This window comes from Trachurus trachurus, assembly GCF_905171665.1.
Source record: "Trachurus trachurus genome assembly, chromosome: 22".
NCBI classification, from domain to species: domain Eukaryota; kingdom Metazoa; phylum Chordata; class Actinopteri; order Carangiformes; family Carangidae; genus Trachurus; species Trachurus trachurus.
This window is the reverse complement of record NC_139907.1, coordinates 18781663-19070020: the sequence shown is the minus strand read 5'-3', so window position 1 is coordinate 19070020 and position 288358 is coordinate 18781663. Positions and strand designations below refer to the sequence as shown.

The 288358-nt window shown below is 41.0% G+C and overlaps 6 protein-coding genes across 10 annotated transcripts; 4 read left to right on the top strand and 2 right to left on the bottom strand.

The window, feature by feature from the left end:
- The first annotated feature begins 160329 nt into the window (after positions 1–160329).
- On the top strand, positions 160330–175939 carry fbxo33 (F-box protein 33). Its single transcript, XM_083998631.1, has 6 exons — positions 160330–160872; positions 163287–163397; positions 164118–164278; positions 164403–164611; positions 164695–164992; positions 166603–175939. The coding sequence occupies exons 1-6, from the start codon at positions 160418–160420 to the stop codon at positions 166866–166868; spliced, it is 1500 nt and encodes a 499-aa protein (XP_083854757.1). The 5' UTR covers positions 160330–160417; the 3' UTR covers positions 166869–175939.
- Positions 175940–180274: 4335 nt separating this feature from the next.
- On the top strand, positions 180275–185611 carry pnn (pinin, desmosome associated protein). Its single transcript, XM_083998147.1, has 9 exons — positions 180275–180427; positions 180892–181005; positions 181911–181982; positions 182321–182396; positions 182505–182599; positions 182728–182803; positions 182935–183090; positions 183393–183531; positions 183682–185611. Exons 1-9 carry the CDS (start codon positions 180315–180317, stop codon positions 184938–184940), a joined length of 2100 nt encoding a protein of 699 aa, XP_083854273.1. The 5' UTR covers positions 180275–180314; the 3' UTR covers positions 184941–185611.
- Positions 185612–186291: 680 nt separating this feature from the next.
- gemin2 (gem (nuclear organelle) associated protein 2) lies at positions 186292–190270 on the bottom strand. Its single transcript, XM_083998445.1, has 10 exons — positions 189982–190270; positions 189091–189175; positions 188713–188802; positions 188321–188380; positions 188127–188243; positions 187879–187923; positions 187720–187788; positions 187489–187599; positions 187282–187340; positions 186292–186696 (listed from the first exon to the last, which is right to left on the bottom strand). Exons 1-10 carry the CDS (start codon positions 190101–190103, stop codon positions 186657–186659), a joined length of 798 nt encoding a protein of 265 aa, XP_083854571.1. The 5' UTR covers positions 190104–190270; the 3' UTR covers positions 186292–186656.
- Positions 190271–190403: 133 nt separating this feature from the next.
- On the top strand, positions 190404–208021 carry mia2 (MIA SH3 domain ER export factor 2). 2 transcript variants are annotated; one of them, XM_083998444.1, is made up of 29 exons: positions 190404–190857; positions 191052–191185; positions 191548–191634; positions 191840–193196; positions 193287–196811; positions 196948–197124; positions 197382–197479; positions 199737–199868; positions 200051–200072; positions 200210–200298; positions 200478–200549; positions 201165–201275; positions 201389–201460; positions 201589–201693; positions 201809–201931; positions 202223–202399; positions 202505–202595; positions 202688–202755; positions 202854–202924; positions 203015–203116; positions 203234–203330; positions 203535–203602; positions 203762–203847; positions 203930–204043; positions 204676–204834; positions 205910–206071; positions 206154–206206; positions 206505–206697; positions 206787–208021. In XM_083998444.1, the coding sequence occupies exons 1-29, from the start codon at positions 190737–190739 to the stop codon at positions 207011–207013; spliced, it is 7893 nt and encodes a 2630-aa protein (XP_083854570.1). In that variant the 5' UTR covers positions 190404–190736; the 3' UTR covers positions 207014–208021. The 2 variants fall into 2 exon arrangements, with proteins under 2 accessions (XP_083854570.1, XP_083854569.1); XM_083998443.1 differs by having other exon boundaries at positions 191840–196811.
- Positions 208022–208984: 963 nt separating this feature from the next.
- On the bottom strand, positions 208985–214987 carry brms1la (BRMS1 like transcriptional repressor a). The gene is made up of 9 exons (XM_083998065.1): positions 214848–214987; positions 213993–214148; positions 213423–213513; positions 213176–213303; positions 212997–213076; positions 212647–212743; positions 212395–212484; positions 212162–212226; positions 208985–211412 (listed from the first exon to the last, which is right to left on the bottom strand). The coding sequence occupies exons 2-9, from the start codon at positions 214129–214131 to the stop codon at positions 211314–211316; spliced, it is 789 nt and encodes a 262-aa protein (XP_083854191.1). The 5' UTR covers positions 214132–214148; positions 214848–214987; the 3' UTR covers positions 208985–211313.
- Positions 214988–215367: 380 nt separating this feature from the next.
- ralgapa1 (Ral GTPase activating protein catalytic subunit alpha 1) lies at positions 215368–287901 on the top strand. 4 transcript variants are annotated; one of them, XM_083998430.1, is made up of 46 exons: positions 215368–215763; positions 218702–218812; positions 218922–218971; positions 220484–220541; positions 220878–220921; positions 221101–221278; positions 221517–221623; positions 221999–222137; positions 222262–222470; positions 223402–223725; positions 223989–224168; positions 224608–224679; positions 225565–225713; positions 225866–225989; positions 226391–226537; positions 226755–226845; positions 226993–227157; positions 230984–232876; positions 236124–236248; positions 236346–236580; positions 237199–237384; positions 237831–238001; positions 238099–238292; positions 238384–238482; positions 238581–238736; positions 238921–239049; positions 239167–239292; positions 240288–240346; positions 240628–240736; positions 242315–242425; positions 242641–242709; positions 242805–242942; positions 243112–243295; positions 244638–244756; positions 244861–244980; positions 246162–246813; positions 247934–248049; positions 248792–248916; positions 252196–252267; positions 252627–252750; positions 253034–253189; positions 256853–257011; positions 259286–259413; positions 279467–279591; positions 281133–281164; positions 284247–284402. In XM_083998430.1, exons 1-45 carry the CDS (start codon positions 215658–215660, stop codon positions 281159–281161), a joined length of 8163 nt encoding a protein of 2720 aa, XP_083854556.1. In that variant the 5' UTR covers positions 215368–215657; the 3' UTR covers positions 281162–281164; positions 284247–284402. The 4 variants fall into 4 exon arrangements, with proteins under 4 accessions (XP_083854556.1, XP_083854557.1, XP_083854555.1 ...); XM_083998431.1 differs by lacking the exon at positions 281133–281164 and having other exon boundaries at positions 230984–231187; positions 284247–287901; XM_083998429.1 differs by lacking the exon at positions 281133–281164 and having other exon boundaries at positions 237217–237384; positions 284247–287901.
- Positions 287902–288358: the final 457 nt, after the last annotated feature.

The following is a 288358-nucleotide window of genomic DNA, read 5'->3' as shown; positions in this document are numbered from 1 at the left end:
CTTGTCGCATTGAACCATGTTAAATTAGATACAACACAACTACAATTAAGGAAACTGTTGGGTTCACAGATTCTTTAATAGGCCTGGTTGTGCAGTTAGCCTTAACAGGAAACCACAACTGTAATCATGATCATGTAACCATGATCACAAAAACTCACTTTTGCTGCATTGAGGTTGGACTTAGGGGCCCAGTTTTTCCTTCTAACCATTTCCACTTCAAATTGGTCCAATTATTGTATAATGGTTGAAATTTCAATGATATTGCACAAGGGTGTGTATAGTTTTGTGGTCTACTCTCAAGTCATGAACGTTTTGAGGGTATTATATCAAAGAAGAGCTTCCTGTTTGGAAATACAATTGTAGATCTCAGTATCAACATCCTTGCAGGAGTCCATAAGCCATAAACCAACATCAGCTCTCACAGTAATCAGATGTTATACCACTGCTGACACCTCTATCTTTCTGCAAATCCCCCATCTAACATACAGTGCATGCTGTGGAAAATGCATGCTCTATGTGGAATTGATGAAGGGAAAGTGTGAGGGAAAAAAAGGACGTGAAAGTAAAACAAGCAGATGACACACAAACATGCAAACACTGAAGTGATGCTGTGATATCAAGCTATTAAGAGTCGCATGTGTGCCAACATCATGGTATGTGCATATGGAGTTGAACCTTTTAGACTGAAACATACATGCTGTCTGACACACACATGCTGCACATACACACACTTCATGCTACACTACACAGAGTTCCAGTGACACAAAGGGACATTTGAGAAGCGACTGGAAGCCATGTTGTCATCACTGATAAATCACTTGAAGCGTAGCTCGTATTTACTCTGTGTGTGTCTTGGATGAGCTGGCACATTAAGACATACACAAGACATAATGTCAACATAAGAGAAATGTATATTCAAGGCCAAAGTGTGGTCAGCTGTGAGGAAATCAAGCTCGGGCAGACTTGAATAACTGAAAATAGTGCACAGTTATTGACATACTCCAACACTGATTAAACACACACATCTTAATTAAAGATCAGATAATGATGTGTTTGCGTGTCTCCTGCTCTCCTGACTAGAGTCGATCAATAATAAACCAACCAGACGCTGATGCACTCACAACCATCAGGCTTTTTCACCTTACAAAACAGGTTCATGCTACATTAGGCTAATGTTCCCCCTCATCCTCTCTGACTCATTTTAATTTTGCCTGTTTTTCCTTGTGTTCCCACATTTATATTACATTGAATGAGCAGGAATTAAATGGCACTAATGGCTGAGTATTTTGACTTAACAACTGGATTTTCCTTTAAACTATAATTCTGACTGCTTAATGAAAAATCAATGCCAACATTAAGCTTTTCCCACACTCTGTGATCCTTCCATTCCTTCTTTCCCATCTTCTGTTGTTAGATTTGGACACAGTTTCGCTGATGGATTAGACACTGTACTATTTATTTTTTTTTCCAAAATCGATGGCAAGGGTAGAGGTCTGTTTCCACCAGAAAGCAGCAAAGTTCAAATCATCCTTCACATCCTTGGAGATTTAGTGATGTCCCATCACATTCAGTTGATATTGTTTAAACTGTAATTTTAAGCAGCCAAGTGTGGGAAAACATAATGTCAGCCTCTCATTTTGAATACTGAGTCAGATACCAGGAGTTTCTGACATTTCATACACATCCAGCTTGTAAGGAGATGTGTGTCATTTGTTTTCCTCCTTATTGAGTCATAGTTGCTCTCTGCATCATGCCCAGATTTTGAAAAGTAATTTGTGCTTTTCAAAGTAAGAGCATGTGTGTGTAATAATTCAGACCAGCTGTTTATTGGTATATTCTAGATGTGTAACCTGTTGACAGCTATTATCATTAGCCAGTCAACGCATTTTGTTCTTCAGTTACAAATGCCTTTTTAATTTAACTAAAATCATTAATCTACACTTGGAGGCGCAGAGAAAGCAGAGTGCTACATGTGTGCAGCATCTGTGCATTTCCATATTCTTCTCTATTTGCATGACAGTATACACACTTGCTTGCTTTTTCTCATGAATTGTAATGTTTTGTTTAAAATGTTGCTTATATAATAACAGAGTTCAGCCAGGTTTAGCAGAGCTGAATAACCAACTGTATGTATTTCATTATCAAAATGCATATAAATATGAATGTGACACAGAGTATTTTATAATTGTAATGCATTAATTACAATATGATTATTTTTTTGTCGTAATTCCTAATTCAGAATACAGTGATGAATGTGGCAGTGTTTGTGTGAAATTGTGCATGATTTCACAGTCACACAAGAATAATGATAGACTCTCTCACAAACACACGCACACACTCCCTTTCTGAACACAACCATTTGTCCTTATAATGACTTTGATGGTCAGAGGGTTTATCTCTCTGCTGCTGTGTTAACATGACTACGTAAACAGACAAACTCGGCACACACCACCACTCTCATATACATTTGTCTCCTAAAGTGCGGCTTGTCTAACATTTACAGATGATGTTGTTACAGCCAGGGAGAGATGGAGGAGGAAAATGTGAGAGAGAAAGAAAAGAGTAACAGGAGTAGATGTAGGAATCACACATGCTCACAATGCATGTGCATGTTGCTGCTCCTGTTTCCATACTGTTTAATTTGTACATAAGTCATTTTAAGTCTTTGAATGTGTCATTCTGGTTGTCAATTGACAATGTGCTTTCGCTAAAGTTTAAAGCTTAGTTTTATATGTGAAATGAATGAGATGTATACAACATCAAGTTGTTTTCTGACATGTGCATCATTCTGAATTTCCTCAAGTTTCAAGTCTAAATATCAGGCCACATTGAATGGTTTAAGATGAGCTTTTGCAGAGTAGGAAAGGATGAACTGTTTTCTGGACAAAGCACGAGTCAGCGATATGCTAAATAGTCTGAATGAGTTATACAACTGCATCCATACACAGTAATTTTCCTCTGCTAGACCTAACTGAACTATATTCTCCTTTGTTCTAATTGGTTTCAAAAAAAGTTTTCAGCTTTGTTGACTTGATTTATGATCAACGAAAACATCACAATCACACTCATTCACTGCCATGCAATTAGAGAGAGAAGAATATGGAAATGCACGTGCATAGATTAGATTAGGCATTATTAATGATTTTGTTAAATGTTTTTTTTTTATATAACTGACAAATGAAAATAATTGCCAAGTGGTTATACATATAGATAATACCAATTATGCCGTAAACAGCTGGACAAAATAAACTCACACACGCTCTTACTTTGAAAAGCATAAATTGCACCATCAAAATCTGGGTTGTTTGAAAAAAAACAGTAGGCCTAACTGAATGCAAATTTATAGGGTATAGCCTAGTAGCCTACTTTGTGGTCAGTTGAGACACATAACATAAGAGATGTAAATAATTGAATTGAAAAATACAAACAAGATATCTGTATATCCTATTTTACACAGGACATTTTCATGTATTTGACAAGGTTAAGGTTCATAAGAAATAAAAAAAATAAAAAAGTCATCAAACCCTATTTTGACTAACTGAAATTCATATTTCAGCTCTAATGAAAGAAAAGTGGTGCAGGGCAAGAACATAGTGGTAAGAGAGCAGCAGGTGGAGAATGAGCAGGGGTAGATGACAAGAAGAATGGTAATCAAAGACATAAATAAGGATGAGAGGGACAAATTGAAGAACCTAAGATTGAATCTGTCAGTCAATCCTTGGTGCCTCTACTGTGGGGAGAACAGTACGACTGAAACCACTTAACCTACTCATGTCACAGAATTGATACTTTGCATAATCATCAGAAGTGGAGGCACAGGCAATGGAGGAAATCTTCCTCATTACTCAGATGTCCTCAGGGTGTTTCCCCCTTTTGTTGAGACGGCTCCACTCAGGTAAATACTCAGGAGGAGCATCAGCAGCTAGACACTCACTGCTCAAAGTCCTGCCAGATGGTTCTCTCGACAAGACCCAAGTCATTTGCAGTCATTGTTGATGGCATTGTTTAGGTCACCCCAGTTGAACTTTGGGCCTGAGTGAGGGGCGTTTGGGTCAGTGTTAACCTAACAGTCACTCTCAGGTGCAACTGCAGTCGCAGCCGGACCTCGATCCACTCCAACTGCCTGGATCTGCCTTTTAAACATGATGTACCACTTGTCTTTTTCCAATCAGTCATCATGGAAAGCATGTGAAGGCGAACTGTACAAGCTGAAAAATGAATTTGGTCTGGTTGTACCCTTGGTCCACACCAGTATGTGTGAAAACACTCAGTTACAACGAGTATGGCAAGTCTCAAATACCACATGCTGCATTGTGTGTTGCTCATCAGGATTACCCCCCCCCCCCCCAAAAAAAAAAAAAAAAGTAGTGAACTAAATGCACCAAACTTGGCATCTGGCACTGTGGCATAGGCCAGGGATGAATCGATACAATTTTCATTTAACTAACGCTGCAAGATAGTAATAATAACAATAATGGCTTGGATGTATATACAGTAGCGCTTTTCATGTCACCCAAAGCATTTTACAGAAACCATTAGATAGAGTACTTTTCTACATTCACTACCCTGGAGTGAAATAAATCGAAATTCTCAAAATTAAAACCAAGCTCCACAATAATAAAAGTAACAAACTTTTTTATGTAGGCATTTTACTGTATTCTTAATGTGCTGAAATACAAAAACATCCCGACACCAAGTTGTGTTGTAATTTTGAAAGCTGGCCTTCATAGTGGGCCTAATAGGGTAAGAACTTTTAAGTCTACAGGTTCATTGTCAGTAACAGTAAAACCAAATAAAACGTGATACCATCTAAATTCAGCGATACAGAGGTGACACTTATCTCACTTAATATAACATAGTTTCCACCATGAGATCACAACATTTATCACATGTTCTCAAAGTGAGATCTCAGCCTCAAGTTGCTGACAGTAAAAGAGGAGAGATATAAATATGGATTTGTTTACTGAACGACCTGCTCAGAGCCAAGGAGTATTAAAGTGAAGATATTATTTTGGGACACAGAGGAAGACATTTTTGACCAAGGTCTTCAGATATTTACACTGGCCCAATAAACCACTGAAATGAAGGTGTTGGAGCAGGAAGTACGTCGTCAAGAGGCTGTTTCATATTTGAGATACCACTGTATTATCTTCACATCTATTCAGTAGAGAAAGCTTTTTAATTACAGACATCAACACCTTTCAATAACATGTGAAGCACTTACTGGTGTATAACCTAAATTATATGACTGGTGACTGGTTAGAAAGTAGCTGAAGACACATTAAATGGTTCAAAATATGCTTTGCTGTTTCCAATTACACACAGCCATGTACAATAATGCAGTGCAATTGTGTCTCACACTTAGAGCACACATTTTACTACACAGATAAACGCTGAGAGCATTCAACCATGAGACAACAGCTCCAGCAGTATTTTGGAGCCAGAAGCTACTTTAAATACTGAGGTTGAACAAATCATTGGAAACCTGCAGCCATGCTTCAAGCATATGTTTATCTTGTGTGGTTAAAAAAAAAGTTATGGATAAAGACAAACCATTTAAGTGTTGATCTCCCTAGCTCACAATAAGCAAGAGGAAAACACAGTTTGAATGCTCTTATTGCATTTAATTATGGAGAGTCCTGAGAGGAAAATGCTTACAAAGCTTTTATCACTAACTAGCCTGTTTGCTGACATTTTCATCAGCCATGGTAGTTTAACAACCAGCCCTACTAACAGTACTCATGTCACGGTCTGTGGGCATGTACTATTCTTGCTAGTTTGAGCCTGTTATCAATGTGATTTATTCATGAGGTTTGGTGACATCAGGTCATAACGGCACCTCATTTTAACCTGACTAGACATCTAATGAGCTACGACTGTGCAGTGCCTTTCATTTTCAGTTGTTGTAGTCTTCACTTCTTCCACTGAATAATATGCAATACACTGAGCAAACACATTATTAGGAATAACATACAAATGTCATTGGTTCAACGTGATGTTGGAGGGTTTCCTTTCCCATGTGAACCCATTTTCCACATGTGGTAACATGTTTTACACATGTTCTCTACATGGTGTGATCAAACATTTTACCATATGTGATCACATGTGTTACCATGTAGAGCACATGTGTAAAACATGTTAGGCTACCACATGTGGAAAATGGGTTCACATGGGAATTTGCATGTGATTCACATAAAATTGGGCCAAAACCACATGATTCCCATGTGCAAAATCTTTCACATGTGAATCACATGTGAAGTTCATGTGGTTTTTCTGTAAGGTGACAAGTGTTAACTTGTTAACATGTTGTATTTTTCCCTAAACTTAGATTAGAAAAAAAAAACTTCACATCAAACCTAAGAGAAAAACATCTATCATCATAGCAATTTAGGCTGTGAGGCTACTGGACCAATGAAAATATTTAAGCGGTTTTCATCTGCAGGATTTTCTCTGGAAAATACTGCTGAACAGGAAATTGCTGCTCTCAGTCGTCATTTGGCCAATTGTGGTCAATTAATTCTCATTTGACAAATTCATTATTATAGCCCCAGTATGAAACTTATTTGGCTTTTTATTAGCAAATTCAAATATTGCTTTCATAAATGCGTATTTCACTGAAGTTGAATCACACCCGCATACAAATGAAAGCAAAGTCATTACAAATACATAAGTGGGTGATGCAATAAACCGAGGCTGCCATGTTGCATTTTTTACGTTCAGTGGTAGCGTGACCGTAGGTAACCACAGAAACTCACCGGAGCTGTCGGCTCGGGGAGAAAGTTTTCCAGGTAGCGCCTGTTAAAACTGTCACCACTGTGTAGTGTGAGGAAGGACGGAGGCTCTGATGTTTTCTACATATTATACCTTTAAGCAAATTTACAAGTGTTTACACAGAGACTTCAGGTGTACATTACATACAAATTAAAAAAGATTATTTGAGGACTACGTAAAAGACGGAATAGAGTGACATTATCAGTCGTAGATAGGGATGGATGGGTAGAGGCTATATAGTAACAGTAAAGAATATTTGAAGAACATTGAGGAACTTCCAGCTTCATAGATTATTTTGTCCTCCCTATTGGCTCTGGTGAGTGCACCATGTGATTTACTATACAGTAGCTGAAACCTTATATTGGCCACAACAGACCCACAGTATTTAGCATCAGAGTGTGCACCACCTCTCCCTCAGATCAAAGTCATCTGATCGCCCAGCTCCATCACTCCCTGCTAGATTCATCTTTCATCACTAAAACCAATGCTTGACAAGGGCCAATGAGAGGGGTAGGAGTACAGGCAGTGATGAGTTCAGCGGTGATAGACCTCCTTCACACCGCACATTAACCTGCCTCATGGACGATCAGGTTCTAATTGGTCAGAGTGAAAAGCCGCACAGTTACAGAACATGGAAACATGCTGGATGTACCTGTATGTTTCAATCAGTTTCAGGATTAAAATGTGTTACTTTCTGTGGATTATCAAGATCCTTACCATCACACACACCTACCTTTAAAATGGTGGGACTATAATTCTTTTGAATAAGAATATGTCTCAGTTAAGGCAAATGGGATGTGATTTCCTCTGACAGGTCTACTGAGCGATTAAGGCTGATAAGACAGCTCTGTTTTAACATTGTAGCTTAGTGTGGCCTGAACATCAAGTGCAAATGAGATCCAACTCACTTATACCCTATAAGAGATGCATGTTAGCAGCAATTGGAGAGGGGACTGAAGAGCAGAGAAAAATACAATAAACTGAAGGACAAGATATAGAGAAATGGAATAAAGGAAAATGCGAAAGAAAAAAGAAAAACAAAAGAAGAACAAAGATAAGAAGTAAGGGAAGGGAGAATATATGAAGAGAAGGGTTGATGGAGATGCTGCAGTTTATTACCTTGTGAAAAGATGAAGGAGGAAGAAAGGACAGAAAGAGAAGAAAAGTGAAATGGAGAAGATGAGGACAAAGATGAGGGTCAGGCAGGGAAGAGAAAACGGGATTATCGAGCAGTGACAAAGAAATGGATGGATGGAGTATAAATTTGAAGGGGAGAGAGGATGACAAGATGATGGAGGAGGAAGGTGAATGTAATGAAAGAAAACAGAATGGGGAAATAAGAGAGAAGATGTGGTGGATTAGACAGAACAAAAAAAGGAGAGGAGAAGGACTGAGCTTCCAGCTGATGGATCTCATCCAGAGCTCCAACACCTACACATATGCACACACACACGCACACACTCTCTCTCACACACACACGCACACACACGCTTGTTCTCACATCACACAGGGTGACAGAGAGAAATTAAGTGGAGCTGTTTCTACCCGGAGGAGCCCATTTTATCTTCTACGGAACATCAATTCACACACAACAGGCCACAGGGAAGAAATGTCGGTAAAGGAGTGTGTGTGTGTGTGTGTGTGTGTGTGTGTGTGTGTGTGTGTGTGTGTGTGTGTGTGTGTGTGTGTGTGTGTGTGTGTGTGTGTGTGTGTGTGTGTGTGTGTGTGTGTGTGTGTGTGTGTGTGTGTGTGTGTGTGCGTGTGTGTGCGTGTGTGTGTGTGTGTCTGTTGTAATCTGTCCCCAGAGTGAAAGATTATCCTCCCACTGTCCTACTAGTGACACCTGCAGAACGTGATAAGTGTTTTTAAATTGGCCCATAACTTAGTAATGGAGTTAATTAATATTTTAGTCAGTAAAATGGCATATGATATATTATTACGTGTATATATACGTATTTTAGTTTAGTGATATTACATAATGACATTGCTTCAGTAAATGTTGCTTCAGTAATGAAAACAGAGATCTCAGCTGTTAACTACAAAGTATCAGTGTAAAGCTGTGGAGGTATCATTTTACAATTTCACATGTGGAAAATAATTGTGAAAGTAATTCTGTCAACTGTGTGAAGGTGGTAAATCTTTATAAAGACCTGTGATCACCAGCTACATGACTGATGACTCCATATGTGCTGAGAGCCACAGATCAGTGTGTGGGTTTGTGAAAGTCCAATTCATGGCCGGAGGGAGCAACAGACGCGCTAAATGCTCTGTCTTCATTGTGTCAGAGTGACGCCAAAGGGCCAAAGCCAATCACCTACATACTATCTGGAGACACACACACTCACACAATGAAAGCATCTCACCAGTCATGGCTTACCATTTATTTCAATTACAGGTCCAGATTTTCAACCCCCCTCCCACCCTCTTCTCTCTCTACCTCTCTCTGTTGCACACACACTCTCTGAGCTGATATATGGCTGTCTTCCCTGTTTGGCTGTTTTAAAATCATGGTTCAGTAGTGCTTGTGGGCCACATGAATGACACATAATTAATGACAAACCTTTCAAAAGTAGAACAAAAAGTGAAATAAAAAGATATTTCTAAAAAATGTTTCCTTCTGGAATTAAAAAGTTTGTGTGAAAATGTATTTTAAGATCTCCCCCTCCCCAGACATGTTTAAGAGACATTACTCTAATATCACGTAAAATCCAAAATCTTTTATTATTATTTTATTATGAAAAATGTCACCCCTTAAGTCATCAATAAAAAACTTAATAAAGTTTTTTTTTTGTTTTTTTTCTTTAGTGCTTTCAAAAGGTGCTTGAAATTTTTTTCACATCATAGCTGTACTGTAAACTTGGAATAATGAAATAAAAACCTAATAAACAAGTCTTTTTAAGTTGTGTTTTTGGCCATTTGCCTCCATTATGATATGAACAAAGAGAGACACAGAAGTCAGGTTACTTGTGGCAAATGACTGAGCCTGAATGGTATTTATCTATACTAATAACTAATGGTCTGAGTCAGTTGGTATATTGTACAAAGAGGCAACCACTTAAAACCAGACTGAAAATAAAAGTGTCACACAGCACTTCTGACAGCAGTGACAAAGCTCTCACCAGAGCAAAGCACCTCTGACAGTTTGAGGTGGTTTTAATCTAAACAGGCAGGTGGCCATATCAAAATGCTGAAGCCTGTGACTGAGTGGCAGCCACAGGTAACTAAAGGTAAATATGAGTCTTGTGTGGGTTAAGCATCTCTTTTAGGGTCAATACACAAAGTCACTGGTCCATTGGTTAATAAAGACATATAGACGTTTTGTACAGAAGGCAAAAAAAAAAACGTTGGTTACTGGAATGGGGATTGGGGGATACAGAGTGAGAGTTGCAGAGGGGCTCACTGTAGCACTGATCTCTATCCCCTCGGGGATGGTGGCTGTGTTTTCTGTGCACTTGATTCACAAAGACACAAGTACAGATAATTTTGCTGACAGGATAGTGGGAGTGCAACATTGTAAAACCACCAGTAACCGTTTTAAATATATTGCATCACAGCAGTAAAGTGCACAAATTTTACACAAAGCACGAAATGAACAGAGAGAAGCCTCTAACAACATTAGCACTCACCTTTATACGGCATGTCTTCAAGAAAACCTTCCTCTTTTCATGCTTTATGAAAATACATGCTGGTGCAAATTCTTCAACATGCTGAGATCAGAGGATTTATTAACACACAAGCGTATGGTGATTAAAATGAACCTTCTCATTATATCAGGGTCAAAACCTCATTTTCTTCACTTCTGGCATGCAATAAATTCTTAATTATTTCATATACACAGTGAGAGCACAAAGCTACAGGACATCCTTGACTTAGGATTTCATAAAACATAAAAGGCGCTGGTTTATAATATTATCTGCTGTGCTGTCAGCATTCTAATTAAACCAGGTCAGTAATAACCTGTACAATCATCTTTTTGATGTTGCAACCAATGGCAAATAAACAGCATAGAAAGCAATACCGTCTAGACAGCTAGTTCAGCAACAGATGGCACATGATACATTTTGTGTTACAGAAAAACTCATTATTGTGCTTCTGTTGGTGAAAGTGTTAGGAGGTTTTTCGGTCTATTGAATTTTATTATAGACACTTATGGATCAAAATAGTTTCACAAACATAAAAAAAATTTGATACCAAACTCAATCAGTCACACAGTGGATTGACAGATTAGATATAAAGATTTATTTTACAGACTCCAAGTCCAATGATAATGAAAAAAGAAACAGGCAGACAGACAGATAAACAGAGAAACATAAACAAACAATATAGACAGCACACTGTCTGTCCACACACAAGCTAAAAATGGTGCAGTTGTTCAAACCAGTATTTCCAAAACATGGAAGTGTATTTTCATTGATTGGTGAAGTGTCAGATTGGTAAAGAGGTTGGTGCATGCTGCCTTTTCATGTTGGAAGGAGCCAGCTGTGGTGGTTTGGGCATCTGGTTAGGCTTCCTGGACATCTTCCACTAGAGGTCCTCCAGACACGTCCAACTGGTAGGAGGCCTCGGGGTAGACCCAGAACATGCAGGGAAGATTATTTATCTTATCTGGCCTGAGAATGCCTCTGGATCCCCCAAGAGGAGCTGGAAAATGTTGCTGGGGAGATGGATGTTTGGACTACTTTGCTCGGCCTGCTGCCGTTGTGCCCTAGGCTTGGGTAAATAGCAGAAAATGGATGAATGAGTATGCCAAAAATAAAGGAATAATAAATAAAGTGTCTAAAAAGGTTATATTTCTATATCATATTTCTGTGTTTCAGTCTTTATTTTTGGTGATTTTTGTTTCTATTAGTGAAGAAAATTGGTACAGTAGATGTGGACTTTCTCATTGTCATAAAAACTGATTTGAACAAAGCAGGTAGTGTGATGTAGAATCAGATCGAATCAAAGAAGAAGTGCAGGAGTAAGGTGTAATGTCTTGTAAAACCCTATGGGGGGTCATCCCTATGTTCCCCAGGTCCTATGTTCCCCGGGTCCTACAGTATATTCCTCACTTTGTATGGGACCGGGGAACATAGAACCCTTTTTCCAAATAAGGGTCCTATGTTCCCCGCTTTTCCCCAAAAGGGTCCTATGTTCCCCTCTGTGTCCAGACCGGGGAACATAGAACCTTATTTTAGAAAAAGGGTCCTATGTTCCCCGCTTTTCCCCAATACCTGGAAGTGGAGTTGTGACTTTGAGTGAGAAGTGGAATTTAGGCAATGAAGAAAGGAGTTGGTTAAGTTTAGTAAAAACCAGGTAGAGGCTAGACAGGCCAGATAGATAGAGTCCGGATATGTAGAGAGTCCATCGACCGGCAACAGCGGGTAACATAGGACTCTTTTTTTGAAAATAGGTCCTATGTTCCCCACTGTTACCGGGGAACATAGGACCCTTTTGGGGAAAAACGAGGAACATAGGACCCTTTTTCAAAAAGAGGGTTCTATGTTCCTGGGGAACATAGGTACGCTCCCACCCTATGGCAGTTCCTCAAGACTGCAACTGAAGCACCACAACATCTCACTGTTTTTAATAGCTTTAGTCTCAAATGTCAATGTGTGCAATCAAAGTCCAAGAGGCCTGAAAGTGATGAAACCAGTATTATTCTTGTTCAACAATGCTGCATTGAATAGACATTGCTATGCAATTTGTGACAGTATAATAGTTGGTTGTCCAAAACAAAATATCATATTAATGTACTCTGTTGGTGTAGCTGAGGCCCAGCGACGGCTATTTATGCAACATTCTATATTAGTCATAATGTGATGTTAAGTCAGTGACCCCCTAACCCTCTTAATGTAGCTAGAGAATGGAGTACACTAAGGGTGCACTCACACTCGGGCCAGTCATTCATACCGAGCTGAAGGCCGCACTGGCCACTGGCCCGCACTCACATTACCCCGTGTTCAACTGTACTTGAGCACAGATGCCTCCGACACATATGTCATCACGTTGATCACATACGCATGATGCGACAAAATTGTTAAGTGACTGTTGTTTATATGCGGTTGCAGAAGCACAACGGAGAACGAACCCGAAAACAATGTTTTTGCATGTTGCGTACGTAACCGTGCTTGTGAGCATGCATGAGCAAGCTCACACACACCTCTGCCAGGGAAGTGCATTTTCATTGGCATGGTTGGGGTCCACTTGTTTCTATTGGCAAATGTTTCACATTTCACTCTTCCAGGATGACAATGACCCATAAGCCCCCACATGCCTGTGACCTTTGTTACCAGATCATGACCCTGGTGGCACATTTTGGCCCAGCACCGCATTAAGCAACTTGTATTTCCAGTTCTTTATAAACCATTTCAAATAAACCAAATACAATTGGTGACCATTCGTGACCTGCACCAAAGGCACCCACATCTGGTATCTGACAAAAAAAAGTGTATATATTTAAATGCACTGAACATCTTTTACTCTTGTTTTAGTAAAAGAGGAGGTCACAGCAGCATCTTGATTATACAATATTCTATTCAAGTCATTCTCATGCATCACATATGGTTATTATTGAAAGGATATAATTTAAGCTAACAAATGAGGGGGAGCTTTATTGTGAAAAATTGTGTCATTATCAGCTTGAAACTGGAAACAACCAGTGGTCTTAATTGTTAAAGTCAAATTACCTATCCATCCATCCTGTCCTCCTCTCCACATGGACTTTGTTATCACATAACAACATCGCCTGACTTTCTCCTTTGCTGTTTGTGTCTTGAACATAAACATGTTGCTTTGGGGCCGAACAGACTGATAGCAGCTCACACAATCACTAAGTGATGCTTGCAATGAAATGCAATACAAATGCCCTATAGGGGTTGGTTTGTGTGTTTGTTTTTTTCGATGGATGAACAGTCTCTGTCAAAGTACTGTATCAAAAAATGCACTCAGGGTAAAACAGCATATTTAGATAGCAAATACTTTATTTTGTTTCTCTCGTCTTACTAAGAGACATGTGTCATATACAGAGAAATTATATCAGAAGTAATGCAAGCAGATAATTGGACCAAAGGAGGTAGTATAAAAAGAAAAGATTATGATGAAGATAATTATTCTGTGGGTAATGGGGGCGGGACTAGATAAGCGTTTGCTTCTCCCACTTTCCCTTTCGGCCATGTGTATTGTATTATATGAACTAAGATGAAGTGTGATTATGATGATTTAATTGACATGCCCGAAATAAACAAATAAATAAATGAGTATTGGAAAGTGAAGCGGCCTGTGTACCAATCTTTTAGGCTTGGATAAGAATATTTGTCCTTGCCATAAAATATTGATGGAGACTACGAATTGCAGGATTTGTTGGTTTACTGTATAAAAAGCTGTTGATAGGTTCATGAGGAATTCTGAAAAACACATGTAAGTAAATAAAACAACTGATTGTTCTCAACCTAGTTGAGATGGTGGGAGATGTGGCTTGGAAGTAGTCGGCTGGAATTGGGTCCAGACACGTAAGATCACTGTGGGATGTGGAAGGACTACTACACTTTGGACTTGCATTTTGGTAGAGAGTAGGTGAGGTAACAAGAAATTAATTGGAGGTTGCAGAGAGGGGATGAGTGCTGAAAGGGATTGCTAAATGTTTGACCTGCAACTGTGAGAATGCTGGGTGATGTGTTCCTAACCGGATGAGACACAGGTTCAAAGAACTGACAACTGATGACCATCAGCTTTTGAGAAAGAAGAACACGACTATTGTGGAGGACTGAATGTTTTAGAAAATTGTTTCAAAATGTCTGTGGTACTGCTGATCTAATCGTTGTCAAAAGCTGTTTTGACAGCACATGCTGGGTCTGAAGTAAGACAGAAGTGACTAGTAGTCCTTGGGGCTATCAGGGTCACTGATTTTACACCATTGTTGCTCAGCTTTCTGATGGTGCCAGTCATGGTTGAAGCAGGTTAGGCTGGGCAGGTGGATAGAGAACACAGGCAATCCGCACGTTGAGTCAGATTAGAACAGAGAGAGACTCTGGCATCATTGACCTCTATAAGGAGAATCTGCTAAGAGGAGGTAAAGTGGAGGTGACCACAGAGGAAAAGTGGTTGACAAGTGGTGGTAGACCAAAACTACAGGTGGTTGAAGAGAAAGCAGCACTGGGAGGCATACAGGAGAACAATTTAAAAAGTGATTACAGAATTGTTCAATAGTGTAACATGGGTGACATGTCCACTTTTTACATCCTGTCCAGGACGTCCGTTTTTCTTTTTATAAATTTATGAAAATGTCCAGTTTTAATTGTTTTTCATGGGACCATTAAGCATGTGCTCTGCATGTGCGGCTCTGCGACACGCACATACAGAGCAGACATCGGAGCAGCATTGCTTCTGCTCATAAAATGCTGAAGCGCAAGTGTAGCTTGGCCATCTGTGTGTTCTGGAGAATCACGTCGGCCAGCAGCCACCACGTAGTCACCATGCTTTTTGTTTGTTTGTTTTTTTTAATTAGGCCTACCTGACAGCCATGTTTAAAGGACAATTCCGGGCAAATTCAACTTGGGGCTTTTATTTTATTTTCCTACATTTTAGGTCTAAAAGAAGGAATCTGAAGATTTTCAGTTTAATTGCTCCTGTTTTGCGGTAGTTGTGTCTGTCCCCGCATCGCCACGGCAGCGATGAATGGAGCACCCCCCAAAGCCGCAGACAGCGTCAGATGGCTACTCAAACATGCACTGAGAAGTTTGTTTACTTCAAGCAAGCCGACATGTTTGTAAAACTAGATCTAATTCAGAGTCTCGCGAGACCCAAGTTGACGCACTCGGCGTGTTTACGTGCAGTCGGAGGCTCCTGTTTGTATTATAAACACAGGAATATCAACTCTTGACTTGCTTGAAGTAAACAAACTTCTCGTTTGAGTAGCCATCTGACGCTTTCGGGACTGTTGTAACACTTTTTGCATTTTCCTCAACAAATAAGAAACCCTTTACACTAGAATATCCAATTTAATATAAAAACCTTTATTGACTGATTGATTGATATTGAATACTATGTTAAAGTGGTGATGGAGAGATTTCTATTGCTGTGACAAAGAGAGTAGCTCCACACTTTCACTCCATGATAAAGTCTTTTCTCCTCTGTCCACATTGTTTAGCAGTGAACTCTCCTGAGCTGCTCCTTTTCTTCACCAAAATGTCACTTTGGGTTCCCTGGCAGTCCAGGTGAAAACCTAATTCTGCCCTCACCGCCACAGGGGAGCATAGTACTAACCAAACTGCCATGGCATATAGTGTGCTGCAGTGCGATCCACCAAAAAAAATGTCACAATTTGCCTTGTTAGCTTTATAACTGTCATAGTCTAACTTCAGATTTTTAGGAACCTAGTAGTTTAATGGGACAAGTGGACCATATTTTTTGATCAATCATTCATTATCCAGGTCTTTCTAGCAAAAGTGAGTAATCTCAGTGGGACTGGATAAATTGAGGTTATAGAAATTAAACCAATATCAGCTCAATTCTGCTTTGGGATGGATTTTTCTTAGCCTCACGGGTCCCAAGGGCTCATCTGGAAACCCAGTTTCAGTCCTCCAGCTGCCACAGAGGTGCAACTGGCTCCCCTGAGTCCCAACATGGAGTCAACACACCATTTCCATGGAGACACAATTTAATGGCTCAGAGGCTTCTCTTCTTTTAACCTCAAAGTGACTGTGTCTTTAAGGGCAATTCCTGTGGACCATTTCCTACACAGTATTAGGAGTTATCAATGGCACATTACTATGCAGGATTAAAGCTTTGCACCAGTCATTTAAATGTCTTTTACAATAAAACTGTAGAAATCCTAGTTTTAAAATGTCCCTCAGTCCACAGTCTTGCACGTGTACCCTACTGGGCATGGATAGGTTGAATACCTGAGTTTAGATTTACAACGGTTAACCTGAGGAAAGAAGCTGAAGTAAAAGGTTTATAATGGACAGGGACAATTTGTACTCTCTACTGTAGTGGCATGAAAGCTTTTATAAGGGTTGGAAAGATCAGGCTTTTCACACTGTAATTATATGTATGGGATGTATACACACGGGTTCAATAACATGATCAGGGACCAGCGTGCAAGTGCCTGTCAGGTAGGAGAAATTAATAGCAGCATCTGGAAAGTTTCACAAAGCATAAAGGAAAGGAAGGCAGTCTGTACCATAAGAGAGAGTATTTAACTATATTATAAGATACTTTACTATTGAATCCCTATGTCTTTTGATGACAATACATGATAAATCTATGTTTGCACACATGTAAATACGATTTATGATAATCATTTTCTTTTTCTCAGTATAGGTGCACACAAATCTCCTTTGTGCCTTTGTGTCTGTTCCATTCAGACCGGCTGTTTAGATTATGACTGCTAATTAACTGCAACAATCAATACTGACATAACAACCTCGTAGTCACAAATACACACACACACTGAATGTACTATGTTATTTGGGTTAATGACAAACTTTCACATCAGTTCAATAGCGTCACACATTGCTCCATTAGCTCATCCAGCTGGCACAAAGAAATAATCACCTGTCTCCTTAGTTCACCATGGATGTTTTTGTGCGTACTGTGTAATTATGCTCTTGTCATTAGTTCAGTGATTATCATCATCAGTATTATTCTTGATGATATCTGCTGCTTTGATCGTAGTGTTCAGTGTTCTACTGCAGTTGAGTACAAGCACTGTGTTTAAGTGCATTTGGGGGATTTTTGCTTGGATTTCTCCATTTTGTGATACCTGATATCTCCAATATATTGCATTTCTGAGAGAAATATTGTACTCATAACCATGCACATGTACAGATAGAGCTCAGCCTCTTTAGCCTATGCTTGGATAAGTGCTCTTTTGTAAGACATTTGTTCTATTTCTGGTTTCTACTTTTATCTTAATAGTTCTTATACTTGGCCCATGACAGTTTTCACCAAAGGCTTGTTGAAATGACCAACAACTGCCCAGTGCACAGTGCACACTCTGACCTGCCACCATTAGTGACAACTAGCCCTGAATTCATTGGTAACTGTTGTGAAATTAAACTACAATTACTGTAAAACTCTCTAACTCAATAGAGACAGCCTAACTTAGACCACATAACAATAAAACTAATGAATTAACCTGTGGTCAAATCTTGATTAAACAACTGCAACATAATCTGACAAAACCCCTAAATACATTGAAGACTCGACTTAACCATAAGTCACCTCTATTCACTTCACGAAACAATCATTCAGAGATAAAGTTAGAAGAGACAGACTATCTTTTTTATTATGTCTCTCACATAGCCCAGCCGTCTTTTGGGACCCACAATAATCCAGCATTTTATTTACCTCAGCTCCAGAACGTAACTGACTTTATTAGAGGCAGGTATTTCCCTCTAATTCCCTCTGTTTGTTGCATAGAATTGGTCAGAGCTGTATATTTGCTGTGGTAAAGTTTCTGCACAACGTAAAAGTAGTTTGTTTATCATAACAAAGACTAGGCACAAAGCTGAACTGGAAGAGCCACCATTTACCTATTAAGACACTGCCACATGACAAATACCACTTTGAAATGTAGCTCTATTTTGCTGCTTCTGTATTGTCAGGCACTTGAAATTGGGCCGTTTAGTCAGTTACAGTCTGCTACGGCAACAATTGTACTGCATTTTATAGAAATAGGCCTACATTGTAGTTTGGAGGGTAGATTAGTTAGTTATTTATCTAGACCACAGCCTTGTTTCAGTTGACTTCGAATTATTATTTTATAGACCAGGAGCAAACAAACTCTACACAGTTGTTTTCTTTGTTATTGCCTGTTCTTGTGATAAATGCAGAAATAGTCGAGCAGAACACTGTCTCTCTGCTGATAGTTTTGTTGAATTTTGTTCATTATTAACCAACTGCAAGTACACAGATGAAAACTAGTCTTTTGGCTAAATCCGACATAATTACAGAAATGTCCATATGCTTTGTCCTTGTAAATAAAGAATAAATAAATGAATATAGAATTGAAACAATCTTTTACTTTATCTAATATAAAATTATTTAATTTTGTTATTTATTAATTAATTTAATTTAATTATGAAAGGAATGCCCCTTGAGCACCCTGTTCATTCATGCTACTTTCTCACAACAGTTATATTCCTGAAGGGTTGAACTAAAGTTTGCAGCACCAAGTAGCAAACCATAAAACCCTTACCAACTAATAATCAATACTGCTGCCAAAACACAGTTGATCCTTCTGTGTTTTTCTGATAGACGCACCTAATTATTCAACCTTGACTTCCAAGTCCATTTCAGAGCTTTGTAAAAGAAAAATGAATAGGACTTCTGAGAACGCACCTCTGGTCCTCTGTATATCCCCTTCTGGTTTGCTAATGCATTGACAGGGAACAGACAACCTAATTGGATGTTAGCTTTCCAAATACTACACTTTCTCTGCTTCTCTTCCCTTCTTCCTCAGTGTAGCTACTGTATTCCCTTTGGCCCAGCCTCTAATGACCAACACTGAATAGTCAAGATAGATGGTGTCTGTCACTGTTGGTAGTCTGCTCCATTCCTGATTTTTCTACCCTCAAACCCTCTCCCTCTTACACATGCAAACTCTCTCTCTTTCTTGATGATGAGTGATGGAGTAGACCAGTGCTGGTGCTACTCTCCTGCTCTGTCACTCATTAGTATCCCCTCACTACTTTGTGTCTCGATTTCTTTCACGTTATGATAGATGGGTCAGGGCGGAGCAGCTGCTTGCTAATCAATCTGCCTGTCCATAAGATGTGGAATTGCTCTCAGCTGTGAGGCACACACACCTCTGCTTGTGTGTGTGACAGCGTGTGATGTGTATGGGGATAAAAATTAGTAAAATCTTATGAGGCGCATTGCTACATTTACTAAATTATTAAACAGGCCATTCCCTCAGACCTTAGTTACTGTTGTTGTTCTACAATCCTTTTGTTTCCAGATAGCTAAGTTAATGTGCATTAATTTGACTTATCATGGGTTGGTTGTGATAGTGTAGTAGGCTAATGTTTGGGTAGTTAGTAAAGAAAAGGCCATATTCCAATACACACACATACAGTAATCAGCACCTTTTTTTTCTATACTGATTATTACGTAATATTTGAGTGAAAACTTAAAAAAAGTTCTACTATGTGTAAACTTTACATTTGTAACTTTTGCTATTGCTACATAGCTAATGATGACATGAACAGCTGTTTACCTACTCCAGTCTAGCAGAAAGTTTTGGCTCTTTTCCACTACACTTTCACAGCACGGCACGGCACGGCACTACAGCTGAGTTCTCTAGTACCTCCTCAGCGGGGGCGGGGTCGGCACGGGGGTGATCGCGGGGCCGCATTGTCTTTCTCTCTTTTTTCGGTCCGCTCGTCAGCTCCACACTCACTCGTCTGCACCTCAATTACGGACCACAGTGTGGTTTTACACACAGCATCATTTGACTCGGGTGAAGGAATAACAACAGTCTCGATACAGATCAGCGGCCGCTGTTGCCACTGTGTTTTTGAAATTTCCGGGTTTGATTCTCATGTCGGACGTAGCGCTCGCACTCTTCCACGCTCTGTCCAATCAGTGGAAGGCAGTCGGCTGACGTCATGTTTTAGTATCGCTTCGGCTCGCTTGAAACCAGGGCCGAGGAGGTACTAAAAATGGTACCTGGTACCAGGTACTAGGGCTAGTGGAAAAGCAAAAAAAGCGGGCCGTGCCGCACCGTGCCCTGCCGTGCCGCGCCAGTGGAAAAGTGCCAAAATGGCATTAAGTTGTGGAAAATGGAAATGTAACTACCATAACGTTTTATCCTGAAATAAGCCTGCTAACCTGACAGTGTTTTTGTAAACCATCCATGTTGCCTCATCAAAACTGGCCTTGTTTGGTAGAGGAGGATCTTTGTGTTTATACCACTCTATTTGTCTGACACCTGAGGTTGCTTTATGGAACAATGTTTTGCATGCAGAGTGATGAATGCAGCCTCTTGTTAAGGCTGAATGTTTTATGTAATAATATTCTGATTTTGTATTGCAAACCTGTGTACCTTAATCCAAGGTAAGAAATCATGCAGACATCTTTCGATGGCAGAAGATTGATGATCTTACCCATAATTTGTGACTACACAGTACACAACACTACGCTGGCATAAATCTGCAGAACCTTCAAAAAGGCAGCATCATTCCCCACTAGGGGTGTAACGGTATATGTATTCGTCCCGTGCCGTCACGGTACGGGGGTCACGGTTCGGTGCACACAGTCACACGACGAATACGTCTGAATGAATATTAAAAAAAATAAAAAATAAAAAGTCGAGTCCTCACTCGAATCCAGGTGGCGGTAATGAGCCTCGAAGCTGCCTGCAGCCGTCATAGCAGACGAAGAAGAGAAGTGATGAGAGAGTGAAGTTAGAGGAGGAGAGCTGTCTGCTTCAATCATGTCACTGTGGCTTCTCAATGAAACAAACGGCGGCGGCGGCGGCGGCTCGCGACCATAATACATCCATGCTCGCGACTAGTCCACCGGACAAAGTCCGTCGGCGATGTTTCACGGATGCGCGGTGCGTCGCTAGAAACGCATCAAACACGTAGCGCATGTTCAACCCGATATGTCAATCACTGGTGCAAGTAAAAAGACTAGTTGTGTGCAACAACCGTTAATATAATACATCCATGGCAACAACTTATCCCGCAGCTTTTAAGCCTCTTGACATGAACACAGACAGGTGAGGAGAAAAGGAGACCGCACACTATATATAATCAGACACATTTTGTCTGATGAAGGGCTGACGCCCGAAACGTGTGAGTGACATTAAACTGTCCCGGGAGCTTTTAACTAGTGTGCGGTCTCCTTTTTTCCTTACCTGTGTCTTTCTTGGTGGTCCAGCACCTAGTCTTCAGTTTTTTGGGGGATGTGCGTGTAGCTGCCTAATATGTTTTATGAACACAGGCAGGACCAGAAACATCACCAAAGTAACTGCTAGTCTAATTTAACTGTGTAAACCAACATTGATGTCAGTTTATTGTTTTGTTTTTTTAATAATATTTTTTTAATAATAATAATTTAATAATTCGAATAATAGTTGCCAGTTGTCAAGTGCACGTTTTTTTTCCTCTAGAATTAATGAATGGCATTATAACACTCCTAATGCACTTGTTTTATTTTGTATTCTTTTTTCTTTTAACTTTTATAACACAAGACAGATTTTAGTTTTACATTCAATTAGTGTCTGTTGTACCGAAACCGTACCGAACCGTGACCCCTGAACCGAGGTACGTACCGAACCGTGACTTTTGTGTACCGTTACACCCCTATTCCCCACCACATGACTGTTACAGGAATATGTGAAAAACTGGGGTTGTCAAGTGTGGACCTCCCATCACTGAGGTTTTGATGAATTAGGCCCACACCACCACCACATATCCAAAAGTAATTCTTAGGCTTAACCCCAGTGTCAGCAATGCTTTCTGTTTTCTACAATCCCCACTGATTTCAACAGTAGCACAGCTATGAGAAGCCTGACAGTTACTGGTGGCTTCAAACATCTTTAGGATCCTGTATCAACACTTTCAAGCACCAAAGGTCAGAAACTAAACTGTACTGTATTAACTGGTGTATTACCTCCAATATCCTGCTGACAAACACCACGAGCAATAATGTCACTGATGCTGTGGAAAAATCCAGGTGGTTTAGGAGCCCGGTCATACTGGTCAGGTCCTATACGAAAACTTCAGTTGCTCAGTAAATTCATGACTTCAATGTGTGCATAAATCAAAAACCGCAATGTTCCCATACAGTATATGGTTTGGAGTGAAATGTACTACAATACAATTGCTGCTAAACTAGCAGTAGGCCTACTATATGTAGGTTACGTGGAAAGACATAAAAATCTACATGTCTCTCCTCGTGTCTCTCTGTGGCCGAGAAGCAATTTCATTGAATCACAATTTATCCCCAGCTCTGCCCATGTCATTGTATGTCTATATATAGTAATACCTAAATCATAGCAGTGTTGTGTCAGGAAACAGGTGTGGAGTTAGAAGGTAGTAAAAGACAATGGGTCGTTCCTAAAATATTTTTTCTTTTGATTTAGATGTGACTCCTGTGTTAAGAGTACTTACTGGACTGGATTTTCCTACAATAGCTCATCACATCATGTGATTTTTTACCCCACTTTTTGTCAGTAATGCACAAAAGGCCTGGGGTCCGTTTAGCAGGTTTAGTGAAAACTCTGAGTCTGTTAACCCTGAAATGAGGCAAACTCTGGGTTTTCCGTTTCAGAAAGGGAGGTAACTCAAACCAGGTAAAGAGGAGTAACTTCAGCCCGTTTCACAAAGAGAGGTAACTGAAGCTCAGAGTCAGTTACTATGGCAACACACTCCGTGAACCTAACCTGGTCGGGAGCAGGTTTTCTCCAACTAACCCTGAGTTTCTCCTTTTTATCTGAAGCTGCAGACTGAAAGCAGCGGCTGACAGGACGTGTAAACTCCCTCAACTGGATGTTTTATTCTCCATGAGGATTTGTTTGATCGTTCCCGTTGTTCTGCACCGTCAGCTTATCTGAACAAGCCTCACATGCTATGCTCACATGACACGACACAGACACGCGTGCAGTTCAGAGTAAATTGCACTTCTCTCTCTCTCTCTTATTTTTTCGTAGTAGGTCGATCCACTTCTGGATTATTTCCAGGTGTGATTGATGACTACATGCACATCCCGTCACGTCATGTTATAATGGAGACAAACTTGAACATATCAAACACATATTAGGAGTTGCACTTGCTCAAACACACAATGTTGAATAACTCCAGAGATTCATTTTTTTAGATCAATGCTCACGTATTGTCACGCGGTAAAAAAAAAAAAAAAAAAATCCGAGCTCACGTCCATTTGCCGCTGTGGCGCTGCTGCAGAATCTCTTTTTTTTTGGGGGGGGGGGGGGGGGGGGGTACGTGATTCTGCGTCAGCATTCATATGTCACTCCACCGTGAGAAGTGGGAGGGGCGAGGTTTTTTTTGCTGGTTGCCATGGTGAATCATGTTATCTTTGTTCCATTGATGAGGGCTTTTCATCTCCCCGTAACTCAGGGTCAAGTGACTCAGAGTTGATTGAACTAACTGTTATCACCTGTTCTGAAACTCAAAACTCTGAGTTTCCTATCTGAGAGTAGATCAACTCAGAGTTCAGGATTAGACTCAGAGTTTGTGAAACGGACCCCTGGTCGTTTACTTCTCTCAACTTCAAGTTTGTGTTAATGTAAACACATTGACATTAAGGATAAAATGAAATAAATCCTTTAGTGAAAAATTAAAGAAATGTTAATTTTATTTTAAGTTGAAATGGTGCTAAAACACCAAAGGTGCACATGACTCAGTGCCACTAAAAAAAGAGGCTTATTAGAGTCTCAGTCTGATGACATTACCTAATGAGACATATTCTGACATGTTCCTGTAATGAGTTGTTATTCTGTTGCTTGTTTACACTTGTAGAAACACATGGATCCACTACTTATCCTGCTGTCATCTATTTAAACACATGACAGCAATTAGCAAACAGATTAGATGCTTATGGAGTAATGACGGGAGAGCTGCATAGTGATTAACAATAGGAGGAATGTAGGTTGGCTGAAAGGCTGTAGAGGAATAATAGAGGAGCGCCTGGGTGTGGTGTCCTTGCTGGATGAACTCTCTATAGCTACATGACCTCCTTTCCTGTAGATTTATAAAGGAGCTGTCCTATTCTCTTTCAATGTCAGCTTCAATGCACTGTGATTTATTGTTATGAATAAATCTGGCTGGCTATATGCATGTACATGAAGTGTGAGGAATTAATTTAGCAGGAATCGGCAAGAGTAGGCAGTAGAAACAAATAATTCATATTTCACTCCTTCGCACAATGATTCCAGTTGTGTCTTTTTTAGGAACATACTGTATAAGTAAGTTCCTGTTGAAAGAGGGGTTCAAGGCTCTCTGATCGCCAACTTGGAATCAGTGGTGAGTTGAAGGAATGGTCACAGTCAAACATGTGAATGTTTAAATTGTCCATGCCTCGGGTATGTGGACTACAAAAAGATATGTTTTGTCGACTGCTATCAGGATTTTTATTTACAATGTGAGTTCTTATTAACAATAGATGAGGATGATTGTAGTTAGTAAGGATTTAACATAATCTTCCTAGGATGTCATTTTTCACAAAGCTAGTGTCACTCTCACATTATCGGGTTTTGTGTTGTATTACGGGTGTTGTGACTATAAAATATGAAGAGAAGAGAAAACCAGCACCCTCCAATCAGCTCCTTTTAACTTTTTATTGTGGGACAGGCAGGCAGGACTATAAAATATAACACAATGCAAGTTCAACACAACCTAATCTCCCATATAATTAAAACTAATAATTTTAGGATTATTTTAGCAATTACTAATACCATTTCAATTTAGGTTGAACTACATAAACATGATTGGACCAGAAGATCCAAAAAATATCCTGAGGAGGTTCATGCCCCTACAGGCCATAATGGCATTAATTAAGGACCTGCAAAATGTTTTGGAGAAATACTGAGGCCACTGTTAATTAAAAAAGAAAGACAAAACACAGGAAGCAGCATTTTTTAGACGTGTGTAGACGAAGGTATAAAAGGTTAGGCTCTGGCACTGTGTGGTTAAATTGGGGATAATGTAACAGTAGAGAAAAGGAACATTTTTCCACAGGAATAAAATACTATGCAAAGTGTTAGAGGCAGATGAATGTGTATGTTCTGTGAATGTGTTATGCACTTATGAATGCTGAATACCTAAAGGGATTTGTGTGTGTGTGTGTGTGTGTGTGTGTGTGTGTGTGTGTGTGTGTGTGTGTGTGTGTGTGTGTGTGTGTGTGTGTGTGTGTGTGTGTGTGTGTGTGTGTGTGTGTGTGTGTGTGTGTGTGTGTGTGTGTGTGTGTTAGGGTGCTAGCATGTGCACTAATTAATGCATTTTATGTCTAAAACTCTCAGTCCAGCTGTTCCTCCGGGTAGCTGTGTGTTTGTGCAATTAACCTCTGGCACTGCTGTGCTTCCGTGTCCCCTCTTTCGTACTGTTGATGTTGAACTCGCACACAAATAAATTCAAGAGTGGGAAAATAATGGAAATTCAGAATACATGAATCAACTTAAAATGTCAGATACCTTTAATTATGCCCTCGTTGACTAAAATTATAGTATAGTAGTAAAAATCAAATCAATAATATAAAGATTGCTGACCATAATGTCTTTCTCCTCTCAATCAGTCACATTTGTCATAATCCAGAATTTGTGGAGTCGTACAACAACTCCTTGTTTAGATTTTAATATACTGTTATACAAAATTTCACTGTATTGAAACCATCCAGCCCTACTATGTGAATTATGTTAGAGATTTAGTATAAATACACATGAGACTGTTAAAAGGGTTCAGCATCATCCACACTCCTGACATAAACTTCCGTCCTTAGAACTAGACCAGAGAATACCAAAAACACTTTGCTCTTCTGTCATTAAAGGTTTTCTAAAATTCCCATTTATTTGATCATTTACAAATGAACAAGAACCAATTGCAATAGCTTGTAAATGCAGCTCTGTGATTATAAGTAGAACAGAAACATTGTACAGGTTGCAAGACCTCAAAAAGTCATGAGGAATAACCATGACCACACACGCCAGTTAATGTCATTAGCAATGTCTTCTAGACTTTCTCTATGTAGAACAAATGGAAGAAAGTCTATGAACATTATACCAGAACAGGTCAGTTAAGCCTCTGTAACGACTCATAGATGTCATTTTGCTTCCCAACTGGCCTTTTGATGGGATGAGCAACCTGATCGTCATGCATTAAACATGGACAAGTATCTTTTGGAAAGACTATTTTTGAGTTTTCTCTAGCACTGTATGATGTATGATTGTCACTTCACAAAAGCTTCAGTCATTGTTGTGTTTGTTTAAGAGGTTATAACATGCTCTATGCTGTGCTACATCTTGACGGCAGATTGCAGGCTTAAGTTGGTTCTCACAAGCATGGTTAGCAATGACAGGTTCTCATGCTAATGTTATAAGGAAAAGACATATTGGCTTTGTTTTCCAACTCCAGAGACAGCTATTGGTGACTAAAGGAGTCATAATTGATAGCGCTGTTTCAGCTGGTTCGCCAGTGCTAACACTAGCAAAATAGTGTTAGTGTTTACCACCTTCACTCCTGAGCTTCTATTTGACACATCATATTTTAGTAGTCTTTTTACTTTGTTGAAAGTAAAAGTTTTGTTTGGTGTTTACTTACTTTGTCCATCCCCTTAAAGGTCAAGCATGCAAAGGGAGAGCAGCAGACAATGAAAGAGAGGAAGAATGAGAAAAGATAATGAGAAAATAGCTAAACCAAGCACGGCAGGGGAGGGAAAATGAGGAAAGTGAGTGAAAGAGAGAGAAAGCAGGAGAGAGGCATAGAGAGTCAAATTAAAGGGATTAGACAGCTCATTCCCCCTTAATTCCCTTATCACCTCCTCCCACAGTGGATTGGTTTGCTACGGCAATGTTTACATGACCCCATATCCTGCTGGAGCCAAAACAGGCATGGCCCACATTATGCTAAATCCCCCATTTACCTGGCATAATCCCTCCCAGACAAACACTCCACAGCCTGTTACTTGAAAGTCTCAGTCCGCAACCTGACAGGGTTTGTAGACCATTTAATGATGAAGAGGAGGATGCCATCTCTTTTTTTGGATGAAAGCTGGGAAATCGTGAGTTTGTTTCTGTTTTGAGTGGGTCTAGACATCTTACTTGGCTGACTTTTCCTTGCTACCAAACAGGGCTTTACATGACTGATATTGCTTTGCTTAGATGTAAATGGGTGAACATGGGGCTATTTAATAACTAAATGTTACCAGGGCTACAAATAGGTTACAATACCAAACCTCTCAGCAGCTGAATGATACTGTTGTTGACTTTCTAACCTTCTGAGACACAGTTTCTGTTCTCAATTGCAAAAGCCTCTGAACAATGTAGCTACATTACGGAAGAATAAAGAAACTGTCAATCATCTGGGTGATCAAAATAATTGATCAATGAATTGTTTTGATAGATTACAAGTGTCTCGGTTATGTCACAGTCAGAGAAATGAACATGTAATCTGTATTGAGAGCAGTGTACTGTACATACTTTTTCTCCCATGGTTACCATAATAACAGCTATGGCTTGGTTTCTTGGTGAGGCTTAATAGAGGATTGTGATTTGGGTTAAAAAAAAAAGGAGCCTACCTCTTCAACTTTAGATGAGTTCAGTTGCTATGGTTACAATGATAACAACATGTTTAATTTGTCAAATGGCCCTGAGTAACCAAAACAACAGAAACGGCTTGTTAACACTGACTTTGTTGCACTCTTTACTATGTCACTGTAGCCTACAACTTCCTTTTATGCCAGTCATAATTAGTAGATGTCAAACTGCATATGAGCTCATTCTGTACAACAGGACAATATCATTTTCTGCCATGTTGTGTGCATCATTCTTTGTTTTTTTACTACTACTTCCACTGTCTTTGTCTACCATTCCCTCTCTTGTGATTATTTGTCTGGCCTCGATGTGATTCACCTGTTCCCAATTACCCATGCCTCTTTTGCGTATTTAGGTCTCTGTCTTTGTCTGTTCAGTCTTCCATGGTTTCTCCTTGACATTTTCTTGTTTTTCTGCCTTTGTCTATTGATCTTGGATTCCTTGTACCCCCTGGCTTTTGTTTCATCTTCAGTTAAATCTTTTGTATTATTCTTGATGAGTAAATCCCTAAAACAAACCGTGACCAACTTCATCTCTGACAGGCAGTTGCTTAAAACTTTGACTAAATGGAACTTTAATCCTGCACTAAAAGGCTTTTTTTTTAGCATTTTAGCTCTTTGAAAATAACCACAGAGGCCAGGGTTGTGTACAGAAACATAGCTGCAAATGTTGGGGTAACAGGGTCCCTTAAGTGCTAAATCAGTTTAAAATGTATTATTTGTGCTTCTGTTTGACTTGAGTTCTGCAAAAACATTTCATAAACAAATAAAGAATCACAGTAAATCTTTAAAGAGGCTGAGCACCAGGCAGGAATGTTTCCAGTTCTGGTCCCCATGTGCTGAAACTTTGTTGTTAAAGCCCTAGAATGCCGTTTCTGTAGTAGTGTGAGACCTAAGCTACAGGTGAATGTAACAAGTTCAACACCATAAATGCCAAGAGTTGTACAAGGTAAAGCACCAGGATGAGAATGGAAAGTCTTTTCACAGGAGACATACAATGCTAGGAGACGTTCGAAACTCTGAGTTTGAAAGAACTGATAGATTGGTATGAATGAATAGTTAGTTCTCTCACCTCTTCATGCCTCTTAAGGCAAACATATAATCACAGCATATATTTTGTTTGATCCCCTAAATCTTCTGGGGAAAAAAACTGAAAGAAACCTGGATTAGTGATTAAGCAAAGAGGTTAGTGTGATTCTGCACATACAAAATCATCTGTTTCCACTTATTTGGTACAACGACACCCTCTGTAAAATTTAATTCGACAGTTGAATTAACTGCTATCCAAACTAACCTTGCATTTTACCATCCTTGAGAAACAGCAGGTGATCGCTGCTTGAAATTCTTGTCTCTGAAGTTCCAAATTACTCAGAAATTATGCAACACCCAGGATATAAAATTTCACACTCAGTGGAGACTAAATAATTTAGAGTGTAACCAGTGTGCAGGCGATGGCTGTGATGCACAACAACACTTTAGTTTTTCATATACTTAAATAGTGCTGGCCAGACATGACACAAATTAAACTTTTTCTGCTGATACTTTAGACTCCGATGCAGACAGGCTATCTGAGTCAAAAGAGATGATTGAATACGGCAACATGCTAAGTAATGATGCTTCAAAGCTTCCATTGTTATTTCTGTTTAGCATAAGATACTGTTCTGCTTTGATGTAATTTCTGTTTGACCCCAGAGCAGATTCACACACTGGAAGAGCAAGTTAGTGGAAGTTACAAAAAAAAAGTTTATTGGCCAAACCACAACTGATTAAAAGAGAGATGATTCAAGAAAGTCCAGTGGAGCAGGAAAATTCCGCAGGCGAATGGAGATGGATTTGACATGGCATACAGCACTGGAGTCAACAGTCTGTGATAGAAAGAAAAACACCATTATAGCTATACTGTACCATGGCAGACTCAATGAACAGTAGGAGCAACGGAACATCTACATTGTACTTATTAGCATCAGGTGACACAACCAAAAATGATTTTGATTGATTAATGATTAATTTTTAATTAAATCATTCCAACACTTTCTTTCTATAACAATATTTGTATTGTATTGCATTTCTAATTGATGGTTAAATGTTATATGTATAAACTGACCTTTTAGTTTAGCATGCACTGCATACAGAGTTGGGAGGAAGTACAGAAGACATCTACTGCATTGGAGCCTCAAGGTGTTTCTCACAATTCAATCAGTGAAGACATGATTCTGTGCAAAACGTGATGGTTATTAAAATACACAAAACATAAATTTTGACACCGACCCCTGTTGTGGCATTCATTTGAAAGAACAATCCCTACAAAATGAGATGGTCAGGATTCCCTTTGGGCATTTGTTTGTGAGGCTTTGCTAGATGGGAGGTGTAAACACACACAGACTAAAACAACAGCAAGGAGACAACAGAGGGTGAAATCATGGACAGTAACAAGTTTTACAACGTGACAGGGAACTTGAACTTGTGCAGACGAGAAGAGGAGAAGAAAATGGGAAGAAAGGTGCAAAGAGAGAGAAGAGGCAATAATCAGTTGCACCTTATTCAAGGGAAAATAAGAAGCAGTTGGATGAAGAAAAAAAAAATAGAACATTTTGAAAATCTAGTCAGTTCATTGATGCAGAACCAGTGTTGGAAACTACATAACCCACTCCCACTTATAGATAACACTATTTCTGGTGATCCTTCATGTGAACACACTAATAAGCCACATACCATGTCTAAAATAACTCACTCTGTGTGTTGAGAATTACTGTACCATTTATAATGGATTCCCACGATGCATTGCAAAAAAGTAATATGCAACAAATGGTTACTAATGAACCATGTGCTGAAAGACAGAAAAATAATGCAGAGAAAATTATCTGAGTTGTAGCTAAAAGTGTTTGTTTGTTTTTTCAGTTTCAGTTTCCTGATTTTACTGGACACTCGTAGAAGTGAGTGGTTTTGTACACGACCACAGTTGTGACCCGATATGAAATTGGCCACTGTCCTGATCTGGTCCCCTCAAACTTTCTTCCCAGATTTTTAGTGTTTCCTGTTTTATTTTTGAAATTGCATTCCGTATGTGGTTTTACTTCCTGCCTTTGTGATTTTTACGCTATTTTTCAGTCCCAACTGTCTCTTGTCAGCTAATTAGTTCCCAACATATTTAAAGTCTTGCGTTTCCTGTTGCGTACTAAATCCTTGTGTTTTGTCTTTTATATCTGAGTTTCGATCTAGTCTGTTTAATGGTTTTAGGATTTACACTGTTGCTTTTTGGGCCGCTTCTCCTAAGCCTTTTGTTTTTCTTTTCATTTTAAATGAATCACTGAACTGCTGCAGCTCTGCCTCACCCTTCATCTGTATTTCTGGGACTCTACATGCAACAGTTCTGACAGACACACAATAACCAGAGACTTGAAACAGATAAAATGAGATAGCCTACAAAACACTACAGAGACACAAACACCCACAAAAAGTGCAAACTAATACAAAGGGGCCTCAAAAGCAAAGTGACTGACCACAAAGAGATGCAAAACTTGGAAATAGTGTCTTGCTGAAGAGGAGGATGTGTCCAGTTGATTGTTGATGGCTATTTAAAGTTACAAACAGCAGCTATTTAATGATATTGTTTCACATTGGAGTATTTATACAGTAGTTAGCATACATTTATTGCACTGAATAAATATTGTCACTAATAACAAAACACAGTTTATTATTACCAACAGCCAATAACCATTTCATAAATATCCTTTGAATCAGCACGTGTCTAGCCCACCAATTTAAAAGGCCCAACCTGACCCTTACGTAACTCTTTTGTACACAAGGATCGGATTCTGCAGCCACATGACAGAAATAAGATTTCACTCCTATACACTTACTGTAGCTCCGCACCATAAACAATTCATTGAACATGTTATTAGAGAATCAGATAGAACTCAACGTCTGGTCACGACCACGTTGCACAAAACAGAACTGGTTGACCATTGGTTCATTAAAGGTTACCCAGTCTGCCCTGGCAATCTTTTATCACAATCACAATATGATAAGCTATCGAGAAGGTGGGAAGATACTATAATTCAAACCTTGAAGAGCAAATTCAGAGTTTAGCATAAGACAAGATAAGATATTAACAGGTGACATGGAGGGCAGTAAAAAAAAACACTTCAGGCTGATGTAACTATATGTATATGCAATAATCCATAAAAATGTATGGAGGCAAAACAGATTATTATTTGTAGCAGTGTTTCAGATGAGATTTCTCGGCTCATCTTGGGAAAAAACTGAAATTAGAAGCAACTCCCTCAAGGTGCTACATTAATATTGTGTTCTCAACACTAAAACTCTATTTTATGAGGTAACCTTGACCTTTGGCCACCACAATCTAATTAGTTCATTCTTGAGTCCATGTAAGCATTGGGAGTTCTGTCAAGGTATTACTGACATAGTTTGCCCATGAAAATGGATGGGTGGACGGAAGAGTTAACACTGAAAGGCTCTTAAGAAAGACATCAAGAGTTACAGCACTGATGGTATATTGTAGTGCTGTTACCACAGGGTCAAGGAGACTGTGAACTTTGAAAGAAGCACCATTGCAATAAACATGGAAATCAGTTTCACGGTCATACAGATAATGGAGCTCAGTGGGAGGAGGGTGGAGCATAGATATTTCACCAAACAACCTCCACCAGGTGATCATTAGCCATTATATTCATCTCATGGCAACATGATCATGTATGAGAGATGTATTACTGAACAAAAGAGACAAGGATGAGTCAGACCGAAAGGATAAGTTCACATTCTTAGTATTCAAAGCTCATAAGTTTGCTGACAGCGTACACTTGTAGATTTAAAAAAGTGCATTTTGCCTATACATTGATTTACATTGAAATAAGGGATATAATATTAGGGATATAATATTACTATGTATAGTATCCTCTCAATATTAAGATAAGTCTATAACATGAATACCCATAATAAACTTTGTAGTCACGATTCTGGTTAATATTAATATCCATCATTGAAGAGTGGCCCTGTCTTAATTAGATACAGTGCGTTAATATGCACATCTATGTCGAACTTTGCTCATAGCTCGAGTTGGGCGTCTTGTCTGAGTTCTGTCCTTGTCCCAATTTACATGCCACATGGAAAATTCAATAATTGACGGTGTCCACATCCTCAAAATATGTGGCGATATGCATCGTTTCAGCAGGTTAATACGGAGCCCTTTCGGTTTACTTTTGTCACTTATTAAATAACTGGATATAAAAAACTAAGAGTTCTCAACTACAGTTCCTGATCGAACTTTCAGGCTGAAAATATATACAAATGACTTTGGGTCGGGTCTGGCCTCAGACTTCCATTTTTATTTTTATCTTTTTAATAAAACACAACTTCTCCCTGATTGCACTGTGTGAAATGCACTGATCCAACACTTTGGATCAGTGCCCTTTCTATTGTTGTGAAGCATGTACACATGCATTGTCCAATTTCATTCAGATTAAGGCTTATACATACAGGATAAAACTGGTTTCCAATCACATTGTTTGGGTGTTTTAGGAGAAGTCCAGTATTAGTTGGACTAATGTGTTTACATGCACTTGTTGTCAGTCAGATTAATGCCATAAATTGTTGTCATACATGCTTATAATTTTATGGTAGAATAGTATTACCAAGGAAGTCAGTGTAAATGCCTTAATAGGTATGCATTTCTCAAAGTAATTCTCATAGCACTCTTAGTGAAGAGTGATTGTGTCATGAATGCATCTTCAAATGTACATGCACGTCTTTTGCCTGACTACATCCTCAAAACTAAGATATTTCACATGGTGAAGAACAAGACTGTGATCAGAACCGTTATGTGATTATAGTCAGACAGACAGAGAGAGAGTGGCAAAGTGAAAGAGGCGAATGGTGTGATCAGAATATTAACTGCACAACACTGTGGGTACCGTAAAGTCCATTAGTGCTAGAGAGCTGTCATAACATTATTAATGAGGGCATGATGGAGAGGCTGAGAAAAAGAGAATAACTGCACAGGTTGAGAGAGAGAATAGAGGAAAGACGGGGTCGTGTTCCTGATTTGCTGCGCTGATGAGATCTCGAGACGGGTATCGAGAAAGGAATTAAACAGCAATTACAACCAGATTAACAAAGAATCAGACTACAATACAAAGAGAGGGAGGAGGGATAAGAGCAGGTGAGAACTTAAAAAGGAGGAATGTCAATTGAGAGACTGTAAGAAGACACTGCTGAATGAGCAGAAAGAGTTGGATGGTGAAAGCACCAGAAACACTAAAATAGAGGAGGGTAATGAATGGCACCTTAATGCTAATTGGAGTGAATGTGCCTGCTGTTTCATGCTAATGTTTGTGGTGGGAGCTAATGTTTGCTAATTGCAAGGTGGTGTGGAAATGTTTGTTCCAAAGACAGATAATGTGGCTGCAGAATACAAGCTGGTTGAATAATATAGTAATATTGTATATCATAAAAGGATAAAGAGAAGTTGAGGAGATCTCTGCATGTCAGACTCACATCACAACAGATTGGTGGCATTTAATGGTCGCAAAATACATGTTGGAATGGGAACAGAGATCTGTGGAGGTAGGCAGGAATCAGTGATAAAATACTCACAAGAAATGTGGAAGTCTGAAGATGTATTTTTAAGTCTAAAACTTCATTTTGACGATTCTATTCCAAAATAAAAGAAACTGTTTGAAACTTGCAGCGGAACAGCAGAAACAAGCTGAAATCGTATTGATGTTGCCACTTGCAATTTCATATCACAGAAATTCACATGGTGGTGCCTTTCAACTCTTTTCACTTTGCTTTGAACAGATCTCACCTCTCACCCTGAGAATCAGTCTAATAAAACATACTTTCTCTTGTCTCAGATTCGTGTCACATGGGAGCACCTCTGAGCTTGTTAGGATCCCAGTTGGAGGCCCATTAGTTTGGTAAATAAACCTCCACAAGCTTCCTCTCAACACCTCCGCTCCTCCTCGACCTTACATTTCTCTATCTTCCTGTCTTTCCTTTCTTGTCTTACTCATAACAGAGCTAATGTGCAGGGTGGGGGCTTTTGACCTGAGGACAGTTTCTTGTTCATCTCTTTTCTATATCTGTGCTTATGTTTTTATCTGTACCTGAGCTCTAAGTGCTGTGTCCTGGATAACTGAATGGCTCTGCAGCATTTTGTCCTGTTATTTTTGAAGGTGTTGTAGAAAATTGTCTATTGCTTGTTCGTCAAATCTCTTCAAGATTTCTTCAAAAATAATCACATTTTGCATTTCAATTTTTACCATTAGCAGTTTGAATTTGCTGTAATTGTAAACATTTATTATAACATGATGCCCAAAAGTCATATCAAATATTCCAGTCTATACATTACTATACACTTTCATAATGATTTTCCTCGGATTATGTCCTACATATGACTACTATAGTACAAAGACTCCTTTATGTCTTCACAGGGTGCCACCCCCCATCTCCACCTTCTACCCCTCCTTTTGATCAGATTTAGTCACACTGATGCACACAGGACTGTTTTGTTCATGATTTAGCTTTTAGTCATGTAATTGCATCCTTTTCAAGAACAGCGCTGAGATTGAAACCTTTGATTTAGAGCAGCCACTCTCATGCATTCTTTACATGGGATGATTTAATTTCATTATACTGTAGCTAAATTAAGCCGTTATTCACCTCGCTGTGAAAAACACCTGCAGGTGCATGACTGGCTAAACCAATGGGACATTACTTATATTAATGTAACCCCCTGCTGTTTGCTGAAATCTTCCGTTCAAAGTGTAATCATGCCAGAAAGTAGAAAACATGATAAAACTGTTTTTCTCTGACTGGAATGCAGTGCTGTGCTGAGTATTGCAACTGCTGGATGATAAACACTGAAAAAGTGGTTAATTACTGTGTACAATGACCAAAACACTATTCTGTGAACTCACACTCTTTCTATTAAATGTGGATATCTGAATATTTCTCTTGTCTCTCTCATTACAATTGGCTAATTCGGGATAATGTGTAACCAGATGTTTATTGTCAGACACTCACAGATGTTGTAATTCTTCAACACAGCATTTTACACAACACTTCTACGGAGCTGATCGTCTGCCAGCTGAATTTTAGGAGGTCAAACTGTTAGCATGGCAACACATTGATTGAATTCATTTTCAGTTCTTCCTATTTATCACTTGTGCTTGTTTTGCTTTTTGTAGATCCACGTGTTACTGTGTTATGTCATACAGTACAGATGGCTAAAAGCCTTGAATTAAAAAAGACAGAAAGTGAGACAGACAGACAGTGATTACACTGTCAGGGTTAACTAGAGTAGCAGCAGTTTATAGTATGGAAACAAACTGACGGACATACAGTTGTGTGTGTGTGTGGGTGTGTGTGTGCATGTGCACGTTGAGTGCACCTGTATTAACTCAGTGTAAATGCCAGCAGCATCAGTCAAACAGAAGGTCAGACTCTCACACTGACCTTTCCACCCTCATCAACCTCTGTGTCTGTCTCCATATTTATCTTCCTCCTTGTTTCCCTCCCTCATCTTGTTTATATCTCACTACTCCATCTTAATTTAATTCTAATTCATACTCACCTCTTTTTCTTTCATCAGTGAGCAGTAAAATTATATTTGTTTCAAGTTAAGCTCATGCCATAGACTGTAAAAAGAATGGACGTAGCACCCGTGACGTCACCCATTGGTTTGGGGGAGTCTGTTTTGTGCCGCTACTACGGGGGTTTGAACCGCGCCATGTTGGATTCTACTTGCCATATTTGGAGAGGTGCGGCCGTTGGCCGGCCGAGGGCCCGCCCACTGGCCTCGAAGCAGTGGTCTCCGGACCTGTCACTCAACGGTTCTGCGCCCTAATTGGCCAGAACTTTACACCTAATAATAGTAAAACGGTAGAGTTTAAAAAAAATTCACCCCCCTCAGAGTGTGTGCGGGGGTAGAAACTATCGGTTGAGACCAAAAAATTAAAATGTACCAGGCTGTAAATGTGTTTTTTTAAGCTGTAAAATCGGCTATTTTAACATGGGGCTCGATTGGAGTTGCTCCCTTCTGGAGCCAGCCCCCAGCGACAGCCGAGGGGATTGCAGCTTTTTGAACGCGGAAGTGAGCTTCACTTCTCAGACCGACAACTGCCCCCTTGGCTCATGCGTAGTGCTTGACTTCTTTGTAATTGACAACAATATCCTGTTGTGCTTTATTAGTTTTCAAATTATTTATAACTGTCTAAAGATGCTAGCCCATTAGCAGTTTCTTTTTAATCCAAGTTGAAAAAGATCAACATTTCTGGAAACACACTTTAATTGCATTCTGCCCTGAATTAGAGAGGAAGATATCAATCCAGTGGTAAACATGTTATAAAATTTAAAGGTAGCCTACAGACTACTGAGAGTTGATTATCTTAGTCTAATTTACTGTAGCATATCTCTGTTTTGCTTAGTTTAGTAGCTTAGATTAGAGCGTCCACAGAACCAAAGTCTGCTATTGTTCCCTGGAAATATTACATGACAACATAATAACAGTAACTTTTTAGTCAGGTTTACAGTTGACTTATTTCCTGTCTTCATGCTACGCTAAGCTACATATTTAGTCTATGGATATTAAAGTTATTGTCCATTCCTTTAACATAAATTCCACACATCACATATCGCCATCCAGCCTTGTAAAGTTAGTCAATATCTCCCTAGGGACTGTTGTCTCTCTCTCTGACTGATTGAATTGTGTTTTGTCTGATGGCTCCACAAAGACGATGATGTGGATGAGAAGACAGACAGTCCATCTCTCCCTCTGCTCTTTATCACACTCTCTATTAAAGCAGAAGTGAGTGATCCGGTCGTTTTCGCTAATGCTGCGTTCCAGGCAGGCTTTTGAAATCATAAATTACAGCTTCAAGTCACAACTTACGACTTTGTAGCGTTCCAGGCAACCCACTCGTGTTTTTCCGACCTGTTTTACCGGTGAAAGTCACTATAACGGCCACTCGTAACTTCCGACCCGTGAAATCGTACCAGTACGTCTTTTTGTACAGTCTATGTACCAGATCGAACTGGTACGACGTCACAGGTCGGAAAAAAACGAGTTTCCTTGAACGCACCATAACAGTCCTCGTCCCTACGTCGCCACATTCACGGCGTTCCTTGGCTGCACACACAGCCCTGCATGCCGTTCTCTCTCCTCATTGGATAAAAACTGTAGGATACGATAAATGTTTTCTCCTCGACTCAGAGCAGAGCAGAGTGACTGACAGACCCGTGATTCAGACCAAACACTCTATGTAAGTGATTGCTGTCGGAAGATATAACTATTTAAGACTTATATTAACACAAATATATCACTCACTTCTGCTTTAACTCTTCCTTCTTCAGTTTCAGTTCTGTCTTGGCTGCTGGCAGCTCCAAAGTTGTTTCAATTTTTATGTAACTAAATTTGAATATTGACACATTTTAGTAAAGAATGTAGCATGTGTGTAATGTGACAACGGTTCCACCGGTTGTCATATCACCTCTCTCTGTTTCTCTAATAGAACTTAAAATATCATCTTGTGATGCTAAAATATTCTGGAAGGCAAAAACACCTCATTGAAAGTCAAGTTTTTGCACTTGCTGCCTATTAATTAAGCTTTTCATTATACAAATGTCCCATCTGTCTCCTCTAACAAGCTGCTCTGGTTTTGAAGTGAAGCAAAAGCACCAAGACAAGAGGACCAAAAAATTCAAAAGCCAGGAAAACATAATTTTATGTTTTATATACAAGTTTAAGGAATAATAGGCTACCTACATTTTATCTTTCTAAAGTTTCATAATATCAAATGCCATTTTTAACACTATCATGGTCAACATTTATAGCATGTATAGTTGCCAAGAGGAGGAGACACTGACAAAAATTGTGTCAAAAAGAACTATTTTGGATACACGCATTAGAGTCTCTGCATCCAAAGGGCTTGAATGTTGATTTTGATATGAGTCCTGTATGTTATAAAAACTGTCTTTCAGTTTGTTTTGACCTGTTGTTACTGGAGCTCCAGAGAAAAGCATAAAACTACACTGCGATGGATTTGGATCTAAAACCAATAGATGGATAGATACTTCAAATGAAACACAGCATAAAATGGGATCTTTATTGAAATTAAAGGTTTCCTGCTAGATCATCATCAATGACATTTTAGTATTTCAAAAGCTAAGACACACTAACATCTGGCTTTTGGTGGCAATGGAAAGGGGTACAATCAGCAACTACACTTGGGTCAAATTATTCTGCAGTCATACCAATTATTTAATTACAATATCCAGGTGAGCCTTCAAATTTGTATCCCTTTCCAGTCACATGTTCAACACCCTGTTGTTAAACCAGTAATACCACAGCTACACTGTACATGAAGCTGAAAGAGTGCGTCCCTGAAATATATTTTAAAACATGCAATCATCAATAGAAACCTGCCTATACTCATACTACTGTGACACTGTTGGTCCCTCACCTGTCTGCAAGAGGTAAAGATGATGAAAGGGAAGACAGAAGATCTGAAAAACATATTTATCCCTCTGTGCTTGTACACACTCTTCCCTAAAGAACTGCTGCATCAAAATGAAGAAACGCTCCTGCAGTTAGAAAAGAGAGGAGTCACATCCAGGCCCAGGGAACACAGGCTGACGACAACAAAGCCAGATAACACAGACAAAAGAATGAAATAATTATGTAAGAAACAGAAAGTCAAATCCACAATCCCACATAAACAAGCAGATGCAAAAATAAAAACAGACCTGCTGCAGCTTGGCTGAGTTTTGTTTATCATTAGTGGTGAGTGGAGTATGTTGGACCCATCGGGGGCAAATCCATATTTCCACCCCTCTTGGGAATACATTTAAAATCATGTAAACATCAAACAAATTGGTCACACGCCATTGTTCTCACACTGCTGATGCCACTAGATGAAATGTTGAGTTCAATAGTTAATGAATTCCCAAGACTCATGTCATTAGTTATTTTTCAATGTCAGTGGTGTCTCTATGACCCAGGGGCCCTGTTGTTGTTAGTTCACCCTTAGTTAGTTCACCCAGCGCCATCATCTGCGCCATCATCTGTAAAAATAGCATAGCCTATACATTAAAGGATCTACTTTACATAGTGTCAAAATTGTTAGCTACGAAGCTTCCAACTGAGACAATCAGCGAGGAGACAGGGAGCCTCTGTGCTCCATTTCAGAGAAAGCTACATAGTGTGTCTTTCTAACACATCAGCTAATCAAACAACTTGGTTCACAGTCAGAGCGGACACACCAGACCCTGTTATCAAGTCTGAGCTGTTTGTTCAGGCAAAGTAAATTTCCGTCAGGTGAGCCGAGAATATCCTTTCATTCGTTTCTGCTTTTTAGTAGTTTGTGGCTCAAAGGAAAGACTAATTGGGTGGTGACGCACGGCAGCGCCTCACTCACAACAGTGTTGCTGAGGATTTGTTCTTGTATCATGCAATGAAAACAGCCTGATGTTGGTACAGTATAAGTTCCTGAAGTTGAATGATTATCTTATTTAATTAGTTTTATTTTTAAGAAAGAAACTTGAGACAAAAAGGTACTAAATGAAACTGAAATTAGTGGTTGTAACTCAGGAGATAGAGTGGCTTGTCCAATAATTAACAGATTATTTTTCCCACTAAAATTAGCGGGTCGACGCGGGTTTTTTAAACACGGGTCGACCCGCTAACAATCGGCATTTGGCCCCTTTCCCATTGATCAAAATGAGCCGAGTCTGACCCCCTGCTGGGAGATCAGACAGAGCATGAACCAGTCGCCCCGCTCTCATCCACGGTGCAAGAAACTCTGTTGTCATACCACAGCCGCCCGCTGCGGGGTGTGTGAGGTCCGTCCGCCGAGGCAGACGAGGCACAACACGTCAGTTAGACTGTCGCTCCTTTTGTTTTTTAATCGTTTTTGGTCAGTGTTCTTTGCTCTTTTGATCTCAGTCTCGAATGAGAGCAGAGCTTTGTTTTGGTACATGATATGAGACGCGACCGGCGCGATAACGTGGCGGCACGTAATGCTCACGTCATCACGTAAATTAGCAGGTTGACGCGGGTCTGGACATAGATATATACAAGTGTATATATCTATGCGGGTCTGGCGTTCCCACCGCAAGCCGATTGGAGCCGAGCCGGTTGAAGCCGATTTTAATCCGCGGGTCGACACGGGTCGGTGCGCCTTTCCCACTGCCACCAAAAGCCATTTGTTAGCTGGTTTAAATGGGTTTTTTGATGAAATGTATGTATGAAATATCTGAACAACTATTAGATGAACTGAAATTAATATAGCTGATTTTTATTCTACATCTACAGCGTGAACCTCATGGTTAGAACCATGACTGCAACAAATTTCTGCCAATTCATCAAATAGACACTTAGATAGCAGTCTGAACAATGCAATCCTTAAATCATTTATCGCCACTTACTGCAAAACTTGGTAAATCACCTCACTATCCAGGTGAGTGGTTTATAATGTTACAGTGAGCGGGCTGCATCTACTCAGATGTCATTTGTGATGGAAGCAGTTGTTGATATAAAAACCACACAGAGTTAATGTGCTGTAGCTTCACTGGGTTGAATAGTCTTGTCCTGCCATCTGTGAAACTTATAATGTACTTTCTTTTGACAGCTAAATGTGTCACTTAGAGGTCTGTTGATTCTGTGAGCGATGGATACACTGTCTCACACGGAATGAAAATCAAGAGGAGTGGGACAGTTACTATTGATTTTGGAGAGAAACGTGCAGAATTTTAATCATAATTCACAGACTTATCCTGGTGGCATTTGAGTTGGATGCTGATTGGCCCAAGTAGTGAACCGCACTAATCAGGGGATGTAACATACAACAATATTGTTGCCAACACTGGTTCCAAGTCACAAATCACATTTATTATTCAACAGTTTCAGACAGTCACTCATCATCCACTATATTTAACATTGTTTATAAGAGAAAACTTTTCTACTCTCAGGTAGTCTCTCTAACTACAAGGTTGCAAATTGTATGCTGACACAGATCAAGTACAGTGTCATTGTGCTGCTGATGTGGCAATTTCAAGCAGATTCTCTGCTGTTTGCACTCGTTAAGTAATTTGTGTCTTGCTATGACATTTATAAAAATCTTACTGAGTCGTTAACTCGACTGTCTGATGTGGTGAAGGGCTCACACATAATAAAGGACACACAGAAATGTTCTGCTCCGGAGGTTCGATGTGTGTTTAAAGCCTTGTAAAACACGTCTGCTTGTGTAAGCTGTTCACAGCTCCACCTCTGCAACGTGATTCCCCAAAAGCGGTTTTTAAACGTTTTCACTCTTTGAGCTGAGCTAGGCTGACCATGTCCCGACACCACCTTCAAACTCCTGTGAGAGGGAAAAAAGTAAAAAAAATAAATAATAATAATTACAAATACGTTTTAAGTGGTACCTAACTAATTTACCTGCATTTTCCATATTACTTATGTGGATTTGATGGGGGGAAAAATTCAGTGTGTGGAATATTTGCTTTTATACTGAAGTCAAGAAAGAGCAGATGACCTGTAAGATTTTTTTTTAACACAACCTCAGCATATTGTTTACAGATACTGCTTGAGGTTGCACTTTGTTTATCTTGCCAGACTTTTACACAGCCTCCACCACAGGATCAGCAAGATGAAAGAAATTAAGTGCCCCTTGTGTCTTTTCAAGCATTCAGGATGACTTAGTCACCACATTTGTGCGTGTGTGTGTGTGCATGTCTGTCTGTGTCTGTGTAAGGTATTGTAATTCTGTCCTTTCTTTCCCATCTCATCTCATGAATACACAGCTGGCATAGAAGGGAGGAAACACTGATAATACCCTCCATACATTATGCATGTGTTTCTGAGTCTGCATCCACAACACTGTGATTTTACGTGTGTGTGTGTTTAGTATACATATTTAAACACATACAGATCAGTGGTGTTTTTTCACAGTAATGGCTCTATTCCCTGCCTGTCAGACGTTTAATGTCTTAACAGACCGATTTCCTATGAGAAATAAGTTACTTTAATAGTGCTTTTTTGTTTGTTTGCATAGCTGGCAGCAGGTTCCACAGATCAGCTATGGGAAGAGAAGGGCCATTGTGCGTGTAGACATGAAAACATTTAAGACATGGATACTGTAAGTAAGTTGAGGACAAAGAAGAATCCAGGAAAAGGAAAATTAGGGACCCAGGGGATGGAGAAACATCAGTGGGAAGACATCTGAAAGTATTTAAAGTATTTCTTTATTTATGTCACGCATCACTTACAAATCCCTGTCGACTCGATTCATTTATTTTATGTAAAACAAACAAAACCTAAATAAAAGGGTTTGTGTGATTTTTAGAAAGGAATCTAAAGTGTATGACTTCACCAGAAAAGAAAACAAACTATTATGACACACAAAAGTGTGCTGAGATTCTTACCACTGAAAGTTTCAGAAGCACAACATCAACCATACCTCTTGTCACACTGGAGCTCACAGTGAGTCACCAAAAAATGGAAAACACAGTGTTCAGGGCATGTAGCTTTGACTCATCAGTTTCACCAAAGCAGATGGACAGGACAGACAAAGGAAGCCATTGCCAGAACCAGACAGCAGGGGACCTCATATCCAAAAAAAACCTCCAGATGAAGATAATTAACATACATCCATGACCACAAAAAGTAACAATACCATCTTAGCACAAGAAGTCCTTAGGTTAAAGACAGTCTGACCCCAAACCTAAAACATTGTCTCTGAAACAATGTAAGTCTTTCCCCAGATTGGATGTAACCACTTTGTGTATTATACCCTTTGATTATTAGCAATTGAATCAGTCATCTATGTTAGAGTTTCACCATTTGGTGTTTTAAATAGTTAAGAATCTGTTATTGGATATTTATTTGGTCTTTAGTTATATGGTAAGTTTCATTTGGTAACATTCATACCCTTGACCTCTGCGTTGAATAGAAAAGATTGAGTATCATGTCCTTTAATTATTGAGTTATATTGTATGTCCTCTGAATATCTCACCCTAGGTGTCAGGGCTGTTCTTCTATGTTAAGAAGGTCACTGGATAGTTTAAGTCTATATCTACCATCCCTTAACTAAGTTAGTCTAAATATCTCAAGACTGCACTTATAAAATTCACTTGGTCTAAATAATTAATGGGTATTACTTGGTGGCCAAAAGTTTAAGGTTAAGGTCGCTGTGACCTCACGGAACACAATTTTGCTATTACTCAAGAAATATTATAATGATGACATATTTGAGCTAAAATGTCAAGTATGATAAAATGAAGTGATGATATTTTACATCCAAATGGTCAAATTAAGGAGGAGACCTTGTGAACACACTTACTGTAATTACAACTCTAGACAACGCCAATTATAGTTGTGGCTCAGTCTGTAAACGATACCAACTCAATACATTTAGACAACTTTAATGAACTGTTGGCATCTAGAAACTGACACTTGACACAAAGAAAAGTGTATGTTCGATAAGCTTGACCTTTCTTTGCCTGTACCATTAACTGTAGTTGCAGAGGCATAAAGATTTTAAAGTGGAAATTTCATTGTCTGTGGAGCTTTCTGCAGAGAAAACCACAATCAGATCATCTCACAAAAAATATTTTTGGCATGAGCTCATAGCTGCATTCATTTGCTGTACCGAGAGAACAGAATGTGTCTTGCAAAACATCTGTGTTACATATTTATGAGAAAATATCACAGAAGAAGACACATGTTAAAATTATTTTGTAATACATTTCTTTATAGGGTCCCGGTTAAAATTAAATTCATTCAGTATATTTCACTGTGACACACACACATTGACATTTTCACAATTTTACTTTCCTTCCTGTCCTTGGCCTTTTCCTCTCCCCTTTCTCTCTCTCTCTCGTTTCATATTCCTAGCCTTTCTTGTTCTCCCTATTTCATTTTATTTTGGTTTGTTTTCCTCTTGATTTATGTCCACTAGTCATGCTCATATGCTCTTGTAGTCTCGAGGCAGTATAGTATTTCATCTGACGGACTGGACGTTACACACACACACACACACACACACACACACACACACACACACACACACACACACACACACACACACACACACACACACACACACACACTTACAAATAAAAGAAGCACATCCTGAAATAGAATTGGAAAAAAAATGAAGATCATGCTGCCATATAAATTACTGTGCTTCTACAATTTACAGTTATATAGCAATTAGATTCTACTTCTACCTCACTGATACCCACTGACTTTCACACTCTCAAATATGTTATTATGTTACAGTAATATTGTTTTCATACAAACACATAATAACATAAATTCATGAATGCTCTCAAGAGAACACACACAGGCTTTGTCTTGATACTGTATATGACTTGATGAATTTGGTATCACTGCACGAAGTAACCAATCAGATTCCAGAGCAAACAAAAGCTTTTAAGGGCTGACAGTAAATAAATATCACATACGGTTCAATTCATGTTCTCTATATTGTACATCCACACATTTTCCAGCTCCTTCTTGCCTGAATGCCCAAATACATCTACTTGGCCCTCAGATGATCAGGTAGCTGGCAATTGTCCACGTAGTGCAAAAAAAAAAGGTGGAGAAGCAGCATTTAGTTACTGTGCAATATAAATTGTTTTAAACCCAGGTTACATTTTGCACTGTGCTTGACTAAACACTTCTCATTTTGAAATATCTTCCCCTTCTAAGTTTTATTGCAATGTTTCATGCTGTTTTTCTATTTTGTTTTTTAAGTATTATGTACAGCATTTTGAATTATGAATTGGTTAGTGGGAGTGTAGCCTACTATACAAGTAAACCCATAACCACATTTGCATGTCGCTATCCTCGTTTTCTTTTGAGCACATACTGTTCTTACCAACTGTTAAATCGAGTCAGTTTTACTTATCTGCTCCCCTGTTGATTGTGATTTGTATTCTACCATACCTGACATTTTTACAACACAATATGCTGTGTTGATATGAATAAACAGCAGGTACTTCCTTATTGCTCTTCCATGCATTATCTACTGTAGTTTCTCGTATTTATTTTCACATTTCTTTGAGTATTGCCTGTATCTTTATGCGAAAAATGAAATGTAAATATTGGGAATATCCAGTGTAGAGAAGTTTTAAACTTCTTATGCTAAAGGAGTCCGACTGATTGAGTGATGTTTGAATGGCAGATGAATACAGTTTTAACAACTTATCTGAAAACAGGGTGACTGTTGATTATTCATGATCCTTTAGCATTATCTGTTGACCAAATCTCAAATCCTCTGTGTGGGTGAAGTTCATCATACAGTTTAACATTGCAACACATATGAAGCTCATTTTCAGTTCCTGTTGCAATGCACATGCTGTGTGTGTTGTGCCGCAAACTGTCAACAACATTTGAGGCAGGATGACGAGCTCTACCTTTGCATCATCTCTATTACATGCCTGCCGTTTCATGTGACAGAATGCCACACCTCCCACAGTGACTTGCCTCTGCAACCTGTCTGTGTGCAGGTGACACAACAGTTTTTAGACACGATAATCAATTCAAAGGCATGATTTAGAAATTCAAAAGACCTCGAAATGTCAAAAGAAGAAGAAAAAGCAACCGTGATTAACCTGCACATTAAACTGCAACGAGATCTAATCTTAAAATGAAAAATGACACATTCACTGCAGCCTTGAAAAACGGAATTTAGGGGAAAAGAGAATCTCACAAATAGTGAAGTGACCTACAGTAATGCTTTCTATAAAAGTGTTAGTCTGCCCAAAACATCACCTATAACCTAAAATTCATTGCAGATCTTACACTTAAAAAAAACTAATCATATGAAAACATGTTTGCCAATTATATCAGCAGAAACCCAAAGCATGTTGTCTTTTATTTGTGTTTCTACTTCAAACATCAGTGCCTGTAACTGCAGGACTACTTGATGAACAGCTACAGTGTCTTTTAAAAAGAATTACATTGTAAATAATAAAAAATAAAATAATAATTAAAAAAACCCTTATTAATACAGACAGGATAAAAGAAAACCTTTGTCAACCTTGCGATGGTTGGGCAGGGTGGTGGGTGGGTGGCTTGTTGTGGGGAGCTTCTTTTTGTGTCTCTATGGTTTTAACTGTGTTGTGTTGTCCTGTGTTGTATTCACTGTCAATCTGTGATAGGGATCCCCACAAAAACAAGTTAGTGCAACTCAAGGGGCTTATCCTTCACTAATAAGGGTATATCAGTGAGAAAGACAATGGCAATCAGATTTCTGACCGTGAGTCAAACAGGATTTTATTTAAATCCACTCAACTTCATCACAATCAAAGATAATTGAATGCTGATGGTGAATTTATGGAGTTAAACAAGAAGACTGGACTGATTTATTAACGAAGTGATGTTAATTGCGTGGTGGACTTGTTAAACACGGGGCACCGCTGACAGCTCTCAGCTCAGAGTGGAGTCGTGTCACACGGGAGCAACTGTCAGAGCAACTTGACAGTTCAAAGCAATAACAAAATCAAAATGTTCAGTAGGAAACTGTCACAATGCCTTCTGGTGACAATTTTAGCTTGTTCCCACACATGCATTGTGGTAAGTGCAGGTTTTGACAAAATTGTGTACTGAAGCAGGTTTTAGGAGCAACAACACTCTTTCAGGAAATACCAAGAAAAACTGCCTCACGTCAACAAATAAATGTCCCAATACCTGCAAGTTAAAGGTTGTAACTAGAGCCATACTTAAAATAATACAAGGTGCAATAAGTGTCATGTCTGCAACATTTTATTGAAACACAGCAATGCAATGCAAACAGGCTGCTATCTGTTTCTATGGTGAAAGCTTATTCCAGTAGACTGGACTTGTCTATCCATGTATACCTTCCCCCTGCACTGCAAATGGAATTTGACTTGCAACACTTGGTGGTGAGGTGGTAGTGTGTTGAGACTGGTTTACCCTGCAAATCACAACGGAAAATCAGAAAACACAACTTTGATTTGTTGTTTAGTGATTTGTTGTTGTGTGCAAAACACATATTCACATGCAGACAAATACAGTGTAAGGAGGCTAAGTATGCAACCATAGATCAATTTGTGTTCTGAGATCAATGAGCAGTTAATAAAGCAAGGAGAGGCTGTGGAAAGAAAATCTGTGTGTCTTTGCATCAATATGTTACACATGAGCAGTTTACAACAGACCTACATGAAAGGGAACCTCAAAGAAGCAAAAAGTGCTTATAGATAGGGGACTCAAGTTTCCCCTGTGAGAAAGAGAAAGGAATTAGAAAAAGGCTAATTGTGTGTCACATCAATTATCAAACGTTCCAGTAAATATAAAGCATATTGAACTACCCTTGTGTCTGGCACCCAGTCACTTCTTCAAATCCACCGTCAAATCACTCAGCGGATGTGCTAATATGATTCTCAGTATGTCTGCTACATGCACATACTCTTGGCCTGATTTTCAGATAACAGCACCTCATTATATCTCCATGTTCACTGCTGCTGAGAAGCCAATTATAGAGCTAAATGAGAGGGAAATGAATGTTTTTTAAATAGCTAACCACCAACCGAAGACAGAGTACTTGGGTGTGTGTGTGTGTGTGTGTGTGTGTGTGTGTGTGTGTGTGTGTGTGTGTGTGTGTGTGTGTGTGTGTGTGTGTGTGTGTGTGTGTGTGTGTGTGTGTGTGTGTGTGTGTGTGTGTGTGTGTGTGTGTGTGTGTGTGTGTGTGTGTGCGAACAGAATGTGGTTAGCAAAAGAAAAAAGAAAGCTATACATTGTTCAATATTTATTCATAGTCATTCAGTGTTGGGTCATAGCAGCAGTCACTCTGACACCACTGACAGCAGAAATTGAAAATATTTACAAATCACCATAATTTATCCAAATAAAAGCACAAACAACCATTATACCCACTGTTTTAGTATTTATAGGGAAAGCAGAAATTAGTTTTATCTCTAAGGTCCACATCCAAAACACAGAGCGATGTAATGGCATGATGTCTTACTCAAGAACCCTCTCAGGCAGGGGATGCGATTAAAAGTTTCTTTAATCACTGGACAGACCTCATGCCCCGAGGTTGTGCTCAGCCCATAACATATTAGATGTCACATTTATAGGAATTTCTGTGACTAAGTTGGAGCGCTTTCATGACCTAAAAATGTCAACTCATCCTGCTTAAGTAGTGCTTTTTGAGAACAAGCCGGTGTCTGCCACAGCCGAGCAGGAAATCACTATGCAGTATGTGTAGTGTACTGTATGTTAAACACTGGGTCCAGGCTGTGCAGCACATGTAACTTTACTAATTACCTGTACTATATTTTTTTTCCTATTGCTAACACACTAAAATGACATGCATAGCACAAATACTTACTGTAAATTGAAACACAGAGAGCAAAACCTCTTTTCGAGTCTCCAAAACTTTACACACATTTTCTGCTTCACATTTTGCAATTCAAAATGGCACTTTTTAAATGCACTGTTACAACTTCAATCAGGAAGTAAGCAGTAGGGGAGAGTGGGGTAAGATGAGCCAGTGGGTAAGTTGACCCACCCCTTGTTTCTAGGAAACTATAGGAAAAAGTTAGCATGTGACCAAATATTTGGGAGGCAGGCATCATTTCATGGAGTCTGTGAAGATTAGAACCACGTGAGTAAAGTGGTTTAACATTTATGATCAAAAGATAATTTTTCACTCTCGAGAGTGAATTTTGTCGATCATAAGTTTCATGAGAATTGTGTTTAGACCAAAAGAGATGATTGCAAATTTGTTTTATACATGGGTTGTGGTATCTATGAGCTACAACATGAGGTAGTAAACCTAGCATGAAACTGCACCATTTTAGCTGTGAGAGCAATAAACCCAAGCCAAGGTAGCTGTGGGGTAAGTTGATCCATTTGGCCAGGGGTAAGTTGAGCCACCTATCCTATACACTTAATGAATGTATTTTGGCTGTATATGTCCAAATGATTAAATCAAGATTCTGTATGTTTGTGATTACAGTGAGTATGTTCCTATGAACAGGAAAGGTTGTTTATAGTGTGCCAAACTTTACTTTCAAAGAAAAATATCTTGGATTCTTCCCAAGATGCCACGTAATTGCAAAACTCCCCAAATCTCAGTGGGTTGGTGGCTCAGCAGGAAGTCCCTGCAGTTTGTCTTCACCTGTAACCTGGACAGATGAAATATTAAGTAAAGGGGGAGGTAGGAGATGGATGGAAGGAAAGAAGGGGGGGTTGATCAATTTACCCCACTCCTATGGTCAACTTACCACAAGACCACTTTTTTTGAACATGCTATATTTTAAAAACAGTTATTTACACTCATTCTGTTAATTTGTAGGGATGCAAAACATCCTGAAATATATGCAGATGTGTTAGTTAGGAACAAAACTATAATTGTCTTGATGTAGTGATCCTGAATACAAAAAGTGGCTCAACTTACCCCACTCTCCCCTACAATTTACTCTACTGTGGGGGAAATATCTGTATAAAAATCGATCTGCTGTGCATGTTGCACTTACTTGTTTGGTCAAATAAATGTTTCAACAGCATGTGTGTGTACTGTATCTGCAAGTATTTCTATGTATGTGAACAAACTGAAAGATTCTCTACAATCTGAACAATTTTCGTACTGTATTATGGCAAAGCATACTAAAGATGAGAGTGCTTTTCATTATGCCCAACAGTGTGTAGTTGTTTAGACAAAACTCTGTTAATATAAAAGAAGTGTGTGCCATTTGGTGCTAAAGTTTGATTTTGATAATGCTATATAGTTTTGGTTGCAGTGATTCATTTTGTAGGATATATGAGGTATTTTGCAGTTTGGGTGTGTGGTTTTGTGAATTGTGTTAAAGCAGATATCAGCTTCACGGCCGTTTCGGCTAATGCTGCGTTCAAGGCAGGCTTTTGAAACCGTAAGTTACAGCTTCAAGTCACAACTACGACTTGGTAGCGTTCCAGGTAACCCGTAGCTCGTGTTTTTACCATCCTGTTGTCTGTGAAAGTTCCCTATAACGGCCACTCGTAACTTCCGAGTTTCTTTGAACGCACCATGAGTTAGCAGCCCCCGCCCTTGTCAGGCATCAATTGGTCCTCGTGCTACGTCACCACATTCACGCGCATCCCTTGGCTGCACACACAGCCCTTCATGCCGTTCTCTCTCCTCATTGGATAACACTTGTATCCCACAAGGAAAATTTTCTCCTCGGGTTACAGCAGAGCAGAGTGACGGAGAGACTCGTGTTTAGGCTGAAATACTTCATGTAAGTGATTGCTGACGGAAAATAGGACTATTTAGGACTTATATTAACAAAAACATTCCACTGATATCTGCTTTAAGGATCTTGATAAAACCAGCCTAGTTTGCAAAATTGTGTTTTAGCAATTTTGGGGAAAAGAAACTGTAAACACATTCATAACAACAGTCAACAACACTGTTTGGTGTTAGCCCAATGTGCATCAGTTCTGCTGTGGTCTGTGAACACATCTCGAACATCAATTCTGCTTTGCATAACATAATATGTCTTTATTGGTACTGTAGCTCTTGTAAACACTAGAGTAGCTACTCCTGGTCAGTGCCTGTTTTTCTCTCCACAATACAAAGTGTTATTCTGAGATATGCAGTTAAGTGACCGACATAAACATACAATGATTTGTGCTACACACTGTTGATCTACACTCTGCTACATTTGTGCAAATAGACTCCTCTTTTAAATCTCACTCACAGTGCTTTCAGGGAAGTACATGCTTTTCTCTGCATTTAATCCAGTTTTCATATTGATGTGTATTCACCTTGTTGAATAAGAACAAACAGTAAAAGCATCCGTCAGTCTCAGGAGAATAAGGAGGTGCGATCTGGGTGGTGATTGTGGTGCAGCATTGGGTGTGGCTGAGAAACCCAATGTGGTTGTATTCCCTCCCACACTGACAGGTGTTTGGCAGTTGTGAATATTAAACTTGCCCACTAGGGGTGTAACGGTATATGTATTCGTCCCGTGCCGTCACGGTACGGGGGTCACGGTTCGGTGCACACAGTCACACGACGAATACGTCTGAATGAATATTAAAAAAAATAAAAAATAAAAAGTCGAGTCCTCACTCGAATCCAGGTGGCGGTAATGAGCCTCGAAGCTGCCTGCAGCCGTCATAGCAGACGAAGAAGAGAAGTGATGAGAGAGTGAAGTTAGAGGAGGAGAGCTGTCTGCTTCAATCATGTCACTGTGGCTTCTCAATGAAACAAACGGCGGCGGCGGCGGCGGCTCGCGACCATAATACATCCATGCTCGCGACTAGTCCACCGGACAAAGTCCGTCGGCGATGTTTCACGGATGCGCGGTGCGTCGCTAGAAACGCATCAAACACGTAGCGCATGTTCAACCCGATATGTCAATCACTGGTGCAAGTAAAAAGACTAGTTGTGTGCAACAACCGTTAATATAATACATCCATGGCAACAACTTATCCCGCAGCTTTTAAGCCTCTTGACATGAACACAGACAGGTGAGGAGAAAAGGAGACCGCACACTATATATAATCAGACACATTTTGTCTGATGAAGGGCTGACGCCCGAAACGTGTGAGTGACATTAAACTGTCCCGGGAGCTTTTAACTAGTGTGCGGTCTCCTTTTTTCCTTACCTGTGTCTTTCTTGGTGGTCCAGCACCTAGTCTTCAGTTTTTTGGGGGATGTGCGTGTAGCTGCCTAATATGTTTTATGAACACAGGCAGGACCAGAAACATCACCAAAGTAACTGCTAGTCTAATTTAACTGTGTAAACCAACATTGATGTCAGTTTATTGTTTTGTTTTTTTAATAATATTTTTTTAATAATAATAATTTAATAATTCGAATAATAGTTGCCAGTTGTCAAGTGCACGTTTTTTTTCCTCTAGAATTAATGAATGGCATTATAACACTCCTAATGCACTTGTTTTATTTTGTATTCTTTTTTCTTTTAACTTTTATAACACAAGACAGATTTTAGTTTTACATTCAATTAGTGTCTGTTGTACCGAAACCGTACCGAACCGTGACCCCTGAACCGAGGTACGTACCGAACCGTGACTTTTGTGTACCGTTACACCCCTATTGCCCACATAAAAAAAAAAACACACACTTGAACACCTGTATGAAATGTTCATCTTAGGGATTGACAATAATTTTCAAAGGCACCTTTCATTCCTATCTCTCAGGCAGTCAGATACCTATATTATGTCAGAGACACACACACACACGCACTCATCTCAAACTCCCAGAATCACCAGGTACATTCCCATGTTCATGGTCCAGTAGTGTGCAACATTTGACACCTCTTTTGATTAAAGGAGCCTTCCTGCAGAGCACATACTGCAGGTGCTCGCTTCCCTGTCATGTCAAACACTGCGTGGGCTCTGTGTGTATCTTTGTGTGCTTATGTATGTGTTTGTGTATGAAAAGGATGAAATACTTTTTTTTATTTTTATATTTTTTCTAATCTATTTATTTTTCCGAGCTGAACGCTTCAATCAATTCAGCTTCAACTGGGAAGTGCTGCTGCTATGACTTTCTGATGGAAGCAAAACAGCTGGATCCACCTGCAGTGCAGACAGCGTGCTAATGCATGTCGATCCGTAGGAAGTCCCACCTGTGTGTGTGTCTATGTGTGTGTCTGTAACAGTAAATGAAGATGAACATTGCGTATCATATGCTATTGTGACTGAGCCACCTACTGGACGAGTGAATGCCACATTGATTTGTAACTTTCTGGCTGCTTGAAGCATTTAACTCTAGTTAGATGAGGACACGATTCCCTGCTGTTTCACTGAATTCAAAGAAAGCACAAGGGACCCATGGCCCTCAATTGGAATACATCAGAGATGAGATAAAAAATAAAAATAAAAGTTGTATGTTCATGCACCATCTGAGAACTTTGAATACTCAATCAGTTACAGACAAAGTAGCCTACGTAACCTCTGCCGCAAGGGGGCTCCCAATTCAAATAAGTAAGTTAAGCACAGGATAATAGGAGTTCATGCCATTGCTTTATGCTTCCCCTTATTTGGATTCCCTTAGTGTCAGTTCTTCAAAGTGTTTTTGTCCTCTGTAAAACAAACAGAATTTAGTAAAAGCACTGAATAAGGCAATTTTCAGTAAAGCCGAACAGTACACTAGCCCTTTTTGGCAGCGTTTGGAGCTGGGATGTCTGACCTTTGTTTGGCTTTGTTCTCTGCTAACTTAAGACCCAGATATCAGATATTCATTCTATCTGAACAGATAAAAAATGTGTGATTAACTTGTGATTAATCACGAGTTAACTCCGGACAAATATGCAATTAATTGCCATTAAAACTTGAAATAGATTGACAGCCCTCTTATGTGGTGCAGTTTATGGAGTCCTCCAGCTCTCTCTGACTTTGAGAGGGTCTCTCAGCAGAGAGTCTCTTTATTTGGCATAACAATAGTCATGGGTCAGATAAGACCAACCTGCAGCACTCAATTCACATGCAAATGCACACACACGGAGATGGCTGTTTCATATATTTCAAACCTCAACTAGAAGCAAGGAGTTACTGTTACAGTAAGCATCGGCTCTATTTAGTTGAATACAATCCCCACTGCATCCCCACTGAGCTGCTTTATGCTCTATCCAAAGTATTTCAATGAAGTGTATAGACACTCCTGTAGGAAGCACCTCATACAGGACCCCTGCGGCTGCCAGAGAATAACATTTTTAATCAGCCGTAACAACAGCGTCATGGGGTGCAGCAGATGGAAACCATCTATTCATGTCCTGTTAAACTGCTCAGATACAACAATCAAACATCACCATCATCTTCAACACATCAGGAGCATATTCTTTGTCGTATCAGTGTAGCAGCAGACTACCCCTGATAGTTTGTTAGTTTGGTTTATTATCCTCTCAGACGTTCTCTTTGTGTCTGTGTCACCTGTCAGATAAATACGCCCACAACAGAATACACCTGATAGTTTTCGGATTAAAGGAGACGCGGCTACGATGGAAACCGGGGCCAGTTTCATTATCTCTCTATTATCTAGTCATTGTGTGTTTGTCTGTAAACCTGTATCTGTCTCTCCCAGGGTGATGCCCACACAGAGAAGAATGTGAACTGAAGATAATTACTATTTCTGCTCAAACAAGTAGGCTTCATGTTTATATTGCAGACTATGGCACCTGTGACGAGTCTCCATGTGAGCGTTTTTGTTGGGAAATCTGCATTCTTATGGTGAATTCGATGTTGTATGCACGCAAGGCGGCTAGGGGCGCGGACTTTTTGGTGTGTTGTGTGTTGTGTGGCAGTGGAACACACAACACCACAAAGTCTTCCTTCTACTTGTACTACCTGTTCAGCAATATTGTTTGTAAAGACTCGGTACAACTGCTGAAACGACTCTTGCATATTTATTTGTTTGTTGTTATTGTCCTGTACTGGCACATGCCTATAACGTAACCGCGTATGACAGGGGCGGAGTGGGGCACCAAAATCTACCGGGAAAATTCTGACCGCACCGGCCCACCATCGGCCCAACCCCCCCGCCTCCCCCACACACACACACTACACCATTTACATATTTCTGTACCGCTCACCACTCAAACAGAGCTATGTGTCATTCCATATGGCAAAATAGCCTATATGAGTGCCAGAAGCAAAAAAAAAAAAATGTGGGTGAAACAACTTAATTGGGGGTCTGGGGGTCCTCCCCCGGAAATTTTTTTGTAAAGGCTACACCATTTCCCATATTCTGGTGCATTTTAACCAATACATCCATGATTTTAACACATTGTTACTTTTATCTAGCTAAAAAAAAAAAGAAGAAAGAAATTACAGAAATACAGAATGTGAAAGAGCTGCAATTAGTGCCTCCCAAGCAGATTTAGCCTACTTAACACTGCTGACCATAACATTACATCCAGTCATGTTTACTCCTTTATTTCCCCTTGTCAACTAGTCTGCAAATTGATTTTACTGACAGCGCGCTGCAAACGCCACGGTTTCGTTTCGGGTCTTGTCCTACTCACCAACATGCTTCGGTGCCCATGGAGAAGACAGAGCAGCTGCTGCTGTGATGTGAGAGGTTCCGGCTCGTAGGTACCGCGGTCCGCGTACCGCCGCCCCCTGGCCCACTTACAGTAAAGCACAGACTTTGTTGTCTTGTTAAATTAATATAACTTATAGATAACGTAACACACGGGCAGGACTGATCAGGTTTGCTGGTTGGCTTCCGTGAGTCGATCTGTTTTTAGCCGCAGCCGCTAGTTTAATGATAACTTTCACAGTGACAGGCTGACGCATTTCCCATGAGGCTTTGCACCATTCTACATTACTTTAAGAACAAACAAACTAATTAAATTGCTGGTTATTTTATATTTTGTGGTCATGGAGGTTTTGTAACATTGAAGTAAAATAATTATATAAAGATAGGAGGCTAAACAAAAATCATTTAGTAGGCTGGATTGATGAGAGTCTGATTCACTATCGCAACCATGAGTGAGAGGTAGAGAGACATGAAGGGGTACAAATAATGGGTGGACTTTTACTGTGGTATAGAGGAAGAGCTTGGAGATTATCGTGGAGACTTCTGAAAATAGTTACTTTTAACTCATGATCACCACACGGCCACGCAGAGCAGCTTGCGGGCCGGCTCACTTGGGTTTATTGGCCGCCGGCCGACCGGGAAATCTCCCGGTCCTCCCGATGGCCACCCCGCCCCTGGCGTATGAGACGTGAGCAGATCGGAGCAGACTTTCGCGTTTTTACCGTTTAGACGAGAACGCGGCGGTGGAGCGTTTTTAAGATTTCCACTCTGAGGGTGGTTTCCCCTTTTTTTCATTTTTAACCCCTAAAATGCCGCTGCCGTCTAAACGAAAGGCACATCCGATAAAATATCATTGTTGTGTAAACAGGGCGTGAGTGCAGACTCACAATCCATCACGTTTTGTAGTGCTCAAAACTTTCTACACTGCTTCACTGGGGTGACTGGATGATTGTCAAAAATGGCAGGAAATGACTCTCTGCAGGACAGCTGATTGGCCCCCTGCTGCACTGGGCTCTTAAGTTCCACCATCAAATCACATAAATGCTCTGACATTACGATCAATCAACCAGCTGCAACACCGAGACAGGAAACAAAAAGAGCTTTGAAGGTGAAGGCAGACACGTCTCATCATAATCTATTCCACTACAATGGCATGTTAAATTAAATATGAATGAAGACTTGAAGTGGAACCCAACCATCCAAACCACATGTATTATAAAATCACTGCGTGTATTGATAAGTTAAAGTTAAATGTAAGCACACATACATTTTATGTTCCCATCGTTTAAATACGTACAGTATGTCTTTAATGACATCTTGTTCAACCTTTTTCCGCTATGGTTCACTGGCAACCGACTGCAGAATTAGCTCCACCAGGTGTTAATCTCAATGAACCAACTTCCTAATATTTGCATAATTGCATAATGGCATTATTTATCTTATGCCTAGTTTATCTTTTGGTCTAACATCAGGATTTTTTTCACAGCAGCCGTTTTAACAGCAGGAAAAGATCTGACTTAAAACGACTGCCTCCCTCTAATGTAGGTGAGTTACTTCCATGCTGATTTACTAGAGTGTTTTACTGGGTCACTCGATTGTAATTTTAGTCATTTTCTGTCTCTTCATTTTTTTCAGTTGCTCCATGTTTGTTTTTTTTAGGGCCTTTTTTATCCCTTTGATATTTAATGTCTCTTTGAGCACAAGTTGCAGCAGGTTTTTGTAGATGTTTTACATCACTTTGTGACAATTTTGCACCTCTCTTTGGCCATTTTATGTCTCCTTGTGCTCATTTTTAGTCATTTTATGTTCATGTATTTTGGTCATCTGTGTCTTTTTCTCTGACATTTGCAAGACCATTGACTCCTGTTGAGGCCACTGGGCCTGGGCCTGTGAATATGAATAATCCATCTGTTCCACACAAACAACATGCCCACCCCTTGTAGAGTGCTACAGGAAGGAGTCCTATACCCTGAATTTTTGGCACTTCTCTCATCCCGAACTTAAAGGATTTCAGATTTGGTTTAATGATTCCAATTACACCTGATGGCAAACTCAAGACTTTTTACTTGTTGTTCTACAACATTATCTTATCATATCTTATCATAAGTGACATTAAATTAATGTCTTTTAAAAAGGGCCAGTTGCCAGCCGGTGGCTAGATGAGACTACCCAATCTATTCAACAGTCAAACTTTACAGCCTCGTTGTGTAAACTGCAAGAGGAAAGATCTGTCGAATTGTAAAAATCCTGTTTGTTTTGTGCTAATGTTGAGCAGAGTAATGCTAACTTCATTCCTGTCCATTCAAAACTTGTGTCACACTTCTCTCTTTTGTCCTGTCATAATTACAAGGCAACTAAATAACGCCAAAACATAAGTATGGGTCATAATAACTTGTTACCTGCTACAAACAACTTGTTGGCTCTTTTTTTTCTTTTTCTTTAACAAGAAATTGTCTGCAAGTGGAACAAAGCAGGAGAGTCAGAGAGATATCAATCATGGCTGGTCTTCAGCCCAAAGATGCAGATTAAAAACTCCTGTGTGGATGGATTTTTAAAGCCAAGCATAATTCAAAACTAGCAGAGGGCAGGATGTGCTCCTCATATCTCTTTCATGTTATACAGTATGTAACACAATATATAGGTTCACACTTCACAAACAATATGATTCCACCATTTTTATTGCTCAGCTGGGTTAGATTCGGTGTAGCAGCAGCCAGAGCTTCCCTCACCAATGAACCCTTCCTGAGGTTTCCTAAGGTATTCATTGATGTATAGTCCCTGTAGCGGGGTCTGGTCTGCCCTTGTATGTTCTCCCAGATGGATGTTCCCATAGTGTCTTTATGGGTTACCATCCACCACCTTAACTGGATCATTTACCCAAAGGAGTGGTTTTGCTGCAGGTTTGTTTAAGATTACTCAGCAGTAGCTACCATCTTTGTTAGAGTTTCACTATTTGGTGACTGTCTCTAATCACTCTGAAGTGTTTCCTAAACACCTCATGTCCCCCTGACTTCCCCCTGAAATGTTGCATGATGGTCTCAGTGCGAGAAGTACAAAGGTGTAAGTGATTCATTGTCATATGAAAAGACCCCCTGATGAACAAAGGTCTCCAAATGTGAATGATGTCTCCATGCAAAGTCCTGATTGTTACATATATATGTGAATTATAAGTGTCTTTGTTCTGGTTGGATGTTTAAGGGAAAGAGCAAGGACCTCCCCTTTGAGTTGATCTGCTTACCAGAGCTCCCACTCATCGAGTGTGTTGCATTATCGGTTAAGTATTGTTACTATTGACTATAGTTTGTTCATTTTGTGCATCACAATAAACTGGAATGTTAACCCTTCATTTCTAATATTGCCTTGTTGAGACTTTTGTTCTTAATAGTTAAGAATCTGTTATTGGATATTTATTTGGTCTTTAGTTATGGTAAGTTTCATTCGGTAACATTCATACCCTTAACCTCTGAGTTGAATAGAAAAGATTGAGTATCATCTCCTTTAATTATTGAGTTATATTTTATGACCTCTAAATATCTCACCCTAGGTGTCAGGGCTGTTCTTCTATGTTAAGAAGGTCACTGGATAGTTTAAGTCTTTATCTGCCATCCGTGAACTAAGTTAGTCTAAAAGATCTTAGTTATATGGTAAGTCGCTATTCACACCCTTAACCTCTGAGTTGAGTTGGACAGACAAGATTGAATATCATGTTCGTATACCTCTGAATACTTCAACCCAGGCATCAGTTAGTCTAATCTATTCTTTTGATGTATGTTAAGAAGGTCACTGAGTGGTTTTAATAATCTGTACCATCCCTGAACTAAGACTGAGTCCAGATTTCTTAACAATAGTATTAATTCTTAAAGGGTTTACATTTGAAATGATTGATTAACTTTTAATTCCATCAATATTTAAGAGTAAAGCTATTTTTAAATGAGTATTTACTTTACTTTATTATGAAAAACCTCATCTTAATACCAGAAAGACAAGATACGTATTGCTGAGATATTGTTATATGTCTCTAGATATTTCCTCCCCTACACCTCAATATATCTCCTTATTGCTGATTTGACCCAAGAGTAGCTGGGTGTTCAGTGGTAGGCTCCCTCTTCAACAGACACATTTCTGGCTTTGTATTTAAATCACTTTGTGATGTGAAGGATAAATGTTGCTGTTTATCCTTTTGAGACAAGTTGGTGATGATGAACAACAATAAATACAACTCGACATGTCAGTCCCAGCCGGCTGCAGAATACACAAAAGAAGTTCACAGTCGGGAGGAAGGAAATATACGTTTGGTGCTGTTTTAACACAACTCTTCTGCTTGGTGTCAGCTTAGACTTTTTTTTTTTTTTTTAGTGCAGATTGTTGTGACACCATCTTTGGTGAGAAGATGAGCAGACTGGTACATCTGCCACTGGGGGTGTGATAGAGAATGAAAAAGAAAGATGAAAAAAGAAAGTTGTCAAAAGAAAACAGAACTCCGGTATTACAAAGGTGGTGATAGGAAGATGGCATGTTGTGACACAAAGACATTTTACTGTCTGTGTTAACTGTCTTCACTCCCTGCATTTACTTTATCTAACACTACAGAATTTACATCACATTGCATTATCTACTGGTCACATGCAACCCCAATTAATTTACCGAATCATCTGTGCTTTGCATCTATTGGCACTACAATATTCTGCTGATACACAAAAGTAAAATATTGGTCATTCTTTCCTTTCATCTCTCACAGGTTTTGACAGCTGCCACTAATGCTATTGTATATTACGCTTCGTTGTAGCATTCAGAGAGAGAGAGAGAATGGGAGCGCTCTGCAAATAAGGTTGAGAGTGTTGTCAGTGCAAGACGCGCGTTTGGTGGACACAGCCCCTAAACAACACCATGACTTTGCTCTTCAGTGAACCAATGACAGTCTCGCAAAAACAGAATCAGACAGCCAGGGATTCGTATGTCACAAACCTCAGTAACTAATGCTGTCAATTTGCTGGAACAAGGGGCGGGGCTAAATAGACCTTCTAGTTTGGGTTTGATTTACAATGCACGTGTAGTTTGGTCTATATGTCTTGGATGTACTGTAAAGCAGTGCTCACAAGTAACGCTCTCAGTCTGATTATTGCTGTGTTTTTGTGCAAGGCAGTTGGAGTCTGTAGTCAAGTTTGATCTGAGGGTATGACATTTCTGAAATTACTTGATAATTGTTATGAATATTGAATAGATGGTCAGTATTTTCGGTTGTATTACGAGTTAAGGTTTGTAATTCAGTTTTGATAGTGTAGAGGTGGGAGTCTGAAATTCTTCTTATGAAGATAAATTAGCTCCAGCTGAGCAGAAGCAGCAGCTAAAGAGTAGTTTGGGAGCGCCAACTGGCACAGAGACTCATCGACGATTAAGCCCACACAATTACAGTATGAAATTCAAATTTTACTTCTCACCTGGAGCACCTTTATGTGGCTTATGAGCTTGTGATTCATCATTTTAGTTCATTTGTTGGTATTCCACACTTTATTTCAGGCACATTAGCGCTCAAAGAGAAGATCTGAGACTATTAATTTAAATGTATTGTAAATGACTGCATACTGCAGATGGGCGTATAATGTTAGAGCTCCTGATTCTGACTGTCACAACCTCTGTTTGTTGTGTTTCTTATATCTCTACCTTTGCTAATCAAGATGTTTGTGCAGCTCAGATGTGTTTTTGCAGGTGTTAGAGTTACACACTCAGGCCCAGGGCTCTCATAAATCAAACATGCAGCTTTGCTGCTTATCAGAAATTTAACTTTGACATGGGCTCATTCATCACTCATTTGAAGAAAAAAAAAGTGAGGCACTAAAAAGGTTTTATATAAACACAGTATTCATCCAAAGGAGTGTTTACAGTGCAGAAATATAATGTGACCTTAAAGGTTTAGATTCATGAAATTTGATTGCAAAAACATTGATAAAGTGGAATTCAATCCATAATTGCACAATTTGTTCCCTTTGGACAAAAGCATCAGGAAAATGAATGTGTTGTAATGCAAATGATCAACAGCCATCAATGGACTGATGAGCAGATTCTCTTCAATCTAGTTCTTTTGTGACCTCCGAGTCTGGAGCTTGTCACTAACAAAACACAACAGCAGCAGATGTCACTGATTAGTTTCTCTTCTCAGAAGTTGTGCTAATCAAGGAAATCTGTTCCTGTGATAACGCTACCTGACAGGACTCTGTGAAATACCTCAGAAATCTAATTTGCAGGATGTGTACACACAAATAAGAACCTGATTTTGTGATAAAGGCTTACACACATCACTGATTGAAGAAGACAAAGACTTTGACAAAAAAAAGTCAGAAACTAGACAGATTAACTGAGCAGAAACTTTTAACATGGCCAATTAATAGTGTAACTGATTAATAAAGACAAAGGTATTGTATTGCAAGGTTTATCCTTCTGTAAATAGCATAGGATGTAGGATACACTTTTCTATTACATAAATAATTCAGTCTGCTTCATTGGGCTTAAAACTTTGCAGGCTCTTGGATCACACTGACACATGATTGAAAACTATATGCCCTCAGATATTGAATTTGCCCTTTCCAGACATGTGCTTGATGAACAGGTCTGATTTCCTATGGGCATTGACTCAGTGCATCCTCCCAGAACACCCCACACTGAGATCAATGAATCACACATCTTCCTCACCCTCAGGCTGCTGCTGGTGTCAAGATGCAGAATGTCTTTCCTGAGGGCTTGGGGTTGGGGGTCCGGGCCCAATTCAGATCAAGTCGGGTCAGGTTAGGTTGGTGGGAATTGAAACTTTGTTGTGATTGGCCAGTGAGCCCAGTACCAGGGCACTGACTCAACAGGCTCTCATATACACCCTGAATGACAGGCACAGGGCTACTCCAGAGGCTCACACAACAGGGCCAATCCTGTTCATATCATCATTACATATGTGTGTTTGTCAGATCTAATCGTAGCAGTGATGGCTTTCTGATCCCTCCATTTTCTCCTGTCGCACACACCAAACACACACACACACACACACACTACATAGGATCTATTGACCATCACAATGCAAGACTGAATCTTTCCCTTGTGATGATAACAAATTCATTCACCACGGATATCAGGATTACAGAGAGAAAGAGTGGAGGAGTAGAAAGAATGAGAGGATAAGAAAAGAAGCACCACGGTATGTACCAAGGATAAGCTCCATCTGCTTGGAATGAAATGCAAAATATCACAAATAGTCCACCATGTAATCCCTTCTTAAACCTTTTGTATGTAAGCTTTCATTGCACTGTGCTAATTAGTTGTTAATTAAGATTGTAGCATTTATCTCTCCCATGTTACAGTTAAAGTTCCCATTAGCATGACCCTGTGCCCTGTGCCTTTGTCTGGTGGAGCTGTGTGAGTGTGGCGTAGTCATGACCAGACAGCTACCCCTTTGCTTTGATTTGCGCGCTAGCTCCATATACATCACCAAGCATCTTCCTGGTGCTGCCATCGTTATTACTAGAGTTCACCAGGAAATAAAACATAGTGAAGTTCTTACTGCTTATCCTGAGGGGGACATGAATGTCTGTACTAAATTCCATGGCAATCAATAGTTGCCAACACAACCTACTAAAAACCTGCAAATGTCAATGTGCTGGAGACCATCAAAGTCTGGACCGACACCGTCATGAAAGCCAAAGAATATTACCATTAAAGCTTTTATATTAGCGGACATTGTTGAGCAACATGGTTTACAGTGTTACGCAGTGCATTTTACCATTTTTGCAGCATGACAGAGGTCTGTGTTGACCTAATAGCAAGGCAGTGAGCTGATTTGTGTGATTTAAGTTGTCTACATCAGGAGGATGATAAAACTTGACAGTTTTCAACGATGGTGTGACAGTTCATGGCCACCCTGCTTTCATATCCCAGGGAAATAACGGTCTTATGGTGTTAGTTATGTTAATTCAGTTCCACTTGTCACAGCGGAGATGTGCTCCTCTCTGTTTTGGTATTACTGGAATCAGATTCGAATAAAAATCAAAGAGGTGTTATTGCCCGCAGAAAAAAATGTGTGTGTGTGTGTGTATGTGTCTGGTGTGTGTGTGTGTGTGTGTGTGTGTGTGTGTGTGTGTGTGTGTGTGTGTGTGTGTGTGTGTGTGTGTGTGTGTGTGTGTGTGTGTGTGTGTGTGTGTGTGTGTGTGTGTGTGTGTGTGTGTGTGTGTGTGTGTGTGTGTGTTGCCTTGGTAACAAGACAAGTCTGGGTTGTGAGATGAGATGACCTAAGTCTGTAGTGCACGCACACACTACTTGTTTTACTTAGAGAGAACGACCAAAGACTCTGCATAATTAATAAGGTAAACAACAACCACCAATCACCTCTAATAACAGACTATTACAAAGACACTGATATGGAGTGAGGGAGCCAATACCTGAAAAGAGTTCTTAATCTTGTAAAACGAAGATGAATTTGAGTACAAGGCAGGTTCAAAACCCCAAAACATCCATAGAGGCCATTTATATCATCATCACATACATCAATACATACGTGTTTAATGTTTATTAAATTGCATTGCTGCAACTGACACATAATCGGACACTTGACCTTTCTGAATAGGTGTGTTTTAGAACATATCCACACTCCCAAAGAGTATAACTGTAACACTTATGCAGTTGAAAAAGTTTATGGAGCTGAATTATGTGTTTCTCTTTTAGGGAGAATGGCTGAAATCTAGGTTCTGTGAAAGCACATGGTCTCTGAGAGTCAATTTATTTTGTTTATGCATTACTGTGTAAATGTAAAAATAAGTAGGATTGTTTTTCCCCATTTTTCATAATTCTAAGTAGCACCAGCATAATCGATATCATTTAGCAAATAACTGACAGAAAAACATCATTGTTCTGCTGGTTTCCAACGCAAATATTGCATAAAATGGTAAAGGTTAGTTGCTGTGACCCTGAGCAGGCTGAGCAGTTTAGAAAATGGGCGGATGCTAAAGGTTACTAAGCGCTGGGGAAATTAGTTTATTAATGTCAAAGACACACAGAGAGGGGGTAGAAGTCATTAAGGAAAGCGAGAGTGGCATTTTCAGCTTTGTGTGTCTGTGTGGGTAATATTGACTGACGACACATTGATTTACTTAAGTGCAACACGTCATGCGGCTAAAATCAATCATTGACACGATGGGTGATCACATACACGCCATATTGAATATCATACACATGTTGACTCAGTGTGCGGTGCTGATTCTGGCAGGGTCCTGTGGAGTTAAGTGGTGTTGACAAAGTGTTTACTTGTTGACACAGCAGGGTGAGTTCAACTTTGTGAGGATGGCATTCACAACAGTTTCATTGCTAAATGGGGGGCGGTTACAGGAAGCAGTGAGCTGCTTTATGTTATGTCTAATTTTTTTTTTTTTTTATGTCTCATACACACACAGATGTATTAATTCTCCGCTAACTGTGTTCTATCCTATGCTGATGACACTCGGTTTACCCCCTGAGGAATTTATCAAGAATCCTGTATTGTGTTGCGATATCATTGTATCACATCGCATCACATGGCATCGTATCACATTCCATCGTATCATATCACATCGTCCTATTACATCGTATTGTGTTGTGTCATATTGTATTTTATTATTGTATCGTATTCGTATCATATTGAATCGTTCACACACATGCGCACACACCTCTCTCACAAATGTAGATCCATGGACATACTACTGGATCATACCTCCCTGAGACCAGATGTGTGAAATCCTTTCTGCCCCTCAAGACACTCAGACTGTTGTTTTCTCTCTTCTTGGTCATTTCTGTTTGTTTGTAATTGTTTTGTCTCTCTTTGTGGTTATTTTGTCCTCCTGTGGGCATATTTGTCTCTCTTTGAGATGTGAATTACTTTTTGGGGCATTTTGTGTCTCTTTGTGGTCACTGATTTGTTGTTGTTCTACATCTTGTTTGGTTATCAGATTAATTTTCCACCAAGAAATGTTCAGATATTCAGATGTTCAGATGTCCTCTCCCCCCTGAGCTGGTGTCCATTACATAATCCTATCATGCACAAATATTTACTGCAGCATCATAAAATATTGTATACGAAGTCAAAAAGTTAGGCTCATTTGTTCACTGCACTCACTGTGCAGGCAGATTTGCTGTGACTTATGGTAACTTAACTGCTCAATTACCAATGCAGGACACACAAAGGTGAATGATTGGTAAGAAAGAAAGTGCTACCTGAAAAATTGTAAAGACAGAGATCTATCTGAGTCAGAGTGGAGTGAGAGACGGGCAGTGATTCAGCTAAGTGAGGTTAGCTGATGATAGCAGTGAACCTCTTGGGTGAATTAGTGGATGTTTGGACAGACTAACATGGAATTACAAACAATTTCTTTGAAAGGTGACTTTTAGAGCTCAGCCAATCATACAATGGTTTCTATTTCCCCTGAACTGTAATTTCACAGGCATAAGCATGTTTGTTGTTATTGTTGTTGTTTTGTAGATCTACATTTAGCCTCTGTAAATCTGCAAGTGCCATGTTTTCTTATTTCTCTTTTGTTTTTGTAAAGGAAGGTCTGATGTTTCCTATGCTAAAAGAGATGAAATAGGAAGCACTGAAGCTCCTTTTCTTATCATTTCTTATCATTTAGAGAGTTTTCCTGGCTCTCACCAATGCCTCTGGGTCATTTTACTCACACCCAAGACACAAGCATACAGTATGAGGTCTGATCACTAGTACCATATTTAGAGGTGGTCTGGACCACGTGTGGCCAAATTCTTCTGGCAGTGTGAACACAACTGTGTCCTGGGCCACATCGATGTCCTCTACTGACCGCCTCTACTGGAGTCTGTTCAGTCCAAACACAGTCACAAGCACATTACCAACAGACCAGACTGTCAGATTGGCAGTGAACAGATGTACTCAGATTACTGAAGATGAATGTTCGTGAGAGGTGTGATTATGAGGTTAAAAATACACAGAATGAGACATCATTCACAGCTCTATCACCCTCACAGTGCAGCTTTAAGTCCAGCTACAGTATCAGCAGTTGGTAGGTGCAAGGATAACAAATTTAAGTGTTAGTTGTTGTACTTTGGGGACATGAAAAAATATTGAACCATCCAACAGACATCACGTTGCTCTCTCTCAACTGTACTGTATATATCTGCTGTCTGTATATAGCTTTTTACAGATGATAGGGAAGATAAGTAAATTACTTTTTTCTTATGTCTGCACTTTTATCACAAAATACAGAACTGCTGCCTGTGTTGTATTGGTGTCATAAAGTTGTCTAGCTTGTAACCCTATTAGACCTTACATGGAAAGTGAATTGTAGAAACAATAAGTCCAGCCCACAGCACAGTGGTACAAAGTCTTGTTTAAAACTCTCACACTCTCTCAACTAAATCTCTTCACCACTGGATATTGCCCTGGTACAGTACAACTCTACATCAGCAACAGTTTTTAGTTTCTTTAGTTTTGAGTTTTACTTTGCATGAGCACCACTATAAACAAGTAAAGGAATAAACTATCTTTCCAAATGATCACAAGTCTTTTGGGGCCCAAACCCCCAAAAAATGCCAGGGCCACTCCAATCAGCAGTCAACAGCATAATGAAATAAACAAAAAACACCACCTGTGTGGTGTTGGCAACTTGGCAATTCTCTCACAGATCTCAACTTTTAAAACCCTTTTGACCACTTTCTTTTATAAAAGCAGTTAGTAATATATAGTGACTAACAGACTTTACATCCTCTCCATCTCAGTGAAGAAGCTCTTGTGAGATTGGCCATTTATTCATTCTAAATGAGTCAACTTTACTATCCAAGATTTTGGTTTGTCAAAATAGATAAATATAACACAAGTCATCCCAGTACTGTAGTCTTTACCCACACCATTCTGAATAGAACGTTTTTTTTTTCACTATTAAAAATGTTAAGATGTACATTCTTCTGTCTGCTTGACAAAAAGCAAACTACAGTGAAATCGAGCCTATTTTTTAGGCCTTTTCTCGAAAATTGCATATCCATAATAAAATGAGTAGGCCTATAGCCTATATCTGCAACCACAAGGTCTATTTGAATACTTTTGGTGTCATAGTAAAGGGAAAAAATGAGGAATTGCTGAGATGTGTAAATTTCAGTATATCTGTTACTGGTGAAGAGTAAATGAAGATGACACACAGAAAAAAAATTAATAAAATTAATATTCGCCTAAAAAAAATCATATTTTTGATGTGTGCCCTTTAGAATAATGCTGATGAAGCTCAAACTCTCTATAAAATCATTGTACAACATGTGAACATTGTCTCTGCAGTGGTTGATTCTGATTAATTGAAGCAGGACAAAATTATTGAGATTTTACTACAAAATATCCAGGCGAACTTTCCAAAATGTCCATTTTTGGCACAGCTTGGAACCACCTGCTACTATAAACTATTGTTTAATCTTTATTTTCACACAATTTGGATAAACTAACTGAAAATAAATCTACTGGAACCGATTGTAAATAAGTAACATAGTGGATTCTGTCTCTCTGCGTCCTGCTGCTCAGAGCAGCTTGTTTGGGTGGGGTTGGGCTTTCAGCCTCTATCTCTGCAGCGCATTGGTCGATTCGAGTGATTGGCGGCTCATTGTAACCAGTAGAGAGAGAGGAATGACGCTAGACCCAGGTCGATGTGATTGGCCGCACTGGCCATGTGACAGCCATGAACCAATCAGATCAGCAGATCCACGTGCAGGCCAACGTGGGGTTGTGTGTGCGCGCACCAGCCTTCACCAGCCGTCTGATTGCGGTCCGGCTGATTCAGATGTAAACACTAGGCAGGGTTCAACTGGAAATATTGTGGATTTACCCATAACACAACCTTTTCACGGCAAAACAGCAAAGGTAAGAGCAAATGTACGACCATGTTTTGGCCACGCAGCGTCTGTTTTTGCTCGACTTTGCTCGTTGTTGGCTTCTCCCTCTGCCGTGCTGCTGCTAGCAGCTGTGTTAGCCGCGGTTGTTGGGGAACGCCCCAATGTTTACGTTCAGATGAGCGGTCGCTGATGTGTTTTGCATAATTGTGACAGTGGTGGTCCTGTCACTATGCCTCCAATTGATGATGTGCCCTGGCTGCTTGGCCAAGGGGATGTCCCTTTGGGTGACTGGCAAGCGCGCATGACTCTTTGTGGGTTCAATCCCCGCCCGGGCCCTCTTCACCTTGCCACATTCTGGCGTTGTTGGCAGGATCCATGTAGCACTAGGGGTGGGTCCATGGATTCCTAATGTGTGGCAGCCTGCGCGGAAGCACGAGGACGTGCTTGTGAAAAGAGGGGGAGAGATGTGACAGTGGTGGTCCTGTCACTATGCCTCCAATTGATCATGTGCCCTGGCTGCTTGGCCAAGGGGATGTCCCTTTGGGTGACTGGCAAGCGCGCATGACTCTTACCCGGGAGTTGTGGGTTCAATCCCCGCCCGGGCCCTCTTCACCTTGCCACATAATGTACAGTTGTATACGAGCCAGAAATGTGGCGACTGGGTCCACACAGAGGTGCTTTATGAAGTTTGATGTCTAGTTGTTTGTTTGAGTAGTGTTTGGGCTGTGTTTGGGTCATATAAACATGGTTTTTACACGTTGTAGCCCAGCTTCTGCTGTTTAATTTGACATATAATATGACCATATTCTTTCATAATCAGTGCACTGGGGGCTCTGTTATTGTTATGCATGTCTTCAAGTCCCCCAAATGGGGGACTCCGGATTTTAAATTAATCTAATTATTTTAAGATAATAAAAAAACAGGCTTTACTGAAAATAGTTTACAACACTGCTTCTGAGATGTGCACGTGAACGCACGCGCGCCCCCCACACCTCCTAACACACCTCCTAACGCGCGCGCCCGGGGGGGGCAACCCCTCCCTCCTCCTCACTTGCCGATGCCGCAAATTGAGCCAGCCCCTGCTGGAGATGGCCCCGGCGGATGTGTGTGTGGGAGCGGATGGAGGCGAACAGAAATGTAACTTAAAGCAGAAGTGAGTGATATATTTGTGTTAATATAAGTCTTAAATAGTTATATCTTCCGACAGCAATCACTTACATAGAGTGTTTGGACTGAAACACGGGTCTGTCAGTCCCTCTGCTCTGCTCTGAGCCGAAGAGAAAACATTTATCGTATCCTACAGTTTTTATCCAATGAGGAGAGAGAACGGCATGCAGGGCTGTGTGTGCAGCCAAGGAACGCCGTGAATGTGGTGACGAGGACTGTTATGGTGCGTTCAAGGAAACTCGTATTTTTCCGACCGTGAAGTGGTACCAGTTCGATCTGGTACGAGTTCACCGGTCGGAAATTACGAGTGGCCGTTATAGTGACTTTCACCGGTAAAACAGGTCGGAAAAACACGAGTGGGTTGCCTGGAACGCTACAAAGTCGTAAGTTGTGACTTGAAGCTGTAATTTACGATTTCAAAAGCCTGCCTGGAACGCAGCATTAGCGAAAACGACCGGATCACTCACTTCTGCTTTAAAAGAGCGATGGGTAATTAACGCTGTTTAGCTATTGTCACATATGTTTGCCCCCCTATGTCCTGTTTGTGGGAACGCATGTTTTAGCTCCATTGAAGGCTAATGTTGATTCTAGTCTCGCTCCACAGAAGAAGGTACTGTATGTTGATTCGGAGCTGACGCTTCAGGCCATAACAGCTCCGCTCCTTTCAGGTGGATAATCTCAATTCCGGGTGGGTGTGTGGGGGCGCGTGCGTCCGTTCACGTGCATGCGCAAAGGTGCATAATGTTCACAACTATCCACACTGGTGTGGAGAACTGTTGGTCAGGCCTTATCAGCCTACATTGAACTATTTAGGTTTTTAACTCAGTTTTAAAATGTTGTATTTGTGGGAAAGATTTTTTAAAAAAACTAACAATTATCTCCTTTGACATACACTATTATTTTGTCCAATCCAATTATAGCAATAAAAGTCGGTTAAATAAGCTTCTCAAAGGAGGGATTTACTGCGGGACTGTTGTATTAGGTTGCATTAGCTACTGTTTGTGAAGATACTGAGTCAGCCACAGCATCAGCCACCCCACTTTAGGACAAAAAAAGGTCCATTTGGTGCAAAGGGTGGATTACTTTTCATTGTGCTATATGATGCACAGACACTGAGTCAGCTAAAACACCAGGGGACGCCAGTAGAAAGTTTCATTACCTCCTGTCACTTTTAAATTAATAGTTTGTTATGATGTATTTCTCTTGTTATTAGGTGATTTCCACTGGTATTGTTTTGACTTGTGGTTATCAGACACGGAGTCAGCTAAAACACAGGCAATGCCAAAGGGGCATTCAAAGGAAGTATTTACAAAAAGAGGAGTAGCCAGTGTGATTGTGTATTATTTTGCTGATATAGTGTGTACTGTATATCATTAGAGTATCTGTTTAAGTCTTTAGTGAGAATGGTGTGTGAGGCACTGAGTCAGCGAGAGCTTCAGTGACATCTGGGGAAGCATTGTAGAAAAAAAGTGGTCTGTTTAAATGATTAGAAAAATAATGAAGCTGGGGACCATCGCACCACCTGCTATGTTAAAAAGTTGAGTGTCAGCCCTAATGCAGACTGAGCTACAGTAATCCTCAGAATAATTATTCATGTTTTGAACTTTACACAACTACAGCTGGCCAGAGTTGGCCAAGTTTTTGGACCTTTTTTTTTTTTCCAAAAGCCTGCATAACAATGATAATGTGCAGGGTGATCTTTCCCATCATAGACAAACCAGGGGTAGGGTTAGGGTTCATACTTGACTCTCTTGTAGGAGTGGCATGATTCTGAATCTGATTGTTGCAGAATTGATACGCATTTGACTCACATTCCCTAAGTGCTTCATGTTCTTTGTTCAGGGCAGCAACAAAAGGCACATGTCGTCTCTCTAAACACTTGCATGGATAACTTGTATAACTACTACAGTAATTTTGTTACGTTAGGTGGCAAAGGTGATAAAAGTGACACTTTTAAGTTTGCTTTGACAGAAAAAATGAACAGTGTGTTATAAAGCAGCTGGAGATTTCTGGAAATGAAACTGAAGAAATTGCTGTAAAAGCAGGCAAATTACAAGCTGTTTTAGCAATTATGGATCTATGGACCACCACTATGAATACCTGCTGCCACCAGAGCTGGTGCAGTCACTTGTTCAGTTGTTTTGCATTTGCCTGTGTCACTACACTGTTAGGTTAGGCTAAATTTGGTCAGTATATGTCTGGTTACGGTTTAGCCAAAACCATTTACTTTTTTAGTATGAAGTTGTTTAGTTTGTTTTTTTTAGGCGGTGTTTGCTTTTCTAACTTTTATCTAAGTGCTGTTTGTCTCATTTATTGAGAAACTGATATATTTATTCCCCTTGTGTATGCTGACTGTGTGGGAGTGTCGTGAATTGTTGTGTCCTACCTAAGCGTATCTCTATCTCTGCTCTGAACTTATCTTTTTCAGTCCTCTGCCTATCCTCTTCATGCTCCGTCTGCTGGTCTCTTCGCTGGTGCACCATCTGCAGCTGCTTCCTTGTTTCCATCTCTGTCTTCTGAACAGTGTTGCCTGATATAAAATTATCTGTTATATACAGTATATAAAGAAAATATCTGGTTCCATCTATTGTTGGTTAATGACAATTAAATAAAAATAGCTCAAAAGTAGTTTTTACCAAAAAGTTTACCTTGATGAATAAAGTTCACACAGGAAATTAAAAACAATGCTGTGTCTTTTTGGTCTCGACCTCTATATTTGATTTTTTTTTATGTTGTAAGTTTAAAAAAAAGCTGCAGAAAGAAACAGATGGATTTCAGACCTTTCTTCTATTGCCATACTGTTCACACATGCAACTGAAAGAACAACTACTCATATTGTTAAAGAGAAAAAGTGGTTGTACATTCCCTGATTACACATACGTAGTAATGCATGTTTTAATTTGGTACTTATTACATTGTAACAGAGAATAAGAACATTTCTTCTGGAACAGCACAACACAGTTTTACCAAAAAGGAACAGGAGAGTGAAGCAGCAGCTGTAGGGAGGTCTTACCTGTCCACAGGACCAGCTAATGGCTGTGGGACTGTGTCCTGCTGCTGCACAATATGTAGGACAAGTTATAATATCACTGACAAAACATTCTATTCTATCTCGCAGTTCTATGTTCATTGAATTCCATTATTTATCATAAAATCAATGTGCTGCACATTTCAAAACAAAGTTAGCGGTCAAATAATAAACAGCTAGAGGTTTTAAGTAAGCCGGATGCTTTATTCGGAAAAGGATGGTAATATTATGAGAAATTCAAATAGGGTTTGTCTAAGTAGCACATTCTGGTAGACTACTTTACCCCGTTGCACTTACTGTATAAAGTAGATTTAGTTTGCAAAATGCTTCCAAATGTGGCAAGGTGAAGAGGGCCCGGGCGGGGATTGAACCCACACCTCCCGGGTAAGAGTCATGCGCGCTTGCCAGTCACCCAAAGGGACATCCCCTTGGCCAAGTAGCCAGGGCACATGATCAATTGGAGGCATAGTGACAGGACCACCACTGTCACACAAAGTTTCCTATTGCCTGAAGCTCACTGATGTTCTATACTTGTAAATTAGGCTACAGTATGACCAGTCAGATTAAATGTCTGATTACAGTATGTAATTCCTGGTACTCTTAAGTGAAAAGTGAATGGAGGAACATGAGAAAGATGTCATATCCAACCTAGTGAATAACTGTGGATAAATACTCCGGGGATTGGTTCAGACATTGGAGACATTAATTTCACTGACCTCTGTGACTTTCCTTCTATAGAAATAAGTCAGATATTAGATCCATCCTCAGGAGATAACAGTCTAATTGAAAACCAGATGGATCTTTTGACCTTTCTAGTTAATTATACGCTGTAGATTATTCTCTCACAGTCTAGGGCAGGACCTAACGTTGGGTGGTGAGAAAATTAAATTAGGGTACAGAATTATTCTGAGGAAGGTTTTAAAAGTGACAGTGAAAGTTTCCTTTTGTGTGAAAGAGTTGAATTTCTTAAGCTTCTGAACCCTCCTGGAGTCCCTGCAGAGTTACGATACTATAGAGGCCTGTAGTGTGTGATCACAGCCCAAAAACCAGGCTCACACTCTTTACAGAACACATTTAATTGAGAACAGCCAGATGATTCCTTGCAAAGACGTGAAAAAAGTTTCACTTAACTGTTAAGTGAATGTTAAGACAACTGAACAATACCTTTTTGTTAATGGTTTCAAGCCCCAGACAAAGTGCAGCGCCATTAACTAAAGTATGAATATTACATTTATAACAATCACTATGGACAATAGGGGCATGATGCTATATTTAAAGATTTACCCTTTACGTGAAAAATCTGCTTACATTAGATATGCCAGCATGTGACTACAACCCCCCAAACACTAATGGAAATCGGGCATGTAATTAATGGTTGTCATATAGGAAATTATAGACATTAAAGGCCCTCTCATATATTCACATAATTATGTAAATGTGACAGCAATTTTACATGGCAGTCACATCCCTGGATATGAATGAATATGTGCCAGTCGCTTTTGTGTAAAAGTCAAAAAGTAATAGGCCTCCACTTCACCAACCAAGGTTAAAAAAGTATACTCTGGACTGTCTATGTTGTTTATAACAGATATTAAACATGTAAATGTTCCCTTTCTTAGCAGCACTGTCATAAAGTAATCACTCAAGTATCCACCCTCATGCAAACATAGTGAAAAGGGTAATTTTGAGGCGAGTAGTTTTTGGGACAGATGTACAAAAAATATTTTTTTCTCCATGCCATACCCAGCAAAAGAAAGCTTTCAGTTGTCAGTTCCAGTTTTCATCCAACTACAGAAAAAGAGAAGTGGGACTCTCATTTATTTTCTGATTGCTTGCATAGAGTATGGTGTATTATAATTCCATCTGACAGTGTCAATGATTTTTTTTTTTTTTTTTAAGTGTAGAAGGCCTCTAGCAAAATAGGCATGAATTAAATGTCCTATATTTTATTTATTTTTATTTGATGTTTTGGTTTACAAGAAGATATATTGTATTTTTGAGCAACAAAAATGATGTCAATGTAGTTCAACATCTCTCTCTCGAGTCTGAGCAACAGTAGGTTGGTCAGCCAATCAGAGGCACGGCCCGGCCACAGACAGGTCACTGATTGTAGCTAACTGCTATAACACCCATTGGCATGGTCACGTGGTTAATTTCCAGTCAGAAGATGTCATCCCTCATCTTTAAATAGACACACACACACAATAATTGCTAGCTAGCTAATAGGCTCTTCCTTCTAGCACCAGTATTACCGAAAATACATCAGACACACTGTACAGAAGAGGATTAGGGTCGCTGTGGGGGTGAAAAAAAAGAGTTCTAACTTTTTTGTTTGTTTGTTTGTTTTTTGTTTTTTAAAAAATCTTCTAGAGAGTCAGAACTCACTATTTTTTCTACAGCAGCCCTAATACTCTTCTGTAATTGTGGGACATTTAAACCTTCAGTTGTAAGAAAAGTCTGAAATGCTGTGCAAAAAAATAAGTCACATCTGTTTTTCAGAAGTGTCTCTCTGCTCAATTTTTCACACCCAGTGCCAATTATTGAGCACTGGGGCTTTTCCTGCCATATCTAAATTAAGTTATGATGAGCATTAACACAAGAAGCACCTATGTCTGAATGACAAAAAGCTATTAACAGATAGATGGAGCCTACAATTACATATTCCAAATGGTTTTGAAAAAAACAACACATAACAGTCCTTATTGACCTCTACAACTAAAAACATGCTGAATGTCATTATTACATTAATAGGCTGAAATTGAAAATTAAAGCACATTTTCATGTCCACTGCATCATGTTTTACCACTTCACCAACTCTGGGCAATGAGGCCCGCAGGCAGTGATCGCATGGCGAGGGGAAGGTTAAATACATTCACATCTTGTACCGGAACAACTCCCATGGGAAGTCAGAGGTTAATTTCCTGGCCAGAGACCTCCATAAAGGCAGCTGCTTAAAGGGGGGAGAGCATTACTCATTTTCCCCCTGAACAGAGCTTCCCTCCAGGGAATTCAACTTCATTACTAACTTTCACTAGTCCACTGTTATTCCATGAGCTGAGGGCATAAAATATAGACTGCTTATAGGTTCATTTCCATAGGTTCCTCCGAATTGATTACTTTTCTTATTGACCTCTGCAATGTAATTGTACACACCAATGACTTACTGTGTACTTCACTGACAGCAATGGGTTGAATATTAATGTGAAATGGGAGGCTTTACAGTATAAAATCCCATAACTCATTGCATTTGTGTATAATCTCCATACTGTAGTGGGGTATTGGCTTTGAAAATTAATTTCATCCCAGCCTGTGAAAATTTAAAGAGCACTGGACCATTAATTGTATGGATACACCATTTGGTTGGAAAAATGTTCCCTAAGTGCCTCAAGTACTTCACAAGGACAAAGATATATCATTCAGTTCAGATTAAAGCAAAACACCATCTTGTGTACAGGTGTGGAGGAGGGAGTCTGCGGCACTAGCATGAATGATCATTAGCATGAGCCGAGTGTTAGCTGTCAGGGTGCTACATTGAGTTGCTTGAGTATGATTGATGATCTGCTGTAAAACTGCATCTGATTGATCAACTCTTGAGCTGTCAGCATAAGACCTCAGCATCCTACCTCATCTGACTGGAGGGTGTCCCTGTTTTCATTGTAGAGTATTTAGATCACCATTAAACCGTCACACGCAAAGTCATTTGAGTGCTGAAGAAGACGGCATGTTAGGAAACAATGCTATACCCAGCAAATGAAGAATGCACTTACCTTACAGCACAAATAAGCAACTAGATGAATAAGACTATCAACTTTCTTGTCGTACCACTTCCTCATATTGACCTGGGCCCGTATTTGCCCGATGCACCCACCCCTTGCACTGTTAAACAAAATCGGCACCAGTCATTTTTGGGGACGCGTCAGCCAGCAGCCACTCTTTCAGTACCTTCAGCAGGCCGCGCACATTTTGCCCAAAACAAGTTCCGCAGGACTGGAACCAAGCGACTCCTGCTTGGCCTCACGGAGAGCAAAAATAACAAATGGCAGTCCCTCATCCCAGCCTTTCCCTGTTTCATAGCAGTGCTTTTTCAGCAGAGACTTTAAGGTCTGACGCCAGCGTTCTCAAAGTTACTACCTTCTAGGCGAACCAACATAACATGGATGTGGTTGTGGTTGTGGTATTATACTGTCAATATATATTATTTTTAATTCTCACACAAACACCTCTGAAATCACACCACATAAGTAGGATATAGCCTCTCAGAGCATCAAGCACGAGTATTGATCTTTTTCTGGTTATTTTCTTCTCTACTAAAAAAGCACATCTTTTTTTCAAGTAATTATAAGCCGTATAGCTGTCATTGCAGCTCTGGGAGTTTCCCCAGTGGAAATTACCCTGCTCAGACAAAGCTCATCACATCTGGAGTACAATTTATCCGAGTACTGGAGAAGATACTTAAACATCATTCACAATTTCTTATTTCAAGGAAAGTGTCTGTGTTTACTGTTTACAAAATGGGTCACACATAATGTTTTTATTCCATTACTCAACTGAATTCTCCGATCTGCCTCTGAGCAGATCTAAACTATAGGAGGAAATTAATTAAACATAACGTATAAAGATGTACAGACGCAATTTTAAACTGAAGTGTGTGTGTGGGGGGGGTGTGTACTTTTCCACATTCATCCATCATGTTTCCAATCCAACAAGGTAATATTGCCTTGAGGTTCTCTAGTGGCTGCAAATCCCATTTTCCCTCTAATGCTGCCATTTTTCTCCTCATCCTTACCCCTTTCCTCCTCCTCTTCCAAACACTTAAACAGCAGGAAGGCATTCATCTAGCACACTTTAAAATGGCGGCCGGAGAATGTTAAACACATCTTCCTGCTCTTGTCTTCCTCCACTTTTCCCTTTTTCATCTTGTGGTGATTGACACTCTCTCTTGTGGCCCCGTCATGTTTGTCCTTTCTCTTTCCCCTCCTCTTCTCGTTCTCCTTCATCTCTGCTGATTTACATAGGTAGATTTCTTATGTCCTCACTGTGTTCTTTACATCCCTCCTCCTGCTCCTTATTTCTGGTGATTGACACTTGAAAAGCCACAGCTGTTTAAAGAGGTTTTTTCTCTCCCTACACACTGAAGGACTCTCTAAGTAATGATAATGAATGTAATGCACTTCTATGAGTGTGTGTGTGTGAGACAGAGACATCCACGACTGTAAGAAGAATTGAGGAGAAAAAGATGTAAATTATTCAGGAGTGTGAATCACTGTGAATGACTCCTACTGGAGTCTGCTGGAGTGGCTTTGTTCTCCTAATAAGGACGTCATTATGAATCACAGGTACATGAGATTTTTGATATGTGAATTAAAGAAATACTCGGAATGGAAAATGTAAATTTAAGAAGGCAAAACAAGCTGAAGCTTCAGCCCACACCTTTTCGGTCAAGGTACATTTGTTTTATTTTGTTTTGTTTTATTTTGTATTTTTACTTTAAGGGGAAAAAAAAGAAATGGATTATTGTTTGTTGTTAATTTCTGTTTAAAACATATGCGTATATAATGTTCTTTATTGATGTGTACTTGACTCTACAAGATCGAAATAAACCCACTAAACTAAACTAAACTCGCACCAAATGATTTCATTTGAACCTCAGTGGGGAGCAGAGAAAGAATGCATGTCTTCTTTTTCTCAAAAACAATGAGATAAGAAAGTGTGTCTTCATTTTCCAACAGCCATGTAACACGTCCTTCAAATAGGGGCAAACTGCTTTAATTCGCTACCTGTCTTTCCTGCTGGGTTTCCATCACAGTCTCATCTCCATCCACCCCTGCCTCTGTCAGTGTCTATTTTTACTCAGACAAAAGAACAGACAAAGATGACAGAAGTGCCTTCATTAAAAGGAAAAGAAATCTACAAATTTCAGGGCAGCAACCTGAAAATCCCAATTACAAGTTTTGCAGCTTGTTGGATTTGGTGAAGAGAAAACGGTGATGAAAGGTGAAGTGGTGCTTTTTCATCAGGCTGGTGTGAAATCACTGTCACACCAGTCTTCAGTGCTCACTATACCGCCCTAGACTGACATGTCTGCTGCTGGTTTTACAATCTGACATGTCAGACAGTTCCTGAAACACTTCTGTCCAGTTTCTGCAGGTTACAATGAGTGCAACAAACTTAAATACACACTGTATATTGTAGACAGATTTTCAGTTAGCATTAGGAGAGGGAAAGAGGTGCGTCAAAATTGCTTAGCAAGTGCTAGTTGGGCGTTAGGGTGTGAGAGGCATTCGGAGAGCAGGCACTCTTGGTCTTGAAGAGATGGACGCCCCTGCTCTGATGGTATTTGGTGGCTGGGTCCATCCTCAGAGGACTGCTGTGTGTGCTTGGATCATTAGATCACAAACTATCACTGTAATGCATCACACATCTATATTTCCGTTTTCTCTTTCTCTACGTGTGACCCACAAGAAACAGGCCAATCAGGAACAGTTTCACCATCATGGAGGCCACCACACAGTCAGCGAACCATTCAACTGTAGATTACACAGGCTCTTAATCCATTATATTAGTTCCTTCTCCTACAGATTAATAGATTATGTGCTTTAATTGTATGCTGTTAAATTAACTAATCATATTCATTATTATTCATACTTAAGATTGGATTCACTGATCCAGGTTTATTGGAACAGGATGTAGCTCTAAACCTTATCTGAGGTGCTCTGACTTTCTTGATTTACTGTGGTTATGTAGAGAAGAAACTGCAGGGAAATAAACTCAAAAATGTCTATAACGTTTATCTAGGCTCACTGTTCCCTCTAAGGTGTTTTACTGTGCAATTGCACACTGCTCCCCACCTCTTTGCCCAGAAGACAAAAGAAGTTGCACACTCAAATATCCCCGACTAGTTTACTGTTTATTTCTCCCTAATGTGGCTTCGAATTGTGAAATGTCTGACCTTAACCGTGGTCTGTAGTGCAACTACGATTTAAGTTTTTGCTTGAGAATTATTATTACTGTTAATATCAAGAATGCTTCTGTGCCAAGAGTTGATGACACCAACATGATGTTAGTTATTTTTTTCATATTGTTCATATGGCAATAAATGCAAAATATGTTTTGCCAAAACAATATAGTATTTTGTTATCATTAACTGTAACTGACCTAGATATGGAGCAGCCTGGATAATGTTGTCAAAATAATCTGTTATTAATCATTATAGTAATAGCCAATTGTATTGATATTTGGAGTTGGAGAGGAGAGGCCATAGCACCAGCATGTGGAAGCTTAAGCTGTCGCTCACAGTCGCTCAAGCAGGTCATCAGGGGGGTTGAATTTCTGCTCAGGAGTTTTGAAAATTAGAGGGAACATTGGCTATAAGGTATAGTAAAAAAAAAAAACATAATTTTCTACTGCATATATTTTTTCGTATTCAGCAAAGAGCCACAACATACCAAACTTCCTTCGAGTATGTTTTTTCTCTTCCGAGTTCCTTCAGCGTGAATGCAATGGTGTTGGAAGTCGGAAATCTCCGAGTTGGGAATTCTGACTTGAGATGTTTTGAACGCACTATTAATCTTTTCTTTTTTGTTTTTGATTCCTTTTCAGCAAGCTATAGAGAAAACTAAGCACCACTAACATAGTGTTTTGTGTGGGATGTGGTGTTGTGATTACAGACAAAACAATGGATGCCACAGTGTTTGGCTCTATTTCCTTCTCCCATTATCATCACCCCTGTTTCTACTCTGCATGATCATTGTGGCGGATGTCCTCAAACCTGGAAATCATGCAGATTAGAAAGATACAAACAACTAGTTATGTGTCAACTGGTATTAAATACTGTGATAAGGTTAGATCAGTGGTGTGCAGTACATTCAAAATCATTTCAAGTAATAGGAAGCAGAGGGAACATGACAGATACAGAGGTTGTGCTGTCAATTTTAGACGCCTGTGGATCAGCTGGAAGAGGAAAGCCCACAGCCTGACTGTCAATTCTGGATGACAGATAATGTTAATAATAATGTTTCAATTTAACTCAGAACAGCCTCTCATTCAAATTAGATTAAAATGACATTGTTGACATGCTGGTGTCTACTATCACAGCACAACCTACAAATTGAGTTTACACATAATTAAGTCAAGTCAATTTTATTGATATAGCACAAAATCACAAATCAAACATATGCCTCAAATGGAAGTGCAATCCCCTCCTCTGTCTTTAGACCCTTGATTCAGATTAGAAAAAAGAAGCACCCCTCAGAAAAAACAACACAGGAGGGATCATTCCTCCAAAGCAGAGACACGCAGTTACACTATAGAGAAAAGACCGGAAAGAAAAGATTATCCACCACAGAGAAATGTCAGTACTTGAAGGGAGGTTAAAGGAGGAGAAAACTTGTGTTTCAAAGTTTTCAAAATTGTTGCTGGCTCAACATATATGAGCTTTAATAATGTAGATTTATAAATGTAATTTTAGATAAACAATAATCTTGCCAAATTGGATTTTCTAATCAACAAACAAAAATGTGGCATCATTTATAGCCCCTGACAGACAAATTGAAAAAAAAACCCTACCATTTATATTTCCATTACATACGAGGACAACAGTTTCACACAATACAATAATCACAACTTATTTCATATACTGCAATAATACACAAAAAAGTATGCATTAAAACCTCAACAAATAACTTAAAATTTTTAAATTATGGGGTGTCACGTGGCGTAGTGGTTAGAGCGGGAGTCCCATGTATAGAGGCACAGTCCTCGCTGCAGTCGGCCCTGGTTCGAGTCCCGTGTCTGGCGCCATTTACTGCATGTCATTCCCCCTCTCTCTGCCTCCTCATTTCCTGTCTGTCTCAACTGTACTATCCATAAAGGAATAAATGCCCAAAAAAATATACTTTAACATTTTTTTTTAATTCTTACTGTTTAAGACAAAGGCCGCCATGTTTTGATGTTGTCGTGACGTCAAGTCGGAAAATCGGAGCTCTGAAATGATACCCGAGTTTCCGACCTGTAATTTCTGAGTTTGATAGCGTTCAATTCATTTTTGACAACTCGTTTTTTTTTTCCAACTTCCGAGTTGTTTTGAACACAGCATAATCCCCTGGTGATGTACTCCATCTGTGGGCCAAATAATAAACAAAAGCTAGAATGTGAATTGACTACCGTGACAAAATGTCAGTGAACCATCACATCAGTGGCCTCCAAGAATAAATAAATAAACGAAAGAATAAATGAGGATTGATCAATAGTTTCTCATCCCACTACTTTGGGACGACTATGGATTTATCCAGTCTGGATACTTTTCATTACAACAGTATCTCATGGTGTTGAGTTTAGTGCTTCTGAAGGAAATAAAATGACTGAGGTCAGGCCCTAGTGTGCCTGCAAAAGAATGACTGCTTATCCAACCATGTTTACTCCTATGCCGAGGGCAAATTAATGCCACTACTGTGTCTGAGCTGTAAAATGACTTTGCAATTTCACCAAGACTTGCAGTGTGCCTTATCAAAACAAACACAAAACCCCAAAACATCTACAATGTGTAATGGAGGGACAATCTGCTTTAAAAAAAAATCTTATATAATCTCTAATATTGGCAATTGTTCAAACATTTAACAGACACTATGAACATCACTGGTAATCCATTTACATCACAGTTATATTTGATTCCTGTTTGCAGGGGAGCCATGGAAGCAAGTAATTCCCACTGTAGATTTTCTGAACCTGAATTTGACCTAATCAGTCAACCTAATGTTGAGTTTCCATTAAAATGACGGCATCATTTAGGCTCATTTATGAGATCAAATTCACTGTAATCACATCTCACCCTCTGTGGCTGCAGGCAAAAAAGCAACAGAGCAGAAACTAAATCAAGGTCACAAGAAAATACAGTGTTAAATTAAGGTCAGAGAGGTCATTTTAATACTGAATCTACTCTCTGATTTACACAGTTAGGGAATGCTTTGCTCATTTCCATATAGTAAAACTGCTTGTGTAGTGTTCTTAGGTGCTCTGGTAATAATAAGGGTAATTTTTCATTTGCATACTGCCTCGGTATGATTATCATAACCCCCATCTACAAAGTCATAGAGAGGGAAGGCTATAAAAAACAAACCTGGGTGTGTGCAGCAGTAATTCTAAAGCAGAAGCTCCCAACCAGGCACTATTCAAAGATAGGTTAGGCACAATGACAGACATTGGGCCTCATTCTTGAAATGTTCATAAATTGTTCATGGCAATAAAATGCAAAGGGTTCAAGCGTGCAGATAACCTTTAAAATGAAAGGTTTATTCCCAGGACTGCATTTACTTTGAATTAACATGATGGTGATGCCAGAAATGTCGCGTTACGCAACAGAGATCACCACTCACCAACATCACCCTCTGCACCAAAGTGGCTCTGAAGCAAGTGGAGATGTTCAGTGGTGCAGAAAGTGCTCTATGATAAAGACTATACGGTCAAAGGGGATCCGCCTAAGTGCAAAGTATCGGGTGAAAAGCAATGTTGCTAAAATTCAGCTGTCAGGATCACACAGGAAGTCACACTTCAAATTACTTGTTTTCTTTTTTTTAATTTCATTATATCACTAGCGGGCTGTTTAGCTATTCGGCTGCATCACATAAATGAGAGCAGCATTACAAGCATCAATGTGACAAAGGCAGATTACACACTTGCGGGCAGAAAGTCATTCTTCCTCCAGCCCTGCCCACTGTTACTCATCTTAAAAGAACACACACAAAAAAAACAAAGACATATTTTTACCATCCAGTCCAAAACAGAGCCGAAGGACAGGGCTGATGATGTGATATTTATTGTGATCAGTTGTTCTGAGATGGCTCTGAGTAAATAAATACTGCAGGTCAACACACCGCTGGTGTAAGAACCACAATTTCTCTACTAATGAATCACTGACTCAAGGTCAGTTTTGAGTCCTATCTGTGTATATTTTTAATCTATAACCTACTACACTGTGCTATGAAGCCTGATTTATCTCTGCTTCCACCAACAACACCAGATTTCATATCAGCTCCATAAAACACATACAGTATGAACACCTCTACTGCTAATGGGCATTATATCAGAGCTCCATTTCCTCTGCCCACCAGCAATATGATCCCAACTGTTGCTTTGCCTGTGCTAATAGAGTTTTCCATCAGGGTCTGACAGATGGCGTAGAGGCTTGGAGGTGACTTGGTGTGGCATGTTTTTTCGGGTTTTTCTGAGACGGAGCATGAGAAACCAGAGGCTTTACGTCTGTTTGTGTTGTAGAGAAACTATTCAACTATTCTACTCAATGGTATCTGCCCTCACCATCAGACTGTCCAGCTGAATACCAACAAGGAAGTGCCAGTCCGACTGCCTCATGGAATAGATTGCTGGGCTAATTTTTGTGCTGTTGGTGTGGTACCCTGTCATAGATACAAAAACATTTGTCATGTTTTTTCTAAGTGTCATCATATTTTCTGGTTCTCAGTTTTCTAACTTTATACAGATTTTGTTACAGCTTGGAAATAGATTTTTCTGAAAGCAGCCTTCTGACTCAACAGTATTTTATCCTGAAATAGTTGAACTTCTTTGCCCCAGGCAAAGTAGTTTGAGCACTTTGGGATCTGGTACGATGGTGTATGAAATGGACAGGTGGGCTGCTGTGACGTCGTCAGCACTGAGGAACTGAGCCAGAAGGCAAAGCTCTCAATTTCAAGGGCGCAGATAGAGGGTGGGACAGGTGGGACTCGACACCCCCAGATTCTGATTCACTTGGATCCGTCCCCCTCACTTTTATGGAGAGAAAAATCTCGAAATGCAAAAAAATGCCAAAAAAATGCGAAATAGCGCCTCTCTGGACGCGTATGGGCTATGTGGCGAGAAACGGTATTACACTCCTGTATTCGGTTGTTGAGCTGGGTAGGCTGCGTCGTCTCAAGCCTGGTTACCATAGTTACCCAGAACGCATATGACAGGCATCAGTGGGACAGCTCCTAGTTTAGGACCCCATAACCTAGAACTACCAACAACAAAACGGCATGCAAGATGAGGCCAGCCAAACCCAAAAAGCAGAAAACGATTGCATCGTTTTTTCAAAAAGCATCAACTGTAAGTAAACTGTGTGTTATCATAAACGTTATCATATCACCTTGCAATTTTTGTTGGTAGTCTGTCTGTTCAAAGAAATCTCGCCGTGGAAGTAAAATCGTAGTAGAGACACAGAGTGAGAATAGAGGAAGAGAGACCAATTTCACAAGGGGGAGGGGAGGGGAAAACCTTTATGCATTTATTTATTATCAATTAAATCGTCCATTGCAGCTTTCTGGGGTCTTCTGGAAATGTGTAGGCCTGCTTGAATCCGTGATATTGCCAAGCCTAATGGTCTAGACTCTAAGTTGTTAGGTTACAGTTTCAACAGCGATTGCTAACGTCATCATTTTAAACCGTGAACTGTTATTTTAGTTACTAACACTCGGCGCAATGTGTTCCATTTAAGGTGAATCAGTATTTAACACAATTATTGTGTTGTTGTCATACATCACCTCCATTGAATTTGAATGACTGAGCCTGTTAGCTTGTTATTATCTCGCCTTACAGACACAGTTAATTATTTTTTAGAGTCCAGAATTGAACTTTGTAGGCATTACTAACCATTATAGACAAAAATGCACTACACAAAATAACATATATTTTATTATTTTAAGCTTATTAAAATAAAATGCTTGTACTGTGATGTTGGTTGACAGGCTCATTTATGCAGACAGGAAGTTTGGCCACCATAGCAACACATTATATTGGCATATCCATATGGAATCTTCTAATCTCTAGTAGAGATATGGCTCCTGGGACTGGTAGCCTCTGTGGTAGCCTGTAGGTATGCCCATGTTAAATTACTGCCAATGGCGCTAATGCCTTAAAGCAGTTATAATGTTTGTTTATGCTATGTTAAAATGTTGTCATGGTCCTGGCCTGCAGGTAGTTCCTGAAGATGGCAGTGAGGGAGGTGAAACTGAAAGCGATCCACTGGAGGGTAGCAGCAGTTGTGCATTAGATCTACAGCTTGAAGAGGCAGAAGGGAGAGAGGGAGAAGAGGGAGGGACAGAAGAAAGAGAGAGAGAAGGAGGGTCAGAAGAAGGATGGACAGGAGACGGGACGGCAAGGCCAGAGGCAGATGGGGGGGGTGTTGCTGACAGCTTTGTCCCCCCCAGTTTCAAAAACCTATCTGCGCCCCTGCTCAATTTATCAGTCGTTCACCTTCAGATCATCACCTGTGCTCATGAAATGAGGGTGAAGGAAAAAACTAGATCATGGATAGAAGTTTATGAAATGACTTTCCTCTTTAGGGCGTAGGTTGGAGTTGCTGCTGCTTGGAGATGGATGGATGGATGGATGGATGGATGGATGGATGGATGGATGGATGGATGGATGGATGGATGGATTGACCTTACTGAACATAACATCTACTCAATGTCTAAGTCTGTTTCTAGTGAAAGTTGAAGGCTCATATTGAAAAAAAATATATCAGAATCACAATATTAGGCTACTTGAATTTGATATCACACTTTTCCGATATATTGAAATGCTTTTAATACACCTGACACTGTCAGAGGCCACTGTACTTTCTAAAACTTGCAAATGTCACTTTGACTGAAGTCTGATAGGGTTCTGCTGCTGCGAGAAGGTGTAAATACCACCTGGATTATAATAAATAGCAGAGTAACAAGAGGCAGTTGTATTTGCTTAGCAGCCATCTCTTCACCTCCCTCTCCTCTCCGCTTTCCTGCTGTGCCTACAGGTTTTCTTTAGCCTTCAAGCTCCATTCCCTCTGAATCCATTTCAACATCATTTCCCCTCGCCACCGTATCAAAGCCAACAATGGCAGTTAATTTGTCTGGGTGCTAGAATAGCTTGCGATCACCATTGGTCTCACTGCAGCCGCTCTCTCCCTCTGAGAAGATATGTGGCAGCAGAATGAGAGACTACCTGATGAAATCAGCATAAAAGTGGATGTGACTGCCAGGTTCACAGGCTCATTGTACTGTATCAAGATAGATGAGACAAACAAAGATATGGGAAGAAAGCGACAGAGACACAGGGACTGAGAGAGATGGAGAGTGAGGAGGCTTCAGAGTGATGGTGATAGGGCGAGTTGGCCAGCTCTGGGACTAATTAAACTGCCATTGTTGGCTTTAATACAGAGGGAAGATGAATGATATTGAAAATGATTCAGGGGGAATGGAGTTTGCAACTGAAGAAACACTGCAGGGATAGTTCAGTCACCGTAAGAAGTCCTCCACCTTCGGTCTATCCTGCTTTATTAGTACCATGGTAGCCATTACATATTATTACCTTTCCTTTTATTTAAAAGAAGCTCCAGGCAGGACGGTCCCCATCTCATTCGTTTGTGTCCTTATTTGGGCTGGGTTGATTTTACCCAGGGAGATGGGGTATTTGTGTTTTACTTTGTGATTAAAGGACTTTCACATTTAAATGAACTTTGCATTCAAGGCTAGGGACACATCTCTGTATTCTGCAGTGGATTTTAAATTAAGGCCCAGGCTGAATTCGAATTTGGGCTGGATGTGCTCTACCAGGTGAGCCCCAAGAGCGCCCCGATGTCCTGATGATTTTTGTGTTTTATTGGTTTATCATGCTGAAGGTCCTTATACCCACCACAAACATCTGAACATCACACTGTGTCACCTGGGAGACACATTGAAAGTCTGAGAAACATGATGCAGCTGTGTGTCTGTTTGCAATGTACATAATTATGTACAGAAAATTCAAAAGAAAAGAGAAAAAGAGAGGCGCTCGCCGACATGGGCCAGACAGCAGAGCTTGGCGATGCGTTCTTTACGCACAGCTGCTTCTGATTCCATCCCAGTTAGCATGGTACCATATATTACCAGTTACCATAATATTCGCCCACTTTGAGCTTGGACCTCCAGGACCAAAATATAAGTTTCCTCCTGTAAAATGTTTGGCCGTCTGGCCTCGCTGTCTCCTTCGTCCACGTCGAAATATAAAATGAGAAAATGCAGTGCGCCTCATTTAAAGGTGAGAATAGGAGCTCATTTGATTGGCTGTGTTAAACCCACTCCCCCCTGCCTCATTCCCACTTGCCGGTAGGAGGGACTGGAGGAGTACCTGCGCCGAGGTGCGCCATGTTGCAAATTGCGCCTGGACACACCCCGTTGGCCCGCCTAGAATGCGCCTGGTCTACGAAACTAGAGCCCATTGTAGTTGGTAAGATACTCCCACAATGAGTAAACTAACCTGCTGGAGTTCCCCCTCATGGTCACTAACAATTTCTGTACTGCTTTAGCATGTAACTTAAGTACCATTTACTTTTCTGCATTATTCCTGTTGTAACAGTTTTAGTCAGTAGAATTGTAGTGTCTCTTGATTAAACACAGATACTGTATCAAAACATGTTACGGTACAAAGGAAATTTGTGTATCAGAGAGACAGAGGGGACTGATCACAGGTGGGTTGAACAAAGTTTGTAAATCCCATAATTACTGTAAACACTAATCCAAGCATGTTATTCAAACACAGCACACCAGGAGGGCACGCAGCCCACCATGTAGTGATGTTTAATTACCTTTAAAGTGGGAATAGGAAAGGTATTGAGAAGTCTTCAGAGTTCCCTTATATTACCTCTAAATCCCAAATTAGCTCTTATATCTTCTTATTGCACTTTATTGTACGGTATGATTTCCTCTAAGGCAAACAGTTGCCATATATTCCTAATACTCACTGAGCTTTTAGACTCATAAGCTGTCAATAAGACCCCAGTTAAAGAACTGTTGCTGTGGAAAATCATGGCAACATAGCAACACGTTAACACAGCCCAAGATAGATTGCAGTGGATGAGACTAATTCCTTTAGAGACTAGACTAATTAAGACATTTTGGTGCTTGTGGCTATGGATTCTTTTATCTAATTAAACGCACAAACAGCCATTGTGTATTTTATCATTGCCTCAGACTGTTAACCCAAATGAGATTTAAATAATAAAGATATAATGGCTTATACTATATCTCATTACTCCACACAATCTCCCAATTAGAAAGCCAAGATTGGAAAGCCAGGCTAAATTAAAACCAGTAATCCCAGTGGAATGCTGGGATTAAACCAGAGAGCAATTATTATTTCTATTAACAAGCCTGTAACAGGGTCACTGACTGGATAACCACTCGTGGAAAGCGTGTGTGTGTGTTTGTGTGTGTGAGAGAGAGAGAGGAAGTAGCAAACAGTTGGTGTTGTACAGGTTTTGCACTGCAGGCTTCAGCATTAACACATTATTTAATCTTCTCACTAACTGATTACTCTACATGAATCCAGCCAGTCTCAGAGCAGATCATTTGGTGCTATTGTCAGTCGGTTATTAGAAATCTTAAAACCACTGTACACCAGACTCCCACAGTTGGTAATATCTCTATCAATTATTAATTTCATTAAATTTTTGACTAAGGATTACTGTTTTGGCATTTATATTATACATATATACATTTATATAGCCTTTATATTGAACAACAGCCCAGTCATTATAATTCACGGCAAAAGCATCTTTTTTTTTCTTTCTTTCTTTTTTTTGCCCTGCTTGATTGCAACAGCATCTTAGCAGTGCTCTGTCTGAGTTAAAGAGCAGATCTGTTGACTAACACAGTCCACTGCTGTTGCTTGTGTGTAAGAATAAGACGTAGTGCGGGCTGTTTGCTAGAGTGGTGAAAATTTAGATAATTTTCAGCTTTTATTTACACTGTCAAAAGAAGTGATCATCATAATATGTATTATTAATTTGTTATATTGTCAGTATGTGCTTTATTTCTGTTTTGAATTAGCATTTTATTACAAATGTAATTCAGTGAATGTTGTTCAGTGAAACAATGCCACTAATTGTAACCTCAACAAGAAATAAATAGTTCAGTTGCGTAAGTGCTGTAATAGCTAATTTTGTTAGCTAAGGTATTAGAAATGTAAGCTATCTAATCCAGTCCATAAAGCATAATTAAACATATATAAAATATATGGTCTATTATAAGTACTGTAGTATCCTTTTTCCATGTCGCAAGGCAACACAGTGCAGCTGCAGGTTGACCTCCATGTGATTACTCTCGTGTGCGAGATCTTGCTGAGCAACTCAAGTTTGCCATATCCTTACTGTGCAACTCACACACTTCAGAAACACACACACATTCATAATGAGGCTAGTGGGGTGGGAGCACTAATGACTTGTTACAGTGATGATTTTTCATTATCCTCTCAGTGGTGTAAAGTGACCTGCTGACCTATAAGCTGAAAGGCGCAGCGTGTGTGTGTGTGAGTGGATAATATTCATCTGTTTAATTGCATGAGCAGTGCAGACATTATTGAGGTGTTTCACTGCTGGGTGATGAGCGTTGCATAACATAAGATAGAACATAAAAACATATGGGCATTTTCACACCTGAAAGTCTGAACTGAGGTTTGTGTTTTCAGCTGTGATTGTTTACATTTTATGAAATATCATCCTGTCCTCATTACCTACGTATGCTGCATCTCCCAACGCTTGACATTGATTGGTTTGTAAACAGGCCTAGTTCTCCTCAAGGTCTCCCCAATTTGCTCAAATCTCCTGGCAGTACAGCAGCTGTATCCTGTCAGTACTGTACCACCCTCATTCACATGTCCCTCTGTATGAATAAACAATAATATGTAGTTTGGTCTGGACCGAGACCCCCTTTTTTGGCCAGACCAATTTTCGAGTCTTTCACACCTGTAAAATTGGGTTGGGATCAAGCTGAAAAGTCCAAAAGTCCGGAACAAACGAGGTAGGTGTGAAATTCATTTGTGAAAATTAGTTGTCACAACTGAAAGCAAAGTCTTAAGTCAAAACAACTCTTCATCTGTCAACAGAATGTCTTTGTGTTTTATATTGTTTTAACTAGTTGTGAATGTCTCACTGTGGACTGAAGAACTCAAGATCAGAACCTCACACTACTTACACCCAAAAGCTCTGTAGAAAAAAGATATTAAAGAGGAACTATGCAAGTATGCAAGACTTTTACCTTAACTAAGCTACATTTTTACCTTAATGAAACAGCTTGGGAGTAATCATGATGGTTAAATAAATGGCTTTTAACTTGTTACGAGGAAGAATGGAGGCTCTCTGCCTATAGCGTCTCTTGGCCGAAAACCAACCTTGCAAGATCAGAGCCTCATTCACTTGGACTCAGAGAAGAATTGGTTTGAATTTGGTGGTCAAATGTCACTGCATTCACAAATATTGATTAATGCAGTAACGATGATGAAGTGATGGCTGTTTATATCTAAAGGGTCAAATGTCAGGTTATCCCCATGGCCTGTACTCAGGATGATCGTGGATACAGTTCCTGCAACTTTGTCTTGTTGAAGAAGACATACAACTGAGAGGCAGTGATTCTAGTTTCACTTTATCCTCCATTCGTCTCCTTTACTTTGTAGTTTCTCCTCAGACTGTGACTCACACCTGAAAATCTTCACTTGACTCATTTCCTCTCTTTCTTGTGAGATTTAAAGTCGGCAGACTGTCAGACCTCCCTGAGGCAACATCCATCCTCTGCTGAAAGTCTTTCTCACCATTCTCACCATTACATGCTCGTGTCCAAATCTGTGTGTTGACGCATGTTATTTTACTAAGTGCTCAATTAAATAAATAAGATATAAAATCAGCTCGTTTCAAAGAGGGAAAAACAGACCAAACAATTTCAGCAATTGTGTGTGTAAAAATCAATATGGAGTAAGTAAAGTGATAAAAGTACATGTTAAGGAGGAGGTCACAGATCGTTCCTTGAGGTCCTGACTGCAAATACTCTGTCCCCATTAGTTTTCAGCTGGGACCCTAAAATAGACCTTTACCCAAGGATTTCAAGGTGCTTACGAGTGTGTACGTAGTGAAGGGTCAGAGACTCAGCAGGGAGAAAGACGATAGAGAACTCAAATCAATAAAATCTATTCTGAAACATACAGAGCGCCAGTGTAAATAGGCTACAAGAGAAGTCATGAGATCATCTTTTAAAAACCTGCCAGCTCAGTTCTGAATTGTCTGGAGATTGTCTGGAGACGATTGGTTGAGATAAATAAAAAGACCAAAAGTAGTCCAGATTGCAACACTACATTGTTAAATACAATGCAGGCAGCTGTATTTTGTTCTTTATGGATACAAAGCAATGTGTTTTGACTGTTTTTACCATCCATAGCGATACTGTTATTGTTCCCACTTACAAACGAAATGTGTCTGGTTAAGTTGATAATATTGCATGATGTGACATTATATAGAAAAATAATAGGTAAGGGAGATGTTTATCTTTTATTCTGAAATTACATTTGAATGGGACATGGAAGAAAATGTTTTTCATCCTTCAACATTTCCTGAAAATAGAAACATTTTTTTTTTGTACATGCAAATTTGTGTCAGGAAATAAGAAAAGCTTCTAAAAGGCGTCAAATAGGAGATTAGACTGTCAACAGTCATTTGTCCTGAAAAACAGATACAGTAACACACACAGGCACCGAGAACACACACACTGCCAGTGTGCATAAATAACATGCACATACACAAACACGGGGAGATGCAATAACACATGCAGACAAATACAGAATCACCCTTTGTGCTGATGAATATAAAATGACATTTCAATTTACCTTTTTGGCCCTTTTTTGCATTCTGATTAACTCCGGCTTGCAGGGTAGAAATGCAAAGATGGAGGGAGAGAAGAGGAGGAAGAGAAGAGAAATAACTCATCTTCCTGGTGGTGAAAAAGGAACCAGCGCCTTTCAAACAAGTGACAGATATAAAAATGAAAATCATTGTAATGGTATGAAAAAAAATGATGTTAAGTTTATAAAAATGTCAAAACAAATGGATTTGCTTTGGAAAGAAATTAGATTTTTCCACAACACTGGCACATTTTTTCATTTGTTTCAAACAGAATAAGGTTTTACATCTCAGCTCTTGATTAATGGCCAGCACGTGTATACTGTAGGTTTCACTGTGTCTATGGCTGAGTGGCGCTACACATATAGAGATTTTGGAAAGTGTTTGACTGAGTGTGAAAATAGAAAGTATCATAAAGTTAGTGTAGTGTTGCAGCAGATGGGGTCCATGAAGTGTGGTGACAAGAGCTACTTGCTATTTCTCTCTGTCAGCCGCCGTCCCTCACCCTGAATGCAGACTTCTTTCCATTTCCTCCCTTCCTTCCTTCTTCCTCCTTTTTCTTTCAACCGCTGTCACTTTTATAACAATGCTCCAGACAGTTGCTTTGGAGATGTGTGAGTGTGTTCCCATATTTTGTTTAACCACATGTGACCTCTGTCAACGTCCCACTGCAAATGGCTTTGTGTAATGACACACAAGAGTCAGACGTAATGGAACTCAATTTAATAAAAACAACAAGGCACTTATCTTCAGGCTTCAAATTAATGCGCTCCCACAGATGTTGCCAGAAGCTGTATATGGTTAATTTTGTTATGATGATGCTCCTTAATGATCAAAAAAGAGTGACAGTGCAATAGTGTAGATTTTACAACCTAGAATGCAGTTAGTCTTTTTTTCACTCACTTGTCTGTCAATTACAACAAAATAATATGTAAATCAATAATATGTAGATCAACTAAATTGTGAATTCAGTTGGGACCCACTGTCAGAACAAACATAACGAATCAGCATCTGCTATAGCACTTCCTGTTTGCAATGTACCCATGGATCTACAGATATTTTTTATAAATATAAATATAATTTTCTACAAGGTGATTATTATATCCTTAACATGTGAAAGTCTATTGTTTTTTCTGTGTTCAGTTTTGACTGAGTTATGACCTTGAGAAGAAATATGGTTTTTAATGCAAATTGAGGCAGTCAGGCATTGAGGGTTTCATTCAACCATCCAGGCATCCTCCACCCCAGCAGTATTTTCCTGGGCGTTCCCTGGCCAGATGAGATATATAATCTCTCCTGTGAGTTCTGGGTCAACGCCGGGCTCTCCTGCTAGTCGGAAACCTCCAATGAAAGGCTCCCAGGAGGTCTCATAACCAGATGCCTGAATCACCTCAACTGACTGTTGATGATACGAAGGAGCAACCCTCCGCTTACATATTTTAGCGAGAGCTTTCAAAATGTAGCCGCAGGATGTTTTATGAATGACTGGGATGTGTGTTGGTCATGGTCTGTGCTTGGCATTCACTGAAAGACTGAGCAAGGGTAGTGAAAATTAAATTGTGTTTTGAGATGTTGTGTGGCCATCTGTACAGTCTCCCTAGGCATCTGATGGAGTATCAGCACGGATGGAGGAAGAATTATTGATTAATGGATTCAGTCATTAGACTTTGAATCTTTCAACCGGTCAAGTATTAAAGTAGAAAATCATGTATTACTTATAATATCAGTCAGTTTGTTTGTGTGTGTGTGTGTGTGTGTGTGTGTGTTTGTGTGTGTACAGTGTGCCCACATCTTAAAATGTCAGTTTGTGGGAAGGTAACAGATGGTCTCTAAATACCTTATGACTCTGTGTGTGTGTGTGTGTGTGTGTGTGTGTGTGTGTGTGTGTGTGTGTGTGTGTGTGTGTGTGTGTGTGTGTGTGTGTGTGTGTGTGTGTGTGTGTGTGTGTGTGTGTGTGTGTGTGTGTGTGTGTGTGTGTGTGTGTGGCCGTAGGTTCAAACACTCTTCTCTTTCTCTTCTCTCTCTCTCACACACACTCTGTTTGGCAGCAGTAAATGAGCCGGTTAGTTAGTCAGTCATTGACCTACATTAATATGTCATAAGCCGTACTTTCATTGTGTGTGTATGTGTGTGTACCTGTGTCACCTCACACTGACAAGTCTGTCTGTGTGAGAACAAAACAGCTGGTCTCTTAACACAAGATGTGAGCGTTCAGTGATTGAGTGTTCTGTCTAATTTGATAAACTGGATCACCACAGAGCCCTGACACGTACACACACACATTCACACCCTGATGCTCACACACACACTCCACTGTCTAAAATCTCAAAGTGCTTTGTCACGATTCAGTTACATGAATCCATAATCGTTGCAGTCTGTGAATTATTTGAATTTCCTGAAAGAAATATGACAGTCACTGTGTTTCTGCAGCTAACTCAACAGTAAGCCTCTAAAAGAAAACAGAACGTGTTTGATCATTAGCGTTGAGTTGTGTCCTCATTGTGTTTCCAGCTTTGGCGTGAACACATCTGTCTGCTTTACTGTATATGCAATGCCAGTAGTGTCAGTGTCTGTGGTGTTTGGGATTCTTATGTGTCTAAAGACAACAGCTGTTGATTTCCTGTGGTCCATCAAGCATTTTTTGTCACTGGATATTTTGTCATGTCATGATGACCTGGCTGTAATTTTATGTGTTTCTACAATCTTTGCCTTTGGGAACTTTTAAAAGTTGTTGTTTTTGGAAAAACACGAGGCCTCCTGGTGAGACTAGGTATTCATGGTGCTAGGAAAACTATATAATGGCGCTCTCAGTTTGTGTGTCTTTATTAGCGGGAGGAAAGAAGTCCTGCGGCTAAAAAATGTCTGGAAAGTATATGAGTGACCCAAGGTCACACCACATGAAGCACTGGGAACTGAGCTAATGTTAACATTAATGCTTTTGGGTGTTTAAATTATTCATTAAGGTAAGCTAACTAAACTACAAAAGGAACAAATGTATCATTATGAAGTCTAGTACCAAAACAAACCATAGAGAGAGGGATAGTGATGTGACTGCCACTATGATTTACTTACAGTATCATGAAATGATGAAACTGAGAGTAGTGAACTTCACCTCCAAGTGTTTCATCCTTTCCCACGTGTTCCCTCTGTCTTTTCACCTCTGTCTTGCCTCCTGCCCTCAATGGATCCACAACTGCTCCTGACCCCCCCACCCTGTCTCCTTCGCTGTGCCTCAGTCACTCCCAGTGACCCCTCAGGGGACTCCTCCAGACACACATCTCTGTCAAACCAGGCCTGAGTCAGTGGTCTGAAATGGTCAGTGGCCAGAGGAACTTGGATGTGTGAGGTGTCAGTGTGTGTGTGTACGCGTGTGTGCGTTATAAACTGCCTGTCTCACTGAACTTAAATGTCAGTGTCACTTCAGAGTGTTCACTTGTCAGACAAAGGGAAAGCAACCAGGAAAGAAAGTTGGAAAGAGACAGAGGGGAAAGGAGGCATGAAAGGAATGATAAAAAGATAAAACAGATTTCTCTACCCAGAGAACAGCTGTAGGAAAAGTTAAACTTCTTTCAAATACGCTGACGAGACCCGTACAGACATGGAAAGACAGATTAGACAGACTTTTATATTTTGAGTCAGAGAAAGTCTACCGTCAGTTTGAAGGCAATAAAGACGCTATTATGGGAAAGTCAAGCTATTACTTCAGCCTACAGTAAATCAAAAAGTCCGCTGCAGCAGGTCATGGTAGATTCCGATGTCTTAAATCATTACTCTGCAGTTGAGGACATTCACTACAAGGGAATTAGGAAGTGATGAGATCTGTAATGACTGTGAAATACAAAGGTGTCTCCTAATCAGCATCAAATAAGCTGCTGAGAGAAAACAGAAGTCACATGGGATGCCGCTGCTCACATTTAGGCCACATAGTTCAGAATCACATACAGTATAATGCGTGTGTGTGTTTTTGCGCGCGTGTGTGTGGTAAAAGTCATTACATTTTTATAAAGCCACTGTTCTGTTAAGTTTTATGTGTGGTAATTTCATCTGGGACTGACTGGCTCACACCGTCGGTGCCAGGTGAATTTCAGTAACAGCTTGGGGGGGGGGGTCATGTAGCCTTCAGGTGACCATTGGTAAAATATGATCTTTCAGCCAGTCAGTTTGTTCTTGTTAAACGTAGCTCAGTGGGAAATTCATCCACAGCTGGATTTTTTTATTATCATTATTTACTGTTAAGAAAAAGGGAAGCTTTTATGTATAATCATCTTTCTACTTATGTATGCTAGAAAATAAGAGTCCTAACCACATTACTTCTCCAGCTTTGTCACTTGCACTGTCTTTGTGTACTATTACAGTTGAATGTCACCAGTAGATATCTGCGTAGTGGACTGTGTATCCGTACTGCTGTCATTATGCCTCATGCAATGTCTCATAATTTGTCAAGCAAGACTATTAAAAAGAGTTTAATAAGGTTGGTGTCCAGGAGCCAGCTGTGTCTCCATCTGGTTATGAAAAATGAAAAAAATCATGATGATCTGTGTGTTAGCGAGCAGTTACCACAGATTTGGAGGACGGGAAGATAAAGCGAAATCACAGCCAGTATCTATAAAGTTTAAGACATCAGAATTATATAAGACACAACAACGGTCTTGGTTTGTTTTTCACTGACACACACACAAACACACATAAACATGCTAAATGAATCAGATTTTTTCTACATGACCTTTTAAAACCCACATAGCACAGTGACTATCCTCTCACTCCTCAACCGATGAAACCGCAAAATTACACCACTGTTGTGTGACAATGTGCAATGGTGTTTGTACCGGGCTATGAGTCTGTGTGTGTGTTCTGACCTTTCTGCCTCAACCTGGCTCTGACTTGAAATGAAACCCGGGTGTTTTCTGAGCTGTCTGGCTACAAGCCTGGCTCACAGAATAACATGATATTTTTCTGTTTGACTTTGCCTCAGTGTGAAAGGTTAAGTGTTAATCAGGGTGTCATTTTGGCCACTAGACAAAGGCACGCATCCTGTAGTAACAATGCCCGTTTCCTCCCCTCCTTCTGTCTCTTCTGCTCTTTCTATTGCTTTCCTAGGAAAGCTGCATGAGACAACAAATGGTGTATAAACAAATAAAGGTCGATAGTTTTGTGCAGATTCTAGTAGTGAACTTTTCTTTGGTTCTTTGGATATGCTATCTTCCTTCATGCCAATCAAGCTCCTCAGACTGTCTTCATCTTAAACTGCGAAGCATGAAAGCCCCCCAGACTGACAGAACATGTCAGTTAGTTCACTTTCTTGCTGCTTCTCATGTTGGGAAACAGAACTTTTGATCAGTCAGACTGATCTACTGAAGCAACTCCAACGTGAGGAAATAAGATATCTACAGCTCATTTTATATACAAGCATTTCAAGGTCCGATCATCACTAAAGCATATGTCATGTAGAGGTCTATAAGGAATCAAATACTGTAAGGTGTATTGACCCAAATTTTAAACATAGACTTACTAACACGCAGTATAACATTCAAATTTTAAAAGTGCTTGGTGGCTGCTGATCTCAGCCTGTGGACTGCAGCGAATATAGTCGTTTGTGGCCACACATGTCATCTCGCTCTGAGTCTGAGGCCTCCAATCCGACCTAAAGGTATAGCTCTGCTCACAGGACATAGTATAACCTCTGGTCTGATGGCAAAACATGTAAGGGTGGATTCAGACATGTGGCTTGTTTCCTTTGTTCTGACTCAGGGGCTAAAACGATACAATTGCTGAATTTTTCTTTTGGGTCATTTGTGTTCACAAGAAAACAGTCCCAAGGCGTCCAAAGTTGTGGACAAATGGCCATGCACGAACCAGCTGTTCTCTCATTGGTCAGAAATTGGGGGAGGAGGAGTTCACCGGGGAAAAACAAAAATCAGCAGTGTGGTTGGCTAGTTTTGTTGTTTCATTTATTTTTGTTTTGTCAGATGTGTCAGTTGCTGAGTTGATTACTCACTTGTTTTATCCCACATCCGAGCGTGATTGCTGTGTTCACATACGCCCAAACAGACCGATCTTTGCGGTTAAACGCTCCCTGTTTTGGAGCAACTACTCCAAATAAGCCAGGTCACCCGAGGATGCAAAGTTAAATCAAAACTTACAAATGGCTGATATGAAGGTGCCCTGTGTAGCTGACATGTAAACTACCTGGAAGTAATTTGGCAAGGATATGCCCAACACCAGGCTTTTTTTTCTGAGCACCATTATTTGAACAGTTGGCTGCTTTAGTTTTAGCAATATGTACCTAATAAGCTGACACCTGAGTGTAGTGTTTGCTTTGTCTTTGTTTTAATCTTTTCTTTAATTTTTTATTTCTTGGAAACGCCACTGAAAATGAACCTGGACACTCGCATCATGTTGGTGTTGGCTGCCAGTAGATGAGGAGCTCCATGCTTGACTTTGGCTAGAGTTGTTAAGAAAGGAGCTGAGTCTCACAGCCGTTGCCCCAGTTATTCTGTGTTTTGGAGACACTGAGGTACAAAAGGGAACAGATTGGAGGTTTTTAACTGAGCATTTTTGTTTTTGTTTTTTTACTGTTTCAACTGTTTACCATTTGTCAGTACTCAACATGCCTCCTGATTTGCCATAGAAATCACACACGCAAACACAAGTTTAATGTGCACAGAGTACATAGGCTTCCTGTGATTATTTTGCCACCACATCATGCTGGTTTGCACAGTGGATCTAGGCTACTTTTTGTAATTGTGACTTCATAGTGTGCAACATCACTGTTAAAGAATACAGATGAAACAGATCTGCCTTTAGATGCTCACTAGAGCAAAAGAAATGCCCCCAGGATAGACAGCCTACTTACAATCATGGATCATAGAACTGCTATCTTAAATGTATTATATAACTATAATAAAGAGTAAAAAGGTGAGGAAAGCATGGTTAAATGGGGTATATGATTTCAGAGGTTTATATGGAGGTTATTGCCTAAATTACTGACCGGTTCTGAGTAGGTGGTCACACACCATGCAAAACACTGCTATTTCTATCTTTTATCATACTGAGATTGCAATGTGCCGCTGGATTAGCATTGCTACATTATCTTCTGACCATCTCCTCCCACTGAGTGCATGGGAAGTAACCAAACTGCCGTTGAGAAAATAGCCTCACAGCTGCAGGAAAATACCAGATCGCTATAGGACGCCACTGAGCTTCATGACATGAGTCAGCATGAGAATAGAGCCCTCACTGTTATTCACCAGAAATCATTTGGTGTCTCCTTCTGTTTCTGAATATCTTGGCACATCACTGTCACCTGGTGATCAGCGAAAGAGCAAGTGGATGGTTTTCTTCATGCAGGGAACAATAACTCTCACACTGCTGAGGTCCAAACAGGGTGTGAGGTGTGTCTGGAGAGCAGATGAATGAGTTAGGAGAGTACTTTTGATAGGGAGGATGTTAAAAAAAATAGTATTTTTTGCCATCTTGAGAAAAAGACAAGTGCCTAAGGAGCTGACCAGCAGAGCGGCTGCAGTGTGAGGGGTTTCTAGAGTAGAGTAGAGGATACTTTATTCATCCCTAGCAGGGAAATTCAAGTTAGTCCAGTAGCTCACACAACAATGACACAAAAAAGATGAACACAAAAAACATTTTAACAAGTGTTATATAAAACGATTGCAGCAGGAACAAATGATCTCTTAAATCTTGCTTATGCTTAGATACAGTTTTTGCCCATCACCACTGTTGTTCATGGTAACTACAGTATAGCCATACCCATGACGGAATAATCTCCAAGTAACAGCCTTACACCTACAGCAGCTGAATCATATCTGCCACTCAATGAGCAGTGAATCTGTGTAATTTTCCTCACATTTCTACAATTCTAAATTCCTCCAGCTTGAAAGTTGATGAAACTGATTTACTAAGATGTTGATTCGACTGTACAGGTGGCTGGCTCGTATTGTTGGAGGCTGTATTTTGTTGTGCTCTGTGTTGTACAGACACACTCTTCTGTTATTTAGCCTTCAATGTTTTGAATGGGGTTCAAGGGTTCAAAAAATAAAAGCCTGGTGCTAAGCACGTCTCTGCCAAAGTGCTGCCAGGTTCACAAGAATAGTGGAGCTTAAGTTTCCTTTACAAGAAAGCAACACAGGGCACCTTCTTATGAGCTGCTGAGCTGTTCATATGAGTTTGCTAATGCTACAAATCCAGCTTTGTGTTGATTGACAGCTGTCTACTTACATGTATTACAATAGATAGATAGACAGACAGACAGACCCGTACACACGTAAGAAAACAAGAGGGTTATAACAGATAAATGGGCTTGTTGGAAAGTGCAGACTGTCTTGTTTAAGGAGAAAACAACATGTCTCTTCCTCAGACGGTTGAGGAACAGTTATGCTCTAAAAGCCGCATGATATTTGGGGGTGTATGCATTGATGTGGGCTTCAGAGGAACTGGTTCTAAATTAATTCGGAACAGAAAAAGTCTCTTCATTGAGCAACAGCTTACAGGAGAAATCTTGGCACAGCCAACCTCAACACATGAGTAAGACTGGTTTTACCCTTTTAATTACAACAAATACTGTGACATCCCTGTACACACACAAATACATCATTTTGTGTGAGAAAAAGATTATTTTTTTAAGAAAGAGCTTGTGTTGTATTTGTGCATCTGGTTCTCTGCCACTTTGTAAAAGTTAACATCATGCAGCTCATTTTATAAAGTTGTTACTTTCAACAAATAAATCTATATTTATTGTGTTATGGGGTGAGAAAAGTTAATTTTGTGGAGCTTCATCAGAGGCAATGCCAGCTCCTTTGGCTGGAAAACGTCTTAATAGAAAATTCAGAGTTACTTCTTTAGTTGTTTGCTTTTGGGGGATAAAAATGCCCAATTTATTTGAACAGTTAGTCTGAATAAAATCCCTTGGTCGAATGATTATGAATGCACTATAGTCGGTGTCCAAAGTCCACATCTGATTAATTATTTCAATATAAGCATGTTTACTTGGCAATTCATTGTCCCAAATGAATAGAGTCTAAGCTGCGAGCATAAACGTGGTATTTAGGGGAAGGGAAATGGATTGGAGGCTAAATCAATGCCATGTGTTTGTCTGTTCCGCCGGCTGCTATAGTGTTTCATATTTAACTGTCAAACCATTGGGTAGCTGGATTGTTATATCGATTCTGATTGGCTTTTATCCCCATGGGTTTGCTCTAATGGCACTTTCAGAACGTCTCTCCCTTTTTGTCTTTGTTATCCAATTGGCCTGTCTCGCCTCAGCGCTGCAGGCTGATTGGTCATTTTGGCAGACAGCTGTCTTTGATGTTAAAAACGTTCTTTGTGACCACTGGGGACAGTGTGTGTGTGTGTGTGTGTGTGTGTGTGTGTGTGTGTGTGTGTGTGTGTGTGTGTGTGTGTGTGTGTGTGTGTGTGTGTGTGTGTGTGTGTGTGTGTGTGTGTGTAATATTACAATCCGAGACCCTGCCCAATAACAGTAATTTTGACAGACAGTGTGCCCCTTATTCCTCCTCTAGCTCTACGCTCACTCACACACACACACACTAACAAGTCATACATACACAAACGCATCATTCAGTTTAACTCCAGGCCAGTGACAGCAAACTACACACACACACACACACACACACACACACACAGCTGGAGACAAAAAGCTTTGTCCACTATCATTTCTGTTGAGATGCTCTAGTGCTCATTGCTCACACAAGATGACAAATGTGTATTGGTCAACCCCGGTCTCTAGATAACGCACACTCAGAGGCCCACTTCCATATCTCCATAACAGTGTGTGTGTCATCCCCAAACTGCCCAACATGGTGCAGTTAACCCCGGACACAGTTCACCTGCAGGACACACACAAAAACACAATTTAGCCTCTGAAGAGCCCCAGGCGATGGTGGTGGAGGAGGAGGACAGTCTGTCGGGTGCACCAAGACATTTCCCACTGACCGGACCTGAACAAGCAGGACTTAAGTGGCCAAGTCCTCACCGGTGTGTGACGCCCATGTCGCTAAACACGTGTGTCCACACTGATTTGATCAAGGTCATCAATAATAATATTCATTCATCCATGAGCAGTCAGAAAAGTGAGGAGTTGTGACAGCAGCAAGTTTTATATAACCTGGATCATTTTCCTCACAGACGAACATAGAGGCCAAACCATGGCTGCTCCCATACATGTTACAATAATAAATAGGGTCAGCCTACAAAATTATCAGCCTGGTAGTTTGCATGAGGGCCATTTTTGATTAATTATAGTTTTAGCCTGTAACAAAAAACATAGCTATGAGGAATGTGGATACAAACACACCCCCACTGATAGTTGTAGGTAATATTACTGTTATTTATCAAATTTTTGGCACCAGACACCAGATACACTCTAGACCATTGTTATGTCAATTCAAGGACGGGTAAAAATAGCATAGAATTGTATTGCTTGTGGCAGAAAGGAATTAATATTATTAACAATAACTATTTAATCTAATCATATTTTTAAAAATTGATACAATTTACAATACAACAAAAAATACCATGTTGATTTTAAAAGATCCTCTTATTGGACAGAATAATAGTTAATTGTGAGTAGTTGAAAATATTATAGAGCACAATAAAACAAGGAAAGAATAAAATTACCTTGAGTCTTTCATGTATGGGTTGTGGGAGTGCACCCTCATCTCTCCTGACTTTATCCATGGCTCCGGGGCAACAAACCCAGGAGCCTCCTCTATATCCTCTCTATAGTCCCATATTGAGCTACATGTAAATTCCTCTCGCATGGCTTCCACTACAGACTGGGAAAATTTCTGTAGCCTATGTGGTTGCACAGCATGACGTCCCCACTCCTTCTGCTGCTGTGAAAATGTATTATCCCGAAGATCCTCTGGTGTGGCAGCAGAAAACTTTATGAAGGCCCCACTTCCATACCATCAAGGCTTAATCAGAATGCACATTTCTCCTTTACGGTGGTGCTGGGAACAGATCCCCAGTCAGCCTCCCACTTCCATACCAGCCATGGATGTCTGCATCCTGCTCCATTTGACTTTGTTCACCACAATATCATATATGAATTATTAGTAAAATATGGAAACATTAATTGTAAAAATAATAATAATAATAATAATAATAATAATAATAATAATAATAATAATAATAATAATAATAATAATAATAATAATAATAATAATAAATAAATAAATAAATAAAAATACACACGCTATTAGATGGTTTAACAAAGTGATATTCCACAAACATGAAATGGAAACTTTTTTCCTGCATTTAAAGGGGAATTATGAAAGTCAGTCGCTTTTCCACTGTTTTGGTCACTTTTTTTCTCCACGGATCTCCACTTCCAGTTTCAGAGTGCATATTTTCCGACCCTAGGTGGAAGGCAGAGAGCCTCCATTCTCCCAATAACAGGTCATTTAACCAACACAATTACTCCAAAGCTGTTTAATTAAGTGGCAAATCTTGCCTAGTTCCTCTTTAAATCATGTGACATTGAGTAGTCACAAGGCTGTTATCATACACCGCCAAACTCTCACTGATATGTGACCACTGCACTGCCGCATAAGATGCTTTTGACATCTTTGACTTACTTTAAAATACTTACCATGGATGTAGTTGAAATCACCATCAGTCCCAACACTTAACAGATGCTGAAAATCAGTCACCATAACGTGATATCCCAAGGGACAAAAACCTTTATTAGCATAACATGACTATGGAAAGAGACCAAGAAGAGCAGAAGTGTGTAAGCTGTGTGTAATTTATTTACTGTAGTTAAGTAGGTAGGTACTGTAAATAGGTAGGTAGGTAGGTAGGTAGGTAGGTAGGTAGGTAGGTAGGTAGGTAGGTAGGTAGGTAGGTAGGTAGGTATAGGTAAGTGTTTTTTCTGCCCCCAATATAATAATTAACAATAATAGCTCAATATTCAAAGTCATTTTATGTTGCATGTCTTTCCATGGCAGTCATCAGCATGAGACAATGGTCAAAGGACCAGAGGAGAGAGAGTCAACTCTGCCCTTTCCAGTAGATGACTGTGTTCAGGGGCCAAGTGTCTTATTTTCTCTCGTGGCACCAACAACACACTGAGTGAAGCCAGTCAGGTGAGAGTGAAATGGTTAAAATCCTAATAATCCTAAAACAGGGTGCTGGTCTGAAATATTACAGGTTTGTTTGTCATGGACATTTTATACTTTATTTTGTTCTTCTTCTTTTTTAACTAAATCAGATATACTGAAAGTTACTTTTGTAAGATTGCATACGATTGACTAAGATTATGTTTATATTTTGTTGTGCTTTGTTAAAGTGAGTAGACAGTGTGCAAGATGCTTTCTTTTTTCTTTTCTTTTTTACAAGTGTTTCTGATCCTACACAGCTGTCACTCAGACTTTATGATGCTAAACAGTAGAAAGTTGATCCCACGCTAAAGTTGGCGCTTACGTGGGATCAAAGTTTGGCTGACTACAAAATATCAGGTTTATTGAACCAACACATTTCACTTTTACTACATAGCAGACAGCCACCTCTGATCTTCCAAGGTAGGTAGACACACAACGCAACAGTGGACTAGACCACAGTTACATTGAATAATAGTATGTTTCTTTCTTTTCTGAATGTGTTGTTATGACAGGGCTCAAATTAAGCTGTTCACTTACCTAGATCCACCTTTTGTCATTCAGCTACAAAAGGGCATGGTCCACTAATGGAGCTCAGGTCTGAACACATTGAGATGTTCTCCATCAGCACTCTCCTCTCAGCACAACGGTGACTCCTTTTACTCCGGCTCAGGTTCTGTCTGCTAGCTGCATGAATAATTTTGCTTATTAGTGTTTGCACCTTGAGAATTGTGTGTTAATTGAGTTCAGGTAGTGGTGCTGCGAGTTAATTACATTGAATGCCAGTGTTTTCTAAATGAGCACATGGTGCAACCTGAGTATTGCACAAAAGGTTCAACAAATCAGCAGCATGTACAAAAACATGATGCCTATTTAAAAGTATTCTAGCCTTGGGGAGCAAGTATTTCTTTATGAAGTTAATGTAATGGTTGCAGTTGTTTTGCCCGGAGATGGATGGATGGATGGATGGATGGATGGATGGATGGATATTGAAAGTCAGGTAGCGACTGTGGTGTTAAGAAAAAAGTAAAGGTGAAAATGCAGGATAGGAAAGAAAAGAAAAGCAGGGATGAATAGCAGCATGCCACATACTGCACAGCACTAACATAATCAGTATGTGGCATCGCTGGGTGTGCGTGAGTGTGTTTGTGTGTGTCTGTTCAGAGCTCAAAATGTCAACAGCATGGCATGAGGGCACAGACACTGAAAGCTGTTTCTCTAATGCAAGTGAGATGATGCCAAGCCACCGACTGAGCGCGTGTGCGTGCATGTGTGTGCGTGTGTGCATGGAAGAGGTAGAGCAGCTGTTTGAAAGGTCAGAACGTCCACAGAGATACCGGCTACAAAGCAGATGAATAGTTGATGGGAGGAAGGTGGGGGGAAGGAGTGGAGGAGCTATGGAGAGGGAGGGGACAGAGGGATCAGATCTTTCAGGGCATGAGAGAGGAGGATAAAAGAAAAATGTAAAGGAAATGATGAGTAAGCTTTTCTGTCCTCGGTGCTTCCTATAGATTTTAAGACTTTGATCAATAAAAGCAAGCTTCAAACATTTCCCCTTTTTTTGTAAAAAAAAAAAAAAAAAGAAAAGAAAAAATGAGCCATTGTTCCACTAATCTAGAGTGTATTGTGTGTGATGTGTGCTAGCTTTTTTGCTGATTACCAAGACAGGTTAAACTATAGACACATCCCTCTGACTTATATGTTGTGTCTGTGTGAATAAGATTTACACTTAACATCAGACTACAACCCTTTCTAAACTAAAGTGCAAACCCCGAACATGTTGCAAAATGTGTGTTGATTGAATCTGTTTTAATAGTAACAGCTGTCTTGTTAAGATCTGTAAAATCTAATTACCCACAATGTCTTAAAAAGGACAACAAATGCATTTGTTTTCTGGAGAAGTTTATTATCTTTCTCAAGCCTGACACAAACTATGACACCTACGAAGCTACATCTTTCAGCGGTTTAGCTTAGCATAAAGACTGTTGGAAACAACCTAAAACAATAGCTTACCTTCATCCAAATAGCTGAAGAGGTTTAACCTTTGGGCAAAGCTAGCCTATAGCTGCTTTCCCCTTGTTTGTGCTGTGCTAAGATAAGCTTATTGGCTTGCAATATTCTTGTTTGGCTTTCGGTAATACCTATACAAATTCCATAAAATAAGCTATTTCTTTCATCTTAACAGGTTGCCTTCATTGTTAAACACATTTCACACAGTTACACACACACAGTTTACTCTAATCCAGTTTTGGTCTCAAAATAAAATACCACTTTCACTTGGCTGTCTGTCCTGGACTCAACATGACTTGGAACTGTTCTGACACTTGGCATACATTTGATGACAGGGTTTGTAGACGGTGGAAAGTTTTTATTAAGCATAAAGATGAAAACCAGCCAAAAGCAACAACACCTAATATTTGGGCAATAGGAGAGAACTTCCTTCCAAGTGTTGAAAGTAGCTTTGTAACCCTGTGGGATTACTGCTAAACCACTCAAGTTTGCTCAGTCACACCTAATTCTCAGGCTGCCAACACTACCTCCCACCCCTGGTGTTGTCTGCCCTTTCTTAATCCTTTAGAGGGCAGATTGGCCCTTTGGACTAAGCTGTGCAACACACAGCCAAACACCAAATGAACATAAACATTTCTTTGAAACTTCCAGGAGCAAACATTTTTGCTAAATATACACAGGATATGGTGGTGGGTTAAGGACACATTTATATAATAGCCTACATATACTATTGATATTGGCTAATTTGCAAGAGAAAAGCAATATAGCCCATAGCAAAGTATATTCAGTATAACAGTAAAAGGTGGTTATATCTTGGAAGTGAAAGTGAGTGTAGTGGCTGATTATCCACTCTGGGAAGCAGAACTAGAATCTCTCTGTCTTGGACAAATTGGGGTATTTTCACGTTTGAATCTGTGTCAATGTGCTAAGCGGGTCGGGTTAGTCAGATACCAAGGCCAAACTGTAATTCCCTCGATCTGACCACCACAGCTGGGCCAAACTCCAGACAAAATGCCAATCCAGTGGAGCAATTTGTCTGTTTGCACACTTGCATATGCAGTTTGTGTATTTTCCTGCGTGTGCAGCTAAGTGCTAATCCCTAATGTCCTCTTGCGTGCTGCACATTAACAGCAGGTGCTCTTAATTATATTTTCCATGATTACGGCCCCATTTGTAAACCTCAGTCTTGCTCTAACGTATTAGTGGTATTATAATAAACAATTAATGAGAGTAATGAGATTACACAAGCAGCTCAGCTCTACTGTGGTCTCTATGCTGTAATAAATATGGTACAGTACAGATGAGTCCATATTTAGCAGCAGTCTGGAAAATATTCCAGCCAGTTCCACTATTTTTATATTCACTGATGATCATAGAGATTTAGTTGCAAATGTTTCCCACTATTTATATTATCAGAAAGTTTGTAACCACCTTCATTGTTCATTTACTTGACTTTTCACAGCAGACAATTTGACTTGATGTGTGAGAAGGGGCGGGCATAAGTTGTACCAATAACATTAGAAAAAGTGGATGCCAGTTAGCCCAGACAGTGGCATTCACAATAACAGGAACCTGAAAAGCTAAATGGAATCCATTATTATGTTATATTTGAACCTTTCACTTTCTTCCTGTGATGTGTCAAAATGTCTGATGAAAAGTGGATACCCTGTGTACAAACCCAAGGAAAAGGAGTTTGAACAAGATTAAAACTGCAGACAACTGTGTCTGGATCAATGTAGTGGGGTAATGGCATCCAAGGGAGAGAAAAAAGGCACATCCTCCCTGTAGGTGCTGTAATCTGACATTGTCTGTTCTTTATTGTGGTATCCAGTGAGTCCTTCACTAGTTAAAAAGGCCTCCATCAAAGAAAGAGATAAATCCAGGGTACAGTCTAACTGGAATTTGGGACTATTGACTCAAATTCTGGTCAGCTGTCAACCGTCAAAACATCCATACAGTTTTTGTGTGTGTGTGTGTGTGTGTGTGTGTGTGTGTGTGTGTGTGTGTGTGTGTGTGTGTGTGTGTGTGTGTGTGTGTGTGTGTGTGTGTGTGTGTGTGTGTGTGTGTGTGTGTGTGTGTGTGTGTGTGTGTGTGTGTGTGTGTGTTTAAAGACACAACGCTCTCTGTGCAAGATCGGTCTGTATAATGATTCTGCACGTCTGTTTCCACTAGGCATGATGACCTGAGCTAGCGTTCTGTTGTCGATTTTATGAATTTCTTTTGGCAAAAGTTGCTATTGTAAGTTGGCTTGATGCCAGCATTGCTGCTCTTAGCAAAGTAGTTGCCAAACTTGGCATCAGGGTAAAATCAATCTTCTTATCTTACTGACTAATTATGTATTTTCTTGAAGCATTAACAACAGTAATGGATGATGAAACAAAATACTGTGGTGAAAATAATAGAATGAATAATAGAATCATCTCAAAATGTCAAAATATACCTTTAGGAGAACATTATTTTCTCATTATTTGAACGGCTCATTAATTATATAGCATGTGGCTTTCACCACCAATCATTTTCACTGAGGAAAGCAAATCCCCAATGCCAATATAAACAGCCCAGTGTGGAAACTTTTCAGTCTCCAAACAACAAGACAAATGTCCAGTGGAGAAATCTGGCTCAGTATAAAATGTAAAATGTCAATTGTCCCTCTCAGGGAAAAAGCTGCTCTGGACTCACTTGATGAACCTATGACTCAAAACGTGGCATTCTGTGGAGGTGTACAGTCCCGTGTATATCCTTCTTGGCATTTACAGTCATACTGGTGACATTTAGACTTTTAATTTTTCAAAAACTCTCTGCAGGTGTGTGATGCTCCTTCTGCTGAATTTATTTGAGGTTAACTTCAGCACTTCACAGTCACACTGAAACGCCTCAGAAATAAATATTAGAAGTTAAGGTCATGGGAAAATTAAAAGTCCATACTTGTATTCCACATACAAACATAAATAAAGTGAGGACAGAACAGTTTTAGGCGGGTTCATTAAAGGTGTACAGAAATGGCCGTTTGTCCTGTTTGTCGCGCCGAGTTGTCACGAGCTGCAACACGAGTTTACCCGAGTGAGGAAAACGAATTTGATTGGTCGTTATCGAGCGGGCGGGACATTCAAAGCTTGGGGTGAGACCGAGCTCTGTGTGTGTGTGCGTGTCTCAGACGTTTGAATGACGGATGACGGATCCAATATCAGTGGCTGGTGAATCGTGTACAGGCTGACGTATAATCCGTGCGCCTGCATTATCCAATGCGAAAAAAAAATACACACTTTCATCCCGGATTTACTCAAAAATAGAATTTTGCACAAAGTTTGGCCTACAACGTCTGAAAGATGAGTTATCACATTAATTTTATGACCCAAAGTGGGCTCAAATTCAATTTTCTTTTCTGTACACCTTTAAAGGTCCTAAAATGTAGAAAGTGAGATTTCAATGTCTTTCTTTGATTGTAAAGTAGGTCTGGGTTCCATTATCAATAATTTGAGAGTATCAAGGCCTCAGTCAACAGAAGAATATGCATGGCCTGTGTTCAGATACTGAGCCTTAAAACGAGCCATTGGGGTTTCTGTAACTTTGTGATGTCACAACAAAACAGCCATGCCCCAACCCCCCACCCACCTCGACCTACCAACCAACCTTTTAAATACATGTCTTTAAACCTGCATTAAGTCACTTTGGACAGCAGCAATACTGACATTTCAGTGTCAATAGTTATACATCCATCAATAAAGGATGATGTTTTAATTATCTAAGCCATGTTTCGGACCAGCTGATAAATCTTAGCTCAGTTAAGTTCCATGAATGTGCAAAATGCAGCCAAACTAATGTTGAGAGCAAAGAGAATAGGCTTCCTGTATGTTTGTCATTTTGTGCAACGCCTTTTATACTAAGTGTCAACTGTTTATGTGTATTTTCAGCATATGAAAAGCCTGAGTGGAAGCACCAAATTAAAAAGGATAAAATATAAGAAGAAAAGTTTTCACAATTGGCTATTTTCGTATCAATGAAAAGATAATAGAAACAGACTTTGTGATGGAGTGTTTGATTTAACGGTCCACTGCAGCTTCTGCTCCACTAAGACAAAACACAGCTGCGGATGTGAACTTTATAAATCTGCAATTAGGTATATCTGCTTTAAAAATAAACTACGCCCTGGCTTTTGCTTGCACCACCCTCTTGTGGATGTAAGGCTCTTTGTCCACACTGCATTGCACTGTTACACGGTGCTACATCTCAGGTGGGTGTGATCTCACAAATACAACAGAGTTGAACTTTTCAACTGTCGTTCTTTGTCGCCTCCTCTCCCTCCTGCTGTCACTGCATTTCCTTGTTTACAGTGCTGAACAGCAGCAGCCTTCGCCTCCTCCCCACATCACCAGCCAAGCACCTCGGTGCCCGCCTCCTGCATGCTCTGAAATAATCCTGCTTTGTGCTGTGAAGAATTCATGCAGATATCCTACTGTCAGCAGTCTGGTGGAGAAACTTCAAATCAAACACTTATTACACCACAGTTCCATAATTCTGATGTAAACCTACACGTTGAACCCTTGAGTTGCCCGAAGTTGCTGCAGCTGAAACCACATCGCCTCTGATCCACGGATCATAGCAGGCGAGTGTGAATAAGCCTTTACACCAAGGACTGCTGGGCCCTGCAGTGTGCTTTCCCATCACATCAGAGGTCTGCGAATGCTTAGATGGCATCAGACTGACAAGTGTTACCAGGGCATTTGACATTTGACTCAATGTTTCATGTCAGATTTGAGACGCTGGTTCAAAGGTGTTGCATCAAAATGCAGTCGTCACCTCAGGTGGAAAACCTTTTGCCATTTACAGTGTCCGTAAATACCAGTGAAATGCCACCAAACACAGGATGTTAAACATGTTTATTTGTGTGTGCGTGTGAGTGCTTGTGTGTGCGTGTGCGTGTGTGTTGTGTAGGCTACTGTAGCCTACAAGTGAATGCTTGCTGTCTTATATTTGTGGATTGTCTGGTGCTAATCTCTTTGTGATGAATTTGTCTCTCAACCGATGCATCGATAAAGTCTCACTGATCACAATGCTAATCCACACACGCACACACACACACACACACACACACAGGTTCTCCAGATTGATCGTGCTCAAACACCTGATTAAACTCCTGCCACACACGCATCTGCATCACGGTGACACACGGAGACAATAGATGTCTCCTGGTTTCTATGGCAACAGGCAGGCAATAATTCATACATGAAGGTTATCATCTTTCCCATCCTCTCATTAATTTCTATTCCCTTTCACACTGCTCTTATCTTCTTTAATCTTCCCACTCCTCCTCTCCTTTTCTTTTTTATCATCTCATTTTTTCCTCTGGTCATCTGTTCTTTCCTTTCTTTTTCTCTTTCTTGTTTTCTTCCTCCTCACTTATCACACATCTGTCTCCTCTTCACCTTCTGTTATTTAGCTCCCCTTGTTATCTCCTTAACGCCTCACTTGCAGCCTTTGCCCACCTCCTCACCTTCTTCCTCTGTCTTCTTTTCTGCTTCCTTATTCTTTCTTCGCCTCCCATACCTCCTTCTTACTTCCTCATCCTTTATTCCCTCTTATCCTCTTTTGCCCTTTTATCCCCATCAACCTTTCTCCTCCACTCCTTTTGCTTCCCCTCTTTACCTAACTCATACTTCTTCACCTGTCCTCTTGTTTTCTCTCCTCTTCCTCCTATGATAGTCATCTTTCTCTCTTCACCCCTCCTCCTATTATTGCTCTTCTCTTTTCAGTATATCAGCGATAACCCAGTTTAGTTGTGTTTTCCCATTCCAAACACTGTCACCTTGCATTACCTCAGAGTTTCTATTGGGCGTCCCTGTGGGTTATTTATGTGCACTCGTCTCTATATATGTGTGTGTTCTTTCCTCCCGCCACGCCACCACTTGCTCAAATAGCAGTGAACGGTTCAGCCACTCATATTCAAGCCCTCCGGCATTTGGTGCTCGAGATATTAGGCAGAATATTGTTTTTTAAATTTATTTTCTATCTGTTTATTTATTCTTAAGGTGACGGGATTGAACAGAAATTCATTCAGCGGTAATATTTACGCCCCAAGGTGTTTTTAAAGAGTTGTTTTCAGATATTGGTTGGATATTGCAGTCTTTTTTCCTTGTTTGAGACAGTGCTCATCTGCCATCCTACCTTCTGGTCCTTGTAATGAAATTACAGCTGTTATAGTAAATATAGCCTGTCTTGTATGCAGCCGCTGCTGCTTCACATCCAAATAGCCTTTTTGAACTTGGGCTTATGTCCAGTTTATGTTATGTGCAGAGGATGTTTGTGTTGTTTACTCCACTGGCAGTTTTGTATGGCCCTGTGGGTTTGAGAGATTCACCATGCAGACTCAACGTTGATCAACCTTGAAATTAAAAAAGCTTCCTAATGTGGAGAGTACATGTGATCCAGTGAAGAGTGGGGGAGAATAAGAAAGTCTGGGAAAATTACTATGAACACTGACTCAGGTTGTGATCACACAGGAATTATTTTTGTGGTGTGACCTTTTCTAATTATTTTTCACTTTGTTTAAAAGGTGTCATGTGTTATTTTTGTCCTGCAGGTGCCACATGTGTCAGGTGTATAACTTAAGTCATCTCATCACAGTTTCACGGGCACTAATATTAAAGTAAACTGTTTCCTGACTAAGGAGGTGTCGAAACTTATAATGTGTCTGTGAGCCTAATGTGGTATCCATTTTGCCTTGCACTTACGTATTTAATTTTTGAGGGAGCTGGAGCGTGCAGGTTTATTTACATGGAGGTTCTGCTTCATTATTTGTGCCTGTAAGGAAAGTTTTACTCTATGAGTATATAATCTGTGCCAGATATCTTTTTATTTATCTGGTTATTTCTGTTGTTTTTCATTTAACATACTGGCACTTACAGTATACGCATCACTGGCTCAAAGTTAAACTGAGCTGGGGTGTGTCGTTTACACACATTTAGGTTCTGCTTTGTTATTGTTTCAGTTTGTTTTGTTACTGTAATTACGGTTTTGACTTAGCTTTGGGTAGTTTAATACAAACACTTAGGTGTCTTTAAAAAAAATGAATCCTGATTATCCTCACATGGATTTAAGTATAATGGTGTTTTGATTTCTTAAAGCAGAAGTAAGCGATCCGGTCATTTTGGCTAACTTCCTGTCAGCCGATGGAGTTAGCAGTCCCCGCCCTCGTCTCTACGTCACCACATTCACGTGCATCCCTTGGCTGCACACACAGAGAGGACCGCCCCTTTATGCCGTTCTCTCTCCTCATTGGATAAAGGTTGTAGGATACAAGGAAAGTTTTCTCCTCAGCTTACAGCAGAGCAGAGTGACTGACAGACCCGTGTTTCAGACCAAACACTCTATGTAAGTGATTGCTGTCGGAAGATAACTATTTAAGACTTATATTAACCGCTTACTTCTGCTTTAACACTTGTCAAAGTTATGGGAATATAAGCTAAGAACTGGAACATGCATTTTATTTTTGTGAAGCTTCTGCTTTATTATTATTTAGCATGTAAGATATATATTGTGCCTGTTAGTTTTATTCTGTGTCAGATATTTTATTCCCCTTTTTTTCCGGACTGCACTGCAGGTTACTGGCTTACTGGCTTGATGCAAACTCAGCTTTTGCATCAAGGCAAACAATAATGTGGTCATTCTTACAGTCAAAGAAAGGCTGCTATTGGTTAATGTCTTTGTTGATTTATCTTAAAGTCAGACCTCCGCACTGGTCAGTGAGACCAAATAAGTGCGGTTGGGTATTTCTGAATTAAAGCTGATGATTGAGTGTGAAAAGTAATGTCATTACTCAGGATCAACACTGCTTCAAATGATGTAAAAAGGCCTCAACCTTCATTAAGTCTTCACAAGATTGTTTCTGATAGAACCTTAAAATAGACTCCGCACTAGCTTCATCAGTTTTACCTTATGAAAAAAATAAAAAAATAAAGGTGTAACAGGAGGAAAAAAGGAGCCAGATATTTAAGGAAAAAAATATGAAATTTGTACACTAATACAATCAGTATGTGGCAACCCTGTGAGTTTGTGTGTGTGTGTGTGTGTGTGTATGAGTGTGTCTGTGTGTTTTTCACTCCTCAAAATTAAGGTGTTTTGCAAATGTGCGTTGGTATCTGTGAAGCTTTATTCTAATAATGAGCTTGGTGATTTCTCCCAGTGGATAAGTAATATTTCAAAAGTGATAACAGTCATTGAACATTTCTCATTTTATGTGTTAAATGTGTGTGTGTGCCTCTTAAATGAGGAAATTATGTGAGTTTAGTAGTATTAGTTATGAGCCAATTTTCTTCAGTGCCTGAGCCTCAAACATAGTTCCTGTCTCTGTTTTGTCATATTTGATCATGTGTAGTTTTTTATAGATAAGAATAGTGCTGCTCTGTATCATATTACACCAACAGAGTATAATAAAAAATAAAAACAAACCCAACCCATCCAAGTTCTCCCTTCTCAACAAATTTGATCAAAATCAATCATTTATACTGCCTCCACATTGCACAACAGCTACCGACCCAATCCCAATTCCCATTCTGGATTATTCATCTGCCTGAAGAAGTCAACTTGGTGGGATCCCATGATTGCCTCTCCAGTACTTAGCTCGCAGTCACGATGTCCCTGTAGTGGATGTGGCCCGGATGTTATCTCAGAAGCTGCTGAGAAAAGTCACCGAGGACAAACCAGACATTAAACTTTCAGCAGAGGAGAGAAAATACTTCAACAGTGATTCAATTTAATGTTCTGTTCAGTTTCTCCCCAAGTCACATTTCTGTTAAATCATTCCGTAATAATGTGACACACACACTCACGGACTGATTCATTGATTATATCATGTCTCCTGCAGTCATGTTTTAGTCAAATGTTCACTCTGTAATAGTGTAGCTGGCCTACTTATGGCCTGATTGAAACCTAATGAAATCTTTTAATGAGTAGTTTCTTTGTGACAGCCTCTGGAGGACGATGCTCAACCCTCCCATATTGTGTGTGTGTGCGTGTGTGTGTGAGTGTGTGTGTGTGTGTGTAAGCGTAAAGCTGCCAATGTGCTTGTTTTAGCATGATACAATAACTGATGATATTTGTGCAGCTGAGAGCATGATGCATGGATGTGCCAATGAGTGAGTGAGTGTGTGTGTGTGTGTGTGTGTGTGTGTGTGTGTGTGTGTGTGTGTGTGTGTGTGTGTGTGTGTGTGTGTGTGTGTGTGTGTGTAGGTGTGTGTGTGTGTGTGTGTGTGTGTGTGTGTGTGTGTGTGTGTGTGTGTGTGTGTGTGTGTGTGTGTGTGTGTGTGTGTGTGTGTGTGTGTGTGTGTGTGTGTGTGTGTGTGTGGTTATATGAGCATCCAGTGTCTTTAAAACAGCCTTTTTTGTCTGTCATCAAAGCCTGGAAGGGATTCTGGGTAATACCAGGAGAGCACAACACACCCAAGACAGGATCAGGATTAGCCCAAGTTCAAGTGAACAATATATATATACATCTGCTTCTCTTTATCAAGCCCCTTCTCTTCCTGCTCCTCTGCTTTGCATGCAACTCTTGTCTAAAATGCTCCCTCGCTCCCTCCTCTCCTCCCCCCGCCCTCCTCCACTCTTCTGTCCTGCTTCCCTGCATGTAATTTTAGTTTTTTAAAATGTTTTCTCTGTCTCCTCTTCCCTGTGGAGAGTGGGAACACATAAGTAAGGAAGCTCTTATCCTCCCGCCGACGAGGAGTAGATAAGAATAGGAATTACAGAGGCATTCACTGGAGAGGGGGAGATGGGAAGGGGGGGAGGTGGGGGGGAGTAGAAAGAGAGGGATTGAGTGATCCAGACAGAGAAGAGGAGGGAGGGTGAGGGAAGGTGAGATCGAGAGGGAGGGTGAGGGGGAGAGGGAAGAGTGACAGAGGAGAAAACAGAGCTGCACACAAAGAAAGGGACATGCAAGCTGTGCTGTGCTGCTAGGGGCTCACTTGTGAATTTACTGAATTTCTAGGGGGGTTTTTTGTTGTTTCTTTTTCTTTCTCACAGCGAGAAGTTTACAGAAGCGTGACTGATAACGGAGAACTTCTTAAACGGTTCAGCTGAGGACGGGGGCCAGTTCTTCCTCTCTCAAGGCCCATGTAAGCACAGTATATAGAGGATCTGCTGAAACTTGCCCCCCTGTGCAATAACAAGAACATGTCATATACAGAAAGGAAAACCAGGCCAATCATGTCTGAGGTCTCTGGAGCCTCTAGCAATATAACTGGGTAATGTAATAACTTCAACATCATAAAATGTTGCTGTGAATGGGTAGAAAATGTAAATTAACTCAATTCACTTCAATTGAATATATTAAGTGTCTGTGAAGGGAATTTTGCTGTTGGCTGAGAAGTGGTGATTCACATGCACTTGAGATTGCACATCTGATTGCAGATCACACACTCACACACACGCTCACACCCTGCAACATGTGATATTGTCAGTAAGCTTTAATGCAAAGACAGGCTCTGTGACTGCGTGCAGAGTGGCGCTGATAGTGATTCATGTATTTACCACAGAGAAACTCAAAAGAGCAAATGAGTCCTCTTTTGATTATGTAAGTTAAACTGTCAGATACTGGGCTGTTGTGATTTAAATTCTAATACAATTTTAAAAATGGCTGCGAGCACCGGTGCCAATGCTTCATCTATAGCTCCCTCAAATAAAACCTCTGCATTCATGTCACCTGTGGAATTTCATTAGTTACACTGATTTAACCAATTCAGAAACGATCTGCCAACAATGTGCACTTTCAAGTATTCACTTGGCCGACATGATGCATGATGCACCTCATGGAGGAGACTCACAAGAGGAAGCTCACCAAATACAAGCAGCTGCTGGGGCTCACGTTGCGTCCCAGCTAAAGAGAGCTGCCAAGGTTTTGCAGGGTGTTCACGCTGTAAAGCCCCGAGTGGGCTTGAGATCTGCGGATCAGCAAAGAGTACGGTTTAACACTGAAGCTGCAGAGAGAGACACCAGGTGGCTTTGGATGAAGTTGGCAAGTCTGTGGACTGTTGCCCCTGGGTCCTGGGTCCTGACCCTGTTGCCCCTAGGTCAAGACTGTTGCCCCTGGGTCAGGGTGACTTTGGTGAGGGAGTCTGATGTTGAAGGACCCAAAACATCTCAGTGAAACATGAATGGAGGAGCCATTGTTTGTAACCAACAACTTGATGTTTAAAGGACAATTTCGGGCAAATTCAACCCGGGGCTATAGTTTCCTAATATTTTAGGTCTAAAAGAAGGATTCTGATGATTTTCTTTTTAATTGCTCCTGTTTTGCACTAGTAGTGTCTGTCCCCGCATCATCACCACAGCAGCATACTGTATAATGAGAGCAGACCGATCTTATCTGTTTATTTCATCTGTCTCGCATGAGAGTCAAGTTGAAGCTATGTTTAAGGGCGCACTCACACTAGGGCCAGTTGATCCGTACCGTGCTGAAGCCCGAATGCCCCCCCTCCCCTGTCCCCCGCTGGCCCGCACTCACACTGCCTCGAACCCAAGCGTGCTCAAGCACGGTTTCCTCCGACACATACGTCATCACGTTCATATACCAACACGCTGGATGCGCTCTGACTGCAGAAAGAACGGCGGTTGTCATGGTTATCTTGAAGTTTAATCAAAGCGACGTTAACTAGCGATGTTTACGGCGCAACGTAATCGTTAAGTGACTGTTGTTTACACGCGGTTGCAGACACGTGGTGGAGAACGAGCCCGCAGCGCATTACGTGTGCGCATTCCTGGCCAAGCGTACCGTGCCCAAGCACACCTCTCCCAACCGTGCCGGGCCAGGGAAGTGTACCGTGCGCAATATTTTTTTTCGTAGGATGAGTCCGGGAAAGTCCCGCCTTTCCCGCCGTTCCTGCCTCTGATTGGCTAGATGGGCTCCATTTTCGACTCTGATTGGCTAGAAGGGCTCTCGCCTGATTGGTTGTTTGTTTTGGTTGTGAAACGGCTGTGAAACGGCTGTGAAACGCAGGCTGTCGGCAAAGCGTGATAAGTGCCTAGATTTGGACTCTCTCTACTTATCTGGCCTGTCTAGCCTCTACCTGGTCTTTTTACTAAACTTAACCAACTCCTTTCTTCATTGCCTAAACCTAACCAATGGCACAATTACACTTCTCTCAAACTCAAAATGTAAACTTGGAATATAAATTTAAAAACTAAATTTTTCGGAATGTGAAACCAGCGGGGATCGAACTCGGATTCACCACACCGCAGGCGAAAATGCAAACCGCCACGCCATGGCATCTGATTATATTTAAAACTTCAGTTGTGTGTATTTTACTTTACTACAGTACTGTTGTGAGATGACGTCAATCGGAGGAGAATTCATCCAGCCAATCAGAGGCGGGGAAGGCGGGACTTTCCCGGACTAATCCTATGAAAAAAAATATTGCGTACCGTGCTCAGGCACGGAACGCTTGCACTCACACCAGCAATAGAATCCGGACTTTAGGGGGCAAACGTGCTTGGGCACGGTACGATTGCCTAGTGTGAGTGCACCCTATGTTTACAGGTCGTCTGAAGCTCTCCTGTTTGTTTGATCAACAAAGGAATATCAACTCGAAGCCACAACATCTTCGTAGCAGTAAGAGTAGATCTGGATATTGTTATCCCACTGTACCTATAAACATACTGAGTGTGTCAACTTGACTCTCGCGCGAGAATTCCCCTCAAAATTGCGGTTTTCAGGGATGTAAACAGCCTAAACAGATAAGATTGGTCTGCTCCCATTAAAAGCTGCTGTGGCAATGCGGGGACAGACACAACTACTGCAAAATAGGAGAAATTAAAACAAAAATCTTCAGAATCCTTCTTTTAGACCTAAAATATTAGGAATCTACAGCCCCAGGTTGAATTTGGCCGGAATTGTCCTTTAAAGGATCATAGGGCAGGATTTGAGAGAAAATACTGGAAAATACCCATGCGTTTTACGTTTTTTAAATAATAATGGGTGAGGAAGCGTTCAAAACCAAAAAGAACGAGCCCATCCGCGTATCTCTCGATTGCCCTGAACGGGGTCTGTGCTGCAAAATGTGCTGCAATTCAGGGGGTGAATTTCGCGCGCTGGCCGGCGGACCTGACGTCAGCGCGTCCACGACTGCCTTCGAATGGATCAATGGAATGGTACATGAAGAGGGCAACCGCGGCAGAGCGACTGATATAGTAACAGAGTGGCGACACTCCCTGTTATATCAATCGCTCTGAACCACGGTGGATCCAAATTACTGTTACTACCAGCAAACGACCCAGCACAACTGAAAGCCCTGTTAACCCCCCCGCCGCCGCCGCCGCCGCCACTCTCTCTCCCCCTCCCTTCACACACGCACACAGCAGCAGGCAGGTCACTAACTTACACACCCTCTCCCTCATCACTAACTGTCTTATTATTAGCCGTTAGCCGCAGCTAGCGGCTAAAAGCCGACGTTATAACTTTAACAACGTTATCAGGCAGGTGGACAAACGTCCTCTTTTGCCCGAACACGTCCACTTTTCACGTCCTGGCCGGCGTGTCCGCGACGCGTCCGTTTTTTTTTTTTTTTAATGAAATCATATGTCCGGTGTTGATTTGGTTTGCATGGGATCGCGGACCCTGACGATGCGCTCCGACACCCGGAACCGGCGCGTTAATTCTCGGTACCGGCCTGTAGGCCTACATGTAGGAGCCCATACAGATCCATGCAGAGGAGCTCAGAGGAACAGACAAGCAGCCCCCTGCTGCAGCACAGTGAAGAGGCAGGTGTGTGTGTGTGTGTGTGTGTGTGTGTGTGTGTGTGTGTGTGTGTGTGTGTGTGTGTGTCTGTGTGTGTGTGTCTGTCTGTCTGTGAGAGAGAGAGAGAGAGAGAGAACCTACAGTAAAATACCCCCCCTCCCCAGATAGGAAAGACTGTAAAGAGTAAAGTAAACAGTGAAGAGTCTGTGCGCGCTCCCGTGCCGGTGGCTTCGCTGGTTGCTGTAGTTACGCGCAGCGGCCGTCGCGTCACTGGCCGTTCTCATTAATCCTGCCCTATGATCCTTTAAGGCTATTTTACAGAATGCCAATAGATCCATGAAGTTACTTTAATGAACTGTATATTATTTGTGTGTTTGGTGAAGTAGTAAACAACAGAGTGCATTAAATGTGTTGTATGTGTGACAGTGAAGATGAACACCATAAACTCTGATATTAACAATCTCCAGACGTTCAATGTTTTATCAACAGGCACCAAGCCAGATAACAGACAGAGGAATCCATGTTGTTCATGGTGGGCTCACTGCTCAGCAGATGTGAAGATTTAACTCATTTTATAATGCTCAGTTTCTCAGTGGCTCAGAGATCCTGTGTAGATTACCGACAGCGTAATTCCCAAGGCTTTCAGAGCCAATCTGCTGTTTCACCTCTGGTTAAGACAATCCCAGGTCACAGATGTATAGGACAGCCATGGTAACTGATGCTGCTGCTCAACAGATTAAATCTATCGTGACCCCCCGGGCAGAGCAGCATGCAAGATAAGGCTGTATGTCACTGTCTGTGGATAACGATGGTGTGAACAGAGCTGATCTAGTGTCTGCAGGTCCGGGAGGAGAGTTTTTAGAAGCTCTTATAGGTGTGATCGGCAGAAGGAAACAGAGGGAGGATGACACAGGAGACAAAGGAAATGCATGTTAGCGCCTGCTTATGTCCTTGCACTCCCGTCTAACACTATATAAACACCTATGGCTGAGCTCCTCTCACATATTATAGAGCTGTGAGCCCAGTTTCCACAGCACTGGTGTGTTTGTGTGTGTGTGTGTGAGTGCGGGTGCGACTTATGCTGGCTTTGGTGTTATTCTCCACAGCAATAAAAATAAAGTAGTGTCTTTGCCAAGTGGCTCAATATTGTATCAGGTGTATTATCATCTCTCTCCATTTCTATGTTTGTCTCTCGCGCTGTCCCACTGCTGATATTGATGTTGCTGATGCTGAGGACAATATTAGAGGCAATATCAACACTTCTCTAAAGAAGACAAATCTTCCAGCAGCCTCCACAATGAAATAGATTGTGCACATAAAAAATGTGTTCCCCCATATGTCGCGTTCATAAAGCACATCTGGTATGAGTTGTATTTTGCCCGTCAAGAGACCACACTAAATCAGCTAAGTGTCCCATACCCACCATCCTGCATTGTAAAACTTTGTGTTGATATGCTGCGTGCGTTGCAGTGTATGCAGTTCGGTACAAATGGCTCCATGCATCGGGAATCAAACCTGTGATCAGAATTTGTGTGTGTGTTCACACAGGTTTTGCATATGGTTTCCATGTGTTTCACACATTCTCTCATAGCACCTTCTACAATGAAGGTTTGTTGTGTTCCCTACCCTCCAGGTTCCTGTGTGAATAAATTAAAGGACCATAATGAAGTGATTTCATAGCCCTAGAAAAAGAGACATCCTGCACACACACACAGAGACACACACCATATACAACCGTGTATGTACCTGCATACATCAAGCCCAGTGCATACATCAGAGGTCGGTTAGTCTAATTATGTTTGTGTGTCTGCATGATAAATTACTGTGCTGTGAGCAGAGAGTGCTGCTTTCAGACCAGTCCTTCCTTTATAATCGCCAAGCGAGACTATGAAGCTTTTCAAAACTACAGTTTCACACACACAACACATACATAATGCAACACAAAAGACAAATCAGGGTGAATATTATTGGTAATGACATTCTTCTCCATTTTGATTCAAGGTTTAATAATGGTGTCCAAGACTTTTATTGGAACCAAATCTATTTGAGTCCCGAATTAAATCTTCTTGAGATGTGCTCTGTCATTCTTCAGCTCTGTCCTGACTCAGTGCTCCTCTCCTGGAGTGACACCTGCAGAAGCTGTAGATGCAGCAACAGAGTGGAAATATATGAATTTAACTTTATCGTTTAAACTACAGTATGTTGACTAAGTGAATGACTGATTGGACCATTTGTTGTTGCTCTGGTTTATGTCACAGAATTCACTGTATCAAGTGAGTTATCAAAACTGTCACATGTTCTTCATTTACTTAAACGTGATGAACTGCAGAAAAAGGGACCTGTCACTCCCCCCAATATTGCATTTGGCAGTTGTTTAAAGCGATGCTGGAACATTTATGGTGGTCAGCCATGTTCAGTTTGTCAGACATTTTGAATACATATCCCCAACTGTGCTACAACATTCATATTTATCCTAGTGTTAGTTCATTCATGTATTCATTCAGCCAATGATTTGCATTCACTATTATAGTGGTACAATAATGGTACTATTTACATAAAAGGCCCTAAAACCTTTTTTTTCCCCTGAATCAGCTTCTTGCTTTAAGTAATAGCCTTTTACTGCTGTTTGACATCATGAAAAACTGCATATTGCTTAGAGATGGGAGATCATGAATGTGGTTTCCATGCAGAACATATTATAGTGTTCTTAATGGGTCCATTAATGTCTGCTGTGTGGTGAGACGACATAGTTGTGCCCTCTGGTGTAATCAGTGTTGCGGCGAGTCATTACTGATGCTCAGATAATCACAATCAGTAAACCCACTGAAACCAAGAAGTGGTTACTGTAGGTGTTTGCGTGCAGTGAGAAAGGAGATTTATTGTCTGATTACATAATGAGTGACATATCACAGCCATATTTCTGCTACGTTACATGTCTCTTTGCTTATACTCCGATTTTTTTTTTTTTTTTACTCTGTCGAATACAGCGTGTGAGTGTGGCTTACTGTGAAACTGACCCAGAAATTGAACCTTCTGTAAAGTTCATGTACAAGAGTGGGTTAGAATCTATGTAAAGTCCCTGGAGATTTTAAATAAATTATCAATGATACAAATGGACAGAGAGGAAACATTTCCACACTCTGTGTTGTTACACCACAACTCAGCACAGATACTTTTCGTTTCCTCTTTAGATTGTATAGAAGTAAATTTGTAAATTTTATAAAGTACACTCGGGGAGGGGGGGGGCATGTGTATATATAACTATGTGTATACAGTTATTGGTCTATTGTTTTTTGTCTGTTTATATTTTGTGTTTTGCTCCTTTTAATCTTAGTTCTAATGCATTTCTCTTAAACAGTTAAACTGGCTCAGTATTGCAGAACAAAAACATTGGTCTCACTTAGACTTGCACAGATTTGGAGATATGATGGGAAATGAAGATCAAATAAAAGATGAAAAAATGTGTGTGGTTTCAACCCAACCACCTGACAACCTGACAAAATTTACACCACACATCAGCTGTCACGTTATCGGTGAAAATGAATAAGCCGTACTTGGTCAGTTGTTTAATGCGGCCACTTGGAAGATGAAGAAGCAGCAACGGGGTGGGGAGGTGGGGAGGGGCAGACACACAGATTGTAGAGAAGCCTGAGGCAAGGTTTGAGTTTGTGTCTCTTGAGTCTGGTTCCTGTCTCCCTGCTGCCCACTTCCTGTCTGTCCATCACGCTGGAGCTGGGATTGGTTATGACATATGGCCTCCGTGTAGACACCCAGGGTCACATTTATTGATACTTTTGCACTGTTTCAGACACATTCTGCGCCTGCAGGCATCCGTGTTATTTATCAAACAGGCGAGCCAGCCTGGTACACCACTTTGCTTGTCATCCATGTGTGTCTTGTGTATCATGAGTGAATTACACCTTCCTTTTTCTCTTTGTTTTGTTTTTTTGTTTTGTTTTTTTACTAATGAATTAAAACAGTCAATAATCAGCTGCAATTTTGTGTGTGTTTCACTAAGTAGAGTGTGATGTTGTGCAGATGATTTATCCGCCTCTAAACATGCAGATGCAGTGGAGGCCATGTGTGACCTTTGATGATGATATCTGTAATAATTCTAACAACCTAGACACTGACACTTATTACAAAGGGGAGGTTCAGTGAACCACAAATGCATTATGCTGTTTGCAGTCATTTTAATTGAGGGCTAATTCTCACCAGTTTAAGGATACACCAACAAGCCAATTATTGTGAGCTACCATGGAAACATCTGGATCAGCTGGATCCTGGATCAGACCAGCCTCCACCCATCACCTGCTCTGGTGGAAGCATCTGCTGGACCAGCTGCTCCATCTTGTATGCTCCTGCTGCTGCTGTGATGGCCCAACATCAGTTGTTGTGTGATTTCTAATGGTTAATGACAAAAACCAACCATCGAAATGATAGTTTTGATTAGGCTCATTTGGAAAAAATTGAGCTTGACAATGAATTCTAGATGATATATGTAATGAGGGTTAAGATGGTCTGTTTTATATGTATAGGTGTAGGTATAGGAGTTGATCACTTGCAGTCATTAATCGTCTCATTGTGACTTTAATGGAACAGTTTGTCATTTTGGGAGATAGGGCCCTCTCTGCATTAGGCTACATTTTTTTCATTAGTCCATTAGTCCATTAGTCCGACCTCCAATTTCTCCGACTTAAAGCAGATATCAGTGGAATGTTTTTGTTAATATAAGTCCTAAATAGTCCTATTTTCCGTCAGCAATCACTTACATGAAGTATTTCAGCCTAAACACGAGTCTCTCCGTCACTCTGCTCTGCTGTAACCCGAGGAGAAAATTTTCCTTGTGGGATACAAGTGTTATCCAATGAGGAGAGAGAATGGCATGAAGGGCTGTGTGCAGGGCCGTAGCCAGGATTTTTGAAATACCGAGGTCATAGTCGTGGTGCGCGGGGGGGTGGCGTCAGAAATTTGGGGCAATTTTATATTAAAAGGCTTCAATCTGGTGCACTTTGACAGATAAAAACTACACACATCATATTAGATTAATGCCATTTTTTATGATATTATCATCACTAGTGATCATCCAGAGAAGACCCAACTTCACTGAATTCTGATGAGAACACACCATCTATTACAAACAGTAGACTAGCTCCTCACACTCGTAGCAGCCACAGAGTAGCAAAAATATTATATTATAAAGTTTAATTCCAGCTCGAAAAAAAAAAGTCTGAAATGCAATGTGATGGTCCTGGTTGTTAACATAAAGATGAACAGGTGTCTAGGGTGAAGTGTGCACTCTTTTTTTACCATAGCTATAGCCTACTATTTTTGGGTGACTTCCTTCTGGAGCGTCAGCTGTGTTCCTCACTTTGAAACAGGCCCAGGAAGTTTGTTTGCTTTTCCTTATAGTTACCACAAACATACATCTGACTGCTCCTTGTTGCAGCAAATTTTGGTTTGTGTTATAATTGGTTATTCACGTTGTTTAGCTATGTAGTATTTCACATTTCTATGCATATTTTTTATTAGTAAAATATTGGTGTCAAACTTCATTTCGGTTGTATGGTCTTCTTTGAATGGGAAAATATGAAGAGGTCTAGGTGAAATCAAAATGAGCCAAAAACAGTTGTATTTGGATGGAGTGAATATTATGACACAGGCTATTAGTGAAATATAGCCTAATTAGTTTTCCAAAGGTCAAATTCCACCTGGACATATGTATCTCTGATAATAAAACAGCTGCAAAATTGCTCAGGTTCATTTTTTTAGCATCTACTTTTACACAGTTAGCCTACACATTACTTATTCATTTGCCTGATATCCCATGATTCAAAGGTAGATTTTACTCTAATGTGATTTTTGTTAGTATTCTTACTAGGCAGAGATGAAAAATTTACATTTTCTACTGTAGCCTACTCCAGACATGTCTGTAGTAATCTCACCGGTCTTAGCTTTCTTTAAATAAATAAATAAATAAATAAAAAAGACTGAAATAAAACTAATGGTTACCTAAACTTCACACCGTATGCTCTTTGTTAAATCTGTCCAAAAAATTTGTAGAAACAATTTCACAGTCTTTGTTTGTGAAATATTTGTGCTTGTGCACCACATATGCTCACATCTTGTGCATCTCCTGGGGGCTAACCCCTTGGACGCACTGCACGCGGAAGCTGGGCGCGCGCACTGCGCGCGGCTTCTCGGGCGCTTGGGTGGTCGCACTAGGAGCGTACTTCTCCTCCTCTCTCCGCGCCGGTCAGACATCGACTGCAGTCGTTCATACTCGTATTCACTCGGTTTTCCACACACACGTCATTTTAAACATGTGTCTGTGTGTCTCATGTGCAGACGCAACGGTCAAATATGTATAGATGGACAAGCAACAACTTAATTAATCATCATTTAATTATTTTATTTTGAAAATTGACCGGATTCTCTCGCCTTTTCTGTGCCCAACTTCCTGTCTGGTACGACCACGTCTGTCCAGCTTGACAGACGGCGCTCTCGGCGCGCGCGGCTCGCGCGAAAAATAGAAATGAACCGAACTGAAGCGCTCCAGGCGCGCGCACTGCGCTCCACAGCGCGAGATGTGCGGCCAGGCAGACCTGTTAACATGTGCGCCGAACTGAAACTCCCTCCGCTCCAGGGCGCTGCGCTTCGGTTCCGCGTCTAGTGCGTCCAAGCTGTAAGCCCCCCCTGTCCTTAAAACTTAGTGACGCCCCTGTCTGTAAACATAAAATGTATCATGTCACTGTGCTTTTCACATAAAGTTGATGGAAGAATGGACAGTGCAGTAGATGCCCCCTCAGTATAGTATCTGCAGGAAAGAGGTCTCTGCTCTCCCCCACTTAGCTCAACTAGTGCATATGCAGGACACAGACAGTAAACGGCGCTGAATTGACCCTATTAAACAGCTGTTTTCTCCGCATACAAGAGGTCCCGTCCCGAAATAATACAGCGCTTCAAGTGCACGTATGTACGAAACTTTTACAGTGTAACAACTGGTTGGAAAGAGCAGTTTATCTAGAGCCAACTCACTCAGTAGCCTTCTCCTCCATGCACACAGGCTCCGCGACGCGCTGTATCACTCGCTTTTTCCGAATGAATCGCCTTTTTTCCCGCGACCAGTAAACAAACACCAGCGTAGCCTACGTGAGTGCGTCAATAAACAAGAGCATTATAGGCCTACCGGAATTGTTTGGACAAAAGAGGAGTCACTCAGTCACCTTCCATCTGTCCTCCCTAATACTTTGCACTTTTTTTTTTTTTTTTTCATTCATTAGGCCGAAAAAATACCGAGGTCATGACCTCGGTGTCCTCAATGGTAGCTACGGCCTTGGCTGTGTGTGCAGCCAAGGGATGCGCGTGAATGTGGTGACGTAGCACGAGGACCAATTGATGCCTGACAAGGGCGGGGGCTGCTAACTCATGGTGCGTTCAAAGAAACTCGTACTTTGTGTTTTTCCTTCCTGTGAAGTCATACCAGTTCGATCTGGTACGAGTTCACGGGTCGGAAGTTACGAGTGGCCGTTATAGGGAACTTTCACAGACAACAGGATGGTAAAAACACGAGCTACGGGTTACCTGGAACGCTACCAAGTCGTAGTTGTGACTTGAAGCTGTAACTTACGGTTTCAAAAGCCTGCCTTGAACGCAGCATTAGCCGAAACGGCCGTGAAGCTGATATCTGCTTTAAGTAACCCTAACCCTAAACCCAACCTAACCCTCTAGAATAAGTCGGATTGCAGTAATGGGTAGTTGGAGAAATGGGTAGTCGGACTTTTGGGCGGTCTGACTTATGTATTCTCCCCCATTTCTTCTAGCTTAATGCTAACATTAGCTTTGTAACATTAGCATATAGCTCCAACTCGAGAGTTAATGAATGACTTCATGTCATTGTGTTGCTCTGTGATTCCCATCTTTTACTGACCACACCTTTGGAAAGCCAAACAGCCGTAGGAGGACGCATAATCTTGAGTAGAACTTGTTTTATTATTAAAACAGAGCGACTGCTATTTCAGGTTCGGCGCCCAGACGTACAGAAGCATTGGACTGTAATTTACTTGGACTACGGAGCTAAAGTGCTTTGACTAAGTGCTCCATCTGTCTCACTGTATCTACCACAGGTATAACAGAGTTTCCCAAAATAGAGCAATAGAACGAACTGACATTGGCAGAAGCTCCCAACCCCTCATCTTTCCCTCCATACAAACTGTATCTACCTACTGATGAAGACAGCTATTTGAACTGTGCTCTAACTGCATATCAATCTACAAGAGTGTACAGACAGATTCATCCACACAGAAATATTGGTAGACGATTATAGAGAGGAGCACTAACAAGAGCAGTTTGGAGGCATAATTCAGCCTGGTGGTCTGATTTATTGCTGAAAGGAGAGAGGAAGTGCACCACATTCAAAACGCTTATTTAAAACTACATTTGAAGGGAAAATTGGAAGGAAAAATATTAATTTAAGATTCAGCTCTTCAGCCCGTAACGTTGCTCTTGTGAGCTCTCAAGGCTCAGGTTTTCACATTCAAAACCACCAAGTAAGCATCAAACACTGGCATTACTAGTTTCAATCAAAAAATGTCAGCATGAAACCTGAATAAAACTCATTCACCCTACTGAGAATGAGAGGAAGAACAAATAGCAGGAAAACTGCTCCTAAAAGACGACATGCCGTATGATGTTCTTGGAAAATCCTGTGATGTCGTATTTTTTCAATCACACTTTCATACCCACGGATTCTCAAGGCTCCGATTTTTCCTTCAAGTGGTTTAGCCTGGGTTAGGATTTTTTACTTTTTGGCCATGAGTGTAGGCTCATTCAAAAAAGACCTATTGCAAAATCTGCCAGCACAGGTCAATGTTACTTTTTCCATTTCACCTCCAAAATGGTCAACTGCGTTGGTTCCTGTGAATAGATTATTTGCCCTGAGTTTCACCTCTAAGGCAGCCTTCTTCTCGGACTGTATACTGTTCCCAAATAATTAATTAATGACTGTATTTCATTTAGATGAGTCATTTCCACGGTCCTGGTAACATCCTTGTTCACTTACTGGCCTGACTTACTGGGACATTTAAATAGCACTAAGAACATCATTATGACAAACTAGTTGAGGCAAGTAAATTGAACTGAATCAAATTAGTTCCAATTGTGCTTTTCACAAGTTTAAAATGCTGTGAAGACTGCCTGCTGCTCTGAACTGGGCAGCATATTGAAATGAGGCCTTCCACCATATTACCTGAACAGTAAAACCTATGTTGTAAATAGTTAAAAATTAACATACACATTATTAACTGATAAATTAATTAGACCTATCTAATTACCGTTACCCAACAACAAAAGCAATTTGTCACATCACTCATTATTCTTGTCATTCATCCCACTCCTCCTTCAAAGGTGCAACTGCACACCCACTTTCGTATCCTCTGTAATTAACATGTGGAAGTAGAAAACAGCTGTAGCAGCTGCAGTTTAATAAGCAGCTAGAGTGTGGAGGTGTTTACTATAGACAGCATGGCTGTGATGTCATAATGAAGGTTTCTGAAGACAGTGGTTTTGAAGCTCAGAGTGGGCTGCGCACCCTTGCCATCTTGGCAGTACGTGACTCAGAACGTGCAGATTTGCAGCAAGAATATACTCTGCCACCGGTCATTCAAATTACCACGGCCTCATTATGCAACTCTAAGCTGTAATGAAATTTAGACAAGCGAGACAAAGACGGGCTCTGGTCACTGCACTGCAGCTTTTGCCATAGCCACGTTTCATTTTTCAGTCCTAGAAGTTGCTGCTTGGTATTCACTGACCATCACCCAACACTAGCTGAAGGATAACCTCTACAGATGAAGTTTAAATCATTATGTCTTTAATTTTTTGCATATAGAACTCAAGTTGAATTTGAGGAGCCATAGAATTTACACACAAACTCAGACAGATGTGGATGGTTCAGACACAGATTTGTGCAGCGCAGCAAAAACTCAGACAATGACCCATCAACACAAGCTGAAAATATTTCAATGTGAACAAAGAAAATTGTATTCATGCCAGCGGTAAACACAGACTGCACAAACAATCCAGTGGTTAATTTTGCAAAGCAAAAGATCTGAACACTTCTCGTCAATTAAATAGGTAACAAATTAGAGTGAGGTGTAACTAAATAATGCAATGAAGAGCCACGAGAGGCCTGCAGCCCAGAGAAGCTGCTGTCTGCTGGCAGACAGTGCAGGACTTTGAAAATGCACTCTGCGAAGAAGAGACACTGATCACGCAAAGAAAAAAATCACTTTAATCAATTTCTTCCCTCCACAATGAGTAAAACCTAACTCTCTCCTTTGTGAATGATCTGGTAAATAACTTGATGTGTCCTTAGCAGCTCCTTAAAAAAAAGAGACGCTTTAGTGTTGTTAGAGCATCAGCAACCGTGAGCTACAGAGCAATTTGTTCAAACCGATGTAAAAACTCTGACTTTCCTCTTGCTTTACGCACTAGACAATGGTATCAGCAGACTGGGCGGAAGACGTTACTGGCATTGAACGCAACCACATTTGACTGTGTGAATGTGGAGGAGAACAAGAGAGAGAGAGACCGTGTGTGTCTGTGTGTGTCTGTGTGTGTATGTGTGTGTATGTGTGCGTGAGAGAAAGGGGAAAAGAGGAGGGGTGTATTTTTGTGTGTGAAGGGAGAGCAAGAATGGGAGAGTGTGAAATCATTCATTCCTGGCACTGAGGAAGAGAAGGTTAGCCAGTGAGGAGAAAACACACAAGTGGTGTTGTGTAGATCAATAGTGCCCCCTATATCCAACGTGTGGAAGTGTCTTCCCAGTGTCAAGACCATATTCTCACTGTGCATTCACATAGATACAGTATTTAGTATATATTCTGTGTATCAGGTTACTCTCTGCTTGATATCCTTGTATGCTAATGAAGCTGTCATGGTCTGGTTTTAATAGCACTCGGCAGCCCCGAAAGATAAAGGGAAGAGAAAGAATAAAAGTAGACACACTGAAAGACACACGTTTCATCACTGGACTGATGAAGACATCAGCTGATCCTCTGAGGGCAGTTTGATATTGCATTTGAACCCCAACAGCGACAGCAGCAGCTAAGAGACAGTCAGAGCTGAGGGGGATGCACACTATGAGGGGAATAGGGAGTGAGGTTTCATCCTGTTTGCGTCGCTAAAATGCTACAAGCTCTGTCTTGGCATTGATAAATCTTTGTCACACTTCTTTCATGCCATAATCTGTTGTCTGGAACAACAGACAACAGGAGGAAGAGTAGGGGAATGTAATGAACTTGATCATCATAATTGATCATTTGGTCTGGTAATAGGCATCATAGGTAACAGAAATACCCATGTGAGCCATTGAAGTACCAGTGAGGCTGCTTATTGATTTCAGCACAGCAAGGGTTTTGCCATTTTGACAAAATAGTTAAAGACTATCTTAATCTTTTAATTTGCAGAAATGTTGAAATTTTAGCACTGGGTTTTATCACTTCCATCCCCTGTGTTTATTTCATTTTTCCTTTCTCTTTTATTACCGATCTTAGTCACTGTTTTATTCCAGTGATTTTTATCTGCAATCTATGATTTATTATTTTTCTTTCTTTTTGTGTCTTTCTGTCTGTGCTGGATTGGACTACAAATGTTTGTTCTATGACATGTTTTGAAACTACACCTTGCACCGGTTTACAAAACCCTACTGGCAAATCAATACACCATAATAAGATGATTATTCCAGGAGATAGTTGGAGCAAGAAGCGGAAAGCCTCCAGGACATCTGCCTGTGGAGTGACTCTGCACACATCCAGCTGGGACAGCAATAACTTTTAATGTCACTGGAACGACCGCTGCAGAGAATTATTTATATGGCCAGTGTCTGACAAGTGCTTGTTAATAATCCACCATTATTAGTATCTTTTTGTTTGACAACTCGCATGGGACTTAAATTCAAATCGTTAAATCCACAGCACTGGACCCTTTTCTTTCAATTTAATCAAAGTCATGATCTAAACCTTCATCATGTGTCTTAACACAATCAGAGAATATTATCGTTGTACTTTCTGTGCTGTAAAGTGATATTGAATTACTTGAGCGGATTACAGATATATGGTCCTTATGAGTCACTCAGTGGCTGTCTTTCACAGAAACGGCACCATTAAATATTCACTCACTCCTCTGATGAATTTAAATTTAATAATACATTGACCTCTGTGCATGTGAGCTTCAGTCTACGTGTGTGTGTGCGAGACGCTGAAGTGAATTCAGCTCCTTTAGGAGTTAATCCATCACTAATAGCTCCTACTGTAAATCTTCATTCTGTGTAACTTCTCACGCTCTCTCTCTCTCTGTCACACACACACACACACTGTATTCGTGGTCATTTTGTATTTGGACTTAATTACCGAAGCCCTAATCCCAGCCTCACTCCATATTATGAATTTAACCAAATCCCCAAACCTATGGCTTTGTTCAGTGCAAAGGTAAGTCTACAGTGGGTAAGCTTATAATGGCTCCATTTATATGGTTAGCTGACTCTGAGTCACTCTTTACTCAGTATGAGTCTGAGTGTGAGTGTGTCTGTGTGTGTGACTCTTACAAACAGACCCAGTGATTTCTTAATGAGACGGTTGAGCGGAGGCAGAAGCTGTTATGACCTTTACAAGTACGAAAGTCTGAGATGAAGGAGGGACCAATTAATGCACAAGTTTTCATGAAGTGAAATGAATCCCAAGGGATTACAGCGAAGGAAACCACACTCTGAGGGAAGTTACAGAACGAATCTTTTTTGACATATTGTATCTTAAAACTAAATGCCGATAAATCCTAAACATTGCTGTTTTGGGATTTATCCTCATCCTGATACAGACAGGTACAACCCTCAAGTAGGCTCAGTGGATAACACTGTATATCTCATCTATAGATGTCATTTAAAAAGAAAGAAAGGAAGAAAGATTGTTACCACAGTGTTGTCAGGTGCTTTCAACCTGGGCTGAGTGGCTGGAGCGCTTCTGTTTTGTTGTTTTTGATTAATGTTTGTTATTTTTTTGTAATGAGTTTTTCAAAGGGGTTTTCTTTTTTCCAATAGTTTTTATGTTTACTTTTATTTTGGTCAGGGACATTTTCATCAAAGAAGCGGCCATTTACGGCAAATTGAGAGCAACAAAACTCAAATAAGTTTTGTTTTACTACTTCACAGCACACACACAGTCATACATAAAATTAAACTGAAGTGCACAATGACAAAAAGCTATAATATAAGAAGTGTTAAACAATTTATCCCTACTGCATAAATATGGTAGGTTGCTCCAACTCAGCTGGTAATGAGCCAGTTATCTGTAATTTCATCATAATTGCAAAGTGAAGACTGGAGTTATGTCTTCAAAGTGCATTGTGAGGTGACCTTGACCTTTGACCACCAACAGCCAATAGAGTCCTTTGTGGCGAGTGTTTGTGCTAAATTTTAATAAGTTCCATCAATTCAGCACTGAGATACTGTGTCAACAGGAACGGGGACAAACGGGCAGACATTCAACCTAAAAACAATGCGCCTCTAGCTCTGACTGTCCCAGGTGAGGCGGCATGAAAATGCAGGTGCAGCTTAAGCTTTACACCTGGACTTACTCAAGGCTTCCTGGCATTTCTGCACAGTAAATGAACCTGCTGTATGTAACCAAAATGACCCTCATTTCTTACCTCTCTTTACTACACTTTAAGCTTTTATATATTTAAACGTGTTGTAATGAGTCATGTCTTAAGCTCCTGCTCAATATAATAAAGTGCACTTTCTAGGTGCATCTATTAAGTTGAGTAATTTCTGCTGTATAACAGGATATAAACATCTTCATCGCTGATGTCACACTCTGCTTAACTTAGTGTTGCATATTTCCTGGAGATTAATGGATTTCTTGGAATCTGTTCGTCGTCCTGTTTGTATAATACACCACAAGTTACACCTTTCATGATGTATCTCACATTTAAGTACTTTTGGACACACATTAACGACAAAATGACTGGGCTGATGAAGTGGCAAAGAGCCACTTAGGGCAAAATATGCAACCTCTAATAGATTTTTAAAATAATTCGTTTTTTCTAATGAAAATGTTGGAACTAACTTGAATACAAGTGATGAAAATTTATTAAGTGCTTGCTTGGAACAAATCAATAAAGCGCATAAAAGCTATTACAGAGAGTGACACAGTGATAGAAGTTTGTACTAATACAAGATAATTACCACATTTCAGAGATCTCCTCAGGCAGCTTCACAAGCTTAAAATGGTTTCATTTTCTTGCATGTTGTATACATACATGTACCAGTATGTCACATTTTTACGCACCATATTGATTTTCACCAATCAAGCAGTTGCAGTTACCTATTAAGCCTATCACCAGTTCAATTTTCACCTCTTGCGCTCAAGTGGCTTGAGGTGACTTTTTCATTAGATTTTTTCACACTTTTCGCATCTCAGTAATTTATTACCTTTCAATAACATGTTAACACAACAACACATGAACTTGAGAGAAGAGTGTCGGGTTATATTGTAGGCAATCACAATTTGTGCACGTAAATACTTGTGTGCTATGAAAATGGCGGCTTGACCTTTACATTACACCAGCTTTTAGTCCATACACCACTGATGTATTGTTAGGGACCAGGCAGTGAGGCAACAAGAACACAGGAATTCTGTTGAAAACCCAGTATTTTTATTTGTCCAAAACAAAACAAGAGTGTACTTATAAGGCCTACAAAAGAGGTGAACAAAACATAACTACACTCAAGATAACAACTAAACAAGATGTTAACTGAACAAACTGCCCAAAGTCAATGACACATTATGGGAACATTTCTAGTGGCTTTGCCAAACAAAGTAATACACAAGAGGTAAACAAAAAAGACCCCAGCTAAGTACTAAGCCAAGCAAATTTAACCACAGTATTATTAGTATTGAAGTGAACATGAATATTTGCACCAAGCCAGTCTATTTATTAACTGCTGGGATCACATAGTGTAATGGTTGGCAGCACTTAATGAGGAACAAAGTGGTGGACCAACCAACCAACTCAATGAATACAGACTTGCTGACAAACCAACAATGGCTTCCCTGGAGCCACACAACTGGGGTGGCTAAACATTTAAACTGTGATCGTTTTAGTCAAAAAAAAATTCTTCCTTTTGAACATTTTTCTTATTTTTTTTTTACGTATTTTTCATTGTCAGCAAGCAGCAACTATTTCAAGGACACATTGGAAAAAAAAAGCAGAGTGAAGAGAAAAGCTGATGAAATTTGTATGAACCGGAGCAGCCATCCTCCTGTTGACGACTTACCGTGGCTTTCAGCAGTGAAGGACACTTCCTGGCCAACATCAAAGCATTTTTTTTCTTTGTTTATTCTAGAGGAAGAATGTATTTCCAGATGCACCTCATATTGTCCCAATATGTCCTCATACCTACTATAGTGGCATTTTTGCTATAATAAAATAAGTTAACACAACATTTGGCTGTTCTGTTTCCTGAGTTTACACAAGGACAAGGGCTTTTATTTGTCCTGCTTGCAGAGTAAAGGAAAGCAGATTCAATTTGTATGAAATGCACACAAAGCACAGTTCTGTCACTTCTATTAAAACAAACAAGCAAAGAAAATAATCAGATCAAATGACCCTATTTCTTCTGTCATTTCCCAGGATAATGCATGAATTTACTGTATGTGCTGTTGGGTTTTCTACTACAGGCTTTCATATTTAGCATAAATGTCAAACAGCTGTAAGGTACTGTAAACTAAGAAATACAGAACTATGTGTGAACCACACTCACTCCAATTGTTATAAAGCTCAACAATTATTTGTTTGGACAATTGTATTGATTTACTCCCCAAGACTGGAGGCAAGTTAATGACAGAACATAAGCTGAAATATATAGTGTTACTGCAGAAGGCACTTACCTGGATCAATATTGACAAGTTTTCATTCCAGGTTTTGGAGCTACATGTTGCTACCAGCGGCTCCATACAGCTTTAAAAATACATAGGGCTAATTGTCCAGTGAAGCCAATGATATAAGCCATGAATGACAGATTTATAGAGTTGATAATGATACATTTTGTCCCCTAATTAAAGATAATGTGTAGCAGTCATGGACTCAAGGGAACCCAATAATTATATGAGAAGATTAACTTTTTATTGAGCAGCTTGGGTTGTACACGCACTGTTACATTGTTATAGTGAAAATCTGATTATGTCATTCCTCTAAAACAGAGCAGATGCCCTGAGGTAACTAAGCAAGAGAATGTGCACCTAACCTGGTTTGTTTAAGCTCCTATCATAATTTGGGGTGAAACGGGGGAAATGTGTCATAAGGAAATAATGCAATCCAAGTTTGCAGTCCTCAAATCAGTGAGATGTATTATTTTTTAGTATCTTCATCACAGTCCCATTGTAGGATCTGAAACCTAAGATTCCCAAGACACTGCACTAAAGTTGTATTACTATTTTTGCATGTTCATGTTCAAGTTTTATCCATTGGCCTTCAAGAAGTTGTAAGCGTGTGGTCAGTTGTGTCTGTGACTTTTTGACCCTAATGACAAGCGTCACTGCGTCAGGATACTCTTCATCTAAATCTGGGTCTAGATGGGGCGCCATTTAGCTCAGTGGGTAGCAGGCGCCCCATATACAGAGGCTATAGTCCTCGCTGCAGCCGGCCCTGTATTGAATCCCGACTCGGGTGACCCTTTGCTGCATGTCATTCCCCCTCTCTCTGCCTCCCCATTTCCTGTCTCTCTTGACTATATGCTATCATGGCAAAAAGCCCAAAAATATACTTTAAATCTAGGTCTAGATCTACACTGTGTGCACAAATAACACCTAATGACACATTTATATATGCATCCCTGTTCTTTACGGTGGGCTGGGGATGTTATGTGTGTTTATATCAGTAGTTATGTTTCTGAATCAGTGACAGGTGCAAAGATAGATGCTCAGTAAAATCCTGTACCACAATAATGTCCTCTCTTATTTCTTTAAAAATAGGCAGGGATACTTAATCTGCACGGGCATCATCACTGGTATCCAACAGGGCTCATTTCTAGGACCACTACTTTTTCTTTATATTACAAATATTTCTTTCTTTCTTAAAGGCAAGAGATCCTGTCTCAACAAATCCTCCAACCTAAACCACCTCATGGATGTTTTGGAGTGCCCACGTGTACTGTACCTTTTGAAGATTGTTGATGTCATAGTTACAATGGTGTAATATATGGTTAACTATGTTGAATGTGCATGGAAAAAATACAACAACATAACTTGACATGGGTGTCAAACATGGGAATTTCTTGACCTATCCATCCATCCCACACTGACATGGACTTTGTCACTCTTTAGTCTATATAGCCTACCTACATTTGCCTTTGCCAGGCATAATTACTATGACGACTGTAGATGTCACAGAGGACAGTACTATACATGTATTGGGTCGCATACATGAAATGCAACATGTTTTTGTAATGTTCTACTTTCATGAGCATTTAATGTTGATCTCCAGAAACAGACTTGTTTTCTGTTACCCTACAACCACTGCTCTGTAGAAGATTAAGCGTGTGTAACATTTGAAAGGCTGGATGAAGTTGTCACAGTTTTTCAGTGTGTGTGTGTGTGTGTGTGTGTGTGTGTGTGTGTGTGTGTGTGTGTGTGTGTGTGTGTGTGTGTGTGTGTGTGTGTGTGTGTGTGTGTGTGTGTGTGTGTGTGTGTGTGTGTGTGTGTGTGTGTGTGTGTGTGTGTGTGTGTGTGTTCCTGTGGGAGAAGGCGAGCAGAGGGCAGTCGCAGCTGTTTCTAATAGGTTTCTACAGTTTGTCTCGGGAGAGCAGGAACACACACACAGTCATTATTGCTCTCCCACCATTCTCCAGGTATTTTGCAACCTTTGCTCCACCTTGGCCTTCACACAACAAGGAAAATGGTAGAACAAAAAGGCAGAAGAAAAGAGGAGACACTGATGGGGGGAGGACGGGAAAACGATCAAAAGACAAAAACAGATCTGTAGAGCAGGAGGCCTGACTCTGTGGGAGTGGAAACACTCCACTGAGGGTTGGTAGTCACTGGGGGATCGTCTTTTACACTCTTCAGTGGAATAAATGTGATGGGCAGATGGATAGGGTGATGCACAAACAGGAGGATAGATATATTAATGTATTATCACAATACAGATTAGTGTGACTCAATATATAAGACCACAGTGACCCCCACAGACAAAATATATACAAGAGCAAATAGCACAAAGTGGGCGTGCAAAGGGCAGCTCTGACTTGGGGTAGTAATCCTTATCAGGAGGTTGTTACTTCTAGCCGACACCAGATTCCCTAATACCACATCTCCCCTTCTACCACATGACAAAGGTGTTCAGATAAAGTAGCAGCGGTTATCAGCGTGACTGTATCCTTTCTGTCAGCTCAAGCCATTCTCCTCTGACCTCTCTCATCAAGAAGGTGTTTCTTTCTTTCTGTCTTTCTTTCTGAAAAACTGCTGCTCACTGTCTTTTGTTTTCTTTTCTTTTGTTTTTTGGAACAAAGAAAAAGACACCAGATCAGCAGTTTCAGAAATACTCAAGTCATACCAGCCTCAACCACCCTCTGGTCCCAATAGTCATGTTGGTGAATGTCACTGTAATCACATTTTTTCGTGACTCTGCTGTTTGATGTGAACATCATCAGAAGTTGTAGATGTGTCAGTGTGTCAGCAGTGCAGAGAGTTAACCCTGTTGATAATTTATTAAACACATGGAAAATTGGGTCGTTACAAGGTAAATACAAATTCATCAGGTTGGTGTTTTTCTCCTGCAAAGTCAATTTCTTGGTTCACTGCTTTGGTTCAGTTGTAGTGAATTTCAAGAAACTTTGCTGAATCTGCATCAAATGAATGTGGACTGATGTGATCTCCGTGTGTGCGTATGTGTGCATGTGTGTGTGTGTTATTATGTGGGTTTCCCCTTGACGCAGGAAATTACTACTTACAGATTTCTATCTATAATTTGTCGTGTATGTGATTAAATGTTGACACTTTCCTTCATGCAGGTATATCCCTCATTTCACAAAATATTTGACACCTTTAAACCATTCCCATTTTCACCTCATCACCTGCTACGTGGGTTATTATCTGCCTCAGTTGCATTAGAAACTTGAGCTGTGAAAATGAGTGTGAGTATGAGTGATTTTCTCCAGTCTTGTTGTAATCTAGCAGAGCAGTGTAGTTGTTGAAGTGCAGCTGACAAGTCTGAACAATCCTCCCCTGCTCTGTTTGTTCCATCAGACACAAAAAGACAAAGACATTCAGAAGTTGCTGCCATGAGCACAAGAGCAGCAAGTCCTCCAACTTCTGCAACGTGAACAACAGCTACTTACAACCAATCAAACAAAAAGATGGAGAAGAATGAATGGAGCCAACACAGTCACATTTACAATGCTGCTTGTGGCTTGTTTTAGGCTTGTTGTTGTTGTTGTTCAAAAAATGCAAATGAGGCCTTTTATTCTATTTTTATTCTATTCTCTTCTAAATAGAAAACATTTTTACACTGATGTTTTCACTACAGAATCGCTGTCTGCTATTCTGTGTCATATTCATTCTGAAATCATCAGTATCTGTCGGCAGGTCATCTACTTTCTCACAACTAATATTCAATATCCATTAATTGACAAACCAGCTACATTTCAGCAAATGGGAGCGACATAACTCCTGAAATCATTTGAATATCACAGATCGAGTACAGATCTGTGAAGCACGTTTATATATTTTGTCAGTATACACGTCAAACTTGAAAGTTGAAACTAAAGCTGTATTGATTTGTTTCAGAGCAGCAACATCTCACCTCTCCAGGAACAAGTATCTCCCTGCATTAAGGATTCATGCTGCACCACTGACACAGCTCAGACGTGTGAACACAGCAATTTGTTGTTTGACTTTGACGTCATCCCTGTTTCTCTGTTATGACTTCTCTCGCCCTTCTCCCCTTGATTCTTTTCCAATCACCTGCATTATTCTCTTTTCATCTCCCTCCGCAATTTCTAAATCCCTTGTTCCTCATCTTTATATTTCAATCTCTGCCCTGAACTTTTCACTGCATCTTTCTATCATCTCCTCCACAGCTCTCTATCTTTCTGTCTTAAAGATCCAAGCTTCATTTCACCTGTCTGGTGCCGCCTTTACAGCCAAATAACCACACACACACACAAATTGCACAGTGACCTCAGGACTGTGCGCATTACATCTGTCTCACAGACAGTCATAAAGCCAACCAATCAAAACTGTTAAGCCATTCGACAGTGATTTGTGTGTGTTGGTGTGTGTGCGTGTGGCAAACTTTATACCAGTGGATGACACCAGCAAAGCTCAGTATATTTGTTGTGCTCTCTCCTATATAGAGCAGAAAGATCAAGGTTTTTTCTGCACTTCTCTGATTTCAAAGTTCTTGTCTGTTTTCAATGAGACACACTGATTCTCATTAAAACTGTAGTATATGCTCAGCTTCTTCAAAATAAGTAGTTTTAGCCCCTGCCAAATAGATTAGTTTGTTGAATTGAAAGTGTCTTTGAGTGGTGCAATATAGAGCTTTATTGAAACTGATAGAAAAACTTGAAATCACAAATAGCAGGGGATAAATTAAACTTCAACGATCTCCTCACTGAAGAAGAATAGTTAAATTGAGTTTGATCTCAAGATTGTTGTGGGGCAAACTCTCTTACAGTAATTTAATGCATAGCCTATTGCACAATGTGATGTGAGTAGAGTTGCACAATGACATCAAATGCTATAAATCAATGTGAATGGAATACTAGCTTGTCCGATGTCTATAGCTTATTAGAAGTCAATGCAACAACGTGCAAGTATCATTATGTTTGGGTGCAAGAATGTTAAAAGTGGCTATTTGCGAGTTTTGCTATTGCTACACAGCTAACATTAGGATTTGCTTACCAGTGTATCCCATTGTAAAATCACCAGGCACAGTTTCTCTGCTGCAAGAGGAAAAGCTGATTCTCAAAGTGCCTCGTACAAAGTGAGATGTAACCACAACACTCGTCGTGGGTGAGATCACCAAGCTGTGTTCATAATAACATTTGTTGCAGTGGGGGCATGTGGGGGGCCTGCTATTGCTGATCGCAAATTGTGTTTTGCTGGATAGTTCGCACCTTCCAATACCATTCAGAGCAAACTAGAAAAGCAACGTAGGATTTGTGTTAATGCAGGCGAAATGTTAAAACTACCCTGATATACTTATAGCAACTTGATTCACTGAACACGAGCACTTGTGACAGAATAGATGAGTCACCTACACAGCAGAGCAGAGCAGCAATTTTGCCCAGGAGATTTTTTTTCTCACATTTTTCCTCTCTTTTTTATTGAGCTGATTCCCTCCCCTGAGCCAGACTCTGAAATCAATCCATGACCATTTTGGGAACCGCAAGGAAGTCTGAGTTGGACGCTCTCTGCCAACACTCTGAGCCCTGCAAAGTCAGTCCAGCCTCTGTTATCATCAATCCACATGAGCATCTTAGACAAGGCTTTTGCTGACACTCACTCATACTGCTTAAAATCAGCTCAAATCTCATATCTAGAGCTGAGAGAAACTTTTCAATCTTATAGAGGATAATAATGTGCCTGCCTGAATGAAGTGGACCTGCTCTGCACTAAAAACCAGCTGATTCAGCATCTACAGGACTTCCAGTAGTGAAAATGAATAATTACTGCACCTTTTTATATGAGCTTCAGTATTCCTAAGGGGAGATACATTTTATCATGTTGCTCTGTTGTACCTGTTTATTTGTCTTTGTGATCATGTCTTTTGTCCACCTTCCTATTTGTATGAGAGATAGGCTTCAGACTCTTATATAGCCTACATGTTCATATTAATTAATGAAATAGCATATCACTAACTTTCATTGAAGTTAAAAACCAATGATTCATGTTGTCAATTTCTTTTATACATGTACTGTGCCTGTGCTTGTTTGTTTGTTTGTTTGTTCTCTGCCAGCTCTCAGATATTTACAGCATCATTATACTGCATTCAGATTTCCCAGTGGTCGCATATAACATGTACAGCATGACTACATGATCAGTAGAGTGTGGATCACAAGGAGGAAGATAATTATCCACACTGTGTCCACAACTTATTAGAGATGTGGTGCATCTGATCTTATATACATATTTACATCACTCACAGACACACAGTGACAGGTTCATGTAGCTGGATATAGTTGAATCACTCTTAATGGCTGCTAATCCAATCACAATGCATGCCAACAAGTTTATTAAACCAAGAGACAATATGAGTCACCACTGGTCACAGTCCTCAAACACAACCCATGTAAACATATTCTGCTCAAAACACCATTTATCAGCCATTGTGGTTAACATTTAATCAGGTTAGTGAACTTAAACTACTTTTTTAAAGTTTGTTAAAGAGCACCTTCATGGTAAAATTGTTGGTAGGAGGGTTACTTATCCATTCACGCCCAAGCTTCTCCTGACCAGTTTTGGTGGCTCTGTGACAACATGGTGCAACTTCTGATATCTCAGAGTCATAAAGTCTGTACAAATATTAAACTAACCAGATGCACCGGTTCTCAAAGACACAGACATGGAAACTCACCCTCTACAGGTTTGTCTTGTTTTTCTTTGTTTTTATGGTGGAAACATTGTTTTTGACAAGAATAAAATCTGGTGGTACAATGTTTGGACATTCATCCTGAGGATAGCTTCATAATTAAATCATATGGGGGCAGTCCAGTGGCTGTCTTATATTTGAGAAACCAGAGCCTTTTCTTGAACTAGAACATTATCATATTTACATATGGATAGGAGATATTGTATTTCCCTATGTATTTGAAAGGGTATGGGTGTGTATGTGCCTTGAAAAGAAGATAGAATTAGGCAACATTGTGAATCAAGGACCACATAGTCATCTTTCTTACTAAAACCCAGCACTTCATCTGATTACGTTTTAAGTTGACGGAACCAAAAATTTAATTAACTTAATTAAAGGCAAGTCAATCACAGGGCTGAATGGTTTCTTTGTAGTTCTGTCCATTTGTTTTGTAATTACACTGCATGGCGCAAACAAAGAGGCAAAAGTCAATAGCCACCCAAGGCCAATACAAGGGAAATGTATAAAGTGTTACAGTTGACATAAACAGTGAATATGAGAAAACTTGAAAACCTGAGAATTATTATTATTTCATCTTTCAGCCAAGTGTTATGTGTTACCCAGTCAGTGGAAGTAACTGTTCTCTGAGTCACTGGGAAAGTCTTATCAGTATTGACCAGTTTCTCAGATCATTTCATGGCAAGAGAAAATGTCATGTTAGAAAGAATATCTATTTTTCAGTGTGTCCAGTGGAGATACCACTTTATTCACACGTACTGTGACAACAACATCAAATTATCTGACCCTCTCATGGCCCGGGGAGGGGCACTGATCAGACAACACTGCTAATTAATTTATCTAAATGTTGGTGTCAGCTGGTGAGCCGTACTGAAAGACACCCCCCGAGCCCACACCTTTTTTCTTCATTAAATGAAAACATCTGTTCTTTTGGTACCAATTTTGCCCCCCCACCGTCTCTCTATAGATTGATTTTATTATGCTGTAAATTTTACTGCAGCCTATATAACGCTCAGGAGAACTGCGTAATAAAACTCCTCTAGGCAAAACACATTCACAAGGCTTTAAAAAAATAAATAGAGTCTGTCAGAGCTTACTTTTATGATGCATTTGATTTTGTTTACAAGTTAAGAAGTGATCAGTGGCACATGATCGCAAATCTGAGTCATTGTTTACTACACGCATAGTGCCTAATAAGGACAGCCCACACACAGGTACCATTAGGTATCATTAGTGTAATGCTACATAACTGCTCGTCGAGGCGTCAGGGGAGCTACAGGCTTCTGTTTATCTCTCTTTACCGCTGAATGTCAGTGAAGAAGCTGTCAACAAGAAAACAACCGTCTTGGGAGCCAAGTCCAAACACCATAAAGCTACAACAACAAAAAAAAAAATCATCCAGTAGGGGAGGGATTAATAGCAAGCAATAAGCAGGTGTTAATGATTTTCCATAATTAGATCCAGTCTTCACCGACACACGTGTGAGCATTAATTATCATGCATTCTTAGAGATGCATTCTTTGAGATTATGGGATAACAGAACAATCTGAGTTAACACAATCAACAAATACAAACCTATAGAGCCAGCAAGCAATTCGTTTTTTAGCTCAACCAAAAACATGAAACAGAGGAGACAGCTATGCATGTGTACATATAAAAAGATGACTTGAGTTTTTATGTTTATATGCAAATGAAAAATGTTGTGTTGGTTAGTGAGCTTTATGGCCAGATGCAGTTTAGCTACAAAAAAACAAAAGAGGAATCCTGTTTAAAAATTGTCATTTTGTCCGATACATTCTTCAAGTGTCTCTGAATAACTATTGATGTTTATCAGAATGAAACACTAAACCAGAGGCTGTATGTGTGTTCAGAGACATGTAAAAACACATAACACTTTTGTCTATGTGAGTAGCTACATCGTAAAGCTCTGATCAGGCTCTTCAGCTTTTATGTTTTGTTCTTTTTTTATTAGATAGTGTTTGCTTTTAAAATGTCTGTCACAGTCAAATTGAATTCAGCTGTTTCAACAAGGTTTTCCAGTTTCCCGTACAGACTGACACACATTTGGCATGTAGTCACACTGACTGATGCTTGAAATGCACTGAAGCACGGCAGGGGACTGTCCAACGTGGCATTCACAGCTGGTATGACCATTGACTGTTTGACAGTTGTACAGGTTCACAGAGGTGCTCTCAGATCTGCACAGAAACCACTACAATGTCAAAGCCAACTTTGAAGACAAGCGTATTGGTCCGAGAGCTCAATGATGGTCGTCAACGCCTGCAAATACACTACAATTGTTCTTGAAAGCCCAAAGACTCACTCAGTGATTAATTCACTGGAATATATAATGAACAATAAAAAGCTAAATAACTAAATAAGAAAGGCACATTATAAATAACCGGCATTGTGCATAAAACCCCAAATGGTTTTGGCAACTTTGTGATTTTCTCACTATGGTGACTTTTAAAATCCTTTAGCTACTTTTTTTCTTCCATAAAAGCGGCCTGAGACATATCCAGTGACTTTCTGGACAGACCAACAGATCTCCTCTTCTTCTCCGTGAATAAGCTCTGATGTGGCTCTCTGGACTTATTGTGTTCAGTGGGTGTGACAGAGCAACAAAACAGACACAGTTAACAATACTGAATTTATTCATGATACATCAGTTACATAGTCTGTGCAACAGCCTGCATAAATCTTTTTTTTTAATCTAGGTCTATACTGTATATTTAAGTGTTAGTTTTTAGTTTTAGTTTAGTTGTGCATTGAAGAGCTGCTTAAAAAGTAGCTAATTTTTTTTTTTAATCTACTACAGTATAGCCTATTGTCCTTGCAGACTGTGGTCCCCTCAGTGAGGTTTCCTATGATGAGATTTCATCGCAAATCATCCTGTGGTTGCTGAAAGAGAAGTGTTGTTTTTAAAAGCAGGGGCTTATTTCTGGCATAAAATACAGTCGTTTACTCACCCATATGACTTTGGTGTCATTAGGAGTCCTTCGGCCGATGCTTAGATCCATTCGAGACCCGAACGAGTGCCTGTTGATTTTACAATGGTAAGTAAAGTAAGTAAATCCTAATGTTAGCTGTGTAGCAATAGCAAAACACACATAATGATACTACTACATTGTTGCATCGACCTCTAATAAGCTATAGACATCAGAAAAGCTAGTATTCCATTCACATTGATTTATAGTATATTCATATAGTGGGAGTGATCGGGACAATGCAGCCTCTAAATAACACATTATCTGCCGCGAAACTCGTTCATTTCGCCAATATTTTGTTATGATCTCGAATGGATCTTGATATCGTCTCCTAATAGGACTCCTAATGACACCAAAGTGGTATGGGTGATTAAACGACCGTATTTTATGCCAAAAATAAACTGCCAGGACCCTCTTGATATTCTGCATGTTCTTCTTCGTCTTCTTCTTCCAAGGAAATCCTACTTCCCATGCATGAAAAATCACCAAACTTTGCACAAAGGTCCAGTCCCATGCCAGATTGCCTCAGCTGCAAAAACAGGCCAATAGTCCTGATGGTGGCGCTACAGCAAGCCTCTAATGTTCAACATTTTGAAAATTCACAACAAATCAATTATGTGCTACAGATTTGCAACTTTCAAAATGTAGCCCCAATACTGAAGAAAGCTTTGTACATTAAAACCTATTGCAAATTATGAAGTCCATCACTGTTTTGTTTTTTTCAAAAGCTTAGTCAATTTGTTACATGTAAAACACAAGACAATAGTCCTGATGGTGGCACTACAGCATGCCTCTACAGTTCAAAAATTCTTAACAAATCAACTATGTGTGCTACAGCATTGGAACTTTCACTTTGAAATTGCCTAATTTTGCCTAAAATTGCCTGGCCTCGACCATTGCTGCGCAGCAGCTATAATTATTGTTTTTATTGGCTGAATTCATCAATTCAGTCTTCTGTAGGCCAAGCTATTGGAGTGATGAATGGATGAGATCCAGGACGCCTACACACTCCTGAGCATGCTTGATCTTTTAAACAGTGAGAAAAACAGACTCACAGATTCCTGGAATTGTGAACACTCAACACATTCATTTTTGAGAAAACAAGGAGATGCTTTTATTTAACAAGTTATTATGACACACACACATACATAGACAAACACTCACAGCATGTAAGCAACAGTATCCAGCTTTTTGCCAATGAATGAAGCATGCCCAAGCATGAAAAGAAATTGGAGAAGCTTTTTTTTTTACAAAATGTGCTTGAATAACAATGGGGTAAAGTAACAGGACATGTCAGACCTTGAACGTGCTGCACATGTAGCTACAACAACTTGAGGGATCTTATCTGAGAAAATACCATTTTTGGAAGATCACTGATTGTTATTGATGGGAGCTGAGTTTTTTTTTTTTTTATCCAAGCTGAAAGCATGGCTCCAGAGATGGCAGCTCTGTCCCCAACCATTGGAAGGATTGCCATGAAGATTTGCACAGACAATCATTGTCTCCAAAATCATTGCCTCCTCCTGCCTCTTACTCTGAAGCCAACAAGAAGTTGTCATTCATGGCTCTTAGAGAAATTACTGCATCAGTTGGTATGAAATTTGGTACAGACTTGTCACTCGAGGGATGGGTTCTACTAACTTGAACCATCAGAGTCTATCCAGAAATATTTCAATTCTTACCAGATGGAGAGAACTTTTTCTCAGAGAGGTTTATGGTCCACAGAGGGCAGTCACTCTGGTGACTACCCATTCCTCCACAACCTTGAGACCCCTGCTTTAAAGTGTCCCTTAAAGTAGCCATTTGTAAGTTTTGTTATTGCTACATAGCCTGCATTAGCATTGAGAAGGACTTACAAGTTCAACTTCAAACTTCATTCCAGTAGGCCTACTCAACAGTTGTCTCCAGTGGTTAGTCTTAACTCTTGTGTCTGTCACATCTTTTCTTCACTTTGTTAGGAGTAGAGGGATTGTAGCTCCTCCTTTTCTTTCTTTTCTCTTTCTCCCTGTTTTTCACAAATTAATGGACTGGTTTTCATAAGAGAACTAAGAGGTGTGGTTAAGCGGTGCTGCGGGTGAGATTACCTCACTTTGAGAGGTGTGTGCCTCCTCCCTCCCTGGAATCAAGGAAAAGAGACTCACCTGTGTGTGTAAGGGGGGCTGAGTGGTAGCCTGACTGAGCGCCACACTGAAGACGGACGACGCACCTTACCCTCCTGATCCAGCCTGGTGCACGAAGACCCACCATCCACCGTCATTCTTTTAAAAAAGACGGAGCTCGCTGCTCCTGAGAGAGCAAAGGTCTGTGCTGGGGGCGGTGTCGTCCTGGAAGACCAGCTACCTCCAGGCCGATCCACCCCCACACTTATTCTCTAGGTGAAAACCAGTCCATCTCCACTGTGCTTCTTTACTCCCGTCTTTCTCCTTCTCACACACTCGAGGTTAGGACTAGCATCTGTTACTTACACTTAAATCTCCCTAGACCCGACTAGCCCGTAACAACTTTATCATGCTACCTTAGCTCAAGCCCATATTGTCGATTTCCAATGCAACTCACACTACTGTCCAATCTGTCCTTGAATTGTAGTGCTGCTATTAACGTCTTGTCTTGTAAACATATTGGTGGCAACAATCACCCCCACCTCCAGCAGCATAGAAAACTTACAAACTTCAGACACATTTCACATTGATATTTTGATGTTACATATGAATACAAGAGGAATACCTGTTCTGAATAGAGATTGAGTTTGCTATAACACACTATCTTTTTGCGTTCTGAGCATTATGAATGTGAGAGTGAAGAGCTGAGTCATTATGGTGTGCCCATCACATATTTCTGACAGTAGCAGCACATTCACAGCTAATCCTCTCTGATGAGATGCTGAAATCAATCCTGGTGCTTCTACATGAAATATGAATCCCACAGCCTGCTGGTACACACAGATACACACAAACACACACACCCTCTCCCTCTCCCTCGCTTTCTCTCATTCGTGTTTATTGACCCTGGAAATTTACACCCTCATAGCCCTCCTATAAAATGTCAATATCATATTTGATAATGAGAGGCTATTGAGCATGCATGTCACATAAATGTGTGGTATTTTATACATGAGCTTCAGAATATATTAGATTCTACCTTTTACAATTTATACCCTTTGTCAGTCTTGAAATTTGCTGCTTCTTTGGTAATATTTCATCTTTTTCCCCCGCTCGTGCTGTCAGACAGATTACTTATCCACCACAGTCAGATATGCTGAGATTACTTTACACTTCTCATAAATAACCACTTTCATGATGCTATCACGCTGTCTTCCTCTCTGTATCAGCTGCTGACCTGTGTGATGGTCACATCTGCAGCCACATATCAATTATTTGAGACCCTTTTACACATTTGAATCCATATATCACATGCACAAGAGGCCATAAATGATGACACACAAGTCATCATTTTATTTTAGTGTTCATTGAAAGCAGTAGGTTTGTCCAATTACAGGTCAAAATACATATCAATTTGAACAATATGGAACAGGAGGTGAAAACATCTGATCTCAGATCACCCTTTGTTCAGATTTCGCCTACTTGCATCAATCATGTATTTACCACCAAGCAGTGTTTTAACTCTGAAAGCTAACTTGCCTTCCAGCTGGTGCATTTATGGTCATTTTTGTGGATGTAACCATGTCCTGTAAACAAAAGGACAACGCCAATGATGGTAGCTAGTGTTTGCACTTGTGAACTGAGTATTAATGGGGGAGAAATTATAGCTGATGTGTCATTCTGAAGTCTGCTTGTCCATCTGTGAAAGACAACGCAGGCCACTGGTTTTGTAGATATTTGTAGTGCCAATTTTGTATTTTGAACGGAGCTTTTAACTGGATACGCAAAAGTCTCTGGTTTCTGCTGATGTGTCTCTGTTACCTACAACAGCAAATGAGCCCATCAGTGTGAAGATACGCTATTTCTAAGTAGTCTAATTCTATACCTCTGGAAGGCATGGTCAGGTTGGACCACTGACGAAACGATACGAATAGATACATAGATACATTACACTGCTTCTTTCCGACGTTTCCAAAACAAACCTACACACGCCGGCCAGACAAACGTCTTCATGCCAGTGGGAAATGCAGTCTTCATTCCGGCAAAACACCACCACTTTCATCCACAGGGGCCGCCAAAACACTAAAATGAAAAGTCTGTACAGGGGCTTTAAAGTTTCCATATTTTGTGTATTTCATTACACTTGTTTACATTATCAGGATGCTTTTTTGCATCTTTTCTAGTAGTGTTTTATACCCTTTTATTCTGTTTTGGACAAGTCAATTGAATTTTGTTCAGTCACTTGGTTTGTTAAGTTGGAGTTCAACGTTCTGAACATTTGGCTTCTTCTATGGACCCAAAATCTTATTGATTGTTTGTTTGTTTTTGCTTGTTTGTGTGTTTTTTCAAAAATCTTTTTTGGCTGAATAAAACCAACATTTTTAAAGTCCACCTGTGACTCTTCATGCCTTCCAGCTTGGTCCGTCACAACCTGCCAGAGATCAGTGGAGCATGAGTGAGCCTCAACATTGTGGCTTTTAAAAACAAGTTCTCCTGAGCTCAGAGATTTGGCAAGTGAAGAAGTGGGGCTTGTACATGTAGTAGTACTGCCAGACTAAACTAAGGCTGTTTAATCTGGAGGAAGCAACTGCCTCAGGTACGATTCCTCCAATTACCTGATATCCAGTGGAGACGGTTTCTGCTGTAGAAAGCTGTGTTCCATGACAAATAACTAGATTTAGACAAATGAAATTACCCACAATTAAAAGGTTGCATATTATTATTCATATTCATATTCATTTTATTTTACTTCCAGTTCTGTTCATAACATAACTTCATGTTTTTTGGTAAGCATGATAGATGGGCCTATAGTCCTGGTTAAGTACATTGTATATTTTTAACAAGATTTAACTAAAAATGAGTCAAATGAATAAATGATATGAATATATTTCACTCATCATACTTTAAGATTTCAGTTTGTCTGTCAACAACACCGACAACTATCTGCAGACTGGAGCTGAACTGGAGAAGTTCTTTCAAAAGTTTTTTTTCTGCTGGTGTTTTGCCGACAGTGAGAGAGTAAGCTGTATGTTCTCGTGAAATAAATTAGTTGAAGATTTTACTGTGCTTTGTTGCGTGCTTGCACAAACATTTCTGAGACAACCAGTGAGTCCATCTGTCCTTCTCCCCATACAAAGCCTGGCTACTGCCTCAGTGCACACAACACAGGACTTGTATTCAGAAAGCTGAGCTGAAGTTTGGCCAAACTTTTTTTTTCCCTACACTAACGATGTCTGGTTTCTATTTTGGTTTCAGGGTTTATGCCAGTGGACGGAGTAAAGAGTCAACACATCTAATTCTGGCTAAACAATACTCTGCCCATTATAAAGAAAGAAAGAAATTTGAAAAAAAAAAAAAAAAAAAGGATGGGATAGATGCTCTGCCTACTATTCCCACTCCAACAGTGCCTTTCTGATTCTCTTCTCCTTTGGCCATTTTCACTCTGTTATTATCACCTGTATTGGCTTGCTACGATGGATTTTTAATCACATTCGGTGACTAGCCTCCATGTCTGTGCCAGATGGTTTTTAATATTAACTTCAAACACAGCAGAGGAACAGTCTTCAATGAAAACAGGTTGCTTTGTGTTATTGTGACTGTTCTGCAATTAGGGGAAGTTGCTTCTATAGTACAGAACAATATCCTGTCAGCTATCTTACAACATAACCTGACCATCGATGTCACAGGATTCATGTATTTCACCTGACATGAAACTTCCATATCAATCAACGTCCATATCAATGTCAGTGGCCATGTGACATATTTCATGGACAGAAAGAAACATAATTTTACTCACTACAAATGAACAGCATGTGCTCACCTAGAAAGGATAGTGGTCTTGTAGATGGTACCATAAATGAATATAATCGTAGGCTACAACCTAACACTTCAGTACAGCTGTCTTACAAATAGCCGGTGAGCAGGTAATCTCTTTCAAAAAGTGACTCACCTCTTTAAATGATGATGATTAAAGCATAATGGTGGAGGGACCAAGGTAATAGCACAACAGTGGGCCAGGGTGACACCAGCAGATGGGAAAGTCGTTCCTTTGTTGTTGTTGTTTTGTTTTTATCGATAAGTGCATGTTAAGATGTTAGTCAAACCTTAAAACAAGGCCATGACTGTACAAGAATAGAATACAAACACAGCCATGCTTTGAGCTTAATGTTAATGTTATAGACTCTGTTGGCTCTACTGTGTTATTGTGTTTTTGTGAGTTAGGGAGTCCCTCAGGAATTAGGCTGCTGAAAAATGTTGGTTGCAGTTGAAAATTGGTTGTGTGATCACACATCGAGGGAACAATATAGAGTAAAGTGTGACTGCTGTCCATCTCACCGCCTACAATTTTAATATGTAACTTAATACTAAACACAACACTAGTTAACACCCATACATCAGTAAGATAACATAGCCACAATGACAGTGTTAATGTACAGCTGTTCAGGAGGCATGATTGTTGATTGATTGATGTCAATGCATCTTAGCTCTTCAATACGATAACATTAGCACTAAACACAAAGTACAGCTGAGGTTTTATGGATCACAACCAAGTCAACGTGATTCATCCTCTTAACAACATTCATTGGCATTCCATCCAATACATAACTGTGGTCCATGTTTCAGCAGCATTTTAATCTTTTAATATTACTTTGAAACTTTGGTGTCGCAACCAATTGAACAATTTGTGAAGGCCTGACTTCTGACTGTTGTTGTACTTCCCACTAACAAGCAGACACACTTTTGTTCTGGGAGTGAAGAGGCTCTTCAGAAAATATCACAAATAAACAAGGTGTTCTGCTTTTGTCAAGAAAACCTTTACTGACAAATAACATTTATTCCTGCAGCATGTACTTTATTCAGACAGGCCACATCTTAAGCACTGCATCTAAGTCACAACATCTTTTACCACCCAACCACACACACTGCTGTGAAGTAAATCTCCCTATATAATGCAAATCCTCTATACGGCAATGCTGTAACAAGTATTCCTTGTAGGTAATACACTGAACACTGTTGAGCTCCATTTGCGTATTGTCCCAGTTTAAAAGACACTGACTGCACTGAAACCATAGTCCACATATATATCATACATCTTCTATTTAAAACGTAGTCTGGATACTTGGATGTGGCTTGAGCTCTACAAAGAAAACTAAAGAAAACTGACCTGCTACTTCCATGTGTAGCCATAGAGCATCAAGAAAAATCAAGCTAATGTTAAAAACTGCAGTTCTTAGAATGACTATCAGGCTGATTGAATATACTGTATATCTCAGATCATTTATATTCTAATCTTCCATATTGTCATCATTTGGATAAACTTTAATGTCACTTTGAAAAACCATCAAAATCTAATAGTTCTTTTGTTTGTTTGTTTGTTTGTTTGTTTGTTTGTTTGTTTGTTTGTTTGTTTGTTTGTTTTTAGCTGTATGAAATTTGCTCTAGTCTCGAATCAAAACAAAAAAAAGTTGGCTTCTTTCTGAATCATTGAAAAGTACTACCCCCAAACAGGAACCTTTCTGGAGAGTAGATCAGTTCCCCCAGAACTAAATGTGTAGTTTTTGGTTCCACTGGTGGAAGTACACCTTTTGACACCCATGGTAAAATATTCTTGGGTCTCAGAAGCCCATTTCCTCCTCATGACAACTTTACAGGAGTCATTTTTTTAAAATACAAATCACCCATTAAAATTTTATTGAGGCTAAACGTTCTGCATAATTTAGGGCATGAGTGATAGGTGAGTATGCACTTGAGGCAATTCGGCATGCAAGTCTGTGCTCCTTCTCTCCCCATTTTTGGATCGGTGGAGGAATCATGAACATGGTGATGACAGAACAACCCACTATGGTAGCCACATATAACTCTAGCTTATTCAGTTCTACACCACCAACTTCAACTTCTTAAATTGCCACAGTGGGCTGACAGAAAAAGAATGACTTTATGAAGTCAGCTGGCCTTGTCAATGTCTTCCTCCTCATCCATCACCTCTGTGACTCTGTAGACAGATGGAGTGATCCCACTGATGTGATAAGTTTTTTTTTTTTTCTTCATAAAATCAGTTAACAGACTTGCCTTGGTCCATTTGTTGTTATGCTCTCGAGCCAGGTCATGGCATCTATTTTTGTGAGTAATAGTAAGGCCCAGACGCTGTCACAATATCCAGAAGAATATGACTGGTGCTTATTTTTGTTGCTGACTCTCCACATCTGCTGAATCAGACCATTATGAGGCCAATGTGTTGTAGTCAGGAAATGTAACTACTATTAGAAACAATCATCAGAATCAAGTTAAAATTGATTTAATGATCTACTACTGGTTATGTTTAAGGGCACCAGTTTCTCTGTTCCCTTTCTCCACATCTCAACATATTTATGTTTTGTGTGGTGCTTTCACTATACACTGATGTTTGATTGCCTCACCATCTATCACACAGGCTACATCATTACAGGGTCTCTTTAGATGCAGGTCGCATATTGTGGTAAGTCCTGCAGGGCTCACCATGACATGCATGGCATTTTGATTAATGAGACACATCAAAATAATGAGAGTGTAAATGCTCTAATGTTGCAATGATAATTATACAGTGTATTCTAATAATACTGGCATTGCTGGACCCTTCCAGGCAACAGATGATTGGCAGACAGCCCTGATCCAAACCCATCTGAGATAGCAGATTGGGTCAATGAAGTTCAAACTGAGCAGAAAGACTACATGACAATGTTTTCATAATTATTTTTATCAGATGTGGTATGGACATGTCTCTATAAATATGTTGTTGTCTCATTGATGTGGTTTTGATCAAAGGTTTTATTGTGATGTATCCGGCCCAAACAGAATACTCCAAAACAGGATGGAAATCTGTGAGCGGAGCATACTTGCCATGTACCAGTCACTAGTACTGTATTTTGGATAGTTATCTGCTCCTGGCCAGCTGCCTGTCAAGCTTCTCCACTTCATCCTCTCTCCTTCAGTATCCAGGCAGGCAGCCCCACAAAGGAGCAGTAAGTGAACCAGTCTCTTCTCCAGAATGAGTGTCTTCCTCTTTATAGCCCTCACAGACTCTTTTAGGTGCTCCCTGGTGTCTTTCGGGGTTTTTTGCTCTCACCCCTATACATTCTTCCCTCCTTTTTTCCTCCTGACCTTCCTGAGCCTCGGCTCTTCACTCTATCATGACATGTGGTAAGTTCTGAGTATATAAGTGAGGCTGAAGTGGATGATGTTTTCATCCACCCCAGTATCACTTTGCAGTTTAGATTTCCACTCACTTTTGATTGTTGTAAATTCCCACATGATTTTAAATCTTTTGGTCCAGCAATTAACCGTAAGATAAGAAGACAACTTCAGAGTGTATCAAAGCAAGAATGGCTATTACCAAATGAAATATAATTCCTCCTTTGAACAAATGAATGAATGGATGAATTCACATGCAAAAATTCATTTGTTCAGCATAATACACACAGGTGGCTACAGCTTTATTGATTCTGGTGTGACCAGTAGGCTACTGCACAGTGCTGCTAAAGTTAACATTAGCATTCAGTTTCACATCAAACTTTGCTAGCTAGGTATGCTTTTTAGCATTAGTTGTGGTCTTATATTCAGCAAGGTGCATAAGGGGCACCTTATCAAACAGTAACAATTATGATCCTTCGTGAAAATGTAGGGCTAGTTAGGACTAGTTTTAGCTATAGGTGCATGCATGGGTCTTAGTTTTAATTAGCCTATGTGTATTTGGCTGGTTTTAGTTTAAGTTTTTTATTTCAGCAAGTAGGTGGGTGGACTTCATATAGCTTACAATTTCACTGGTAGTTTTTATAATGCAATTAGTAAGGATGTCCCTAGCTTTTAGTGTTATTTTAGTGTTTTGGTCAGATCTAATTTGTTTTGCTTTAAAAAAAAAAATCACAATTTCTAATCTATTCATATATCATATTTCTTTTCTCTCTTCACCTTTTATCATTTTGTCAGTGAGTCGGCAGCGGTCAGCAGTCGGTGGAGCTCTACCACCACCTAGTGGGCCTTCTTCTAACTGGTGAGCATGAAAACTGCACATAGGAATGGAAGAGTCAGCTCCCATGAGCTAAAGGCCATTGTTTTCCACTCCTTTCATTGTCTCTTGCGATGTCAGGATGTTGGCTCAGTTGCATTATACTGTAGAAATAGTGAACTGATAATATAGTGCTGGGGCATGCAGATAGACAGATACTGGTGTTGTGAAAGCGCAGAGGCTAATGAGTATTCAGAGGAAGACACCAACACGTCTGCAAGTAGCCTAATCAGAGCAGAGACATAGAGTTTGTGAGGATGTCATTGATAAGCAGGCTGCAACAAAGGAGGCAGACTGGTAAAGGCCCTTGTTAATGGAAATCACAACTGAACTGCCTACACTGGCGAGCATAATAAATTGTTTTCTTTGTGCTGTTGTCTCTCCAGTCACTCAATTTTCACCACTTTCACTTTCGCTACAATCAACATTCCTTTGTTCGCGTTTTTTTACAGCCACAAATTCATCATCGGGGGAAGCACTTATCTTTACCACAGAGTGCTGTGTGAAGCATCATTAAGGTATCAACATGAGAGCCGTAGCAGCTGCCATCAGACTCTGCAGGTGGAAACAAAACAGATTATCTCACAATTGGGAAGTGGAGATTAATAGTTCTGGCACGTCCCTCCAGCACATTAGTATTCAGCATCATTAGATGTTATTTGATGTGATGTACTTTTTTGTAATTTCTGAAGAGGGAACATGTATTTTTGCCCTCTGGTTATGGTGCAGTATCAGCCAGCAGTGTGGGAGTTGGTATGTTGCTCAAGGACATTTCAGAGAGTTAAAATGATGATCTCACTCATAGCCCACTTTGTAGCCTTATTTGAGGTGGGAGTTAGCACATACAGAAACAGCTACTCCAGTTTTGCTAACTGGCCTAAAATTGTGAGGGTTTGTGGTTGTTAATTTAGCCACAGAATCCAGTTTGTTAAATCTTGGCAATGTTCTTGCCCTAGAATTTTTTTATTTGATATTGAACATCACTGTGTTTTTTCTTGTAGACATGACAAGACGGCTCACTCCATTGAACATTAAGCTTTATTTTTGCTTAGACACTGATAACAACCGGTAACGGACTCCCGCTCTGTTTTCATGTCTGGTGCATGTGCTCTGCCCTGCTCCTGACTAAACAACTGTAGTCACATGACCTATTGACCATTCTGAAATATGTCACAATCACCACATTAGTACTGACTGGTGCAACACTTGGTACTTTCATTTATTTTTTTGGTGTGTGGATGTGTGTTAGTGTGTGAATGCTACTTTACCTAGTGTTAGCCTTATTTTATTATTGTTCTATGGCTGAGCCCCTTTTTAACTGAGTGCAATATTTCGTTGTAGGCTATATGTATTCTTTCGTTGGATACAGATACAATGACATTAAAGGAAACTTAAACCTTAAACATTTAACTTGTATAATGACTAATGAATATAGGCTACATTGCTCATACAAATAAATTATTAACCTACTAACCCTAACACATTTATTTTTTCTTTACAAAGAATTGAAACGTGCTTATATAGGTTGATGAGGTAATAGGTTTCAAAGTGTGATTGGAATTTGGTTTGTGTTTTCTTCCTGAGCAGCAGATGGCAGTATGTCCATGATATGTCCTGATTCAACAGAGGTAGGCCTATCAGGGTTGATTTTCTTTCTGCATGAGACTGGGTGAACACTTACTTTGAACACTACTTCCTACAAAAGGACAACTTTATGCGACAAAAAATAAAGCTTAAGTAGCCTACTTATATAATAAATGGTACAATTTATTTCTGTAACAGTAGCTAATAATTTATTTAGTCAGCTTTTCCCTGTTGTTTTTCATGTCTCAGGAAACCATTTACTTTCCTCTGCCCTAGTTTTATCAAAGTTAGATTTATGACTGTTTAAATAGCAGTTGTAGTCCATCTTTGTATTTTAACAGAATGGGGATATGAGTAAACATTCATATACTTTGTATTTAATCTATCTTAATATGTATATCTTGTAAATCTAAAATGCACATGTCACACACACACATGATTTGTACCTTCTGTAGCTATAAAGTGTCTTCACATATCACTCTTCTTCCTACTTCATATTTTAGGTGAGCTTAGACCTTAACTTTGTTCTGTAGTGAGCCTCTTTCATTTTATAATAGCCTATAGGCTACACCAGATGAAGGTAGTTGGGCTCCAGCAATTTATTTTCATTTTCCCTTCAAAGAGAATAAATCTGATGTGACAGAAAATGAACCAGTGTTAACAAATCCATCACAGATAAAAAGCTTCTTATCGGACACCGTCACAGAAGATGGACTTTTACAGACATTGGTACATTCATTACAAAATGATTGCAGTTAATCACTTGAGCTTCAAATAGTTTTTTTTTTTTCTTCTTCTTTTACTTTACCAGAATACCCTTTATGTGGTTATTCAGACTTAATGGATCTTCACACTTCATCTCCCACAAATAATTATCACAGTATAAAAATCAAATCAAATAAAAAAAAATTTAATTTGTGCTGAGTCATTGTACTGGTATTATGTGGTGATACGTTGAACTAAGTTGCTATCCTGACCCCTTAGTCATTGCTACCACATCACAAAAGTCTGAATATCACAATAGTGGAGACAGAAAGGCGCCTGCTTGACCAGAGAGACTCAGGGAGGACCTGATGGCCACTTCACAGCTCCACTGGAGCAGCTGACAGCTCAGTGTCTTGAGGGCACTCCAGATGTGCCCATGCCTATTTTTCAGATTTTACAGAGAATAAATTTTGCCCCGTCATCATAGAGTTCAGAATTTCATATAGCCACTGTAATTTATTTGGATGGGCTTTCTGTGCACAAATTCTGATGAAGTCATGTTTGAAAGTGATATAAGCCTATAATGTATGCATCAACATCAGTACAGTATTCTGTGGCTTAATCAAATTTTACAAATAAAAAATCATATTTTCCCTGATTTTTTAAAATGTGGTACTAAGCATCACACTGGTAGTGCATTAATAGGCATATTTGACAATGACCAAATGACCAAAAGGTCTGGTGGTTGAATGATATGCAGACTTTTCTCAATATTGATGATTACTGCTGTGATTTCATTGTGAAAAGTGTCTTAAACATGAAACACGTGGGCCCAATTTTCTCTCTAATTTGATTGGTTACTTGCTCAGTGTCGATCAAATCATAATATTTGTCCATTGAAAATCATTGTTGTTAATTGAATGATTGAATGCAGCACAGAACGTGGTGATATTTTGATGTTAGTAGTTTTTGTCATTTTCTAATTTCAAACGGACATTAAAGTTGAAAAAGAAAAGATATAGCCTAACTTAATTGTGTTGCGCAGACATGGAGATGGGCAAACAAGCATGAAAGAAACTGTCGTGAAATAAAGACTCTTGTTGGAACAGCTCGCCTTTGTTTATAGTTTGATTGTAACTTTAACTTCATGCTGTGGTCTCTGCCAGCCCTTGTAAACTTAGTTTACAGTCTGGTTTACAGCAGAGAGTACTGTGTGTATGAAGTGGAGGGGGCGTGTCGGGGTGGGAATTAACTCCAAAATACAAATCACGTGTTGGCTCCAGTTCTCCTCCTACTTGTCGAGAAACAGCGCCCCCGTACGGAGCACGGCAGTATGGCAAAAATAACAGCACCTCGGGGCTAAACCATTCCCTTGTCAACGCAGAGATGCGGCCACAGATGACAGAAACTCTGACGAAAATGTCACCAAAGCCTTCATATTGTTGAATAATTGAGATTTTAAATCTTAGCAAACAAAAATACCGACACTTGTCCCATAACCGACATTTCTGTAACATTTCAGGGGATTGTTTTTGCTCCCCGTGCATTGACAGAGAGTGGTGCGGTCCAATAGTATTGAAGGCAAAGCTGAAAAACGGTTTGTTTTCACCGAGGGGAAGAAGAAGCGTTGCTGTTATTAGCCACAACAGGACCGACTCTGAAAAACGGTTGTAACATCTCCTAACTATCTGGTTGGCTTCCAGACATCGCTTTTCCTCAGCTCGCCATGGCTCTGTGCGGGGGTGTCGGAGCCATGGCTTTGCCCAGCGAGCTTATCGTCCATATATTCTCCTTTCTGTCCGACCGAGACAAGCTCCGGGCCTCGGCGGTGTGTTCGCGATGGAGGGAGTGTCTCTTCTACCCCGCGCTGTGGACCGAGCTCAAGCTGCGGATCGGTGGTGGCGGCTGCAGCGGCGGAGGCTCCGGCGGCTCCAGCTCCGAGGAGACCCCGAGGCTGGAGTTCCTCATGCGGAAGTTCGGTTCTTTCGTCAGGGAGCTGCAGCTGGAGCTGGCCCCGGTGGAAGGCTACCTGAGCCCGCTGAGCAACGAGCAACCGTCCGCCAGGATGGACCAACCTCCAGGCGCCGATGGCGACCCGCAGCTCTCCGAGCGATGGAGAGACGCCATGGCCACTTACTTGGACCAGGTGTTGTGTGTGTTCACCAGCATCCGCAACAACAGGTAAGGTTGCACTCACATTTGTGGACATTTTTTCATAGGGTTTGTTTTATTCACTTTCAGGAATTCACGTGACATGACGTCGTTGTGTGGACATTTCACAGTATTTGTTGCGTCGCAGTAAGCTAAGCTAGCTAGCTCGGTTAGCTATAAACAAACCCTGACATTAGGAGTTACGTAATCAGGACATGTCTTTGCGGTGGAGCTAGCATCCAGTGTTACCTGCATATATCGTGTAATATTTAACAGTTTTGTACATTCACGGTCGTCTAATTACGATGTGTAGCGCAACGTATGATGAATACGTCCGTGTCAAAGCCAAGTCAAATGCTCGTCTGCGTTTCTTTTGTTGTCAGCTCTATTTTCCATGTTACATTGGTCTCCATACCAGCAGATACAATGCAGAACTGGTGGTGGCTAGAGAAGGCTTTGTTGGCTCTGACTTGCTGATATCAGCACTGACACATACACACATATAGTGTATGTGTGTGTGTATATATAGCTCTTGCATGTCATACCATATTGTAGGATGTAATCGTATATTTGCAGATCAAATTTGCCATCTTCGATCATTTATGATGTGGAAGTTGATATTCTATGTAAACATGTCCTCTGAATGTCAAGATGACTGATTTCAACGCAGAACCTCCATGACACCTTCTCCCATGTTCTCTATTATGCTCTGTGCTGCTTTGTAGTATTTAAATAGCAGCCACCCAAAGCTGTGTAGCAGTTTATGTCTTAATTCTGCTGAGGGGGCTGAAACATTTCCTGTTGTCTCAATCCTTCTTACTGAGCAATTTCCATTCAAATAAACCTAGTCCTTGTTCTACCATGACCACTTATACTAATGTGGTTTTAAAATATGACAAAATTAGGTACATCCAGTCATCAGTATACTTGGTGAAGTTTATTACTTTTTAATGTTCGTCTTCATTGACAATGTTGTTCCATCAGAAATGAAAGTCTCTTAAGGAAGCTACATCTCATTGGTGCATGCCTTGTATCATTTCCTGTCATAACAAAACAATAAAGAGTGTTGATTTCTTGTATACTAAACATGCATTAAATATTAGTATTTTAGTCCATATTGTGGAGTAGACCTAATAGTATCAAACCATACCTCAGATCTAGTCTTCAGGTCTAAAATAGGTTTTGCTGCATGAGCATAAGCATAGCATCCATAAGCAACCATGAGCAAACCAGCAAACATTGATTGGCCAAGTGAGTAGTTTTAGTAGTCCATCATAATAAAATATGCCATCATGATCATTACCTAAGTATTGTATTGTATTTGGCGTTTCATTGTTTTAAATATTTTAGTAACATTGATCCATAACTGACTACAACTCTCATATTCAGAGGTACCGGTAGTCTGATTGTTTAAACAAATACATTGGTCCAGCTCCTCTGGTACGGGTTCAAAAAGACAAGAACAGGTAACTTACTGGTTGTTCATTAGTGGTTTCGCTCACTAAGTAGCTGTGCACAAGTCTGCTTTTGGTTTCGCTGCATAGGCATTTTGTGAAGCTTGGGTCTTAGTTAGTTTACAGGAAGTGGGCTACATCAAACATAATATATACAGTGCATTGTCATGTGTGGCTGCATGGCACACATGTGGTTGATCACTTTGCAAAACCAGATGTATAATACCTGGGAGGGAGAAAGCCATTGAGTACATTTAGCTCTCTATGCTTACCTTGAATGCTTTTCCAAGGCCCAACTTTTGGCTTATAGACTATTGTTTGATCGCTGCCAATCTATTTTGGGTATGGGGATATAAAGGGCTTTGGACAGCAGTGCAGCAAAGTGCAGTGCGGCCATAATTCTGTGGCGACAACTCAGCAACTACAGACCAGGGCTAGATTAGATTGAACAAAATGGCCACAGTTTTCCTTAGAAAGTAGTTTGTATTGGAAGTGGTTACACACACACACACCATTTTTAGCTGCTTTTGCTTGTGTTGATAACCAGAGACTCAATCTGTGCTATGTGTGATAAAACCAGATGCCCAGCGTGTACTTGTAATGACTTTAACAAATGTTGACATAACAAAACAGATGATAATAAAACCATTGTCTCCAGATAATTGCCAAGTTGTAACAGAGGATGTCGTATGGGTCTCCGTCAAGTCGGTCAGTTAAGGATATAGAAAAAAATGTAACAGGCTTCTTGTGTAATGAGGCTATGACACTTTGATTTAAACAGTTTTCATTTAGGGCATCACATTCTATTGAAGAAGAACGTGTTGCATATCTGGTAAAAAATAGTACAGTCATCACTACAGACTGTGTTTTATGATGCAAATGTTTTATAAACAACTCCACGCCACACTGATGTTTTTCCATGAATAGATCAGTCTTCTATTGGATGTTCCTATGTTTGTTCTTCCTAACATCACCTCTCTCATTCTTCAGAAACCTGCAGAAGCTGAGTCTGTATGGAGACACCTGTATTCTGCAGCAGGAAGGACTGTTGGACAGCTCTAACCTGCACCAAATTCACCAGGGGGACAAAAAGATCAACGAGTAAGCAAGCTTGACATAAAAGTCATTTTCTCCACAATCGGAAATAGTTCGATGATGATGTTTTTGTTTGTTTTTTAATTTCAGTAGAATGGTTCCTTGCATTGCAAAGAAAAAGACAGTGAATGTGCTGTTATTGATGTCACAATACGCTGTGTAATCAATCACATAACCTAGTTGGAGAGTGCAGAGCATATCCAGCATCAGCACACCACACAGTGTGTTCACATCAAACACATGCTCTGTGTGTGGCCACCTTCTGTGTCATAGCAGTTCTTGGGCACCTCACCTGTAGTGAGGTGGGTGGCATCACATAAAATGCAATGTCAGTGCTCTGCTTTGTAGGACTGAAGGGTCGGAAGAATTTAGAGCTTGCTGAATCTGTGCCAGAATATGACTGGGCACAAGTACCCAAGTATAGCCTGCGTATAGAGTAAATCATTGAATTGAGTTATTCAAGTTCATGGACACAATGGCTGAGATTCTCCTGTAAAAGCATAAAGGTACATATCCCAGGTGTTTTGTTTATCTCTTTGCAAAAATCCATATCCCAATCTTGATCCTGTTTTTCTGTCTTTGCCCTGAAGGTTTATTTTCAGGATGAACGGGTCCTCTGGGTGTGTTAAATGAACCTTGTAGGAAGCTGTGGTCACACTGGAAAAGTGAATTTAAGATAATTTCCCTCCTGCCTCTGTTCATTAACCCTTCCCCTCCGCTCTGCAGAATCCAGCAGTTGTTCATGGAGTTGCTGTCTAACAGCAGGCAGCTGAGGTGGTTGTCCTGTAGCTTCATGCTGGGTCTGGTGACTCCCTGCTCCTTAGCCTGCCTGTCGAATCCTTCAGCTGAGACCCTCCAGCACCTCAGTTTACTCGACCACCAGCTAGGTATGCATTTGTCTGGCCTGTCACAAGCTTGGCCTATGAACAGTCCTTCAGAGATCGAGAATTGTGCAACAGGAAGCACTTGACAATATTTTTATACATGTCATCTTTCTTGAATTGCACTCAGGTCCTCTCATCTCACCATCGGAGTTAGATCGCCTCTCTAATCTTAATTCTCTGGCTCTGGATTTCTCTGACCTGACGTCTGAGCTGTGTGGTCTGCTGGCATCTCCACGCCGAACTCCACTGCATCGCCTCTCCCTGCTGCTCAATGGGGCTGCCCTGGAGTTCAAACCATTAGAAGGGACCGCTACAGAGGACGACTGGAAGGCACTGGTAATGCAGCAACCGTCTACGTGTTGCACAAAGTGTGAATGTTTGTTGAAGTAGCAATGAAACTCAATCCTGATCGTTCACAGGTCCGTGTGAGTGCCAACCTGCGAGTGTACATCATGGCCCTGGAGGTCGACAGCACAGAGCTCCTCAGGGTCCTAAAACCAAGCCTTCCTCTGGAACGCCTTCACCTCGACAGTTACAGCACGCTGGTGACTGATGCCACATTGGAGCTTATCTCTCAGCAATACAACAAAACGCTGACTCACTTCCTGCTCCTGAGGGATGACCCCGACTTCCCTGACCTCAGTGTCAATCGCAACGAAGACCCACTGGTTCTCTTAGCATGGAGATGCACTCAGCTGACTGTACTGGTGATACATGGTGAGTCCAGCTTGTTGTTTTGGCAGTATATATAGTCATGTGGCTCCCCTCGTTTCTTAGTACAGAATTTGGATTATCTTCAGAAATGAGTATAAATCAAACCGTGTCCAACGATATGCAGAGAAGGATTCAAATAGGAAAAAACATCAGACATGAAAAGTGCATTGGATGCAGTTAGCCTTTTGATGAATTTAAATTGGAGCAAAATAAATGACTAATAATTAGGCAATCTCCCACGACATGGCTCAAAGAACAAAGTAGGTTGGCGAAAAGTACAAGTACACCATGCAAGGCAATCTAAAGAGGTTTATGTAGACCAGGAGCAATCTGCAATGGGAGTTTCAGTATCCTATATTCAAGTAGACTCCTTGGGTGAAGGCACTAAAAGGAAAATGTTTGCAAAAATATTAAGCCCAGTGTTACCAAGATAGTGTTCTATGGACAGATGAAACCAAAGTAGAGCTCTTTGGGAATGTAGTGCATCAGTTTTTTTCATAGGCAATGAAATGAAGCACATAAGATAAAGAACACTGAACCTACAGTGTTCAGTCTGGTAGTCTGCCTGTCTTTGGTTAAGGAGCATTTAAAGTATCCAACTATTGATGAAAAACGATGAAGATTCCCAAGGCATTTTTGAGCAAAAATGTTTTACAAAGTGTCAGGAAACATGGTTTAGGTGTTTCAACAAGACGATGACAGACAGTTCCCACCCTGACCTCGGTCCTTTTAAAAATTCTGCCGTTGCAAAAAGGACTCCTCAAAACTTAAGACTTTGAATGCATAGTATTAGAGGAGAGGAAGCTACCAGCAAACAGGTGCAATAAACATCTGGATGGCTAAAGGAAACATTTAGTCATTGTTCATCTTTGTCAAGACTCTGTAACCATAATAATTGTGTTCAGTGTATATTTTATATTGTATGATTCAACTATTTTTTCAGAGGCATCATTTATCTGTTTGAGTGGTAACTCCATAACAAGGACTACAGTAGTTTTTATAAGCAGATAGAATAGACAGCATGAAAGGATTTTTTAGCCATTTGGACACAGTGCTGTTGGTTTTTATGCTATATGTCTTTTAAACCTACAGGCTTTTCATCTCTAAAAATCTTCTCCAATTTATAGACCAATAGTCACTCTCTCTGAAAAGAGCTCTGATTGGCCAAAGTTTCCTCCAATGGCCTGCTTTATCTAAAAAGTCTGCAGAGCCACCAGGTCCAAGAAAGAACCTAAACAGTGCTGCCTAACCCTGCTTTAAAGCGTGTTTAGTGTAATATGGGATTTAGGTTTTCTATCATCTCAACCATAAAAAGATTTGCTGATTCTACCTCCACCTGGCCTAGACATTATAGTCAATCTTTCTGTTTTGTTGGTGCTCGTCTGCAGAAACTGCCGCTTGATCCTGCAGGCATTGTGTTTGTCTGGAATTATGTCAAAGGTCCATCGCGCCGGATGCATAAATAACAGGAAGAGATAAATAAAAAGGATGCCAAGTTCTAATGAAAGTGCATTCACAAGCTAATTTAATTTGATAATAATTTTTTTTAGCAGTATAGCCTTTTAGTCCCTGCTGTCTGAGGTCAGTCTAACCTCACCCATGTTGCTCTGTAGGTTACACGGTGTGGTCCCACAACCTGGTGGCCATCTCCAGGCTGCGAGGCTCCAGTCTCCGCCTCCTGACCGTCTCTGAGGAGAGCATCGACTTCGACCCGGACCAGTCAGTGTGCATGGAAGGCGACCCAGTCCACAACCTGGTGAAGGAGGTGTCTCTGGGCCTGGGGCGAGTGTGGCACCCCTGCCTGGATTCTAGCCTGGTTTTGTCCGAACCCACCCAGCACTTCCACCGCGAGCTGCACGCCTTCAGCATGGGCATGTAGGCAAGGATGTCAAATCCAACACATCACAGCCTAAACTGTGTCAAGACCAGACCCACCAGGTGATAGTCAGCAGACCCAAGGGAGAAATTCAAACTGCACCTTAAAGCGCAGTCTATAAAGTAAATTCATGTGAACTGATGTGAGCTGATTTTATTTTCCTTTTTTATATTTTGTGTTGCTCTCACAGGGGGTTTTAGCACACAATCAATTCTTACCATGTCCCAGCAGATCCCCTGTTTTCTTGCTTTGCCTCTTGATTATCAGATTAACCACTGATTTAGAAGACAAAATCAGTCTTTGTTGTTTTAAAAATGGATTAACCAATGAAGAATATCCAATTAAAAACCGGATATTGTGATTAAGATTTAATATCCATTCAATTTAAAGGAATCCCAATCTGTGGTCTCTGACCACTAACGAGACAGATTTTAATTTGTCTGCTGAAATGGGTCATCGTGCCCCATCAAATGCTCTCTTGTCTGGCGTGACCCGGTCTGGTCTGGTCTTGCCCACAGCAAGTATTCAGAGCTTGATGTCTCCTTCACCTTAATAACCTCCAGAGCCTCTGCATAATGTAACTTTGATTTGTTTTTGTTGTGTTTTTTTTCTCCTTTTTTCTTTTTTTTTTTATTTAACTGTTTTCCATCTCTCCCTGCTCTGTGTATAATCTTGTTTTTCCTGCGTGGTGATTCCCTTGCCTGTATAGGCTTTGTATGTATTTAAATACAGATATATTATTATCCTGCTCACAGCTAGAACAGAACAGGCAGGCGGGTTGAGTGATAGACTGGTGGGATTTGCAGGGGCAATGTGTATTCAGACCCAAGCTACTAGCTTTAGTTGTGAAACAATTAGCTTTTCTTTTAAAAGAAAAAAAACCCTTTGCTGTCGGTATGTCTGTCCGCTCCACTTAAGCAAATATTGGAGTTTGGAAACTAACTGATCAATCACTTCCTGGGTAACGCAACCTTTGCTGCTTCTTCTGTTGCTCTGAAAGAACACCTTGTGCACTTGTGCTCTAGTTCGAGAGCCTCGCCAGCAGAGTGGGAACGTCCACTGTAAAATGGCCGACTGTGACTCGTGCTAATCGGTTTTAATGCAGCTCTCGGCAACAGCCATGTCAGTGCCATGACTCAGATCATCCTCACGTGAGTGGCATTTTGAAGCCAAATGGTTTTCTTAATGGTTTTCAGCACCTTACCGACGGTGTTACGGAGAATATTGTTACATGCTTGCAGCCAGCGCACTTCCCATCCTGCTCACTCGTCGGCTTCCTTGGCGAAACCTCACCAGTCGACTGATTAGGGAGCCTCGTCTTCCGACTGACGCTCAGAGCCAAACTGAAAATTCAGCCCGTCACAATACAGCACACCCCTACTGTGTTCTGTTTTGATCCGTAGTGAGCCGGTCCTAAATCATTGCATCTTTTTTCTGTATTCAGGATGAATATAGTTGCCTTTTGCTCTACTCTACAGGTCAAAACTTTCCAACTAGCAACACTGGTTTCAGAGCCCCTTTGTATTGAAATGTCAAGTCATCAAGTCAAAGAAAAGACCCGGAGTGTGCTCCATAATATGAAGGGCTCTGAGATTTAGAAAAGTAGGTCCGTATTATTCTAAAGGAAGTAGGGTTTCACTCCATAATGCCATATATGTATCTGTGTTTTGAGATATCTCTGTGACTACTTCCAAAGGCCATGCTCAAACAGCACCAGTATTGTGTAGGCACAGCTTCCTAAGGTGGCAAATACCAAACCCAGGTTTCTCCAGTCATGCCAGCAGTACTGTAGGTAGGAACCAGTTTTAAACATTTCACGAGTAAGACCAGGGAAAAGAAAAGGATGCACTGAATGTAACTCAACTCTCATTCCGTTGGCCAGTCAGTCAGTTTTACTGTAGAGTTATATTTGCCGCTGGGCTTTGGCAGATGCACGTCTTGCCAGCAGCCAGGGTTGCTGAAGGAGAGAGTTCTGGAGGTTGTAGGTTCCACTGACGGACGCGACTGCTCATATTTTCTCAAAGAAACAGCACCTACAGCACAACGTAGTTTTGAGTCGATTGTGGCAAAATGTTTTCTCTGTCAGTCTCAGGTAGGATTTTAACATCACTACGACCACGGCGGTGGTGATGGCGTCACGTCGGGTGTGTGAAACAATCAGTTAATGTGAGAAAGTCATTTTTTAATTTTCCTCTTGAGTCACAGTTGCCTTTTGAAATGGTCCCTTGTTTTCTGAATACAGTTGTCGTCGTCGTCGTTGTTGTCGTTATTGATGATGTTGTTGATCTTTGCCATCTGATGAGCCCTCACTCCACCTCGGCAGGAGGGTCAACAAACCTAATCATACATTTGTTTTCAAAGATTAAGGTTGATAAAGACTAAAGAATGGCAAAAGCAATCTGCATTGCACATTTTATCTCTCCAGTAGACATTATGGGGGGACAGAGAGTTGGCCGTAGGAAATCCATCCTGTCAATAGAGGACCTGCTGGGCCCAATTAATGTCTGAACTGAATGTAGTCAGTCTTCCCGGGTGAAATGATGTCTGTCTGGCACCGTGGATCTTGTCTGGCTTGTGCAGCTGGCTCGTTCTGCAGGCATTCATTAACAGCGTGAAAGCATGACTTTGGATCATGGTCCTATTATTGTCCACTTCTATTTTTTAAACTCACTGTGTGTATGCCTTTGCTCTAATAATGAAATAAATGTTATTATCCAGGCTCTGCGGAAGCACCGACTTGCCATGTTCTTGGCCGAAGCCAGACAAAATATCTTGTGCTGCAGACAAATGTAATGTTGAGTGCCACCAGTAAATAACTGGGCCCAGCACGGCTCCATGTGATGCTCCGGTGTCGCGACTGCTTAGTGGCTATGACAGCTGTGGTGCGCTGGTGTCTTATGAAGGCATGTCCTGAGCTGAGCTTGGATTTTGACAGGAAAATCAAAAGTTGGGAAGGGCCACACAGTAAACGCTGTCAGCCAGCCTTGGTCAGGAAAGTTGCCCTCCCAAATGGCTACAGCTCAGTTCAGTCTGAGGTCGGGCAATGGCATTGCAGACTGTGAAGGTCCATATCAAGGTCTATAGTTTACAAGGTTGACTTGCAGTTTTTTTGTTTTTGTTTTCTCCAATAGACTGATATGGAACCAGAGTCACACAGCGTGCCAGCACTTTGCTTGGTTTAAAATGACTTGGTCCTAGTGATGGGCATGTGGTTACCAAATGTTTGCTCATCTGTTACGGGACCTTGATGGTTTAGCCATGATAATCTCTCTAGTCCTTGGTCCATATCTCAGGATGAATGCACTTTGGTACCAAGAGTTTCTTTTTAAAGGCTGCCTGTGGCTGTGTATATAGAGCTGTACATTCATACTCAGAGGGGATAGCAATACCAACATAACACATTCAGACCAAAATATGTTGGTTTTTATCTTATCTTCCTCCTCCCCTCATCTAATTCTCCCACTCCTCATTTTAGAGCTCATTTTTGTTTCTGTGTAGGTTTGTGTTGTGTGTATTCATCGGCTAATAAGGAGGGAAATCACTGCAACTTTATAGAGACATCTAATGTCAAACTAGATCTTCTTGTCTGAACAAGTAGACATTTACATACAACAGATAGTTAACACACTGGTTTTTACAGACTCCACCTCCAGCCACCATGTGTGTTTCCTCCTTTGTTTTCTATCCTCTCAAGTCTCCTCCAGATGTTCACTTTTTTTGGGAGCAGACAGGTTGAATGCATCTGGCAGTGTTTCTGTCCAGAATGAAGGGAGGGGCAGTGGTTTTACCAGACTATCCCCAGCTAGAGCAGATAACATAGCAGAGTGGGGAAAATACTCATTTTAAAATTCCACTTCATCTTATGCTTACGTGTTTATCCTTGGCTGGAGCCAATCCCAGAGGCAGGGTACTCCCCTGGACAGCTCACCAGCCTGTCAGAGAGCTGGTTTGACTCTTTGTGCTTATTGAAACATTTTAGGAACATTTTAGGCCACATCGGTGCACTGTTAGTTTTTGTTAATCACCAAAACACACCGACAGTTTAGTGAGAGGGCAGAGAGAGAACAACTCTGTGTTGTCCTTGGCAAAGAGAGAAGATGTGAGGCAAGGTTTTGCTTGACACATTAGGAGACAGACACAGTATAGCATAGCATTTTCAAAAAGAAAAAAAAAAACACTGTCAGTGGATCCCTGTGTGTCAATAGCTAAATATTGAGCCATCTTGTGCCTGAAAGCCTCTGGAGTCTCACTGCTTCTCAAACCCTTTTGCTCCCCAAGTCGTTGGCTTTGTGATATATGTTAATCGTTGCCGTGATTGTTAGTTCACTCTTTAGGGAAGCAGCGTTGTGAGCTACAGTAGCTAGGAGTTTCAGCACATGTGTTTTAATATTTCTTAGAGCGTGCCTGTATTTTCTGCGCAAGTCTTCATGTAAAAGTTTCAAATGTATCCAGTAGAAACGTGTGAAATACGACAGTGTGGATGTGCGTGTGTTAACAGGTTATCAGCAGTGCAGCCATCGTGTGTTTTCTGCGTGCGTGTTTGTGTGTATGCGTGTGTGCGTGTAGTTAAGGTGGGGGGGCTTGCTCATGTTCAGCAGTGTAGTCTTATCACTTCTACTGCAGCAGGAAACAGGAACAGAAATCGTTCGTTCTCAGGGTACAATCGGTTTTTCAGAAAGAGGAGGAGGGCGGGAAAGTTAACAGTAGCTCAGGCCTCTAGCTCACTCACATGAATATTAGGAGTCACTGGATCTGTTCTCCTCCCTCCATGTGTTTTTAAGCTGCCAAAGACCACAGTGGAACAAACTTAAACCCAGACAAGTCTATCTGAAGTGCCCACGTACACATACACTGGCAGGAGGCTGGTCCAGTATTCTTCTAAACCCTACACCTCCTCGTAGTCCTTCCTCTTCTGTTGTTCCTCTCTCTTCCCCCTCACTCCTTGTGGTTCCTCTCTCTGTTTCTTCCACTGACGACTACCACTCTGTTTCTGTGTGTCCAGGCTCTGGCCTTGTTGTACTGTGGACCAAACTGTGCTGGACTAGAAGAAAAGTCACCGGTCTCTTCCTGCAGTCGGAGTGAAAACAGACCAAAGCAGACCTGCAGTTGTGTCAGTGGCTGCACCTATGTTCACAAATTTAGGATTTCACACTAGCTGTGTAGAATGTGTGTTACATTTATGTCCAACAAATGTTCAGCAGCACTGTTGCATCTAAAGCGCACGTTGCTGTGGCTTCATAGAGCCCAGTGAGGCCTTTTGTCGTCCAGCACAGAGCAGTTCTGCAGTATGGCAGTATGACGCTTGGCCAGAGCAGTCCAGAGTTGGACCACCTCAACAACATTTCCTCACCACCATGTACTTCCCCCCTCCTTCTCTTCCCCATCACCTGTTTCACTGTGAGGAGTGAGTGAATGTAAAAACTAAACGCGGGGAGGACGAGGCGTCTGGTTCAATCTCGGAACGCGTCAGGGACTAAACACTTCCTCAGATGCTTCCACGAAGCTACCCACTGAGACACTGTAGCTTCCCTCACTAGGACAAAAGGCCACTGTGCCCGGTTATGTGTTATACGTCGTGCGGCCTGCCAGCCTGAGGCCGAGGTCAGGCTCGACAGGAGGTGTTTAGTCCTGGGCTTTTTGGAGCTGTGAAGATTTGCTGCTAGAGATCTGCTAGGAACAGGACATTCCACAAAGGGCGGGGGGTTCGCTCAGGCCATCTGACTAGCAAACAGTTTACTACATGGCCAGTGTCTGCATGAATATTAAACCCTTTTTCTTTTTTCTTTATTTTACTATTGAATGATCTGTTTTTGAAGGGATCGGAGATGCAGCTAGCACTGACAGTCACACCAGATTACCAGCTGGTCTGAGCAGAGTGGAGGTGTGAAGCCATTTAGAAGTGGTTGTTAAAAGTGTGTTGCTCTATTATTTTTTTCTTTCAAAGGTCAACTGTGTTTCTAATGTGTGTTTTTGCAATGCCAAGCTTTGCTTTCACTTGATGCTTCCGCCATGTAATGGCCTTTTGTGTCCGGTACACAAAAGGTCACAAGTGAACGCACTCCACACCGACTGTGCTAAATATAAGGACTAGCTTCTCGTTCCATGAAATCAGGTGGTTTCACTCATTGAATCAATCTTCCAGTTAAAGGACATCACAACGCTGTAAGAGGAGCTCAGTCCGCATATTTAGTGCGCACACACAAATACACACAGGAGTCCCAGTTGACCTTCACTATGGATACAAAGGGGCACCTGGAGTCTGGACTTATCTATACACCATATACGACGGTGGTTTGTGTATAACTATACTATACTGTGATATACACACAAAGACTGATTGACACACAGCCAGCAGAGCCTCGTCTTTAATGAATTCTGCCCTCAAAACGAAGGGTTTGGAGGCTCCAGAGAGAGATGTGCTGGGTGTCAGCAGGCGATCATTACCAGCAGTTACTGTACATTCTTGTGGTTGCAGCCAGCTCGATCTGCCCTTGTCATTTGTTTATGTTTATTTCATTTTGTTTTGTTTTGTTTTTTTCTTCTGTGCTCTTCATATGCATTCATAGAGAAATCCTGGAAGATAGCAGGCCCTGTAACCTGATGGGTAATTGAATCCGCAGAGCCTGCCTCTAATGTAGACCATCTGAGACAGTCTTATAAAAACTGTGTTTCAGTACAACTGTAGATACACAGGGATCTGGGTATGTCTGACCCACCAGGCCCATTTGACAGAGTACAGAGCTGGGGTTGACACTTCTGTGCTAATACTTTATAGTTAGTACTAAATCTAGTGGCATTGCCAGAAGTGTAAGTGTGTGTTATTTCTGTACCAAAGCAACAGACTGTGTCAGATCAGTATCAGTCTAAACCAAGGCTCAGAGCCGCAGGCACACACACACATCAGACATGACCAGTTTCATTTCTCTTCACCCGTGTTGCTCAGACTCGATGCCAACTTGAGGGTTTGTGATCTCGACTCTCAGGATTTGCAACGTTGTGGGAAGAGAACTTGAAAGTAGCTGAAGAAAAGAGGTAGTGAGATGGTTCTGGGCCTAAGACCTTCCCCAAAAGAGACAGGGGGAAGGGTTCAATGTTTTGGAAAGGATTGCCATTAAGAGACAGGGTTTCCTCATCACAATGTGAGATTTTATTTTTTTATCTAAATGCTAAGACCATAGACTACTACCAGTAAATGCAAGACTTTGAATGAGCTCACACAGGGCTGGACTCAGGCAGGAGCGTGAGGAACCTGATTAACATCTTGATGTATGTTTCTGTTACTTTGGAGAAAAACACTGGATGTGCTTTGCACTGGTTTCAAATCAGCCCTGTGTAACAGATATAAATGATGTGTATGAGGCTAGTACATGTCTCAGTGGTTTACAGAGCAAAGCCATCAGCAGCTGATCACACTGAGAACTATAGAGGAAGTTTGGATTCCCCAGATTTTTTTTTCATCTTAAGATAAAACTAAAACAGTTTCTGCAGCATATGATGATGATGATGATCCCAGCATGACTGGAACATCAAGGGCATCATCACACACTTGTTGCTCTGTACTACTAAGAAACAACTAAATGACTGATACGTAACCTGGCCAAACTCTGTCAGTAGCTCTGGTGCACACTGTAGAGACCGGTGGAGCACCTGACTATATCAAGACACTGATAGACATTCATACTTGGTGTCAGCCAGCTATCTTCATTTAGATCTCAGCTGCTGTGGCTCTGATGTTTCTGGCCACTAAACAAAGTCTTTCTTGTCAAGTCTGGAAAGCCAAACCTCCTAATTAGCCAGGCAGGCAGGCCTGCTGCCCAGTCCAGCCTCACAACTATGCAAGAGGAATGCATATAATCCACACTCTTTTTTTTCTGTTTTTATATTTAGTTTTTCTTTTTCTCACTGTCACACAGTAGATATGAAGACGTAAAACTAATAAGAACTTGCAATGACAATACTTGGCCTTATGATGATTTATGAAATCTTATCATTTAGTTTTAAGATCTTTTGATTCTGGTCAGCCAGCCCAGCGACAGCAGCGGTGACGGCGGGCTCACTCTTGGTCTCTGTGAGACTGGCTAGACGGCCCCAGTTTTATCGTGGTACGAATGTTGTGCATTTGTTTAAAATCAGGACAGTTTGCAATAACAGCAGTCTTACTAGTGGCCACAAAGGGGCACAAGCAGTGCTGACAGCGCCCGGCTGCGTCTTTAGAAAACCATAGAGGAAGAAATATAAACTATATAAATAAATAAATATATAAACTCACATAGTGCATATTTGTATAGGTCTCAACAATGCATTACCGTGGTATACTCTTATGCAACACATGTCCGGGTTCAATTTATGAACATGAAGTATATTATAAAATCACACAGACTTTGTAAATCGGAAGCTACGATGTTGTGTGTTTTTTGCAAAAATGGTTTTACCATCCTTAATGTTGAATATTCTGAGCGTTATGTTCCTGTGTGATTGTGTTTGTTAAAGTGAGCACATAGCAGTGGGTTTTACCTTCTTTCTGTAAGCAGGGAACCAGGCATAAACCAAAACACAGCTGGAGCAGATTTCATGCACCATGAAATCTATATTTCAAATACATTTTATTGTCTTTCTAAAACATACAAATCTGATGTGTGCACAGCTTTTAAAAAAACAATCAATCTAGTTTCCAGTTCACCTCTTAACGTTTAAAACAGAACTTGGTGTGTGGTTCCAGATGATTAGTCCCACTGGTGTCCATGTAGCAATTTTAGTCATGAACCGAATTAAAGGCTCAAATCATATTAAACTGAAACATGATTTGAAATCTTCCCAGCTGTTTATTGGATTAGTCTGCAGGGAAAGAGTCCTCTCCAGCCAAGAGGGCAGATTTTATCAGTGAGATCAGTGTTGATCCATGGTTCTGTTGTGAAGAAAAGGGAGGACATATTACAAACCTCCATGTAAAACCTCTTAACTGACAGGTGGCATAGGTACACTTGAGGGGTCAACCTGCCGAACGTTGATTTGAATCAATGTTGAATGAATGCTTCTCTTCTTTTAGTCAGTGAAATAAAAGCATTAAAAAACGTCATTTGCCTCCATTGTCTTGTTGTTCCCATGCCTGGGTTTCAGTCTTTAGCAACATTTGGCTTATACACCAATGGTTCCCACATCTCCAAGGTTTTAAAAGGCTCTCACTGTGTTTGTTAGAGTTGACTTTTTTTTGAAGTCCCATCATTTTTACCACTTGGGTGTAAGTAGCCAAACTTCCTCTGACGAGATGTTGAACCATGGTGAAATAAGTCATGTACAGCTAGGTCACGTTTTCCGACCCATAAGTTGATCAACGGTTGTTCCTAAGATGCATAAAAACACGATCATTAATGAAGTGTAGGAGCACAGCTGAATTCAAAAGATGATGAATGATAATCTTGTTCATTAAAAAAAAACAAGAGCCTTCCACAGAGAGCGCCTCTTACATCCTTAGTGTCATCACCCATGAGATTCAACCACTGACAACAGCAAGGGGGAATTGCTGGTTGACAATGAACAGAGGAAAAGGAGATGGAAGAGAAAGATAGTGAGAAGACTGACAGCAACAGTCTGGTTTTCCCTCTTTGCAGACTTGTTATTGAAAACATTAATAATCTACTATGAGATTGTTATTTGATAGTGTAGAGACAAAACAGTGACCCACCCATTCCATGCAGTCTTGTCAAATGGAGGTAAAGAAAAAAAAGACGCATGTAGACCATAGATAAGAGTATGGGTGATACAGGCAGTAGCCACACCTTACTCTAAGACTCTTTCACAGCCAGATACACCTCCACAACCGATGCTATGTTATTAGATGAGTCACAAGATGTTATAGACCTATCTCTATTCTACCTGCTATAATCTGACGTACTTGAAAAGATCGAAGACATTTGACACAGTCAATCATCACATTCTTCTCCAGAAGCTTTCATGTCTTGGAGTAAGAGACCATGTGCTGCTCTGTTTACCACTTGTCTTAAAGATGGACAGCAGTTTGTGTCTTATAGTGGAACAAATTCTCCTCTTTCGCCTGTGCACTATGGTGTACCACAGGGTTCAATTCTTGGGTCCCTGCTATTCCTGATATATACTTTTATAGCACTTTTATTGTCTCTCAGACCACTCAAACCGCTTTACACTGTTTGTCGCATTCACACACACATTCATACAGCACTGTTCACAGACAAGCTTTTTCACACACATTCACACACCCGGCCGATGGCACATCCGAGGGCAAGTATGGGTTCAGTGTCTTGCCCAAGGACGCTTCAACATGTGGACTGGAGGAGCCACGAATCAAATCTCTGACCATCCGGTTAGTGAACGACCAGCTCTACCTTCTGAGCCACTAATACCGTCATTAAGGACTCTCTATTTGGTTTAAATCCAACAAGCTATCACTTAACATCAATCATGCTTCATCTGTTTGGGAGAAATCAGAGGTTCTCAACTCCTCTTCTAGAATAGAAATAGATAATATACCTTTAGCTAATGTTTTCTTGGTATTCTGCTTGATGAATCCTCGTCTTGGAAACCTCATATTAGGGCCATAACCACAGAAATGGCCAAAGGTTTGGCATACTGGCATACCACTACTACTTAAAGTCACAGCAGTTTAAAAGAGCACTGAAGTCACTCTTTCTAACCAACCAACACTTTCTATATGGACTGCCTATACAAACTATGACTAGTACATTTTCATATCAACATGCAATTATCTTATATACATGAACTTTAACTCCAAACTGTCACCAGTATATGCTCTTAGGCTGTTAATGTCTGTGCTGAACTAGACAGTAGATAGGGCTTTAATTAATATGCGTGAGTGAATGCCTCTCACAGTTAGTAATTATTGGGTTTTTGAAATGCATTGTCACTGGTGCTATGTCGTATTATGTTTGTTTTTATTATGTGTTAAAAAAAATTGTGGCTCAAGAATTACAACAACTTTTTTTCCGCATCTCTCCTTCACATTCCTTTTTCAATGTAAAAGTAAATAACAAACAATGTTAATAAAGACTTATTGCAGTGAGACTTGTTGGCACTGAGACATGAACGTCCTACCAACTGCTGACTACCTGCGGGTGTGTGTGTGTGTGTGTTCAGACGTCTTGAGGAGATGCAACTGGATGTTTGACATGTACACTTGCACCCAAACACACTGGGGCTTCTTTTACTTCAGTTCTTCTGTGGTGTTCAGAGCTGAAACAAAACAAAGCTTATGCACGTCTGGATAATGAGACTATGAGATTATCATGGTCTGTGTTACACAATTAAGCTGAAACAATAACAGATCTGTGCAGCTCCCACAGTTACCATGGAGGTGACGATCAACAAACAGGCTGAGACTGAAGCATTCAATGTTTTCATCTGTTATCCCTGACTCAATGAAACAAAGAGACGGATGGGATTTTTGAAGTGGGATTTGTATTACGTAACAATGCACGATGGCTTAATGTATTTGCAGATGTTCATCATCCTGTTTACCAACATAATAGTTATATAACTTCACTAAGGTGTGTTGAGTGGGAGGAAACAAATGATGGTGACGCAGTTTAGTCTCTACAGGAGATCACTTAAAAGAAACAATTGTCATTTTGAGAGCAATATGCCATGTTTGTGTGTTTCCTGTTGATGAAAAGAGGAGACGGCCTTTGTTGCAGTTTTTCTTGGAAAATTAAATACACTAATTTCCTGATTCCCACATCAAACAAGATATCTGGTGTTGCAGGTGTTTGTCTGAGAAATCAATAGTGAAAACTGTTTTCGGATGTCACAGCAATAACTTGTGTGAACTGTGGTTGCCTTTAATTCTGGCATGATGATACAAATACACAATTTATTTAAATAAACAGAAGTGTAATGTAACATATAAAGCACCACACTGCAATTAGTAAATGGCTGTAGGTTGTGAAGGAGCAGATAATGTAGCAGGATGACGCAGTGAAACAGCAGAAAAGCACCAATGCCACATTGATAATCAACCGGTTAAATCTGTGGTTGGTTCCCACTTTGATATGCAAGACCTGCAACAGCACGACAGCACAAGAGGTTTTATTTTCAGCGTCAGTCTCACAGTTCAAAGCCAGTTGTTCTCTCCATGCCGTGGTTTCCAGTTCAAAGGATAGAGAGAGGCACACAGAAACTGGCTGTCAAATTGAAAAAGATCACTCATACCAATTAAACACATGAGCACATCGCTTCTCTCACCCAATCTCAAGAAATAGATATAATTTTAAATGGCTTTTCCTGACATTTGTTCCAATTAATCCAAGTTTGGGAATTTCTTATCAAGAATATAACTATTTTTGTTTAATATGTGAGTTTAATGTTTGACTATAGTTAACACCAGTTACCAGTCATAAATTATGATCTCATTGGCTGCTATAGTGCAAGTTGCGCAAACAATTTTCCCCCGAAGCATTTCAGTGCTCTTATGACATTAAATGTTATAGGTGCTTTGTTTGCATTCAGGTATTTTTCACCAGGGATTATAATTATGTGGGTGTGTGCAGCGTTGCTTAGCTCGGTTGGTAGAGCAGGTTCCCCATGTGCAGAGGCTAGTTGGTCCCATATTGAATCCTGACTTGGGCAGCCCTTTGCTGCATGTCATCCCCCTCTCTCTGCCTCCCCATTTACTGTCTCTCTCTACTGCTACACTATTAATTAAAGGCAAAAGCCCAAAAATATACTTTAAAAAATGATGTGGGTGTGTGAGGATAAATGTGTGTGTAGCTACCAATGGATGTCTTATATTATCATAGATCCATGGTAGATATGTCAGTACGAGCAAAGAACTTCCCTTGAGTACTTAATAGGCTCTCAATAGGAATATAATGCATGATTTTCTTTCCACAAGGCACCAATTTTTATAAATAAAATCTACAAGGCTCTGTATGACAGAAAATCAATAAAATAGGCTAAAAAAAAGTACTATAAAGTAAACAAGTCACTCTATCTCATTGAGACTCTTCACAGTTCAACATATTGCATGGCAGTTTCCAGCATTTTAGTAGCCTAATGTTCTCAGGTTTGCTCGCTAATAAAACTGAACTGAAGTAGCCTATTTGTTAAACTGGTTTTTAAACCACACTATTGAGGGAGGTGTATTTTTCCATTTGCAAAAGTGGATATGGTATTTGTCCAAAATTATAACTGTGTTTATCAGATCTAACATTTTGGGGGGATGTTATCTTTGAATAAAATAAATTGTTCTTTGTGTGGTGTGATATTTTCTGTCTCATTTTTAGCCAGTCAAACAATACTGGACAAGGACAATTAAACTATTTTGAATTTGTAGGGCAACAGGGGGCAGTAATGCCTCGTTTCTTCACGTTTCAGCTGCTGTTAAACAGTAGAAGAGGAACTCAGAGCGTCAATGACCGTAGAAGAAGGAGGAACACGTGATTCGCGCTAACTGGAGCCAAGATGGCGGTGGTGGTGCGGAGCCTGCAAGACCAGCTCGAAAAAGCGAAAGAAAGCCTAAAACATGTGGACGATAATATTCGTAAATTAACCGGGCGCGACCCCAATGAGTCAAGGTAAAAAGCGCCAGTGGTTGTTGAGCTTCAGCTGTGTTTAAACTTTCTTGTGATGTGCTAACTGACCTGCTAGCGAAGAGATGACCGGGCTAGCATGAGTCGGTTAGCTCGCTGCTGCAAACACTAACGCCTCCACAGATGTAACTTACGGATGGTTTAGACAGGCTCAGTCTGCACCTATGTCTAACATCATGAATGAAATCTGAAGTGATTAATAAATCCTGAACTAATATATATAACATTTACCGTCGGAGCGAGCTGCCAGACTCAGGTGGTCAGTTATTATTAGGCCCGGTGGGAGGCGTCGTCATTATTTAATGGGACCAAACGACTCCGCCTCTCTCAGGAAACTGCGCCTGTGATTAGAAACAACAACTTTTGACTTAATCTTCAAGTGTGAATTCAACCGACGAGGTTTGGCTTGGTGGTTTTGTGTTGACCGTGTTTTCCTGTTGTGTTTACAGGCCGGGCCAGATCCGTCGGCCCGGCGGTGGCCCCATGCCAGGCGGCGTCGGAGGAGGAGGTGGAGGAGGAGGAGCAGGAGGAGGTGGTAGAGGCAGAGGGATGAACCTGCTCAGGTAAACCTGCGCTCTGCACGGCTCAGTGCAGTCAGGGCTGCTTCAAAGCCCAACAGAATTATTACATGGTGTCAAAACATTTTCATTGAAACCACACGACATGCGATATGTGGTGGTCTTTCACCTTAATGCAGGTGAAAGACCAGTAGAGCCTCAGGACAAGATGGACCACTGTAACTTATCAACCGGGTCAATGGGCTTTATGCACAGCTCCACTACTTCCTGAAATAAGCCAGCTCCTTTATTTCCTGTTTTACATTATTGGACCAACTGATTAATCCAGATGTGTCTGACCTCACAACAATAGTCAGGCACACCTGGATTAATCAATTGGTCCAATAATGTAAGACAGGAAATAAAGGAGCTGGCTTATTTCAGGAAGTAGTGGAGCTGTGCATAAAGCCCATTGCCCTCCATAACCCTTAAGACAATGAAACAGTTTCTAGGGTTCCTACGCAAGTATAGGAAGTATGGAAAAATATGGAATTTGATTTTATACATTTCCAGGTCTGGAAAAGTATGGCAAATGTAAATTATTGTATGGAAATATATTTATCTTAATACTTATCTGGGTTTGGTTTTATCTGATGTTATCTGGGTTAATTATTTTTGTATGCGCTATTGTACCTAGCTACAATCTCCTCGAAATTATTTGGTTACATAATGGCATACACATTCAGAATAATGAAAACAAATGATTAATTGCATGATTTATTATTATTATTATTATTTATATAATGCACAACTATTTACTCAAATATCACAAATTATTAGAATTTTCTTACAGAGCAGTCTGGAAATTGTGGTCTGGAAAAAGTATGGAATTTGGAAATTTCAAATGTGTAGGAACCCAATATGTTGTTTTTGTATAAGGCAGATTTTTCATTTGATAATGTTGGTTTTAGGCGCAGTCTCTCCGACATAGGAGGCGGCGGCCCCCCTGCCAAGCAGAGGGACATTGAAGGAGCACTGCTGAGGTGAGATCTGTGTTTTTTTTAATATACACAAGCTATGCATATGGTTTATATTTTGAACATTAATTCCACATAATTAGCAACATTCACAAAAAAACAACAACATGCTATCTGTTTTAGCTGGGCAATGTGTTATGTATGCACAATATTGCTTTTGAACCACCTGTAAAACTGGCTTATTTTGAAGCAACTTGCCCTTTCCTTGGGCCAAGAAAGACGAGGGTAAATTATGATGATGGTGTGATAAACGCCCCTAGCTATATTTTGCAGTCTGAGATATTGCATTGTTTGTGAGTTGTCCTTCTCTAAACACTGTCTTATCTTTTCATGGGTGTCCTCAGGCTGGCAGGGGACCAGAGGGCCAGGAGAGATGCGCGTCACGACAGCGACGCCGAGGATGATGACGATGTCAAAAAGGTATGAAGAAAGAGTTTCTCCTCCCCCCTTTTTTGGCACTGTTCATGTGCAGTCTGTGGGGAAAACTGGATTAGTTCAAACACTGACTGGTCATTTCTTGTCCCTCAGCCGGCGTTGCAGTCGTCTGTAGTAGCTACCTCCAAGGAGCGAACACGCCGAGACCTCATTCAAGATCAGACCATGGATGAGAGGGGAAAACAGAGGTACGTCTACAGGAACCTCCAGCCAGCTCTACACATAAATTAAAACTTGAGGAATTGTGAAAATAACTTGCTCTTACACATGATGATAAAATTAAGAAAATAAACAAACTTTTTGTTCTCTTCATCAGGAATCGGCGTATGTTTGGCCTGCTGATGGGGACCCTGCAAAAATTCAAACAGGAGTCCAACGTCTCTACAGAGAAGGTGCAGAGACGTAACCTTTTTATTGTGTTGAGCTGATAAGAAAAAATGATTGGGCTCAACAAATGTTGTCATTTCTATTAATTTTGGTCCTGAGTCTCACTTCTCTATACCTTCTGGTTTTGTCCCCACAGCAAAAGCGACGTACAGAGATTGAGCAGAAGCTCGAGGTTCAGGCTGAGGCAGAGAGAAAGAAGGTGGAGAGTGAAAAGAGGGAGCTGTTTGAGGAGAGGAGAGCCAAACAGACTGAGCTGAGACTACTGGAACAGAAAGTGGAACTAGCTCAGCTGGTAAGAAAGTAGTTTTAATGTCATTTGTAGAAGGGGAAATAAAAGGGTTGGTCACTTGGTCACCAGGGTTGGTTCATTTTGGCTCTCTGAAAGACTGTCTTCACTTATATGGGCTTTAGAAAATAAAAATGCAAAACATGTTTGTAATTGTATTGTAATTTCCATCATTATTTCACTCCACAGTTTAATATTGTTAAGGCAAAAGTAACCAGTGAGGAATGGTATCAAACATTTAACTATGACAGAAGAAATGGGTCAATGGTTTATCAGAATTTTATGTAACTTTCTCTTTCCATCTGCAGCAAGAGGAGTGGACCAGCCACAATAACCGTCTGGTGAAATACATTCGCACTAAAACTAAACCCCACATCTTCTATTTGCCTGGAAAAATGTGCTCCGCAACACAGAAACTCCTCGATGACTCCACCAAGAAACTAAATGGTCAGTGGGGTTGTTATAATAATCACATCTTGCCTGTTTTCTGTTCATGAAATTATTGTTTCTTGGGTTTTGAAAATAAGTATTTGTGGGTATTCAGCCACCGGTGCGTGTACATTGATCATTCTGTAACATGTGAATCTCTCTGTGTAGTTGTGTTTGAAGAAAGGCGTGAGGCTTTTGCCGAACACCTCAGCAAGATGGAGTCCCGCCCCCGTCGACAGCCGAACCGCGACCAGGACGGCAACACAGCGGCAACAGGGACGGACCACCCAGCGGAGGGTAAGCCAGCAGGTCAGGTAGTCAAGGTGACAGGTAATAAGGGGATTGCAGAGATGGAGGAAGAGGAGGAGGAAGAGGAGGACGAGGAGGAGGAGGAGAGGGTAAAGGAGGCAGTTAGGAAGGTGACGGTAGTGAAGGACGAGGGGGAGGAGGAGGCGGGGTCGAAGAAGGCAGATGAAGAGGAGGAGAGGATGGAGTTGGGTAAGGAGAGTCGTGAGAAGAAGGGAGGGGGGGAGGGGGTGAAGAGCAGAGAGGATCAGAGGGAGGAGGCAGATAAGGAGGCCAGTCCAGGGTCAGAAGAGATGGAGGTTGAGGGGGAGCAAGAGGACAGGAAGAAGGAAGTGGTGGGAGAAACAGGCAGCAAAAAGGGTCCTTCAGACCTCCAGAATGACCAGAAGACCCAAGAAACCCAGTCCTCCGAGCCAATCGCAACGAGCCACGAAGCTGCGGACGCTAGTCAGCAGCCCCTGGCCAGTCCCACTGCCGGGCAACCAGCGGTGCAGCCCTCTGAGATCCAGAGGGCGCTTCCCGCCCCAGAGCCCCAAACAGCTGTCACCGTCACCGTCCCCGGGCCGGAGTTCATCATCCCCGGCCTCGAAGCCCAGGATTCGCCGGTGGAAGAGAACAAGGCTGTGGGGCAAACAGAGGAGGCACCACAAAAACTGCCCGAGTCACAGGAGGCCCCCAGCGCCACTGCCCCTGCTCCGGCCAAGGAGGAAGAAGAAGGTGGGAGAGGGAGGAAGAAGGAGAAGGGGTCGAAGAAAGGTCGCAGTCATAGCAAGAGCTCCTCCTCCTCCTCCTCCGGTTCGTCCTCCAGCGGCAGCTCCTCCTCTTCCTCCGGATCCAGCCGCTCTTCTTCGTCGTCGTCGTCCTCTTCGTCCTCGTCGTCCAACAGCAGTAGCCGAAGTCGCAGCCGAGACAGCGGCAAACGTAAGAGGAGGCCGTCAGGCAGAGACAGGAAGAAAGGAGAAGACAGGAGTCACCGTAAGAGAGGAGGGAGTAGCGGAGGTGGAAGGGACTCCAAGGGATCAAAAGAGAGGAGGAAGAGGAGGAGCGAGGAGGGAAGGGGCAGGTCGTCTCGGAGCGATAGGGAGCATAAAGATAGAGACAGGAAGGACAAGAGGCGCTGATCTGGGTTTCTTTCAGCCTCAGTGATAATTTGGCAGCCACAGGAAAACACTGAGGGAAAATAAACCTCCAGCTATTTACTTAGTGACACGAGATCACAGAAGTTTTAAAGTGGTATTAAAATGACAGTTTTAACATGAGAGGATTTTTCTTGGAAGATATTTGATGGTGGAGTCTGAGCAAAATTGAAACTACAGATGAAGGCTCATTATTTTTCTTCCACCGTTTCCCTCGACAAATGAAATGCAAACTGGACTTTTCAGTCACAGTGGTGCATCAGGTCAGGATGTTATTCACATTGTCTCTAATTGGGCTCCGACCTAAACAGGTTTGTTTAGTCGTTTTAAATCCAGATGCTTCATCCTGACATGTAGGTTTTTACAACGTTTTTTGTGATGCTACAATGAAAAGATTGTGTTGAATGTTTTTCTATTTTTCTCACCCCGACTCTAATGCGGTAGGCTGGGATATTGACGGTTATGGTAGCAGTGACCATTAACATACAGTAGTTGTGTTTCAAATTAATGTGACAATGCTGTTCAATCACTTCACTATTTGATCTGATGTCAAGCCCTTGTTTTTCATCACATACATGTCAGCCACAGAAATTTCCTGTGTTTTTTTTTGTACCAAATGATAATCTGCTTCAAAATAAAGGTGAGGTATTAGTGGGCATTTGAGTGTGTGGAGTTTGATTGTATTTGGACAAGAACTGATTTTATTAAAAATAATGGTCTCAATATTGATAATATTTGTAATATTCCTCTACAACAGTTCTCATTTAAAGTTTTAAATTCAAGATAAAACAATGGACAAGTGTCTCATTCTCACAGTAGGACACATTTTACTAATTTGGCAGATGATTTCATCCACAGCGTGGGAAAAACAACACCTCGGTGTGCTGTGCGTACCAAGTGCCAGATAAGGTGACGAAAAGCACCCGAAGTGATGGTATGTCATGTGAGATTTTGTGAAAATGGTAAAGGATGCTCGTGCTCTGAAAGTAGTGGGTAGCTTGTTCCACCATCAGGGAACCACAGATGAGAAGGATTTGAAAATTGTCTTAGGGGGACAGCTGGTCAAACATGAGACGACACAAGTTTCTCGTGATCCTTTTTGAGGTAAGATATTGTCATCACCCAGATTTGGGTTTCGAGTGTGAGCTGGAGGTGGCGTTCTCATTTCCACGAGGGAAGGTCACTGACAGACTGCGGTACGCACATTGACAGGTGTAGATCTACACAGCAGATACACATGTGTGCAGAAATTCACACCCTTAGGTGGGGGTCCCAGCAAGATTTGTGGGGGCATGAAGACCAACAACAATGTCCACAGCAGCTATACAAATGACAGTTTAATAAACAAATATTACAATTAACAGATCACTAAACATCAGGACTTCATTCACCCAAAAAAACCTTTGGCTTTTCCTGTTGGATAATAAAGATCCTTCTGCTTTCACTGCTTCAGTTGTTTCAGCAAAGTCTGAAGTCACCAAATTCCGCTCATGTTCCTTTGATTTCAACAGTTCAGCGTTGCCACAGGAAGTACCATGGAGAGTTTATTTCAATCCACCGTATTTCCTTGGTTGGTGATGGTTCTTCGTTTTCACTTGCTCCTCCAACCTTCGACCGTTCTTGACTGTGGGACCTGCTGCCTCAGTAACATCTTCTCCCTCAGTGTCTTGTTGATATCAGTCAAACTGTTCAGCCGTACATTCACTCTGGCTGGTCTGCCAGGTCGTTCTGCTCGAAGTACCTGCAGGTCCAAAAAAAAGCAGTTAATGAGTTTGAATAATACAAATCATAAGCACAAAAGCTAAATCTGATGCCGTTCATTCATGGTCGTATGCGAAGGTCTGGGCTCCTCAGGGAAAATCTGTATGATGAGTGTGAAAGTGAACTTTCTTCTAATGTACTTTTACTATTATACTGTGCACTAAAAAACATATTGATTGTGGCATACATAACTGTTTAAGTGTCCAACTAAATCAATGTAAAACCCACTTAAGCTGGATGCTTTTTTTATAGCAGCTATGAGTCTTCCTGTTCTTGATCTTGAAATGTCACTCACTAAATTGTTAGCAGCTTACATCTACAGCTGACAACTCTTGAACTGGCTTACACCTCCAATCATCTAAAGAGCTTTCATTCATTTAAATCTTAATATAAAACTGCAGGATGCTAGTACATTGAAACAAATTAGACATTGGTCGTTGGGATCACAACCTTTCCAAAGTTTGCAGACTCCTTGCATTGTGTTAATATTGCTATAATTTGCCAAGCATGCAAGCAAGTCTGTTTTATAAAATATTATGTGGCATTTTAAGTATTTGGCGGATACCTGGCAACAAGACAGATTAGCAGGTTGAGAGCAGGCAGTTTCTCATCCTCTTGACTCTCCTGTGGAACCATGAAAACAGGACAGATGGCCAGGTTTAATGCATTGCAAATACAAGTTTTTTTATACTTTAATACAGTACAATACTGCAGTTATCCTTATGATTGTTACCACGGTGGTAAAGTAACATGGGTTAGAGGACAGTCTTACCAGCGTGCTGCGGAGCTGGGCACATCTCCTGGCCAGCTGCCTGATGGAGGAGTGGGCTTCAGGCAGTAGAGGCTTCTCCAGACAGGCCAATAAAGCATACAACCAGCGACCCTGGAACAAATCAATTTTATCGTGAGCATCTGAGCTTTCTGCCAACAGCAACATACAATGTGATTGTAGTTTTGGATTTAGAAGGATACAGCAAACAATTGAAGAATCATCCAAACTCACCAACTGTGGAACAAAATCTTGCTCCTCAAACCAACTAATGAGAATTTCCAACACCGTCAGCACTGTGGACTAAGGAGGAAAAAGTACAAATCAGATTACTGAAGTGAGTGTGAGATCATGTAAAAACAATTAATTGTGTGAAAGTGGGGGGTCATTTACCTGGTTGAGTCTGCTAACAATGCTTAGGAAGGGAGGGAAGCCAACCTGAACAGAGACATGCTATAATCAATATAATGTCCCATTTAAGGCACGCATTTGTTCAACAGTCTGGTGTCTTCATTTAAATTGGAGGATGAAAAGTTAATGATATTTGAGAAACATTTGAAAATCCAGTTTATTTAAGAGAAAGAGACTGGCAGCTAAATGCATGGTGCATAAGAGTCGTCAATCAAACCCAGTCATACAACCTTGCTGTAGTCCAGTGCTGGTTCTGATTCTGCATCTGGGTCAGGGTTCGATGTTCCCAGGTAGACCTTCTCCCCTAAACAAAACCTCTTCCAGGCCTCCTCATCCGTTAGCTTTGGCTGTGAAACACACACACACGATGAATGGACTGAGTTTGAACTACAGAGTGAATTTTGCCACTTTGCCGTCTCCTCACCATCTGCACGTTGTCATCCAGAGTCTGTCCGCTCCAGTGTTGCCTGTTCTTTGTGATCCTCTGGAAGCAAAATGCACAACAGAATCATTTTAAAGTGAAAACATCATGATAGTAAACCTGTACACACAGTACCAGTCTTTGCCATTTTCATTTGAGCCAAAAACCTTTGCAACATACTACCAAACAAAACAATGACTGTGTCAGGGAGTGTTCATTTTGTCACACAAATTCATCCTTTTACTACTGATGAGTTGTCTACAGAAATTGTAATTGGTGATGTAACAAACATATAGAATTTGAGAATTTATTTTTGTTTCATCCTCTGAACGGGACGATTTGAGGCATTTACACAAAAGATTTGGATTTGGAAATTGTTTTGCGTTTCCTTGTACCTGTCTGACATCTGAGAAGACACCGACTTGTTGCTGCTGCCAACTTAGACTGGGGCAGAAACCCCTGGGAGCAGCTTCGCAACCTGCCACCTAAAACACATAAGAAACAGTTGTTAGATACTTAGAGGGATAGAATGACTTATCTTATACGTCAAGCAGGCAGACTACTAATATTTTTAAATATTCAATGATGTATTCACAAAACAAAATACTCCAGCAGATATTTCTAAGTTCAACCTGTAAAAATACTCTGATATTGTACTTATTGTTAATACTGATTTTTATACAACAACATAGCATCATCGCACATCATTTACAGACTCTGTGATGTGCATCCTTTCATTGGCTTTTGTAAAATCAATGTGTACATTTACTCACTGATGCATTCACTGTTTGTTTCTTCTTCAGTTTCTTGGGGTCAATCTGAGCAACCACCACCTCTGGACACAGTGATGCCTCCAACCTGGTGAAAAAAAAAATATATATATATATATATATATATATATATATATATATATATATATATATATATATATATATATATATATATATATATATATAAAAAAAATAAGTATACACATGGCCAAATGTTTTGACAAACTGGCACAGGGAAAATACACATTTACATATACAATACAGTCTTAGTTATAATGTTACAGAAAACCTGCATGTTTTTTCTCCTCATGTTCCTACACTAAAGAACCTGTTCTTCTTATCACCAAACGAGGCTGCTCTCCCTCTGTCAGCTGATTTTTTAATACCATGAATGGAAAGCATAAGAAACGTCCGGATCTGGATGTTCCTATATGCTTTCCATTCATATTGCTGTTATTTCAAGCAATATATATAGGCTATATATATATATATATATAATGTGTGGCCTCTCTCTGTCAAAAATGCCAGGGCCTATTTTCTGTCCCAGTCCGCCACTGGTCCAGCTACTCATCACCACTTCTAGGCTTCAATGATTTTCTTCAGGACAGGCTCTTTGGGTTAAGGATTTTGGTCGTTTTGCAGGCTGCGTGTTTTACTCTCAAGCAAACCAAAGGGATGCAGCAAGACTTATTTCAGTGAGGTTCACATCTCACTGAAACAACAAAAATACTTGATGCATTTGTGATAACTTTAAGCACTCCTCTACTGTGACTTTACAATCCACTGTGTTGTTCATAATGTGTCCGGTGTCATCCGTGGAGCACACGAATGACCCAGTAGACCCACACTCATCCTCTCCCGTCCAAACGGTATGGCAGTGTGTGGTGGACTCACTGGACTTGTCGCAGGTACTCCTGGGGGTTTCTCGGTGGTCCCTTCAGGTCCACATCCGCTGAAGTGGCTTCAAACTCAACGGGCAGCAGCCTCGGCATTAAGTCCTCCACGTCTGACTTCATTTTCAATTTTTACTAGTTTCTATCAAGACGCCTGAGGTAGGAGGTTGGCAGCTATATACAGAGCCCCAAATGTCATTAAATGCGTCCCGGACGATCAAAACAACGATTTCTTCACGTACATTCAAGCCAAAGCACAACTACTCACAACGTAGACCGCCATCTTGCTTGTGCACGCTGAGTAGCGTGTGACGTAGTCTTTGTGCGCGGTGCTAGTTGTCATGGTGATGCACGCCGCACGTGTTGTCAGTTTTCAGGTAAAAGTGCGAAGTCCACACAAGGAGTAGGTTTTTGGTTGGACAACAGCTTTATCAGCCGCCTCGTTTGTTTATTCATTTCTCAGCAAAGTTAAATTGCAGATTTTCTCCTCTGACATTAAACTCCAAAGTAAAAAACAAAACAAAACTGCTGATTACTGATATTTGATATAATAGCCTACAGTAGCCTATGCAAGAGACTCCTGCATGTTAATGATTATCCTCATGCTAGCTTTATATCTTATCTCAGCTGTTACCATTGAGTCCTCGGGACAGCAGCAGCTTAGAGGCAATGTCCACTTGACAGCACAGCCAGCTGCAGCTATTTCCCCCCAATATGGACATTTTCTCCTGATACACTCCTGTCAAAACACCAAGAATGGCTGTTCCACAGGTTTACGGATTCCTGCGGATTACTAGCATAGTTTTCGTGATTTTTCCTCACATAAACCTGGGATTGTTGTCTGACTTCAAGATCTGTGGAGACCCTGCATGTGAGAGTAAGTCCTACAATTCAATTTTATAAGCTGAACATGAAATATTTTGGTCTTTTCAAATAGCCTATCTAGATATCTTTATGAGAATATCTTGTGTTTTTCTTTAATCCCTCACTCCATTATTTATTCCAATCCCTTTCTTTGTGTCTGTACCACCATGACATTATCTGTCTCTGTGTGTTTGTGTTTATGTAAAGGCATGTTTAGCAGGGTGCAGGCCATCAGGGACCACAATGGCAAGGACTGCCGTTTCCTGAGCTTCAGACGAGGAGACACCATCTTTGTTTACCACAAGCTGACTGGAAAGAGGGAAGACCTCTGGGCAGGCTCTGTATGTCTTCTTTTCCATATGTCTATCAGTCTCCCTCTGGCTTTAGAGCACAACAATGCTCCCAGCTCAAGCAGTCTTCAGTAGGCCTACTACAGGGTCTAGATTAAAGAGATGACTCTTGATTATAATAGGTTAGCAATGAGTGGCTGAGTCATGTTAATACTATAGCAGCTTGTAACATTGTCCCAGATAAAGACAATGACCTTTGTCGTTACATTCAAAGATATAATTATCAACTATAAAACAATGAGTGGATACTTACCACTACTTTTGATTTAACAATCGAACTGAATTGCTTTTACTGATAAGATTAAATAATGACTCATTTGACCATGTGGTGTTTTATTTTCTTTTGATTTCAGATTGACAAACAGTTTGGATATTTCCCAAAGGATGCTGTGGAAGAGGAGGAGGTTCTTGCAACCATGGAGAACGTAGTGGAAACACAGGTAAATGGGCTTTGATACAAAACATAATACCTTACCATGTTATAAATTAGTAGAAAGTATAATTATAATCTATGTTTTTAATCCATTCTGTCTTACAACACATGAATAAACTATTAGGCTAAGTACAGCATAAAGACTGTTGTTAAACAACATATAAAATTTTGTGATTGTTGATTTAATGTTATATAAATTCATCTTCATTCAGAAATCAGATTTCTTCTGTATCGATGAGTCTGGATATCCTATTGACTCCAGTGATCTGGACAGTGATGATGAAAATGGGGATGATAAAATCCAAATCCAAGAGTCAGAGTCCACCCAAACCATCCTACAAGCCGACAACATGAATGCTGAAACATCAGCAGATCCCCCTGCACCAGTTTCAGCAGAGCAATCTGGCAGCACAACAACAGAAGGAGGTGAAAACAGAAACGCTGGTGATGCTGCTGCCGGAACTCAGGAGGAAACACAAGAGAATCCCACAGCTCCGAACGAGCAAGGTGGGTCTCCCTCCTCTTCCTGGCTTGGTTCTTCAGTGACAGGATGGTTACATCTGGGAGGAGAGGAAGAGTCTGGCAATTTGGCCGAAGAGGCAACAGAAGGTGAGAGAAAAGAAACACAAGGCACATCCTCTTTAACTTCATCTGTGACAGGATGGTTAGGTCTGGGAAAAGAGGAAGAGCCTGGCAATTTGGATGAAGAAATGAAAGAGGGTGAGATAAAAGAAGCACAATCCAAACCTTCTTTAACTTCATCAGTGACAGGATGGTTAGGTCTGGGAAACGAGGAAGAGTCTGACAGTTTGGATGAAGAAATGAAAGAGGGTGAGATAAAAGAAGCACAATCCAAACCTTCTTTAACTTCATCAGTGACAGGATGGTTAGGTCTGGGAAAAGAGGAAGAGCCTGGCAATTTGGAGGAAGAAATGAAAGAGGGTGAGATAAAAGAAGCACAATCCAAACCTTCTATAACTTCATCTGTGACAGGGTGGCTGGGGTTTGGAGGAGAAGGAGCATCTGATGATGCAGTGAAAAATAAAGAAGGTGTCATAGAAAATGACGATTCTTACACTTCAACCATGACCGGGTGGCTTGGCTTTGGAGGAGAAACAAAAACTGATTCTGCTAACGATGGAGGAGAAGAAATGGAGGAAGGAAACGAGGCACAAGTGTTCAGGAGCAGAAGGATGTCTTTGGACTTAGAGGGCAGCCAGTTACATGAAGAAGAGCAGGAAGAGATTGGGACACTGGAGTGGCTTGGAAATGCACTGTCAGGTGGCAGGAAGGATCAGGAGGACGTCTTACCTGCTGACGCTGCATCCAAGGTTGATGAAAAAGAAACTTCTCCTCAGATCAAAGTAGAGGAAAAGTCCCAGACTGTAGGTGAAATGGTGGATGAGGAAAGATCTGCTGCAGTGGAAGATGAAGAGCATCATGAGCCCAAATCAACAGTAAATGAATCAATCAGTCCTGAGTTTAGTTCTGTGGACTTCAATTCAGACCCAACTGGACAACGTGTAAGTAAGGCAGGGAGTGGAGTTGATGGTGGGGCTGAAATGTCCAGTGAAAATGGTGATGCCAATCATGAGAGTGAGGGGAAAAGTAAAGATGTTCTTCATGGAGAAACTTCCATGACTCAGACTGATGAATCAGCAGAAGTGAGTACAATAACACATGCTGACAGCTCAGATAAGCTTACCGTGGCTGATAAAACCGTAGAAACAGAGGCACAGAATATTGAGTTAAAGAGGGAGGGAGATGTTGTTGAGGGTGTTGACACTAATAAAACTACTGAGAGTCTGATTGAAAAGAATTCAGGGGAGGATAGAGAAACACCTTCCTCTATCGAGAGCACAATACCGGGAAACAACAGAGATCAGGAGTCTGTGTCTCCGCAGACAAAAGGTGAAGATGATGCAAAACTACAAGAGACAGAAAACAACCGTGAAGCTCAAACTGAAAGACAGTTTACAACTGAAAGTGTCCTAAAGACAGCTACTGAGTCAGACAAAGAAAGTAAGATGGAAAAGACTGAGGAGTCACAGGAAGAGGAAAAGCAGAAGACAGAGGTGGAGGTAAGTGAAGAGCAGGATGGATTAAAGGTGGAGGAAGAGATACAGGAAGAGGAGAAACAGCAGGAAATGGAGGAGGAAAAACAGGATGAGGCAGGGGTGTTAACGGAAAAGGAGAAGCTGCAAGTAGAGGAGAAGATACCTGAAGAGGGGAAGGGAGTGAAGGTAGAGGAAAAGCATGGGGAAATTGAGGGAATAAAAGAAGAAGAGAAACAGGAAGTGGTGGAGGAGTTAAAGGAAGAAGGAGAAAGAGGGGAGGTAGAAGAAGTGAAAAAAGAGAAGAAGCAGGAAGAGGTGGAGATATTGAGGCAAGAAGAGAAAAGAGAAGAGGTGCAGACTGAGGATGAGAAGAAGCCAGAAGAAGTGGAGGTGTTGAAGGACGGCGTAGATAGAGAGGAGGTGAATGAGATAAAAGAAGAGAGGGATGAGGTCAAGGTATTGGAGGAAGAGGAGAAAAGAGAGGAAGTGGAGACAAAAGAAGAGAAGAAGCAGGAGGAGGTGGAGATACTGAAGGAGGAGAAAAGAGAGGAAGTGGATGTGATAAAAGAAGAGAAGAAGCAGGAAGATGTGGAGATACTGAAGGAGGAGAAAAGAGAGGAGGTGGAGATAAAAGAAGAGAAGGAGGAGGTCAAGGATTTTAAGGAACAAGAGAAAGTTGAGGAGGCGAATGAAGAAAAGAAGGAGCAGGTGGAGATGGAGGTGAAAGAGCAGGTGGAGGTATTGAAGGAAGAAGTAAAAGGAGAGGAGGTGGAGATAAAAGAAGAGAAGAAGCAGGAGGATGTGGAGCTTTTGAAGGAGGCAGAGAAAACAGAGGAGGTGAAGGAGATAAAAGAAGAGAAGAAGCAAGAAGAGGTGGATATACTGAAGAAAGAGGAGAAAAGAGAGGATGTGGAGATAAAAGAACAGAAGGAGGAGGTTGAGGTTTTGAAGGAACAAGAGAAAATGGAGGAGGTAAATGAAGAAAAGAAGGAGCAGGTGGAGGTACTGAAGGAAGAAGTAAAAAGAGAGGAGGTGGAGATAAAAGAAGAGAAGAAGCAGGAAGAGGTTGAGGTTTTGAAGAAAGAGGAGGTGGAGATAAAAGAAAAGAAAGAGGAGGTTGAGGTTTTGAAGGCACAAGAGAACATGGAGGAGGTAAACGAAGAAAAGGAGGAGCAGTTGGAGATGGAGGTGAAAGAGCAGGTAGAGGTATTCAAGAGAGAAGTTAAAAGAGAGGAGGTGGAGATGAAAGAAGAGAAGAAGCAGGAAGAGGTGGAGCTTTTGAAGGAGGCAGAGAAAACAGAGGAGGTGAAGGAGATAAAAGAAGACAAGAAGCAAGAGGAGGTGGAGATAGTGAAGATAGAGGAGAAAAGAGAGGAGGTGGAGATAAAAGAAGAGAAGCAGGAGGAAGTGGTGGAGAAGGTGCCAGAGAACAAAGAGGAGGTGGAGATAATGGAAGAGAAGAAGCAGGAAAACATGGGGGTATTAAAGGAAGAGAAAAGAGAGGACTTGATGGAGATAGAAGAGAAGCAGGAGGAGGTGGAGGTTTTGAGGGAAGAAGAGAAAAGAGAGGACGAGGAGATGAAAGATGAGAAAAGGCCGGAAGAGGTAGAGCTGAAGGAAGACAAGATAAGAGAGGAGGTAAGAGAAGAGAAGAAGGAGCAGGTGGAAGGGTTGAAGGAAGAAGAGAGCCAGGGGGAGACAGAAGAGGTGAAGGATGGAGAACCTCAGGAGAATGAGTTGAAGGAAGAAGATAAAAAGATGGAAACTGAAGAGAAACAGGTGCAGTCGTCTCATGTCGAGGAGCAGATGGACGACAACCAGAGGGACATCAGCAGTGAGAAAGAGGAGAGAGAGAAAGAGGAGGAGGTCAAGGTGGAGGAAAAGCTGACTGAGGAAACGCAGCAGGTGAACAAGGACGAGGACAGCGGGAGTAGCAAAGACCTTAGGTGTCCAAATGAGATTTGTCCTCCGGTCACTGACAATCAATCAGTGAGAGACGGGGATGAAAACATCTCTGAGGACGGATCGATCACAGCAGATAAAGGGATAATCCAAACAGGAAGTCAGAATGATCAAATACCAGCAGACAGGACAGGAGAGGTTAAGACCACACCTGCTGATGGTGGAGACGCTGAACTCACCGATCTGTCCCATTCAGGTAAGAATGGCCGCCACGATCGGCCTAATGACACGTTACTTGGTCAGGCAGCTGAGAACAGAGAAGATGGTGAGTTGCGTCCAGGTGAAGTACAGACCTCCGACCTCTCTGGTGATGATACCGTTGGTGGAGAATCCAGGAGAGAGGAAGGATCAGAGGTTTCATCGACACCTGATGGGTCTGTTGAAAGCCAGGCTGTGATCTCTGAACAAACTGTACCACATCCTCTTGGATCTTCACTCCCATCTGACCATCTCAATGAAAGAAGAGCAGAGACTGTAAATGGAGGAGCATTTGGTCTTTTCAAAAACGCCTTTAACCTTTTCGGTGAAGCGCCTACCCCTGAAACAGAGGACTCCATTGATTCTGCCCTAAATGTGGATACTGAAATAACTGAGACGTCTCAACCACTGACCTCTCTGACCCCTGAACATGAACTGGACGCCACCGCTGATTTGAGTCAGATTTATAATCCAGATTTGCAAACGGACTCTCCTGTCACCATGCCCACGGAGCAGCCACAACAACCTCCGTCCTCTGCTGAAATCCAGACATCAACTCCATCCTATTCTCAGCCCCAATCTCCGTCTCCAAACAAAGAACCCCCCGTCCAAATAAAAACCCTCTACAAAAACCTGCCTTCCTCTTTGACTACAGATGAGACAATTATTTTGATGGAGCTCTTTGGCCGGAACAAGATGCAGTTTTTGGATTTCATGTTGGAAAGCTCAGAAACTGCGACTGAAGATCCTGATAATGATGAATCAATACTGTCAGACATAGAAAGACTTCTGCATTATCACAGGGAGATGCTGGTACCTCCCAGCATGAATCCTGCAGAAGCATCGCAGGAGGACATGGAAAAGACTAGAACACTCCTTTCTCTTCAGAAACTAGAGATGCTGATTACAAGAGTGAGAAAAACATTCAACACAGGAAATACAGACACTAGTAAAGAAAAGCATGAAGGTATTTGGCCTATGTTGCATCAATGATCATGGCTGATTATTATTATTATTCACAGTTGATTGAATCATTTTAATGTGGTTTTGACTTGCTTTTGTCTAAATCTGAATGTATCCATTTCCAAACGCTCTTTTCATAGGCCTGGATAGCGACATTCATAGAAATGAAAGGTTGGTTGTGGAAAATGATGGACAAAAGCATGGAAAAGAGAGGGAAACTGTGAAGGACATGATAAAGGACGAAGGACATGATGGAGAAAGTGTGCCCCCTGCCTCCCTTCCTCACAGTCAGCCAGGATCACCACAGCCACCGGAGGGTATGGATGACTTAATCTAGATGGATTAAAGAGGATTTAAAGATTTTGAAAGAAAAATAAATGACATACTACATGTACAAGAAGCACTGCTACTTGACCTGCATCCTCAGTCAACCTGGAACATTATGGCTGGAGCGTTTATTTACAATAATTTACACTTGTATCATTTACCTAACACATAAAAACATTGGATTGAATTACAGAGGGAGGAGCTTTAAATCTGAATGTTGTTCTGTTCTGTCTCACTCTCACTTCAGATGTAATGAAGAATGTCCTGGACTTCGTCCACCAGATCACTGAGCAATCAACTGCTCATTTTGCTGCAGTGAGGGAGTTCATCTGGATTACTGTTGAGGTAGGAGTTCACCATTAGGTATCAATTCATGGAGGCCAAATGTGAGTTGTATTATCACGACATCCAAGCCAAATGGGTTTGTAATAAATCTATTATGGCTACTTTATTTCCTTGATTGTCCATACATTTACTGTCTACCAGCATTAAACACAATGCACAAATATAATTTTCAGAGGATTGTCTTGGCAAACAATAAGTATAATAGTAATAGTAGTATAATACTAGTGTGTTAAATCCTAATAAAACACCTTACAATGCAGATGAGGGCTCCTTTTAAACAATGCACTTGCAGTGCAACTCATTGCTCACAGGTGAAAAGGGCTAAAAGTTGAATGAAAAACGCTCATAGATCTTTTTGCATAGGCAGCTTGATTCCACTTTGATTGTGTGAGTGAGCAACCTTTACAAGGACCATTTGTTCTTTTAAGTGTGTACAAACAGCGAGGTACTGGTTCTTTAAGATAGTGAACTTGTGACATGTCAACCTGACTCTCCCCCTGGCATTCAGTTTAGCCTACGTCTCAGCTGTCCGGGTGGTTTGGCTCTGTCAACATCACTCACATTCTTTAGTGCTGGTCGTGGTCGGTCTATATTTCACACGTTTAACAAGCTTTAGCTCGACCTACTCTGAATGAAGACAAATCGTTTCAAACATTTTCGAAGGGTTAATAATTATCTCGTCTCAAATGGACGAAAATGAAGCCAGTTTGGTGAGTAGAACCAAAAACCTCTGAGAGCCTGAGTCAAGTCCTCACCTGTGTCCTACTTGTGGCTGTGGCTGCTCAAAGCAGGTGACACATGGTCATACGCTTATTGAGGAAGAGGATTCTTTTTTATATAATTACGTGTTGAGTTTGAGTTTATTATATGAGTTACAAAGATGTTCACGGAAAAAAAAAATTCAGAATACCATAATGATTTTTAAAACACCTGTTTCTTACGGTGTCACTTCGAAAGTCTTCCGTGCCAGTGTGGCATTTTACAATTGGTGACGTTGCGAACGAACCATTCGCAGCAGCGGGGGTGTTGTAACATACAACTCAATTCATACGAATACACAAAAATGTTTATATGACATGTTATTATTAATATATATTATAATTAACATATTGTAGTTGTCTCATGCAATTAGCCTATGTTAAAGTTGTTACGATACATTTAAAGAGATATTCAATACGCTTTCCCCCCTATAACGTGAGCAGGATGTGGTCTACTCCTGAACGTCGGTTGTTGTGAGTAGGATGTGAAATCGCCGCTAGCCCGGTTGACGGCTCCAGTCCCTGTCCCTGATGTTGGTTTAAAAAATAAAAAACAAAAAAAATAAGGAAACTATCAGCCGAATGAAATTACGGACATGGCGGCTCATTCGGCAAGTGAGCAGTTGGCCAGCAAAGCGGTCGACTTCCAGGCGACAGCGGAGGCTTACTACAGCGTCGCCGTGGAGAAAGTGAAGGATGTACGTTATGTGGCAGATTTCGTTAGCATTTCCCAACTAGCATCCACAGCTCAATCAACGTAATGAGCTGTCATGGATTTGAAGACAGCACAGCAGCTTTGTAGCTAAGTGTTATAATTATGGACTACTCGTTTTTGACCTATTGTTTCCTACCAATGTTACCATGCAGCTGTCAACGCTATTTTGTCTGTTTTTTACATGGTTTTCCATATGTATTTGTCGTGGCTCACAGTGTTAGCTGGTCATAAGTTACCAAGCTAATGATACTAACATTTGTTCCGCTTTTCGAGTGGTGTCCTCCTATTTGCCTTTTCCAAATATTTTTGAGCGAAGCTGGCTTTGATTGTTTGTTTTTCCCGATAGCACATAAATACGCAACTGCTACCCCTACTACTACCTCTTACCTCTAACAGCTGTGTAGTAAATGTGCACGTCTGTAAGGTATTAACATACATGTGTTCATACTACAACTTCTGAATGGTGTACTGAGAATTATTTTTTTAAATAAGGTCCTCACATGGGTGTGCGAAACATTTCAGAAAACAAACACCCTATTGTAGGAGGTTGAATCGTGTTGTGTTAGTGTCAATAGTGTTATGTACTGAGTAGAAATGGTTTGAGTAGTCATCCAGTGGTTGAATACATTAAGATCTAATGTCCACAATGAATAAACCACTGTGCACACTGTGCTGACTAGAAAAGGAGTGAACCAAGTTAATCATATTTTGTCTGTGTATTTCCAGTGGTGTTCATTGACACCAACTGTAATAATCCACTCTTTTTCCTTTTTTCTTTGTCCAGGTTGTATCATCACTGCCTGATGACATTAGACCCGGGCCAGACCTGTACGGGGTGCCCTGGGAACCGGTCATTATCTCAAGTCTAGTGGGACTGCTGACAATGTTGTTGTTCACCTGTAGATGTTATAGCTCTGTGAGTACACATCTACTTATGTGTATCATTACGCACAATGATATCATACGTTTATGGTTGGGCAGTAGTTGTATTGTTGGTTTAAAATATACACTGTTTTCTCGCAATCTGCCCATATGTTTACCCATCGGTCCCCTAAATTACCTCTTGTCCAACATTGTTTTCTTCTTATCTCTCAACAGGTCAAAAGCAGAATGTATAGAAGTACGTTCTTGTTACTTATTATGTCATATCTCATTCTTTCAACTCATAAGAATTGTATAATACATCTGTAATCATAATATAGAAACAAGAAACTCAATGAAACAGTAAGAAGTTGTTCTGTGTTTCTTGCTTTTCAGGTAAAGAGCGGTGGATGGCTGAACAGGTTGCACAGTTGCTCGATGAGAAGTGTAAAGTCCTTGAAACTCTCAGTAAATGCCAAAAAGAGGTAGGCACTTGTACCCTGTGCTGACCAAAGACATGGCCTGTCTCACTGACAGAGACTGGGCCTTTTCAGCTGAGGCCAAATAATACTGGGTTCTCATTTCTGTTGCCTAAAATGTCTGACTGAATGTCTGGAGATCCATTGTTTGATATATGTCAATATTTTATATGTGATATTTGTAGCACGATGACCTGGAGAACTCACTGAGGGACAGTGGTGTCTTGGCCCAAACTCAAAAGACAGAACATCTGGAGGTAAGGCAGGGAGAAATAAGAATTACTTATACTAATTACATACTGTCACAATGGGAAATGTACGTACAAAAATTAAGGTGTGTGTGTAATATAAACAGTAATGTACAGTACATGATGTAAACATGTGTTTCAACTTCAGTAAAGTTGTTTACAATGTGTGGTCTGGAGGGCAGACACACTGCTTCGTATGACATATCCAACCATCTCTGGGTCTGATAATCAGATTGATTAGCAATTCCCTTAACCATCATAAGGGCAGATGCAAGCTGGTTGTGGTTTGTTTTGAAAATGTTTCCTACATTAGTAGGTTGTGTCAATTTGCTTCAGCCACTTGTGTGTTTGGCTTCACGTTTTTTCCAAAGGAGATAAATGTAAAACCAGACTGCTTGATGATTACAGAGATCTTTGTGATCCTTAGAGTATTTTAAACACATCTGAACAACAAAACTGTCTGTAAGATGTAGTATTGTTAATATTATTGTTAATGCATTTTTGTCAATAGTGCCATCGTGTGGCTTCAAAGGTCAATTTAAAAAATAAATCAGCCTCATCAATGGACTCCTGTTCTCATTTGAACCTGTTTCCTGAGCATATTTTCTTGTCCTGTTTTCCCAGGTCCAAGCAAAACAGCTAGAAAATGCTAAAAAGGAGCTGGAGAGGGATCTAGACCAACTGAAGGATCAGTTGGACCAGCAGAGAGAACACAGGATGGAGCAAGAAAGGAGGGTAAGAGGACACACTACACTATCAACAATATCAGATTGTGAATTATGTTAATTGACAGGCTTGATCATGGTGGAGTTGATTGTTTTTGTTTGTTTTCTTGTTTATCCCTTCAGATAGCAGCGCTTGAAGAGAACATGAAAACATTTGAGGAGGAAACCAAAGAACTCCAGTCACAGGAAGAGCAGGTGCAGACACTTTTACTGTCCTGCTTTCTTCCCTCTCTGTCATTTCTCATGTACTGCTTCCTCTTCTCATTTTTTGTAGTGTTTGTATTTTCATATGACATAATAGCCGTATGCCTGTCTGTCTTTAGGCACAAACTACTCTAAAAGTGTACGGTATGAACAGTGACAGACTCCAGAGGAACCTGGAAACAGCTGGGGAGGAGAATACACTGCTACAGGAGAGCAATGCTCAGGTGGAATGTTGAACACACACAAAAAACATATGTATATAACTGTGTTTAGTAAAGTGTGAGAAAAATTGAAATTGATTAATATTAATTTCACCTCTCTACCTTTTCTTCTCTGCAGTTGAGGCAGCAGGTGGAGGGATGGGCTGAGAGAGTGAGTGAGTTGGAAGAAGAGATGCGGCGGTGTGAGGTTGCTCACAGCGGGATGCAGCAGGATGTGGCCAATAAAGACGAGCGTATAAAGGTATCGTTGGCTCTTATAATGAGTAAAACCTAATTTCAAAGAAGCCTGGGCAATAAATCAATCGCAACATATATGAGTGATTGACACATCAATTACAAAATGTAATTTGTTTGATTGAAATCCAATAACTTCATCCCAATGTGTTCCCTCTGTGGCTTATCAACAAACTGATGTCAGAACGCCACTGTGTAAAACCCAACCCAACTATAGTGTTTTGGACTTAGTTTTTATTACTTGACATGATTCATTGAATGAAAAGGTGGTTGACACCAAATATTTGTGTTCTTCCAGTCCTTGACAGACGGCCTGCTGAGGATGAAAGGTTGGGATTCAGATCTGGAGGAAGAGGAAGGTGAGAAAGGAGCAGAGAAGGAAACGTCCAATGGAAAGGAGGAGAATGGAGGCGGGGACGTAACGGACTCACAAAGCCATCTCCAGAAAGTCCAGAAACTTATTTATGCTGCTAAGGTATGTTACAAAAATGGACATAAATAGGCTGCTTTTGACGTAGAGCGGGTTGATAAGAATAAGACAATATTTTACACCTGCTAATATCCAGTGTTTTTTGTGTAGCTGAATGCAGACCTTAAATCAGTAGACGAAGACAAGGACAGGGTATTTGCCAAACTGAACGATGAAGTCAAAGCAAAACAAGATCTGCAAGGTGAGTCAACTTATCACTGATAATCAATAGTCTGTGTAAACGTTATCATTGATGGTTTGTTACATTGTGTGTGTGTTTGTTTTTTCCTGCAGTGAGCATCAAGGACCTGGAGAGCGAGAAGTTATCCCTGCAGTCAGATGCTGAGCACTACACAGATGAGGTAGCTGACCTCATCTATATGTATTATTGTATCTTAATGGTCTCCTACATTAATTTACATTTGAACTAATACTTTTTATTATGCTCACATGCGCTTAGGTCCAACGATTACAGCAGAAACTCCAGATCATGACAGAAATGTACCAGGAAAATGAGCTCAAGCTGCACAGGTACAAACACTCAGAAAGATGACAGTTTAAGTTCAGCTAAATAAGCTGAATTTAAAAAAAAAACAACAGCTGATAATTGTTTATTTGCAGACTGCTGACAGTGGAGGAGAAGGAGCGCCTGCAGAAAGAAGAGAAGTTAAATAAAGCAGACAAGAACATTGCATTGGCCATGGAGGAGCTCAACAACTACAGGTAGCTGCTTCTGCCAACTATTCCCAAACATATCAACAGTATGTAATATCCCCAGAGCATTTGTAAGCCACACATCCACACATACAGCCTCATGTTTACATCATTGTGTTTCTACAGACAACGAGCAGGAGAGATGGAGGAGGAGCTGGACAAGACCAAACAGTCTTACCAGACCCAGATATCAGCGCATGAGAAGAAAGCTCACAATAACTGGGTTAGTAAAAGTTCACCTGAAATAGACAGAATGTGATGATGTATCTGGGTACAGGGTAAACGTATTTGTTTCTGTAAATACTGTATCTCTTAATCTTTAATACTATGACTATTCACATTACTTTAACAGTATATTCAAGCACACCGTATATTTGTATATTTGCATATACTGTATGTCATGCCATATCTTGGCTTGATTTTCCAGCTCGCAGCCCGAGCAGCGGACAGAGATCTAGCAGACATCAGGAGAGAGAACGCCCTCCTAAGACAGAAGTAAGTTCAACACTCAGTTAAAAAAATATGATATATTCTGAGACCTTTATACCTGTCCTTTAATATACGTATATGTTAATATATTTTACACATTTCGGTGCATAGGCAGCAAAAATGTTTTGTATACTGTATATTAACTTGAGGTTTGTTTATTTACAGGCTGACAGACACACAGTTCAAACTAGATGCCCTTGACAAAGATCCATATGCCTTAGATAGTCTGGCCAGACCATTGCCTTTCAGAGGTAAGCACACACACACACACACACGCACATGCACCATGCACTACCTTGACTTTGGTCTCATTCAAACTCTATTTTACCTCAGCTGAAAGGTCACCATATGGTCCCTCTCCCCTGGGTCGACCAGCATCAGAAACCAGAGCTTTTCTGTCCCCTCCTACACTAATGGACGGACCACCTGCTAGATTGTCTCCTCGAGGTATAAACACACTCACATGCACATGCACAAAAGGCCATTCACATTAATTCACACTCCCATACAACTATACACAAAACAAGAACATTATTCTCATCTACACACTTCTCTCATTGTATCTTCTCTGCTTTTTTATTGTCATTTTCTCCAAGTACCACATTTAGCTGAATAAACACATGTAGTTTTCATTGCAGTGCATTGGTAATTCAGTCTTACAACAGTGTTAACAGTGAACACAGGCAGCATGTTGTAGAGAAACAGCTGGCTGCAGCATGATAAACTGCCAATGCTGAAACACATAGCATGGTCTGTATGCTGGCATGCTGTTGGCACTTTGCAGAGTCCATGAGGCAAAGTCTGTGGAATATATGACAATGATGTGTCTTTGAAATTCTCAGTTCATTTTCATTGACATGGTACTCCTGTACTTTCTCTTTTTCCCTCTCACACTCATTCTGCCCTAATTGTCTTCAATCTGATATTTCATGGTTGGGCTCTTGGTTCCCTTCTCTCTTTGTCTTCTTCTATCCCTCTCTGTCTGTCTCTCACTTTCTCTGGTGGTCGTGAACATCTTCAATCTTCCCTGCGCTCCTCTCTCTTTTCTTCTTTCCCTTGTACTATGTCTTCATCCACAGTGGGTCGTGGTCCCATGGAGCCCCCAGGTGGCCAGGGGGAGATGGAGCGGAGTGGAGGTCCTCATTCAGACAGTGGCTCAATTTCACCTACATGGGAGAGAGATCGCAGGGGACCCCTGCCAGGGCCTCCAGGCCCCCCAGGGCCCCTAGGACCTCCAGGTGCGTGTGTGTGTGTATACGTAAGAAAATTAAAGCGAGAGGTTGTCGCTGGACCAGTACTTATTTTGTTGATGATGATTTTTATCATATTTAACAAACATGTTTTGTATATTTCCCCATTTTTATTTTAAACTAAGCAGGTAAGAGATCAACTCCCTAAAGAGCTATTACTTTGTTCATGCTATTTATTATTATTATTTTATGTTTTTGTTTCATTGCCCTGTGAAAAGGAAAAGTAAGTTTTTTGAAGTTGACCTAAATAAAAACAATGCACTGTGCTGACAAAACTAGCACTGAGTTGTGACTGCAAAGATGAAAATAAAATAGCTCTATCCTGCTGATTCCTGCTCCTGCAAATCAAAGTGAGAATGAACCTTCAGGTTGCAGCAAGGAACATTTATTTATTTATTCAAGGCTTCACTCTCAATGTGACAGTTTTGGATATGACACAGCTGAATTTCTGCTGTGTCATGAACTGTGCATTGATAAATGATTTATTTGTGTGTAAATGCTTAATGTGTTGCAGCTCACTGAGACATATGTTCTGCAAGTGTTGTGTCTACACACTGTTCTGAAGCCCAGAGGGTTTTTTTCACAGAGAACATGTTGACTTGCTGCAGTCAATGCACAGGTGCAGCTAATGACATTAATTATGGCTCTGTTGCTATGACAGCAGGCCAGCATGCACAGCACTACGGCACCTGAAACAGAGCACAACCGTCGTTAAAGTTATTTGTTGCACCTGCATCAGCCAGCAGGCAAAGCCATGCAGTGTGCATGTGAATGCTGAGTGCATGTTAACAGTGCATGTGGATTGTGTTGGAAAGTACAGATTGTTTATGAAGTACCGTGATCATGTAATTCATCACATGATCCTGAAATGGACGTCCAACAGACGTTCAACATCAGACACCTCACTTCCAGAGTCCACAATGTCACACTTCACTTACTTAAATGGAAAAACCTCCAAAAATAGCTACATGATTTTTGTTGTTGGGGGAGCTGTTTCTATGATACTGACCCATCCTCATACATGTTGGTGTGTTTGTTCTTTCTCTCTCTCTCTCTCTTTTAGGCTATATGTTCCCAGAACCAGGAGGTCCGTACAGGAGACCTGGACCTCCTCCAGGACCTCTGGGCCATTTGCCCCCTGGCTCCCTCCCACCTGGTCCTCCTCTTCCCAGGGGCTTTCCTCCCCCTGGTCCGCCAGGTCCTCCCCACCCTATGGACATGGCAGGTGAGTGACTGGAATTTGCGCAATATCTTTTCAAGGCTTCATTATGTTCCTATCTGTATAATTTTACTCTCTCATTTCACAGACGGCTCGTACAGAGAAAACAGCCTTGGACCGGGTGAGCAGGAGCACAGAGAGGTAAGAGACAGAATGAATAAGAGTGGAGTTAGGGTCTTACCTGAGAACTGAAGCACTCAAAACCCTTATAAATTTTAAAGTAATAGAAAAGTGCACCTGCTTTGAATGTTGATATGTTTGTATTATATGTAAATGTTTATATTGTTATGTAACCTGCTTCTGCTGTACCAGTGCACCCAGGTCTCCCTCGCAAAAGAGATTTAATCTCAAGGGACTTTCCTGGTAAAATAAAGGTTGAAAAAAAAAAAAAAAAACTGAAGCCTCTGTGATGTTCACCTTTTGTAACCTGTATCACCAGCCTGCTCCGGGTGATCGAAGGACTCCCCCTGAAGCAGATCCAAGGATGGGAGGCCCACCCCATCCAGCCCACATGGGCCCCATGGGCCCTATGGGCCCCATGGATGGTCCCTTTCCTCGAAGAGCACCCTATGGACCCCCGCCTCCCGACTTCTACCCTCCCAGGGGACCGGGTGGCCCCCCCATGAGGCCTAGTAAGTTGCAGCTCTCTTCATGGCACAAACCATCTCATCTCCAGGTTTCACTAGTGTGAACTGAACTCTGATTTCTGCTTTCCTTCCAGTGTGGGCCCCTCCGCCCCCGGGGGTGATGTTCCCTCCTCGTTTCCCTCCCGGTGGACCTCCTCTTCCTCCAGGTGGTCACCCTCACTATGCTCCCCACATGCGGCCCCCTCCACCCGACGGCCTCCCACCCTCTTCGATGGGTCTTCCTCCCCAGCAGCCCCTGCCCTCCCCACCACACAGCCAGTCCCCAGAGGAGCACCGGATCTCACCTGAAGATGCCATTTGATCCTGACCAAGTTTCTTCTTGAGCTGTGGGACGATGCATTTCTGGTTAAGATTCAACTCAGTGATGGATGGATCAATGGATGGATGAAGGGCAGGTTGCATTTTCCACAAATTGCTGTAACATCTATTTATTAACCAGGATATATATTTCATGAATAGTGTTAGCAGACAGGAAACATCAGGCTTCATTATCCTCTTGCTGTCTGTCACATCCCTCGTTTCTCTCCGTCTTCTCGCTCTTTGTTAATCCTGCTTTCCGCTCCATCACCATCCAGCTACATTCCCTGTCAGGTAGTAGCCCTTGTTGCAGAGTCATGCTAACAGCACACAGCCTGATTCTTACCTGTGTGTGGAGCTATTGCCACATGAACCAGAAACTCCTCGTGAGCTTGACACTGCCGGAAAGGTTTTTAGATTGAAATATGTGCATTTGCAGATGCTGCATGTGGTGGAGAGTGAAGTATTTTACGCATGGAATCAGAAAGAAAAGCTATTTGGGAGGAAATACAGCTTTTTACACCTAAAACATATATTTTGTCATACCGACATTCTTGCCGTGGTCACTATTGAAATGGCCTTTTAGCATCTGTGCTGTTGTTTACCCAGATTCAGCTGCAGTTAGATCGGATCACACCAGGATCTGGTTGAGGTGTGGTTGTTTTCTCTGTGACTGAGCTGAGTTGACCTCACACCCTCCTGGAAATTCCCCAGAGGTCAAATGAAAGTGTTTTCTTCAAATGTAATTTAAGTGCAAGACTTAATTTCACAGATTTTCTCACAGGATGTGGAGGATTCAGAGCTTTTGATCATGTTACAATGACTTTACATATGGCTCATGCTTGAAAAGACTGTTTTTTTAGAAGACACTTGTGCTTTTGTAGCAGTCAGATGTGACTCATCCTGACAGTCACAGATTGGTGAATCAAGTGGACTGAAAGAGAGGCTGAAAACTCATGTGAATTTTGTAAAAAGTGATTATTAATAGTTGAATAAAGACTTGTCAAATTGTCATTGACTCCATATTTTTCTTATATATTGTATTTATTTATGTTCAGGTTATTTTGCATTGAATTGAACATCTGCCTTGACAAAAAAAAAAAACCCGCTGGGATGTAATGGGAAATTTGATCTGTTTTAATACAGTCATTCAGTCAATCATTCAGTTTCAGTATTAAATGTGCTTTAAATTATTGTAAACAAAATTATAAAATGTATAACAATTAATATGTAATGATACAGGACCAAACCAAACTGTCGTTTTAGACACACACACATTTTTTTAACAGGAAAAGAACATGAAAGTAAACACAACAATGTTATTAAAAGGATATTAAGCGGGTGGGTTTAGTGTTTTCTAGTGCAGAGCATATGCACTCAAAACTCTCCCGTGTCAGAAACATGACACACTGTATTGAAGTGGCTACAAGTCTCCAAATTATTCCTCAGAAGTCAAATGAGGCCATTAGCCAAACTGATTATTGTAGTTTTCACTGCTTGGAGAATCACAGCTGCTGCTTTCAAGTGAACTTCACACTTTGTTGCCTTCATCATTAAAGCTTTTATTTTAGAAATGAGCAAAAAGCAAACAGTCCTTTTGATCGTATAACAGCAGCCTGGTTCTGGCTTCAAAACGTTGTTCATAGAAGTTTATAATTGCATGTTGTCTCACCAGGGTTCATCTTGACTATATTTAATGTCACCATATTTAGATTTAGTCACATTAAGAGGCAAGTACATATATGAAGTGATCTTTTTTTCTGTATGTTGACCTTTTTGATGTACACACCTGTCACTGTCACCTCTTAATGCCTCCTGTAGCCATGAAAGAACTACAGGGATATGTGATGTGTCATGTCATTTATCACTGGCAGGTTTGTTTTAAATGCTCTCTGTCTCCTTACAGCCTGCAGTCAGAGTTATTGGAGAGATGTAGATGATGTGAAGTCTGATCTTCTGAAGGGGGGAAATGCTCTGAAGTCAGATCAATAGTAATTTCATAACCTCTGGTGTCAAGTCCTTTCAGATCTACATGGTTTAGCCTCCTTCCTTGGTCCTTTTTATAAATCATCTTTTGACCCTGTGAGGCAATCTGTAAACTCTTGTTATGGAAAACTGGTAAATATTTCATTCTTATTGATTGAGCCAGAGCTGAAAATAAAGGAGGCTCCTCTTGGTCTGGCAGTCCATTAACGATAGACACACATCGATACACTCCCTGCTGTTCAGTATGTGGACTGTTAAAAATACTGCAAACACAGATACCACAGAGTAACTATAAAATGTTTAATTGTAAAACCCGTCCACATCATTAACAAAAGACACAAATGTACCCGACACATTACTTAAACATAAATTGTCAAAAAAATATTGATCTGAATATTTCACCAGCGCTTCTGATCTTCAAAAACCAGTTTATAAAAAATATGTACTATTAAATGGCAGTTTGTTCATTATCCTGTACACAGTGGGTTATATCCATGAAGGATTATTGGAAGAACATAAAGTGGTTCCTTGTCTATCTATTAAAAAAATAACCATCATTGCTGCAGGCTTTAAAAACATCCTGACAAACCTGTATGAATCACAGGCATCAGAACCAGCAGTACACTGAAATAAAAATAAATTCTTGTCAGGATGGTGGTAAAGACAGAAGTATTTTAACGGGTTTGTGAGTATTTCCCACAGGTCCAGAACAGAGATACAGGAGAGAAGAGGTAGGTACAGTGAGCAGTGAGTGTAACAGTAACATCTGGTTAAAAAAAAAAATCAGCTTTGAAGAGATACCTTACTAGTTTAACCTTTCCCCATCATGTAGATGCACTGCATTTTGTTTTCAACGTTAATATGGCATTGCATTGTTGGGACATTACTATTGTAACTGCTGGTTTCCCATGGCACGTTCTTATGTCTTGGACCCACTGCTTGCTGTGAGGATCTGTTACTGTAATATTGTATCCCCTGAAGTAACTCTGTTTGATCTTACTGGTTGAATGAAAATTAAAAAAAAAAAAATTGATCACAAAAAAACATTATCGCTGATGTTGTGGTTAATGAAAATGACCATAAAAATAAATGGCTGTAATTCACAAATGTATGGTATCTTTTTGAAAGGGGCAAAACAAAAAATCAGGTAACATGTATTTGAGCTTGAGACAAGACGATGTAAACTGTCTCTGTGTCACATGCACATGATATCTTGAACTATTTATCTTGCATTTTAATTCCCACTATTAATATTGAGTTCAAGTTATCACTGAATTTGTTGCAGCCACCAAACGGTAACAATTTAAAATGCAAGATAGATGACCAAAACAATACAACAGACTGAAATTGGACTGTACTGACGTGAACTTCAAATGTAGGCACTGCTGACGGCTGGATGCTCTCTGAATTTCAAACTGTACAAACTGTAAATAATCACCTGACTACTCAAAAATATCAGAAGAAATTACATACAATTAACTTTTAAACTGATCCACATTACAAAAAAAGTACAAAAGTTCAAAATATTTCATGGCACAGTGGACAAGAATTATACATAAACCAGGATTTCCCCACACGTCACTTGGAGCTCAGCTTTGTAAATAACCTGCTAGGTTGAACATTAAAAATCTCAGTTCTCATATTTAAATGTTTACAGAGACACAGCGATGGTGCGCTGAGGGTTTTAACTAGATTTGACGATTTAACGAGAAAAAAATGCAGCAGCCTCACCAAACACTACTTTGATTGGATGGATCTGTTCAGTATGTAAACAAGGACTGAAGACCATTTGAAACTGACCATTTCTCAATGCTCAAGGTTCAAACTTATATAATAATAAATCGTTTTTACAATTTGAAGTAATGTAGGATACATGCAGCATATAAACAAGATTTAAGGCCTGTTTAAATCACGGACTAATTTCAAACCAGAGGTCAAAGTTTGTGCTGATTGGAGTATTTGGGGTATTCAAGGTAATGGTTGATAAAACACTCATTTTGTCAGTGTTTTCTACAATCTGAAAACACAAATACATCATTTAAAGATGGTATCACACTTTTTTTTAAATTAAACCTCTCATTTTTTTTTATCTATAAATGGAGAAAGTCCAATAGAACTGTGGGATCAGAAACTGATACAGACAAAAAAATTAATGACTGGAAGTACTGGTAACTGACATTGATTTCAGTGGGAACTTTTTTTTCTATTTCTGCTCAAGTTGCGTGAGCCTGTTGGCACATGAGGCAGCTTACCGACTGGTGTCACAGTTAGCTGAGCAGTGTAGTGGATTGTGAGAAGATTCAGACTCAGTGTGAGCTTCAGCAGTTGAGGATGGGTCTGTTTCTGTCTGGTCTGAACGGGAACATGGAGCCGTCAGAGTCCGTCTTCCCTCTGTGGGGGCCCAGTGTGGCCACAGCCTGAACACACACACACACACACACACACACACACACACACACACACACACACACACACACACACACACACACACACACACACACACACACACACACACACACACACACACACACACACACACACACACACACACACACACACACACACACACACACACACACACACACACACACACACACACACACACACACACACACACACACACACACAGGTTAGAAGATGGCAGCACATAAGAACACCACCTTGGGGCACACACCCACCTAGTAGTTTTGGGTTATTTGAGGTGAGAACGTGTGAGACAGGTGCAGATGTTTTCAGTGGTTTATCTTTTGGTCAAAACACCACTTTCCTTTGGTATCACATTAGTCTCAACCTATTTACCAACCCAAACTATCCCTTTAAAGGGATAGTTCAACATTTTAGCAAATTGGCCCATAATCCCTATAGTTTTAGGAGTAGGTCCATAACCTTATTGGGGTGAATGTGCAGTTCACAACTTGTCCACGAGAGCGTTTTGAAGTTGTTGATGTGTATTTGATGAGTTTGACGAGGGAAACAAAGAAATCCCATGAGCCTCCGTAGCGTAGCTCTGAGCAGCTCGCGGCTCTGCTCCGCCATTCTAAAAATAGCTTGCACCAACAAATAAAGGTAACGAACCTACTACTATGACTATAGGGATTATTATGGCAATGGGCCAGTTTGCCAAAATGTTGAACTATCCCTTTAACATACACACTTGAATACTCACCTTTCTGATGGCGGTCCAGTCCTCCAGGACGTCCAGGTCAGGTAGCATATAGACGATATACGGGCGTAGACAAGGTTAAGGACAGTTACACACTGAGCAGGAATTAATTACATTTTGAGTATAAGGACACAGCTTAATAAGAGTCTTTGGGATTTTTGCAGCATTAAAGCATTTAAACAACTATTTAGCAACAGTAGTGAGCAATAATAGAGGCATCAGCAGTGGAAGGATATCAGACACAACTGAAGGTCTTCTCTTCTTCTTGTCAGGACTTAAAGCATCTCTCCTCTTCTTCCTCCCTGACAACTCGTCATTCCACAGCTCTGGGGGAAAGATGCAGACAAAGATTACAAAGTTTAAAGTGTGCAATGAATGTCATATACGACCCTGTATGACTGTGGTGTCTTTCAAAATGAGCTGTATTGAGTTGCACGTGCACCTAAGACCCAATACACTTTAATAACTGTGTTCAGTGTGTGCGTTACCTGATGTAATATCTATGCTGTGTCTGTCCTCCTCCAGGCGTCTAATTTTCTCCTCCAGTTCACTCTGTACTGTGTCAAACAGCAGCAGCTTCTCACTCTGCAAACACACAGAACCACAACAACAAGACACACAGATCAAACATAAATATGCATCCAATTACATATGTACACCTGTTATATAGATCATATATCATCTGATAAGTTCAACTTAAATGAAAAATGTCAATGACTCTGAGAGCCAAAGGCTAATGAGAAACTGAACTGGTGCAGCAATACTTTTTGTGAAACAGGAGGTAATCAAAAGGGTGTGTAGGAGTGTGTGTGTGTGTATTTGTGTGTGTGTGTCTAACCTCCCAGTGCTGGCATGCTGCCTGGATCTCACACTGATACTTGTTCTTCACAGACTCCAGACACAACTCCCTGTAGATTCCTGAAAAAGACAGAGAGAGAGACACAAAGTCAGACTTGATAACAAGGACACCAAAGAATGTTAATGACTTGTGTGTGTATGTGTGTGTGTTACAGTTACCTGCCACTTTGGTGCGGACCTGCATGTTCTCCAGCAGTACTGCCAGAGGCTCCAGATATTCTGCTGCGCGGCCGGCCTCCACCTCTGACAGCTTGCTGTTCACCTGACTGAGACGCTCATGGTAGAGCCTGCACACGAATACAGAAAATATAGCATTATTACCGCTTATTTCTTATTTTAGAAACATTAATTTAAAATGTTAGACAAAGTTAAACAGTCAGTTTACAATAATCAATGTCAATCTTACTGGTCTTTTAGATCAGTGAACTGCTTCTCCAGGTTGGACATTTCATCCAAACACTCCATCCTCCTCCGCTCACAGTCCTCCTCATCCATTTCTGGAAGAGTATCAAGAATCCAACACAAATACACACACACACACACATCTAGGTTAGGTATTATGAAACTGAGTTGTGATGGACAAGGAAGAAGGTTAGGTAGATGATATGGAAGTGAAACCTGGCACAGGCTCACATATTTTGCCATTTGTTCACACTGTCTATAAATCACTCTAGTAATCATTTTGTTCATTCCGCCGTGAAATTATATCTGTTTCTTTCTGATCGTGCAACTTACATAAAGTCCAAATCCACACATTTTGCACATCACAACACTTCAATCTCTCTTTTTTTAAAGAATGCACAGACCAACATGTCCTGAAGATACAAGACATCTGCAGGATTTACATAGCAATCTACAACTTATTCAAAGTCCCACAATACAACATTTAATTGCAGCTGATGGATTCCTAAGAATTGTAAATATCACATTTTATAACTTAAAGCAAACAGGATTTTTGTACTTCACAGTTTCTCACCTGAGCTGTCTCCATCCTCAGAAACAGAGGAGGTGTCAGAGTCCTCCTCCTCCGAGCTGGACGCCTCCTGCTCCTGCTCTTCCACTTCCATCTCCTCTGCTGTACTCTCCTTCTTCTCCCGGTCACGGTGCACCGGCATGGCAGCAAATCAGCTTCCTGTTGCAGAGTGAAAGACCTCATGTTAGACTAGAGTGTTATGTACAACAGATACAGCTTCAAAACATCTGTATGTTTAACATGAAAGCCAGATTACTCATTGATAAATTGCCTCCAATTGTTGCAGTACTAATACTATACTGTATGTGTAGTATTAGCCTGAATATATTAATTTCACCTGGTGAGATCACAAAATGTAGATATTCTTAGTGATGATTGACCTGCAACAACGAGCAATCAGCAAAAACACCCTTCAGATATCGTTGCTCTCATTCGTGAAGCAGTTGACTAAGTCAGGACATATCTCAACTTCACTATATTTACGTCCATGTGACTGCATAATATCCACAATACTTGTACTTTTATGAGTTTATAAAATCATTCTGAGATTCAGAGTGCAGTGTACACTGTACCACGTCAGTTAGCATCCCTGAAAACAATGTATCAATGTTGGTACAAAGGCTCTGTTAATGCTTGAAATTTGTGTTGTTATTAAAAGGTACGGACGAAAAGCGTTGTGGCCTGAATATGGGTTCTATGTGTATTTGCATTTTAATATATGTAATAAACATTACCAAACGACAATACAATGTTGTTAGCATGTTAGCAAGTCAGAATAATAAGGTAGCAAGCAATGTGGGCACGGTTTGTTGTATGAAAACCGTAAAGAATAAAACTCAAAACTAAAACGTTACTTACAAGATCAGGAAGTGATGGGCTTTTGCTTCAATACTTCGATAAAGCCTATCGCAGGGAATTAAAGCTTGAACGTATTTTTTCCCTCGTTTACTATCAACACTTGTGCTCTAGCTAAGCTAAAAACAAATCTCAATTGGGCGTTCTTAGGTTGTATAGGGAAATGTAGTTTTCTACTGCTGCTATTCTCGTCACTGAGTGTCTAAAAAAAACAGTCTGAAACTACGTTACCCAGGATGCACCGCTTTAGCTTTGGGCGGAGAGTTCGAACAGAATTGTCGAAAGATGTTAAAAACGTTAACAAGAGTAAAACAGGAAACGTTGTTTGTGTGAGTCGTATATTGTAGTTTTATTGGACGTTTTTATGATGTAGTTCAAATCGGATAACCAAAGTTTGCATGTTGTTATTACTACACTGGCGTTGAATTTCTCTGGTATCCATTATTTTGTTTTTCCTCCTCCGCCATGATGTTTTCTGGCTGAGCAAGGGGGGCGAGCTAACGAGCCAGTTGAGCCTTCAGGCTGTTATGAAGGGAGGTGCAATGGATGGATGCTTTGCCCCGCTACGTTTTACATTTTTGTCTTAGTTTAAACATTATGCTTCCTTTCCGACTAAAGCTACCCCTCGATACACCCCGCGCCACTGCGGAGGATTGCTAATTCGCGGCGCAGGTGTTAATAAATGACCCACGACTGTCGGGGTTTCGTTTTAGTTTGAAGATTAACGCTAGCTGGGGCTGTGTGAAGTGGCTACACAGCAGCTAGCTCCTCCTCGCTGTCTACCATCGCAGTCTTGTGTCTCCTGCCTCAGGAATGTTCTCTAAAAAGCCTCATGGAGACGTCAAGAAATCAACACAGAAAGTGTTGGACCCAAAGAAGGACGTGCTGACGAGGCTGAAACATCTGAGGATTGTCATAGGTGAGTCAAAGGTCTTCATTAGGCAGCTAACAGGTTAGCCTCTCCGTGCAAATCTGTGCACTCAGGGAATGCCACACCAAAACTCATCTCGCAAATCACGAATATCAAAGTTGCTTTTCACGTTAACAGAGACACTGGATTTTTCTAACAAACCTTGAGACCATTTCGGAGTATTTAAAAAAAAAAAAAGTATCATCTACTTATCATTTTGACACCTTGGTTGTAGCCCAAATTATTTTTTACCACTTCTAATGTTTCAACATTTGTTTATGTCCTCGCCTTTCCTCGACAGGATGACTGTAATTATTTGAATGATTTATGAGTCGTGTTTGCTCAGGGTAAAGGATGAAGCGGCTGGAGTTAGTAAAGGTTTGGGGAGGTGCACTATGTTATGTGTAAGTCTGATTTTTGAATGGATAGTCTGCATAGTTAGGATCTCAGTGGGGATGATGTGTATGAGCATGTGTCTATGTAGCTGACAGTATACCCTCAGGCACGATGATGCTGCAGAGTCAGGCTGCTGTGATTTCTCCAGGAGTGAATCTGGGTGCCCGATTCAGACTTGGTCTGTGAGAGAGGCTCAGTGTTTCGGCTTTACAACAAGTAGAGTGTTTGTGGATGTGAATAAAGTCTAGGAAAGATGACAGGGTACTGAGTATGAATAAGTGATGAATGCACTTTTACACACACAGAGAGTGACCTGAGAGGGAAACTGCCTCTATTATTTCCTCTTCGTGTCCAGTACAGTAGCTCCACTTCCTGTTTCTATTGTATGAGCCCCTGGGCTGTGCTGTGTGTATGTGTGTGTGTATTTGTGTGTCAGAGACAGAAGGGGTGTGCCCCTCTCTGTGGTCTGTGGGGAATGCAAGACCTTGATAACAAACACAGACACACACGCACTCCTCAGTGACATTGTTTGAGAGGGAACGCTCAGACAACTGAACAATAGCTAACCACACAGATTTAATGATCAAAGTGCCAGACCACCACTTGTAGAGAAATGAATATGAGAGCACTGATGATAAACATTGATAACTGCAGATGTCCCAAGTCATGAACTCCAAGAATTACATGCTCATGTTGTTGCTGTTGTCTGTGTTGCATCACTCTTTCTTGTGAAAATGTTTTTCTTTACCTACTGGAAACATTTACCTTCGCCATAGAGGGGGGCAGGCAGTTATCACTAAGAGCACTATATTTTAAAAATAAAATGTTGTAATAGAATATTTCATAGCTCATGTGGATGACTGATTCAAAAAACAAAATATTTCACTGCTTTGTAATTGCTTTGATGCAATCAGGTTGTTAAGTAACTCCCTGTTCTGCTCTGTTGATAAAAGGGAAGAACATGTTTCAACCAGAGATGCTTTTTTCCAGTGACTTTTGGTGTTTAGAGTATTGACTACAGTCTGGGCAAAAACCTGCTGAATCCTCACAGTCAAGTGTGTGGATGGCTGGCTCTTACTTGTTGACAGTGATAAAGAACAGAAGCTAAATGAACAACAGTGTGCAAAAGCTTTAGTGTAGTAAGTAAAGGTGAGGATGAATAGTTTTTATTCATCTGTTAATTCCATGCCAAGTGCAGAAAACACATCAATCTATATTAGAGGTGCTCTGCACACTGCTGCAGTTTTTCAAGGTGTTCAGTGGGTAGATCGTTCTAAGCACTTTGCATTTTTCTGCTGTGGATTTAGTCTGGACAAATTGCATCTGTCTCTTCATGTTACCCTAGTACAGTATTGTATCTTCAGTCTCCATGGAGTGCAAAACAGTCTGTCCTGTAACCCAACATTGTATTGTCACATGCACGTTAATATTTAGGGTGAATGTAGCAATTATGAAAAATAGTAAAGCGTCTTTAGGTGCTTCAAGAAAGTAACTTCTGTATAAGAGATGGCAACAAGGTCAGTCCCTGGATGAAAAGATAGAAATCCACTTGGCTGCACCACTGACACCTTACAAGGGCAAAGGCGCTATGGTACAGAGCACAGACGGCTCCTGTGTGTGTGTGTGTGTGGGTGGGTGGGTGGCAGAGTTCAGCTGTCAAATTTTAAATAAACAAAACCAGAGACTATTACCAGACGCTCTTGACATTGTGTGCATGTTTGTGTGTACCTGTATGTGTCGATGCATACATGGTCTTCCTGCTTTAGGGTTGATGTGTTTTCTCAGGTTTGAGCCTGAGCTACAGTGGTGTAGTGTTGTATCCTCACTCAGTTCAGCCATGTGTTTTATCTCAGTGTATCTGACCCCAAATGACAGTCGGTGGTGTTGAGACAGAGATTCACTCCAGAACACGTGAAGATAAACTTCTGATCCTCCAGAGCTGTATCTATCTATCTTAAAACTGTGTCTGGGACCCAGAGTTAACTTTGTGAGTCTTTTCTACAGTGACATGACACAAGTCTATTTGGGGAACTCAGATGCTGTGGTGAGGTTACGTTGCTAAAATGCTACTTCCTGTGGTGAAAAGTTTGAAACGTGTGATCTTTTCTGATCACGACTGGTTTCTTTTCTGCTCAGACTATGAAGTCGAAAACTTTTGAACTAAAATTGGATAGAGAAGAAGCTACAACTGGTTTATTTGTCAATTTCTAAATCATCGTGCTCATTGTGCTATTTTCATCCTTCCCTCTGCCTTTTACTCAATTTTTGGTCTCTGTCTGCAAACAACTTGTGTGTTGGGAGAAGAGACATGTGAGTGTCTAGCTGAGAGCCACATTTGATGTTTTGTATATACATAGTGGTGGTGCTGGTAACAGACATGTCCAAGTTTTCTAAACAAATAAGGTGAAGGATGAAAATGGGGACAGAGAAAACTGACATCAGATTTACTTTTCAACACAATTCTGGAGGACAAAGTTGTGGACAAATGTTGACCCTAGTTTTCTCTCTCCTGTTTCTGATAGTTAATTTTTTTTATCTCTCTCTTTTCCAGAAAATGCAGAGTCAGCAGAGCTAAAGCATTTCTTCGATTTGAACTACTCCCATATCTACTATGTCTTCTTTGAAAACTTTGTCACCATCGAAGTCAGCCTCAAGCAGAAAGGTAAATTTCACTGAAAGTCAAGAAGGAAACAGGACAGGCCAGACATACAGTACATCAAGCAGTGAATCATTTTTATTATACTTTGTTGAAGCTGGTCTCTGTGTTTCAGGTCATAAGTCTCAGAGGGAGGAGCTGGACTCAATCCTCTTCATCTTTGAGGTAATGAAACATAATTTGCAAATCATCTAGAAAACTGCTGGATGATGAAGTATGATTGTGGAGCTAATGGGCTACAGTGGTGTCCATCTACAAAATACAATGAACAACAACTGTGCAGTATTTGTATGTCATGTGGAATCAGGACATGGCTAAAACCTTGACAAAATGCTAAGATAAGTTCCAATAGGTTTTTTTTTTTTTTTGTTTGTTTGTTTCACATTTACATAACAAAGAACTGATAGGAGCAGAGGCACTGAGGATGACAGCTGAATGTATTTGACTGTGTCAGTAGGGATGGAAGTTTTATGCTGATTTGCCCCTTTCAGCTAGATGCTGGATTCAATGTGGCAGAACAGAGCTACAGAACAGAGCCGTGACATTAAACCAAATCATTGAAGAGTCTGTGATGCCATGGCCTCTAACTTTCCTAGGTGGTCTTGGCACCACAACACCAGCTGACACTAACCTCGGTTTGAGGCCACTGGCATTTTGCAACACTCAGAACTGAGTAGTGGTGCTCAGAGTAGCCAGGATAAGATAGCAGAGTGTCTTTGTTACTGCCGTCCATTTGCCCCTTCACACACTCCAAACATTCAGGGGAGACCTGGGCACAGAGACACTGGATAGAAAAATGTCTTTCCTTCTGATTAATGCTCATTACCCAAGAATGTCATACAGACGGAAATGTATCTAAATGTTCCCCTCACCATTAACTCTGAGCAAGACAAATGGAATAATTTATCTTGAGCCACAGCACATTTCAGATTATATCATATTCCTATCTCATCCTTGCTGATTATACCCCCGGTGCCGAGGTAAACAGAAGTTGTTTTGCTAGTTTCAGATGGATGCAGCTGTTATTTTTCCATCCAGCGCCTGCATTGTTAAAATAGGAAATATACTTGTGCCCATGTGAGCACCCAAGGACGTGTCGGTCTTAAATGAGGTGTGGTCGTGTCGTGTGCACTGTTGACACATTACTATCTTGAGGCAGCGGAAAGTGAGTGCTATTGACCAACAAAAAAAAAAAGGTCTGAACTTTACTGCACACACAACACACACTGATCAAAGTGACCTAGACTCCACTGTCTGTTGTGTGTAAATGAGGAGATCATACAGACAAAATATGTGGGTTTCTTTGGGGTTCTTGTTTTTTGTGGTTGTAAATAAAATGTTTGGCCTTAATTCAATTTTTCCCCCCTGGGGAGCAGGGGAAATTAGAGTGGCATTAGCACTGCGAGGAATGAACAGCCAACAGAGATCTCTGATTACTTCATTGCATGTTAGGCACCAAAACACTCCCATGATTAATTAAGAGACAAACCGCAACCCTTTTTAAATATGGTCCTGGTGCTGCACCCATTTCTTTTACCACTGTCAAATTTGGATAAGTGGATTTGGACACGCCCAAAATGCACTTAGATTGTCAAAATAGAGCCCATTGTCTCACAGCAAAATTCTGTCACTGATAATAATATTGTAATATTTTGTCTTTTTTTTTTTTTTCATTAGAAAATCCTCCAGCTCCTGCCGGAAAGGATCCAGAGCCGATGGCAGTTCCACAGCATCGGTAGCTCACACTCAACCTCTCTCTTGACATATGCTGCAGTTTATCTTGTATATTTGTACAGCAGATCAGATCATCCCTGAAAACTATTTGTTGCTCGATCAGGTTCAACCTGTCCCGTGTAGCCACTGACATGAGGGATGAGCTCATGTAATGTGGAGAAAACATCAGGCATCAGAATAAAGCAAAGCGGAAAATGCATTGATTGATGTTTATTATGTAGTTGTACTGGAAATACATCAGTGCATTTCCATTTTTGTGGCGATGCCCAAATGCAGATAAATCAATGTAAAGCTATTAATGTATTCTAAGTTTTAAATGACCTTTTCTCTCTCACAGGGCTGATTCTCAAGAAGCTGTTACACACTGGGAACTCTTTAAAGGTATTGCCCTGTTTCTCTGTGTTACCTGTCAATAATGGCCCTAACAGCCTAAATCTTCTTCATTTTTTCCCAAGTCTTAATTTTGGAAGGAAAAAAAAAAGCAAATGTTGCAAATTACACATACCAGTTAGGGCTCTCCTCACACCTCCTGTCTTCTTCATCTCTCACCTGCATTGTAGATCCGCCGTGAGGGTGTGCGCCTCTTCCTGCTGTGGATGCAGGCGTTACAGTGTAACGCAGAGCGCGAGCAGCTCTGTATGTTTGCCTGTTTGATTCCCGGCTTCCCAGCTCCCCTGTGCCACGGGACTCCACGCACCCTGGACACTCTGATCAACCCTCTGCTGAATTTAACAGAGAGTTAGTACACACAAACACACACACACACACACACACACACACACACACAGTAGAGTTAAACTAATAGATCGGCTCAACAAGTTTTGTTTAAAAAATAATTCATTGTTGATCACGTTTGCCAACATTTGGAACTCCATTCACCTTTTTGTGTAATCTTTACGCACCACAGCACAACAGAAACATTACACTTTTTATTGTCATTTATTATCAACAAGTGTTTGTGCTTCTCCTCTTGCAGCTCAGGTGACCCCAGAAGAGATCACGCCACTGGTTCCTCCCCAGTCAGGTGACAAGAACCAGGAAGACCTCACTGCCTACTTCCTCGAAGCACTACTGAAATACATGGTAAACCAGGTATTATCATTATTTCTTACTAACACAGCTAACACCACATGATTTCACTCTGATGCTCTGATGACTTACTAATGCTACTAATGCTGAACACATGGGAGGTTACAATTATGAAAACTATCTTGTACACATGTGTAATTCATCTGATCCCTAACTGGTATCACTAACTATGTATGGTAAAAGTTTTTATCTCTTAGTCAGACAAACTTACTTTGTTCTGCTCTTTCCTCCTCTTGCTATCACATACATCACACACACTGATAACATTCTCCCCTAAGACAATGGTGCTCTTCCCCACTTGACCCTATTTCGTGTGCGCAATGCTCTCTTCATAACACAAACTTGTCTTTGTGTGCGTACATCCAACAGGCCAAGTCTCTAGAGTGGCGCTGTAAAGAGAACCATGAACGTGGCTTTAGCTTCCTCTTTGGCCATTTCAGGAAGTTTTACCTTCCTCACATCTTCCCTAACTTCGCCACGGAAACCAGCCTCTACAACCCCATCCTGGGTCAGTACAATGAAGTCACTGAGAGAAAATACACACTCTAAATTCATTGGCACTCACTGACTGAACAGTAACATTATTGTAACCCTCTGACCACATAAATGAGGATTTTCCTCTCTCCCTGTAGATGTTCCTCCGATGCGTCCGAAGCCGTACTACAGTGTGGTTCGCAGGGAGCAGGACGGTGGTGAACCACTGTACTGCACCAAGGAGAGCTTCCTCCAGGCCCGAGTCATCTTCATACGCTGGCTGGTCTCCTTCTGGCTGGAGCCAAGGCCCAATGCACAAACACACATCCCAGGGACGGAGGGAGAGATTGTGCCCAAGAATATACAGGTAACACACAAACTGTTGTGTATTATGTTACTTATTTAAATGAGCTAAGCTGCTCGTGCTCAGATATTTTCTGGGCATTCATTCGAAATACACAAGAAATGTACAAGACATCACTTGTTGATGCATAGAGGGTTTTTCATGACAGAGACCATGCATGTAAGTGGTATAAAAATCCTAACAACGTTGTTCATTCAGTTTGTTTGTTCATCCAGTTTATCTTTTGTGTGTTTATTAATTTTCAGAGAAAATAATCACACCACCAAATAAAACAGGTGCAAAACAGAACTATCACAGTTAGGCTCATCATCCGTAAAGGAAACATGACAGGGCAGTAGAATGCGATATTTGGCACAGTCCAAAACATACTGTAAGTCATCCCTAAGTCATCATAAGTGTCACCGGTGGTCCAAAAGTGATCTTAGTTATCCCGAAGAGAAAAAGCATTTAAAATAAAACAAAACAAAATCAAACAGACATACATCTGTTGATGGTTGACATACAAGGGGAGCATGCCTCCAATGCTTTCCTCCCCTCTAAGAACACCATAAAAGATCTCCACATACTCCCAAAGATGGGATATTTACCCTTTAACATAAAAGTGAGTTTTTCCACTGCAAGAGAGTCTGACAGTCCTGCAAGCCAGACACTAAGGCTTGGTTTGGTAGTGGATTTGTTTTCCAAGATTTGGCTATGGTATGTTTAGCTTGTAACATGCAAAAAGTAATCAGGAAAAATACCAAAGATACACAGTTAGGCGCATATTAACAGTTTTATACCTGTCACTTCAATCCAAAAAGCCTGGATCTTTGCCCTTCCTACCACATTTGTAGCACGTGTCAGGATTGAGGTTGAATTTATTTCGCTGAGTTGGCATCAGTTTGTCTTTATAGTTTAAGCTCACTGTTTAACGGGTGTAAATCTTGACGTCCAGCGAGCAGCAGCCGGCCTGGCAGCTCGCTCTGCAGGTAGCTCGGAAGACAGCGGAGGAGGCGGGACCCGGTCCGATAGCCACCTGGAAAGTGGCGGGGGTTCGTCCGGGTCAGGAGGAGGCAGCATGGGGCTGTCGGGGTGTCCGGGGCTGGGGGCGGAGCCTGAGCAGAGTCACTCCAACACATCAACGCTGACTGAGAGGGAACCCAGCTCCTCCTCGCTCTGCTCCATGGATGAAGAGCAGCTGACGGACATGGAGGTGGTGAGGAGAGTGCTGACCAGCTCCAGAACCAACGTCAACTTCATCACAGAGATCTTTAGACAGGTGAAGCAGAAACAGCTGTTTTTATCGTAATTTAGATATTCCACTGTGTCACACCTTTGACTTGCACCGTAATACTATGTTATGTACTTATGTTATGCATATGTTGTATCCTAGTCCAACTGCTTTTTCAGTTCCTCAGTACATCCATATAGAGGTCACTTAGTCTTCCACCAACCATTTTCTATTGACAGATACTTAAATGATAGATATGCATTGTGAAATATGAGCTGTTGATATTGATCTGTCTCTCTCTGCCATTGCAGGCGTTTCTTCTCCCCATGTGTGAGGCAGCAGCGATGCGAAAAGTGGTCCGTGTTTACCAGGAGTGGATCTCCATGGAAGACAAACCAGTGTTCATGAAGGAGCCAGAGGAGGGTCCTTATCCCATCGCCACAGGCGGCAGCATGGATTCAGGTTCTCAGCTCGGAGACAAAGAGGATGAGGTGAGGAAGAACCTGAAACAAGTAACGGAAACCATTTCAATATTCAATAATTAACCGGGTGTGAAAGAAAAATCATCTTCATCATCTACACACACTCTGTAAATACCACCTTTTTCAAACTTTTTGCCTCCAGTGTGTAATCCAAAATTTGAGACAACTCAAAGACATGACACAACTGTTTTCAAAGGATGTTTGAAAAAAAAAAATGTTTCAAAGTACACACTATTAAGCATTAGTTAAGCATTAATTAATACTGAATTCCTCATTTATAGCGCATGAATACTCATTAGTATGTAGTAAAACATTTGTAACTGTGTTTATAAACTACATACTAATGATAATTCATGTGTTATAAATGATTAATTCAGTATTTAATGCTTAACAGTGTGTACTTATCATAGAGTGTTACCTGAAACAGTGTATTTTGTTTGCTTTTCAGGGAATGAACAAAGAGATTGACAGTGAATTGCTGGAGTACAGTGTTCATGCTGGAGTTCAGACTACACTGCAGGTATGGTTGTTAATATTTCCCTCTCCCACTGCATGGTATCGTCTCTACTCAACTTTACTCACCTTGTTTTGGTCTCCATCTAGCAGAGCTTAGATTACTGCAAGACGGGACATTTGAAACAAACCTGCCATTTAACAGCCAATGAATCACACACTGTCACCGTAGCATGTTACATTTCTGTTAGTCATTGTACTGTACTCTTGGTGTGGCCACATGTAAAAACCCTTTCACATAGTAGAGTCACCCCTTGGACGCACTGCACGCGGAAGCTGGGCGCGCGCACTGCGCGCGGCTTCTCGGGCGCTTGGGTGGTCGCACTGGGAGCATACTTCTCCTCCTCTCTCCGCGCCGGTCAGACATCGACTGCAGTCGTTCATACTCGTATTCACTCGGTTTTTCACACACACGTCATTTTAAACATGTGTCTGTGTGTCTCATGTGCAGACGCAACGGTCAAATATGTTTAGATGGACAAGCAACAACTTAATTAATCATCATTTAATTATTTTATTTTGAAAATTGACCGGATTCTCTCGCCTTTTCTGTGCCTGGTACGACCACGTCTGTCCAGCTTGACAGACGGCGCTCTCGGCGCGCGCGGCTCGCGCGAAAAATAGAAATGAACCGAACTGAAGCGCTCCAGGCGCGCGCACTGCGCTCCACAGCGCGAGATGTGCGGCCAGGCAGACCTGTTAACATGTGCGCCGAACTGAAACTCCCTCCGCTCCAGGGCGCTGCGCTTCGGTTCCGCGTCTAGTGCGTCCAAGCTGTTAGACATCTCTGTGTTTGGTATCCCTTTGATAGACAAGCAGAGTCGCTTCTATGCTGTGGAAGAACACTGAAAGACCTGTGTCACTTTCTAAGCACTTGTCTTTTTGTCTTCAGGCATTTATCACCCACTCCTCCAATGTTTTCCTATTGGAACCAGCCAACGACATCAAGATCCTTTTAGAAGAGCATGTCGACATGTGCAAGCGTGTCTTGAACATCTACCGGAGCCTTGTCATGCATGAGACCATGGACCAGAAAACATGGTAAACAGAAGCTTTGGTCACCAGTAAAACCACAGTGAATCCCACTTGTAGTTTGGGAGACACCATGCATTACCATCTGAATGCATTTCACTAGTGTTTTGTCATTAGTTTAAGAGAACAAAAACTTAACTTGCTAATACATGTGTTTGTAGGGAGCAGATCTTGTTGGTTCTGCTGAGGGTAACAGAGTCTGTGATGAAGAGACCTCCATCCATCATGCCCCAGGGCAAGAAGAACAACACATTGTCAGGCAGACTGGCTGGACCTATCTTTCAGGTAGATCACTATCACTGTATGTTTTCAACAACACAGTTTCTGAAGGTTTCTCAACTTGTGGCATAAATACTTGTTTATTAGTTGGCTACGAAAATAACAGCGAGCAAAAGCACATGATGCAATCATGGCAATCTTGTAATCATCTAATAACAAGTTGTTTTCATCTCCTAAATTCAAAATGAAGACATATGTAAACACAATTAGAAGAAGAAGTCCTGTTCACACAATATGCGATTTTATCATTTTCTCAACACCTATGTATAAGTCTAGCATTTATTTTTGAGCAAAAACCTTTAAAATCGAAAGGGTCCCATGTGTGGTTCAAGTTTTGATGAGTATGGTGTTACATTAGAGTCTTTTCTAATCAGTTCATGGCTCTCTCTCTCTCTCTCTCTGTACAGACTCTGATAGTAGCCTGGATTAAGGGGAACTTGAACGTCTACATCAGCAGAGAACTGTGGGACGACCTCCTCTGTGTCCTTTCCTCTCTGACCTGCTGGGAGGAGCTGGTCACAGAGTGGTCTCTCACCATGGAAACTCTCACCAAGGTACTACAGCAAAACAGAGAATTAAGTTAACTTTTAAAGTAAGGCTTCGCTAGTAGGGTAGTTCCTTCCCTTGATGATTTTTATTCAGAGGAAGTCTTTTTATAAATTCATAAGGTCACAAACAGTCATAAGAGAAGCATCAGTAACTTCTGCTTCTGTCTTTGTGCCATTTTTTTTGTCTCTAGGTGTTGAAACTGTGTGTGTTTTTGTTTGATAGGTCTTGGCCAGAAACCTGTACAGTGTCGATCTGAACGAGCTGCCTCTGGACAAACTCAGTGAACAAAAACAGAAGAAACACAAAGGAAAAGGTCGGTCAATCACCAGAAACCTTCACAGACCTTGTAAAGACACACACACACACAACACTTCCTAACAGCAGTTCTGAAACACAGCCAGCTTTTCTCCATCTGCTGCTCTTTGTAACGTCCACACTGACACTGCACAACGTTCCCCAGGTATCGGCTCAGAGGGCCAGCGGCAGATCGTGGATCGTTCCTTCTCTAAAGGCTGGAGCAGAGATCAACCAGGCCAGGCAGCAGCGATGAGGCAGCGGAGCGCCACCACCGCTGGTTCACCAGGCATAGAGAAAGCCAGAAGTATTGTCCGCCAGAAGACTGTAGGTCAGTATTCCCCATGTTTATATGACAATTCTCCTCGTTTGTGAGGAAAGGTGTCAGGAAAACTGAGTTATTATCCCCAATCAAAGCACAGATTTCCAGACATTGTTCTGTGTATCCTGGTAAAGAGGGCTGAGCTTATCAGGGGAAAACTAGTGCCCTCTCCTGCCTCAGTGCTCTGTATGTAGCTCCTCTTTCTTCTCACGTCAGTTTGACTCGACCTGACGTACATCCTCTGCTTTTCCCCCTCCTGCCCGTCTGTCTAACAGGAAGTTGAGGTGTGTGCTTTCTGTCATTCCCTCTTCTCGGTATAATCTTGTTTATGTGAAGCCTTCAGTGGTGTGAGAGAAAAAGTCCCAACAGTGTACAAAAATAACTGTTCTAGCTTAGAGCACGAAGATGACAACCTATGATAAAAACAAATCAGAGTATAAAGTTGGGTAACCTGAAGAGGCAGTAAGAGGGAGATAACTCTTACTGCGATGTAGAATTTAATATAATTGCATTATTAAAAGTTATTTTGGTGAAAGTAGTAATCCTGGCCTTTTACCAAACAGACCAGCCACCAACAGGAAGAACATACTGAAGCTACATTACAACACACATAGGCAGGATATTACTCTGTTCTGACATTACTACTCCTCTACATCTTAACATTAAATAATGGCTGTCTTCTGCTGTATTTGTATGTAAAATCTCATTTACTCAACCTTGCATGTATGAACATATACACATACATTTGTATTCAGATTTGAATTCAGTTATTAGGTTTAATGCCTGAGTTTCTACTTTATTTCTCAGTGATTATATGTGGATGATAGTACTTGTGTACATTATCATTGTGGACATTTGTGTGGATATTGTTGGCTGGCCTTAAAAAGTCCTCTAAAGTCAAGGTAATGTATTTACAAACCTTTAATCAAATGGACCATTTCTGAGTAGCTTCTACATGTCAATAGAAACAAATCCTCGGTCTTTTCTTACAGTGAGAAAATGATGCAAACTATTATTATTGCAGGTGCCATGTTTTGTGAGATGGCGAATGTATTTAGAAAGCACAGGATTGGTCAAATCTTTCGAACTACCTCATGTTGCAGTTGAACTGTGTATCTGCCTAACATTAAAGGACATTGAGCTCCAGTGAGTCGCAGAGCGCCAAGCTGCTCCAGGCCTCTCACTGTCTTTCTTCCAGAGTTAATCCTGTCGCACTCCTCCTTCCCCTACGTTGTCTCTTTCCCTTTTCATCTGCTTATGAACTTTCCTCTTTTCTACGCTCTCCCTTCACCTCCCTGTCTTTGATCAAATTCTCTTTCTCCCTAAAAACCTTTCTATGACACCTCTACCTCATGAATAATATTTCTAATCTATTTCCCCTTTTTTCTGTCTTTCACTGTTTTACTCAAAACAAATTCTTCTACTACCTTTGCTCCATTTTTTTTAATTTTCCTTACTTGCTCTATTTATTTAAATTTCTTTCTGGACTGAATTTTGACATGTCCGTTTTCCATCCTTTCCTTGTTCCATCCTTACCCCTACATCAAATTCTCTGTCACTTCAACCCTGCCTTCTTTCTCCGTCTGCTCTTCCTCTGTGTTTCCTTCTGTCTCACACCACTCCCTCCCTTTCTCTGTCTCCTTTTCTCTTCTATCTGTTCTTCAAATTCCTCAGCCCTGCGTAGCTGTTCTACGGGGGACTCTCTGCTGTCCTCAGCCTTTATCCGCAGTGCTAAGAGTGCTCCTGCTCTGGCTCCGCCTCTTCCTGTCCTCCTCCACCACCACCACCCTTTACTACCCCCCCTTGCCGACCAGCTGGCAGGTACACACTCTTTGCACTACCTGTCTGCCCGGAAACTGTAGTCGTCTCCACATCTGTCAGAGAGTGAACCATTATGCCTGTCATGTTTTCTGGATTTCTACCCATAAACACAGAGGCATCTGTTTGCATGTGGTCCATCAGGAGTCAGGCAACTCTTCCTGTTTTTGCCCCATAACTGACTTTGAGAAACGCTTGAACATCAAGCATGCATCATTTCCCTGAAACGATATGATCGGAATTGTTTGAAACTTTGCATGTGACACGTGGATGGTTATGGCTTAGATGGGTTTTTAATTTTGAAGACAGAGAAAATTGTCTCAACAAACCACCAGACCTCAGGTGTTGACAGAGTGCTGCCCAGGCTGCTCAACAACGTGAATACGACTGATGAATCACTTGAATCAGTTTCTGAGCAGGAAGATTAACTCTTCATACAAAATGAAGCATGTCCAACCCTCTTGTTTCTGTTTCTGTCAGTGTTTTGTATAGAGATCTAGACTGTTTGAAGGAGAATCACATTGTTGTTATATAAACTGTTAAAAGTTTATATAATTGAAGTTGTTATTTTGGTTTTAACATGGACTGATTCATTTAGGTAAATGTTTGTCTATCATGATGAGGCTGCTATCAAAGATAGCTGATAGCTGTTGCTTGGATTTTATTCTATGAATGTCACCAGTTTTATTTTATACAAAGAGATTTTAACTGGTAGACAGCGGCAGCTCATGTGTCTCTGTAGCTTTCATGATTGCTTGAAACTCGGCCTATCTGTGTTCCTGTCTGTCTGCTTGTTTCTCTGCCCGTTTGCCTGAATCCTCCTCTCATCCACCTGTATTCACATGTGCATGTCCCCGTGTCAGGTCCACACTCCTTACACTGCCTTATACAATCATTTATTTCCCCTTTCGTTTCCATTCTCTCCTTGTCGGCCTTCCTCACAATGATGCCTTGTGTGATATTTAATTAAATACTATTTAATCTTCAGGTGGCATTGAAATTGACTTGATAATACAGTGGCAAGAAAAAGTGTGTGAACTCTTTGGAGTCACCTGGTCATGGGCAGTGATTTGTGTGCAGCAGATTCATGAGCAGATGTTTGTTCATCGTTGTTGATGAATACCTGACTATATTTGACAACTTTCAACATAATTTCAGGTCATTTCATTTTCTTGCCACTGTCTCTTTTGCCAGCGTGATTTTACCGTTTGCTGCTTTTGCTGTGCGTGGAAATCTCTTTTTTTCTGCTTTAAAAGCCACGACAAGCATGAATGTCATTAAAGAAGAAATCTAAAGGAAGTTTTAAGTTTTTATTTCTGTTTTGGTCATAAATGTGTCTTCTGTCTTGTACCAGTTGACATCCTGTTAGCAGGATGAAGGTGATGAAGTTGTAACAAACTGCTGCTCTGACAAGTCAACTGTATCTACTACTACTATGCAAACAGATATTGATTTTCAAACTAAACAAACTAATAAACAAAGGGATCTAAATGAAAAGTCTCAAAGGTTTTTTCATACAAAGTCTTGACACCAGATTTAGCTCTAAGATCCACTGATGTGTAATATCAGGATGTCTAATGTTAATCCAGTTTACATTTGATCTTATTCATGACTCTAATTTGCTGGAGGACTGGAGATGAAATGGTTGTGGCAGCCTCTGTTTTTGGAGGAAAGATTGTCAGTATGTATCCTTTTTAAGAAACATTAACTGAAACGTCCTAGTGGTATGGAGTAAGTGTGTGTATCTATAATACAAAGCTCTTAATGCACCGTTATGTGTTATTTTCTAACCACTTCAGAAACTGTTTTCCATGCTCATAATCATCACAGCGCAGTAATGGCTACATTTGAGAATACTTTGTTAATGTCTTTGTGTTCGCAGGTTTCCATTCAGTTATCTTTTTGAGACTTTGTCCATTCAGTTTGTCCGTTGTTGTGCATTCACATGTGTTCATTCCCATTTTCTCCGTACTAACCTCACTCCCCCGTCCTCCATCTTTTTTTCCTCCGTTAACAGACCTCGAGGACCCGCCGATCACGCTGACGTCCCGCGCCTCTCGGATGCGTCACTCCTCCCAGAGCGACGAGGCCCCTCCCACCTCCTGCTCCGAGGTGTTCCAGGGTGTGGCGTGTGACCTGGACACCCCGGCCCCTTCCTCCCTGGCGAGGAGCAGCAGTGCCTCTGACATCATGGAGCCTTTCATCGCTGAGCGGGTCAAAGGTGAAGACTCTCAGAGGAGTCCCTCTTCAATCCCGAACCCCCACCACCACCACCACCACCACTCTACAACTTCCTCCTTACTCTCAGCCAGCAGCCACGCAGCTCAGCCACTTCCTCACACTCGCACTTCCCCCTCTCCCACCCCCTTTACCTTCTCCAATGGTGTTGTTTCCTCAGAGGGACAAGATGATGGTAGTGCTTATGACCAGTTCTGGCCCCAGACAGGTTCTCGCAGCCGCGGTTCTAGCTCTGATTGGGTAAGCGACTGGGATTCTGCCTTCACCGCGTCTTCTGAAAAGGTAATCGATGCAGAAGAGGGTGACGCGGGAGCTGGGGCGGAGGAGGAGGATTTATTCACCTCTATTAGGGACTACCTTACTCAAAAGGGAGCGGAGAGGAAGGAGGAGGCTGGAGAGAGGGAAAGTCCTGGTCATAAATTAGAGAACAGTGGTGCTTTACCTGCACCGGTGCAAGTGGGGGTAGCTAGAACACAGATAGAAACCACAGGACAGGTGGGGGAGGCAAGACAGGTGGTGAGAGGGAACAGGCAGCCCTGTACAGAGGACAGACAGGTAAGTAAATCAGTGAGACACAGCAGCGTCGACTCGACAGAGGAGAACGAGGCAGAGCAGCGCAGCATCTACGAGTGCCTGGAGTTGCAGTGTCAGTGGCCGTCGCCAAACGCTAAGGGAAGTGCCAGCTTAGAAAGAAACGGAGGGGAGAAAAAGGGAGGAGGAAATGCAGGGAGAGAAGCAGGATGGGAAGGGAAAGGTGACACATGGAGGGAAGTAGGAGACAAGAAACAAGACGAGAAAGAAGCCTCAGGAAATCAGAAGTCCAGTTTGATTAGACAGGATGCGAACGTAGAATCTAGTCTTGAATCAAGTCAAACAACACAAACTTCAGATGCAACTAAAACCAAGGTGCCTCGCAGCATCACCAAGAGGCACCACTCTGGGGGGGTTCACGTCAGCTTCCGGCCTTCCACCGAGTCGGTCCAGTTCCACAACCCTCTGGAGAGTAAAGAGGCTCACTGGAAAGCCCGGCTGCGGCGCCTCAGTCACTTCCACACTCACAGCCACTCAGCAGGGGAGAGGCCAGGGGCCGGAGCCGGGGCGGGGTCAGGGGGCAAGATGGGAGCAGGGGGTGCAGGTAAGTTCGGCTCAGCGGCTGGGAGCAGCCACCGAGCAGGGGCACATGAGAAATTGATCTCTGGGACTGTTTTGGAAAGCAGCGGGGCAGGGGGCACAGCGGGCGCCGGAGGCCTGGAGAACCGGGCCGGGGGGGAGGGGGACAAGGACAAACAAGCTCCCGGATCCTGCGTGGGGTCCGGTCTGGGCCCCGAGGCTCAGGCTCACTCCGACGCATTGTCAAGCAGCTCAGGTTCCTCAGGCGTGACGTCAGGGGTGCGCGGCCGCCTGGGACGTTCAGCCTTGCGATCTCGAGCCTCCCGCTCGCGCTCCCAGGAACCGGGCAGCACCGCCTCACGCCACCACCAGGGGGCCCTCCTGGGTGGCGTCTATAAGACTGTGGTGCACGCTCTGTCCTCCAAGCCCCGGCCCCGAGGTCAGGGCTCGTCCCAGGGCTCGTCGCCACAGCGGCAGGGCCGAGCTGCCATGGGCGACGCATCGCTAAGAGACCTCTACTCCCATGTCCTGGGCTACTTTGGACGAAAGACAGCCACGCCAGGTGAGGGTTGCAACGAACGAAGCGCTCATAAAGGACACAGCAGCTGTGGAGAGACAGATACTCACAAAACACAAACATCAACAACTCTCTTTTCCTTTTTGGCTGTTTTTAACTGGTTTGTTATGATGGAATGATTTTTTTTTTTTGGCTGACACTCATCATCTTGCTACTGGACTGAAATTCAACTCCCTGTTGATGTGTTTCCTCTTGAACGTAGCCCCCTCCTTCAGCCTGCCTCCTGTCAAAGGACCCCACCCCTCTTCCCATACCTTTTCACTTGTTCCTCCACCCAAGAAGCCCCTCCCTCCTCCTTCTATCTTCTTTCTTCTAAGGGTTTTGGGATTTTAACCTCTTCTCCCCCTTTCCCCCCCTTCTCCACATCCTCCATCCTCCACGCCCTCCTCCCGCTCCTCAATGTTGCATGCGGCCTCGTCGTGCCTCGTCCTTCGCCTCCTCCCCGGACTCTGGCCCCTCGTCAGCTGCACAAAAGGAAACAACAATCTACAGAAAACATGAGTGCCTGTAGAAATAAAAAAAAGCACCAAAAAGTAGATATGATACTCATCAGAAAGCCCCATTTTCCATCTTCTAAGACCTTCTTAGATTTAGATTTATGAGTATAGACTCAGAGGTTTAGTTTGTAAAGGATCGTTATTTTAGAGGAGTAAACAGTCTCATCTCTGTCTAGTGTGAACATGTTGCTGTAGTTCCTCCTCAGGCCACTAGAATGCAGCCTAAGACCTGATGTGAAAACGGCTTAGTAATCTGAGTAACGGTAGCAAACACATAGAATTTGAATGGATAAGAAAAGGTATGCACATTCAAATCACCAATCTGAAATGGTTATTTGCCTTGCACACTGCTTCAGGATAATCTCAAGGTGATTGGTAAACTTCACATTTGAATCAGCAGTACCCTTTTTCTATTCATTCGAATTCTCGGGTTGGAAAACTGCCGGACTGGGGTGAAGTCATTATAGCCTTGATGATCAGACGCTTGTTGTGAGCACAGCGATTCATCACCTGAATCCATCTTGATGTGGAGTTACTGTTGCACAGCCACATTTTCTTCTTCTCTAGGTCTGTTGCTTGCCAACTCTTGTTCAACTGTACCCACCAAATCGTTTTTTGCACATTTGTTTGGTTTGTCTACTTTTCCGCCAGATGTCTGGTGTACTGTGCCTTGCTGTATTTACATCGTCATAATGTTTGCTTGTTTTGCTGACCGACAATCAAATACGAGGGCCTCCACCCCACACTGAGCTGATGTTGCTGACTGGCTGCAAAAAGTGCTGTTTCACAAGATTTCAGCTTTTTTGTAGTTATATAGCTTCTCTGTGATCCAATGAGCAGCCTGTCAGTTCTCTAATCTGCTCTGATGTATGGTGCAGTCAGAGCTGTAGTGTAATCCGTTGCAGTGTTTCTGCTCATGTCTCCTGCAGAATAGCAGTGACTGGTTCCTCGGCAGCTTGCTAATAATTGGCAGGAAAGCTGACAGTACTGCATTGGAGACTTTTGAGGAGTCATTACCAATCACAGAGGAGCATTAGTCACAGAAATATCCCACCCTGATGGGCTTAGTCAATACAGTACATCCTTATTTCTATTGCATTGGTCTGCAAAGAAAAATGGATCTATTATAATGTCAGGTTAACGTGCTTATAGTGCTAATTTTTAATTGAACTCAAGCCCCCATCTTTTCTAAGGGCTTAACAATGTATTGGAGAACTGTACTTGTTAGGATCTGTTCCTAGGCCTACATATATAACAGTACAGATGTCTTGTGTCTGTTGCTGTTGGTGACAGCATGGCAAATAACCATTACAGAAAAACAGTGCACCAGTAAGCCAAGCTCTCCTGATTATTTTTAACACCAGGACTTGAAGAGATGTCTGAATAACATACTAATTGTGCGTATGAACATGCAGAAATGTTCAGAGTTAATGATTCATCTAAAATTAACATGATCAAAATTAAATTTGGGCTTCATTAAAATTGTTAACTTCCTGTGCTCCTAACTCCAGCTCCCTCCCTGCGATCACTGCAGTGAGATGCAGATCTTCTAATAAGCAGCTTTAATGACAGAAAGTCGATGTTGCGCCAACCTTTTGCGGGCTGAAAGTTTCAGCTTCGCTGCACATCTAATTGCAGCCAGGAGAGACGAACTGATGCATCACACAGTCCGCGGTGGTCTGTGGTTAGATGGCCGCGCTGTGTGCAGAGGTTTCCAGTCGTAAACCTCGAAGGGAAAATGTGCAGCAAGGTGAAATTTTCACCTCCAGGGTGACAGAAGAATAAGGAGTTGAGTAACTTAAGCTTTATTGATCAAAGTCACGGCATGGAGCAGTGGAAACAATCAGACTCTCTCAACTCTATCATCCACAGGCTGAGGAATTAAAGATTAATAATTACTGAATACTGCGAGCAGCAGATTTACACTTGGGGTTGATGGATGCTCTCTCTGCTATCAGAGTTTTCTCACACTGACCGCTATCATCGCCTCCGAGCTAACAGCTACATAACTCATAGTAACATACCTGCTAACAAGGTGATATTCTCTCTCGCTCTATGTGCATGGTGTGAATTAATTCCTGCATTGCTTTTCTGGTGGGGTTTGATGTGCCTGCTGTGTCGTGGCTTTTTTTTTTAACATCAGTCTTTCGATAACCTCAAAGCCCACAGTGCATACACATCAGGACCGCTCTTACAATCCAGAGAAACTCCATCAATGAAATTAGTTTAACGTTTGCTGTGTGGATATTGTGACATTTTAATTTAACATCTGATCAGGCATCAGCGGTGATGATTTAAAATGAAATAAGCCTAATATGATGTAATCCCGCTAGTGATGCTACAGGGATGTGTTGAGGGTGACGGTATGAGTTTCTGATCAAAAATAAAATGTCACCATATCCCAAATTTATACCAGTACAAACAACACACTTTGATTAACTTTATGAACAAGTCAGATCTGATTACATGAATGTTACAACTTCTTTATTACCTCCAGTTTTCTGTCTTTTGAGCTGTGTGGACATGAACCTTTTCCTCTCTCTATCATTGTGTCTTATCACATTTCTTTCCCGATATATTTGTTCATACCTCACTCGTCTGCGTCTTATCATTTGTCCATCATTCCTGTGAATGTGTGTATTTGTGTGAGTGAACCCCCTATCTTTGGCTGTTGCAATCTGTCTGTCCTTTATGTCTTAATGTGTGTTTGTATTTGTGTGTGTGTGTGTGTGTAGCCAACAAAGAGGAGGTGGTCCAGAAAGCCCGTCCGGTCTCCAGTGACGTAGGAAGCACCAACCCGAACTTCTCTGACCTCATGGATGAATTCATCCAGGAGAGACTGAGGGCCAAAGGAACAGTAGTCAGTGCAACACACACGCGTACACACATAAAAAGAAACATCGAGTTTCATCCAAAACAGAGAAGCTTGAACCCTTTGCTTTCTCCATGACTCGCAGGGTCGTCGTGGCAGCAGCCCAGGGAGTCTGGAGGTTCCCAGGGACCTACCCGAACTCCTGGAGGCGGGTCAGAGTCCTGGGTCGCGACCCTCAGATGACCACAGGCCCATTGACGATCCGGGCGTTCCCTCCGAGTGGACGTCACCTGCAAGCGCCAGCGGATCCGATGTCATCAGCTCGGACAGCCAATCAGAGTCCTTCAATGCCTTTCAGTACTCCAGCTGCAAGTTTGACAGTAAGAAACAGAGATTCATGCTACACTTGTATGTAATGTAAAGATTAACCACAATTTAGATTATTTACTTGCTAAGGCAAAGCTGACAAACCTCATCAGTGGAAATTATTACAAAATCATGTCTAAGGAAATGATAGTTAAATTAAATGCCATCAAAATTATAGGATCCAAATGAGGATAGATAGATAGATAGATAGATAGATAGATAGATAGATAGATAGATGGATGGATGGATGGATGGATAGATGGATGGATGGATAGATAGATAGATAGATAGATAGATAGATAGATAGATAGATAGATAGATAGATAGATAGATAGATAGATAGATAGATAGATAGATAGATAGATAGATTTTTTATTGTCATTGTGCAGTCACCTGGACAACAAAATTAAAAAGCTGAAGGTGAACATATGCTCCACATAATAAAAATACAAACAAGTAAATATCTGCTCCTTTGCCACGGTGTTTTTGGAAAATTGCTGTAGGTTAGAAAACCTTGTGTATCTCCAATGTGGAAGCTACTCGGTAATTTCCACTCATCATATTGCTCACTGTCTACGCAGCAGTCTACTGGCTTAGTTGTTAGGATGACTGACCCGGTTCGTTTCCTGTAGATTTTACTTTCACTTCAGAACCTTGTGGAAGAGGAGCTGGATCTGGAGGTGAAGGACGAGGCAGCTCGCTGGACCAGGACAGCCTGGGCGGGGGCGCGGCCTGTGAAGAACACGAAGTGGCCAGTTTAACAACACTTCACATCGACTCAGAGACCAGCAGCCTCAGTCATACCGTCACTGTAACCGGTTTGTACCTGTCTATCTGTTACATTAAGATTTCTCTGACTGTATTTCTGTAGATCTCACCACCACCTTCAATACTGCATGTCATATCGTGTAGGGAGAATTATTGTACCCTTTGTCCTTTATTATGAATATAGAACATAAAATATGTGCAATTGTGAATTATAATGAACACGTTTGTGCACATTTACAGTACATTTCTTCATGAACATAGATCTTTCTCCACCTGAGATGCGATGACAAAACTACTCAGATGTAAAAGAAAAAAAAGAAAAAAGTTAATTACAGAAAGCAGATGTACAAGATGTTGATAACACCTGAACCACAAGTAGCAGAAACAAACGAGAGACATCTGGTTATTTCGTTCATTCATAATCAGGAGTCATTCATGTTTTTTTTCTTGTTTCCTTGTCGTGTGTGTGTGTGTGTGTGTGTGTCGTCTTGTGTAGGTTCGGAGAGCGCCTCTCCGATGCATTCTCTCGGCGGCTCGCGGTCCCAGACGCCCTCCCCCGCTACGCTGACGGCAGAGCACAGCGATCACTCCCACTCCCACTCACACACGCATCTGCAGCTGGACCAGAAGCTTCACAACTCTGTCCTTCAGACCCCTGACGATTTGGGTAATGCTCATGCACAGACATGTACTTCCGTCTGCATTTGTTTTCCACTAAGGTTACTGAGAGGAGACAGAGTCACTAACTGAGTCATTGATTGTAGAAACCAGCGAGTTCCCCAGTGAGGACTGCAGCGTGATGGCGGGCGGTTCTCTAACTGGTTGGCACGCAGATGTCGCCACAGTGATGTGGCGCAGGATGCTGGGAATCCTGGGGGATGTCAATAGCATCAAAGACCCAGAGATCCATGCTCAGGTCTTCGACTACCTGTGTGAGCTGTGGCAAAACTTGGCCAAAGTAAGAACCGACACATACAGATGGTACACTGCTCTGACTGAACACTCACCGTAAAGTCTGTGAAGGTAAACACGTGCATTTCTCTTTTCAGATCAGAGATAATTTGGGCATTTCTCTGGACAATCAGTCGTCTCCACCTCCCCCTGTTCTGATCCCTCCCCTGAGGATCCTCACCCCCTGGCTCTTTAAGGTGGGTGCGACCAAACCAGACGTTTCATCCTGATTAATTTGTCACCTGTTTGTATTTCTTGTATGTTTGTGCTCACGCTTGCATATGTTTTTTTGAAGGCCACCATGCTGACAGAGCGATACAAGCAGGGCAAACTTCACGCCTACAAGCTGATATGCAGGATCATGAAGAGACGACAAGATGTTTCCCCAAACACAGACTTTCTCACTCACTTTTACAACATCATGCACCAAGGGCTGCTGCACCAGGACCAGGTAGAGGCTATTTCTATTAACCTGGGGCTGGTTTACATTTACATTTAATGACAGGGCATGGGCGAAACATAGTCACATGTCACATCCTAACAGTAAAAAGGATTTTAAACTGCAGGGATTGGAGACATACGTTAGCTATGACTGCTATTCTAGACAGATGTGTTGAAGATATTTTTATTTTCAGGATATTGTGAACACCATTATCAAGCACTGCAGTCCCAGGTTCTTCAGTATTGGTCTGCCTGGAGCCACCATGCTCATCCTGGACTTCATCATTGCTGCTTCAAGAGTCACGAGCTGCTCATCACTCAATGTAAGACACTTAGAAACACACTTGTTTCACTTAAAGGTATTTGAATGAGGCCAAGCAAAGTCTAGCTTTCATTTAATTTTAATTTTTGGCTTCATCCCTTCTTCTTTTCTTTTCCAGGCTCCAAGAGTAGAGGCTCAGATCCTCCTTGGATCTCTGGTGTGTTTTCCCAACTTGTATGGGGAGCTTCCAGCCCTTCATCCCACAACAGCCGATGTGGTGCTTACCAAGTTCCCCGATGTCAAGGTCAGTGGAAGTAATCGGAGTTAAGGATTGAAATGTAGTTAGTAAGCCATTATCCTTTGTCAGTAAACCACAGCGGAACAGGTTAAAGCCAGGAATAATACAAATGTTTTCAGCAAAGTAGCAGCTACCCCTTTGTTTATACAGCTGATCCTCTCTCAGAACAGTCAGTGATAGACTTCAATGTCCAAATTAGTGTTGAGAAGAGTTTGACTGAATCATTAAACTGAAATTCTGCTCCTGCTAAATCAAAATGTGTCAGTTTTACTACTAAAGCAGAGGATCAACCTACATTGCATACAATCCAGGTCAGTCCAAACCTTTAACACGTCCACTGCCCACAGGGGGCCTCAAAATCAAACTGATAGGTTAATGCCTCATCAGCCATTCTTGTAACAGTCCAGAGCTATGGGAGTGATGTTGTTATTGTTGTTGTTGCTGCGTAAACAGTTAATGCCATTCATGGCAGCACCTTGAGCCCACTCACTGGTTTCTTACAAGACAGAAACTTGTTTTGAATCACTAAGCGGTCATTACCACTGACTGGAGGGACGGGACCAGTGAGTGTGAACGCCACTCGGAGTGCGTGTAGATTTGTCTGTACTGTGACTGTGTGTCCATACTTTGTGTAGCATGTGTTTATAATATGTATTAACACCTCATAATGTAATTCCATCAATTACCTTTCTTATTATCCAAAAAACAGTGTTAAAACATCAGTACATCTCTTCATTGTCCCTGCAGGAAAGGTTAACTTTGTTTTGTGAAGCTGAACAAGAGGTTTCTTGCAGATATAAATAAACACACACACACACACACACACACACACACACACACACACACACACACACACACACACACACACACACACACACACACACACACACACACACACACACACACACACACACACACACACACACACACACACAACCAGGTTTGTTTTGTGTGAGGGGAAGTAACTGTGTTAATGTTCATGTGTGTTTTCTGTTTTGCAGGAGCACATTGTAAAAACCATCCTGACGTCTGCAGGGGGAGAACCTTCTGCTCCTGCCAGGTAAATGATGTGTGCATGTTTGTGTGTATGCATGGACATGCTCCCATGTGTAAATCTCTGTACTCTTAATTAGGTTTAGAAAGTGTTAATCAGTTTTCTCAATAGTCAGTTTTCTAGTATTTGCTGCATTTCTTAATTACCTGTTCATAATATAGTGTGTTGTTAATGTAACAGCACATCTGTTTTAACCCCTTTATACATACACATCTACACCCACAACACTTGTAATATAGTGATATGTCCACTGGTTAATCATAGCATGTCTATTTTGTTTTTCTCAGGTGTGTAGCTTTGTGCAGTCTGGGGATCTGGCTGTGTGAAGAGCTGGCTCATGGGACTCAACATCCACAGATTAAAGAGGCTCTCAACGTCATCTGTGTTACCCTGAAGGTCGGACACCGCTCCACACTACTTTACATAAACATTGCTCATTTTATCCTCGTGCTCTAAAAGTTAAACTTCCAACCCAAACTAAAAGTTGGTCATTGAAATAGAAATCGAGAAGCATGGCCTGTCAGGGCAGTCACATAAGATCTTCTCAAACAGCTTTTGTCTGTTCAAAAAAAAACTGACCATGGCACTCTGTCTGTGACTGTGATCCAGTGAAATAAGACCAAAGCAATGACTCTGAATCAAACGGGCTGTTTCTACATTGATCTGCACAACACAGTGGTTTCTAAACATCTGTTCTTTCTCTGCTGGGATGTAACAGTAATTTGGCTCTATGAAGTTTAAACACAAAATTTGGCAGTCCATGTTTTACCATACTAGTATGTAAATCTTTACATAATTACCATCCATATATTATTGTATTTAATATTTGAATACATAACACTATATATCTGCATTTAATATTTAAACATAGTTTCAAAATCCTACTGAATACTGTGCCCCCCCTGCAAGTGATGAGCTAAAACCACATCTCCACAGTTCAGTCAAGAGCTGATGATTTTGTGGTGTCTTAAGTTGTAGAGCACAGAGACAAGGATTAAAACTGTTGTAATAAGTGAGGACACAACTGGTTAAAATGTAAATGATGGTGGGTTTAAACATGCCAAAATACTGACTGAATACTGGACGGTTAGCTGGTGGATGTGTTGAACATGGTGGGTCGTAAGCAGCCAAAGTATGATGGAAAGCATTGTTGGAGATGATTGTTAGTGTTGGTGACATTGCCTCAGTTGGTATTGTGTGTTTGAGGCCACCAGACTGGGAGGCCTGTGGATCAGAACGATACTGTCCAACATTTATTGTCTCATCTATGGCCAAGTGGCTCTAGATGGACACAAACACGCACACACATACCTTTTCCACCTTGGAATCCCTAGCTTGTGTATCGGCAGCCAATGGCCTACTAAGACACTACAGTAATAAACACACACACACACACACACACGCGCACACACATGCACGCACTTGAATTCACTTACTCCTGGGAGCAAACCCTGGACTGTCAATATGTTTGGTCCTCCTTCAGATAGGAGACTAATCCAGGGGGAATGCTGCAAGCTGTGACACACACAAACACACTCACACTCACACACTCACTCTCTCGCGCCCTGTCTGTCTCCCTCTCTCTCATATATACACCGGTCTTGTCCACTTTTAAATCTCTTGCCTTCATACCAGCAGCCAGTGGCTGCAGTAATGGGCACTGGGACATGCACACACAATAACACACGTACACACACACACACAAAGCTCGGGGAGTTGTCATATTTCCATGCAGAGCCACTTTCTGTTTCTACTTGTCCTTCATCCTTTTGATCTAGAGGCATGATTTGTTTTGGAGTTTATCCCCATTAAAATATATAAATAATATATAAAGGACAATTACTAGAAAAGAAAATATTAGGACAGCTACAATGGATAATTAAACCTCCTCTTTTACTATCCAAATTATATATGGTGGCAAGTATATGAAAATCATGTTTCATTAACATGAGGGATGTTTGTTTCATGTTGCAGTACCCCAATAAGAACGTGGCTCTGGTGGCGTCCGACGTCCTTCATCTCCTGATCAACTACGTGGATCATCTCCAGAAGTTCCCGCCCGACACTCCAAAGAAGATTGTGGAGGTGACACATGTTAATATTAATATATTTCTTATTTCTAAACACTGTTCTAATTTATTTTTTATCAAGTCAGCTTGTCCACACATGCTTAATGATGAAATCATAAGGTTTTAGCAAATCAGAAATTCATTTACATATGTCATTTTTTAGTATTTGTTTTTTGGAGCTCCAGAACTATTCACAGATTTAACACGGAGAACTGGTGTTATTTTTCACAGATTCTGATCGCCACCATCACGTTCTTGCTGCCTGCTACTGAATCTTCTCCTCATGAACTTGATAAGAGGGTAAGACACAAAAACAACTCCCTATATCACTCACTTAAGTTTAGAAAACAACCTTGTGTCAAAGTGTTTTAACTCACTGTCTGTGTGTGTCACAGTTGGTAGTTTCCCTCTTGCTGTGTCTGTTGGACTGGGTGATGGCTCTGCCTCCAAAGACTCTGCTTCAGCCGGTCCAAACCCGAAGTCCTCCAGAGAAGGACCAGCCCACCAAGACTCTGCTCAGTTGTATTTATAAGGTACAGAAATGTGTCTGTGTTAATGTGATGTGGCCTTTAACACTTGGGCCTGTATTTCACAAGAACATGACACATATTGAGAATAGGTTTTGTCTCTGGGTGAGGCAAATATGGGATCCAGTCTAGTACAGCATCCATTGAGGAGTGTCCCTTCTCTGTTAAACTCTAGGTGTTGCATGGTTGTGTGTATGGAGCACAGTCCTTCAACAGTCCCAAGTATTACCCGCTGCAGCTGTCGGACCTCCTCAGTCCAGATTACGACCCGTTCCTGCCCCTGGAGAGTCTCAGAGAACCAGAGCCACTGCACAGCCCAGACTCCGAACGCTCCAGCAAACTACAGCCTGTCACCGAAGGTAATTCATCAATGCACACACTACGGTTATATATAGCTAAATATAGATATAGAGGGTGATAAATTAAAGGAAAGGCTGGTTTCCAGATCCCAACCTCATTTGAACACCTCTCCTCCATCATGAAACTCCACAAGAACCAAATGAAGAATGACTTTTTGGAGAGTGGTGCTCGTCTCCCTGCAGTGGAGCTCAGAGACGAGAATCAATGCCAGGGAGCGTCGGAGCTGTTTTGGCAGCGCGTGTCGGTCGGCCCTCACACTTTACCTCCGACTCGAGTCTCTCTGCATGTAAACGAAGTGCTGCACTTGCTCGCTCACGCAAAGACAAAATGACCCAGAGTCGTCCACTGAACCAGCGCTAATCTCTAAAAATGGAAGAAGCCGTCTGTGTGCGAGTGTGTGAGCGCACTCGTCTGCATCCGTGTGAGAGTGTGTATTGTCCCCTGCTGTGGTCGACCAGGACACAGTGACGAGTCTAATGACTGGAGCACCCTCATACACCATGCTTCTCCTCTCCTCTTCTCTTCTCTTCTCTTCTCTTCTCTTCTCTTCTCTTCTCTTCTCTTCTCTTCTCTTCTCTTCTCTTCTCTTCTCTTCTCTTCTCTTCTCTTCTCTTCTCTTCTCTTCTTTTCCTCTTTCTCAATTTCTTCTCTTCTCTTCTTTTCCTCTTTCTCCATTTCTTCTCTTCTCTTCTCCTTTTCTGTTTCTTTCTTTGTCTCTTGTCCTTTCGCTTTCTCCTCTCTTTTCTTACTCTCCTTACCCTTTTTCTTCTTTTTCTTTCTCTGTCTCTTCTGTTCTCCTTTCTCTTTCTCTTCTCTTCCTCTGTTCTCCTCTGTTTCCTCTATTGCTATTCTTTAGACATTATTTTTTGCCAATATTCTGCCACCAGTACTTTATGTTCGTTTATCTTTCTCCCTTTTTTTCCTTTCTCTCTTTTTTTCCTTTTTAATCCTCCCCCTGAGCTCTCCTGTTGTTAAGGGAGTTGTTGAAAATGTCTGGTCAATGCATATCTGTACTCTACACACAGTCCTGTCAATAAGGAGCTGTGTGTGTGTGTGCGTTGTTGATTAGCCAGGATCTGCTGGCAGCACAGCGTGTGATGGCATTGGCTTCCTCTCAGCTGGAGTCAAACTATGTAGAAGCTGAATGTGTGTTTGTATCCTCCTGGTGTTTTTGCTGTAACTTGGAGCCCGACTATCAAGTCATACTTCTAACTGCTCCTCTCAATCCACTAAACAATATAGACTGGACATAAAGTAAACTTACAAAAGATGGTTCTGACTCTTGATCTTAGCTGGATCCTTGCAGTACTTCATGTTTCTCCTCTGTGGTTCTCTCTGCAGTTCGCAGCCGTATTCAGCAGGGATTGGTCTCCATCGCAGCCAGAACAGTCATCACCCACCTGGTCAACCACCTCGGACATTATCCAATGTCTGGAGGGCCGGCTACTCTGTCCAGTCAGGTACCGTTACATTAGCGTCATGTACTGTTTAAGGTGATGATTACTTATCAATTTATATCTTGGCGTTTTGCTTGAGAAACACTCTGGTGGTCGATGTTTTCTAGGTGTGTGAAAACCAAGACAACCCATTCTGTGAGAGTGCTGATCTTGGACCAGAACTTTTCCACTCGCCAAACCTGCAGTTTCTGGTTCTGAACGGCTCCACGCTGCTCTCGGTGCTCCAGGTGAGCTCCACTCAAAGACTTTGAAGCCTCACAGGATTTAAACAACAGCTAACGTCATGCTACGTAACTTTAAGACCAGATTGAACTCCTGTTTGTTAGCCTGACTGATGCAAACTGAGGTCAAACCTACAGGGCAGTTTTCTAACTACGGTACTTCAGCCAATGTAACAAAACTGACTGTGGGCTGACAACAGTCACTGTGATCTGAGTTTGACTGAAGCTCCTGACTTATATCTGAATTATTTTACACGTTGGACTGTTGCCACATGATTGGCTGACTTGATACTTGAATTAATAATCAGGCAGAATGAAGTGTTGCTGGTTCTACATTTAGCCATTTTCCAGTGATCTTCCCTTCCTGTGTTCAAAACACATCACATGACCCAGACATGAAGAGTGAACTGAGTTATTTGATTCGTATGCTCATTGTTCTGTGAATCCCTCTCCAATATCAACTCAGTTTAGTGTGATCCTGAAATATGTGGAAATGAGCCACATTGTGTCCGACATGCCAAACTTCTGTTCTTACATTTTTCGTGGTGTGGAGTCTTAAAATATCTAATAAGGTTTAGTGCTGTTCTCTCCAATCAAGAGACTAAGTTGAGGACAATTTAAAGCTCCACAATTTCCACAGAAATCACAATACCCGTTTGAAAAGGCAATAAACTAAAATCTCATTTCAGAATTAAAAAAGGAAAAATAAAAATGTACAATTCTGATAATAATCTTGTCCTTGGAAGAATTTAAATATCATTGAAAGAAAGAAAGAAAGAAAGAAAGAAAGAAAGAAAGAAAGAAAGAAAGAAAGAAAGAAAGAAAGAAATTGGTGCACATAATGTTAACACTAGTTTCTTATCATCTAAATAGTGTTACAGGTGCTGTCAGAATAACCTTTATTTTCCTACGTATTAGCAACATGGTTGACAAACAAAAACATAACAGTTTGTGATGATTTGCAGTAGATTAGATTTATTTAATGCTCAGCACACTGGAAGTTTTTCTGAAAATATCCTGATGAAGTTGGAAAGAAGAAGCAAATACGAGAAAGAAAAGTTTAAAGGTTTGAGCTTCAGATCTGTTGAGATGTGTGTAAAATGCTTCAACTCAGTGGGAGGCTGATCTCTTGAATAGTTGGAGGATTTAGTGTTTAACCACAGTCTCTGTCCCCCCGCATCATCCAGATCCGATCGGAGTCTGGTGTACCGGGGGGTGGAATGACGGCTGGTCTGTCCTCTGCTCCCGCTTGTGTTCGTGTCATCATCCGAGACGTAGCCGGAAAACACTCCTGGGACTCTGCCGTCCTCTACGGGCCTCCACCATGTTCCCCAACCAGCCCAGCACACACACTCTTAAAGCACATACAATCTCCTCACAGCACAAGTCTTCATTTACGCACCTCACCGGGAGGTCCACAGAAAAAGATGGAGGTGAGGAGAGAGGACAGCGAAGAGGAGAGACAAGAGGAGAGGGAGGGAGAGGAGGGAGGAGGAGGTATGGAAGGCGAGAGGCAAGAGTCTCAGGGGGAGGAGGAGGAGGAGGAGGAAGGAGAGGAGAGGAAAGTCAGTGAGGAGGAGAAGGAAGATCAAAAAGGAGGTGAAGAAGGAGAAGATGCACAGGAGGAGGATCAGGAGGATGAGGAGAAGGAGCACAGAATGGACGAGGAGCCAAATCGGGGGGAGTTGGGTTTGGAGCAGATTCTGGCTCCCCCATCAGCTAAACGTGTGTGTCGGGAGGCGGTGCCAGCCTGGGATGCACTGAGGGAAGGCGACGATGCACTGGATGAAATGCTGCAGTATCTGGGATACTCAAGTCCTGAGTGTCTGCAGAGAGCAGGTACAAACACACACAGTTTCTGAACTGGTTCCCATTCTCTTTATAACACAACAGTAACATATCAGAACCAACACAACACAACTCCTCTTTAGAAATTTAAAAAGAGCTACGTACCAAATCTCTGAAGTTTGTGAGAATGATTCAGATTAGGGTTGCACGGTATACCGGTACTAGATTGGTACCGGGGTACTAACGCATTTAAAACGGTACCATACTGCGCTTAGATGGGACCGGTACTTTCATTCTGCGCCGCCAGCAGCGGTGACGTCGCCGCGTGAAGTCGCCGTATTGTAATTTGAGCCGCGAGGAGCGAGAGAGCGAGTCACAAACGAAGCAAGGTGCTTTTTATCATTACCGTTACAGCGCCACCTGTCCATGTGCCTGTGTTTGTGTGCGCCGCGCGCGAGAGAGAGACGGCCGCCACAGCCTCGTTAATAAGTTTTGTTTTTACCGCGGATCACCACTGGCTGCATGCTCTCTCTGTCTCTGTCTCTCTCTCTCTGTCTGTCTCTCTCTCTCTCTCTCTCTCTGTCTCTCTGTCTCTCTCTCTCTCTGTCTCTCTCTCTCTGTCTCTCTCTCTCTCTGTGAGTGAGTGAGCACGGCGAAGCAGCGCTACGCAGAGATGAATTAACGGAACGATATTGCGTTGATGGGGGTGGGGGGAACAGAATCAATTTGGTCTACATATGGGAAACAATAGGTGTATGTTTGAGTAACATGAACATTTGTGTTTCATTCTATAAACTACTGATAACAATTTCTCCCAAAAATTACAACTGGTCAAAATAACAAAAAAAGATGCAGTGTTTTCAGACCTCAAATAATGCAAAGAAAACAAGTTGATGTTCATTTTTAAACAGACATTTTTTAATTTAGGAAGAGTTCAGATTAATATAGATGGAATGTCAATCCTGCAGCAGCAGTAACTGTTTATTGATTTCCTGTTTTATGGTCCAAAATTTTTCTATTAAAATAAAGCCAATAATGACATTTTTTGTGTTCTCTTTTTATGTGGAAAAGTACCGAAAAGTATCGAAAAACATGTTGGTACCAAAATGTTGGTATCGTGACAACACTAATTCAGATATATTAGAAACATTTTCTCCCCTGGTCTCCACAGGCATGCCTCTCAACATCCCAGCCCCGCCTCCAGCTTGTGTTTCAGAGAAGCAGGAGAACGACGTGATCAATGCCATCCTGAAGCAGAGCGCCGCTGAGAGAGAGTTTGTCCTTCATGTGTGTAGTGTCCATATTTATTTGAGTAAAATGATTCCATTAGATTTTTTATTTTTTTTAATTCTTAGTTCTTGCAGTGTCCCTATGAAGTGGATGTCTAACTAAATAACAGATGTATTATTGAGCCAATACAATACAGCAGCAATTAAAGCTTTCAGGAATTTTTTTTTTTTTAAAGATTCTATGTTGCAACAAAAATAGTGAAGATATGTTCAATACTCTCATCCTTATTTAGATGTTTCCCAGAAGACAAAAGTGAAGGAGAAGTAGAGGTGGAATAATAACATCCAGGATGAACTCATTGTGCTGCCTCAGTTTCAGGGTCTTGGTGTTGGTTTACGTACTGGACCACTAGTGTCCTTAAAGCACAGATGTTGCTGATAACCTTTTATGTTGTTAGTGTTTGTAGAAACACCTGTGGTTTCTTTACAATGACCAAGAATCTGCTGTGAAAACAACAAAGTGCACTCTGTGAAGTACCCTTCAACTGAGCACTGCTCTGATGGCAAAACATAATATAGACATACAGACACATCTAACAAGGTCACAATATCTGTAAAATGATCGATGAAAAATACTTTCTACTTTCCGTTTTCTTATTTTATCAAATCAAAATTTTAATATGATGTTTTCAAGTATGGAAATTAGTTAATTTATTGGAATTTATGTGAAAGAAACACCCAAAGACTTTCTTTCAGCCTTTGTTTTTAACATTAAAGTAAAAATGTTGACTGTTTTCCAGAGAGGTGAGGATCTGAACATGAGGGCAGTGCAGCAGGCTGAACCAGACACCCAGACACCACAGTCTGCCTTTTACTACTGCAGACTCCTCATCAATATACTGGGACTCAACTCGTGGGAGAAGAGGTAAGACACACACATGAGAGACTTAAAGCAGATATCAGTGGAATGTTTTTGTTAATATAAGTCCTAAATAGTCCTATTTTCCGTCAGCAATCACTTACATGAAGTATTTCAGCCTAAACACGAGTCTCTCCGTCACTCTGCTCTGCTGTAACCCGAGGAGAAAATTTTCCTTGTGGGATACAAGTGTTATCCAATGAGGAGAGAGAACGGCATGAAGGGCTGTGTGTGCAGCCAAGGGATGCGCGTGAATGTGGTGACGTAGCACGAGGACCAATTGATGCCTGACAAGGGCGGGGGCTGCTAACTCATGGTGCGTTCAAAGAAACTCGTACTTTGTGTTTTTCCTTCCTGTGAAGTCATACCAGTTCGATCTGGTACGAGTTCACGGGTCGGAAGTTACGAGTGGCCGTTATAGGGAACTTTCACAGACAACAGGATGGTAAAAACACGAGCTACGGGTTACCTGGAACGCTACCAAGTCGTAGTTGTGACTTGAAGCTGTAACTTACGGTTTCAAAAGCCTGCCTTGAACGCAGCATTAGCCGAAACGGCCGTGAAGCTGATATCTGCTTTAACTGGACTTTTTAAAATGATCAAAAAACAATGCATGTTTATGTGTGGATAACAGTCGATTTGATTGTTTCTTCTGTTTGCATATTTCTGCCTCCTTTTTTTAATATACTTTTTCTGTATTCACCACATCTGCTTTGGTGACTGTTATTCCTCTATATCAGAAGCTGTCCCCAATGGAAAGCAACACTGCGACAATGTTAACCTTGGTCTTGTAAGCAACATAGTGCTGTTCAGAGGACTATTATATATATTGTATTATAACCTTTAGTCTTGTACCTCTTGTGCCAATGATGGCCAGAGTAACAATCTCAACCCCCACTTTGGCAGTAAAACACATTAAATGACAGAGAAAACTGTCAAACAAAACAAAAAATCCATACTTTAATACTTATGAAAGAAAATTAATAAAAATGAAAATAATGTTTTTGCATAGCATATTTTATGCCTGAGGATAAATAGATTCTGAGTTTTTTTTTTTTTTTTTTTTTTTACATTTAAACAGTGTTTAGGAAGTCCTGTGTTGATTTTTGTCTGCCCTAGAACAATCTCAAGGCTTGTTCAATGCAAGAGAAGCAAAAATTTCAAACTCAACAAAGTATTTTGAGCTAATTAGACACCACGTCTTTCCATTCACATGGCACAGCATTTCATCTTCTCAATGACTCTGGGTTAAAATACACAATGTCAAGGTGTCACTAATGGACACTCATCGCTCTTTATACTTTGTCCAGGGAATCACACCGTCTGCATTCAGCCTGCACAATAGACTTCTTAACACGCTGTGTGTGCGTGTGCGTGCGAGTGTGTGTAAGTGTGTGATGAGTATAGTACTCTATTGATCAAACTGAACCCATTTGGAGTTAGAATAAAAGGCAGTAGTTGAAGAAGAGAATGATGGAGGGAGATGTGGCAAATCAGAAAACGGGCCAAATAGGGCACATGTAGATGTAGAACAAGAATAAAAAGCAAAGAGAAAAAAAATGAAGCCAGAATAAGTGAGTGAATCTTGAGGAAAGAAAATGAAAAAATTAGAAAAAAGAAGATAGATTGATGAGAAAAAGAAAGATGAGAAGATATTGTCTAATCATCTGTTATTGTCTCCTCATGTCTCCAGGTATTCATGTGGGGCATCAGACACTGAGATACTGACCCATCACCCGTGTGTGTGAATGTGTGCGCGTGTGTGTGTGTCCCCTTTTATGCTTTCCCCTATAATACAGGATGTAAATGGAGTCTTTGAGAGCAGAGAATGAGGCCATTACCAAGTATCAGTTTAATAAAGAGCAAATTGCTGTCTCTCTCTCTCTCTCTCTCTCTCCCTCCCTCTCTTTATCTCCTGCTCTTTTTCTCTTTTCTTTCTCCCCCTGAGAGTGAAAAGAATGATATATCATTATCAGTCCACTCCAAGCTCCACTGCACGAGCACTGATTTTGTATCACCAGTGCCAAGGTTGGTGGTTGGTCCTTGGGACATTTTCAACAGTCTCTGGACTAGTTGATCTGTATGAAAGACTCTTGTTTTCATTATTATCTTTTATTATCGTCTTCTATGTGGATGCTGAAATCTCTGGACAGTATGAGATGCTGTTGTACTCGCTCATTTTATAGCACAGTAATAATAATAATATTCAGTGATTTATATTTGCAAGGCTCAGTTTATTTTCACAGAAAAAGAAATACTTGTTGAACTGCTGAAACCTTTCATTCAGCATCAGAATTGCAAATTTCCCAAACTGACCATCCAACATTCACAATTACAGTGCATTCAGAAAGTTTTCACATCCCTTAAATTTAATCCTTTACATTTTTTTAAAAAAATCTTGCTATTTTGCAGTTTAATTCTAGAATATATAAGGTACATTTCTATTTACCTGGTTACAGTTTTTCCCAGTCACAAGTCTCACTTCAGAGACTTTGTTCTCAGAACTCCAGATGCACATTTCTCATAATACAGAATCATCTTTGTTAAAGCCTCTGTAACAATCAAAACCTTGTTCACATGATTGGAAACCTGTACAGTCAGTCAGTCTCTCTGGAGAAGGCTACACAAAATATCTGTCCTATTGGAGTTTACTAAGAGCACAGTGACCGCCATCTTTGCTAAATAGAAAAGGTCTGGACTGTTTATAAAACTGAGCAATCAGGGGATCAGGGCTTTGGTAACAGTGGTGCAGGAGCTCTGGCTAAACCCCAGAGATCCTGCATGAGGAAGAGAGGAACTTCCTTAAGGATGAGCAGCACTGCAGCTCAGCATCCATCTGGACTTTATGGCAAAACAGCCCCATAAAAGACACAGAGTTTGCCAAAAAAAAAAAAGCCCTTACAGGACTCTCAGACTGAGAGAGACAAGATCGTCTGGTCTGATCAACCAAAATTGAAATGTTTGGCCTCAAATAAAAACCCAGTCTCTATTCATCACCTGCCCAACAATCCATGGTGCTGCTGTTCTCCAGTCTATGTTACTATGGGGAACTTTTTTTTTTATTATTTGCTTTGAAAAACATATTTTATCAATGAGCTTTTTTTTTTCACCAGACGTCCTCCTGTTGGCTCTACTTCATGTCCTATTAGGTGGCACTTTTTTCCAGGTTGTGGTGACAAAAGCAGGCAGCCTGTCGATTAGGAGAGACGAGGACAGTGACCAGATTTAGATTATTATTAGTTTGGATTATGGTTCTTAACCTGTGCATTTGTCTGTGTCTTTCAGGAGTAACTTTCATCTGCTGAGGAAGAACGAGAAGTTACTGAGAGAGCTGAAGAATCTGGACTCGCGGCAATGGTGAGAAAATACAATCTTGTCTTTACTGCAGTCCTCCACCCAAGTCTCCATCTTTTTTTGATATTTTAATTGATGTTTTTCTCACTTCATAGTTTGAATCCTCCCCTCCTTTTTTACACCTGCTGATTAGATTGACTGGTTTCTCTCATACTGTAGCCCCCACCCCAATCTCGATTGTGAGGCTATTACATCACTACCCTTTGTCCCTTTTTTTGAGGCCAGCCCTAAAACAAACAGAAGGAGTTAACGGGGAAGCACTCCGATAAAACGTAGAAATAAATGTTCCCACACTAACAATTTATTCCCGTTTGTTGCCATCTCGGTCACGGTTGTTTTCCTCTTTCTACACTCTCTCGTAGCCGTGAGACTCATAAAATAGCCGTGTTTTATGTGGCTGAAGGCCAAGAAGACAAACACTCGATCCTCACCAACACAACAGGCAGCCAGGCTTATGAGGACTTTGTCTCTGGACTGGGCTGGGAGGTAAGAACACATTTATCCAATCATCTTGACTGTGTCTTCCTCATCTATTCAAATTATACATCTGTTTAGATTTACAGCATTATAGCGTTGACGCTTTAACTGATTAAAGATTGTAGCAGAAAAACTATATTGCTTAATGTACAGATCCTTTGAAATACACAGTGTGCAGGTGATGTCTTGTCTTTTATTTGTTGCCATAAAGAGCCTTGTGCAAAATAAGAGGGACATTCTCTTTTTTATGTGTCCTGCATTGTGTGTGTGTGTATGTGTGTTTGTTACCTAGGTGGACCTCACCACTCACTGTGGCTTCATGGGAGGTCTCCAGAGGAATCGCAGCACAGGTCAGACCACGCCTTACTACGCCACCTCCACCACCGAGGTCATCTACCACGTCTCCACCCGCATGCCCCACGACCAGGACCACAACCTCACCAAGAAGGTAACACACACACACACACACACACACACGTACGCCTGACTCTCTCCAGTTATTCACGAGGCAACTGTCAGTTTAAGTTTAATGGAAACGTCCCTACTTTCTGTCAAACTGTGTCCATGTTTTATCTGTCACACTCTCACAGACTGCAGTAATGTGTGTGTGTCTGTGTGCTGTGACCAGTAATACTAAGGATCCATTTTTCTTCCTCTAATGTCACTACATTTACATAGTGAGGGGAAATAAATATGATCAGATTACAATCAGATGTCCTTCCCTTTTCTTCCTCTGTCTCCTCCTCCCCACTCGCCCTTTCTGCCCGATAGTGACATAATGAATGAATATAGGTTGTTGGACGGACACACACACACGTTGATGTCAGTGTTTTTACAGCACACCAGTAATGTTTCCAATCATTTTTAGGAGCAATCTGTGTATGTGCCGGTGTGTGGCCTGTATCAGTGTCAGGGAAGGCAGATTTTTTTGTGTGTATCTGTGCGTGCAAGTACGGGAAGTGAAAATGAACACTGAGGGGACGAGATGCACGTACGCCAAAAGTCTCACTGTTGTTTCTGTGTGTGTAGTGAACCACAGCGCGCGCACACGCACACACATGCATACACAGGTGTGATTCTTAATAGTCAGGACTCAGAAAATAACATTTAATGTGGTTCAAGCCTGAAAGTCAGTCAATCAGTCTGCATTGATCCATGAATGCAGTGGATGTGGTGGTTCTGACAGAATCTGCTGCCACAGCTGCTTCTACTGTAGCAACAGTTTCTCCTTCACTTCACGAAATCCCTGCAGCGTTTAAACAAGCACTGCTCCATTATGCAAAGCTGTTTGCTGTCTTTTCTTTCATGAAATCACCTGAAAATAACACCAGTCTGTGGTTTAACCGTGCAGATCTCTACGCACATATTAGTCAGTGAAAATTTGATATTACCATTGTCTTTTATGAGCCTGTGGTGAGACCTGGTCACAGCACATCTTCACTTTAACAGAAGTGTTATTTCTGCAGAACAAAGGTGTTGCTACTTGCTAGTGCCTCAATCAGTTAGTTTTGTTTTTGGTTTGACTTTCAGTGGAGGCAGAAATATTCAGAGCGTCACTTGAGTTAAGGTGTAACACAATATCACCAATTAACTAACTGATCATGGAAGTGTTTGACAAGCAAGTCCTGTTTTATGCAATGTAAACTTCCACTGGTGACTTTGAACAAAGTGATAAAACTTCTGCTTCTGGTTAAACAAAACATCCTTCACATGTTTGTGACCCGACTGCATGTTCACCATGAAAAATAATAGTAACTAAGAGTCACAATGTCATGATCCAGGTGTCACTTCTAAACAGCTGTAGGCGTCTGTGTTATAATGATTTGATATTTATTTTATTCATATCCTCCTGTGTCCTGCTGATAATAATCTTCTCTTTCCTGACTTACTCTACTTTAAATTGCACTTAAAGTTACATAAATTGCAATAACAGTTGTCAGCAGCTTAACTTCATCTGTGCATCCACAATAGTCTTTCTGCGGCGTGTGTGTGTGTGAGCAGATGACAGACAAGCAGTGTAACCATAAATAAATATGTGACAGTTAATGTAGATATCGTGACTGGCAACAAATAAATTAATTTGTGGGAAATCTCAATTTAAAATATTGATGTCGATGCATTTTCAGCGTGGACGTCATAGATTATGGTCACTAACTCGACCCGCCTAACAACCTGAGTCCGTGTCAGTGGCAAAAACAAGCACTTTTAGTGGACGTACTTTAACGTGTGCAGGCGCAGGGGGCACAGACGCACACACACAGACACAATTTAGTAAATGATCAGATGTATGTGTATGTACATGCAACTCGCCCGCTGTGTCCCTTTTCACCCCTGCGTGTGTGTGTGTGTATACACCTGTCACCCCTCAGGCACTGGGCGCTGTGCACATGGCCATAATGTCACTTTAATCAGATCATACTTCCTGCTTCTCGGCCTATCACGTCGCTGCAGGCTCCTGATTGGATTATCAGCGCCTGGTCCGACACCATCCATCTCCCTGATCAGCTGATGGCCCCATCAAACACGCATACTCACATTCACACACACACACACGCTATAAACCTGTTTAACTTGACACAAACACACATCCACCGAGGGCTTCATTCACATCAGTCTGCACAAACAGCCACACGACTACAAATGTGTGCTTGTGTGTGACACAGACGCACACATGCACATGCTGGTTAGCACACACAGGCTTAACACACACATGCACACACAGCTTGTCCACAAAGAGGTTAAACTGACAGACATACACATGTCCATACTGGCAGGCATTTATCATCCGTCCCTCGGCCATACACATGCACACACAACACCGTAGTGTGATTTTGGTCGGTTGCAGGGCGTTTGTCCAGCTCTCACTCTTTGCAGCGTGTTCTGGTCCCTGTCAGACGACATCTGCTCAAAAAAAGAAAAAAAAAAGCGATTTATAGGATTAAAGCTACATTTAAAATAGTGATACGGCTCAGAGAAGCACATCAGACACCAAGACTCCACCTTGCCTTATTACACTATGTCATCTGACACCCAAAAATACTGCCCATAACTCTCACTCTCCAAATGTGATAATGGCCGAGCCCTTCACTTCTCAGTAGCACTGTGAGTTGTGTGTCACTTTGAATTGCAAGCACCGTCAGAGCAAAGTGCCTCTAAGAGATTTATTTTAAGTAGAACTTGATAAATATATCTCTTACTTGCACATTTTTCCAAAAAATCTGCTAAGTATATCAAAGTTAATTAGGCCTATAACTCAGTGCAGTCATGGAGATTCATGTAGAGTCAGGGATGAAGTAACTTCCAAACAGTCACATAACAAGTTCTCCAGGCCTGCGTATCAATTAAAGGGCGCACTCGCACTAAGCAATGGTACCGTGCCCCAAGCACGTTTGCCCCCTAAAGTCACCCTCAGGTTTTAATGACAGTTGAGGGATTTTGTGTGCGTACAAAAAAAAGATATTTTATCAAACTGTGCGTCCTGATACACAATCTAGGACAGTTTTTTATTACCAAATCCCTTCACGTTATGCAGATGAAATGTGTAAAAACCTTGACAAGACACACAAGACGATGCCGGGTAAACACACATTTAAAAGGAAACGTCTTGTGTTTGTCTGAGGGCCAAGGCCAAGACGGACAGCCTTCTGAAGTTGTGTGACGCAGTAGACAAGTAGAGACTGTGTGTGTGTGTGTGTGTGTGTGTGTGTGCGTGTATTTTGGCAGACATCAAGGTTAATGACAGAGCTGTCAGTTGCCCCGGCTGTAGCCCACTGAGTGAATGTGGACCATCACACACACACATTCACATACACACACCATCGCACAGCAGTGGACTTGATCCCATCTGTCTTCCAGCCCGTACTCCATCTTTCAAGAGCTTCACTCCATCTTTGTGTCCACTCTCCATCTTCACACTCTCACTCCATCACCCCCAGGGCCGCCTCTACCACGTACACACACAGCCTTGGTTTGATGATGGATACAGCCTATCTAGCTCATTGTGTGTCTTTGGCATTGACTTGGTTTGTGTTGTTTATACTTTACAAAGAAAAATGTGAGACATTTCTCCTGTTTTGATTCAAGTATTAATATTTCTTGCCTCCGCCTCCAGCTGAGACACCTGGGTAATGACGAGGTCCACATTGTCTGGTCGGAACATTCCAGAGACTACCGTCGAGGAATCATCCCCACTGAGTTTGGAGACGTGCTAATCGTCATCTACCCCATGAAGAACCACATGTACTCCATCCATATTCTCAAAAAACCAGAGGTAAAAAAAAGAGCGTTTAGCATTTCTGATACTGGACTCAAACTGCCAGTTGTCGATATTTTGTGCAATTACTCAGCATCAACATTTCAGTGTTTGTCCAGAATCCTTATTATTGGGAGAAAATGCCTGTGAAACAGCAAGACATTAGACTCATCATTAAAAACCCAGGATGATAATTCAGTCCCCCTCTGGACTAATCAGTGATGACTATACATATAACCTGTGGTGGAAATTTAATTGTAGTGTCAATCATTCCCCAATCAGTGCAGGTTTTAGCCATGCTAGCAACTCTATAGATGGTTTAGTCGTATAGTTTGTAACTAGACTTGTATACCTTGTTGTATATCTCAGTAGTTGACAGATCAGTATGTAATGGATTATCTTTCACTGTGCCACCAATGGCTGCAAGCTCCCTCTCCTGAAAGAATTGTTATTGGTGACCCTTACGTTATCAGGTTGAAATTTCATTTCATCCAATATTTTTGATTTATTATCAAAATACCTGCAAAAGGACCATTTTTCACTTTGGCTACATATTCTATGTAGTTCTAATTAGTAAATGTTAGCATGCTAACACTGCACGTGTCAAACATCACTTAAATAAATGAAATAAATATAAATGTGTAAGCTATCACCAGTTGTAGTCTGTTCGCATGCTTATGCTCAAAGCATCACTGTGTCTAAGCATCATGCTCACAGAGCCACTAGCTTGGCTGTAGACTTTCATGTATGTTTCATGTTTTATGTAAATGCCAGTTACTAACGACACACACAGACTGATCCGGTTCTCCATACTTTACAGTTGACTTATATATAGGTTATTTTTGATTTATTTCAACTTGTCTTTCATCCATAGGAATCAGTAACTCAGTCTGAACTAACTGAGATGTGGTTGAAAGCTCCAGTAAATGTTCTCAATTGTTTTCAATGCTTGAAGTCCAACCAGTCCAAAATAAAGAAAAAAGAAGGAGACACTCAGGAAACATTAAAAAAAAGAATCACAGAGAGTTTAACAGAGAAATTACTTAATCATTATAACTACAGCCAATTAATTGACTGTCAACTTATCCATTAACTGATTGTTTCATATTTTTTTAAATATTATGTTGAGGACAAAACTCTTATTTTGCTTGTATTCAGAGAGTGTGTGTGAGTTGGATAGGGGATAGAACTGCAGAGTTTTGGTAAATAATTTTATGTTTCCTCCCAGACTACACAGATATGCATCCAGATTGACTAACAATCCTAGAGAGAGTCTTGCCTCGAGTCCTGCTGCTCTGGTTAATGTATCAGTCTAAAACACACAGACATTAATACCACAGCACTGATAGCATAACTCTATTTCAAACAAGACATAACACAATAAAATGATGTTTTTTTTCTCTATGACATAGATACCACAGCACTAATAGCATAACCTTATTCCGTTTCATTCATTCTACAAGCAAAAATATTGAATTATCATGAATCCAAAAACAAGTTAGATAAGATATTCTCTTGTGTTGTCGTCCTGAAAGCACTGTATTCAGTCACAGAGTGCATGGCTTGGAGACCTGGTCCTCAAATAAATTCAATAGAAAGTCTGACATTATTCTCTTTGGTGGATTCCACAAGCAAAGCAGTGAATTAAATCAGAAAACCATAGCCTGAATCAAATAGTGTATCATTGAAGAAAAAAAAAAGCTGTCATATCCGTCATTGCTTGTCAGGCCACGCAGAGGTCGTCCTGTTTCATAAAACATCCAGAGTTTTCTGTCTTTGAGAGACTTCCACAAGCAATAGGCTGATAGTTAATTATAAATCCATCATATGGATTTTCTTCATCCCTTCAAATCCCTCTTTAAAACACAGCTCTGCAAACTTCAGTCAGCACAAACATTCTGTACAATCACATTTCTGTAATGCAATTAATTTTATTCTGACCTAGTTTAACATTATTTTGTACCTTGTTAGATACTGTCTGTTGATACTGTGTATTTGATTTGTGTTGTAAGGTGAGCACCTTGAAATCCATTCATTCATTTAGTCATCCAACCTTTATTTTAACTTTGGAATACACCAAGGCAGAGATCACATTTATAATGTTGCCAATCAAAATATAAGTTTAAAAGTAATAAACATCAGCAACAACAATCTTGAGCTTGCTTTAAAATGTATTCTGTTGTTGCAATATGTAGAAATGTGCCAATTGTTCAAATATCTTATTATAATTACTATAATTCCTTGTGTGATTTGTTCTGTTCAGTGTTTCACTCCTTTTGTTTCTGACTGCAGGTGCCATTCTTCGGTCCCCTGTTCGACGGTGCCATAGTGGACATGAAGATTTTACCCACCATGGTCAGAGCCACGGCTATCAACGCCAGTCGAGCTCTCAAATCCCTCATCCCTCTGTACCAGAACTTGTATCCTTTGAAAACCCCAACTCAGAGTATTCACAACCAAACACCAAAGGTACGTCACCGAAGCCTTTCCTCAGTATTTCCATGCTAACACCTGAGCTCTTTAAACATTAGCAGTTCGAAGCGCTTCACTCGCCCGCTTTAAGTCGATGGAATAAATCTGTGCTGTCGTGGCGACCGCCGAAAGCCTCGCTCGTGCACGTGTGAGCGAGAATGTTGGCGATCACTCAGCTCAAGTGTTAAGAATAGCAAATCAATGTCCAGTCGTGTTTGGCTTTCAGAATATAAGTGCTTGTGTGATAGAGCTGTATTTAGTCGGCTCTGAAGTGCTATATATCAAGAGCGTGTTTGTGTGTTTGTCGTGCACAGGCAGGCACATAAAGTTTGGGCGGCGTGCGTGTGTGTGTGTGTGTGCAGGAAAGAAAGAAAGAGACAGACGTGTGTGTGTGTGTGTGTACAGTCCTGTCTGCTTGATCCGTTTGGATGGTGGTGTGGTTGGAACAAGCCCGGCGCTCAATACTTATCGATGATTCTCCTTTCTATCGCTGTTTCTGAATGAGGGGTTCTGCTCTCTGGTCTGACACTCGTGCACACACACACACACACACACACTTCATACACAGCCTCCACTCTGACAAACAGACGGATGACTACATTCACATGAGCACTTCAGTAACGCATGTAATCCACATACAGACATGCAGACTCACACATGGAGGTGAGCTGAGCTTCTCACTGATCACTGGAATTTCTTCTAAGCAATACTTAGAGCAATTTGATTCCCTTAATGACACTGTCGTCCTCTCTCTCCGCTTATCTGTCTGTTCCTTTTCCTGCACTTCCTCCCTTCACGTCACATGTTCAGATAACTTCAGCTATCGTTGTGTTGCAGTAAAATGGTTGTTGAATTCTTGGTGACAGCCACAGGCAACGATGGAGTGAGCTCACCTCGAGCATGTGGAGATCAATCATTGAACCAACAAAGTGAAACCAAAAAGAAATCCTTATCACCAAGCTTTTAAATGTTACACACAGAGTGGGATTACAACCAGCACACTTTTTTGATTCCTGCAAAGTTACGTTCCTTCATTTTGACCAAAATGACATTTTGGCTCCACAGCAGCGTACCTTCAAAACGTAAGGAACAAAGGACAAATACAACAGACACACAACATTCGCTGGCCTCTGGTTTGCACAGCGGCTTGAAAAATACACTAACAATTAGTGCCGTACCGCGCGGGCCAAAGGCCTCGCTAGCTCAGCCGCTACATATCCCATATGACAGGTGCTTAGAAAGATTAATGCTGCCGATGACGTACAAGTACTATTAACATATTTTGTGCATTGTGCGGCGACCTTCTCAAATGAAGGTTAGGCCTCTCCAGTCAAGGATGAGATGGCCACGGCAACACAATGTCCTCACAGAGGCGACTGGATGAGATTAGACTAACTCGAGGAGGCACACAGGTAAAAAGAAAAATAGGCATCAATCGATAATACAACCCATAATAAACGTACAATAACACTGTCCTCAAGGAACAACCTCAGTCAACATAAAAGCTCAATTCAAAGAGACAGAAAAATGTGAATGTTCACTATTTATTCTAACCCACTCATAGCTTTTTAATCTAACAGTATTAGTAAATTAGTATTTTTCTTTTTCCTACCAACATGCCTTGTTTTACCATTAACTTCCTGCTTTTCCCTTCTATCTCATCTGTAATCTCTTCCTTCTTTTCCTCACCCCTCATCCCTCTCTCCTTTACCATGATCTACCTCATCTTGCCTCTTGTCCTTCATCTCTCTCTTCTCTTTCTCCCCTCGTATCTAACTTTTGTTTTTCTCTCAGCTTTTGTCCTGCTCCCGATTCTTTCTCCTCCCTTTCCTCTCTTTCTTCTCTTCTCCTAACCTAGTCTTTCCTCTTTTCAGAAAGATAATATGAGCATTGGAGGTGATGCCAGCCAGCAAGGTGGAAGTAGTGGGTGGGTGTAGGGGGGGAGGAGGGAGGGGGGGCAGAAGCCATTTTGCTCCGCCACGTCCACCCGGCGAGGCGGAGAGATTGTTAGTCTCAGTGTGGGGCTCGTATCTAAAACCTCCCAACCCCATTGTGTTTGCACATGTGTGTGCGTGCACTTTCTTTACACATATTCGTATCTCACCCTGTGTGTGTGTGTGTGTGCATTTTGTGCAACCCCAGTGTGCAGACATGTCGACACGTCTGCAGTTGTGTTTGTATGTTTCACTGCATTCTCCGCGTGCAGCTGTGCATATGTCCATACTGTATCTGTGTGTGTCTGTGTGTACACGGGCCTGATGACACACAATGTCGCACATGCTGGTTTTGGAGGTGTTTGTGTGTGTCTGCAAGTGTCCTGGTGTGTATTGATTGGTGGTAGCAGCAGTTCGATGTCTCTGACAGGCTGAATTACAGTAATCAGTCATTATTGACTCCCCATCTCTGTGCTACACACACCTCTCTCCTCTCCACCTCTCCCTCCCTCCTCTGCCCTCTACTTCTCTCAGTCCCTTTTTTCCTCCTTTTCTCTGTCTCTCTGCATCACTGCAACAGCGTCCCTCTATGTCTCGCTGTGCTCTCCTTTCTTCTGCTCCTGTCTTGTGTCACTCTGTGCCCCTCATCATCATTTCTCTCTTGATTCTGTCCCTGTATTTGCTCTTGTGTCTCTCTAACCGCCTTATCTCAGAGGCTCTCTGTTTTTCTCTCCGTCTCTGTCATATTATCTGTTTTTCCTCTTCTTCAGATTTCTTTACTTTTCTTTCTCCCTTATCGTCTACTCTGCTCATCATCATCGTCCTACACCGAGAGAAACTCTGACACCATGATGCAATAACAATCCTGAACAACCGTTTGAACTTAGGAGTTTCCGAATGTTTAGGGCAACACACAGGATCGGGTAATGTGATATAAAACAATGCAGATTCCGACAGCAGTGCGCATATTAAACAAAAAGAGATAGATACCTGTTTTTAGGGCAAGATCTACTTGCTGTTTTAGTTTTTATGTGAGCGTCATGTGAATTTTATATCTTTTATGTGAGATTTTTTAATGTGAGTTTTTATGTTGGTGTTTGTATGTCTGACTGTTTTGGAGCCCAAACTAATGACAATTTTCTATCCTTGCGATACACAATAAAGTTTTTTGAATTGAATTGATAGATTAAGTAAAAAGTGAGAAAATGGTCCACTGTTTTCTCTGTGAGTGATTACACACCTTAAACTGAAAACCACAAACTTAATCCAAACAACTGGAAAAAACTTTGAATTTAATTTTATTTCATTTAGGTCAACTTTGTTACTTTAAAAACAGACTTTTGTCAAGTTCATAATTTTGAACAGACTGTAAAGCAACACAAATGTGAAGCACAGCAACATAAATGGAAATGTTGATTATTTCATAACATTGTCACATGTCAGTATCTGACACACTGTGTATTAGGTGGTAGGTGAATAGTCAACAATTTAAAGCAGAACTATGCAACTCGGCCGGAAATAGCTCGCTCCTTCGTTGGTTTCTCTTTTTTTCCCTCTCCGGGGCGCGATATTTTTTTTCCCAGGATGGTAGGGGAAGGTCCCGCCTTCTCTGCCTCCGATTGGCTAGATGGGCTCCTTTTTCGACTCTGATTGGCTAGAAGGGCTCTCGCCTGATTGGTTGTTTGTTTTGGTTGTGAAACGGCTGTGAAACGGCTGTGAAACGCAGGCTGTCGGCAAAGCGTGATAAGTGCTTAGATCTACTTGGACTCTCTCTACTTACCAATGGCACAATTACACTTCTCACTCAAACTCAAGATGTAAACTTGGACTCTCTCTACTTATCTGGCCTGTCTAGCCTCTACCTGGTCTTTTTACTAAACTTAACCAACTCCTTTCTTCATTGCCTAAACCTAACCAATGGCACAATTACACTTCTCTCAAACTCAAAATGTAAACTTGGAATATAAATTTAAAAACAAAATTTTTCGGAATGTGAAACCAGCGGGGATCGAACTCAGATTCACCACGCCGCAGGCGAAAACGCAAACCGCTACGCCACGGCGTCTGATTACATTTTAATCTTCAGTTGTGTGTATTTTACTTTACTACAGTACTTTTGTGAGATGACGTCAATCGAACTAGAATTCATCCAGCCAATCGGAGGCAGAGAAGGCGGGACCTTCCCCTACCATCCTGGGAAAAAAAATACTGCCTCCGGGGCTCCCCCACAGTTCTAGGAGGCACATGTCACTGTCGTAAAAAAAAAAAACTCGCCGCCACCACCTCCTCCACCCCCTCCCTACACGTGCTTGTGTTTACTGCTGAAGGTAGAGAGCGGTGTTTGCTAAGCCCTGCTAACACGGAGCTAATGCTAACACGGAGCTAACGCTAATACGGAGCTAACGCTAATACGGCCACACACAGACAAAGACACAAAGACACAGACATACACACACATGAATAAAGGTTCCAAAACGCGAAGGTGTGTGTGTTAGGGGTGGGACGATATGGGTAACTCACGATTCGATACTGTGGCGATATTTGGCCCACGATAATGATAATATCACGATACACGATATCTGCGATATTCGATATATTGCAAGAAATTTCATCAACGATATATCACGATATATGTGAATGAAAAAAAAAACATAAAAAGGAAAAAGTCTCATGCATTTATTCCAAAATTTTGTACAATGTACAAATGAATAAACACTGTACAGCTGGAGACATTAAAGTGCATGAACATTAATAACATGTCTTATGTAAACCAAGACAGTGCTTTATGATACTGAAAAGTCAGTAGCAACTTGTTTTATGTAATTTTCCATTCATGGTATTTAAAAATCATTTTCTGTAACATTATAAGACAGTGCCGCCCCCATTTTATACAAGTGCAAGTTACAACAACATATTTCAATTGGATTTAGGTCTGAAACATGATTTATTATTTGAAAAAAAAAATTGAAAAAAAAAAAAAATTTGATTTTTTTTTTTTTTTGAAAAAAAAAATCGATATTTAAATATTGAATATCGATATCGTATCGCGGTAAAACGTATCGCGATATATTGCCATATCGATATTTTTGCCCACCCCTAGTGTGTGTGTCATGATGTATTACATTATCTTATAAAAGATCCATGGTGTGTGTGTGTCCGTGTTAGCATTAGCTCCGTGTTAGCCACAAGCCGAACTTCTAAACATTTCATGTTTCCATGGTTTCCTCCGACTTTCCGAACTCAAACCAATCACGATTCATGACATGCATGACGTCATCTGCGTTCTTATCTCGTACTGCCGTAAGGCAGTTTCTCGCGATACTTCTATCCATTGATGAGATTTGTGACACTGAGACGGAGGACTGATCTTGCAAGTGCGGTTTTCAGCCAGTGGGGGGGGGGGGGGGGTGGGCGCATTGGCCTAGACCCCATTCACCTCATAATAGGTCACTCAACCATCACAGTGACTCTGAGCCACAATAATTACAGCCGAAATCCTGCATAGTTCTGCTTTAAGTGGAAGAAACACATTTAGACTTAAAAGATCTGCTGCTAACATGTCGGTGACGGGTCACACAGTCCACCACTGTTTTGGTGGCAGCACACAACTCATCAACGCAGTACACACAGTATTTACTGCTTTTATTGTAGAGTGAAACCAAATACTCCCAGAGATGAGGGCAACACAGAACATGAGGGTTAGATGTCCTTGTATACGAGGTTGTGTGAGCGTCTGTGTTTGTGAGAGCTGCATTGTAGCATGAAGTGTCCTCACAGAGGAGCCGACACAGAAGCACATAGGGGAGGAGAGAAGTGGAAGAAGGTTGGCATGGCGAAGTGTGTCAGTGTTTAACTGGCATTTTTCTCCTCTTTCTCCCTCTCTCTCTTTCTCCCTCCCTCTCTCTGTCTGCTTCTCCTCTCCCCTCCCGCTCTCTCTCTCTGTCTCCTGGCCCTCAGGGCGGTCCATCTGCCTTCCCTCTCTCTCTGATCTTTCATTCACCATGACTAGAGCCATCCAAAAGCGCACACACACACACACACACACACAGAGTGCCAGGCTGCTGGGGCAGCTGTGTGTAAGCACAACTCTATCTCGCATATCAGCTCATTACAGCAAGAAAGGCAGTCCGAGAAGCAGCAGCACACATGTACAGCCACTCTGCATATAGACCTCACTCACTCACTCTACTCGCACACACATCTCAGTGAAGCGCAGCGCACACACTCACTTGTAAAACTCGTCCATGGTCAATGAAGAGTGAGATTGATTTCTCCTGCATCCGGCCACAGTGGAACTCATAGATTAGAGCAGATGAAAGTGAGGGACAAACTGCTGAGTGATATATTGGTGTCAGCGACGGCTCGGCTCCTCAACCCGATGCTGCAGGTCACACACGAGGGGAACTGGTCAATTTCCAAATTTGTACCTTCACAAAGTGACACAGACCGCATCCTAGAGGGGGAGTTTAAGATTGATGCGCTCAGAGCTGATTTATCCAGAATGACAAGGAGGCCTGATGTGGTCTCAGTATGGCAACATGCAATCAATTCATATTCAGCTGCAAGAGAAAGAGAAAAACACTTTCAGTACTAGTAAAATTGATGAAAGAGTTTATTTTAATTTTGGATATTTTCTTTGATAGTATATCATAAGATAAAATGTAATGTCTTTGCTGCACCTTCTTTTGATCTAAAAATGTGTATCGTACTCAGAGATGCCAAAACCTTTGTATACAACTGTAAACAGAAATCAGTGCTGCACTGATTTGGTTTCCTTTCTTCGAGGAGAGCCACCGTGAACTGGTCGATCACGTTTCTCGGCAGCATTTAACTGTTTTGTGCAGCCAGTGATGACTTGTTATAAGTGGTTCCATTGGACCCTAGTGGTGTATAAATGTGATCACTGCACTGACACACACTGACAAAAAGGGCTGACCGATAAGTCGTATTTTCATCGTTATCACGATTTGAACATGCACAATAAACACATCACAAAAATGTGTTGCCTAAAATCGATAAGTGAGGAGAGGAAGATGGAGAGGGTTAAATTAACGTTCTGTTTAATTGATTGATTGATTTTTTTATTCAATTTGTTAAATAAAAGTATAATCAAAATATATTTTTCTATTATTGTGTTCAGTGTTACCTATTAGCAGGTAGCCTACTGAAGCAGAAAGACTCAGGAACTGTATGGTTGACATATCATCATCGCGATATTGAACAGTGTCATCGCACATCCAGCTCATATCGTGCTGGCCGACCCACTCGCTGATCTGAGCTCTGTTTGTGTTAAAGAGGAATAACCTCAGGCTACAAGAAATGAAGTCGGATGAACAGCGCGTGGGTTCTTTTTTCTGAGCCGACCCTATCGAGCAGATTTTTAGTTTCTGCCTTGTCTATGCTCGAAGTCATTTAAACATCTGCTCCTGACACTCTATATGAAGCTCTGTGTGACGCTTTTTACTTTTTCATTCTTGCTCAACTATTTTTTGCACATGGAGGCATCAAAAGCGTAGGCGTGTCATGAGTTGTATGTTCTACAATTGCCACAACTGGACCATGATTGTCCGTAACGTGCTCTTTACACAGTTTTATATCCAAGGCAACGACAGCGTTGCTCACTTGTTGAGTGTAGAAGAAACGTTTCCCTGGATCAGTTCTGTGAAGCTTAACGCAGTGTCTGTGTTGATCTGATGTAACTGAGTCAATCCTGGACTTTGTGGATCGAATCAGGAGAAGAGATCGATGCCATCATCCGGCCCTGTTTCTATATGATAGGTGTTGGAGAGTGTGTGTGTGTGTTAGTGTGTGTGTGTGTGTGTGTGGTGGGGAGGTGTCAGTTAGTGTTTAGTCTGAGTGTGTGAAAGACCAAGCCGTGGCCGTCTTCCATCTGCTCCTGGATGATTGTGGTTCTGGGGGAACAATGTTGGAGAGATACTAAGCTGCTATAAACATACACACACACACACACACACACACACACACACATTCTGCCAGCAGGTGTTTGTGTGTAGATGAATTTTCAAATGTACATCATCTGGCCATTTACATTTGTGCATTTCACGCTGTTTATGTTTCATGTGTATATTTGTATACAACTCACTCTCGGGATTAAAGCGATCTAGAGTGTGTGTGTTTGTGTTTGTGTTTGCGTGTGTGTGTGTGTGGGACATCCCCTCTAGTAGTTGATTGGCAGAGATAGCTGCAGTGAGGCTGGGGTCAGCATATGGCTCAGTGTGATAGCGATGCTGTGTTTGTGTGTGTGTGTTTTCTCTGCATGTGTGTCACTGCCTTCCCCTCTCTTTCACACACTGTTCCCAGTGAAATGATGGCAGCTCTGGGCATGTAGTGCTATTATCCCCCATATCCACACACACACACACACACACACACACACACACACACACACACACACACACACACACACACACACACACACACCAGGAGCAGCCAAACGCCTAGCGGCCTGCCTGGCTTCTCTCTGCCAGCTCCCACAATAGAGTCTATTGTCCCAGTCCGGCTACAATCTGCTGTGTGTGACAAGGAGTGTATGTTCCTCACCGCGGTAGAAGGGTGAGGGCGAAACCTTACAAATTGAAGACATTTTGTTATTGCTGATGCTGAAATGGGGTCATGTTATCCCTCACCTCCCCAGAGCACAGCTACAGCCAGCACATTTGGAGGGAGCATCTCCTCTGCCGTAAAAGGAAGCTGTACTTTTGTACAAATATGAAAAAAAAATGACTTTTTTTTTTTTTTTAGAAATTAGAATTATGAAGAAAGATAAATGAATATAAGACGACTATAGAGAAGTTGTGAGCTCTTAGAAGCTTCTACACATTGTTGATGTGTTTAGATAATTGATGTTAAAAATCAGAACCACACTTGAGCGGTATTTGTGGCTTAAATAGACAGTTAGGATTAGTTTAAGGGTGTGTGTTTTAGTGAGGGTAAAGGCTAAAGAAATAATTGTGTGTGAGTGTGTGTGTGTGTGAATGCATACAGAGGGGGAGGTGATTGTGGTTAATTGTTTCCCGTCGGGCAGATAGAGGAAATGAAAAGAAAAGGGTGAGGAGGGGGGGTCACAGCTAATCTCTTCCACTGCTCCTTGGGGAAAAGCGTGTGTGTGTGTGTGTGTGAGAGAGAGAGAGATGCTGTCAGGAAGTCAGGCTGTTTAACACGCACGCACAGTATTAGCGCTCTGATCATTCACACGTTGGTGCGTAATGAAGGTGTACAGATGTAACAGTTAGTCAACTTTTATAATGACTTTTATGAATCATAGATCACTAGTCAGCTGTCAGAGGAAAACTAAAACAGGCTTCATTTTCCTGCTCAACATTGACTTTACCAATTTACCCCGATTGTTCAGCTCTTCATCACAACATTACATCTGCCTTTATATTAGAGTCGCCACCGCCTTCAGTGGAGAAGCATCCGCCATGTTTTAGTCACATCGCAGGACAACACCGGTCACAGGGTCACAGCTTTGCACTGTTTCCTGAATCAATATTGTATTATTTAAGTAACAATAGGCTTTATGCACCAGCTCCTTTATTTCCTGTCTTACATTATTGGACAAACTGATTAATCCAGGTGTGTCTGACCGTTGTTGTGACTACTGAGGTCAGGCACACTTGGATTAATCAGTTTGTCCAATAATGTAACACAGGAAATAAAGGAGCTGGTTTAACTTCAGGAAGTAGTGGAGCTGTGCATAAAGCCCATTGATATGAATCTTAGAATCAATTTTTGCGTCCCAGCCTGAATCCTCACCTATTTATTTAAACTGAATACAATCCTATGGAGGTCACCGTTAGGGATGTTGTTGAAATAAAACGACCAAAAACTATGTTTCTGCGTTTTTAAAACGTGTTTTCATGTGTTACACTTCAACAAGAAAAATGTCAAATCTTTAGCTGAAGCCATTATGGACTCAAAAAAGGTTCTGGCTCTTGCCTCATATTGCACTGATGTGTCTGTTCAGTGTAACCTCCATACACATGTATATTTTAGGCACATGCTAAAATACACACACACACACACAATATCCTATCTGTCTGGCTACTTAAGAGCAGGAGGCAGATCACCGGTGGGCGAGGTGTATCACCTTAGATAATACTCATGTTCTATCATGTTTTTTCGCTCTAATTTGTGAAGTATATGATTCATGTAATGTGTGTGTTTGCGTATGTGTGTGAGTGTGTGCGTGCACGTCGTACAGCCCTTGTCACAGAGAGCTGTGCAGACACATGAGTTGTAGCCATCAGTGGTTTGATCACACCTTGTTGGAGCAGACCCCCCTCTGACTGGTAAACAAGCTAATCTGCTCTGTGTGTGTGTCGGTGTCAGTGTGTGTGTGTGTGTGTGTGTGTTGTTATGTGACAAGGTGTTTAAGATTCAGGCTGGGATGTCACAGATGACCGAGACAACGGCAAAGTGCAGCACAGCAAACTGTGTCATCATGAGCTGTGATAGCTTTCTTCAATGTGGCGCAAGAGAAGAGAACATAAATAGCAGGGGGATAAAACTAATCATCAATTAACCTGAGAAAAATAACACTAGCCAATAGTTAATTAGGACCAAGTGAGGTGACATTTCTGCATCCTTCATCCAGCAGTGACCATCATCAAAACCATTTGTTCACATGTCATACACAGTATATCGGGGATGCAACTAATTATTATTCTCTTTAGCTATTAACCTGCTGATTATTTACTAACTCTACAGTTTGACACGAAGAAATGGTCAGAAAATGTTTTTCTTTTTCTCCCAAAAATATTCAGTTTACTCTATTTAAAGGACAATTCCGGGCAAATTCAACTCGAGGCTGTATTTTCCTAAGTAAACAAACTTCTCGGCGCATGTTTGAGTAGCCATCTGACGCTGTCTGTGGAAAAAAATGTAAACAGCCTAAGCAGCAGAACTTCAATCCGCTCCCATTCATCGCTGCCGTGGCGATTCGGGGACAGACACAACTACCGCAAAACAGGAGCAATTAAACTGAAAATCTTCAGATTCCTTCTTTTAGACCTAAAATGTTAGGAAAATACAATCCCGAGTTGAATTTGCCAGGAATTGTCCTTTAAGATGAGGAAAAGGAGCAAATGAAATGTTTGGCATTTACGTTTGAAAATTAAATGACCTATTCGTATCAGTTGATTAAGTGACAGGCTGAATTACAGTAATTTTTAAAACATAAAACAACTCAACTTGTGGTATGTAACAGATTTGTTTTATTATTTAAAATGTAATTTTCTTAAATATAAATTATGAACAAGTAGAAATAATGAATTCAATTAATTTAACGCCACACATGTAACAGAACTGTGGTGTCCGCAACAATCCTCTTTGTGTCTCCTCTCTTATATCCATATAATGGAGGCTCCTTTCTGTGTGTATGGATATATAGAGTATACTGTATATGTGTGTGTGTTGGGGAGGGTAATATTGTCAAAGTGTTGTTAGAGCCTGGAGATAAGAACAGGATCCATCGCTCTAATCAGAGAATTATTATTATGGCCTCAGTGACAATCACCAACACCCGTGCTGTGTGTGTGTGTGCGTGTGTTAAATAAAGCTTGTAATTGCGCTGGCAGCTTTAGGGCTCCCCAGTGGTGACAGGGAAGAGAGTGAGGGTCTATGTGCAAGGGTGTGTGTGTGTTCATACACACACACACAATGTCAAAGGGTGAAATAGTGGGGTGACAAGGGGCCAATTCATGTCTCATGTCTGTTTTTCTCCTCCGTCTCTGTTTTTGCATCGAGTTAAAGAGCAGATGAATAGGGCTAAATACGATTGTGGAAGTGTGTGTGTGTGTGTAATGTGTTTGGAGTTTGCGTGTGGTGTCGTGCACATCAGGCCCCAACAATAAGTAGTGCATTAGACCAACCTATCTCTGTCCTCATCTTTGGCGTACGTGGACACACACACTCTCGTAATGAAATCACAAAGCCTCCATATCATTGCTATCACAGAAAGATATAAACCCATTAGCTTGTTCCTTTGGGCATGGACACACACACACACACACACACACAGGTTTATCATTACACGCTGTAAAGCTTTTCCAATTGTATTATGCCTCTGATGTCCTACTCTATGTTGTCTGTTCCAATGCCTAGGGTGGAGAGGACAGATAGGCTGTGTGTGTCTGTGTGTGTACGTGTTTCTGAGAAGAGGTATCTTGCAGACGAGCCTTTTGCTGTTGCAGTTTTAATATAATTTTCCACCTTTAAAATGCATTTGACACTAAATATCAGTAAATAATATTTTCCTCCGTTCACACCGGAAAGAAATGGACGTCTGTGGTCCTTCACAGTAACAGCAGAGATGTTGGTGATTCATCCACTTCAACGATGGTGCGATTTGTTCACTTCTCTGACCCAATGAGTCATAAAAACTTCAAGTGAGAATCTCAAGAGGAGTGAGTGAACGCTGTCCAGAGAGAGGCGGAGGCAGCAGAGCCCCGAAGACTGTCACAACGTTCGGACAGCGTTATGTATTCAAATCAGTTTTGTTTGTTTTTTATAATCAAATGTGTGTATTTGGAAGCTTGTGCCTTAAAGGGATAGTTCAACATTTTCACCATTGCCATAATCCCTATAGGAGTACGGTAGGTATGTTACCTTTAATTGTTGGTGCAAGCTATTTAGAACGGCGGAGCAGAGCCATGAGCTGCTCAGAGCTACGCTACGGAGGCTAGTGGGATTTATTGGTTTCCCTCATCAAACTCATCAAAGACACAATCCAACAACTCCAAACCGCTCTCGTGGACAAGTTGTGAGCTGCACATTCACCATGCTATGAGATAATAACGGAACGGTACAAGTGTTGTTTTCGAGGTAAATTCATGCAAAACTGCTGATGCGCGTTCCCGTTGGGGGCAGTTTTTCGGCAAGCAGTCTCTGCATTTACCTCAAACAACTAGGGATAGGGATTATGGCAATGGGCCAATTTGCCAAAATGTTGAACTATCCCTTTAAAAAACAGGGTCTAAGTAAATGTATGATCCCACAGCCATCATCACCTTTAGCAGTGACCCCACCACAAAGGACGTGTTTCCCTAAAATCTGCTTCATTTTTATTCAGTCTTTATAATGCACCCTTATAAATGTCTGTAAATACTTCACAACCCATCAGTGGATTACTTTTTGTTTTGTGTTGATGAATTAACACGGGAGTTGCACTGAAATCCAGTTACTACGGCTGCCTGTGTTAACTGCAACATGATCCAATGGTTTGCATCAGAACCAGGCCTTAGGCTTCGTCGTGTAGCTCCACATAAAATCCATCCGGAGCATTTTGGTCCAAGTTTGACCATCTGTTAGGCTCCTTCAGCGCTGACCGACCATCGGCATTATGGGTATGTTTTCACCGAGGCACAGTAGTAGTAAGCAACAATCCATTACCTGTGGTTGGCCATGGCCATCCATTTCTCAGACAACAGGAAGCTGAGAGAGGAGATGTAACTGGTTCTGGTCCTCCCTCCTCATTTGCATATCAAATGTTCAAATAAGGCCCCAGATAAGTTTAAAATGTTGGACCTATGTGTATATTGATATAGCGTTTATTTAACAAATTGTTTTTGGGACATTTTGTGATGCATATTCCAGACAGGGAGACTCCGGATCTGCTAAAATTAAATCATTTTTACAGGTATTACAGTAACAACTGATTTCCTATATTAATGTACTAGACGGCATGTTCCTCTTCCCAGTATCTTATCATTAAGGGAGAGTTTCGTTTCTTATTCAGACCAACACACTGACTCAGCTTTAAAGCACACTAGCATTGAATCTAAATGGGTAAGTGTGCATCATCCAACTCAGTGAACAGGAGAATGCATCACTGGGGTGTGGATTTAATGTTATCGATGTTTAAACAATATTCAGCCAGCTTCTTTTAAAAAAGAGTGAAAGAAGGCAAGAAAAAGACCGTGCGGTGAAAGAATAGCCTGTGTCAGCAGTTTACAAATGGGTCAAAAGCTTATTGAACATTTCAGTGGATGCTTTATGTATTTATCTTTTGTATGAGCTGGGTAAATTTATAATACAGTAAGTCTGTAAAAAAAAAAAAAGCTGTGAATGGATTGTAACAGAAGGTAGATAAAAGACTTTCTGCTTTTCACACAGAGAATCCAAGCATTTGAAAATATGTCCAAAGTGGTTTTATAGCAGTTTGTGCAGATTGAGGCCGTTTTGTATAGAGATCCTGGTGATAATGGTGGAGCTAAGTGTGTCTTCAGAATGCCCCTCTCCCATAGGTGTCATTTACACGGTCGGAGGCTCAAGAGATGTCCCCACCACTTTCTGAAATGACAAATGATGTCCTTGTGCTACATGAGATACATCTAGATGTTGAACCCCTCAGTCACTCTCCTATGACTGAACTGTGGCAGCGGACCTGACCTGGTTGGTCTGATCCCTGTATCTTTCTCGGCCACTCGTCGGTGCCGGTTTCATTGACCTGAATACGTCGCGCCTGTCAGTAAGAGTGTCATCCTGCCACTTACCCCTTTTTATTGAGTTTTCTTCAATTGATGGTAAAACCTTCCTTCTCCTCCTCCTCCTCCTCCTCCTCCTCCTCCTCCCATCCTGCTGGCATCCATCCCTTTTCTTATCACCATGCGTCTTTACTTCCTTGTTTTGAATCCCACGTTGGTCATCAGGTGTCTCCACCTTGCTTATAAATAGAACAAAGTAGTTAGATCATCCATTACACCTCTTAAAGGAGGTTGGTGTGTGCTGGACTTCATTATCATCTTCCCTTTGGATTCCTTCCCTGCTGCTGTTTTGAGCAGATTTATTCCCTTGTGGACAAGCTTGGAAACAATTCCTTTTCTCACGTCCCACCACATGGTTGAGAAATGGGTCATCTTGAAACGTTTACATACCTGTAAAACCTCTGTAGTAGCTGATGATCATTTTCATGATGTGGTCTGGTGTTCCAGAGCTGCTTTGATGAGGACAATGGGGACTGATCCAATTCGAGTCCAACAACTGTCAAATTGCCTTTTGCTATTTTTGTCCGTCTGGATCAGCTGCTCGAGGACACGATGACCCAGAGCCAGGGACGACACCGTTCTGCTCTGATGTACTGACATGAACTACTTCTACAGAGGTAGTCATCCTTTTAACCAGGATAAACAGGATCTTCTTTTTTTGACATTCAGGAGGGAAATAGTCTAAGTTTAAGAATCTCAGAGTCGGGGTCTTTATGTTTCTGTGGATACACAAGCACGTTACAGACGGCACATGGAAAGTTTATTAACTTATTTCCAACATGATAAGTAAATATTCCCAGTCATTTCATGAGCCCATTGGTAAAATTGTACATGCACACCACAGCTAGTTCCTCCTAAAACCTGTGGCACAACTCTGTGAAGAAAACACATGGCAAGTCCAAACACTGATAAATAGCTCAAACGTCCAGTTAATGTTATTTCGGACACAGGAGCAGGTTCAGGGGAGCTGAACGTTATATGTTATGATTGTTATAAGAGTTTAATAGAACAATGGCAGGTAGATTTTTTTATTTATTGTTCATTTTATTTGGATGGCAAACAGATTGTTACTTACTTTATGTTTAATTTATGTTCAAAAGAACAAAAATGAAGGATAAATAATATTTAAAATACAATATACTGTAAGTTTAAAATGTCTTTGTACAAATAAAAGATAGAAATTAAAACGATTTTAGTGTTCAATGTGAAGTTGATGTCATTGTGGGTTCAGTGCTGAGTGCTGGGCCCTTCATGCACTCTTCTGCTCTGACCTCGTACTGTTGCCCTCATAACGTTCAAAACCATTTTAAAAGTATAAATGCTTTTTAATTGAAGTCCTTATGTCCCCACAAGGGGCACTTGGACCATTTTCTGTTACTTACTGTCATCTCCCAGACTATTAGTTGAAATTTTAAGATCATATCACCTCAGTTACCCTGCATTCATACAGACTGCACCTGAGCTGTGTGGACACATCATGGTACTTATCTGATCCTTAGGTCAAGACACAGGAAAGGATTCGAGTCCTTGACATTAAAAATTAAAATTTTAAGGCAATTAATTAAATTGAGAAAAGACACATTGAACTAACCAACTTCTATCGCAGTCTGTCACAAGGTTGAACACACTCAGTCGGTACCGTACAGTACTTTCACATATTCAAACACACGGTATATTCTCACCATATTCTACTGTATGTACAGACTCACACTTGTACATACAAACACCCCCCCCCCCCCCCCCCCAACACACACTCTAGCACTGACACACACACACACATCCCAGCAGAGGGCCCGGCTCCTAATGCGCTAACAAGCTCCCTTTCTCCTCCTCTCACCTCCTCTCCTCCGGCCTCCCTCAGTCTCAAGTGATCGCGGTAGTCGAACACCACCACAATGAACTTCACGGCGGGAGAGAGAGGGGGAGAGTACAGGGCTGAAATGGAGAGAGAGAGAGAGGGCTGGAGAAAGCACAAACACTTCTCTCTCCTCTCTTTTCAGCCACGCACAAGAAAATGAGTTTCTGACGCGACACAAAAGAGCCTTTTTATCCGCCCCCTCTCTCCTCCATCTTTCTCCTGTGTGCCTTTCTTTGCGGCGCTTTCTCCCCTTTCTTCCTCACCAGCCTTCTCCCCCCTTTCTCCCCTTATAATTTTCCCTCTTTCTGTCCCTTTCTCTCCAAAAGAGAGATATTTTGCTGCTAATGACTTAATAAGAGGAGCCATCTGAAATTCAATTACAGTGGATTTTATAGTGATGACTGCCATTTGGATGGAGGCAGAGATGTGTGAACGCAAAGTCTATTTTCTTTGACCTCTCACTAGTTTCAGCTTCTTCTTTTTTTTTTTTTTTAATACAAATAATAATAACTTTATTTGTATAGTATGTTTCATGCAGAGATGCCACACAAAATGCTTCACAAAGGATTAAAATTGGAAGCAGTGGCTGCTGACTTTCAGCTTGTGTTTCCAAGGTCAAGCATGAATTTGGTTTCTCTATAAAAAATAAAAAAAATAGGGTGACCGTAAGACAAGAGAATAGAAGAAAATCATTAAAGATGTGTGAGTGAACAAACGGTCTTATTCTTCCTCTGAAAAAAAAACCTTCTCTAATTGTCCGACCCACTGGAATCAAACCCCCCAGGCTTGTATCGATGTCTGCGTGTTTTTCAGAGCCGGCCGGGTCTATACACTCGCCACACAAATTGTGAAGGGCCGAATTGTTCTCTTCTCTCCAAATTTGATAACAGCAAATGACAGTGGGGTTAACGTGGTGCATCCATCTCTAACCTGTAACCGAGCAGGACGGCGCGTCTCCTGATCGTCTGTATTTTGTTTCCCGCATTCAGGGGCTGTTCTCTGACTTTGTGCCTGACATAAGTGAGAGTGAAGTACAACTATTTATCATGTTAGATAAACAACATTGGGCCTGAAAATGTGTCCATATGCTCATTAAAAATGCCAAGTGAGGAAGCCAACGATTTTCTGTAAAAATATCCTGTTGTAGTTTTTTTTTTTTCTTTCTATCAGCAGCCATAGCCTCTTTAGAGTACAGAGAAGAAGTAGGTAACAATGAATCTGAAATAATAAGCAATGTGAACAGGTGTACATGAGGCTATGGAGGTATACACCTGTCTGAAGGCGACCGATGTCATTGCGCTAGTTAAAAGTTTTACATTAGAGCCAGTCTCTCTCTTTTGTCGATGTTGGCCGGTGTCGGCGGGGAGCTGGTGTTTACGACACGGTGACATCAGGCCGCAGGCAGAGCTCCACGCTGAGAGTAAGAAAGAGGGAGAGAGAGACATGAAGGCAGCAGACACAGAAAAGAGTGGAGAACAATGAAGTGATGCTCCTGTCATTTATCTCAGCGGTGGTGCCATGTCTTTGTGTTTATCTCTCCTCCTTCTCTCCCTCTTTCAGTCTCCCTGTCGTTGTGGACTCCCTCCTCTCCTGCAGGTGTCCTCTCAGCCTTTTCAGCACAAATCAGAGATGACAAAGCAGCGGCCTTTTGTGGGTCAGTGTGTGTTGGAGGGGAGAAAAAAAATCGTAGCTTCACCTTCACGCAGCCGCGCATTATTAAAACGTGATATAAAGATACGTACGTGTTGCTTGGAGGAATATGCGGCGCGTCTTGCTCCTAATTGCATTTAGCTCCACACGTCGGCTCTTCAGAGGGGGAAGTGAGATTCAGGGGGAGCGGGGAAAAGGCAAACGGTGAGATCTCATAGAGACTCTCAGCTCCGTGTGTGGCTGCTGCTGCTGCTCTTCTCTCAGCTCTCACCGGGGAGAAAGACACACTCCCCCCCCTCTCCCCTCTGTCTCACCCGCTGTCCTCCCCTCTCACCTCCTCTGTGTTTAACAAGTTGTCTTCCTCCCCATGCATCGTACTTTCGTTGCCACCTCTACCCTTTCTCTCTCACTAATTGCCTCGATTTAAACAACAAGGCTTTAAACAAACTTAACTCGCGTGTTTTAAAGCCTGAAATCAAGTTTGATTAATTCCAACAAAACTGCGTCATCTGTGCTAAGTTTATTAAAATTGTTTTCTCTCTGCTTTGCCAGGATTTTCCACTCATTCTCTCCTCTCCACCCCTCCTCCTCCTCCTTTCTCTTTTCTACCCGTTCAGTCTGTCCCTCCACTTTAACGGAGCCATATTGTTATTATTATCATTGTCTCTAACTGGATCAGTTACCATTAGACCTGAATCTTCCTCCTTCTGAGGCCCATAGAGCAGCTCTCTAACCCAATAGAAAACCCATGGGCACTATTACAGATGGCTGATCCATTCACAACAGGCGTGCACACATGTATGCACACATACGCACACACACACACACATAGAGGTACAAACACACAGATTTCATTCTGAAGATTCATTGGCCTAATCCCATCACACACTCAAACAGGGACACACACTTACGTACACACATTGTGCCTGTTCACAACCAACCTTATCAAATATAGACACACACACAAACACACAAACGCTCTGCTCTCATTGAAAACCCTCTATTATTGGCGTTCACTGAGCAAATGATTATACTATTGGGAGATGATGCGACTGAATTGTGTGTGTGTCAGTGTGTGTGTGTGTTTGTCACGAGACTAACAGTTGCATATGGCCGTCATTATGGTTGGATGTATGAGAAGGACTAAGGAAGAGAGGGTAAATGTCATTCCATCAATGAGGTTATCTCTAATAGATGGTCAGTTGAAGTCCTGGTTTCCATTTACTCTGCTCTGGGCTGAATCCCTGCACCTCTCTGTGAGTTCATTGCTAAAGGCTGTAATAACAAGTGATAAAAGGCCTTTGTTTGCCTGAGAATACCCCTGTAATACCCCTGTATTCACAGTGTATTCACATGGAAAACAATGTGTAGGGGAGTTAACTGGCCTGTGCTGCACAGTTGTATGTGAAAAATCCTGTTTATTCAACAACCGCATTATATTTTATTTTATTATAAATTCTATTCTGTTATTGTTTTTTTCTTTTGTTGCATTTTACTGTGGTCAATTCAGTTTTGTCATTGTTTTTATTCTGTTATTTTCAGTGTAATTGTTCATTTTAAGTACTTTCTTTATAGAAACTTTTTTTTTCCTGAAGCAATTGGTTAAAATTTATTATGAAATACATTTGCAAAGAAACAGTTGAATCAAACTAGAATTAATGAAAGACATTAAACCAGTGAAGCCAGAGTCTTTTGTTTGTTAGTGTAAATCATCAAGTTTTGAGTTTAAATTGATCCGAATTGAGGAGACCGAGCTCCGTGTGTGTGTGTCGTCTCAGACATTTGATTGACGGATGACGGATCCAATATCAGTGGCTGATGAATCGTGAGCAACATGACGCATAATTCGTGTGCCTGCATTATCCAATGCGGAAAAAAAATACCACACTTTCATCCTGGATTTACTCGAAAATAGAATTTTGCAAGTTTGGCCTACATCATCTGATAGATGAGTTATTAGACTAATGTTAGGACCCATTTTCTTTTCTGTACAGCTTTAAGGGTTAATACTGTAAACTGGCACTGTGTACTTTACCTTGACCTTCCACCTCAGCTATGAGGAGCGAGCTCGATACCTAGAAACCATTGTGCAGCACCACCAGGAGCCAACCACCTTCGAGGACTACGCGGCTCGAGTCTACAGTCCTGCTCCGTGCACTCACCTGCCGTCTGACACAGGTAGGACCTGATCCCTGATCCCTGATCCCTCACTGTCAAATAACCAAACACGTTTTCACCGCAGCAGCTGACACACCTGTGAGACCGAACCTCAGCGGCAGGCTTTCAGGCTACATCCACACTGATACGTTTCAGTTTAAAGAGTAACATTTACACCTGTATCTACTCTGCTACAAAGTTTTTAAGCCCCTTAAACCTTTGTAAAAGATGAACCGAACGTGGCTGACCCTGCTGTCTCTGCTGTCAGCTGCAGCTTTAATGACACTATGGATCAAGGTTGTTGTCGATACAGAGCTAAAAAAACTCCTTTTAAACCGAAAATGTGTGGTGTGAATGTAGCCTGGTGCAACTTTGTGAAACTGCTCATTGGCCGTCAGATTCATTACTTGCAATAATTTCTTCACATGATTTAATTTAAGAGAACAAATGAAACTGAAATATGCTAATGGTCTGTCTCTTTAATGCGTTTGAGGAGGAATCTACCTCCTAGATTTTAAACTGCCCACCCTCCAGCAAGAGACCACCTACACACACACACACACACACACTGGCAGCTCATAGTCTGATGCAGAGCCTTGTATCCGATGAGTTCTGTTTTCTATCCAAAGCTGTGCTCAGCCTTCTTCTGTCTCCAGAGCATCTCTGAGGAATTAGCTGACATCTGATCAGCCGTAGCGATGCCAGGCGTGCACATGGGAGTTATGTCCTAATGTACGTACGGATCCTGTCGAGTTCATTAGACCGTTATTGATCATTTTTGTCTGTTAATGTGTCTGGCTATGTATAATTTAAAACTGTCCTTTGGCTCAGTTCACTCATCCAATTAATTAACCTGGCAGTTATTTTCAATAATCTGATTTCACAACTAAGCCACACGTTTTCTTCACGAAGATGTTACACATAAACAACACAGAGGAGTTGAACCGTGTGATGTGGACCTGCACAGTTAATGCAGCACTTTATAGGGATAAAGGTACTTAATGTGTGTTTGTCTACAGTATATGTATAATTGATCACTGTTTTTCTTTGCCAACCGCTCCTCATCTCACCAGTTATTGTTTTTACCAGAATAATCACCCTGCTTTGAGGCTGAATGACACCACTACGACCTGATACACCCCGTCTCCCTCCCCACATCTTAATTCACAAAAGTGTGTTGCATTTAAATCCCCTGTCACCTCTGTGTGGGGTCGCTGGTGTGTTGTTCAGCCCCAAAGCTTGTTTCAGAGCACAGGATCAAAAAGTCAGTCAGACAAATAACAACACAAAGATTTCACTTATTAGTACCGAATACGTATGTCGTGATCAGGACCCTGAGCTCTGAAACGAACCCTGCTCAAATTACTGTCTCTATTTTAGGCCCCACTCCCTTAACAGCGCAATGATCAAACATTCTTCTGTCTTTCTGTTTTTATTTTAATTCCACCTTTCTTTTTCTTTTTTCTTATTAATTTGTTTTCCTTTTCTTTTGTTTTATTTTTTATTTTTTTTTACTATTTCCTCCTTCTTGTTTTATCTTCTTTTGTTCCCCCCTCCTTTAGATCGTAATGTCTCACTTGCCTATAGTTAAAAGGTAAGCCTTGTCATTGACATGCCCTGTTATGATTGGCTCCTCCTATTGACACTTCAGCCTCTAACCCGAAAAACGTTCTCCTTTTGATTCTTCCACAACGTTGTATTCACTTCTCCGTGTTTCTTTCTCTGTGTCTTTTTAACAGGTCTGCATGTTACTGTTGAAAAGGAAGTGTCATTTTCAGCTCATCTGGGTGTAGTTTGGAGTTACTCAGTGTGGTTTGTTGTTAGGGTGTAACAGGAAGTCAGATTAATCGGGAATTTCGTCTGGACTGTAACAGCCTGGTCAGCCTTGTAATGGAGGGACTGACTGACTGACTGACTGGTACCTCCCTCTACCCACAGATGTAACCATGCATCACTAAGCTGAGATAACTGGCAGAGACGAAATATCAAACAGTGGATAGTGAACACAACCAATTAGCAGCTGAGAACAAAAGCTGCACAATTTATGACTTCATTAGATTATTGTAATGAATAGTTGAATTCAATTCTCTTTGCCATGTTTTTGGTCTGTACCAGATCCTGAGTGTTGGGCTTTATCTATATTCGCCAGAGAGTCACTGAATATCTGCTGCTACCATACAATACAAAACCATGGAGTTACTGGCTGTAAAGTCAAAACAATTAGTTAAACGACAGTGAAACACTCCATGATATAAGGTGATCTGCAGGACTGGGCAATATTTCTATGGAGGTTCATCACAAAAAGGCAAATATATAAAAAATGTATCAGAGCAACTTTAAGCTAATTGGCCACAGCAAAGGGTTTATAATACACTAGCCAAAACATACTTATCTAAAAGTGCGACATGTACAGTAGAGGCACAAAGACACAGACAGACCATAAATTATCCCATTATTAATATAAGAAAAATAAGCAGACCACAGCACATTCCCTTTTAAATATATACAATTCTGACTGAGACATTAAAACTAGGTTTATGCAGATTTTTGCTCAGACTTTTTTGACCTTGTTCCATGTCGACAGGCTTCAGTTTTTATGCTCGTCTTAAACCAAACTACACTCTGTGCCATGATGAAAGTGAGAAATCCTTTTTGTAACAATGTGTCAGTTTTTTCTCTTCTGTCTGTTTCACTCACAATAATTTTCCTATTTGTCCTGTTAACCTGTAACGTCTCACTGACCTGGTGAAACTTTACCTCAAACCTTTTGTATGCTCCTCTGCTCCTGGTTTGGATGATGTAGCACTGTAGCACCTGCGTACACACACACACACACACACACACACACACACACACACACACACACACACACACACACACACACACACACACACACACAGTTTTCATTGATGCACATGCTGTCTGGATGTATAACTTTAAACTAACATGAAAGTTTAGTTTTTTCTTTAGTAGAGTTGTTTGCGTTGTTGTGTGTTTGTATTTAATAAGCAAAACTAAAAATTAAATAGTTTATAGTTCAAATATGTTTTTCAGTATCATCACATATACATATGTGTGCACACTGTGTGTTGTCTTTGTGTCTTTCATGTTTTTTCCGTTGCTTTCATGTTTTGACCTGTTTTCTCTTTATGTTTGTGGCAACTTCTTATTCTTTCTTTTTATTCATTTGTTCTGTTTTTCTTTCTTTTCTCTGACCATCCCTCCTTCACTGTCCTTCGTCCTGCCCTCATTTCCACCCCCTCTCTTTCCTCCTTTTATCTCTCTCTTTCCTGTTTATTTCCTTTTGTCCATTCCACATTTTTTGTTTCTCCTCCTTTACAATTTCATTCCTTCCTGTATCCTTCTCCTCTCCTCTCCTCTCCTCTCCTCTCCTCTCCTCTCCTCTCCTCTCCTCTCCTCTCCAGAGGAGCATAGTGTTATGTATGTGATGGTCCCTAAACCACTAGACAGCTTTAACATGCTCAGGGTGAAGGGGAAAGGCCTCAAGCAGAAGGTCCTTCATGCTAGCTGTGAATGGTATGCTTCATAAGTAGAAAATTCACCTGACCACATTTCTTTAGTTTTCTGTCTCGTCATGTGTAGTGGTCTAGATTCCCAGCTGTTTTGTTTATTAGACTCCTGTAAAGTCAGTGTTTGTTTTGACCGTTTCACATTAAAGCTTCTTGATCTTCTCTTGCGCTGAAGCCTGAGCACAGAGCAGCGATCGTCCGTGAGGCCTGAGCTTCAGGGAGAGATTGAAGATGATAGTGACAGTGTACAGCATCACTATTTAACTTTTGTGTTGTCACCTAGTCATGAAATCTGTGAAGCACGTGTTTCACAGCAGATACTTTTAGCAAAAGGCAGGTGTCAGACATTAGATGTCAAGTTTATTTATGTCGTTTTTAATTACACACAGTGTCGGAGGGTAAATCTGTTCAGTCTGACAGCCCTCCTTCAGTTCATATAGAAGAAATATCACACAATGAAACAAAGTTAATGCCACGATGACATTCCTTCTAAAGCCAATATTTTCTTCTTCTTTTTTTCTTTTAAGTTGAACGAACCAACGTTACAACTCTGGTTAGAGTTATTATTTGAGCTTTTTTTTTGCAGTTAAATACCGTACATACAATTCAGTAAGGCCTTTTAGGGTTTCTGGGCCATATTTGTCATTGTTACATTTGCATAAAACAACCACAGTAGTCTGTTCCTAAACATTTGAGAAAAGTATTTTTAAAGTACAATCTGACAAATAAAAATGTGATTATTTTGTGATTCACCACATTTGACATAGATTGACAGTCCTAATGTGAAGTTGAAGCATCAGCAAATCAAAGCCAGATTTTACCAGTCTTTAATACTAATACCACTTTTTCAAGAACATAAACTTGTCTGGTAGTTTTTTTTTTGTTATTAAAGCTGTCTGTCTGTCCTCTCTGTCTGTCTGTCCTCTCCGTGTCCGTGTCTGTGTCTGTTGTTCTGTCTTTGTCACTGTACTGAGGCTTCACAGTCTGGCGTAGTAGAGCATCATGGGTCGGGATGTAATTTTCTTTTTGTCCCCTCATCCGTTTCTCCTGTTATTTACCTCCTCCCTCCTCTCCTTTATCCCTCCATCCCCTAATAATCCATCCACCTCCCTTCTCCCCTCACCTCCTCCTCCTCCTCCTCCTCAGGCTCCTGCCTAGAGATTCTTCGGGGAGAAAGTCCGGCTCTTGGGGAGGCCGGGAGCGACTCGGCATCCCCCATGTCTCCTCGGACTAGCAAGAGCCGCATGTCCATGAAGCTGCGGCGCTCCTCTGGATCGGCCAATAAGACTTGATCGCTCTAGGTTACTCAGCTCAGTCGGCACTTAATGTCATGCTACGAAACACTGGTCTTTTTCTTACACCAACCTGTGAGACTTTGTTTTTGGAATCCCAGAGGACATTTGGTCTATAATTGCACTTAAAGTACAGGATAATAAATATGACACACTTTCAAATTAAAACCTCTGGGGAAATTAATAAACATATTATACTCAACAGGAAAACTACAGGCTGAAGATGTTGACTCATGTCACTTCCAGCATGTTGCTGTTCTGATTGGACACTGGTGATTTATGTACAAAACGCTTTGTCGCACACTTGTACTCTTAAAAGCACATGTATCAGTATTTCATGGACTTTACTATACTGTAACTTTATTTTGAAATTGCTCATAGCTGCTGTATTAATCCTCAGCTTTGCTTACTAGAACAAAAACCCCTACAGGAACCAGTCGACCCAGTGCTGCAGCATGCCGCCTTTAGCCGTAGTGAGAAATCCTGAATAAGCGCTGCCTGTACAGAGCAGTATTAGCTCATCATCTGTGCCATGTTCAAAACTCCAGTGTTAACGCGAAAAGCTGTAAAGTGTGCCACATTACACACACCCTTCTCTGTAAACCAGTGCTGGAGAACAAGTTCAACGACAAACAAAGAGCAGAGTCTCTTCAGTCTCTGCGTTTTGTGTCATCGTTGCTATGGGGAAGCTTGTATATTTGTACTATAGTCGGGCTGTGTGTGTACAGACAGAACCATGAGTTTTGATATAAAAAGAAGTAATGGCTGTAAAGTGTTGCATGGAGAAAGCAAGATAAGAGTCTATTTTTGTTCCCAGTGCAGCGTTAGACCTATAAAGATAAAAAAAAAAAACATTAAGGGCAGAGGTCAGTTTCTATTCAGTCCTCACAATGTAAGTAGAATCTCATTCATTTGCAAAGTATTAAAAAAAAAAACGACATCATGTTGATGTGGCAGCGTTTTCCAGCCAAACGTCTGTGTCTGAATTCAGAGGAAGAGGACTGAAACGACCTGACCTGTTCTCTGAGCGCAAGGAACAATGTTACTGTATGCACAGTAATGATGATGGCAGGTTTAAAAATGAAGAAGGCAAGCTGATCAAAGAACAAGCACCTGTTACTGTTATTTTTGCTCATGCTGTAAAATGTGGACAAGCACTGATGTTCATTTGCATCTGTTTTCTTAGTTTTTTTTTTATTATGTTTTGTTTTGATCCAAACAAGAATGTTGCTGTATTTTTAGTCGCTCTGTCATCTGATGCAATGCAACCACCATTCTTTGTTCATCTGAGTACACATATATGAGTATCGATATATATATATACAGTATATATATATGAGTATCTATAAGAATGTGTACAGTGTGAGGGCGCTTGTTGTGTATATACTGTTCTATGAGAATTAGCTGCCAAAACCACAATGGTTTAACCTCAGACCACATATCTGCTACAAGTGGGTTCACACTACAACATTTGTTGCTTCATGTAGTTTCTCTTTCATTCTTGCACTCCCACATGCTTCGGGAAATTAAACATAATCTCACTCCTGCTCAAATATCCAGCTTTACTTCACAGATAATATGTCTCACATTGGTACCACAGCTAGACTGGGGGAAGTAGACAGAAAAACTGTTGTTAAATGTAAGTTTGTTTTCTCTATAAAAAAAAATAGTAAGTTGACATCATTAAAAATAACGACAATGTTGTATTTATCAGAATATACTGTATACTGAGGGGATGTAAGGCCATGTCACTCCTGATAAATGCCAGTGAGAGAGGTTGTAGTGTCATTAATATCTGTGTGATGCGTTTTATGGGATGTCCAAAATCACATTATTCTAAGGAGAACCTTTAGATTCAAGGCCAAAGAGAGAAACACAGAGAGAGAGATGTCAACTTATCCTCACCTAGATTTGAGTGTTTTGGTTATTTTTGCTTTTTTTTTTTCATAAAAATCCTCTTATATTTTGACTCGTCCCCAGCTCCACTTCTGGATGGAGGGGGATCAGCAATCCAGAAAATATAAACTTAAACACTACCATAGATGATTTTTCATCTATTTCATGTCCTCATTTCAGCTCAACTTTTAAACTGACACCGTTTCAAATCGGCATCAATGGGTTATAAATGTCACAGTTGTGGTTTGACAGGGTTTATCAGGATTGAATGTTCCTCCATTAATTTAACATGATGGATTGTGTTTCCATCTTTTTTTGTTGGTTTGTTTTTCCCACAGCCTGATCTGTGGTAAAGGAAACATGTAATATTAATGATCTGTATTTTAAATATAGGTCTAAGTTAAAGGATTTTGCATTATGCTTCACTGCTTGAAGTAAGTAAGTGTATTCACAGCTGTATTTTCTGTTGCTGTTTGTTTTATTTTAATTGTTTTCAGCCATAGTGTCTCTGTAGAGAGGAAAGGGATTGTAAAAACTTTTTTTAACCCTTACATGGGGTTGAAATCGTTCAAATTTGTCACTGTAAATTGAGGTCAAACTCATGTTTGTGTTACTTTGTGTGTGAATATTTGAAGTCAGCTGAGATCAAAGTTTTCCCTTTATGAATTAATTGCTGTTACAGGTTATTATAGCTGAGGCTTCATTGACTGGTTGAGACGAGTGATCTAGTGGTAGCATCAACAGCTCACCTCCCAGTAACCAACCCTGTCCTAGTTTGTTTCAACAACCTGAACCAGTGCTCGACCAGATCACACGACTCTGTTCGTTTACACTCTTTTATACTAAACAACCCATTTTTACTTTACGACTTGCCACTCCACATGATGACCCGTGTCCCGATGCTGCTTTAAAGTCCCATGAGAAACAAACGGTGATAAATTTCACACTTCCAAATTGTTTTACAGATTGTAAATACTCCTGAGGATCTTATGTTTTGGCATGCATTCAACAAGTTACGCTTATTCACGTGTATGAATGCATGTTCATTTGATTTAAAAAGCCTGGTTAGCAGCAACCAAAATGTATAGAAAACAATAGTTACCCAAAGCCTTTCAGCATTATCAAAAATTCACATCAGGCACCTGGAGGCACCGTCCTCCTCGGGTTGTTGAGGTAGAAATATTTTTTTAAGCCTTTTGGCCCAAATCCTCATAGTCAGACTCCTCTACCTTCTCCCCGTTTGCACGGATTTCCCCCACATACATGACAATTTGGATCCTCTGTGCCTGCCGTAGACTGAACACGAGGGCTGCGATGGAAACGGGTCCAGCTGTTGTCCAGACGTTATGTGTTTTTGGATGAAGCTGGTGTATGTAACTACTGACTATACATACTGCATGACATCAGTTCAGTATAACTGCCTGTGTTGACCATGTATCAGCTGTGCCACAACACACACACACACACACATGCACGCTTGCACATACACACTCCTCACACTATGTTACTGTCAGACCTGTATAATGTAAATGTGTAACATCTGTTTCAGACACACACAGCGTGGATGTGCAATGATGGACTTTAACAATAAATGATTCTTACCACTCATTTCATATCTCGTGTGTGTGTGTGTGTGTGTGTGTGTGAATATCTGTAATAAATTGACAGTTGGCGACTGATCATCGATCATATTGTATTCCCATTTATTGACAATTTTAAATAAATTTAACATTCAACTTCAAGCATATCAAAATAGTACTAGGCTTCTGAGAACCACAATTACATTTTAGCATCATGAAGGCATTTAGCAAATGTTTGAAGAGGAATTTACTATCATTAAACACAAAAGACATTTTTCTTAACTAGCAATACTAACATTAAATGTTCCATTTCTGTATGAAAATATTTTATAGCTGATAAATTAACCGGCACATTTACTATAAAAGGCATATTCTGTCTGATGTGATTATTTTCTCTTTTTGTGGCACTGGTTTTTATTGTTCACTGTACATGAAATGGAGTTAGGACATTGATTCTGTCTCCAGTTTTCAGGTTAAGGAAGGTCACTTT

Coding starts and splice junctions, on each gene's coding strand:
- brms1la (XM_083998065.1), bottom strand. CDS start 214,131: ATGCCGGTGCACCGTGACCGGGAGAAGAAGGAGAGTACAGCAGAGGAG. Junction 213,077..213,175: donor GGTCCGCACCAAAGTGGCAG/GTAACTGTAACA, acceptor TGTCTTTTTCAG/GAATCTACAGGGAGTTGTGT. Junction 212,485..212,646: donor CAGCATAGATATTACATCAG/GTAACGCACACA, acceptor TCTTTCCCCCAG/AGCTGTGGAATGACGAGTTG.
- mia2 (XM_083998443.1), top strand. CDS start 190,737: ATGGCTGTTCCACAGGTTTACGGATTCCTGCGGATTACTAGCATAGTT. Junction 200,550..201,164: donor AAAAGACAGAACATCTGGAG/GTAAGGCAGGGA, acceptor CTGTTTTCCCAG/GTCCAAGCAAAACAGCTAGA. Junction 204,835..205,909: donor AGGGCCCCTAGGACCTCCAG/GTGCGTGTGTGT, acceptor TCTCTCTTTTAG/GCTATATGTTCCCAGAACCA.
- ralgapa1 (XM_083998428.1), top strand. CDS start 215,658: ATGTTCTCTAAAAAGCCTCATGGAGACGTCAAGAAATCAACACAGAAA. Junction 218,813..218,921: donor AGTCAGCCTCAAGCAGAAAG/GTAAATTTCACT, acceptor TCTGTGTTTCAG/GTCATAAGTCTCAGAGGGAG. Junction 248,917..252,195: donor CTCAACTCGTGGGAGAAGAG/GTAAGACACACA, acceptor TGTGTCTTTCAG/GAGTAACTTTCATCTGCTGA.
- gemin2 (XM_083998445.1), bottom strand. CDS start 190,103: ATGAAGTCAGACGTGGAGGACTTAATGCCGAGGCTGCTGCCCGTTGAG. Junction 188,244..188,320: donor TGGATGACAACGTGCAGATG/GTGAGGAGACGG, acceptor TGTGTTTCACAG/CCAAAGCTAACGGATGAGGA. Junction 187,341..187,488: donor CCCAGCTCCGCAGCACGCTG/GTAAGACTGTCC, acceptor ATGGTTCCACAG/GAGAGTCAAGAGGATGAGAA.
- fbxo33 (XM_083998631.1), top strand. CDS start 160,418: ATGGCTCTGTGCGGGGGTGTCGGAGCCATGGCTTTGCCCAGCGAGCTT. Junction 163,398..164,117: donor GGGGACAAAAAGATCAACGA/GTAAGCAAGCTT, acceptor TCCGCTCTGCAG/AATCCAGCAGTTGTTCATGG. Junction 164,279..164,402: donor TTTACTCGACCACCAGCTAG/GTATGCATTTGT, acceptor AATTGCACTCAG/GTCCTCTCATCTCACCATCG.
- pnn (XM_083998147.1), top strand. CDS start 180,315: ATGGCGGTGGTGGTGCGGAGCCTGCAAGACCAGCTCGAAAAAGCGAAA. Junction 182,600..182,727: donor GATGAGAGGGGAAAACAGAG/GTACGTCTACAG, acceptor TCTCTTCATCAG/GAATCGGCGTATGTTTGGCC. Junction 183,091..183,392: donor AAGTGGAACTAGCTCAGCTG/GTAAGAAAGTAG, acceptor TTCCATCTGCAG/CAAGAGGAGTGGACCAGCCA.